At 55.2% G+C, this 215,172-nt stretch overlaps 7 protein-coding genes across 25 annotated transcripts; 5 read left to right on the forward strand and 2 right to left on the reverse strand.

Moving 5' to 3' along the window:
• Positions 1-1,643: 1,643 nt before the first annotated feature.
• CUNH21orf58 (chromosome unknown C21orf58 homolog) lies at positions 1,644-16,770 on the forward strand. Of its 5 annotated transcripts, XM_013049859.2 has the most exons (10): positions 1,644-1,974; positions 2,058-2,146; positions 2,938-2,998; positions 4,021-4,094; positions 4,807-4,962; positions 9,687-9,798; positions 14,745-14,881; positions 15,283-15,479; positions 15,847-15,921; positions 16,708-16,770. In XM_013049859.2, the coding sequence occupies exons 1-9, from the start codon at positions 1,653-1,655 to the stop codon at positions 15,899-15,901; spliced, it is 1,203 nt and encodes a 400-aa protein (XP_012905313.2). In that variant the 5' UTR covers positions 1,644-1,652; the 3' UTR covers positions 15,902-15,921; positions 16,708-16,770. The 5 variants fall into 5 exon arrangements, with proteins under 5 accessions (XP_012905313.2, XP_012905314.2, XP_044940223.1 ...); XM_013049860.2 differs by lacking the exons at positions 4,807-4,962; positions 16,708-16,770 and having other exon boundaries at positions 15,847-15,987; XM_045084288.1 differs by lacking the exons at positions 15,283-15,479; positions 16,708-16,770 and having other exon boundaries at positions 15,847-15,909.
• Positions 16,771-17,150: 380 nt separating this feature from the next.
• On the reverse strand, positions 17,151-23,334 carry YBEY (ybeY metalloendoribonuclease). The gene is made up of 5 exons (XM_045084289.1): positions 23,137-23,334; positions 22,846-23,068; positions 21,765-21,893; positions 21,048-21,116; positions 17,151-19,940 (listed from the first exon to the last, which is right to left on the reverse strand). Exons 2-5 carry the CDS (start codon positions 23,053-23,055, stop codon positions 19,854-19,856), a joined length of 495 nt encoding a protein of 164 aa, XP_044940224.1. The 5' UTR covers positions 23,056-23,068; positions 23,137-23,334; the 3' UTR covers positions 17,151-19,853.
• Positions 23,335-23,405: 71 nt separating this feature from the next.
• Positions 23,406-73,618, forward strand: LOC101689042 (minichromosome maintenance complex component 3 associated protein). 3 transcript variants are annotated; one of them, XM_045084285.1, is made up of 29 exons: positions 23,406-23,513; positions 24,244-25,555; positions 26,123-26,346; positions 28,385-28,463; positions 28,699-28,843; positions 30,142-30,332; positions 33,393-33,532; positions 34,987-35,184; positions 35,498-35,766; positions 36,769-36,931; positions 38,985-39,145; positions 39,998-40,239; positions 40,541-40,770; positions 41,905-42,005; positions 45,422-45,550; positions 45,930-46,043; positions 52,984-53,136; positions 54,428-54,625; positions 55,226-55,294; positions 55,375-55,509; positions 57,345-57,498; positions 63,097-63,355; positions 63,573-63,670; positions 65,864-66,254; positions 66,786-67,043; positions 67,414-67,543; positions 69,348-69,551; positions 72,074-72,224; positions 73,307-73,618. In XM_045084285.1, the coding sequence occupies exons 2-29, from the start codon at positions 24,337-24,339 to the stop codon at positions 73,379-73,381; spliced, it is 5,880 nt and encodes a 1,959-aa protein (XP_044940220.1). In that variant the 5' UTR covers positions 23,406-23,513; positions 24,244-24,336; the 3' UTR covers positions 73,382-73,618. The 3 variants fall into 3 exon arrangements, with proteins under 3 accessions (XP_044940220.1, XP_044940219.1, XP_044940221.1); XM_045084284.1 differs by having other exon boundaries at positions 73,327-73,618; XM_045084286.1 differs by lacking the exon at positions 73,307-73,618 and adding an exon at positions 72,970-73,300.
• A 6,129-nt stretch (positions 73,619-79,747) lies between these two features.
• On the forward strand, positions 79,748-106,803 carry LSS (lanosterol synthase). Of its 4 annotated transcripts, none has more exons than XR_006607908.1 (22): positions 79,748-79,849; positions 79,992-80,160; positions 80,382-80,520; positions 82,966-83,074; positions 83,975-84,096; positions 84,366-84,462; positions 86,268-86,403; positions 86,678-86,786; positions 87,335-87,453; positions 88,280-88,377; positions 88,899-88,926; positions 90,701-90,757; positions 91,412-91,483; positions 91,802-91,852; positions 92,373-92,522; positions 93,131-93,227; positions 94,238-94,343; positions 101,169-101,234; positions 101,648-101,804; positions 102,352-102,522; positions 103,473-103,551; positions 104,102-104,164. XR_006607908.1 is itself a non-coding variant. In XM_045084290.1 (22 exons), exons 1-22 carry the CDS (start codon positions 79,836-79,838, stop codon positions 104,231-104,233), a joined length of 2,202 nt encoding a protein of 733 aa, XP_044940225.1. In that variant the 5' UTR covers positions 79,748-79,835; the 3' UTR covers positions 104,234-106,803. The 4 variants fall into 4 exon arrangements, 3 of the variants coding, with proteins under 3 accessions (XP_044940225.1, XP_044940226.1, XP_044940227.1); XM_045084290.1 differs by having other exon boundaries at positions 101,724-101,804; positions 104,102-106,803; XM_045084291.1 differs by having other exon boundaries at positions 80,397-80,520; positions 101,724-101,804; positions 104,102-106,803.
• A 151-nt stretch (positions 106,804-106,954) lies between these two features.
• On the forward strand, positions 106,955-124,066 carry SPATC1L (spermatogenesis and centriole associated 1 like). Of its 5 annotated transcripts, none has more exons than XM_004780271.3 (5): positions 106,955-111,099; positions 111,230-111,277; positions 115,551-115,901; positions 122,887-123,056; positions 123,471-124,066. In XM_004780271.3, the coding sequence occupies exons 1-5, from the start codon at positions 110,901-110,903 to the stop codon at positions 123,819-123,821; spliced, it is 1,119 nt and encodes a 372-aa protein (XP_004780328.1). In that variant the 5' UTR covers positions 106,955-110,900; the 3' UTR covers positions 123,822-124,066. The 5 variants fall into 5 exon arrangements, with proteins under 5 accessions (XP_004780328.1, XP_004780330.1, XP_044940230.1 ...); XM_004780273.3 differs by having other exon boundaries at positions 123,495-124,066; XM_045084295.1 differs by having other exon boundaries at positions 122,890-123,056.
• Positions 124,067-126,259: 2,193 nt separating this feature from the next.
• FTCD (formimidoyltransferase cyclodeaminase) lies at positions 126,260-143,482 on the forward strand. Of its 2 annotated transcripts, none has more exons than XM_045084294.1 (14): positions 126,260-126,484; positions 127,265-127,415; positions 128,128-128,256; positions 128,988-129,076; positions 129,210-129,389; positions 130,341-130,478; positions 130,656-130,787; positions 136,641-136,702; positions 137,177-137,306; positions 137,394-137,555; positions 140,779-140,822; positions 141,042-141,180; positions 142,049-142,144; positions 143,221-143,482. In XM_045084294.1, the coding sequence occupies exons 1-14, from the start codon at positions 126,431-126,433 to the stop codon at positions 143,305-143,307; spliced, it is 1,593 nt and encodes a 530-aa protein (XP_044940229.1). In that variant the 5' UTR covers positions 126,260-126,430; the 3' UTR covers positions 143,308-143,482. The 2 variants fall into 2 exon arrangements, with proteins under 2 accessions (XP_044940229.1, XP_044940228.1); XM_045084293.1 differs by having other exon boundaries at positions 126,345-126,484; positions 127,232-127,415.
• A 3,799-nt stretch (positions 143,483-147,281) lies between these two features.
• On the reverse strand, positions 147,282-180,317 carry COL6A2 (collagen type VI alpha 2 chain). 5 transcript variants are annotated; one of them, XM_045084297.1, is made up of 29 exons: positions 180,186-180,291; positions 166,639-166,720; positions 163,553-163,688; positions 162,800-163,437; positions 162,584-162,604; positions 162,171-162,236; positions 161,406-161,459; positions 161,241-161,285; positions 160,900-160,926; positions 160,671-160,697; positions 160,543-160,587; positions 160,017-160,070; positions 159,582-159,644; positions 158,988-159,050; positions 158,626-158,715; positions 157,939-158,001; positions 157,148-157,210; positions 156,931-156,993; positions 156,489-156,551; positions 156,174-156,224; positions 155,808-155,843; positions 155,469-155,531; positions 155,313-155,375; positions 155,118-155,153; positions 154,896-154,941; positions 154,548-154,700; positions 153,898-154,350; positions 153,711-153,749; positions 147,282-148,446 (listed from the first exon to the last, which is right to left on the reverse strand). In XM_045084297.1, the coding sequence occupies exons 3-29, from the start codon at positions 163,677-163,679 to the stop codon at positions 147,848-147,850; spliced, it is 3,111 nt and encodes a 1,036-aa protein (XP_044940232.1). In that variant the 5' UTR covers positions 163,680-163,688; positions 166,639-166,720; positions 180,186-180,291; the 3' UTR covers positions 147,282-147,847. The 5 variants fall into 5 exon arrangements, with proteins under 5 accessions (XP_044940232.1, XP_044940233.1, XP_044940231.1 ...); XM_045084298.1 differs by lacking the exon at positions 166,639-166,720 and having other exon boundaries at positions 162,800-163,395; positions 180,186-180,317; XM_045084296.1 differs by lacking the exon at positions 166,639-166,720 and having other exon boundaries at positions 180,186-180,317.
• Positions 180,318-215,172: the final 34,855 nt, after the last annotated feature.

Raw genomic sequence — 215,172 nt, forward strand, 5'->3', positions numbered from 1 at the left:
GGGCAGTGCTGCCGCGGACGCGCCCTGGGCTCTGGGGCTCCTGCTCGCCTGTCCCCGCGCCTCGGCTCCGGCGTGTGCGGGTCGTGCGCGCCCCGCGGGCTCCCCGGTGAGACCCACGGACGGTCACGGCGGGAGCGCCCGGGGCGCCTGCGGGGCTCCGCGGGTTGAGCCTGTGCCTTCGGCTCAGGTCGGGGTCCCGGGATCGAGCCCCGCGTCGGGCTGTCTGCTCGGCGGGGAGCCTGCTGCCCCCGCCCCGCGCCGGCTCGGGGTCTCATTCTGTCAAATAAATAGATAAAATCGTCCTCGTCTTCGTGACCTCGCGCCGGCCGCGTGCGGAGCCACCGCCTTGCGGACCCGGCGCATCGCTCGCGCGGCGAGTCGGCGGTCCACGCAGCCACGACCCCCGCGGGCCCCTCGGCGGAGGCTGGAAACCGCCCCGGAGAGCGCTCCTGGGTCACAGCACAGCCCTGCGGCAGCTCCGGGTCTCCGCCCGCATCGCTGGTTTTAATGAGATGTTGAGATGCTCAACCCAAGGAGGAGACCGAACCCCCACTCCGTGAGCTGCACAGGGACCTCCGCGCACCGGGACTCCGGAAACGGATAAAAATAGCAGCTGTGGCTGAAGAAGCACCCGGGCCGGGCCATGGGGGCTGAGGTCAGCAGGGGCGGGGCGGGGCGGGGGTCGGGGGGCGCCCGCAGGTGACAGCTCTGTTGCACCGTCTTCCTGAGTTTTCTGTAAATACCAACTTTTTAAATAAAAAAACCGCCTAACAAACTCACGCCAGGGTGTGTGACGTCAGCCACGGGGTCTCCTGTGGCGCAGTGCACTCCCGTCCGTGCACACTCAGACCTGCGGTTTGAACGCTGGGGCTGTGATGCGCAGGAAACCCTGAACGCTGAAGTGTACGGGCAATTTAAGGGACTTCTAGCCAAATTCTGGCCTCTGATACAAGTGCCTTGGCTGGGCCTCATGGAGGAGGGGCCGTATGGGAGCGGATTACTCCCCGCCCCCCCCCCCCAGCCCAGGGCTCCAGGAGCCAGTCTGCGCCACCCCGTTGTTGTTCGCTGGGCTGATTGATTTTAGAGCCACTACAACAGACTGATGCGTTTTGTGCCCCGTGCTCTGTGTGAAGGGTCATTTATAACAGGCTTCTCTTGCTGGGGGCCCCTCCCCGCCCCACCCGTGCTGCTGTGTCTCCAGCCACCAACTCCTGACCTGACTAGGGGTCCTGTCCCGAGGTCGCCTGCCCTCTCTGGGCCGGGATCCCCACAGGGCAGCCCCAATCCTGCAATCACAATCCCTCCTGGAGGAGTGTAGCCCCATGTGGCCCTGTGTCCTGTGGGGTAGTGCCACCAAAGCCCCACGGGAAGCGCCAGAGCAAGTCACTGGTCCGCTCCCTGTGCTGCCCCCTCTGCCGCCCAGAATTTCCTGCAATCACAGGGATGTGGTGCCCCCACCGTCCTCTGGGTGTCCAGGCTTCACTCCCGTCTAGCTCTGAGGGTCCCTAGACGGGGCAGGGGGCCTGCCGGCCCCTTGGAGGTAACAAGGCTGAGGGGAGAGGAGCCCCGGCCGTCCGTGGGGGTGCACGCAGCTGCCCCCCCCCCCCCGCTCCTACCCCGACTCTTCGGGGCCCAGTCCTGAAGGTGGGGCAATGCGTGGGAGAGTCAGGACTGTCTCCCCACACCCCTGCCCCAGGGCCTCACGCTGTCCCCTCTGGCCCCAGCTGCTGCTCATTGCCTGCCCAATAAGCCCCGCCCAGCTGCACCTGGAGATGAGCAGTGTTTATAGGCAACTCCTGTGCGGACCAGGCGGACCAGGCGGGGCCTGGGAAGGAGTCTCCGCAGAAACCTGGCCCCCCGGGGCCTTCCTGTGTCTGCAGCACCTAGCAACCACCGAGGCCACATGGTCCTCTAGGGGGTCGTGGCCACGCTCCCACACGCTCTCCTCTGGCAGCAGCGGCCAGTCTCCTGGAGGTAAACTCAGCCCGGCTCAGGAATCCTTCAAAGATACCAGGGTTGGGACGGCTTCTCTCCAGCCGAGCACTCCTTGCTTGCAGATAACCTGAGACCAGGGAGGAGTCCTAGGATGCTGGACTCCTCAGTGGCCGAGGCAATGACCCGACTCACCCTGAAACTCTTGGAGAAGGTAAGGCCGGGGGCAATCATGTTTCCAACAACTTGTCGAAGAAGCACAGATTTAGAAGGTACGTCAGGAGCCCTGTCGGTGTCCTCCTGCTGCCAAGGCAAAACACCGTCTCCTGCTTTTCAGCCTTAGGATGAAGGACTGTCGTTTCTCATTTTTTTGTTTTTCTCTGCATATGCAGAACCAACTAGGTTCCTCTGGCAGCTTCTCAGCCAGGAGACTGGATGCACCCATGACCCAGAGCATTTCCAGGGCCCACAGAACTCCCCCACAGAGCCTTCCAGCTTCAGTGCTTGGAGGAGAGAGGCCCTGGCTGGTGCGGGATCTACAGCCGCACACGCCGGCCTGGGACCCGTCCCGACAGCCCTCTTCCTGTCCTCCACGCACCAGCCCAGTGCTTCCTTCTGGGTGGCCCAAGGCCAATGTGGACGGACCGGCAGGGGTCCTCCCAGGAGAGGTTCAGGCTGTGCTGCTCAGCCCAGGGCTCAAGAAGACGGGGGGGGGGGGGCGGTCAGGGACATGGGGCTGGCCTGGGTCAGACTCTGCAGAAAGTTGCTTGAAAGGGGCCGTTCATATTAGCGCATCTGCCCTAAGATTTCAAGGTTGAACTCGTGTGCCCCGAATGGAAAGTGTGAGGCCCGCCGTCCCTAAGAGTATGGACGACCCTTGCCACCTCCCTGCTCCCCAACTCTATCCCGGTTCCCTCCTCTGGGCCACCCTTCAGGCCCCCTGGGGCAGGTGCTCCTTCTCGACCCAGACCCACCCACTCACTCTCTCTGTCCTTCTCGACACAGAAGCTGGAGCAAGAGCGTGAGGCTGTGGAAGGGGATTCTGAGGACCCCCTGTTCCTAGCTGGTAAGAGCCCAGGTTGTTGAAAGCCGCCCGGGCACGAGACTTTCTCCTGGCTCCTTCCCTCCTCCTGATCCCTACAAGACTGTCCTGCTTCTCCTCCCTTGTGTGCAGGGTTGAAAGGGCATCTTCACACACTCACACTCACACATGCACGCACACACGCACACATTGTGCTCTGTCAGTCACACCTTCACAAAAACCCGAGAGCGGATACATTCATCGTTCCCGGCCTGCAGGTAAGAGAAGGGACTCCAGAGAGGTCTGATCGTCTGCCCTTAGTTGTCCAGCTCAGAAGTGGCCACTGGATTCGAATCCTGCTCTAGGGTGGCGGGTTCGCGGGGTTCAACCTGTCATGTGGGCACACACGAACTAGAAGAGAGGACTGCTCTCCAGGTAGCAGTGTCCAGCTTCAGGGACGTCCTGATAAGGTGCAAGGCAGGCGTAGGAGGACACTCCCTGTTCCTTGTTACGGGGAAGAGCGCCTTTAGCCGTGGGAGCTCCAGGAGACGTGTGAGGGCAGCAGGCAGAGCCCAGGGCTCAAACCCAGACAGGGAACTCCAAACCAGGCCACCGGGCCACCAGGCAAGAGCAGAACCACTAAGTGTGGGCCAGGGCAGTGGGGACCACCCCCCTCCCAGAGGACAGGCTGCTCTGGGCACCCTCAGGTCTGGGGTTGGGGAATGGGTGTGCTGTGCCAGAGGAAGGAAGGCCAGACCCTGTCTGGAGTCTCCTCTCGAGATGGGACCCCTCACTTGGAAAGCCGCAGAGGGCATACCTGAGGCTCAGGGGACCGGACCAGCCCCCAGGCTGCCTGGGGCCCCAATGGCTGCCGGTGGCAAGAGGCCAGGCTCACAGTCCAGTCATACTCAGGACCAAGCCCCGTCAGGACCTTGTCCCTCTCTCCAGCATCCAGCAGAGTCCGAGGAAAGGCTCCCTGCTGCAGGGCAGTGCGGTGCTTGGCCCTGCGTGGGGACCCGCCTGGTGTGACTGCAGCCCCTCAGAAATAAGATGATCCTTCCACGCAGGAAATGAGAACAGGCCGGACGCGGCCCTGCTGGACGCTCTGAGGAGGAGGCGAGCGCTTCTGCGGAGACTCTGGGTAGGCCACCTGTCCCCTGCTGCGTGGATAGGATCACGACCAGGCCAGAGGCACGCGGGAGGGCTTTCTGGACCCGGCGCGGGTCCCCTGCCGGCCTTGACTGGAGGGACGCTGGGGATGGACAGGACCAGCTGGGACACCACGCCCCGGGAGAGGTCAAGGCCTGCGTGCAGGTTTTCTGTTGTCAGGTTCTAGCAGGGGGCTGAGCTGAAAATCCCCGCTTTGGTCGCACGGTGGTTTCTAAGGGCGAAATGCTGGGCAAAGGGCCCCATTCCTACACAAAGTGGGATTTCAAGGTGGCCAAAGGCTTCGTCCAAACTAAACCAGGGAATGACCGCGTGAAGTGGTGAATCAGGTCCAAATGTGTAGTTACGATCGAATGCCAGAAAGAGAACGTACTCTGTGGGCTGGACAAAAAGACCAACCGGAAACCAGTCAGTTATTCGGTAAACTTAAGAAGTTCTAAGCTCCCTCCCCTCCCCGCCACGTAAGACGGAGGGCTGTTCCTATGTGTGGCCCCCATGAGGAGCCTGGGGCCCGAGTGGGCCAGGAGGACGCCAAGCCTGCAGCCCTGATGCCCCTCCCGCCTGAGGACCACAGTCCAGGGATTGGGGCCACGGTGCAGTGCGGGCCTGCCCTGGGTGGCTGTGCCCACCCCTCCTGGCTGTGGCCGTCCCTCCCTGGGCGCAGCAGTTCTGCCTTGTGGTTGCAGGAACAGCGTCTCCTAGAGGCCTCCCAGGCCCAAGGCCGGAGCGGGATGACCAGAGGAGGAGCCGGTGGGTCCGCACTGCCCCCAGAGGTGCCCCCTGTGGGCATCTACTCCCTGCCCCCACCAGCCCTGGAGCCGCCACAGATTATCCAATGCTCAGTAAGTGTTCAAGAGCCGATGGCAGAAGCGATGAGGGAGGGTGTGGTGCCCAAAGAGACTGTCATCTAAGCAGAGAGTGGGGGTCCTCGTGGTCTCAAGGCTCACCTCCGTGGCAGTGTGTGAAGGCTCCCCAAGAGGGTCAGTCCCCTTGGAACCAACAGGGGCTGCATTTCCCACGTCCAGGACACTGGACAGGGAGCTAGGTGGTTCCTCTCTGTGGTCCTCACAGGTGCCCTGGAAACCGGCTTCAGGGGGCATGGGGGTCTTATCCCTCATTACAGAGGAGAGCCTGGGGCCCCCATCTGGGCTCCTGACTCTCGGGTCCTAGCCTTTACACGAGAGACAGAAGAATTCAGCATCAGGTGGGCCCTGCATTGGGGGAGGAAGTATGTCAACTCTTTCTCAAAATTTCTTAATAACCAGGGGAACCCTAAGACCCTACTCCCAAGGGCAGACTTTGAAAAGGTGAAAGAGCTCCTGGTTTGAGAGCCCCACACCTCGAGTCAGCACTCTGGTGGCAAGCCGTGGAACGCAACCCAGACTTTCTTAAGCAGAAGAGAGTATATCTGAGGGCAGGCGAGTGCAGGCAGGGACAGAAGCCCGGGTCGGGGCCATCCAGGCCCTGGGGAGAAAGAAGGCCGAGGAGGTGGGCAGGACCGCGTTGCAAAGGTTCTGGACCAGCTGGCTGGGGAGACGGTCAGCTCCGACAGAGGTGGGCAGGACCGCGTTGCAAAGGTTCTGGACCAGCTGGCTGGGGAGACGGTCAGCTCCGACAGAGGTGGGCAGGACCGCGTTGCAAAGGTTCTGGACCAGCTGGCTGGGGAGACGGTCAGCTCCGACAGAGGTGGGCAGGACCGCGTTGCAAAGGTTCTGGACCAGCTGGCTGGGGAGACGGTCAGCTCCGACAGAGGTGGGCAGGACCGCGTTGCAAAGGTTCTGGACCAGCTGGCTGGGGAGACGGTCAGCTCCGACAGAGGTGGGCAGGACCGCGTTGCAAAGGTTCTGGACCAGCTGGCTGGGGAGACGGTCAGCTCCGACAGAGGTGGGCAGGACCGCGTTGCAAAGGTTCTGGACCAGCTGGCTGGGGAGACGGTCAGCTCCGACAGAGGTGGGCAGGACCGCGTTGCAAAGGTTCTGGACCAGCTGGCTGGGGAGACGGTCAGCTCCGACAGAGGTGGGCAGGACCGCGCGTTGCAAAGGTTCTGGACCAGCTGGCTGGGGGAGACGGTCAGCTCCGACAGAGGTGGGCAGGACCGCGTTGCAAAGGTTCTGGACCAGCTGGCTGGGGAGACGGTCAGCTCCGACAGAGGTGGGCAGGACCGCGTTGCAAAGGTTCTGGACCAGCTGGCTGGGGAGACGGTCAGCTCCGACAGAGGTGGGCAGGACCGCGTTGCAAAGGTTCTGGACCAGCTGGCTGGGGAGACGGTCAGCTCCGACAGAGGTGGGCAGGACCGCGTTGCAAAGGTTCTGGACCAGCTGGCTGGGGAGACGGTCAGCTCCGACAGAGGTGGGCAGGACCGCGTTGCAAAGGTTCTGGACCAGCTGGCTGGGGAGACGGTCAGCTCCGACAGAGGTGGGCAGGACCGCGTTGCAAAGGTTCTGGACCAGCTGGCTGGGGAGACGGTCAGCTCCGACAGAGGTGGGCAGGACCGCGTTGCAAAGGTTCTGGACCAGCTGGCTGGGGAGACGGTCAGCTCCGACAGAGGTGGGCAGGACCGCGTTGCAAAGGTTCTGGACCAGCTGGCTGGGGAGACGGTCAGCTCCGACAGAGGTGGGCAGGACCGCGTTGCAAAGGTTCTGGACCAGCTGGCTGGGGAGACGGTCAGCTCCGACAGAGGTGGGCAGGACCGCGTTGCAAAGGTTCTGGACCAGCTGGCTGGGGAGACGGTCAGCTCCGACAGAGGTGGGCAGGACCGCGTTGCAAAGGTTCTGGACCAGCTGGCTGGGGAGACGGTCAGCTCCGACAGAGGTGGGCAGGACCGCGTTGCAAAGGTTCTGGACCAGCTGGCTGGGGAGACGGTCAGCTCCGACAGAGGTGGGCAGGACCGCGTTGCAAAGGTTCTGGACCAGCTGGCTGGGGAGACGGTCAGCTCCGACAGAGGTGGGCAGGACCGCGTTGCAAAGGTTCTGGACCAGCTGGCTGGGGAGACGGTCAGCTCCGACAGAGGTGGGCAGGACCGCGTTGCAAAGGTTCTGGACCAGCTGGCTGGGGAGACGGTCAGCTCCGACAGAGGTGGGCAGGACCGCGTTGCAAAGGTTCTGGACCAGCTGGCTGGGGAGACGGTCAGCTCCGACAGAGGTGGGCAGGACCACGTTGCAAAGGTTCTGGACCAGCTGGCTGGGGAGACGGTCAGCTCCGACAGAGGTGGGCAGGACCGCGTTGCAAAGGTTCTGGACCAGCTGGCTGGGGAGACGGTCAGCTCCGACAGAGGTGGGCAGGACCGCGTTGCAAAGGTTCTGGACCAGCTGGCTGGGGAGACGGTCAGCTCCGACAGAGGTGGGCAGGACCGCGTTGCAAAGGTTCTGGACCAGCTGGCTGGGGAGACGGTCAGCTCCGACAGAGGTGGGCAGGACCGCGTTGCAAAGGTTCTGGACCAGCTGGCTGGGGAGACGGTCAGCTCCGACAGAGGTGGGCAGGACCGCGTTGCAAAGGTTCTGGACCAGCTGGCTGGGGAGACGGTCAGCTCCGACAGAGGTGGGCAGGACCGCGTTGCAAAGGTTCTGGACCAGCTGGCTGGGGAGACGGTCAGCTCCGACAGAGGTGGGCAGGACCGCGTTGCAAAGGTTCTGGACCAGCTGGCTGGGGAGACGGTCAGCTCCGACAGAGGTGGGCAGGACCGCGTTGCAAAGGTTCTGGACCAGCTGGCTGGGGAGACGGTCAGCTCCGACAGAGGTGGGCAGGACCGCGTTGCAAAGGTTCTGGACCAGCTGGCTGGGGAGACGGTCAGCTCCGACAGACCAGGCCTGTGACCTGGAGGGTGTTTGTTCTTTGGAAGAAGACTTGGCGGCACACGGCACAGAGTGGGAAGGGGCAACACCAGATCGGGGACGGATCTGGGCTAACCGAGCTCCCAGAGCCCCCGTTGCCCCTGGGCTGTGTCCAGGCTCCAGATATCCTGTTCCCAGCATGTGCCTTTGGATCTTCCAACACTGGAACCTCTTTCTAGGAAGGGTGGGAACGGTGGGGGTTGGGGCATGAGGTCCCCCTCATTCCCAAACACATTCACTGAATTCCCAGCAAGCCACGGGGGCGCAGTTCTGCGTGCGTCTTTCCTTCCACCCCGGGGACAGCAAAAGAGCAAGTAGGGCCTTGGTTGGTGCTGTGAATTTCCTTGATACTGGACTTGGAGACCCTGAGGCAGGGTGTCCCCTAATCCAGGGCAGCTGTAGCTTCAGCCGTCTACGCAGCAGATAGCAACGTGTGGCTATGGGCCAAAGCTCCCCTGCCCTCTGACTTTGTGCAACCTGTACGCTGAGGATGGTCTTACACTTTTAAATGTGTGGGGGAGGGGCGCCCTCGCTTTGTGGATCTCCCTCTGCTCGTGCTCTCTCTCTCTCTCAAGTAAGTGAAATTTTCTGAAAAATTGGGGAAAATCGAAGAAGAATGGCTTGTAAAGTATAAAAATGATGTGAAACGTGCATCTCAGTGCCCACAGTGACGTGTCACCAGCCCCGGCCCGCCTGTGGTGGCCGCTCTGGAGCCCCACCGGCGGAGAGAAGCCGTTGCTGCCCAGGCCAGAGGGCCCACAAAGCCACAGCCAATCCCTGCCGGCCCTCTGCAGAGGCTTATGCCATCGCTTCTGGGAGCTGGGAAAGAGGACAAGGTCCGGGCCCTGTTCACCCAGAAGGGGAGTGAGATGGACGGTGTCTGACCGACACCTGCCGTGTGTGCTTCTCCCTGGAGGGAAGCTGGAGGTTCTCTTCACGACCTGCTCCTGGGAACAGAACCAGTGAAACCAGACATCAGCTTCCTCTCCTGAAGTCAGGGCATGTGGGAAGCATGACACATACTGTGTGTTGGGGCACCTGGGGGCTCAGTCGGTTCAGCGTCTGACGCGTGATTTTCGGCTCAGGTCATGATCTTGGGGTGGTGGGATCGAGCCCCACATTAGGCGTTGGGTTCCGCACTGGGCGTGGAGCCTGCTTATGACTCCCCCACCCACCGCCACCCACGCGCACGCACGGGCTCTCTCTCTCTCAAGAAACACACTATGTGGTAGTGTACTGGGGCTCCCATAAAAAACCACCACAGACCGGGCAGCTTAAGCAACAAATTTATTTTCTCATATTTCTGGAGGTGGAAGCCCAAGATCGGGGTGCCAGCCAGTCAGCGTCCGGGCGCGAGTACTGCTCCCAGCCTGCACACAGATGGCCTTCCCTGTGCTCACGTGGCAGACAGAGGAAGCTCTCTGGCATCTCCCTTTTTATGGGGCCACCAGCCCTGTGGGATCAGGATGTCACCCTAATGACCTCACTAAACCTTTATAAGCCTCTTCACAGGCCTGATCTCCAAATACAGTCCCACTGGAGGTTAGAGCTTCAACATACGAATTCTGGGGGTGGACACAGACCTTCATAACAGATCATGTCCTGTTCGATGCGTAGGGTTAACCGTTTCAAGTTCCTCTTGGGTGGATGGAAAGATGGCGGAGTGGGTGGGCGCACACGGTAGGTCACAGTCTCCCGGGGCGCGTTCAGGGAGCTAATCATCCGGCTCTTTGTAGGGCCCCCAGCCTCCTGCCACCGTCATTCAACAGCTGCCCCAGCAGCCCCTCATCGCACAGACCCCCCCTCTCCAGGCCTTCCCCACTCAAAGATCAGGAAGTATTAAGGAAGGTAAGTCTTCCGTATTAATACTGCGATGGGTTTATAAAATTCTCTAAAGAAACAAAAAATATTTTGTAGACAGGATAGTCTTGAGGGTCAGCATTTGGCTACTCAGTCAAAGCTACATAGTAGCAACATGAAATGATTTTAACTTTAAGAAACCCTTAGAGGTATCTCGGAGGGAAGAGAACTGGGCCCAGCCCAACCAGCTGTAAAAACCTGGGCTAAACTGCTTCTCCTTTTCAATGAGTTTTGTTTTGTTTTGCTTTGTTGGGGGGCAGAGGGAGAGAGGGAATCTGAAGCGGGCTCTCCGGGAGCGCAGAGCCCAATGCCCGACACCCGTGCTGCCCTGCGGGCCCGATCACATGACCCTGAGGTCATGACCGGAGCCACGGAGCCGCCCACGTGCTCCTTCAATGAGTTCTAGAAACTTGAGATCTAAAACCGCGGCCCGGAGAGAAGTGTGCAGTTGGGTGTGAGCTGACGCGTGTGCACGTCCGTGGCCCCAACTCGGCAGGCAGTGAGCGCAAGTCCCTCCAAGCCCTGCTCCCCAGGACTAATGGCGCTGGGCGTGGGAGCTGGGGCGGGGCTTGGGTCGTGTTCTCAGTCCTGTGCTTGCGACAGCCACCAGCTTCCATCGGCCCCGTGGGCCCCCCGTGGCTCAGCCGGGGCCCCAGCCTCCTGCCTCCCCTGATACACTTCAGCACACGCCAGTGGTTCCAGATGCCAGTGCGCCTGGACCCGCGCTCTCAGTGGCTGGAGACGGACGCCCGCGCGCCTTCATGGGGCTCGAGGGGAAGGAGACAGTATCAGGGTGAAAAGTGACATCTTCAGTATGTGTCCGTATGTGCCCGTCTGTGTCCGTCTGTGTCCATGTGTCCTTATGTATCTGTCCGTATGTGTCCGTCCGTGTCCGTCCGCATCCTTCCGTGTCCGTCTGTGACCGTCTGTGTCCATATGTGTCTGTATGTATCTGTCCGTATGTGTCCGTCTGTGTCCGTCCACATCCTTCCGTGTCTGTCTGTGTCCGTATGTGTCCGTACATGTCCTTCCGTGTCCGTCTGTGTCCGTACGTACGTGTCTTGCTGTTCCACATAGCATCAAGTCCTCACTCCACGCCTTACCCCGACGAGCTCCAAAGGTGAGCAGGAGATCTGAAGCAGCGGACCCACCATGGAGCTTGTGTGCACACCCGGCATTGTCGGAGGCCACATCCCTCCGCCACGCCTGCTGCCCCATGACTCTGTCCGGACCCGGCCGACCCGCCGCTCTCTCCCCAGACCCCACACGCCTCCAACCACCAGCGACCATTAGGCTGTTGTTCTCTGTACTTATAGGTCTGACTCTGCTTATCGTTCATTTATTCATTTTCCCGGGAAGATGAATGCGTGGGGTCCGGAGCCCCCTCTCTGCAGTGGTGGGAGGAGCTTGCCACACGCTCGCCCCCCACCTCCCACCCAGCCACTGCTGCTCTTCACTTTCATTTCTATTTTTTTTTAAGATTTTATTTATTTAACAGAGATCACAGGTAGGCAGGGGGGCAGGCAGAGAGAGAGGAGGAAGCAAGCTCCCCGCTGAGCAGAGAGCCTGATGCGGGGCTTGATCCCAGGACCCTGAGATCATGACCTGAGCCGAAGGCAGAGGCTCAACCCACTGAGCCACCCAGGCGCCCCTCATTTCTATTTTTTAAAAAGAGTTTATTTATTTATTTGACACAGAGAGAGACACAGTGTGAGAGGGAACACAGCAGGGGAGTGGGAGAGGGAGAAGCAGACCCCCGCTGAGCAGGGAGCCCCATGAGGGGCTCGATCCCAGGACCCTGGGATCGTGACCCGAGCTGAAAGCAGAGGCTTAATGACCCCACAGGTGCCCCACTTTTCCTCATTCAGAACAACTTCCCAAACTAGACACCAGAAATCACCCCTGACAACCTACTCACCCTTTTGTATATTCAGACCACCCTCTGGAATCATCTTCTGTCATCTTGAAATAAATCCTTCCCACGTTCCTTGACAACAGACTCTTGAAGCTCCTCAGTGTTTGTTTTCTGGCGAATGTTTTTATTTCCCCTTTTAAAAAAAATACCAGTTTTGCTGGACATTCAGATCTAAACTGATAGTTATTTTCTCTCACCACTTCCTGAGGGCCCTTGTGATTATGTTGGGTCTACCCAGATAATCCAGGATAATCTCCCCACCTCAGGATTCTTTTTTCAAAAATTAATTAATTTTAAAAACTGTCGTAGGGGCACCTGGGTGACGCAGTCAGTTAAGCGTCCGACTCCTGGCTTCAGCTCAGGTTGCGACTTCAGGGTCATGAGATCGAGCCCCACGCTGGGTTCTTTGCTCAGTGGGGAGTCTTCTTGGGATATTCCTTCCCTCTGCCCTTCCCCCACCCCCGTGCATGTGTGCTCTCTCCAACCCCCTCAAGTGAATACATAAATCTTAAAAAAATTGTGGTAAAAACACATAAAATTTCCCACCTTAAACTCGTTTAAGTAGTGTTAACCGGGCCCGCACGGTTGAGCGACGGATCTTCAGAACTTTCCATCTTGCATCCAGGCCCCTCCTGCCAGCCCCAGCACACACGCCTACTCTGTCTTGGAATTGGATGACTCCAAGCACCTCCGAGGAGAGGAATCCTAGAGTATTTGTCCCTCTGTCGCTGGCTTATTTCGTGTGGAATAACGAACGTCTTCAAGTGTCATTGTGTGGTGGCAGGTGGCCGACTTTCCTGCCTTTTTAAGGCTGAACAGTTCTCCGTGGTATGCATAGACCATGGTCTTTTATCCCTTCATTTGTTGATGGACATTGGGTTGTTTGCATCCAAAGTTCTTTTTTTTTTTTAAGATCCTATCTATTTATTCGAGAGAGAGTATGAGTATGAGTGGGGGGCAGAGGAAGAGGGACAAGCAGGAGCCCGATGCGGGGCTCATTCCCAGGACCCCAGATCATGACCTGAGCTGAAGACAGATGCTTCACTGACTGAGCCCCCAGGCGCCCCAATCCAAGATTCCTAATCACATCAGCAACATCACTGTCACCACGTAAAGAAACTCAGGTCACAGGTTCCAGGTATGAGGGTATGTACATGCCAGGGGCCATTGTTCAGCTGACCATGCTCTCCAGTCATAGTGGTTTTTTAAAAAGATTTTATTTATTTATTTGACACAGAGAGAGAGAGACCACAAGCATGCAGAGAGAGAGAGAGGGAAGCAGGCTTCCCACTGAGCAGAGAGCCCGATGTTGGGCTCGATCCCAGGATGATGGATGGGTCCTTTTTGATACACGGACTGCCAATCGCTTTCTTTGTGGTGTCTCTGGATGAACACAAGTTCTTAATTTTTAATAAGGTTCAGTTCTTCAGGCTTTTTTTCTTTGTGGGGTTGGGGTCTTTGCTGTACTGTGTAAGAAGCCATTACCTGCTCAAGGTCATGAAGACATTCTACAGTTGGTTTACTTTTCCCATTGAGGTTTATGAACCACCTGGAATAGATTTTATGAGCTCTGAGTTAGGGACTGGTGTTATCTTTGCCACAGATATCAGAGTGGCTGGGTACCATGTCCTGAAGACTGTGTTTCCCCATAACACCAACGTGTGCCCCTTATCCTGAGGCAGTTACACTGTGTTTGTCCCTGTCTGGATCTTCCTCTCATCCAGTCTTCACAGGCTGGTTCTGCTCAGTGGGAAGCTTTCCGGGGACACGTGAGCTGGCCAGGCCCGGCCCCACGTGGTTCTCCTCAAGGGTCTTCACCCAGAACGGGGCTGCCAGACTCAGCCCCTGCACATTCTCTTCCTGCAGGGAACCTGAGCTCCCGCCGCTGTCTCGCTGTGGGAACCTGGCTCCGTGCCCCCGTCCCCCACCCCACTGCTCTCAGGCCTGCGACACAATCTATTAATCAAGGGTCTCTGGAGAAACAGAACCAACAGGGCGCGTCGAGAGAGAGAGAGAGAGAGAGAGAGAGAGAGAGAGACGTATTTTAAGGACTTGGCTGGTGTGATTATGGAGGCTTGGCTAGCAGCCCCAGGGAGGGCAGGCTAGAGACAGGGGCCCACTCCAGTGGGAAGGCTGCTGTGTACCCCGCTCCTGGACAGCCCTGAAGGAGTCCCGTCCACACCACCAGCCTCCCCTTTTTTGACTGGGGATGTGAGTGGTTTAGGGACCTGCCTGCCTCTGGTCTTGGGGGCTGCCTGATTTCCAGGGGCCTCAGTGTTGTGGAAAGAACCCATGTTTACCTCCCACACAGACGAAAACGTGTTTGCTTCATAGTACCGGGGACTGGTGAAGAGATTTGTTTCCTGGGGCCTCAGGCCTGGGAGCTGAAAACAATAGGGATGTGCTCTCTGTCTGGAGGCCGGAATTCTGAAATCCGGGTGTCACATGGCCAGGTTCCCTCCAGAGGCTCTTGGGTGGGGGTGGAGGGGTCCCTTCCTGCCTCATCCAGCAGCGGCTCCGGGTGGTCCTGGCTTGTGGCCGTGTGGTCCCATTCCCGCCCCGTCTCCATGCGGCCTCCCCTCTGCTGTGTCGAGCCTCCCTCTGCCTCTGTTATGAAGACGCTCGTCTTGGATGTATGGCCTGGATAATGCCGGATGATCTCATTTCAAGATTCTTGTTATGTCTGCAAAGATTTTCTAAATGAGGTCACATTCGGAGGTCAGGGGGGTTAGGACGTGGACACAGCTTTCGGGGGCTGTCATGTAGCAGAAGCGGAGCAGCCTCTCGGAGCCCAGCCGGACACCCTCAACAGCCCGCCAGGCACACACACCCTCCAGCCCAGAAGCTGCAGAACCTCAGAACCATCCCCGGACGCCTGTGCCTGGAGCGCCTCTCGCTGGTGGAGCGCTGAGTGCGTCTCGGCCTCTGCGAAGCCCTAAAGCCTTGTGCGGGGCCAGGCCTGGTGGTGCGCGTGGAGTGTGTGAGTCATGGGGCCCCTCTCGCCTGCCTCTCCTTTCAGACATGGTGGAGATGATGCTGATGCAGAACGCCCAGATGCACCAGATCCTCATGCAGAACCTGATGCTCCAAGCCCTGCCCGCAGCGTTTCCGCCGTCCCGGGGACCACCGGCAGCGCCCCCGCATCCTATCCCCCAGGTAGGCTCAGCTGGGGCAGGTCTGGAGGTAAAGAGGCCGCCCGGATCAAAACCAGAGGGCCTGGGTGGCTCTTCTTCTGCAAGTCCATGCATCGGTGTGACTCTGAAAAGCACAGGTCCGACTCCTGAGTCTGTGACCTGCTTGTGAAACGCTCTGGCGCTCGCTAGTCCCACCTAGAAGCGGACGGAGTTCCGCGGTTTGGGGCCCAGAAGCTGCCTCCAGAGCCGATGAGCTCGGCTGGCACCTCCCTGCCCCTTCCCTTCCTTGCTCCCCTCCCTGCCTCTCCCTTCCTCTCTTCCTCCCCACCCTCCGCTCCTCGACACCCCTTCCCCTACAACGGGCTGGTGTGTGGGCTGTGCTGAGGACCTACAGTGGGTCCCCTTGTCCTCCCGCGAGCCTAGAGGCAGAAGCCGCCCTCCGTGCACCACCACCACCACTACGCGCCCCCAGCCCCCCTGCAGGCCATCCCGGCACCTGGCTCCCTGGCCGGGTACTCCACGTGGCCCGCGGTGGTCTCGGCCACGGCCCTCCCACCTGCCTCCAGCGTCCTGCCGGCCCTCCACCACTTGGCCGGGCCCGCCCCAGCGGCCCTTAGCCCGTAAGTCAAGGCCAGCTTCCCAGTCCGTAGGGTGGGAGTAACCTTAGAGCCTGGGTCGCACCTCCTCACCCCTGCTGACAAGCCAGCGGGCCTGTCTTTATCTGGGCCCAGGCCGAAGCAGGGAATTTGGAAAGGCCCTCCTGTCGTCTTGCAGGTGGGTCCTTGCAGCACTGGGCCCTGGAGGTCCCAGTCTGAGAACGGACCCCATGCCACCCTCCAGGGGAGGCTGCTTGTGGCTTGGGGCGTCCATCCAGCCCAGTATGAGCAGGGCTGTGGGGACCCTCCCCTGAGCCCCGGCCGCATGGCTCACCTGTAGTGTGGGGTCTGCGGGCCGGGTCCAGGCAGTGACCGCACCCACGTGTCCCAGCTTCCCCAGGGTGGCATCTGACGGCGTCCAGCCCGCACCAGCTCCGGGTGTGTGAGCCTCCGCACGTGCACTCTGGTGAGCCTCGGGACCTGGTTCCCCACTGGGTGCGGTCGGGGAGGCCCCACGAAAGGTTGCAGCCTGGTCCCTGGGGGCAGGGCTGAGAGTCCGGGGGGAGTGCAGTGTTCTGTCAGGAGAGACGGCCCGGGAGCTGCGGAGAAAAGGCGGATGGGGTTAGCTGCTTACATGTTGAAGCCTTCCCGTGGGAGAAACCCCATACACAGGGTCAAATATGACACTAAGTAGGCCCTGGTCTGCCCCCCGGGCGGGGGCGGTGGGGAGGGCTCCTGTTGGGGGGACGGCACAGGCCACCGGCCGGGGTCTCCCCAGAGGAGACGCGCCTTCACTGTTCTCCTTGCCGACCGGCACCGCCCGGTCTTCTGGAGACGCTGGGGTTGAACGTGGTTCCTTCAGTGGGGCCGGAGTCTCCTCCCTTTCGGGGGCTTTCTCTGCCTGTTTGCTCCCCTGGTTGTCGGGGCTTCTGAATGTCACCGTTACTCTCTTCACTTTTCCTGACCTTTGTTTTCTGGGTGGAATCGTGTTCCCTTGTTGTTTTAGTTATTTACTTTTAAAGATGTATTCATTGATTTACTTATTTGAGAGCGTGTGCGCATGCGTGAGGGGCAGAGGGAGCTGGAGAAGCAGGCTCCCCGCTCAGTGGACCCGGGACCCTGAGGTCATGACCTGAGCCAAAGGCAGGCGCCCCATCGCTTGCTGTTGTGACATTTTCATTTAAATGTCATTTTTAAGTGCTACACATGTTCTCATCGGTCCCCTTTGGGGTCAACTCTCTTGTGCCCTAAGTTGCAAGGCCGCAAGCGCCCACCGTGCTACCTCCTCGGATGCTGCAGGCTCGCCAGAACGGGAAGTGCTGGGTGGCTGGGTGGCTCGCCGGCCTGGGAAGCGGATGGAAGCAGGTGGCTGAGGACCTGGCCTGCCGCTCAGCTCCGTCAGGGGGGCCGCCTCGGGGAGCCTCACAGGCCGGACAGCGGCAGGCACCCCCGGGGTGTGCCTGGCATGAATGTGCTTTGTGAAACGCGATTAAAGGTCTAAGTCAAGGGGTGCCTGGGGGCTCGGTCCCTTAAGTGTCTGCCTTTGGCTCAGGTCACGATCCCAGGGTCCTAGGATCGAGCCCTACATCGGGCTCCCCACTCAGCGGGAGGCCTGCTTATCCTCCTGCTCCCCCTGCTTGTGTTCCCTCTCTCGCTGTGTCTCTGTCAAATAAATAAAATCTGTTTTAAAAAAAAAAAAGGTCTAACTCAATTTTTTATTTTCACATTGACATTTTATAACATGGTTTTCCTATTCAGTTTTATTTCTCAACATAACTATTAATTCAATATAGGGAAGAAGTTTGGCAGAAGCTGGCTTTCTTGGCCTAATAAATTCGAAGAATGGTTTTGTCTGCGTCCAACGGAAAACCCAGCACTTCCCTGTGAACCTCCGTTACTTGCACACAGAACAGATGCTTGTAGTCACGGATTCTGTGGCAGCTGGGGGTTCTGCGGTCCCTCTCGGTTCTGACACCATCTGCCTGCGGAGGACTCAGTCCCATGAGACTGCCCTGTGCCAGTTGCAAACTCAGGTTGTCCCCTGTGCTTCCGACCTGCTGCGTCAGGGAGCAGAGGTTCCCATAAACCCCTTTCCGGGTTTGATTAGAGCCGCTCACAGAACTCGGGCAATGCTTACCGACATCGACTGGTCTACTTAAGGGGGTGATAAGGGGTGGGGCGGGTCTGGGTGGGTTCTGAGCACCGGAGCTTCCGCCCTGTGGAGTTGGGGTGCGTCACCCGCTCCGTGTGGACATGTGCCCCCAGTGGGAAGCTCTGAGCCCCATCCTGTTGGGACTCACGGGGCTTCCTCATGTACGCCTGAGGGAGACAACTGCATCTCTGAACACACAGAGGAGAGCAGAGGCCAGGGAACCCAGTGGATGCCTGGAGCAGGAGGGACCCAACCTGGCAGAGGCTGGGTTTGCGGAAGCTCTGGAACCAGGCCACTGTGGCCAGGTCGGGGTGGACAGAAGTGCCACGTGGAATCAAATAGCCAAGGTAGAGCCCCAAGGCTGGGTGGGGCGGCCTTTCCTCAGATTTAGGTCAGATGGACACTGGGTGACATGCTCTGTTGTGTTCAGTGACATATAAAAACCCCTCTGAATCTATAAAAAAGAAAAATCAATAGAAAAATAAGCATTAGGGACAGCTGGGTGGCTCAGTCAGTTAAATGGCCAGCTTTTGACTTTGGTTCAGGTCATGATCTTGGGGTGGTGAGCTGGAGCCCTGCATCGTCCATCAGGCTCAGTGGGGAGTCGGCTCAAGATTCTCTTTCTGTTCCCCCAAAATAAATCTTTAAAAAAAAGAAAAATGAGCACAAGACAAGCAGTTAGTGAAGAGCTCTGGTCACTGGTGACGAGAAATGCAGGACAGGCTCGGTGTATGCACGACCAAGGGAGGGGTTGGGGTTTGTGGAGGCTGAGGTCTGGACCCCAGGGTCACTGCTATGGCTGCAGGGGGGAAGTGACCAGGTCCTTTGGAAGTACTGGGCATTGCCTGATAAAGCTGACTACGCTGCCCATACCGCCCCCAGCTGCTCTGCTCTGAGGCCCATACCCAGGGGAAATGCGCTCCCTACGGCCTGTGCCCCCGACGTGACCACAGAGGCACGGGGGATGTACGAAATTCCTGCTGACAGGAGTAGCTGGTCTCGGGATCCCTTCTTAAAAAGAACCGCAGAGCCTAGAGCTTGTGGGGTCATCTTTGGTCTTTGCTGAGACATTCTACCGAGAACAAGCTTCACTACAAGCAGGCACGCATACCCCACAAGGCTTCAGGGGTGCCACAAGCCCAATTCTGGGTCCTTGAGGGGCTGGGGAAAATTCAGGCTGACAAGATATCCAGTGGGAAATGCATTTTCATGTTTTTCAATTGGATTCACGGGAGAAACCAGATTCTTAGAATTGTAGTAACCCTGGATTAGAGGCTGCGTTTCGTTGCCGTGACCTCTTCAGAGCTCCTTGGCAGAATTCGTGGTGCTGTTGCCAATACTGGTCCCGGGAGGCCCAGGCAGTGCAGGCCCAAGGTTGGCTCAGCGCACCTCTGCAGCCTGCTCCCCCGATGCTCTGGGCCCAGAACAGCTTAGATAAGGCTCTGTGGTGCCTCCCAGGTTTGCTGTTGTACCAGAAGAGAAGGCGGGAAACAGTTACAGGGAAGAGGACGGGAAGCAGCAGCCGAGCTCAGGGAGCCTCGCGGAGCTGGGAGACACTGAGCTCCGTGTGGACACGGGCATCTGGGGCTCAGCAGCTCTGGCCACAGCAGTGCCACGGGAAAGAGGACGTAGGTAGGGTCCACAAGAAAAGCTCTGACCAGGGGCTGCGCCCACCTCAGGAGCCAGGATGGGCAGATGTCGGCTGTGGGTCGCCTGGCTGAGGTTTTCGGGGGGCTTGCAGCCCCGCTAAGGGTCAGCTTGTGCCTCCCCTCATAAAGGCACCCAGCGAAGGCTCTAAGTCACAGTGCTCTTAACGGGGTAAGTGGAGACTAGAGCCAGTGGGTGTCTTGCAGGAAGGAGAGCGAGGGGCACATCCTCCCTGGGCTGGAGAGGCAGGAGAGGGAAATGCCTCTGGCCACAGGCAGAACCTCAGGGGATAAGGGCCCTGTGCTCCAGCTCTGCAGCCTAAGGGCTTAGAACTACTTCATCTGCAACAGCGAAAGGTGCTGAACGAAGTCATGAATGGACACATCTTTTACACTTTCACAAAACGGTCAGGCCCCACTCATGCCGTTTTGCCCCATTTTGCCTGAGCCCCACAGGGGACCAGGGACCAGCAGGGCCCTCTGTTTAGTAGAGTCCCTGGTCCTGGGGGGCCTGAGAGGGGAGGGTCCATCTGCCATCCACCATCTCTGGACTCTAAAGAATCCACCGGGTGCCCCCTGGGTGCCGGGCCTCCAGCACCCTCAGAAGAGGCCCCTGGTCAGGGGCTGGAGCCTGGTCCCGGTGAGCCGGCTCAGCTCTTCGAGAACCTGCTTCTCCTTCTGGAACATCTGAAACAAAGGAGTGCAAACCAACTTGGAGACCCCCGCCCAGCCTGGCCCAGGGGTGTCCACGGCTGTGGCGTGAGGCTCCTCAGCTGTGTGGTCCCCCAGAGCCAAAGCGCAGGACCTGTTCACCCTCACCCAGCACGTGCACACGAAACGTGGACGTGCTGCCTGCAGGGTGAGGGGTGGGGCCGGCAGCAGGACTGGGGGCCAGGGGCCCAAGTAGTGGTCTGGGGCAAAGAAGAGGAGCCCCTGTCTGGGGCTGCAGGAGAACAGGCCAGATGGGTCAGCCGGGCCCAGAGTCCACTGGAGAGGGATGTGTGAGGACTGACCCTCCGGGGGGAAAGAGTGCTCAGTGCCCCGGGAAGCCCTAGGAGGGCTGGGGTCCCTGCTGGAGGTGACATCACGGGCCCTCTCTGAGATGCTGCCAGAGGGGGGCGAGGGGGCCACAGCAGGGCCAGCCTGTCACCTGGAAGGGAAGCAGAGCCACAGTGTCCCTGGTGGGGACCCAGCTTGAGATGGCTGCATGTGCGGACAACTGCATCAGACTTGCTTGTTCATTGAAAAACAATTTTTGTGCCTTCCAGAGAGCCTGATTATTTGATTACAAATATAATTTGAGTTTATTAAATCCAATATGGTGCATATACCAACATACACTCTTAAAATGGGGCAAGTATTGTCACTTCTCAGGGAAACAAACAGCTAAATAACTTTACCCTGTAGGTCTCTCTCAGATGCCTGCATCTTCTGAATCCTGTTCCCACCTAATATCATCACAATTTCTCTTGTAAAGAATTTTTGATTTTTAGCCATTAGAATTTTATAGAATTTATAAAATTCAGTCTCCCTGGCTCAGATCTTCCTTTCAACAGCAAATAAGTAATACAGTTAGTAGCATTTGGGGAGCCCCATATTTTAAACAAACAATGTTAGTCTTTTGTTTTGTTTTGATAAAGCAGGCATTTGTAAAATCCTCAATTTACTGCGTTCCCCCCAGTTTTGGTTTTTGTACTTGACTGCAGGGGCAGCCCAGGCCGCTCTGGTTCCTGGGCACCTGGCACGCAGGGCACTGCACCCTCTGTATCCTGAGGGACCGGGGACAGCTCCTACCTTCTGCCACTCAGCCTCTGTGCTGTGTGTGAAGCCCAGCAGATGACAGAGCCCATGGGTGGCAGTCACCTGTCAGAGCAATTAAAAAGCTGCTTCAGGAACTGATCATGACCAATCCTTGAGCCAAGGGTGGGGGCGATGGATGGGACGGACGGGCGGGCGGACGGACGGACGGGATGAGGAGGACGGAAGGGAGGGCGAAGTCAGCCCATGCATGGTGGGCGCTTAGGAACCTAGGGGCAGGTGGAGGGTGCCTGGGGCCGAGAAGGTGCCTATGTGCAGCTAGGGGCTAGGAGGAGAGGGTCCCAGGCCTGGTGGGCTGGCCCTCCACTGAAGGGCATGGGATCTCCGGGAGGTGGGGGTCACAACAGCCCTGCAGGGGTGTGCCGCTGGCATGGCGGTCGCAGAGCACAGGCCCGTGCTGAGCAGCTCTGTCCGTGCTAGAGCTCCTGCCACGCCCCTGGCCAGAAAGTCCCTTCGCCCAGGGAAGCAGAATTCTGACCTGTTTCCTGCCCTCTCCTCAGCCGACACTGCTAGGGAGGCTAGCAGGCCCAAGGCCTAGGCTTGCTCTCTGTGGGATGATGAGAGGGTCCTTGCTGCCCCCGCTTGTAGGTGTCCCTCCCGCAATAACCCCGTCCTTCCCGTGAGACGGTGTGGAGACGGGCGTCCCGTCCATGGCCCTCTTCCCAGGCCTGTTTACTTCAGCTTCCCACTCACAGTGAGGACATCAAAGTAGTCCTCCTCTCCTCCGCACTGCTGGAAGATATACTCCACTCCCAAGAAAATGTCTCCCAAATTGTAGTCGTCTGGAGTTTCAGGCTGGGGAAGTTCCCCTGCTTTCACATTCTGCAAATGAGGAAATACAGAGCTGAAGAACAGGAGGTCAGGAACTAAGTGATGACAGGCCTACAGATTACATTCTGGAAGACCCCTACTCCGTAGTCCCAGGGCAGGTGAGGGTGGGGGGACTACAGCAGAGTCCCTCTTGGCAGGTGACCTGGGACAAAGGAGCGGCTTCCCTCTCTTTCATCTTCCCAGGGCACAGTCGCACAGGCTCGCGCGGGTACAACTGTGTGTTTCCGTCCTTGGTTACTTGTCCCAGACGGTTTTCCACGTTCCCACAAAAGAAACCAGCAGTCCCTGCGTCGGAGGGCTGTTCACACTAAGCTAGTCCTGCAGGTGGATGTGAAGGGTATCAATATGTTCCCTCCCTGTTAGGAAGAAACACCACGGGACTATTCATCTTCCTTCCTTAGCGGAGACCCTAGCGGAGCACACGGTGCACGCGTGTTCCAGCAAAGTGCTCTCCAAGGGTCTGTTGATGCGCTAACGGTGTGGGCAGCCTTGGACCAACCACGTGCAGCGGGGAGGGAGCAGCCCAATCGCTACCTTCTCTTTGCTCAAAAGACCTTCTCAGTGTTGTTTTTCGTTTTCAGTGAAAAGATTCAGTGTTATCCACTTGTTTCAGCCCTACGTGTTTGTTACTGTATCCCGCTTAAAATCCCCGAAGCAGGGGTGCCCGCCGGCGCAGTGGGTGGAGCACAGGCCTCCTGACCTCGGGGGTGTGAGTCTGACCTTGGCTGGGGGTGCAGAGGACTTAGAATCAACAACTACAACAGCAAGTCTTTAAAAACACCGCAGAGGCTCTCGAGTCCTCTCCTGACCCCCGGCAGCGTCAGGGCGCGGTTCGCCCCGGGCCAGCGGGGTCGCCGACGGGGCCGCTCACGGGTGTTGGGGGTTTTCGGAAACTCAGGCCCAGAGCGCCCGCCGCGGAAGCCGCACCCGGGAACCGCCTCACCTCGTGGAACGGGAAGGACAGCACGTCGGTCGGGGCGTCCCGGGCCCTGTAGACGCCGTTGAGGCGCCGAATGGTCCTGTTGTCCACGCAGACGACCGCCAGGTCGAAGCGCTGCACCCCGAGGGCCGCCCGCAGCAGCTGCAGCCGGCGGCGGAGCGGCGCCCTCCGCACGGGGACCGCGCGCTGCAGGTTGCGGAGCAGCAGAGCCATGTCGGGGCCGCGGCCGCGCGCGCCTGCGGGACGCCCCGAGGTCGCGGCCCCGAGCGGACGCCGGCCGGGGAAGCGCCGCGGGTCCTGCCGACGCTCACGCCGGCGCGTCCCGGCCGGGAAATTCGCCGAGAATCGGTGTCTCCCCCCGAGACGACGCGGGGGCGCGGGGGCGGGGACGGGGACGGGGACGGGCGGCCCAAAGCCAGCGGCGCCCGCCGGGACCGCGCGCGCCGGAAGCCCCGCGGCGGTAGACGAGCGGAACCCGAGCGCGGCGGGGCCGGGGGGGGGAGCCGAGCCCTGCGGACGGACCGGAAGTCGGTCCGCGGCGTTTTCTGCCCCCGGCGCGCCGCGGAGGGTCGGCTCCGGCGGCCGCGATCCGGGCCTGCGCCTCCAGCCGGGCGCCGAGGGGGCCCCGGGGCGGCGGCGGGCGGCGGGCCTGCGAGTCGCGGAGCCGGACGGTGAGCGCGGCGCAGGGTCCGGCCTGGGCGAGGGCCGCCCCCTCCTCCCGCGGCCGCCCCGGCCCCGCCGCCCCGAGTCGTCCGCGGAGCGGGCCTGCGGCGCGGGCGATTGTCGGGGAGCGCGGTCTCCGCTGGCCCGCCCTGGCCCGGTGCGGGGGCGGCCGCTCCGCAGGGGCGCTCGGTCCTCTGAGCCGGGTCGGGGGTCCCCGCGGCGCGTCCGGCTTCTGGTTCGGGGCGACCGTCGGGGGGAGACCTGCGGGGCGCCCGGCGGGCTCGGCCGGCCGAGCGGGACTCGCGACCCGGGGCCGAGGGCGAGTCGCGGCGGGCGCAGCCATTCCTGGACGCGGCGAACTCGGCGAGCAGGGAGCGGGGAAACTGCAACAGTGACGCGCCCGCGGCGCTACATTGTAGCTCTCGGGCCGCGGGGGCGGGGCCGCGCCGCTTCCTCCCGCGGCTCGGGGTTCCCGCGCCTCGAGTCACGGCTCCTCCTCTCGGGCCGAGGGCGGACGCGTCCAGCTCCGGTACCGGAGTCGTCGGTTCCCGCCGCCGCGCCCGGCGCGCCCCGCCCCCAGGCCCCCAGGCCCCCAGGCCCCCGCCGGCTCGCCCGGAGCCGGAATCCTTCCCGCGCGGTTGCGGATTCTGCGCGGCCTCCCAGCGGGACGCGGCCTCCCAGCGGGACGCGGCCTCCCAGCGGGACGCGGCCGTGACGGTGTGAACTTCTGTCTTGCAGCGCGTGAGGAGGCGGCAGGGCCGCGGCCCCGCAGCGGGCTGTGTGCGGAGGGAGCTGCCGTGTGCGCGCCGTGTCCACCGCCTCGCCGGGAGGATGAACCCAGCCGCTCCGTTCAGCGGGCCGCAGCCTGGGGTTTTCCCAGCAGCTACCAGTAGTTCCGTGGGCACATTTCAGGCTAAGCCTCCCTTCCGATTCGGTCAGCCTTCTTCTTTTGGACAGAATAATACGCTATCTGGGAAAACCTCGGGATTTTCACAGGTATCCAGCTTTCCGACGTCTTCTGGACTAAGTCATTCTTCTCCAGCACAAACATTAGGATTCTCCCAAACCTCAAACGTTGGACTCTTTTCTGGACTTGAACAAACTCCAGCTTTTGTAGCTGCCTCTGGGTCTTCAAGTTCATGTGTGTCTGCACACCCAGGTTTTAGTTTTAAGTCACCCAATTTTGGGGCTTTCCCGGGTACGTCTTCGTTTGGACAAGAAAGTGGGGAAATAGCAAGCTCTGCTTTTGGGAAAACAGAGTTTAGCTTTAAACCTCTGGAAAATTCTGTGTTTAGACCAATATTTGGGGCTGAATCTGAGCCAGAGAAAACTCAGAGCTCAGTTACTTCTGGATTTTTTACATTTTCTCACCCAATTAGTAGCGGTCCTGGGGGGCTTGCTCCATTTTCTTTTCCTCAGGTGACAAGCAGCTCAGCTGCCACTTCAAACTTTACCTTTTCAAAACCAGTCAATAGTAATAATTCATCATCTGCCTTTACCTCTGCTTTATCAAACCAAAATGTAGAGGAAGAGAAGAGGGCCTCTAAGTCACTATTTGGAAGTTCTAATAGTAGCTTCACTAACTTCCCCGTATCGTCAGGACCTCTGGGTGAACCGTTCCCAGGTAGCAAAACAGGTGTAAGACAAGGATGTGAAGAGCGTGTTTCCCAGATGGAGCCACTTCCCAGCCTCACGAAAGGACTGAAAAGGAAGGAGGACCAGGACCGGTCCCCAAGGAGGCCTGGGCATGATGCGGCAGAAGACGTGGACGCTTTGTCCAGGGGAGATCACCCTCCAGATAAGCGACCTGTCCGCCTGAATCGGCCCCGGGGAGGCACCTTGTTTGGTCGAACGATACAAGATGTCTTCAAAAGCAATAAAGAAGTAAGTCGTCTGGGCAACAAAGAATCTAAAAAGGATATTGGCTGTGCCGAATCTGGGGAGAACGACCACGTGGCCATCCCAGGAGGAAGTCCGTCTGTCTTGGCACCTTCCCGGCTCCCAGGTGTGAATAAAGAGGAAGAAACTGAAAGTAGAGAGAAAAAAGAAGGTGAGATCTAAATACGGGTGCCGCCCGGTTAATGTTGCCGGCAGGTTTTTGGTATATTTCCCTGGGTCTTAGTTTGATGGGTCTACTGAATTTTCTGTAAACCCCAGGAATTCTAACATACCAAGAGCATGTCTTACGTGAACATTTCCTTTGCTCTTACATAGGTGCTGCCTCTCGTGTGAAGTGTTACATCTCAGGGGCACCTGGCTGGCTCAGTCAGAAGAACATGTGGCTCTTGGTCTCGGGGTCATGAGTGGGAGCCCCACACTGGATGTGGAGATTACTTAACAATACATAAATCAATAGGTAGACATTGAAATGTTATGTCTGATACATTTTTTTAAAAAGATTTATTTATTTTCCGGAGCACACAAGTAGACGGAGGGGCAGAAGGAAAAGAATCTCAAGCAGGCTGTGACTCCCCACTGAGCTCCATGCCTGTACGGGGCTCCGTCTCGCCACCCTGAGATCATGACCGGACCTGAAATCGAGAGTCAGCTGCTTAACTGACTGAACCATCTAGGTGCCCTGTCTGATCCGTCTTGGTGCCTGTTCTCTGATTCCTAGATTCTCTAAGAGGAACGCCCGGACGTCAAAGTAAAAGAAGCGAGAGCACAGACAGTCTTGGGGGCTTGTCTGCCACTGAAATCACAGCAATCCAGTGTAAGAACATCCCCGACTCTCTCAATAACAGGACAATTCTGGAGAACCACTTTGGTAAAATTGCTAAAGTGCAGCGTATCTATACCAGGCGCAGCAAAAAGCTTGCAGTGGTGTATTTTTTTGATCATGTGAGTATTTCCAAGAAATTTAATGTGAGTGGAAAAAATTTTGAACTTTGTCACTTTAAAACCTATTTTTTAATATACCAGTTGTTTGCTAGAATTTGGGCAAGTACTCGAATATCTTATTTTTAACCTGGAGAGGCTGGTGTAGCACTGTGTATTTCATAACTTGGAGTTACTCATGGAAAGCTTGCAGTCCCTACTGAATGAGTGTTCTAGAAATACTGGAGAGTGATTCCATGAGTCCAGTTCCTCTGCAATGAGTGGGAGTGGCTCTGTGATCACACAGCACTTTTTTCGAAATCGAGTTTTCTTGTTTATTTGGTCACAGTACATGATCACTAAACATTCCAACAGTCCAGAAACAGTGGACTCCCCTTGTCGTCCCAGTCTCCAGAGGTAACTGCCGTTGCTTGTTTGGGTTATACCTTGACTATAAATCTGTGTATAAGCACAAGTGCGTAATGTGTTGGTGTGGGTGTGTACATACAAGAGTGTTCACATTATGTGGCTTTATATCTTTATTGTTTTTTCTGAATTTTCTTGGGAGAGATAAATTTGTATAGAATTTATAAAGTAGAAAGCATGTCTTTATACTTTTTAAAAATGATAATGTAGGAAGAAAAAAACTGAATCTATGGGAAGGGGCACAAAATCACCCATAACTGTTTTCTAAGATACTAATTAAGAATATTTTGGTTAATATCTTGGCAAGTCTGTAGTCATGTTGGTTTTGCAGGAATGGGATCACACTGCATATGCTGTCTGGTAACCTTTCCAGGCTTGAAATCAGTAAATAGCCTGCATTAGAATAGGATTGTTAAGTGCTACGTGGCATTCTGTTGTGGTTACCTACTTGGTCAGTTTTCTATTTGTGGACATCTTATGTATGTGTTTCTGATTGGCTTATATCCTTTGTTTAAATTCCTGGGAGTAGAAGTTTGGTGCCAAAATACATACACAGCTTTGGGGCTTTTGATGTTTATTCTTTTCTGTTGATTTTTTTTTCAATGGTGGCATTAATTATCTTCACAGTGTTGCACAGCCATCACCACTTCCCTTTCCAGAACTTTTTCATCATCCCAAACAGAAACTGTAACCACGAAGCAATAACTCCCCATTTTCTCCTTCCCTCAGCCCTTGGTGACCTCTGATCTGCTTTCTGTCTCTATCAGTTTGCCTGTTCTAGAAATTACTTTTAAGTGGGATCGTATAATATTTTCCTGCTTGTTTTGGTTAGCGTCATGTTTTCAAAGTTTGTTCATGAGTTTGTATTTCATTCCTTTCATGGTTGAATAATAGTATATTGTATAGAATAACATTCCAGTATATATTACATTTTGTTTATTATCTGTCAACGGACAGAGGTTGTTTCTACTTTTTGGCTATTTTGAATAATGCTGCCATGAAGATAGTGTGCAAATATCTCAAGACCCTTCTTTTAATTCTACTGGGTATGTACTTAGGAGTGGAATTGCTGGGTCATATGTGTTGTTTTTTGTTTTTTAAGTTATTTGAGTATTGAGATGTACTTGTGCTTCTAGCTGAACCCTAAAAAATATGAATGTAATAAATATGTCAATTGTCATTGTAAGCAGTTCACTGATACGCATAATACCGAGGTCCCCTGATTACCCTCATCTCTCCTGTTACTCAGGAGCAGACACCGTTACCTAGTATGATGTATTTTTCTAGACGTTTTTGTTGGTATGTCTGTAGGTGCACTAATAAGTAGTTGCTTTTGTGATAAATTGTATCCCATGTGCCTCCTTCTCTCTCTTTTTTTTTTTTAATATTTATTTATTTGACAAAGAGAGATCACAAGTAGGCAGAGAGGCAGGCAGAGAGATAGAGGGAAGCAGGCTCCCCGCTGAGCAGAGAGCCCGATGCGGGGCTCGATCCTGGGACCCTGAGATCATGACCTGAGCCAAAGGCAGAGGCTTAACCCACTGAGCCCCCCAGGCGCCCCTGCCTTTGTGGTTTTAATCTCATTTCCTTTGTTGGCCTGATGTCCTCATACATTGTGTTGTGGACTGTTTTCTAGGTATCTGCAGCCCTGGCTAGGAAGAAGGGGAAAGGCTTGCATAAAGACATGTCTATCTTTTGGCACAAGAAGAAAATAAGTGAGTTTGCAGTCCTTCTTGGTATAGTCTCCGGCTCGCTGTGTACCACACCCTCCGAGCTTCGGCTGGTGCCAGGGTGGGCCGGCAGGCGGTACCTCCAGGGTCTCTGAGTGTTTCTGTGGCTCCCCTGGAACCCCTTGTGACGATGAAGAGAGAATTACTTTTTCAAACTGAGTAAAGAAGTCCAGTGTCAGGCGGTCTGTGGTTCATGCAGTCTGTGCTCTTGTGTCCTCAGGTCCCAACAAGAAGCCCTTTTCCATAAAGGAGAAGAAGCCAGGCGACGGCGAAGCCGGCCAGGGCCCCGAGGACACGGCCTTTCAGCACTCTTCTCTCGGCAAGCCCGGGGCAAGGGCCGCAGCTGGCTCCCTCCTGAACAAAAGGTGCGTCTGGTCCTTCCTGTGGGTTCTTCGGCTTCTGTGCGCTTGGCGGCAGTCACGCCAGAGCATGGCAGGGAAGCGGGCGCCACGCTGACACTTGAGCAGGGGGAATGGGGCCCCGGGAAGGGAGAGGAGGGCATGGTGGGAGGGCGGGGGGCGACGGCTGGGCAGAGCCCCTGGGCTCCTCCTTTGTCTTGCTCAGTCCCGTGCCCCACGCGCTTCTCCTGGCACCTGGTGTGTGTCGTGTAGAGGGAGCAGCTTTGCCTTGAGGAGGCTGTAATCAGGGATTCCCAGGAGCTCCTTGGAGCAGTTTCCAGTGTGACTTTCTGTAGATTCTGGGTATTACGGTGAGGCGGTCTCCCTGAGCTGTGTGATGGCTGGGGAGCTGGGGGTCCGGCTCGCAGGTGGGAGTGGGCACGTGCTGTGTGCTGCACGGGGCCTCCCCGTCCGAGTGGAACTCTGTTCCCAAAGGCCCCCCCTTCCCGCGTGACCCCACCTCCTTCTCACCCCGTGCTTCTGTTTGACCCTTCATGCATTTTGGTTAGTGTACTGTTTCCTCACTGTTCGTCTCGCAGCTCGCAGTGTAGCTGCTGATTTGTTTGTGCTTTTTCCTTTCCCGCCGGCCAGTCCTATCTTCTTCAACATCAGAGTTCCCCGAATGTTGAAAGCCAGCCAGAAAGTGGGGAAGCTCAGAGACATTGCCCATTTCTGTTTAGTGTATTCCTCTACCAGAGTGAAGTGACGTGTGAAAACATGTAGGCATGTGACTTCCTCCGGGTCATAAAGTATTTCTTTTTTTTAATCCCAAGCAGAATTTCATTTTTTGGAGATAGAAATCTACAGATACTCATTTCAACTGTTTAAGTGGTTGCATCTCATTTTTAAAAAGTATGAAGTATTTTTTCTTTAAGATTTTATTTATTTTTGCACATGCATGAGAGTGTGTGGGCGAGTGTGCGTGAGCAGGGGGAAGGGGCAGAAGGAGAAGCAGGCTCTTCACTGAGCAGGGAGCCTCATGTAGGGCTTGATCCCAGGACCCTGGGATTGTGACCTGAGCCAAAGGCAGATGCCTAACCAGCTGAGCCATCCAGGCACCCAAAGAGTATGGAATATTTTAAAATCCATACATGACAAAGAGTAACAGCTCATTACAAGCCTGGTCGAGACATGTCTCATGTCCATGCCTGCAGCTTGTCAGTTTTGGAGGAGCAGAAAGTCTTGAATGATGGAAGTATTCCGAAGTAGAAGTGGTAGAAGTGCCTGATGACTACAAGGCCCTTGATATGTTACTTTCTTTGTAGTTCTCCAGTGAAGAAGCCAAGTCTTCTGAAGACCCATCAGTTTGAGGGGGACCCTTTTGATTCGGGCTCCGAGGGCTCTGAGGGTCTCGGGCCGTGTGTGTCATCGCTTAGCACCCTGATAGGCACCGTGGCTGAGACTTCTGAGGAGAAGTACCGCCTGCTTGACCAGAGGGACAGAATCATGCGGCAAGGTATGGTATGTGCATCTCAGCAGCAGTCCAGAGACCTGGCCACGGTCATGATAAGGTCATTGTAGGACCTGGGAGGAGGGAGCACCCCATGCCCATGGAGCCCCACTGTCATTGAGACCCTAGGTCCTCCAGCACAACGCATGGAGTCTTTGCTGTGCACTGGTTTCCCAAGGGAGTGGCGGGCATGGACTAGAAGGCAGGTGTGTCTTTCATTTTATTTTTGGAAGAAAATCCATAAACTGTTGATCTCATGCTAAAGTAAACATTTTAAAGGGCAATTTTTAGACATTCAGAAAGCACATATTAAACAAAAATCCAAATGTTTGGTTTGACAGAAGTCCACACAAATGAAACTTAAGAAATGTCAACCAAGGGGAAAAATCTGTAACTCCTATCACTAAGGCCTGATTTCCCTGATACAGAAAGGACCGTGGAAGTCATTGTGAAAAAGACCAGCCCAATAGAGAAACAAGTAGGCGGTCAGAAGAGTTACAGAAAAGGAAGTACACCTGACCTTGACCAGCACAAGGCTTGGGGCGTCAGCGCCCTTGCAGTCGAAAAGCCACGAAGTAACTGTTGACTCTCCAAAAACTTAACTGCTGATAGCCTACTGGTGACTTACTCGTAACAGTCAGTCGACACATATTTTGTGTGTTGATGTTTCATATCCTACAATAAATTAAGGTAGAGAAAAGAAAGTGTTGTTAAAATGATAAGGAAGAGCAAATATACTGATGGTACCATGAAAAATCTGTGTGTGTGTGGACCTGTGTAGTTCTGACCTGGGTTGTTCCAGGGTCAACTGTGTCATGTATTGGTTTTTAAGTTTTTATTTATTTATTTTTTAAAGATTTTTATTTATTTATTTGAGAGAGAGACAGTGAGAGAGAGCACGAGAGGTGAGACGGTCAGAGGGAGAAGCAGACTCCCCGTGGAGCTGGGAGCCTGATGTGGGACTCGATCCCGGGACTCCGGGACCGTGACCCTCGCTGAAGGCAGTTGCTTAACCAACTGAGCCACCCAGGCGCCCCCATGAATTGTTTTTTTTTTTTTTTTTTAAAGATTTATTTATTTACTTATTTGACAAACAGAAATCACAAGTAAGCAGGCAGAGAGGCAGAGAGAGGAGGAAGCAGGCTCCCTGCTGAGCAGAGAGCCCGATGTGGGGCTCGATCCCAGGACCCTGAGATCATGACCTGAGCCGAAGGCAGTGGTTTAACCCACTGAGCCACCCAGGCGCCCCATCATGAATTGGTTTTTAAACATACGGAAAGGTGCTCCCCCCACCACAGAGAGTAATGCCAGTTACACCCACAGAGGGGGCCTCCCCTGTCGCACCATGCTGATGCGTCCTTGAGCTGGCGGCGGACGGCTGCGCCCCACGGAAGAGGGCAGGTCGGCAGTACCTTTCAGCCTTAGGAAAGCCTGTGCCTTTGACTCAGCGCCGTCCCATGTGCAGACTCTGTCCTGCAGGCAGTCCCACACTGTGTGTGTGTGTGTGTGTGTGGTGTGGGCACACGTGTTTCACACACAAGTTGTTTGGATGACAAAGATTGGGTATTGACTATCCACATAGCGAGATTGTAAACAGCCTGAGAGAAGACGGGTTTCTTTATGGACAAAGATGTAGATATATTATGAAGTAGGAAATCACAGTGTGGAAGTATGTAGGGTGCTACGTTTGTGTATACATGGGGGGTGGGCGCGTGTTCATGTCCATGCACACATGAGTGTCCCTGCCTGTGGGGACACGAAGTAGTCTTGGAGGATGAAAGGGTCTGTTCACCTTGATCAGAGAGGGAACAAGGTGCAGGGTGGGGGGGATTTTAACATTTTTATACCTTTGGAATATAACTCATGTGCATATGTGACCTACTCAAAAAAGAAGTATTTGGTTGATTTTTAAAAGATAGGTGCAATGATCACACATGAAAGGAGAAAGTATTTGTACTTTTCTTTGCAAAGTTTTTTTACTTTGTTACATTTTTTTTTTTTTAAAGATTTTATTTATTTATTTGACAGAGAGAGATCACAAGCAGGCAGAGAGGCAGGCAGAGAGAGACGGGGAAACAGGCTTCCCGCTGAGCAGAGAGCCCGATGCGGGGCTCGATCCCAGGACCCTGAGATCATGACCTGAGCCGAAGACAGCAGCTTAATCCACTGAGCCACCCAGGCGCCCCGCTTTTTTACATATTTAAAAAAAAGATTTTATTTATTTATTTAATTGAGAGAGCGCGCGATCGCGGGAGAGAAATGGAGAAGGGGGAGCAGCAGAGGGAGAGGGAGAAGCAGACTCCCCACTCAGCAGGGAGCCGGACATGGGGCTTCATCCTGGGATCATGACCTGACCTGAAGGCAGACGTTTCAGTGACGAAGGCATCCAGGAACCCCTGCAAAGTTTTTCTTAAATTTTAGCTGTAGAATTTTACTCTTTCTGGAAGCTGTGAGTAAGTGGACTCGTCACAGTGCTTCCTTAACTTGGGAGTGAAAGCTGTTCATCGTGTCACTGACCTGGTGATTTTTATATTCCAGATAAAATTAGTACATACTGAAATTTTTCAAGATTAAAATGTGTGTATTTTAAGCTTGAGGTTGTAGTTCATCTCACTTAAAAGATACTTTTGGAACTGTTTAACCCTGTAGGCGGTAAGACTCATTTACCCAGGACCCAGGCTCTCGTAGGTGTTCTTGTAGGTGCTTCCCTCCACAGCACCAGCGGGCTGGAGTGGACGCCACAAGGTACCGAGTGAGAGAGCCAGTGTGTTTGGGGTTTACAGTCGGCAAACTGGTCTTTTTAACAAACATACGCAGCATGACTGCTGATTGTTCAGGCCGTCTGCTGCCCCCCGGCCCCGCCGTGTCATGGAGTGCAGGCCTATGGCCGTGCGAGGCGACGAGGCCTCCGGGTGCCCTGGTGCCGACGTGATGGGCCGTGCCTCCCTCTCTCTAGGCCTAGTGCTGTTCCTTGTCATTGTGTGTGGCGTTGGCCTTTCATTCTGGTCTTCCTTTTATCGTCACAGTGACTGTGTGGTTCGTTCTTCCTTTTTACTTGTCCTTTAGCGCGGGTGAAAAGAACCGACCTGGACAAAGCGAGGACTTTCGTTGGGACGTGCCCAGACATGTGTCCTGAGAAGGAGCGGTACATGCGGGAGACCCGGAGTCAGCTGAGCGTGTTTGAAGTGGTCCCAGGGACTGACCAGGTGCGGCCCTGTGTCCCTCTGGGGTCCTCTCTAGGCCCCTGTCCGTATTTAATCTTCAGGGTGGAGGTGGGATATATACGAGGGGCTTGTTCTTCTGTAAGTCTGGTACACAGTGGTACGTGATTTGGGCATTTACCTTTTTAGAGGGTGGCAAGGATTTAGAGGGTCGCTGCTACGGACTTCCACATTAAGGGGCTGGTACCGTGAGGCGTGCGTGGAGCACTTGGAGAGGCTGACTGGACCCCAGGGTACTCGAGGCTTACCTCTACATACAGATTTGTGTCACAGATTAAAAATTTCTTTTCATTTCTTTTTCCTTTTCACAGTTTTCTTCCTGTTTGTGTTTTGCGTAGTTGAGATTATGGTCTAGATGCAATTCTGTATGAATCCTTTCTACATAAGTTTTGTTACCTTTTCTTTTCTGAAAAACTCTATCAGCATTTTAAAAATGACAGCGTATTATTGATTATGTAGCTCTGTCAAAACTTCCCATTTTGTAATCACTAGATATTTAAATTTTATTAATAATTCTGTTGGGCATATTGTATGTAGTGAGTCTAAGGTATGTAGATTTTTTTCTTCTGATAGGTCCTAAGAATTAAGTTACTACGTTAGAGGGTGTGACCTTTCTTCAGGTTCCTGAACATGTGTGTGCCAATGCATGTTCCCAAATTGTTCCCCAGGAAATCTACATCATTTTAGATCCTTTTTCCTCTTCGTTAACTTTGCTTGCAGCCTTCTCTCTTGGTTGGTGGTTTTTTTGTTTGTTTGTTTGTTTGTTTTTAATTAAGATCTTATTTTTAACTAATGTCTACATATACCCAGCATGTGGCTTGAACTTAGAACCCTGACATCGAGAGTCACATGCTCCATGGACTGAGCCAGCTGGGTGCCCCATGGCTGGTGGTTTTAAGTTGCCCAGTGTGGGGACCCCAGCTGGGCAGGATATCACAGCAGAGGCTCCTGCCCCAGGAGACGGTGCTCCTGGCTTGCAGTGGATGCCCAGGGCTCAGTCCTGTAGATGTCTGGACATCTGGTGACGGCTGGAGTCTGTTACAGTGCTTCAGGGTTCTTTTCCTGTCACACCTCTGCCCTTGGAACTACGCAGGTGTGTCTCTACTTACATTCCTTCTTTCTTTTTAAAATGGTTAAGTCATCTCTGCATCCAGTGTGGGGCCTGAACTCACAGTCCCGAGATCAAGAGTTCCCGCTCCACTGACGGAGCCCGCCAGGCCCCCCACTGACATTGCTTCTGCTTCTGCACTCCGTGTTGTATTCACCAGAAACAAGTCTCTCGTTTGTTTTTGAATTTTGATCATTAGTTTCAAACAGAAACTTTACATTTTAAAATTGTATTCTGTGTTATTGATGTTGTATGAGTATGTGGGGGATTTTCCTCATTTTAAGGCCCAGCACCTGACACCCTGCTGTTCGCCCCAACTGTGTGTCCCCAGGTGGACCACGCGGCCGCGGTAAAGGAGTACAGCCGCTCCTCCGCCGATCAGGAAGAACCGCTTCCGCACGAGCTGCGGCCCTCAGCGGTGCTCAGCAGGACCATGGACTACTTGGTGACTCAGATCATGGACCAGAAGGAGGGCAGCCTGCGGGACTGGTATGACTTCGTGTGGAACCGCACCCGGGGCATACGGAAGGTATCCGCCGCTTCTGACCAGAGAATTAGAAAATGCATGTGGATTCCAAAGTTGAAGCAAGATATCTTTTCATTTTGCTCACTTACTCAGTTACATTTCGTCTGTGTAAAAGATGCTGTTATTTAAAATCCTTACAAAGTCCTGTTAAAATGTGCCTCATGGGCTTCGTTTGAAATTGACATGTGAGAAATTCAGGTAATCGTGATTCTTCTAATCGTTAGTGCACGGAAATAACATGCGTGAAATCCGTGTGTACAAGACGCGCGTATGTAAGGGGCGTGTGTGTGTGATACTCCCTCTTGCTTGTGGCCAGGACATCACGCAGCAGCACTTGTGTGACCCTGTGACGGTGTCTCTGATTGAGAAGTGCACCCGGTTCCACATCCACTGTGCTCACTTCCTGTGTGAGGAGCCCATGTCCTCCTTTGATGCCAAGATCAACAATGAGAACATGACCAAGTGCCTTCAGAGCCTGAAGGAGATGTACCAGGACCTGAGGAACAAGGGTGTGTGCTGTGCCAGTGAAGCGGAGTTCCAGGGGTACAACGTCCTGCTCAGTCTCAACAAGGGGGACATCCTAAGGTAGATTTTCAAACTTAGAAGCTCGTCTAAGCTGTGTGAAAAGGCAGGGTTGTTTTTTTTTTTTTTTTTTTAAAGACTTTACTTATTTATTTAAGACTTGATTCATTTATATGAGAGAGAGTGTGTACATGAGCCGGGGGGAGGGCAGGGGAGACGGAGAAGCAGACTCCTCGCTGAGCAGGGGGCCCGGTGCGGGGCTCTCGCCCAGGACCCTGAGATCACGGCCTGAGCCAAAGGCAATTGCTTAACATACTGAGCCACTCAGGTGCCCCTCCAGTTTTTAAAAAGATTTTTTCTTGAGAGAAAGCATGCAGGCAGGGGGAGGGGCAGAGGGGAGAAAGAATCTCCAGCAGACTCGCCACTGAGCGGGGAGCCCACGCGTGGCTCAGTCTCGTGGCCCTGCGATCACGACCGGAGCTGAAACCAAGTCAGGGGCTGAGTCGACGGAGCCACCCAGGCGCCCCAACAGGCATCTCTCTCGGTGATTCAGTCAGCCCTGTTCATTTACAAAGCAAAACAAAGTTAGATTTTGTTTTTTAGATGTCATCCCCATCAAAACCAGCTGGCAGTCATTTGGCATTAAAGTAATTCTTCGATAATCAATTCTTAAATTGATCATCGCTTGCATTTGTTTATTTACCGTCTTTTTAGAGAGCACTGCTGTTCCCAGTCCGGCTCAAGTGTGGCAGCCTCGGAGTCCGCGGGCTGAGTCGAATGGCCTACGTTAGCCTGAGTCTCTCTTTCTCAGTGCGGTTCAACTTCAGGGTTTTTTTAATCACATCCATTTTCATGGACATTTTGTCTAATTAAAAATAAAATTGAGGGTGCCTGGCTGGCTCAGTCAGTTAAACATCCAACTCCTGATCTCAGCTGAGCTCTTGATCTCAGGGTCATGAGTTCAAGGCCCCTTTTGGGCTCCATGCTGGGCCTGGAGCCTACTTAAAAAAGTTGGAAAAGGAAAAAAAATAGAATTCTAATCCCCTTGTCTCCTTTAATTAACAGAGAAGTACAGCAGTTCCATCCTACCGTGAGAAATTCCTCCGAAGTGAAATTTGCTGTTCAGGCCTTTGCTGCATTGAACAGTAATAATTTTGTGAGATTTTTCAAACTGGTCCGGTCGGCTTCTTACCTGAATGCTTGTCTTTTACACTGTTATTTTAATCAGGTGAGTAATGCAGCTATACTTGAAGAATTGGAAGAAATCAGATCGTTACTTTTGGTATTTGCTGTTTTCGCAGTTCCAAGTTCGCTCTCGTGTAAACCCTGCAGCACGTCCCCGAGGGGGCTGCCTGCATTACCTTGTGTCACAGGGTCTGGCATCATGGACCACTGATGGAAGAGGCCATGTGACGGAAAATGCTGTTGCTAGGTTCAGATCAGAGACATATCTTTAGAATGATAGGACTTTAGTTTCAGCACTATCATTTTCTTGGAAACAAACCAAAAATAAAATTTTGCACATAAAGGTCCCTGATTTAAAAATTCGTAAGTGTTATTAATCTAAATTTTGGGAGTGAGCCTGATGATGCTGAATCCATTTCAATAAATACCTGAAGGGCCTGCTTCTTGTTGAGTACTGTGCTGTGCCCTGGGTTGCAAACCTCAGGGAAGTGCAGACCAGGTCTAACCTGGTGCTTTGCAAGAGTCTGAATGCCTGGTCCCAGAATTCCCACAGTCTGGTCTTCAGCCCCAGCCCCCGACAGCGCATGCCCTGTGCTGCTCCCAGCTGCAAGGGGTCCGCTGGGTGGGGAGGCGGCGGCTGGGGTGGAGGGGGAGGTGAGTCTTAGGACCTGGCCAGCTGGTTCAGAGACTTCAGGTTGTTTTTCTTCTTTGGTCACCCATCAGGTCCTTTGGTAAACAGTGACTGAGCCCATGGTCATAGCCGAGGCAGAGGGTCTTCAAGTTTGTTCATTGTCCTGTCTGAGAATTGCCAACAGCAGTGTCATTGTGGAACAAATGAAAAGATTTTTTAACAGTGTGCCATTTGGAGAACTCTGTGCATTCAGTAAATAAAACTGATAGTTATTATTTTCAAAATGATTATGTAATATTCTTAGAATGTTAGCCGTTTGTGCCCGTTTTAATAATTTGAAACAAAAAGGACATCTAAATGCTTTAGAGAAACGAAGTGTTTGACATGGGCCCAAGGGCTCCCTTTCTCAGCTCCACCTGCTGTGATGCGTCCTATCCCTCCAACCCCGGCACAGTCCTGCCTCAGGGCCTTTGCATGTGCTATTGTCGCTGCTGTGCTCTATCCTCACAGAGCCATATGGTGCTCACCTTCTTCAGGCCTTGGCTTGCCTGCCACCGCGGCAGAGAACCCCCCCCCCCCCGCTTGCCTGCCTCCTCTGCCTTCCTCTGTCGCGCCGTCGCCACGAAATGTGTATTTCACAGGTTCATTTTGTTCGTTGTTGGTCCCTCCCTAACACATCAGGTCTGGGGCAAAGGTTTTGCTTTGTTCATTGTTGTGTGCTCCACGTTAGCAATGCCAGGTGAGAAGTAAATTCTCGATAAACCCTGTTAGAATTAACACTGCAGGAGGATGCAAGGGGTCGCCCAGGGTCCTGGCACCCACATGCACGTTTTGTTAACATTTTCCTGTCTTCTTTTTTTAAAGCACTTGTTAGGAATCTCATGCCATTTCTGCACTTTTCTGTGGCGCTCTTTCATCTCTGATGATTTTTAATATCCTAGAGCTTTGTGTTGAACGGATGGTATGCAGTAGACCTTCCACATGTCCTGCTGATGCATGATTTGTCTTCTAGGGTTTCTTTCTTTGTTTTGTTTGTTTTTGAAGATTTGCTTACTTGTCAGAGAGAGAGCATGCATGTGCCGCACAAGTAGGGGAGGGGCAGGCAGAGGGAGAAGCAGACGTCCCACTGAGCAGGGAGCCTGATGCAGGCCTCAGTCCCAGGACCCTGGGGTCGTGTCCTGAGCTGAAGGCAGACACTTAATCGACTGAGCCCCCCCCCAGCATCCAGGGTTTCCTTCATGGCCTAACCGGTCCTGTGTGTGAGACCGACTGTTCCACTGTGTCACTGGCATTTTGGAGCATCTTCTGCTGAGCAAATGCCCTGGCGATTGCTGAGCCTGGGCCTCTTAGTACTGGATTGCTTTCCAGCGGGACTGAGCTACAGCAGGACCCTGTCCCCCATGGTGGCATTTCGTGGTCATGGAGACTGGCTCCTTAACGCTGCAGTGACGGCTTCTCTCTTCAGATCCGAAAAGATGCTCTCCGAGCGCTCAACATCGCGTACACTGTGAGCACGCAGCGCTCCACGGTCTTTCCCCTGGACAGTGTGGTGCGCATGCTGCTGTTCCAAGACGGGGAAGAGGCCACAGACTTCCTGAACTTCTATGGTCTCACAGTCTCTGATGGGTAAGAGCAGAGGGTGGCTGCGGGGCCTCTCTCTGTCTCTGTGTTTTCTCTTTGAATTCTGTTAAGGGCTGGGAAGTGCCACCTACGTGCCAGGCCCCAGAGAGGGCCTACTCCGCAGGCCGTCTCCCCGGTGCAGGTGAACACGGCGAGGTTCCGAGTGTGGGAGTGGGGGGCAGGCCCTGATCAGACACTGCTAGCAGATTGCTTTCAGACCCGTTTCTTTGCAATTCCAAAATCAGTGCTTTTCACAAGTTACTGAAGAAACTAAAGGTAAAGGTTAGGGTCTGCCTTATTCTTTCTTTCGAACATGGCTTCTGCAGGCCAGGGACTACCACTGCCCACCTGTGGTGGCCCCGACAGGCACTGGTGGTCAGGCCAGGAGCTTCTCTGCTGCTTGGAGTCAGTGTTTTGAGAACCTGATGAAACTCCTGGACCCTCTCCCAGTAAATGGCACCGTAAAGTGCACCATGTCCTGTTCCAGATTGCTGTTTCTCTGACTCTTCCCTCCTCTTCGCTCCTTGCCAGCCCCTTCCTGTCTGCTTCCTGCAGGCCAGGCCTCCCAGACACATGTGGCTTTGGTATAAGACAGGAGCATGCAGGTGTGTGTTGTTGGCTGTGTGCTAGTAGGCCAGGAGGCTCCCATGTCACAAGGGAATGTCCAGGCTGGCAGCTTGGGTACTGTGGGCTGGGGCACCAGATCGGCCTTTACTGTCTCCCTCTTCATTGACACACGGTAGTGGGGTGACCCAGTGATGTGGACGGGGCTCCCAGCATTGCTGCTGGGAGATGAGAAGGTGAAAGTAGGCTTCTCGCCTGTGTAATGCTTCTCTGGGTTCTCTGTGGTCTGGGTAGCTGTGTCGAGCTGAACCGGTCCTCGTTCCTGGAGCCAGAGGGGTTGTCCAAGGCCAGGAAGTCGGTGTTTATTACCAGGAAGCTGACTGTGTCGGTCGGGGAGATCGTGAATGGAGGGCCGCTGCCCCCCGTCCCTCGTCATACCCCCGTGTGCAGCTTCAACTCCCAGAACAAGTACATCGGGGAGAGCCTGGCTGCAGAGCTGCCTGTGGGCACCCAGAGACCCAGCTTGGACACAGTAGGTAAGAAGCTGCTGTTGCGTGCAGGAACCAGCCTCGCCTCTCCAGGAAGCCTCTCTGGGGGTAGGAGTGTCTGGCTCATGTTGTGGGTTGGGGTGGGCTTGCTGGGTATTTGCTCTGGGCTCCGATATTCCTCCCCCTCAAGAGGGGCCCGAATGGCTCCCTGATGACGCGGTGCTTGCCTCCCACAGGTGAAGCACGCTTTGTCCCCTCTGACGTGGCTCGGGAGGGTGGCTAGCCCTGAGGGTCACTGTGGGTGCCTGGGGGTTGTCTTAAGTGTTCTCACTTGCCTGTTCCCTTCCAGGTGGGGCGAAAGGAGAGGCATGTGGGGCGGAGGCAGAGGTACCGCCAACCACTCTCCTCCAGCAGCCCCTTCCCAGTGCTGCACCCACACCAGCTTCTCTGCCTCACGTCCCAGCACCGACCCCGAGCATAGTGCCTGGCCTCTTCCAGCCCCCTGGGCAGCCCCCCATACAGCCCCCTGCGCAGCCCGAATTGCTTCCTCCGAGGCCTGCACCTTCGTACTCTGATGCGGTAAGGAATCTTCCAGATTAGGGCTCCAAGGGTTGTGCAGGTGTCCCCAGAAGTGTCTGATGTCTAGTCTGACCCGTTGTCTGTAGATCGAACCCACAGAGGTGCTTGCGCTGTGGCTCTCAAGCGTTCTGAGTGCCAGCCGGGGTGGCTTGAGCCTTCGTCCTTCTGACGGGGTGCCTGGGACCCTGAGCTTTGGGAGGCCCCGCACCAGGCCCCCTAGCTTGTTGCCCGTGTCTGCTTGAAAGGGCTGGAGCTCAGACTCTGGAGGAGGTGGAAGGGTTCTTGTGGACATAACGTGAGGGTCGCAGGAAGTCCTGCCCTGCACTGATGGCTCTGCAGACACGTGGGTCTCTGTGGGCCACCCTCAGCCCTGCGGAGTGGGCTGTGTTGCGTAGTCTCCCACGAGGGGTCTAGGGAGAGGCCCTGGCTGCAGTCCCTTAGCTGCAGGTGGCAGGGCTGGGGCCGAGCCCCAAGGCCGGTCCAGAGCCTCCGTCTGCGTTGCTGTCCTCAGAGCAGCACTCTGTCGCTTCCTGTCCCAGTGCCATCTGGCACCGCCGACGTGTCTGCTCTGGGTGATGTTCTGCACTGCTCAGTGGGAGAGCCAGCGGACCTGTGACCGGGGTACATGTGAGGCCCCAGGCGGCACTGTGTGCCCTCTGATGGGGTTGAACGGGGCCCGTCTACCACACGGGTTGTGGGATCGGGCTCGCCACCCTGCTGCTGGGGCAGGGGCGTGGAGGAAGCCCGAGACGATTGTGAAGGCCGGCTAGAGAAGCCGACCGTGTCTGATGTGGTGTGGGGGGCAGCGTGGGGCGGTGTCGAGCAGGCAGCAGGCTTGCGCTGTCCTCTTCCAGAAGGTTTCTCTCTGTTCAGTAGCGGGAAACCTTTCCGGACGCAGCGTGGCCGATTCCCACATGAGGACTGTCCGATGCCCTCAGACAGCGTCCACTGATGCGGTTGTGAAGGGATGTTTTCGTCTTGGGGCCGGGGGATGCTCCCTGAGACCGTCTTGGGTTCTGCAAAGGTTTCCAGTACCGTTAGGCTGTAGGGCTAGATTGTTCGGTTTTAAGCTCAGTCCGGATCGAGGCAGTGTTTCTCGCTGGCGGCGCGCTGACCCGTCTGCCCTCTCCTTAGGACCTGGCTCAAGTGGTGGATGAGCTCATCCAGGAGGTTCTTCAGAGGGACTGTGAGGAGGTTGGTGCCGCTGGGGCGGCCTTCGCGACCACAGCTCTGGGGTGAGTGCGGGGCCCCACCTGCTCTGAAGCTGTCGGCCTGCTGGGGGCTTTCCCTGTCCCCTGTGTTTCTCCTTAGAGAGCTGCTGTCAGCCTTGGACAGGAGGTCGCAGCTGCTCATTTGTACAGGCTTAACTCTTGGTCCCATCCTCTAGGCAGGTACAACTGTGTGTGTGTGCTTTTTGAGCAATGTTAGGGTTATTAAAGTTGTAAGTTAAGCATTTTATAGTATAATGAAATTTCTTTGGAGATTTCAAACTACAGTTATAAATTTCATATATCTGATTCTATCTACTATTGTAAAGATGTAATCTTAATAAATTTAATAATCAGAATTTTTCTAAGACTTAAACAACTTACTAATTGATTTAGTAAATCAGAGTGTTCTAAGGATTTCAAACACGTTTTAAAAACCCTATACACACGAAATCACACAGTGATTAAGAATATAATTGCATTTATATAAATGTAGGTGACTCAAAAGGGCTACTGTTATTGATAGGTCTGATGGATTTTCTTATACTGGAGTCAGCAGGGAGCCCGATATGAGGCTTGATCCTAGGACCCTGGATCATGACCTGAGCCTAAGGCAGACGCTTAACCGACTCAGCCACCAGGCGCCCTTAAGTTTTTTATAGTAGTCGTCAGAGCGAGTGCCGAGTGGTATCTTGTAGTTTGGGTTGCATCTCCCTAATGACTAATGATGTCGAGCCCGTTCTCTTGTGCTCGTTTGCTGTTCACGCATCTGCTTTGGAGAGATCTACGCTCCAACTCCTTGTTCCTCCTTGAATCGGTTTTTGTTGTTGTGTTTGTAGGACTTTGTCTGTTTCTGGGTATTAATCCTGTTCTGTTTGGGAATGTCTTTTCTGTTTGATTTGTCTTTTCACTCTCTTGATAGTGTCCTTAGATACACAGAAGTCTTAAGTCTTTTGTAGTCCATTTTCTCTAACTGTTCTTTTGTTGCCTGTACTTCGGGCTTTATATTTAAGAAACTGCCAAGTCCAAAGTTATGAATATTTTCCTGTGTTTTCTTCTAAGAAAATGATAGTTTTAACTCTTAAGTTTAGGTCTTTGATCTGTGTTTGTTTTGTTTTCATGTATACGATAAAGATCTAACACCATGCTTTTTGTATATTTTTTGAGCTATGGAATTACCTTCTTTTCCTCTTTGAATGGTCTTGGCAGCCTTGTTGGCAATCAGCTGGTCATATACATGAGGGTTTCCTTCTGGATTCTCTCCATTCTGCTCTGTTGGTCCATATGCCTTTTTTAATGCCAGTACCACATCGTTTTGATTGCCCTAGTTTTGTAGTAAGTTGTAGTAAGTGTTGATGTCACAAGGCATGAGTCCTTCAACTTTGTTTCTCCTTTTCCAGATCGTTCTACTATTTGATGTCCCTTAAAATTCCATATGAATTTTATGATGAGTTTTTCTTTTTTTTTCCCTGAGAGTGAGTGAGCTGGGGTGGGGTTTGTAGAGGGAGGGAGGGAGAGAATCTTAAGCAGGCTTCATGTCCAGCGCAGAGACTGACCTGGAGCTGGATCTCATGACTGTGAGATCATGATGTTATCTGCGCTGGAATCAAGAGTTGGACGCTTAACTGACTGAGCCAGCCAGATGCCTCTGGGATGAGTTTTTCTGTTTCTGCAAAATGCTTCTAGGATTTTGATAGTGATTGCATTGAATCTGTAGATTGCTTTGGATAGTACTGATATCTTAACATTACGTCTTCCAGACTAGGGGTGCCTGGCTGGCTCAGTTGGTAGATCATGTGACTCTTGATCTTGGGGTTGTGAATTTGAGCCCCATGTTACTTAAAATAAAAAGTTTTCTAGTCTAGCCACATGGGTTGTTGTCTTTCTATGTGTTTAGGTCATCCTTAACTTCTCTCAGCAATGTTTTCTGCTTTTCACTGTGTAGGTCTTTCATCTCCTTGGTTAAGTTTATTACTAATTGCTTTATTCTTTTTTTTAAAGATTTTATTTATTTACTTGAGAGAGAATGAGTGAGAGAGAGCATGAGCGAGGAGAAGGTCAGAGGGAGAAGCAGACTCCCCAAGGAGCTGGGAGCCCAATGCGGGACTCGATCCCGGAATTCCGGGATTATGACCTGAGCCACCCAGGCGCCCCTAATTGCTTTATTCTTTTCAGTGCTATTTTAAATCCAGTTGTTTGCTTAATTTCACTTTTAGAATGTTCATTGCTAGCATATAGAAATATTAATTTTTTTCAAATATTTTTATTTATTGATTCGAGAGAGAGAGACAGTGGTGGGGAGGGGCAGAGGGAGAAACAGATTCCCCACTGAGCTGGTAGCCTGAAATGGGGCTCCATCCCAGGACCCCGAGATGATGATCTGAGCCAAAGGCCGGTGTCCACAACCAACTGAGCTACCTAGGAACCCCTGATTTTTTTTGATCCTTATATTTCAATCTTGTTAAACTTGTTAGTTCCAATAGGTTTTGAGCAGAATTCTTAGGATTTTCTATATACCAGATCATGTTCTCAGTGAATAGATAATAATTTTTTTCTTCCCTTATAGTTTGGATGTTTCTTATTTTTCTAACTTCCAAAGTAGTATTGAATAGAAGCAGCAAATAGGTCATCCATGTCTTTTTGCTGGCTTTAGAGAATAAGCTCTCAGTCTCTCACATGTGAATATGATGTTAGCTGTGGTTTTTTCATATATAGGCTATATCATGTTTAGAGAATTCTTTCTGTTTCTAGTTTTTTTTAGTGCTTTTATCATGAAATAGGGCTGGATTTTGTCAGATGCTCTTTCTGCATCAATTGGGATGATCATACGAGCTTTTCCCTTCATTTTATTTGTATGTTTGTCTTACATTGTTTTTCATTTGTTGAACTATCCTTGCATTCCAGCAGTAAATCTCACTTGGTAATTTTCTGTAACCCTTTAAATATATTGTTGAATTTTTGTTTATTGGTGTTTTGTTGAGGATTTCCACATTAGTATCCTTCAGGGATTTTGGTCTGTGGTTTTCTTACAGTGTCTTTGTCTAGTTTTGGTATCAGTGTATCATTCAGGGCAATGCTGGCTTCACAGAAAGTGTTTGTAAATGTTTCTTCCTCTTTTCCTCTTCAGATTTTTAGAACCATTTGACAAAGGTTAGGTCTTCCTTAAGTGTTTGATACAATTTGTCAGTGAAGCCATCTGGTTTTTGACTTTTCTTTGTTGGGAGGGGTTTCTGAATACTGAGTCAATCTTTTAAGTTATAGGTCTATTCAGATTTTCTGTTTCTACATGAGTCAGTTTTGATAGCTTGTGTGTTTTAGACATAAGCTTAAGTTTAATGTTCAAGCCAAATGTGATTTTTTCTCGCCAATGTTAACGTTTAGTCATGTGGCTTGTTTGCCTATTATTTATTTATTTGGAATGATACCCCCTTTTCTCTGCCTAGCGTTTCCAATGCTGCTATGGAGGAGCTATTAACAGCGGCAACCGCAGGCATTTTGAGGCGCGTAGCAGTGGAAGAAGTGGCTAAGGAAAGGGAGCGCAGGGAGGAGGAGAGGCGGCAGGCAGAGGAGAGGTGAGTGTGCGCAGGAGGTCAGAGTGTGTGGGCACAGGACAGAACCCGCCCCGGCCTGGGATGCTCTTACCGGTGTCCACTGCACGGGCGTCCGGCCCCCCGGTTCACCCCGCACCCTCCTACACTGCCGCCCAGGTCATGGGTGGAGGGTCTGGGGCCACACCCGCCTTGGGAGCAGCAGCTGGAGCTGGGGGCAAGGGTGGCAGTCGGGGGAGCTGGCGTGTGCGTGGCCGTGCGGCTTGTCTGTTGGGACCAGAGGAGTGGGCTTGCTGGCTGAGGCCGCACAACTCCGATCCCAACTTTTGAGGTCAGAGCGAGTGTTGACACTTTTTTTGGTCTTAAACTTTACCCTTGTGCCCTTTTATCCTTTTACCCTCAGGTTGAAACAAGAGAGAGAACTGGTGTTAACTCAGCTGAGCCAGGGCCTGGCAACAGAGCTGACAGAACTTGTCGTGACAGAATGCGTGAGGGAAACCTGCTCCCAGGAGCTGAAGTAAATGGAGGGCTGGTATCTTGCAGTTCAAGGGTGTGGGGTGGGAGAGAAGCGGGCTACTGAGGCCCTGCGGCCAGCCTGGTGCAGTTCAGGCTAGCTGGGTTTCACTTTGACAAGGAGCTTAGCTTTCGAATGGCCACACAGTAAGACGCAGTAAGACACAGTGATCCCTGTTCTTGGGTGTGTGCCGCCTCCGGAGAGGGCTCCCTTCCACTCCGGACCTCGTGTGGTTCCTGCCCTAGTTGCGGGCATGTGTCCGTCAGCAAAATAATCCACTGGTATCTTCTACGCTCCGAGGTATTTACTGCTAGTTTTTTTCAAGTAGAAGATTCTTCTGTTGCTTCATATGTTAAAAGATTTCTTTGAGGTATCTCATTTAAGAATTTTAGTAACTTCTTTTTTTTAAATTGAAGTGTAATTAACATGCAGTATTGTACTAGTTTCCGGTATACAGCATATTTATTCGAAAGTTCTATCAATTATTCAGTGCTCACCATGGTAAGTGTAGTCACCACCTGTCACCGTATGATGTTGTTACAGTATTTATTAGTCACTCTGCCCTGTGCTATACTTTTCATCTCTGGGACTTACCTGGTGTTTGACTGGAAGTTTGAGTGTCTTAATCCTCTTCATCTATTTCACTCATTACCCCCTACCTACCTCCGCTCTGGCAGCCACCAACTCTCTAGATTTAAAATCTGTTCTTCTTTATTCTTTTGTTCTGTTTTTTAGATTCCATGTGTAAGTGGACTCATGGTATTTGTCTTTTTCTGTCTTAGTTCCCTTAGCACATTATTCTGTGTCCGTCCATGTTGTTGCAAATAGCAAGATCTCATTCTTGTTTGATGGCTGAGTAGTAGTCTGTTACACACACGCACGCACACACCATATTTTTATTTACTTATTTACTTTCAAAGATTATTTATTTATTTGACAGAGATCACGAGCAGGCAGAGAGGCAGACAGAGAGAGAGGAGGAAGCAGGCTCCCCGCTGAGCAGAGAGCCCGATGCGGGACTCGATCCCAGGACCCTGAGATCATGACCTGAGCCGAAGGCAGAGGCTTAACCCACTGAGCCACCCAGGCACCCCACATATTTTTATTTATTTATGTATCTGTGGACACATAAGTTTCTTCTGTATCTTGGCTATTGTACATAATGCTGTTATAAACCTAGGGTGCATATAACTTTTCAAATTGGTTTTTAGTTTCTTTAGGCAAATACCCAGTAAGTAGAATTACTGGATCATATGCCGTTTTAAGTTTTAATTTTTTAAGGAGACTTCATACTGTTTTCCACAACGGTTGTACTAATTCACATTCCCACCAGTAGTAGACGAGGGTTCCCTTTTCTCCACGTCCTGGACAACATCATTATCTCTTGCCTATTTGATCCCAGCCATTCTGACTGAGGTTGGATCTCTTTATGGTTTTCATTCACATCTCCTTGATGATTAGTGATGTTGAGCATCTTTTCATATGTTTTTTGGAAAAATGTCTGTATATGTCTTTGGAAAAATGTCTGTTCAGGTCCTCTGTCTGTTTTTAATCAGTTTTTTTTTGTGGGTTTTTTTGTTTGTTTGTTTTGTTTTTTGGTGTTGAGTTCTGCAAGTTCTTAATAATATTTTGGATATTAACCCCATATTGGATATATCATTTACAGGTACCTTATCCTGTTCACGGGGTTGCCTTATTGTTTTGCTGATAGTTTCCTTCACTGTGCGTAAGCTTTTTATTTTGGTGTAATCTTAGTAGTTTATTTTTTTTTATTTTTTTAAAGATTTTATTTATTTATTTGACAGACAGAGATCACAAGTAGGCAGAGAGGCAGGCAGAGAGAGAGAGAGAGAGAGGGAAGCAGGCTTCCTGTGGAGCAGAGAGCCCGATGCGGGGCTCGATCCCAGGATCCTGAGATCATGACCTGAGCCGAAGGCAGCAGCCCAAACCACTGAGCCACCCAGGCGCCCCTTAGTAGTTTATTTTTGCTTTTGTTTCCTTTGTCTAAGGAGACACATCCATTAATATGTTGCTAAGGCTGATGAAGGAGAGTTACTGCCTATGTTTTCTTTTAGGAGTGTTAAGGTTTCAGCTGTTACACTGAGAACTTTATTTTGAGTCTCTCTCTTTTTTTTAAAGATTTTATTTATTTGTCAGAAAGAGAGAGAGCGCGCACAAGCAGGCAGAGTGGCAGCAGAGGCAGAGAGAGAAGCAGGCTCCCCACTGAGCAAGGAGTCCGATGTGGGACTCGATCCCAGGACTCTGGGATCCTGACCCAAGCGGAAGGTAGTGGCTTAACCAACTGAGCCACCCAGGTGTCCCGAGTCTCTTTTTTAAAAAAAAATTTTATTTATTTGAGAGAGAGAGTGAGTGAGAGAGAACATGAGCGAGGAGAAGGCCAAAGGGAGAAGCCGACTCCCCACGGAGCTGGGAGCCCGATGCGGGACTCCGTCCGGGGACTCCAGGATCATGACGAGCCGAAAGCAGTGGCTTAAGCAACTGAGCCAGCCAGGCGCCCCTATTTCGAGTTTCTTTTTGTTTTTTTTTTTTGTTTTTTTTTTTTTTAAAGATTTTATTTATTTATTTGACAGAGAGAAATCACAAGTAGTGAGAGGCCAGCCAGGCGCCCCTATTTCGAGTTTCTGAGATTTTGACCTGAGCCGTGCGGACTGAGGAACCCGGCGTACAGTTTCAGTATAGTTTCCTTCCTGTACAGGCAGCTATCCAGTTTGCTCTACTCCCTTTGTTGAAAATCATCTTTTCTCCGTTGTATATTCCTTCCTCCTTTGTTTGCAGACGATTGACCATGAAGTATGACCCGCTATCCCATTCCGTTAGTCTCTGGATCTGTTTTTCTGCCAGTACCATACTATTTTGAATACTGGAGTTCTGTAGCATATGATGAAATTTGGGATTATGATGCTTAAAACTTTGTTATTCTTTCTCAAGATTGCTTTGTCTATTCAGGGTCTTTGTGGTTCCCCACAAATTTCAGTGTTACTTGTTTTTGATCTGTGAAAAATGCTGTTGGTATTTTGATAGGGATTATATTTTCTATTTCTTTGAGTGGCGTGAACATTCTAACAGTATTAATTCTTCTGACGCATGAACATGAAATACCTTTTCGTTTGTGTCATCTTCAGTTTCTTTAATCAGTGTTTTCTAGTTTTCAGAGTATAGGTCTTTTACTTCCTTGGTTAAATTTATTCCTAGGCATTTTATTCTTTTTGGTACGACTGTAAATGGGATTGTTTACTGAATTTCTCCTTTGGCTACTTTGTTATTAGTGTATAGAAATGTAGCAGATTTCTGTGTATTAATTTTGTATCCTGAAACTATTGAATTCATTTATTAGTTCTCAGTTCTGATGGTTTTTTGGTGGAGTCTTTAGGGTGTTCTATATGTAGTATCACTCATCTGCAAATACTGACGGTTTTACTTCTTTTTTACCAATTTGGGTGTCTATTTCTTTTTCTTGTCTTATTGCTGTAGCTGGGACTTCCAGTACAGTATCGGGAAAAACATGGTGAGAGTGGCATTCTTGACCTGTTACTCATCTTAGAGGAAAAACTCTCAGTTTTTCACCACTGAGTACGATGTTTGCTCTGGGTTTTTCATATGTGGCCTTTCTTATGTTGGAATGTGGTCCCTCTAAACATACTTTGTTGAGGGTTTTTATCATGAGTGGCTGTTGTATTTTGTCAAATGCTTTTTCTGCATTTGTTGAGATAATCATGTTAATGTGTGTCATATTGATTTGCACATATTGAACCAGCTTTTGTATCCCTGTAATAAATCCCACTTGATTGTGGTGAATTATTTTTTTAATGTATTGTTGAATTCAGTTTGCTAATATTTTGTTGAGGATTTTTGCATGTGTTCATCAGGGAGATTGGCCTGTAGTTTTCTTTTTCTGTAGTGTCTTTTTTTTTTTTAAATCAGGATAATGCTGGCTTTGTAGAATGAGTGTTTGTATATTTGTAGACTGTTTTCCTTTCTCTTCTTTTTTTGAAATAGTTTGAGGAAAAAATAGGTAGTAATTTTTATTTACATATTTGATAGAAGTTACCTGTGAAGCTGTCTAGTCTTGGACTTTTGTTTGTTGGGAGTTTTTTGATTACTGATTATACTTCATTTTTCTATTTCTTCCTGATGCAGTTTTAGAGGATTATATGTTTCTGGGAATTTATCTATTTTTTCTAGGTTGTCCAGTTTGTTGACATATAATTTTTCTTAATATTTTCTTATAACCTTTGTATTTCTGTGGTGTGAATTGTTATGTCTCCTCCTCCGTTTCTGATTTTATTTATGTGAGTTCTCTCTTTTTCTTGATGAGTCTGACCAAAGGTTTATCAATTTTGTTTACCTTTTTAAAGAACCAGATCTTGGTTTTATTGATTTTTTTCTATTTGGGGTTTAACTCTCTGTTTCATTTATTTCTGCTCTAATCTGTATTGCTTCTTTCCTTCTACAAGCTTTGGGTTTTCTTTGTTCTTTTTTTAGGTGTAAAGTTAGGTGGTACATTTGAGATTTTTCTTATTTCCTGAGGTAGGCTTGTGTCATTATAAAGTTCTCTCTTGGAACAGCTGCATCCCGAAGATTTTGACTATTGTCTTTTCATTTTCATTTGTTTCCATGTACTTTTTTTTTTTTTAAAGATTTAATTATTTATTTGACAGAGAGCGAGATCACAAGTAGGCAGAGAGGCAGGCAGAGAGAGGGGGAAGCAGGCTCCCCACTGAGCAGAGAGCCCCACATGGAGCTCAATCCCAGGACCCTGAGACCATGACCTGAGCCGAAGGCAGAGGCTTCCATGTACTTTTTAAACATTTTTTGATTTCTTGGTTGACCCATTTATTGTTTAGTAGCTTGATGGGGGAAGGAGCCCTCATGTGTTTGTGTTCTTTCTAAATTTTTTCTTGTTATTGACTTTTAGTTTCATACTGTTGTGTTTGGAAGAGATGCTTGATATGATTTAGGTCTTCTGAAATTTATTGAGACTTGTTCTGTGGCCTAACAAGTGATCTGTCCTGGAGAATGTTCAGTGTGCACTTAAAGAATATGTATTCTCCTGTTTTTGGATGAAATGTTCCATGTGTATTTGTTAGTTCTAACTGGTCTCATGTGTTGTTAACTGATTCCTTCTTGATTTTCTGTCTGATCTGTCCATTGATGTAAATGTGATTTTAAAGTCCTCTATCATTACTGTATTACTGTGAGTTTCTCCTTTTATGTCTGTTAATATTTGCTTTTTGTGTTTAGGTGCTCCCATGTTGGGTGTATGGATATTCACAATTGTTACGTCTTCTTTTTGGATTGTTCCCTTTATCGTTATGTAATACACTTTTTTGTCTTTTGCTGTGGCCTTTGTTTTAAAGTCTACTTTGTCTGATATAAGTATTGCTTATACGGCTTTTTTTTTCACTTGCATTTGTATGGTGTATGTTTCGCACCCCTTCACTTTTCAATCTATATGTTTTTAGGTCTGAAGTGAGTCTCTTATAGGCAGCATGTAGATGGATCTTGTTTCTTTAATCCATTCATTCATCTGTGTCTTCTGATTAGAGTACTTATATTTAAAGTAATTATTGATAGGAGGTAGTTATGTGCTTATTGCCATTCTGTTAATTGCTTGCTTTCTGGGTTTTTTTGTTTGTTTTGTTTTTGAAATAGTTCTCTGTTCCTTCACTTCTCTGTTGTGGTTTGGTGACTTTCATTAATAATATACTTGGATTCCTTTATTTTTTGTGTATCTATTATAGGTTTTTTTGTTAAGGATTTTATCATTAGAGAGAGAGAGCGCCTGCGTAAGCGTGAGCGCACACGTGCACAAGCAGGAGGATTGGCGGTGGCGGGGGAGGAGAGGCAGGCTCCCCGCTGAGCAAGGAGCCTGATGTGGGGCTCGATCCCAGGACCCTGTATAACATAACATCTCACGTGTATAGTAGTCTGTGTTAAGTTGATGGTCACTTGAGAACTTTATTGTTTTTACCTGCATGGTTCAGGGTAGAAAGAAGCTCAGTGTGCAGGGAAGTCTGTGTTTGTGCTTTATGCTCCCCGAGGTAGCCTTGAAAGTTGAGAGCACAGATTCCAGGGCAGATGGAGGGCATAGCTGGCAGGCTGAAGCGTTTTGTTTAAATAATGTTTCTTTCCATTTTGAATAAATGGGAGTCTATTTCCCTGTTTTCTATAAGCATGCGACCTCGTAAGCGGTGGATCGGTATCTGTTCTTAGTTCCAGGTAGGAGCGGTACGAAATACGTAAGAGCTAGGCCTTGCCGAATGTATTTTCCCACAGTCCTAGGAGACCTGGGCTTCCACTCAGCACCAGGACTGTCTCTACCTGCCATGGAGGATGGCCCCTGGAAACACATCTTGCTTGATTAAGCTGCTTTGATTTTATGACTAAATGCATTTGATAATATTTTCTGTGCTCCCTTCATTGACAGAATTTTGTCATAAAAATCTTCTTTTAGATAATTGGTTTATTGGAGGGCCATTGCCATGTGAAACACAGGCTGCCAGTCTATCATGTACTTGAGACACTTCTTATTGCAAACATCAGATACTGCTGATGAGAAGGTGTTGTAGTTTTCTTACTGGTCCTTTAAAAATTAAAAATTGAAACTATTTTATTAAGATAAAGGTTTATTTATTGACTATTTGCAACAGTTCTGTTGGACTCACGATGTAGTACCCCATACCGCTTTCATTCTTCTTTTCTCTAACTTTTCAGGTGTCTGTACGTTAAGTAAAATGAAAATCTTAAAGCTTCTTCTCTCTTTTCTAAAAAATATTGTATTTATTTGACAGAGAGCTTCTCTTGTGGCAGAGACATAATGACATTTCGATAGCAAGGATGTGGCTCTTGCCATTTTTTAGGGCAAGCCCTCAGTGTGTGAGCCTGGGTGCTGTGTCCCCATCCTGATCGCCCTCTTCTGTAGGAGCGCAGTGGAGACAGACCAGCAGGTCCGTATGGCCCGTTGCTGTGAGGATGTCTGTGCCCACCTGGTGGACTGGTTTCTTGGGGAAGAGATTTTCCAGACTGCGAAGGAGACCCTCCAGGAACTTCAGTGCTTCTGCAAGTATCTCCAGCGGTGAGTCCTCTGTCCTTACAGATGACACGGGTGCACGTGGAGAGAGCCTTTGACAAGATTATGCTTTCGGAGGTAGTCGGTTACATACACACGTGAAACATGCTCCTTCCTGATGGAGGGGTGCCAAGGGGATAAGTAGGGAATGAGATTGGGAGCTGTTCTGTATTTCGTATTTATAGGTGCTTCCTCTCACTTACCTCTGCTCTCGACACGGGGAGATGGCCACGAATAAGCCAAACAGATTCCAGCTGTATGCACCCACATGGAGGAATTTCTAAAACACAGTTTATTGTGAAAAAAGCTATTCTTCGGGAAGTGTGTACAACATACGGTGTATACTCAAAGTATTGATTGTTTCGGATTTATATGTAGTGGTATAACCGTGAGGAAAAGGAAAATGATGAAACTTGGCACAGTGCTCTGCTCACGTTTGGGAGCAAGAGGGCGTGTGATTGAGTAGGGCCCAGGGCTGGTCATGGCCACTGCTGTTCGACTGGATGAAAGAAAGTATGTGGCTGTTTTATTTATCTTTAATCTTTAAACTGGGTATGTACTCTGTTTGTGGGATGGTGATTCATTTCCTAATTTCATTTAAAATAAGTAACAGCGTACCTTGAAGTTTCAACCATGTACAAGGGTGTAGAGGGAGAAGTGAGTCTCTGTTCCACAAGAGACCTCCGTGTTCCTCCTCAGCAGCAGCTGCCGAGGACCCCTCCAGAAGCCTTCCGCCCTTTCTTGTGGGGGAGGACAGACGACGGCGCGTTCTCTCCTCCATGCCAGCCCTTTACCCCATTTGGGGTCGGGTGAGGCCTGGAACCACCGCTGCATATTGAACTCTTCCAGGTGTCAGTGGCCCCACGAATGACCTACCGGGTTCTCAGTTGATGGACTTCCATGTGGCTTTTCTTTGTAGCTGTGACGGAGAGTGCTGCGGAGACTGTCCTTGTGCAGACACTCCACACGGGTACACGGACACCTGGAGAGAAGTTCCCAGAGTGGTGTTTGCTGGGTCCGAGCATGGGTGTGTCTCGAATTCGTACCCGTACTTGCCGGACATGGTTTGGCTTCAGTGCTTAATTGAAGCTTGTTTTGTTGTTCACCACCGCTCCCTGTGCCCGAGTATTAATTTTAATTCTGGTTCATTTCTCAGTTTGAGGATTCTTGCTGAAAAAGACCTAAACATGGCCAGAGAATGTGCTTCCGTATGTTACAGCGCCGGACCGTGCTTTTGCGTTTGTCCCTGTAGTCAGCTTGAAAGGACACAGTGATGATACGGTGCTGTATCTTCCAGGTGGAGGGAAGCTGTCGCGGCCCGGAAGAAACTGAGGCGCCAGATGCGAGCCTTCCCTGCAGCACCCTGCTGTGTGGACATGAACGACCGGCTCAGGGCATTGGTGCCCAGTGCAGAGTGTCCCATTGCTCGGGAGAACTTGGCCAAGGGCCTTCTGGACCTGGGCCATGCAGGGAAAGTGGGCATCTCCTGTACCAGGTTAGCGCTCAGCCTGCCATGGCTGCCTAATGCTCCCCTCCGCTCCTGGCTTTGTAGGGGATAGGGAGCAGTGTGTGCATTTGGCGGGAAGACGGGCAGAATCAGAGAAGGTGGACATAGATGCGGGCTTGTGTTCCTGAAAGCTGTTTTCCTCCCCAGCCCTGGACATGTGACACGGCCTACATGCTTTGATTTCACGTGCCTTTTCCCCTTCAGACACTCAGGGCCTGGAGATTGAATCTTCCTGAGAATCACCTGTTTCTCTTCTGCTCTTTGTGGATATACCGTGTCCATTCTTGTTGGTGGGAGTTCTTCTGTCCTCCAGAGCGTGTTCTAGAGGGCAGGACTTTTGTCTGTGCTGCTCCTCTCTCGTGGCGCTAGACGGTAGATGACTGCTTGATATTTGTGGAATGAACAAGTCTTTTAACTAATTGGTTTCTTCATCAGCAAAAGTTTTCTTGGTCTCCTAAGCATTCCCCCTCAGGAGACTCTACTAAGCTCTTACTGTCCACTGCGAACATCAGTAAGTAATTTGTCAAGCTCCTTGCACGGGCACCGAGCTGGCCTCGTGCAGACAGTGTTCTTCTCCTTTCTCTGTAGGTTAAGGTGGCTCCGAAATAAGACGGCACACCAGATGAAGGTTCAGCACTTCTACAAGCAGCTGCTGAGGTCTGTCACGCCCCCGGTGTACACACTCCTTGTGCTGGGGCTCGTGCACTGGCTTACCTGCTCTGCTTTTCCCCTTCCAGTGATGCGGCATGGGTGCCCCTGGACCTGCCGTCCCTCGTGGCTGAGCACCTCCCTGGGAGGCGGGAGCGTGTGTTTTGGAAGCTCGTGCTGGTGTTGCCTGATGGAGAAGAGCAGTCCCCAGGGAATCCTGGCAGGTCAGGAAGGGTTTCCCTCTCTGGGCTTTGAGGTCGAGAAGGTGACTGCAGGAGGTGGAATGACTTCTCTGAGGGCATCAGGCATGAGGGACCTGTAGTCTGTTTTGTTTGTGATTTGAAGTTGACAATTAAGATTAAATTTTTATGCTGTAAACTGGGCCCCAGAACATTTAAGAGTTGATCCTCGTTTAAAGCTGTGCTGAGCGGATTGATTAGGGCTCGCTTCACTGTCAATTCTGGGGGAAGACAGTTCAAAGGGTGTTGGCTATAGTTCCTTTTTTTTTTTTAAGGAAAAAAACTGGTATTTTAAGAAAGAAATCCAGAAATTGAGATGGCATTATTTCCTGTAATCAAACTGCCTTCAGAAGTCACTTCGAAGCAGGACATGTTACTTTTCTTTTTTAGCAACTTTATGGACATAAAATTCACATGTTATAGATTTTACCCGTTTAAAGTTTCTGTTTCACTGGTTTTTAATATTCACAGAGTGGTACAACCATTACCACGAATTCCAGAACAAAGAAATCCCATGTCCATTAGCAGTTACTCATCATGCCTCCTTGTTGTCAGCTCCCGGAAGCCACTAATGAGTTTCCTGTCTTCTGTGTGTTTTCCTCTTCTCGACATCCTATACGAATGGAGTCCTCCTGTCTGTAGGTTTATGACTGGCACCTCTCACTCAGCCATCATGTTTTCTGGATTTTATCTTGTTAGCAGATACCAGTCCTTCGTTCTTTTTTCGTGGCTGAGTAATAGACCATTGTATGGGCCTTTGGGTTGTTGCTGCTCTTTGGTTATTATGAATAATTCTCGTATGTGTTTGTGCGGACACATGTTTGCAGTTTTGTTTGTTAAACACCTAGGAGTAGAACTACAAGGTTTTCAGGTAACTTTATGTTTAAAAAAGTCTTTGAAGAATTTCCAGACTGTTCCACAGTGGCTGCACCATTTTCCATTCCTGTTAGTGGTGGGTTAGGGTACTAAGTTCCCTGAATACATTCGTTTTTTAGCAGTTACTGTTGAAACACATACGAGCTAAGGAGAAAGTCATAAAGATTGTAAGATAGCTGAGCAAAGAAGAGAGTTTTGTGGTTTAAAAGTATTTAAATGATGATTCATTTCTTAGAACAAAAACGCCTGTCTTCTGATTGACTAATAAGTTTATTCACTAAGAAATATACATTTCAATAATTCTTAAGAGCTCAGGCATCACATTTGATTCTGTCAAACGTGTATATAGTCGATCCTGAATGACATGGGGGTTAGGGATGTCAGCCCCCCCACAGATAAAAGTCTGAGTATAACTTGACTCCTCCAACTACTAATAGCCTACTGTTGACCAGAAGCCTAACATAAACAGTCAACATGCATTTTGTATATCTGTTACGTCCTGTATTCTTAAAATAGAGCTAGAAAATAATAAAGCTAGAAAAAATGTTACTAAGAAAATCATAAGGAAAATACATTTTTAGTACTGTACTGTCATTATTAAAAAAAATCTGCATAGAACTGGACCCACACAGTTCAGACCTGTGTTGTTCAAGGGTCAGCTGTATTTCAGACTCTGAAGGACCTTTTCTGTCACTCAGTCTTAGTGCTTCAGAACTGTAAATCACGCGGCAGTGGAGCTCACGAGTGCCCTTTCCTGCTGCCCCTGGAGAGTTCTAGCTGCAGTTTGCAGTCACAGCTGTTTTGTCGAGCTCAGCGGCACAGCAAGAGTTGGTGTCTGTGAACCTGCATGTCTAGTGTTTCTCTTTGTTACTTTTCCTAAAAATCTTTATAGTTTGCATTTAGGATAGAATCTTTTTGAAGGTGTTATTTTCTTTTACTCACAGAATTTTAGCAAACTGGTTACAAGTCAAGTTCATGGGACGTGATGGCTCAGTGGGCGACACAAACAGTGAGGCTGGGGGCATCCAGACGCTCGCTCTGTTTCACGCGCTCAGCAGCAAAGGGGACCGGACTGTTGCTGTCAATGTGTGTATAAAGGTGGGTGAGAATCCCGAGTATTTACTTCTGTGGTTTTTTTATTTCACTCATTCCCAGACATTATTGAAGTGGTTTTGAAGGAGTGGAGGGGGCTCAGAAGCCCATGTCATGTTCCCCCTCGTGTCCTGATGACATCCCATGAACACCCTCTTGGTGTGACGTACCGACCTAGATTCTCAGGAGTGCAGTCAGCCTTAACCATTGCAGGCGCAGACCTCCTGGAGAACTTGGCGAAAACTCACAAACCATCCTGAACAAATGCATGGATTCACATGATCACGAGCCCTGAACTCCACAGGCCTCTGGTAATTAACCCAAGAAGGGTAAGAGAACATTTCACAAAAACGCAGTGCCTGTTGTGTCATGTGGTTTGCAAGTAGCTGACATTTTGTTGTAATGGCTTCCTGAAACGTCCTGATACGTCAGTTTTCACAGAAGACGAATGGTTTTTAACTCTGTGTGGTTTTCACTGAACTGGGTCCCAGCTATTGTAGAAGTTCAGTGTTGGGCATTTCAGGTCAGTTGGTTTTGTTTTATATTCAAGTTGTCCCCAGTTTTTGACGGTAAGTTCTAATTTTTGTTCTTTGTAGGTGTTCGTATAGTACAGATGGTAACTGGTTCCCTGAGAGATTCCTTTGTTTTTTTTTAAGATTTTATTTATTTATTTGACAGCGATCACAAGCAGGCAGAGAGGCAGCTGGGGGGTGGGGGGAAGCAGGCTCCCCACGGAGCAGAGCAGAGAGCCTGATGCGGGGCTCGATCCCAGGACCCTGAGACCATGACCCGAGCCAAAGGCAGAGGCTTAACCCACTGAGCCACCCAGGCACCCCAAGAGATTCCTTTTTGTTTTTTTTTAATTGAAGTGTAGTTGATGTGCAGTGTTCACAGACATCTCAGGTGTTCTGCATGGTGGTGTGTAAATCTGTCCATGACGGTGTGCTCGGCTCGGTGTACTCACGGTCCCCACACAGCACTGTCACAGCAGTGTTGACTGTATTCCCTGTCCTGGGCCTTCTGTGCCCGATTACTCATGCCTGGAAACTCGTGACCCCCACTCCTCCATTCTGCCCCCACACCCTCCCCTCCACAGCTGTCACCTGGTTCTCGTTTAATGAGAACCTGTTTCCTCATTAGCTGGAAGCCTACATAAATCCATTGTAGGTACTCGTGGTCTTAGTGCATGTGTTCAGCTAAACCCAGATGGCATTTTATTTACTTGGAGTGTAGCGGTGCACGGTGGAAAGTGTAGGCTTCTGACTGGAGCAGATCCGGGATTACAGAGGCTGCGCTGGCCGCTCCTCGTGGTGCCGTCTCTCCCGCGGTCGTGATTCACTGCGCCAGGGTCTCACGAGGGCCGGGGGGCTGCGTGCTCAGATGAAGGCTCAGCGAGAATCTGCTCGCCCCCGTGTGACCTGACGTGGCCTGCTGTGCCCAGACCTCTCCTTTGCCTAAGGAAAGTCACGTTCGTGTCACTCTGCTCACCTGCAAGTGATACTGTATTCCATGTTCCCTCTTCCAACTGGAACTACTTTAAGTTGTAGTTTGGTTATAGGGTTTTTATTTTGTGTTTCCACTTTATTTTATTTATTCATTTACTTAAGTAAATGCCACACCCAAAGTGAGGCTTGAACTCATGACCCTGAGATCAAGAGTCACATGTTCTTCTGACTGAGCCGGCCAGGTGCCCATGGTTTTCCATTTTAATACTACTTATTTTAATCTCGAAATGTAAAAGTAATACATGTGTGAAACTTCAGAAATACAAGGAAATACGGAGGAAGCTAAAGATGGTAAGAGCCACCTCGGCTCTCGCTGTTTCGGCTCCTGGTCCTGTCTTGGTTCATGTCCTTCCCTTTTCTCCTGTGACCGTAAAGTCACCTTTTACCAGCTGGACAATCCGTTTGCTGTTCCTCTTACCTTTATTCTTAAGTCTTTTAATCGCAGCAATACCTGCAGGTATTGAAACAGTCAGATAACCTCCCGTGGTTTATCATGAGGTCTCGCAGCCCCTGCCCCTCTCCCAGCCCCCGTCCCCAGGTGTGACTTCTCTTGTGTTTCCAGGTCACACACTTCTGTCTGTCGCTCTTTCTTGGCTAACCGACTTCAGGTGTCCTTCACGGACTTCCCATTAAAATAGATCTTCTGCGATACAACAGATCACTCCCAAACTTAGCAGCTTAAAATAGCAAAACATTTATTATCTCATAGTTTCTGTGGGTCAGAAGTGCAGGGGTGGTTTCTCTGGGGCCTCGAGCTCAAGGTTCCTCTGAAGGTAGAAATCAAGGTGTGAGCCAGAGCTCTGGACTCCTCTGAAAGCGTGACTGAGGGAAGATCGCTTCGAAGCTCCCTCTCGCGGTTGCCGGCGCGGTTCGCTCGCTCGCAGGCTGTGGTCGGGGCCTTTCCACGAGGCAGCTCGCAACACGGCGGCTGGCGGCCCTCCGCTGGGCCAGATGGCAGAGTCTCTCTGGAACCTAACTGTGGAAGTGACATCCAGTCACTTTAGTCTGATTCTGTCTATTAACAGTGAGGCAGGGCAGGGGATCGTGCAAGGGCATGGCCACTGGAAGGTGGGGGTGGGGGTGTCCTCATGGCTGCACCCGTGCCGGGTGAGGAGTGAACTCTTGTATCATGGTCCTGCCCAGCCTTCCCCAGTTTCCAGGGTGGCTACATCATCACCTTATCTTATCTCAGTGAGCGGGGTCACATTTTGAGGGCCATGTGACTGCTGTTTGCCCCAGGACCAGCAAGTGTTCTGTGACTACAGTCCTTACTTTCGGGGCAAGTAACAGTTGCCGTATTTTCTCACTTAATGTGGTTTTCTCTGTGTCAAATAGGCCAGCATGTGGGCTGTGTACGTCTCAGTAGAGGCTTCCAGGTGCTCTGTCACTGCACCTCACCCTTCCTTTGAGAAAGTGCCGTCCTCTTGCTACCCCCGGGCTGACCTTGTATCCCGGGGGGGGGCTGCCACTCCGGTCTCCATACCAGTAGCGCGGTCCTGCTCCTTCCCATGCTGACTCTCACCTTCGGCAAGTTCTTCGTGTACGAGTACTCTTAGGAGCCCCCTATTTTTTTTTTTTTTAATATTTTATATTATTGTTTGTTTATAGAACACCAACAGGGTCTCTGCTCTCTGAGCATTCCTGATTCTCATTTCGTTCATTTCCTCCCATTAGGTAGTGTTTGCTTTGTTTCTTCGTTTTGGTTTTTAATCAGTCTCGGACTGGCTTACGCCTCTCGGAGAGAACGCCTCTCTCCTTCAGAAGTCACACCGCAGTCCTCATCCATTCATTCGGGTCTGCGTTTCACAGGTATTTACTGAGTGACTTCTCTGTCTGGAAGCATTATCCCGAGTGCTGGGGATGTAGCAGAAAGCAACACCAGTCCCCGTTTTTAGGAGCTGATGTCCCCGTGGGAGAGGGAAGCTGTTGGAGCAGAAGCGTCAAGCCTGCCTCCTCTGTGGCTGATGATCCGAATCATGACGGTCATCTCCCCTCTCCCACTCCTGCTTGCTTACGTGTTTTATTTTATTTTGTGTTATGACCCATTATTTTAAGGGATGTATTTATTTCATGATGACAGGTGCACCCTTTAAGCCCCATCGCCGGTTTCACCCACCTCCCCTCTGGCGACCATCGGTTTGTTCTCTGTGGTTAGACAGACCATCAGTCTGTCTCTTGGTTTGTCTGTCTTCCTCTCTTTCTTCCCCCTTTGCTCATTGGTTTTGTTTTGTAAATTCCACAGGTGAGTGAGATCCTATGATGCCTCTTTTACCTAAGAACAAACGGAGGCTCTGAGAAGTTAGAATAAATTGCCCCGGCCACAGAGCTGCCGCGTGGTGGCACCGCACACAGGCGCCCTTGGGTGCAGTGGGTTGGAGCTGCCGAGTCCTTAGGACCACAGCAGACTCCTACCAAGTGCTTATTTGGTCCTGCCGTCGGCAGCAGCAGCTGTTTTTTCTTGGTTTCGTTTCCTGTTTGGTGGGGCTCATCTTCTAGTTTCTTCCAAAGAAAGGATCTGTGGGAATGGGATTTTCTTATTCCTTGACTCTCTGGACATGTGTTTATCCCCATTTGTGATACGGGTTAGTGAGGTTTGTAGAAGTGTGGGTTGAAAGGTTTTCCTTCCAGTTTTGCTTTGTGGTCACCCGGTATCTGGGGCTGTTGAGACGTCTCCGGCGACTCCTGTTCTTTTCTCTCTGGCCTGCTTGTTTTTCTCCCGGAGCCTGTGCTTTGTCCCTGGGGTTCTGAAGGTCCACTTGGGTATGCCTGGTGCTGACTTCCTGCGCTCACGCTGCTGGGCTGGGCAGTCCTTGTGGGCTGGAGACGACTGTCCGCTTGTGGGACGTTCGTGCGTCTCAGTGCCACCGGTTTGCCTTCTGGTTTTTTCTGTTCTCTCCTGAAGTCCTATGAGACAGGTGTTGGATTTCATCAGTTAACCCTCTGAGCATCTTATCCTTCCTACCCTATTTTCTGTCTTGTTTATCTATACTGTGCTCTGGGAGACTCATTGCCTTTGTAATCCAGATGTCTTGTTGAGATTTTTGTTCCATATCTGTCAGTTCATTTCCTCATTCTTATCCTCATTTGACTTTTATCATGTCATCTTGTGACGATGTTTTGGATGCACCATCAGAGGAAGTTAGGATTTTCGCGCTCTGAGTTTTCTTATGTCCCATGCATTACCTGTTTCCTTTGGATCCCTTTATCATTCTAGTCTCGCTTGTACGTTGGAGGCTCTCCTCAGGCACCTTACCTGAGACTGCCGTACCTGAATGAAGCCCTAAAAGGCTGGTCATAAGATCTGTGTTTGGGGGGGAGGGTAACTGAATAGCAAGGCCATCTTTGTGGGGGGATGTCCCCAAATGTCAGGAGATGCACGGCTCTTTGTTGCATTGTTTGGTTTCTTTGGAAAGGATTCCAGAGAACCTTTGGATTGTCCCTAAGAGGGACAAGTGGGAGTGGCCAGTGCTAAGTCCCCCCACTCTGCCTGTGTCCTCTCAGGGCAGGACGCCTGTGCAGGGGGCAGGAGGCACTTAGAGGCTGCCTGCAGGTGGCTGCGCGACCTGTAGGACCACGGCTCTGTGTGTGACTTGTCCTTTCTGTCCTGAACCTCACCTCTGGCTCTTGGTGCCACTGGGTCTGAGTGCTTAGGGCTTTTGCAGGCGCAGCTGGTCTGGTTCCTTCCATACCTACATCTCTAGCCCTTCAGGTCTAGCTTCCTCTGCTTCCTTAATCCAGTGGTTGTTTCCATCTGCACGACGCTTTCTAGAAACTGGTCAGAATCCCTTGTCTGCTGCTTGTTTGCCTGTACCCCAGTCTGTTGTCATGGGAATACCTGGTTTGTGTTTTGGGCTTACCTGGTTTTATGCCTGTTTAAGGGATATTGTTCGGATTAAAGTAACGTCTTCCAACAGTTACGGCTAGAGGCTGAATCATCTGTTGACCTGGCTGTTTCTTGCACTGATTTACAGTCTCGGGGAGGGAGGACAGCCCGGCGAGCAGTGAGCATTTGGCTGCATTGCTCAGGCCCCCCCCTGCCCCCGTCTCTGCTGGTTTGTCCCCCGGCGTGTCCCTCCTGATGGTCTCGATGTTGTTCCAGGTGGTCCACGGGGCTCTCAGCGACTACGCCCTCGACGCCGTGGAGACGCAGAAGGAGCTCCTGGGAGCCAGCGGGCTCATGCTGCTGCTTCCGCCCAAAGTGGAGAGCGAGGACGTGGCGGAGGAGGACGTGTACTGGCTGTCCGCACTGCTGCAGCTCAAGCAGCTTCTCCAGGCCAAGCCCTTCCAGCCTGCGCTTCCACTCGTGGTCCTCGTACCTAGCCCGGCGGGGCACGCCATGGAGAAGGAAGTGGAAGACGGTTTGTGAAGGCGATTTTGTTGGTGGACCAGCGCGGATGATAAATGGGTCGAGCCCCTGGTCTGAGGAAGCACCTGCGGTGTGGCGCGGTGTGGCGCAGGGGGTCACGGGGCAGCGGTGCCTGGGAGCAGGGCGGGCTGGGTCCGTGCAGGGAGACGTGTTAGTTTGTCGGCACACTGAGAACAGAGCACAGTGACCTCCACTTGTTTCTGTCAAAGGTCTGATGCTGCGGGATTTGGTTTCAGCTAAGCTGATTTCAGATTATACTGTCATTGCGATTCCCGATTCCATTAATGATTTACAAGGCACAACTAAGGTAAGTCTTCATCATTATTTTTTAAAATTTTTATTAACGTATAAGGTATTATGCGCCCCAGGGGTACAGGTCTGTGAATCGCCAGGTTTATACACCTCACAGCACTCGCCACAGCACACACCTTCCCCAGTGTAGTCTTCGTCACTTCTAAAGGCCCTGTAAGACATTTCAGTTGTCCCCTTTTGTTCTGTCTTAAATGTAGTGTATGTTATTTCTTGGATTTTTTAGAAAATTATTTTTCCTGGGGGGAGGGGGGTTGGGAGAAGCGGGGTGGGGTTATGGACATTGGGGAGGGTATGTGCTAAAAACATATGTTTATTTAAAAAAATTATTTTTTATGTAAATTCAGTATCATACAGTGTATTACGGTGCTGGTTTCTGAGTAAGTTGTCCATGGGTCATCAGTCTTACGTAATACCTGCTGCTTATTCCATCGCGCACCTCCTCAAGGTCCATCGCTCAACTACCCCCTGCTCCCACCCCGGACCCCCTCCAGCAGCCCTCGGATTGTTTCCTGTGCCTAAGAGTGTCTCAGTTTGCCACCCTCACTGATTGCCTCTTGTTTGTTTTTTCCTCTCTTCTTCTTTGATCCCGTTTCGTTTCTCAAATGCACATATCACCGCTTGGATTCTTTTACTTTATTGTTTTGACAGGCCTGTTTCAAAAAATATAAGCAGAAATCAAAATAAAAGATAAAATATGCCCCACAGTCTTGCTCTCTGCAGCCAATTAAGTTGTTCATGGACCCTTTCTCAGAGGCTCTGTGGCAACAGTTTCAGTTAGGGACGAAGTGCTGGGCGTCACAGTGAGAGTCAGTTAGGGACGAAGTGCTGGGCGTCACAGTGAGAGTCAGTTAGGGACCAAGTGCTGGGCGTCACAGTGAGAGTCAGTTAGGGACGAAGTGCTGGGCGTCACAGTGAGAGTCAGTTAGGGACGAAGTGCTGGGCGTCACAGTGAGAGTCAGTTAGGGACCAAGTGCTGGGCGTCAGTGAGACAGTAGGGAGTGCTGGGCGTCACAGTGAGAGTCAGTTAGGGACCAAGTGCTGGGCGTCACAGTGAGAGTCAGTTAGGGACCAAGTGCTGGGCGTCACAGTGAGAGTCAGTTAGGGACCAAAGTGGGCGTGGGCGTCACAGTGAGAGTCAGTTAGGGACCAAGTGCTGGGCGTCACAGTGAGAGTCAGTTAGGGACCAAGTGCTGGGCGTCACAGTGAGAGTCAGTTAGGGACCAAGTGCTGGGCGTCACAGTGAGAGTCAGTTCAGTGCTGGGCGTCACAGTGAGAGTCAGTTAGGGACGAAGTGCTGGGCGTCACAGTGAGAGTCAGTTAGGGACGAAGTGCTGGGCGTCACAGTGAGAGTCAGTTAGGGACCAAGTGCTGGGCGTCACAGTGAGAGTCAGTTCAAGTGCTGGGCGTCACAGTGAGAGTCAGTTAGGGACCAAGTGCTGGGCGTCACAGTGAGAGTCAGTTAGGGACCAAGTGCTGGGCGTCACAGTGAGAGTCACAGTGCTGGGCGTCACAGTGAGAGTCAGTTAGGGACCAAGTGCTGGGCGTCACAGTGAGAGTCAGTTAGGGACAAGTGCTGGGCGTCACAGTGAGAGTCAGTTAGGGACCAAGTGCTGGGCGTCACAGTGAGAGTCAGTTAGGGACCAAGTGCTGGGCGTCACAGTGAGAGTCAGTTAGGGACCAAGTGCTGGGCGTCACAGTGAGAGTCAGTTGACCAAGTGCTGGGCGTCAGAGGGACCAAGTGCTGGGCGTCACAGTGAGAGTCAGGTGGGGTGCTGGCTGGGCGCGGGGTGTTAGGGCAGTGCTGGGAGACGCTCGTCCTGCCGAAGTGGGGAGGGACAACTGGGCGTCACCCCTTCCTGCGTCAGTTAGGGACCAACTGGGCGTCACAACACAAGTGCTGGGCGTCACAGTGAGAGTGGTTTCCCTGGGGCCCGCGCGCCTCCCCGGGGTGATCCTGCAGACTGTACTCCTGGGGATAGGGTGGGACCTGGAGCCCCTCTCTGGGAGGCTCAGGAGGCCGAACTCATCTGCAGTGGAGTCTCTGCCTGCTTCCTAGTGTGGTTGCCGGGCTGGTGCCTGCTGGGGCGCCCGCTGTGGCCGCCGAGGGCGGGGCACCTTCCAGAAGCTCTTTCCGAGAAACAGGCGGAGTTGCTGAAGCGAGCCTCCTCTGACTGTCTGTGTGTCTCAGGTGTCGCGGGCCGTGCAGTGGCTGGTCTCCCACTGCCCCTGTTCCCTGGACCTTTGCTGCCAGACCCTCATTCAGTACGTGGAAGACGGCGTTGGGCGCGAGTTTAGTGGCCGGTTTTTCCGTGACAGAAGAGAGAGGCGGCAGGGCGGCCTGGCCTCACAGGAGCCCGGAGCCATCATCGAGCTGTTCAACAGTGTGCTGCACTTCCTGGCCTCCCTGGTGTCTTCTGAACAGCTCTGCGACCTGTCCTGGCCTGTCACTGAGTTCGCCGAGGCGGGGGGCAGCCAGCTGCTCCCACACCTTCACTGGAACGCCCCGGAGCACCTGGCCTGGCTAAGGCAGGCTGTGCTCAGCTTCCAGCTGCCCCAGATGGACCTTCCGCCCCCGGGGGGTGCGTGCTCACGAGGAGGGGTCCTGGCTGGGGGGGAATGTGGACAGCCGAGCCTCCTGTTTCCTTTCTTACTGTACTGAGTCTGGCAGGTACTGGGCACTGGCGTGAGCTTCGTGTGTCCTCCTCCCCCGTCCCCACGCTGTGCCTGCTCGCACCTGCCCTTCGCTTCAGGAGTCAGGGTTGAGGCTCTCTGTATGGGGGGGGCGCTTGGCTCTTTCCCACCAGTAGAGCAGTCTGTGGGTGTCCGCACAGCCCAGGGAAGAAGGTGGTGAGTGGTGTCGGGAGGGATCCTTAACCCAAGGCCTGTGGTTTTGGAATTGACAGCAGGTCCTGTTCTGCCTCTGGCACAGGGTGTGGGGGCAGATGCTCTGCCCTCCCTCAGCCGCTGTGGTTCTCTTGTTTTTAGATTCGAAGGCAAACTTGTCAAATACACAGTTGTCTTTCTCTAAGAAACTAGAGGGAGCACCTTTCGTGTAGTGGCTTTCTGTACTTTGGCCAAACCCTGTAACTGAGGAGGTGCTTTCTCTGCAGCGCCCTGGCTCCCCATGTGCTCCATGGTCGTCCAGTATGCCTCCCAGATCCCCAGCTCTCGCCAGACGCAGCCCGTCCTCCAGTCCCAGGTGGAAAACCTGCTCTGCAGAACCTACCGCAGGTGGAAGAGCAAAAGCCATTCCCTGGACCCGGGGACGGGGCCCTCGGTGGCTGACCTCCCATGGGACGATGTCATTGCTTTGTGCATCAACCACAAGCTGAGGGACTGGACGCCCCCCAGGCTTCCTGTCACAGCAGGTAGTTAGCACTCGGTGCTGTGGGGTCACATCAGTGACTTCCAGGTGACTGGAAACACTGGGAGGAGCTAGGAATGTTCCAGGAGAACCTGGACCTACCTCCCTGAAGTGGGCCCCTAGGCTGGCTCGAAGTTTGATTTTGGTGACTGAGTACTTAGACTGGCCATGCCATAGTCTGGACGTGAATCTGTCTGAGCCTTAAATGACCCACAGATGTTGGGGCGTATTTGGTTAAGCTTGGGAGTCACATAATTTTGTGACTTTAATTAATCAGTAGGGCTTGTCCTTAAATCGGTGTATTTAAACAAATTTCAAGCAATCACTTGTTGCTCTTTTGATATTTTCTCATTTGCTTCGTGCTGTTTTTTCAGAGGCTCTGAGTGAAGATGGTCAGATATGTGTATATTTTTTTAAAAACCACTTGAAAAAATATGATGTTCCTCTGTCATGGGAACAAGCCAGAATGCAGACCCAGAAGGAGCTACATCTGAGCCAGGAGCGGTAAGATCTGTGCCCATTATGTATCTGTCCTGACAGGCAGCAGAACAAACTGCATTATTCTCCTCCAGAGTGCATAGAACGTGAATGTTCTAGCCCACTGTGTGTATATTCTGACAAGTACTCGAGGAACAGGTAATCACTCTTCAAACACGTCATTTATCAGACAGACCTGACTCTGAAGGCGTAACACAGCCAGGAGAGTGTAGACAAAAGAAAGCTGACATCTCATCTGACTTAATAAACCTGGTTCAAAAGTACTGACTAAAACGTGTTAGCACATATAATCTTGTACCTAAAAAAATTCACGAAGAGGCTTTATCCCAGGATAAACCACATCAATAGAAATCAACTCATTTTATTTGCTGTCAGAGCAGAAAAACAGTGATCATTTCAGTGTTTAAATGCTTTTCTTTTCTTTCTCTTTCTTTCTTTCTTTCTTTCTTTTTTTTAAGATTTTATTTATTTATTTGACAGAGAGAGATCACAAGTAGGCAGCGAGGCAGGCAGGTGTGGGGGGAGGAAGCAGGCTCCCCGCTGAGCAGAGAGCCCGATGTGGGGCTCGATCCCAGGACCCTGAGATCATGACCTGAGCCGAAGGCAGAGGCTTTAACCCACTGAGCCACCCAGGTGCCCCTAAATGCTTTTCTTAAAATTTATACCCTCCTACCTCAATTTATACTCATTCCTAAAAAAATTTCTTATCAAACTCGGGTAAAATAATTCCTTAGCTTGATAAGGCTTTCTACCATAAACCTACTAAGAGAAGAAAATGCTTCTTGCTTAGCCATTAGAAGCACTGATGTCAGAACCAGCCTGAGCCGCCCCTGATGTCACTTTTCACTGTTGTCCTGGAAATGTCCAGTTCAGGGACACAGATAAGATGACATAAATATGGAAAGGTAGGAGGAACTGTCATTTCCACACAGTAGAACTGTCAGTTCAGGAAAATCAGTAGTTACACCCTTGAAGGTTCCATCCTTCAGAGCTCAGCAAGGTGATCAGACAGACAGGCCTCCAGCAGATGAAGATTGCCGTTCACCGCAGCGACAAACCCCTAACACAGGGACATAAACTGGCCCAGGAAAGGCACTAAACCCCTGTGAAAGGAGCTCTCAGGGCCCTGAAGGTGCAGAGAAAACCTGAATAAATGAGGGACCGGCTAGCTTTGATGGACACTGCAGTGCTGTAAAGACGTCCGTTCTTAAACTGTAACGTCAGGGCATTTCTAATCAAAAACCCGAAAGGATTTATACCCCTGGTCTTGACAAGTTAATTCTGAAATTCAGAATGTGTAGCAGTTGTTGAGAAAATTTTGAGTTAGAATAACAAGGAGGGTCTGCCGTGCCTGCTACCAGAACACGCGGTAGAGTTCCAGCAGACAGAGATCGGGGAGTCCGGAAACCACCACGCGTGACGAAGCACCGTGCCGTACCAGTGAGAAGAGGACAGACACTGACATCTGTTCAGGAAAAACAGTAGATCCCCTTTCTCCCACTGTTTGTGAGATGACTTACACGCATTTAGGAGCTCAATGTAAAATAAGGACTTCGCCAATATTAGGGAAATAGAGACCTTGTTGCTAACCCTGGGAGGGGAAGCCAAACCTCCGAGCGTGTAGTTGCTCAGCAGAGAAGGGAAGCCTCGTCGTAAGGCAGAGGCTGCCCTCCCACTGTGCCCAAGCCTGACCCCCCCAGGGAAGCCAGAAATAGGCAAGGTCTGGGACTCTGTCTACACCCGCACTCCTGATGCTGGAGGAACCCTGTCTCTTTCTTGACCATAACCATTTCACAACATGTACTTACAGTTTGGGGATAAAGTCTTTTCATCCTGCGAACAAGTTTCCGGCTCCGTTACTGCACATGCACCGCAAAGGGAAGAGGAATGTGGAACGTAGCCCAGAGCGGGTGGTTCCCAGTACCCAAGGTCTGGTGTGCGGAGCCTCTGCCCAGGAGCTCCTGGCGCAGTGTCTGTCCCGGAGTCTGCTGCTGGAGAAGGAGGAGAGCAAGAGGTAAAGTCTGGTCGCTTCTGTTTACTGGATCCTTCAGGCTGCTTCCTGCGGGGTTAGTGAGGACCCCAGCGACGGGGCTTGGCTTGAAAAAGGCCAGGCGGACATGTGAAGTACCGGCTCCTTGAAGGCAGAGGCAGGGCCTCAGTATGTCTTACGCTGTTTCTTACTGGAAATCGTTTCATTTACTGTTCATTATTGAGTCAGTCCCAAGTTTTCTGGTGGGAAGAAGGTGCGGCTGGCTTCTGGAGTGTCTTCCATGGCTAGTGAGTGCCGAGTGTGTGGCCGGCACCAGCTCTCTGCGTTTGGCAAGCCGGAGGCTGCTGGGGCGTTGTGGCACGCGGCAGACCCTCCCCTGTGTCTCCCGCCCCTGTGGTTATGGTCTCCGAGGGAGCCAGGAAGAAGGCAGTTTACAAGGCGGCCCCTACTCCACCCCCCACCCCCAGCAGCCTCCCTGGGTCTGCCTTATCACCAAGGGTAGCCTCGCCCCTTGCCTGGGATTCCGTCTCCCACCCACGCGGACACTCTGGTGAGCGTCCCTCTCTGTTGTGTCCCTTCGCCCGCTAGCACCGAGACCGGGAACCATGCCTGAGTTTCTGCTCCCTTGACTGTAAACTCAGAACAGTGTGGTCCTCACTTCTTTTCTCAGTCTCTCCTGACCAGCCCCCCCACCTGCACGTCTGCTCTGGTCAGGGTCACTGCAGCCTGCACGCGGCTGAGCTGAGCATGAACCTGTCCCCAGCAGTGGTCTCTCCCTCCTTGCTCCCGGGAGGCCCCGCGTCCCTTTCCTGCCCAGCTGGCAACTCCCCCAGGACTCTCCCGGTTCTTCCTGGCCCCCCACACTCCCGCCTGACTCCCCAGTGAAAGCATCCAGTTTCATGGATTTTTAAATAACATCAGTATTCTGACAACTCCAAATTCATATCTCAACCCCTGAGTTCTCGGAAATCCAGAGACGAATATCCAGCTGGTTTCTTGAAATCTTCCTTAGTGACTTTAGGATGCCTGATAGGCATCTCAGTGCTAACATCCCAAATCTAATTCCCAGATTTCTCCCAAGCAGCTCCTCCTTCGATGGTTGTCTGCGCTGGAGGGGCTTCGTCCTGCCGCTGCCCCGCCGGATGTCTTGGAATTAACCCTCCACCGTCAGTTCATCCATAAATCCTAGTTTCTCTATGAAAAATAGATTCAAAATCGGACCATTTTTTGTAGTGGGCTGTGGTCTAGTCTTGGCAGACCCAGTGTGAGCCTTTCAGGTGTGACCCCTTGGATCATAACCTTCCAGTGGCTTCCTCTCCAACCAAAGGCAGAATCCTCATGAGCCGGGCAGGCCCCGCATGAGCTGCATCCCGTTTCCCTTCTGATCTCGCTGCTCCGTCAGCTTTCCAGGCAGGGCACAGCCAGGCTGGCGTGTTTGCTGCTCCTTTTGCCTGGACTTGGCCACCTTCCTGATATCCCCATGGCTCACCTGTACTCCCGTCCAGTCTGTGCGCAGATGTCTGCTGCTTAGGGAGGCCCTCCTTGGCCGTCCCCCCGAACCTTCTGGTCATATCCCTGCTTTGTCTTTCTCACCTTCAACCACATTTCCCTCACCTTGTATTCCTCTCTCTCCTCACTGAAGTATAAGCTGCTTACAGCCAGGCCTTGCGTGTACCAGGTCCCTAGAATGCGGTCTGGTGTTTGGTGGGGGCATGAGAAAAACATGGTTGGAAGAGTGAATGCATGTGCTGTGATTTCCAAAGTAGATTTTCCTAGGTCAGTATCATTTCAGCAGTTGGTTCAGATTGTTTTTCTTAAAAAGACAAGTGTGTGGAGTGAAAAACTCTGAAATGTGTTAGGTGGCCGTGGGATATTATTTTGAGTTAATTTTAACTGTAAGCATCAGTCCATACGTTTGGATAATCTACCAAGAGATAAGCATCACTGGGGCGCCTGGCCGGTGCAGTTTGCTAGGCATCGGATTCTTGATTTGGGCTTGGGTTATGGTCTCAGGATTATGGGTCCGAGCCCCATGTTGGGCTCTGCACTCATTGCAGGCTTGGTTTGGGATTCTCTCTCCCTCTGCCTCTTCTGCTGGTGTGCTGTCTCGCTAAGATAAATAACTCTTCAAAAAAGGAAAGAGAGAGAAGAGTTACTTATAAACCAAAATAAGCCAGAGAAAATGAACCAAATGAGAGAATTATGAGTAATGTTGAGTAACAGCCAAAAGCGTTTTTTTACATAAATGCCACCTTTTCCATTAGATCTAATTTGGGCTTATAAATTAAAGAGAAGATTAAAAATGTTAAGAATATGGTTCTGCTTCTCAGTTGATGTCATAACTTTGTTCTGTCCTTAATAAGTGAAGCTTTAAAAAATTAGGAGTAGGGGCACTTGGCTGGCTCAGGTGGTGAAATTGATTTTAGGATTGTAAATTAGAGTCCCGTGTTAGTTGTAGAGATTACTTAAAATCTTAAAAAAAAAAGTTTATAAGAGAAAAGTGAATGGTAGTTAAATGTTTTCTCCCTCATTCTCAAATGCTTTAGGTTTGAAGATCAGCTTCAGCAGTGGTTGTCTGCAGACTCCGGAGTGTTTACGGGTTCGAGGTCCCTTCCGCTCTACCTTCCTCAGACTCTGGTGTCTCTGCCTCACACTATTGAACCTGTGATGAAGACAGTGACCACGGCCAGCCCTCAGGTGGGAGGAGAGTACATTTGGCATTTGAATTAGAATTCAAGACTGAGGGAATGGCTGGGAAAAGTAACGTCTCCATTCGTCGTACGGCATTGTGATGACCAATAAATGATCAGGTTGAATAAGATATTTTCTTAAACTTATCTGTCAGTGTTCTAGAGGCCCAACTAATTCTGTGTTCCTACTTGTGAAATGAAGGGAGAGCGGCATTAAAACTGAACAAACCCGTAACTGTTGGCTGGCAAGCGGTGAGGGCATTGAGAATAACCGAGGTGATGATGGTGGCTTCTGTTTGTGCACATCATGTCCAAGCCTTGGCCTCACCCCAAACTTCCTTTCTGGGATTCACTTTCCCTGAGGAAAATTAATGAATGAGGAAGGTAAAAATCACAGATGTCAGGGCTCACCCAGAGGTGTCCAGCTGCTCTTCAAAGCCAGACTTGACTGGCTCCAGAGCTCGGCGTCCTTCCGCCTCACCATCCTCTGCCAGTGGTAAAAGAAGCAAAATAGCGTTTTCATCATAGATACGTAATGCTGGACAGGTAGAAAGTATGCTCCTGGACTGGCTTTTGGAAGCCCTTTAATAGGGGAGAAAAGCAAATTCAGATGACGTGCTGTTTACATTGATCATTTGGCAGATTCCTTAAAAATATCTGTACACGTTCACTTAACAGTTTTGCCCTAAAGAAACTATGATACATAACAAAAATTAACAGGTTTTTTTTGTTTTGTGTTTTGTTCACTGTAGTGTTGATCATAAAAGTGGAAACTAGATGTCCAAAGATGAGAGTCTGGCTAAGCTATTACAGGTCATGTGATGGAGTAGCTCATAGGCCTCCATAGTGATATTTTGTAGAAATGACTGACACTGAAAGTCGTTGAAGATACAATCTGAAGGTAACACTCCATGTGCAGGTGACAGCAGCTGTAGACGTGTGTGCTGGAAGAGGCTGGAAGGATGCAGAGGCTAAGAGGCGTGTTTGTTGAGCCCAGTAGATACCAGATGAAGTTTCTAACATGAGCCAGATCTGCTGCCCTTAAAGAGAATATATTTGGGTTTATGGATATCCCCAAACTATTTTTAGGTTCTTTTTTATTTAAATAGAACGAAAGGACAGGGGAGCAGCTGCAGTTGTCAGAGGCAACGGGCACATCTGTGAGCGAAAGGCTGAAGCACCTGGAAAGGCTGATGCAGAGTTCAAGGGAAGAAGAAGTTGCCTCTGAGCTCCATCTCTCTGCACTGCTGGACATGGTGGACATTTGAGCTCCTGGACCTGAGAGAGGGAACGTCTCCAGAAGATTTTTGCTTTTACTCAAAATAATGTTATTCTCAGATGCTTGATGCACTGTTGGAAATGTGATTATTAATCATGCGAATAAAGCATTTGAATGTCTAATGAGGCCTTTCCTAGTTTTCAGAAGGAAAGGCTCTTTTCTCTAGGGTAGTGTCTTTGATATTGTTATGTTTCATCTCCTCAGACTGTCACCCACCAACATATGGCCTGAGGGAGTTTGCAGCTTGCATTTCTGTGTGTCTCATTCCTTGTCACAGCAAAGCTGCAGTCACTGATAGGCCAGACATCAGTAATACAGGGGAGAATAAAGCACAGGAGCTGGGCTCGCCAGGCCCACTTTGCTTACATGAGAGAGCCAACTGTCCACGTACCTAGGGATCAGAGGAGGTGCAGGGGGCATGTCCCTGCCCTGGAAGCAGTGGGAGACAAGAGGACTGGGCGGAGGAGAGAGCAGAGTTCCTGGAGAGGAGCGCGGGGCGGGGCTGGGGACGGTGGCATGTGGCTGAGAAGATGCCATGGAAGCCCAGAGGTGCCGGCTTCGTCCTGCTGCCCACTGACGGCAGAGGCCGGACCACGGAGACCCTTGCTGCGTGACCCTGCGTGCTGTGGGAATCTGTCAGAGGAAAGTGATCAGGTCACAGCGTTTTTAAAATTGATTATTTAAAAGTTTTATTTATTTGAAATAGCAATCGAGAGAGCAGGGAAGGGGCGGAGAGGGAGAAGCAGGTCCCCGCTGAGCAGGAAGCCTGATGCAGGGCTCGATCCCAGGACCCTGGGGTCATGACCTGAGCTTAGCTGACCGAGCCACCCAGGTGCCCCCACATATTCGGTTACAAATGGCCTATGGGGATGGTCAGCAAGACCAGCCAGGAATCTTGGAAGGGGTGCTGCAGCCGTGTAGGTGAAGAAGGAAGGGCACGATCATGAGTTTGCTGGCAGCCGGTGTGAAGGAATAAATCCGAGCCATCCGCAGGAGGCCTTGTTTTTACATTGACTTGTTTTCCGTGTTCTTATTACGGTTTACCCGGAACTTTCTGCCCTAAGTGTAAAGCTCCTTCTGACACTTAGAACGTACACCGCCTAACGGCTAGTTCGCTTTCTCATGGAGATGACCCGCCGGGAAACACCCCTCCTTCCGCCACCACGTAGGTACTCCCTGTACTCTCAGTCCTGTGTCTCCCTCTTCCCTTCCTCGCTCTCGTTCCGATGGAGCCCGTTCTCCAGCAGCCCCGTGAACTCGAGGATCTTGTCTTTCTTTCTGCCCTTACATTCGACTCATCATTTGAAGGGAAATAGAACTTCCGGTTGGTGATCATTTCCCTGTGGTTTGGTTTTTTGTTGCTGGAAGTTTTACAGATCATCTCTGTCCCTGGTGTTGTTTCTCAACAACATGCTTGATGCTTGCTCTCCCCTCCCTGTTACCCACGCATATTGTCGCCCTGAGCACCCAGTAGGCTTCCTTCCCCAGTGGTTACGGCTATGTGACACACTACCCCACACATACAGAGTAGCTTAAATTTGGGAAGGATTAGCCGGGGCAGCGTTCTTTTGGGATTTTTCATAGAGTTGTAGTCAGGCATCAGCAGGGGCTGCAGGCACCCGAGGGCTTGACTAGTTTGGATGTCCAGGACAAGTTCCCTCACATGCTTGGCAGGTGACGTTGCTCTGTTGGCTGGGGGTGGGGGTCAGCTGGGCTTTCAACCTGAGTAGCCAATATGTGACCTCACTATGTGGCTTGACTTACTCACAGCCAGGTGGCATCAGGGTAGTGAAACTTCTTACACGGAATCTCCGTGAACAAAGGGCAAGCCCAGCTTTGGAACTCCTGCGGGGTAACTTTCACAGCACTGTATTACAAGCGTCTGATTGCACATGCAAGGGACGGGACAAGATACCCTTTCTCGATGGGGACGAGTGTTAAGATCACACTGTACAACAGCCTGTGAGATGGGAGGTGTTGGAGGATCTTCTGTTTTGTTTGAGAGAGAGAGAGAGAGAGTCCCAAGCAGGCTCCACTCCCAGTGCAGAGCCTATTGCAGCGCTCGATCTCACAACCCTGAGATCAGGAGCAAGAACTGGACGCTCAACTGACTGAGCCACCCGGGCACCCAGCAGGAATCTTTAAAAAACAACCTGCCATGCTTTTTCGGTCTGGAAAATTATCCACCGATGCTGGAGTTTTGAGATTATTTGATATATTCCTCCCCTCCACTATTTCCCTTTGAAACTCCTCTAATGTTCGGACGTTTGGCCACCTGGACCGATCCTTGAATGTCCTCTCCCTCCTTTCCGTCCTCCGTCTCTCCCTGTCCTCCGCTCCGATCTTCCTCGTCTGAGAGAGACCAAAGCTGGGGCAGCGGGTGAGGCAGACTCCCGCTGAGTGGGACGCCCGGTGGCGCGGCTCCGTCTCAGAACCTCGTATCATGACCTGAACCAAAGGCAGAGGCTTAACTGACAGGCACCCAGGTGCTCTGATCCTCTATTTTTTTTTTTTCTTTTTTAGAGATGCAAAATATTTATTTTTAAAAAAGATTTATGTATTTTAGAGAGGGAAAGAGCATGAGCAGAAGGGGGAGGGAGAGGGAGAGAGAATCTGAAGCAGATTCTACACCCCATGTGGAGCGATGCAGGGCTCAGTCTCACAACCCTGAGATCATTACCTGAGCTGACTGCAGGAGTCAGACACTTGATCAACCATACCACCGAGGTGCCCCAAGATGTAGAATATTTCTATCACCCAATAAATATTTCCTCTGGGTTTTTTTGCAGTCCCTTCCCAGCCAGTCCTCTGGTTTTCTTTGCTCCTTTATTTTTTATCCTATCCTAAAATTTCCCTTTTATATTCCTGTTGAGTGACTTTTACAATCTGTTGCTATATATTTTATTCCTGAGAGTCTTTTATCTTAATGTTTCTTATTTACTGAACCCTAGTCATTCGTTTATTCAATATATACTTCTAGAACGTTTACTGTGTGTAGGCATTATTCCAGGTGCTGGGGAAATGGCGACAGATTTCAAGCCCCACGGAGACGGGCAACAAACAAGATAAATAGGCAAATTGTTTGATGTGTGATTGGTGGTAAGTCATGAGGAAAATGAGGGAAAGTGTGTCAGATGGTTCTTGTTTCAGGGGCGTGACATCCTACCCCGGAGGGCATGTTTTTGTCAAAGTCCTTTTACACATCTTGCACCATCTCCATGTCTCAAAATTTCCTTTTTTGATGTGTTTTGTTGTCTTTCGTCATAGAGGCTTTCCTCAAATGTCTGGCTCACATGGAGGATGGGGGCTCTGAGGAGCTTGTTGGAAGCTCTGTTCAAGCCTGTCAGCTGACAGGCTTCTTCACTTACCCACTGGGTCTCAGATGCCAATGTTGGCAGGACTTCTGGGGGGCCCTTTGCTCCAGCAAAATCCTCTTCTTATTGCCTGAGGCTGTATGGCTGAATGGAAGAAGCAAGACTGGGCTCCTCCAAGAGTGTAAGACGTTCACTCGTCCCCCTTTTTCAGTGGCCCTCTGTGTCTGGTCCCTGAGTTCACGCCTGCTCCGACTCCGTTGTTAGATGTGATCAGACAACTTGTGACTGCTAAGAGCAATCTTAGGAAATGTGAAGAGAAGAGTCCAGTGGCAGAGTTTTCTTTTCTTTTTTTTGAGAGTAAGGGATCTATCACCCTAACGTTTATTCAAAGGTCTTGCAATTTCTGCACCTTCCTTGGGTTTTTTTTTTTTAGCAAGAATGGTCTTTTCCTGATGGCTTCATGCCCATATACAGGTTTCTGCTTTTCTCCGGCTTGCTAGGTCAGTTATTCCTCCTTACATCACAGCCTCTAGAATTTTATTGATCTTTTAGTCTCCTGGTATCTCCTCTCCCATTACTTTACGTGAGTTTTTATCTTCTATTACTTAACGGAAGTAGAGTTTAGATGGGAAATGGAAGTCAGTGCTTGTGCTCAGTCTGACATATTTAACTGGAAATTTCCTCCTAAAAAAACTCAGCATTCTGCCGCCAGGCTTTTGTCTTCCCATTTTCTAAGAGTGCTCCCATCAGTCAGCAACCAGTTGTCCAACCACATCTAATCATCACTTCCAAGTGCTCATTTTACAATTCCTCCAGAACCTCTACAAAGACTATGGTGTCTTCACGTGGCTTCCCTGACTCCACGTTCCTCTGGTTTTTCTCCTGGTTCTCTGGCCAATCCTGAACTGGAAACTATTGGTGCCCCAGGGCTCATCCTGAAAATCTTTTCTTTGCAATACTCTCTGGTTGATCTTGTCCAATCTTATGTTTTCAGACATCACCTAAAACTAGGGATCTCCTAAATCCCTCTCGCTGTTCTTGTCCTCTCGAGCACCAGCCCACTCCAGTGTACCTACTTGCATGTTTCCCATCCAAGTACTAACCAGGCCCAACCCTGCTTAGCTTCCGAGATCAGACGAGATCGGGCGCGTTCAGGGTGGTATGGCCGTAGACCCTACTTGCATGTTTAATAGCATGTTTTAATGTCTCCCCAATCTAAGCTGAAATTTCCCCAACACCTTTTCTACTTTTTACATGACACCATCTTATGCCCAGTCGTTCATGCCAAAAACTTTGGAGTCTTTTGTACGCAGTTCATTGAACAAGCTGGAATCGGGAGGGGGCAAGTAGAGAGAAGCATTATTTTCTCCCATGACCGTCCGTAGACACTCTGATCTGTGAATTCTCAGATGGATTTTTACATTTTTCCTTTCCACAATGCAAAAAAAAAGTTATTGGGGCGCCTGGGTGGCTCAGTGGGTTAAAGCCTCTCCTTCGGCTCAGGTCATGATCCCAGGGTCCCGGGATTGAGCCCCGCATCGGGCTCTCTGGTCAGCAGGGAACCTGCTTCCCCTTCTCTCCGCCTGCCTCTCTGCCTGCTTGTGTTCTCTGTCGAATTAATAAATAAAATCTTTTTAAAAAAGTTACTTTGCTCATAGAAAATCCAGTCCAGTAAAATATCAAAACTCAAACTGTGCTCCAGTTGAAACCTCCTTCTCCCCTGGCTTTGCCAGACTCAGGGTTTGAGATGTCCATGTTGGCTGGAGCCCGAATTCCCACCGAATTCTCTGCGTTTGGAGACAAACGTCCGTGTGTTTTCTGCTCCCAGGAGGTCCGGGTTGGTGAGCGCGGAGGACGGCCGGGTCAAGTGCGCCGGGGCAGGCCTGGTCTCACGGCCCGGGCTGTGCGGCGCTCGGCTGCGGCAGGCCCAGCGGCAGGGGTCTGGTGCGGGTGGGTCAGCGCCGCGCTCTGGAGGGCGGGTCCAGGCGTGTCCTCCAGACTAGCCCTTCGCCCCGGAAGGCTGGTGCGTGTGTCCTCTGAGCGCCGTGTGTTCGTCACCGGCTCCTGAACCGGGACACGAGGCGGCCAGCGTCTCGACCGTCGCGAACCCGGCATCCGTTCAAGGTCCGGCCGCAGGGGCCGCGGCCCGAAGAGCGCGCCCGCAGCCTGTGTCAGGGCTCGTGCGGCGCGCCGCGGGCGTCGGTGCGGGGTCGGTGCGGATTCAGTGCGGGGTCGGTGCTGACGGTGGTATGGGGTCGGTGCGGGCGTCGGTGCGGGGTCGGTGCGGATTCAGTGCGGGGTCGGTGCGGGCGTCGGTGCGGGGTCGGTGCGGATTCAGTGCGGGGTCGGTGCGGGCGTCGGTCGGTGCGGGTGTCGGTGTGGACGGAGGTGTGGGGTCGGTGTGGGCGTCGGTGCGGACGGTCGTGCGGGGTCGGTGCGGGGGTCGGTGAGGACGGAGGTGTGGGGTCGGTGCGGGGGTCGGTGAGGACGGAGGTGTGGGGTCGGTGCGGGGTCGGTGCGGGGTCGGTGCGGGGTCGGTGCGGGGTCGGTGCGGGGGAGGCCTCCCGCCCCAGGCCAGCCGCGACCCCCCCCGCGGCCCCTCCCGGCCCCGCCGCTCTCAGTCTCCGCCTTCCCGACCTCCCTTCGGGGTCCAGACCGTCCACCCTGGACTCATCCCGGGGCCGCACCGCCCCGGCACCCCTGCGAGGGGCCGCGACTGTCCCCGGGCGGCCCCGACGCCCCCTGCCTGCCCTCACCCGCCGGGTCGCGACCGCAGGCCCCGCCCAGGCCCCGCCTCCGCCCCGCCCCGGCCCGCTCAGACCCCGCCCGGGCCACGCCCCCGTCGCGCTGGGGCGTCCGGCCGTCGACCAGTGAGGCGGCCGGGCGCGCCCTGGGCCCACCTTCGCGGCGCTCTCATTGGCTGCGGGGCATCGGCCCACCGCGCCCGCGACGTCTGCCGAGACGCCCGAGCCGCGGCCGCCGGCTGGGACCCGGGGCGCGAGCGGCGGCGGCGAGCAGCGCGGTCATGACGGAGGGCACGTGAGTCCCGCGTCCCGGGACCCCCGAGAAGGGCGGCGGCGGGGGGCGGCGGGGGGCGGCGGGAAGGCCCCGGGGAGGGCGGCGGGGGCGGCGGGGGCGGCGGGGCGGGAGGCGGCGGCTGACCCGAGCGCCCGGCCCGCAGGTGCCTGCGTCGCCGCGGCGGCCCCCACAGGACGGAGCCGGCGACCGACCTCCGCCGCTGGCGCCTGTGCAGCGCGCGCGGCCGGCAGACCTGGACGTACCTGGCGCGGGACGAGGAGCCGGGCCGCGGGCCCACCGCGCTGGAGGCGCACGCGCTGGGGCTGGACCCCGTGAGTGCGGCGCGGGGCGCGGGGCCGGGGCGCGGGCGCGGGGCGCGGCCTGGAAACGGCGGCGGCTCCCGGGAGCGCGCGGCCGCCTTTGCCTTGGTGCGGCGGAGCCTGCGGGTCGGGTCCGGCCGGGAGCGGGTGGGCGTCCCCGCTCGGGCCCCGGGGTCCCCGCTCGGGCCCGCGCCGGCCGCCGCGCGCTCAGCCCCGTCCGGCCCCCGCGGCAGGGGGGTCCCTTCCAGGCCTGGCCCCAGGCGGACAGCGCCCGCGCGGCGGCTCTGAACGGGATCGCGTTCTACGTGCGGCTGCAGGCCGAGGACGGGCACTGGGCCGGGGACTACGGCGGCCCGCTCTTCCTCCTGCCGGGTAGGTGGTGCGGGCGTGCGCGGGCGCCGGCCTGCGGGGCCGGGGTCGGGGTCGGGGCCGGGGTCGGGGCCGGGCCGGGCTCCGCGCGGGGAACGCCGCGCAGGACGGGCGGGTGGGAACCCTGCAGCTTTGGGGAAGGGGTCTGCGGGGTGGCCTGTGCCCGCGCTGGCCCGCGTGGGGCGGCGGGGCGCCGAGTTCTCAGAAGGAAGCGAGGGCTGCGCTGCTGGGGGCAAGGGCGGAGGGGCCCCCGGTCCCAGGGCGCGTGACAGGCGCTGCACACGGAGGACCTGGCCTCTGTGAAGGTGTCAGAGGTGCGCAGGTGATGCGTGGGATCTTTTTTTTTCTTAAGATTTTATTGTATTTTTTAAAGATTTTATTTATGTATTGGACAGACGGAGATCTCAAGGCAGGCAGAGAGGCAGGCAGAGAGAGGAGGAAGCCGGCTCCCCGCCGAGCAGAGAGCCCGATGTGGGGCTCGATCCTGGGACCCTGAGATCATGACCCGAGCGGAAGGCAGAGGCTATAACCCACTGAGCCCCCCAGGCGCCCCTTAAGATTCTGTTTTTAAGGAATCTGTGCAACCCAGTGTGAGGCTCAAACCCGCTCGCCCACGATCTAGAGCTGCTGGCTCTACCCACTGACCGGGCCATCCAGGCAGGTTAGGGGAGGCCAGGTAGCTGGTGTGGGCGAACTTACCCTGGGGGCGGGGGAGCTCAGGCAGGGAACCTGCCGGTTCAGTTGGTGAGTCCTAGGCGGACTGCGTTTGGGCCTCCTGGGTCCTCATCTGGTCCGGCTAGCTCAAACCGCCGTGTTCTGAGGATTTTCACTCAGTAGGTACTCAGCTGCGTCAGGTCAGAAATTCCCTCCCGTAAAGGTATGTGGAAGGACTCCTTTCTCCGTCTGCTCTTGTCCGTACTGGGCTGTGCAGCGTTGTAGCTTCTTGTCCAGGGACCCAAGGGCCTGTCCTTAGGGGTCAGCCAAAGCGGTTCTTTCTTCCCTTTGGCCCCGGCTGCAGCCTGCTGAGATGGTTGCCCGAGGTCTTCATACGGAGGCAGGGACACCACATTTGCCTGCTCTCGGGAAGGTGACCGGACTTCACTGTGTCTCGGCCACCTCATCAGTGACATGGGGCTGATGAGAATCAGGCTAGGTCATACATTCGAGGCACCAGGGACAGCTGCACTGGTTCGTGCTCCTGCTGCAGCTCTGGGCTCCGCCTGCTGGGGCTCCTCCCCCGTGCAGGCTGTAGGCTGCGCCTTGGCCTTCCCTCTTCTGAACTCTGGACAGACCCTCTTTCTCGGGTTGGTCTGTGCAGAGGTACTATACGGGGTTTTTCCATGGCTGGCTGAGCTTTCACCGCTCCTTCCTTTTCCTGCTTTAATTTGGGAAGATGCTCCTGGGGGCCATGGTTCTGTATAGACAACTCCCCATTGAGTGTAGTTCATGTGGCATTGACTATTCCCATGGGTCTTTATGGGAAGGTGCTGACATGGCATTGGTCTGCTCTGACCCCAGGCAAGGTGGTAGGACTTCACTGTGCCTTGGCTGCCTCCTATGTGATGTGGGGAATCAGATTTGGTCATACGTGCACATATGTGTATCACTGTGGTGAGCCCTGATGCTGGGGTCCAACCCCGGGCTCCAGCCCCTGCCCTACTACTTGGGGCCCGTGCCTCAGTTTCCTTGCCTGTAGAGTGGGGAAGATGCTGGTTCTGTTTCTTGGCCATGTATGTTTCTTTGTCCTGGCAGCGTCATACCTGTAATGAAAAGAGACGGGCTTGGTTTGGGGTGATTTTTTTTTTTCTGAACCTCTGCAGCATCTCCAAACGTAGCTGCCATTCTTCTGAGTCTGTCTTCCAGGCTTTCTGATGCCTCGGAGCCAGAGTCAGGCATGTGTTTCGTGGTCCATTTTGACTAGGGCCTACCCCAAGACACCCAGCCCCCTCACCTCCCTGGCAGGGCACCACAGCCTGTGGCTGGGGAGGTGGAGGCTAGGGATGGGGATGGCCAGTGAGGACCATATTCGGGAGGGCTAGGCTGAAAAGGTTTTTTGTGGATAAAATTTATTGGCCATTGGCTATCTCTCCAGTTTGCAAAGTGACATATCCTAGAAGAAAACCTATAAAAAAAAACATAAGCAATAAAGCTTGTGCTATCCAGGGGTGAACCATTTGGTGTTTCTTTTCCAGCAGGTGTAGACAGTCTTGTGGGAACTTCGAGTGGCTGGGAGGGCTTTGTACACCCCATGTAGGGGTATCATGTGTTGCTGCCGCTCCTGGGGCCTCACTCCCGACGTCCCGGACGATGTGGGGAGGAGTAGCCGTCTCAGGCTCGTTTCCACGGAAAGGAAGGGGCCAGAGCAGCTCCCTGTAGGGTGGGAAGAAAGGGGCCTGGGCTTAGCAGTGCTGAGCGTCTGCGCCCGGTGACATCTTTTCTGCCACATAGGCCTCCTGATCACCTGCTACGTGGCCCAGATCCCTTTGCCCGCGGGTTGCAGAGAAGAGATGGTGCGGTACCTGCGGTCAGTGCAGCTCCCCGACGGCGGCTGGGGCCTGTGAGTCGCTTTGTTACTGCCACGTGTGCGTGCGTGTGCACGCGTGTTCTTATGCAGGAGCTACGCCTGTCAAAAGTGGGGGGGGCTGTAGCCACTCTGGGCCTGGGGTGGGTGGGAGGTGGACATGGCCTGGGTGCTGTGGTCAGCTGGACCCTGGTGTCCCGGGGGTCTCAGGACAGGTGGCGGCACACTCTGGCCATGGGTCCTCTAGCTTGTGTTGCAACTCGGCTTTCTGACTGCTCGAGAGACTCGTGAGACTCACCCCACAGAAAACCCTCCGGCTGTTACCACTAAGGCAGAAGGAAGTTCTTGACTCTGGAGTGGCAGCAGGTGGCGCGAAGGCGGCCAGGTGCCCCCCAGTTCTCAGTGTGCCTTTCGGACACATAGCTCAGCTGGGGGCAGGGCCTTCCCCCAGGGGGCTCAGCTGCCTGCCTGCCCTGGTCGTGGGCTTTGGTACCTCTTTTTCCACACCCAGGGCTGGCGTTCCTCCCGGTGAGCTAAATCCACACCACAGGGGTCCCCCATTCAAATTCTTGGGGGACATCCCAGCCTCTGTTTGCCCCTTGATGGGGCTCTGGGCCTCTGCTTGTTCCCTCCGGAGCTGGGTCTGTGTGCTGTGGTGATGAGGGAGCCGGAGCTGGGCCTCTGCCCTGGGACTGGCCCCGTGGACTTGGGCATGGGACGTAAGTAGAGGAGGTGGCAGGGCGCGCCCAGGCAGCTGGGGACGGTCCAGGTGTGGGAGCTGTGTGGCAGTTCGGGGTGTTGGTTACGTTTTCCCGTTACGTCAGCGAAAGGTGTTAGAGTGTTTTTGACTTTTCTCCGGAGACTTCGCTGAAAGCCTTGCTCAGTTTCTTAGAAGTAACGAAGTGTGGCATTCTCTTGTTCTGTCTCCTCCCCAAGGCACGTGGAGGGTGAGTCCACGGTGTTCGGGACTGCACTCAACTATGTGTCTCTGAGAATCCTGGGTGTCGGGCCTGATGATCCCGACTTGGTACGCGCCCGGAACCTTCTTCACAAGAAAGGTACTCCTGGCACAGCCCCTGCTGGCTGCTCCTTCCTGCAGGCAGAGGCCGCGAAAGTCTGTCTTGGGGCTGGACTCATATTCTGGGGAAGCCGCTGGTGCCCCAGCTCCTGTGCCGCTGGGCGGTCCTGAGCAGCTCGGGAGCCCGCTTCTCTCCTGGGCTCGAGGAGCCTCAGCACTGTGTTCGGGTCATGCGAGGGGGCACATGCGGTTCCTGAGGAGCTAATCTTCACAGTCGGGCAGATGTTTGGGGACTTTGCTTTTCCGTAGGTGGTGCTCTGCTCATCCCTTCCTGGGGGAAGTTCTGGTTGGCTGTCCTGAACGTTTACAGCTGGGAAGGCCTCAATACTCTGTTCCCGGAGATGTGGTATGCTTGTCCTTCTGCGGCTGATTTGGGGCTGGGTGACCAGTGCTTTCCTGAGTCGGGTGACCGGCCCTGGGTCACTCGTTGCCTGTTCCACAGACGAGGGGGTGGCCCATTCTGTGGAGGGAGGCTGCATCAGGCTCCCGGTGGAGGCCCTTCTTGGCTGAGTCCTGCAGCCGGATGGAAGGGGTTCCCGGTTGGGCAGCAGTGGGGCACCGTGGGCTTGGGCCTCGGGCAGGTGAGCAGGTTGCTCCAGCCTGGGAGAACGGCTGGTGTGGCGAGCGTGAAGCTCTGGCGTTGTTGCAGAAGGCTGTGCTGTGTCCTGTCGTCATGGGCGCTCGGAGCCTCCGTGGGAGCAGAGACAAGAAGGCAGCGGGCGTGCAGCTCAGCGCTGGGCTGGGCTGGGCTTTTTTTCTGTTCTCTTATCTCTGCCGGTGACTGGGAAGGTCGATCCCAGGCATCGTATTGTCACCTGTGGCCACCTCAGTTTAAAAGAGAAGGTTTTCCTTGTGCACAGAACCACGGTGCCGTTTGTACACTCCGCGGAGTCAGCACTGAGTCCTTCCGCTGCAACACTCTCGCCAGCATCTTCACATTTTGGGCATCTCCCCAGAAAACATTCATGGGCATGTCAGTCCGCCAGTGTCACCTTCAGGGGCTGAGAGCCCTGGTGGAGCTTGGGTTGAGCCCTTGTGGCTCCCTGGAGCCCTGTCAGCAGTGTCGTGGCCCCCGGGGAGCTGTCAGGGAGGTTGGGGGCTGTTGTGTTAGCGACCTCGGCGGCGGGGGTCCTCCAGGTGAAGGGTTCTGACGCCAGGGTTGAGGGCCCAACCTCCGCAGCCTTGCCGGGGGGTGACGGGCAGAGGGTGGTGAGGTGAGGTGCTGGGAGGGGTGCTTGGGAGGAGTCAGGAGGTGTCCTGGGGCCACCCTTGCTGTCCTCACTGGCGGCTCGCTAGTGTCCCGTGGACCTGTGCGGGGCGTGAGGCGTGGGCAGGGAAGGGCACCGAGCCAGCGCTGGGAGGCCAGTGTCAGGGCACTGGTGGTCTCTGCTGGGCCGTGAGGGCACTGCTGGTCTTGCTTGGGGTGGCATTGGAGGGGTGAGTTTGAGGGGGGAAGGTGTGCAGGGTGGAGGACCGGAGATCCTGAACCTCTCCAGCGGCAGAGAAGCTGTAACATACGCCCCTGTAAGGTCCGCCACTCCCTGAAGCGAGTGGTGGCGCCCTGGAGGGAGGGAAGGGGCCCAAAGCTAGAGCTGGCCCAGGGCTGGGTCCCTGCCCAGCTGGTGATTGGCCTGCCCCTGCCCCTCACATGTTCCGACAGGAGGCTGGGAGGGAAAGTGAGGACAGTGCCCCGGGTACCCACCCCCCCGGGCGGCTGTGCTACGGCCAGGCTAAATGTCTGGCCTAAAACATGTTGGTGGAGATGACAATAACCCTCGAAGCCTCAATCTTGGGAAGGGGAGTCCATTCTGAAGGGTTTTAGATAAACTTTATTTTGGGATGGTTTTCAATTTCCAGAAAAGTCGCAGAGAGAGCCCAGAATGTTCCGTAGACCCTTCACCCTGTTTGTCCGTTATTAACGTTCTGCATCGCCGTGGCATCTTTGTACGGCAGTCGGCCCTCGAGGTGTCGACGTCGACTTTCCTGGCTTCAGGCTGAAGTGGGAGGAGTGGCTGTCACTCCTGCAGACTGTGCCTGTCGGCACCGTGGGAGTGTGGCTGTGACGTGCGGGTGGCCGTGCCCACGTGGGCCGGGGCTGCGTGGCTGGTGCCGGAGGGGGCCGGGACCTTCTGCCGACGTGCTCTTCCGCAGGCTGTTTCCTGACTGGGTCCCCGCGCACCCCTCCACGCTCTGGTGCCATTGCCGACAGGTCTACCTGCCCATGAGCTACTGCTACGCCATCCGGCTGAGCGCAAAGGAGGACCCGCTGATCGAGAGCCTCCGCCAGGTCAGAACTCCTGGGCAGGGACCCCCAGGCCTGGGGGCCCCCTCGAGTCCGATTGCGCATCCTGCTTGCAGAGCTGAGTTCCAAGTTGGGAGAACAGAACCTCCGCCTTCCCGGATCCTCCGTGACGGCCCGCGGGGGCGAGGGGACGGCTCGGGGCACCTGGGAGCAGAGTCCGCCTGGGGGAGCAGCTTCTGAGAGCCGGCTTGGGGCTCACTGGGGTGCACCCCTGGGAGGGCAGTGGGCGAGGAGGGTGCTGAGGCGCTGGTGCCCCCAGGAGCTCTACGTGGAGGACTACGCGGGCATCGACTGGCCGGCGCACAGGAGCAGCGTGGCCCCTGAGGATCTGTACACGCCGCACAGCTGGCTGCTCCGCGTGGTGTACGGTGGGTGCTCCCCGAAGGCCTGGTGGGCACCTCAGCTGGCGCCGAGTCTCCTCCCTCTCTCGTACCCCTCTGTCGTGCGGGCCGCGTGGTGATGAGGAGGACAGCCGTGTGTGCCTCGTGTCCAGTCGGTCTGCCCTGTGTTCGCCCTTGGAGCAGGCCCAGGGCTGGGGCTCCCAGACAGGAGAAGCGGGCCTGGAGGGCACACTCATTCCTTCCAGTCGGGGGAGGGACTCGGGGGCCCAGTGGAGGCCCATCTCCCTGCAGGAAGCCCCGTGGCTTGGGGGCCAGCACGGGGGCCGCGTGTGGAAGCGTCCTGTTCCACGGCTCGTGCTCCCCTTGCTCCTGTCTTGTGCGCTGCGCCCCGGGGTGGCAGCTGGCTCCCTGTCTCCGTCAGTGCTGAGATGCACCCTGGCTGGGTTTCCATTCAGGAAACACGGTCCTAGGGGCAGGGCCGGGGCAGCACATCCGGATGTCGGGGAGGGTCGGGGGGTGGACAGGGTAGGGAAGGGCCCAGGGGCCATCCTGTGCTGATGACCTCACCCCTGCAGCATTACTCAACCTGTACGAGCGCCACCACAGCACCAGCCTGCGGCAGCGGGCTGTCCAGAAGCTGTACGAGCACATCGTGGCAGACGACCGCTTCTCCAAGTGCCTCAGCATTGGCCCGGTCAGTGCTCCCGCTGCCCCGTGTCAGTACCTCCCCGCCGTGTAGGGGGAGGAGCTGGGGTGGGAGGCCCTCTTGAGGCCGGTCTCTGGAGCTGGGAGTGTGACCTTCCTGGAGGTGAGGTCTCCCACTGGAGCCCGGCAGACAGCACCCTCCCCACCACCCAGTGTGTTTGGCATGCTGCTCCTTGGGCCACCTCTCAAGATCTTTCTGGCCAGTTGGGAGGGATGCCTTTTCTCCCTTGACCATCTCCCCACAGAACTCGCTACTGCCCTTGCCTTGTGGGGTTCGGAGCTCCAGCCCGGCTCCTGCTGAGCCTGTGACCCAGGGCTCTCACTCTGAGGCTCTGGGCTCCTGAGCCGGCTTTGCATCATGAGGCCGTGGGGCCCGGCAGAAGCCCAGCGTGGACACGCTTGTAGAGGCAGGGGTGTCCCAGGCAGTGCGGGGTCGAGGGGCTGCCTTGTGGCTGCTGTTTTGGTGCCCTGGCGGGCCATGATGGCAGCCTTTCGGGTCAGTCCAGTGGAGCTGTGTCACTTGGGCCCCCAGGCCTTGCCGTGGCTGTGCTCGCTCGCCAGCTGGCTCGGCTCACATCCTCCCCCCCCACCCCGTGCACATGCCTCAGGCCTCTCCTGCCTCCCTTTGTGGGGTGCAGCTCTGGTTCGGTCTCTGGCAGGGCCTGGTGAGGCGTGAGCGCTCCGCTGAGAGTGGAAGGCCTGGTCTGGCTCAGAGGGAGGTGGTGCTGGGGGCCCAGGGTTGGCGCTGTCATCCTCATGTGTGGGAGCTGCCACGTGTCTGGAGCAGGGTCCTGACGAGGTCGTGTCTCCCACAGATCTCGAAAACCATCAACATGCTTGTGCGCTGGCATGTGGATGGGCCGGCCTCTTCCGTCTTCCGGGAGCACATCTCCAGGATTCCTGATTACCTCTGGTGAGTAGCGGGAAGGGCCTGGCCGGTCTGTCACCAGGTTCCTGCTGCTGACCAAGAGCCAAGGGCAGACGTGCAGGGGCCCTCCCTGGGCACAGCGGCAGGCGGCAGGGTCCCATATCTCCACGTCCTCTCGAGGGTGCTGGGGAGTCTGGAGTCACGCCTGGACCAGGAATTTCAGGGTTTGGGGAAGGTGGTGAGGGTTGGCGTGGAGTTGAACTGCCATGAAGCACTCGCTCCTGGGGCTTCTGGAAGCTTGCAGCAGATTGGGTGGGTGCAGGGCAACGTCGGGAAGGCCTCACTGACAAGGAGAACGGGTCAGTCCCTGGTCGCGGTGGGGCCGTCGTGGGTGAGCGTGTCCCACGGTGTCCCACGACAGGGAGTCGTGCATTCGAGGGGCCCTCTTCCGTCCGGCGGCCACGTGGGCCTGCTGCTGTAAGCGGGGTGAGCCAGGCTCCGCGTGGTCGCCGGACTTCAGCTGTTAGCCCTCTACTCCCTGACCTGGGCTTTTCTCGTCCTCACAGGCTGGGTCTCGATGGCATGAAAATGCAGGTAAAGGCTACAAGGCTATGGCCACTTGCTTCCTTTCTAACCATTCCTGATCTTGGGGTTTGGTAGGGTAACCGCTCCTCGCGGGGAGTTCTGGCAGTGTGTGCTGAGTGGCTGTGAGCATCCCCTGCATCTGAGGGGACAGCCAGTGGCAGGGACATCGGCAGGCGCAGGGCTTGTGGGAGGGCTGAGGGTCTGTGGCGACCCCCCGCCCTCTGACCCCGGCCCATGGGAACAGTTCAGAGCTGTAGGTCAGGAGCAGATGAGCGTTTCCGGGGGTTCTTGACGGGCCCGCCTCGTCCCGCTGTGACACTGGCCTCCGTGCCCACACGCCGGGCCGGACGGGGCGGGGGCGTGCAGGCGTCCGGGGGCAGGACCTGTGCTGTGCGCCCCAGCGGAGCGCCTGCAGAGCCGCCCTCGCCTCGGAGGGCGTCCGTCCCACGTGTGCTCCCACCTGGCCCTTCCCGTTCTGTGCCGTCCGTCAAGCTGGCGTTCTGCTGCTGCCTCTCCCCTGGCTTGTTTCCTGTGCCCGACCCGGGGGTGGAGGTACCTGACCACAGTGCGGCTGGGGCGGGCTGCTCCTGACCAGGCTTGGAAGCAGTGAGCCCAGGAGCCGTCAGGTCCCCCTGTGGGGGTTCTCGTCTGCTGTGACCGGCTGGCGCAATGTGGAGACCTGGAGCCTCCAGCAGTGTGCTTGGATCGCGTGGGCCGCTGGCCCTGTAGGACGGGCGCACACAGATGTAGCACCGTCTCGTGCGGAGTTCACCTCAGTGCGGCTTACCCGCGGCTCCCCGACTCCTACAGGCCAAGAGCCCCTGTGTGGGCTGTTTGTGTCCTCTGAACCCTTCCCTGCCCGGCTGATGCGTTCTTAGGAAACGGCTCTGCTGGTGTTGACGCCTCGCAGGGTTGGTGATGGTCCCCACTTTGGTTTTGTGGCACATTGGTGACGTCAGGGTTTGAGCCATGTGGCTGGTCCTCGAAGCCACTTTTGTGCAGTGGTCTGGGTGCCCTTCCTTCCTGGGCGATTGGTTCCTAGAGCTACCTTCTGGGTCTGCCTGGTGGTTTCCTCCATGTCCTCCGTTTCCGACAGCGGGGGGGTTAGGCCCTGAGGCTGGATCCTGAACAGTTTCTTTTAGGCAGGAGGGTTTCCTGGTGGCAGGTGTCCTTGCTCCGTGTCCTTCAGGGCCAGGGCTTCTGTTGCCCTCTCGGGGCTGTCGGTTGATCTGGGCCCTGGTGTTGCCAGCCCTGTCCCTGTTACCTGAGTATCTGTCCCCGTCTAGCTCTGTTTCAGTGGGATTTGGCCACTGGCATTCTTGTGGGACCAGAGCGTTGATTGGTGAACGCGGCTCCTAGGATGGCATTTGCGGGGGGTCCTGTTCACCTCTGTCGAGGCCTCTGCCAGGCCCCAGCACCTCCAGGTGTGCTCAGATGTGAAGGGGTCCCTGGCTGAGGATGAGAGCGTCCCGGCAGTGGTCATCCAGATCCTCGAAATGCCCCGAGAGGGTTCTGTCCTGGCCGGTAGCCTGGTGGAGGCAGGTGGGGCTCCCTAACCGTCCCCTGCCTGCAGGACCAGCCCTTCTCTGGCCCTCATGGGTGTTGAGGAGTGCACAGAGCATGGAGCCTGGGGTCAGGAGTTGGCTGGGCTCCCCGCATCTTTGCAGGAGCTGTTGGGAGCCCCTGATTCCTCCTCGGCCCTGCAGGTGCCTCTCAGATCCCGGGCGATGGTGGGTGGGTCGGGGGAGCCGCTGTTGCTCTAACGGCCCGTCCTTGCCTGCAGGGCACCAACGGCTCGCAGGTGTGGGACACCTCATTCGCCATCCAGGCTCTGCTGGAGGTACGTGCTCTGCCTCCTTGATCTTCAGCCTCTAGTTGACCTTTCTGGGTGTCCGCTGCTGCTTCCAGTGTGACATGGCCGCTGCTGACCCTGACTCTTGGCCCCCCTGAGCTCCGAGGCCTCTGGTGATGGTCCCAGCAAGACAGTGGTCTTGCCCGGCAGCTTCGGGTGGTGGGTGGGCTGGGAGGCTTCAGGAGGCTTCAGGAGCCTTGTAAGGTCTGTTCCTGGGGAGACAGGGCAGGAAGCTTCTAGCGGGGGAGTGGGCTCTAGGCTTTTCACAACACTCAGACTGCTCGTTGTGGATACTTCTCAGCACAGGCTGGAGGGAAACCGGAATGTGTTTTTGTGCCGGTGGGACTGAGGGTGGTGACATTCTGGAAGGCCTTGGGAGGGGGTCTGGGCCACATGGGGGTCTGCCTTAGATGGGGCAGGGTCTTACGGACGCAGGACGGGCTGGGCTGGGTTTGGTGTCGACTGTTTCATCTCCTTTGTTTCTCCATCACATCTTCCTGACTTGTCAGCAGAAGTGGAAGGGCCTGAGGCTCGGGTGGGTTTGCTCCTGTTTCCCAGTGGCGGCAAGACGTCCCCGGATCGCCTGGGAAACAGTTCAGCCGTGCAGGCTTGTAGCGGCCGCGCCTCCGTTGTCTCTTCCAGGCGGGCGCACAGCACAGGCCCGAGTTTTCGTCTGCCCTGCAGCAGGCGCACGCGTTTCTCCGACTCTCACAGGTGAGGCCAAGTCTGGCCTGTGGCTGGGGCTGCTGGGGCTCCCACAGGCAGGGGTGCCACCTCCTTACCCTGCCTGCCCTCTCCAGCTCAGGGTAGTGCCCAGTTGGGTTTCCCCAGCAGCGGATGGGGGCTGTGGGCCACGGGCCACGGGGGTGAGGCCTCGGAGGGTGCCTCTGGCTCCAGTGTTCGAGAGCGCCGTAGGGCAGCGGCTGTGGGTCCTGATGTGTTCCGTGCCAGGCCCGCCGGCCCCAGTTCTGGGTCTGCTGGTGACGTGGGGCCTCCTCTGCTTCCCACATGTGCGTCCTGGATGCTGTCCAGGTCCCAGACAACCCTCCTGACTACCAGAAGTACTACCGCCAGATGAGCAAGGTACCGTGGCCACCCCGCTTTGCCTGGAGTCCTGTGGTCTGGTTGGTCCTGCTTTGCCCTTGAATGGGGCTCTTCCCACAGCTTCCTGGGGCTTCCCACTCGGATAGACACACGGCGCGGGCTTCCGTCAGCGCATCCGAGGTTCCCCTGGCTGGGGAGGTGCAGGCTCGAGGTGGCTGAGCCACGCAGGCGTCCACGCACCGCACACTGGGGGCTATGCGCACATGCCCGTGCCTCAGAGGCGCTTCCAGATGGCAGCGCGTGCAGGGAGTGGGACCGCGTTCGTAGGAACCTGGGTCAGGGTGACGGGGCTGCCGCGGAGGGTGGAGGGCAGCCCCGCTGGGGGTGTGGGAGCGTGGACGCGGCGTGTGCGCCTCCCGCAGCAGGTCGGGGGGTCCTCCTGCAGGGGTGCGGCATGGAGCTGCACAGGTGAGGGAGGTGCTCTGACCTGGGGAGGTCCTGACAACCAGGACACGGGCTCAGCCCTCCGCCCTGCCCGTGACCGCCGCACGCCCTGCAGGGGGGCTTCCCTTTCAGCACGCTGGATTGTGGCTGGATTGTTGCCGACTGCACCGCGGAGGCCTTGAAGTCCATCCTTCTTCTGCAGGAAAAGTGTCCCTTTGTCACCAAACACGTCACGCGTGAGCGGCTCTGTGACGCCGTTGCTGTGGTGAGGCTCTGGGCATCGGACGGGGGCACGATGGCGCCCAGGCTGCCCTGCCGCCCACCCCCGGGTCCTCTTAGCAGCACGTGTGAACTGCTGGCTGGCTTTCGTCCCCCCAACCCCTGGGGTCAGACTGCAAGCCCGGGTGGCGCACCCTCTGATGCATCTGTGTTTGGGGAAACCACGAGCCCTGTGCGGGAGGCTCGCGGGTCTGGCTGCTCCAGGGCAGACTGGCGTTTTCCACGGGCTGTGTGGAGAGAAAATGGGAACTTCTGTGCATTTGTGCGAAACCCTCAGCGTACCCGGTGTTGGTGCGTGTCTCTCCGTGGGGACCACATAGCTCGGCAGTACACGTGTGCTCTGTAAATGGGGGAGCAGGTGCGTGCCAGGGCCCCAGGTGGCCACTCACAGAGCACCTGCTTGAGAAAGCTGTAGCCCGCTGCTCTGGGCACTGAGGGTCTCGGTTTAAGGTGACAGCTGGCTCCCCGCTCCCCAACCCTGCCCCATTGCTCTTAGCTTTGGGTGTTTCTAGAAAGGTCCACGAGAGCTTGTGGGCTCCTCCTTATGCTCAGGTACACGGGTAAACTCTCAGGTTGTTTTCTCTCTGGTTTTAGTTGCTGAACATGAGGAATTCTGATGGAGGGTTTGCCACCTATGAAACTAAGCGTGGGGGGCACTTGCTGGAGCTGCTGAACCCCTCGGAGGTCTTTGGTGAGTGGTTGGTGACACAGACCCAGGGACCCGACATGCCAACCAGAGCCGGAGTTCTTCCTCCAGGCCGGGAGCGGCGCCGGCCAAGCTGCAGGCAGATGGTGGTGGATCCTTTATTTTTTATTTATTTGGAAAGATTTTATTTATTTGACAGAGATCACACATAGGCGGAGAGGCAAGCAGAGAGAGAGGAGGAAGCAGGCTCCCCGCTGAGCAGAGAGCCCGATGCGGGACTCGATCCCAGGACCCTGAGATCATGACCTGAGCCAAAGGCAGAGGCTTAACCCACTGAGCCACCCAGGCGCCCCAGTGGTGGATTCTTTAAGGAGCACCCTCTAAGCCCTGGCGTGTCTGTGCTTCTTGGCCTCTGAGGGTGGCCATCATGCCAGTGGTTGTGGATGGAAAATTGTGGTTTTATTTCTCAGAGGTGGTGGAGGAGTCTGTGGCAGTCACAGCTGGCTCTCTGGCTTGAGCCTGGGCTGGCTCTTGCTGTGTGCTCTGTCCTCCTTGGGGACTGTCCTGTGTCCTGGGTGCTCCTCCCAGAGCCCAGGCACATTGCAAGGAGGTGTCAGGGGGGACCCACTGGCCTGTATTGTCCCTGCTGTTCGCTGCGGCAGGGACAATACACCCAGGCAGCTCCTGTCCCCGAGTGTGTGCCCTTGCGTGCCCCCATGTCCTTGCTTCGGGGTCTCTGTCCCGCTTCTGTTCGATGTGCTCTGGTTGGGGTGGGGCGCAATTCTGCCTGTACTGCTCCTTCACTCTCCCACCGGACCAAACGTCCTCCAGCCGGATACGGGTCTCCAGGCCACCGTGGAGACACGGGCCACCCTCCTACCTGGTGGCCGTGTCTCCTGGGCCCCTCCGCGGGGACTCTTTCCTTGTTTTCTTGGAGGGTGACCCGGCGCTTGCTGTCCCGCATGGCTCTGCTCTCACTCTTCACGGCGGGGCACGAGCTGCCGGGTTGGGTGACGCGACGACACTCACGCGCGCTGACCCTCCCTCCCTCTCAGGGGACATCATGATCGACTACACGTACGTGGAGTGCACCTCGGCCGTGATGCAGGCACTGAAGCTTTTCCACGAGCGCTTCCCAGACCACAGGGCCGAGGAGGTCAGGTAAGGGTGGCCTGGACACAGGGATCTTTGGTTACTGAGCCACGCGTGCTGCCCGTTGAGGAGCCGAGAGCTGAGACGCGGGCTCACCGGACACTGAGAGCGTGTGTTGCTGGGGTGGGTGCCTCGCCGCAGAGAGGGACTGTGGACGGAAACTCCTGTAGCAGTGGAGGGGCCTCGAGCTGCAGGCCTCCGCCCCGCGGAGGGTCAGGGAGGCCAGGCCGCGCAGTGACTGCACGGAGCTCCCGACGCCCTGAAACCCTGACTGCTGGGAGCCTGCTGCTGAGTGCCGGCCCTCCCGGGACCTACGCGGTCGGTGAGCACGCGTTTGCGCATTGCGGTTTTCGTGGTCGCGCTCGCACAATAAAGTAAGCTGGAGGAAGCGAAATGTTAGCACGATAAGGAGAAAGTTCGGTGTTTGTCAAGAAAGATCCGCTTACCCGTAGACCCACGAAGTTCAAGTCCGTGTTGTTCCCAGGCCGGCTCTTCATCAAGCGTGTACTGGGGCTCAGAGCAGCACAGCTGTAACACAGAAATCGGAGCTTTTCCACATCCTAATATTGGTAAAAAAGGCCTGTATCCCCAGCTGCACCCGTGTCCTCAGAAACGGTGGCTTTTAAACAAGCTCGTCCTGTTGACGTCTGGTACGCGTGGAGAGACGTGCGCACGTGGAACTGCCATGAGGTGGCACACCCGTGGGACGCAGCGGGCACAGCGGGCGCCGGAAGCTCCCCTTCTGGTTCTCTGCGGGCGGCTCTGACCTGCACCTGGGGCATCACCTGGCGCGTGGGGCCCTGCCAGCTGGTCACAGAGCGGCCCGCCGTCCCCCATGCCGTCCCCTGTGCCGCGGCCTGTCCGGGTAGCGCGGGGGCACCGTTTACCGTTGGTTCGTCTTGGCTCCTCAGGAACCTTCCGGTGGGTTCCTGTGGCTCACCTGCTTGAACCCTCGGCTCGTCTGCCAGGGCCAGGGCACCCACTTCTCGTGGGGAGCCGACTCGCCGTGTCACGGGCGCCTCTGAGGACTCCCCTCCGCCCGGTGCAAGCTTGTGTTTTCACACCTCCCGGCAGGGCCAGCGCACACCCAGCCTGGTCACGCTGTCCCTTCGGGGTCACGCTGTGCCTTCACGGTGTTGCTGGTTTCTGCTCGGAAAGCATTTTCGGAGGCTTTTCACGACCGTGCTCACAGAGAAAACAGTCTGCTGTCCCCTGCCAGTGTCCGCTGCAGGCTCTGGCTCTCCCGGGAAAGGAGTGCAGGCTCGTGGGAGGAGCAGGAGGCTTCTCTTCTTCCCCGGCTCTCTGGAAGAGTGCGCGGGCGTCTGCTGCTTCCGCCCCAACTGTTCGGGCTCCGTTTGGGCTGGGAGTTTCCTCGGAGGGAAGGTTTTACGTTCTTACTTACGGGGTCAGTTTTACTTGTTCTAGGACTGTGCAGATTTCCTTTTCTTCATGTTTGTTTCAGTTTTGGGGACTGTCCCATATCCGCTCCATTTTCTGTGGATCTGCACGGAGCTGCCTGCAGTGTCCCCGGCAGCAGCTCCGACCCCGCTGCGTCCCCGGTTCCTTGCTGACGTGGGCGACCTGGGCCTCTCCTCCACCAGCAGCTTGTCAGTCTTGTCTTTCCTCTTCTTCCTTAAGATTACTTATTCGTGATGCGTTTGACAGAGAGCAAGAGAGCGCGTGTGCGTGCGCGTGTGAGCTGGGGGAGGGGCAGAGGGAGAAGCAGGGTCCCCGCTGAGCAGGAAGCCCGCCGCCAGCCTGGATCCCAGAACCCCGGGATCGCGACCCGAACTGAAGGCAGGTGCTTCCCTGACTGAGCCACCCAGGTGCCCTTGTTTTTTCTTTCAAGATTCACGTATTTCTTTCAGAGAGGGAGGGGCTGAGAGAGAGTCCCAAGCGGACTCCCACTGAGCACGGGGCCTGATGTGGGGCTCAGTCTCCCAACTCTGAGATCGTGACCTGAGCCGAAACCAAGAGTCAGACACTCGGACTGCGCCACGGGGCGCCCCTGAATCTTTAGTTGACAGACAACGTTAACATGCATTTCAGGCGTACACACAGTGGGCCCGCAGACGTGCACGTGTTCACCACAGCGTGGCTACCGTAGTCCTCATGCAACACTTTTTTTTCCCCCAAGATTTTATTTGACAGAGGTCACAAGTAGGCAGAGAGTCAGGCAGAGAGAGGGGGAAGCAGGCTCCCCAATGAGCAGAGAGCCCGATGCAGGGCTCGATCCCAGGACCCTGAGATCATGACCTGAGTGGAAGGCAGAGGCTTAACCCACTGAGCCACCCAGGCGCCCATTAAGACTCTAATTTTAAGGAATCTGTGCAACCCAGTGTGAGGCTCAAACCCGCACGCCCACGATCTAGAGCTGCTGGCTCTACCGACGTGCAACTCTCCTGCGCGCTGTACCTACACCCCCCGCTTATTTGTTCCGTAACCGGAAGCTTGTGCCTCCCATTCATCCCTCACCCATTTTGCCCGTCCCCTGACGCCCTGCCCCCTGGCACCCACCAGTTTTCTGTATTTATGTGTCTGTTTCAGCTTTTATTGTTTCATTTTATTATTTTTCTTTTATTAATTGGGTTCCACACTGGGCTTCGACGCAGGTCTTGAACTCACAACTCTGAGATCAAGACCTGAGCTGAGACCAAGGCTCAGTTGCTTAACCAGCTGAGCCACCCAGAAGCCCCTGTTTCTGGGGCCATCTGTGCCGTAGTTGAGCATTTACCTACTGAACGACATCTTCCACGTTTTAGCAGTTACGAATCACCCTGCCGTAGTTACTCCATGCAGGCTTTTGTGTGGACGTGTCTTCAGCCCATCTGGGTAAATACCGGAGAGCACGGGGTTGGGTCACGCGGTGGGAGTATTTATGATTTTGTAAGGGACCGCCAAACTGCTTCCGGAGCGCCCGTGTAAGTTTGCAGTGGCTGGGAGCTCCTGGTGTTCTGTAGCCTTGAGTTCCTGGTGCTCCCGGATTTTAGCCGTTCTAATAGGTGTGTAGCGGTTTATTGTGTTAATTGGCCGTTCTCTAGGGACAGAACGTTGAACGTTTTGTCATGTATCTGTCCACTGTCTGTATGTTTTTTGGTCAGATCTGAGTTTAGATCTTCTGTTGTCTCATGGTCACATTCTAGGGTATTTGGAAAGCATTTTGACTAGCAGTCCTGGTCAGCTAGGTGTTCGGCGAAGAGTTTCTCCCAGTCTGTGGCTCGTCTCTTCCTTCTGTTAGCAGGGCCTTGGGCGAGCCGCAGTTGTTTGTTTTAATGCGGTCCCGCTTACTGGTGTCTCCTCTCGGGGACTGGGTCTAAAAAGTCGTCACCAAACCTAAGGTTGCCTAGATTTTCTCCCGTGGTATGTTTCAGGAGTTTTATAGTTTTGTGTTTTGCACACAGGTCTGTGATTCCCTTGAGCTACTGTTTGTGAAGGATGTGAGGTCTGTGTCTGGACTGTGTTTTGCATGTAATCGCAGTCGCCCCGCTTGGTGAGGTTTCCTTTCTCCGTTGAACTGCTCTCCCTTGTCCACGATGATCGCGTTAAATTTATGTGGGACTGTTTCTGGGAGATGGGTTTCATTCTGATGTTTATTCTTCTAACCATGCCACGTTGTCTCGATTACTGTAGATTTTATAGCAAGTCCTTTTCTTTCTTTTTTAAAGATTTTATTTATTTTGGAGCAAGTGAGCAGCGGAAGGGGCAGAGGGAGAGGGAGAGAGCACCTTAAGCAGGCTTGATGCCCAGTGTAGAACCCAGCTTGGAGCTCAGTCTCACAACGCTGAGATCGTGACCGGAGTCACAATCAGAAGTCGGACGGTTAACTGACCGCACCGCCCAAGCATCCCTTATAGCAAGTCTTGAAGTCGGGTAGGGTCACTCAGACTTTCATCTTTGTTTCTTTCAATGATGTGTTGGCGATCCTGGGTTGTTTTTGTTTTTTTTTTTGCCTTTCTGTATAAACTTTGGGATCTTTCCTACAAAGTAACTTGCTGTTTGATTGGGCCTGCACTGAATCTGTAGATCAAGTCGCAAATATTGTTGACTTCTTTCATGATAATTTTTTAGCTTTCATCTTATAGATCTTGTATGTATTTTGTTAGGTTTATACCTAAGTTTTTTTTTTTTTTTTTTTTTTTTTGGTGCTAACATAATTGATATTGTGATTTTAATTTCAGAATTTGATTGTTCATTGCTGGTAAGAAGAGAATTATTACAATTGCCTTATACCCGGCAACCTTGCCATGATTGTTTAGTGGTTCCAGGAGTGCTTTGCTCGAGTCTTTGGGGTTCTCTCCATAGCTAATGTCATCTGTGAGCAGATGGTTTTATTTCTTCTTCCCCAATCTACATACCGTTTATTTTCTTTTTCTGTCCTGTTGCACTGGTTAGAACTTCCAGTGCAGTGTTGAATAGGAATACTGAGAGGACACCCTTGTTCAAGGTGAAGAGCTTCCCTCTCTTCCTAGTTGGCTGCAATTTTTTGATCGTAAATGGGGTTCGATTTTGTCCAGTACTTTGGTAGCTATTGGTGTGGTCACGTGACTTTCCCTGTTTAGCCTGTTGATTCGATAGGTTACGTTACTTGGTCTTCGAATGCAGAGTCAGTTTCCGTGCCTGGGATGATGATGCTCGCTGGTCTGTAGTCCGGACTTCACTCTGCGCTGTTGTGATTTGCCAGTGCCCTCTTGAGGACTTCCGCGTCTGTGCTGCTGAGACATATGGTCTGTAGTTTCCTTTCTCGTGAGGTCTTTGCTTTTGGTATCTAGGAGATCCTCTTCCCACGGGGTGAATCGGGCGGCGTGCCCTCTGTTTCTAGTCTCTGGGAGAGGTTGTAGAGACTTGGCATTATTCCCTCCTTGGATGTTAGAAACCACCAGAGGGTGCCTGGGTGGCTCAGTGGATTAAGCAGCTGCCTTCGGCTCAGGTCATGATCCCGGCGTCCTGGGATCGAGTCCCACATCGGGCTTCTTGCTTGGCAGGAAGCCTGCTTCTCCCTCTGCCTCTGCCTGCCACTCTGTCTGCCTGTGCTCGCTCTCGCTTCTCTATGACAAATAAATAAAATCTTTAAAAAAAAAAAAAATCCCCAGAGAATCCCTCCGGGCAGCTCTGTATGTTGTCGTTCATTGTGGGTTCTTGTGGGTTTTCTGCTTGTACAGGCCCGTCGTGTGCAGAAGTGGAGGTGGCAGCTTGTATTTCTTGATGATAAAGGGGAATGATTCTAATTTTTCCTCATTTGGAGTGATTTTTGCTGTAGGGTTTTTTTGGTAGTTACCCCTTTTCAGGTTAACAAAGTTCTTTTTTCTTCCTGATGTGCTGAGTTGCTTTTCCCCTCTGTTGTGGGTGTTGTATTTTAAGATGACTTTTCTGTCTCTGTAGAGATGATAAACGTGATATCCCGTGTCTGTTAATGTTATAGATGATTATTGTAGATCCTTGTAGGTTGAAACACTGTTGTTTCTGGGACAACCTAACTTGGAATCATCATATCTCTACTGTATTCAGTTCCCCCAAATTTAGGTTTGAATTTTGCATGTGTGTTCATTCATGGATAGCCTGACAATTGTGCTTTCCCGCATCCCTCTTGTAGGGTCTTTTGTGATTCTAGAATAAATGAGGGCGTGTTTCTTCCTGTGTTCCCTGGAAGAGTCCGTGTCATGTTAGAATGATCGTTCTTGGTTACTTAGTAGAATTTACCATTTAAAACTTCTAGTGCTGGACTTGTTTTTCTGGGAAGGTGGGATCTGTTCCTCCTGGAACCAACCAGGCTCCCATTCTGCTTGAGGTGGTTTTGAGAAGCTCCTTTCCCAGCAGTTTGTGTGTTCCAAGTTTTCACCTATGTTGCATAAAGCTTTCTTGTTTTCTCTTAACCGTTCCGTTTCTGCTGCACCTGTGGTCACGGCGCTCTTTCCTTGCTGGTGTTATGTGCTTGGCCCTTTACTGTTCGTGCTGGTTGTCTCTTGTTGAGTGACAGCATGCCTCAAATTCCCAACAACAGTGTCTCTTACCTCACAGTTTCTGTGGATCGGGAACCCAGGCGTGGCCCAGCTGGGTCCTCTGCCACCCAGGACACCGGCGGGGACTGGGGTCTCCTCTGAGCATTGGCTAAGGAAGGGTCTGCCCCAGGTTCATATGGCTGTTGGCAGATTTCCATTCCTTGCAGAAGGTCAGCCCGAGGGTCCCATTCCCTCACTGAGCATTGGCTAGAGGCCACCCTCAGTTTCTGGCCATGTGGGTCTCGGTGCCATCTCATGGTGCCCGCAGGGGACAGAGAGTCTGCTAGCAAGACGGAAGCTGGACGTCCCCGTGCCGAGTGTCCGAAATGATGTCCCGTCAACCTGGCTTCAGTCTGTTGTGTGGAAGCAAGTCCCAAGGCGCGGGGGCTGCCGTGGGGGTGGGACCTGCCAGCGAGGTTCGTGGGGGTCACCGTGGAGCTTGTGCCTTCAGCCCAGCCTTCCAGAGAGCCGCTTGGGCTTAGGCTGGATCCCTAAATCTAACATTTCCTAATTTTTAACTTCTTTTGAAAATTTCACTTTGCCTGTTTACTCAAGCCTGTGTCACTGATGTGACGGCTGCGGAACCGGTTCTGTCCGCCGCCGCTTCGGGAGTGGGGCCGCCGCTCACCCCTCCTGCCCTGCTTTCTTCTCGCCGCGACTTGGCTGCTCCGTCCTGTGTCCTCCTGCCCTGTTTCTTCTCTTGACCACCGGTTCTGACCGGTCTGTGAAGGGAGACCTTGCCGATTCGACGGAGGCCTTAGGATGGGTGGACCGGGGCAGGTGGGTTGTTTCCCCGCAGCCTCTGTGAGCACCGTCCTGTGTTCGTCCTGTGTTCCAGGGAGACGCTCGAGCAGGGCCTGGAGTTCTGTCGGCAGAAGCAGCGGGCCGATGGCTCCTGGGAAGGGTGAGTGAGCTCCGGGGCGCGGGTGTGCCTGGGCGTGGGAGGGCTCTGCCCTCAGTGTGCTCGCCGGGTGCCCGCGTGGGGCCTCGCGCCGCACTGGAAGGCTGTGGGGGTGCGGCTGGCGGCAGGTGGGCCTTGTTTGGGTCTGAGCGCCCGGCCTCGTCCCGGTGGGGCTTTGCTCAGTTGCTGCTGAAGGAGTTTGGCCGCCTGTGTGGGTGGGGAGGGCTCTGTGGCCTGGGACGGGGTCGCGTCTGTGATTCCTCCTTCCCCTGGGTGTGGGTCCGTCTTATGTCCTGTGAGGGCCAGGCTGGGCAGGTCTCTTGCTCAGCCCTAAGCCTGAGGCACAAGTTGATGGCTTGCTAGAGGCCATGTGGATGGTTTTCTTGAAAATAACCCCAGCTTCCCCGACCCCTAAGTCCGGCAGAGCTCCTGTTGCTTTCACGCCCTTCCGAAGAGGCTGAAAGGCTGAGACCCTCCTTTGTCTTCCTCCAGCTCCTGGGGGGTTTGCTTCACCTACGGCACCTGGTTTGGGCTGGAAGCTTTCGCCTGCATGGGGCAGACTTACCGCAGCGGGTGAGTGTGGGCTCCTGGCCCTGCTCGGTGGGGCTCCTCCCGGCAGGCTGCTCTGCTGGGGGCATCTTTTCCTTTGGTGTTGGATTTGGGGCATCTTTGGTATTTTTCGAAGGAGTGAGATTCCTGGCTCTGGAGCTGACAGTGGCCCAGGAAAGACACCGGGCTGAGGCCTTGGCTCCCTGTTCTGGAGGCTTCCAGCTTGTAGCTTGTGCATGGAGGGGCCCTCTGGGCTCCCCTGGCCCCCAGCCCCAGTGGGACTGCCCCGGGCTGGGTTGAGGGAACGGAGGCGGCCTCAGGTTTGAGCCGTCCCAGCTTTGTGGCAGGTGTTTTGGGTGGGGGGCGGTCGTGCCAGAGCTGCTCACTGCATCTGGGAGGGGGGGTCTCTGTGCCATCCCCGTCCCATGGTGGGTGGGACGGAGTGCAGGCTGCCCCCTGCCACCCACTGTGCTCTGTCCCACACCCCCTCCGTACCCTGGGGAGGCCCGGTCAGTGGGTGATTCGGCCTGGGGCCTTCCATCTTGGTCGCCTGTCTTGCCGGTCTCTGTAGGGCTGTGTGTGCGGCGGTCTCCCAGGCCTGCGACTTCCTGCTCTCCAGGCAGATGGCGGATGGCGGCTGGGGGGAGGACTTCGAGTCCTGCGAGCAGCGGCGCTACGTGCAGAGCGCCACGTCTCAGATCCATAACACGTGCTGGGCCCTGATGGGGCTGATGGCCGTCAGGTGGGGGCTGTGGGACCCGTGCCCGAGTAATGGGGTCGCGAGGAGGAGGGGCGCTGAGCCTGGAGCAGGCAGTTTGGGTGGGTGCGGGAGCCGAGCTCTGAGCCGGGCGGGGGGCGTGCAGGACAAGGGCACAGGTCTTTCCACACGTGGGCTTCCCGCAGAGAGGCTCGCCGCTGCAAAGACCACCACCCAAAGTGACAGCCAGGGGGAGGGCCCGGGCCCACAGGGTGGGGTGAGGCAGGTCCCTGCAGCACTCTCTGTGGCCTCCTGGCTCCACACACGTGTACGGGCACACACACGTGCACGGTATCCTGATCCGGGCTGCCCTGGTGGCTCTGGGGCTGTTTGGGGAATCTTCCTAAAACCCCCTCAGTTAGGCTAGGTCAGTGTGAGCCGGAGCAGCCGAGTCTGGGGGTGCCCCGCAGGGCAGTCTGCCTCCCACCACTCCTGACCCCACACGCAGTCCTTCTGCTGTTTCGTCATCCCTCGTGCCACGACTAGTGAGGATTAGCACGTCTGACTTCTGGGGCCCTTACAGAATCCGGAAGGCCGGTGGGCCCCGGTGGGCACGAGAGTTCTCCTCCTGTCCTGGGGTGAGCACAGAGCCGTGCCTGGTGGCCGGGGCCCCCAGGACAGGTCTGGAGCAGCCCAGGCCCTTACCCAGCCCCATGTGCGGGGCTGCCCACCCGGCCTGCTCACCCCTGCACACGCTGCGTTCTGCATTTTTCAGGGATTGGGAGTCTGGGATTTGGGCAGGAAACAGGCAGTCATGGTCCACGGTGCCAGCTGTCCTAGCGGCCGTGGCCGGCAGGGCAGGTCAGTCGTCACACAGGGTTTCATGTCTGCCCTGCCTGGCTGTGTGAGGGCGAGGATGCTGCTTGGGCCGCAGCCAGAGGCGCTGTCCTCTGGAGGCTGGTGGCAGATGTGTTCAGTGCCTCCCGTTTCCCCAGGCACCCCTGCGTGGAGGCCCTGGAGAGAGGAGTCAGCTGTCTGCTTCGGAAGCAGCTTCCCAGTGGCGACTGGCCCCAGGTAGGCCAAGGAGGCCCGAGGAGCCCATGGCCCAACACTGGCCTCGGTTGGCATGGTCGTTCTCACACACCTGTGCCCCCCAGACCCCTGGCGGCATGCCGGTGGGCGGGGTCTTGGGCGTTTGCGATCCATCACGGCCTCCAGTGAGGAAGGAAGTGTGTGGAAGCAGGTCTCTATTTGCAGAGGAAGCCCTCGCTCAGAGGCTGGGCCGGGGTTGGGGCGGGGGCCGGTTCTGGGCACCCTCAGCCTCTGCCTGACGGCTCTGACTCAGCAACAAGTGCAGGGCAGCCTCCCCGGTCCTGCAGACCTGGGCTCACAAGGTCATGTAAGGCTGAGCCCCTCCCTTGGATGAGTGTGGGGTCGGCACAGCTGTGAGGAGCTGGTGACTCAGGCTGGGGGCTGTGCCACAGGGCAGGGCTCCAGAACTGGGGTGGCCGCAGGGGGTGGCCCGCCGAGGCTCCCGTGCAGACTCCCCGGGAGCCGTCCAGCGGGCCAGCCGGGGTTTCCATTCAGGGAGCCCCTTGGTGTGTATTTCCCTGTACTCTTTCAGGAGAACATCGCTGGTGTCTTCAACAAGTCCTGTGCCATCAACTACACGAGCTACAGGAACGTCTTCCCCATCTGGGCCCTTGGCCGCTTCTCCCGCCTCTACCCTGAGAGTGCCCTCGCCGGCCAGCCTTGAGGGCCCCCGGCGCATGGGCGGGTGGGGGTGGCGGATGGGTGGGGCTTCCAAGCGGCCGCCGGCACGCGCGTTCCCGTTGGGGCAGCTCGGGCTGCAGGAGCCCCGCCTGGGTGCCCAGTGCCCGTCACCACCCACCTCTGCAGGGCGGGATGGGGCTGGGGCTGGTGCCTTTAGACACCTGATCCTCAGGACAGGTTTAGTTAGAGAAGCTTGTGGAGCTCGGGTGAGAATGGGGACAAGCTGTGCTGTGGCCCTGGAGAGGCCTGGCACATTCTCTGGTGCCCGGGCACGGTGCATGTCCTCTCTGTGGGGCTGGGGCGCTTTCTTGACCGATATCTGAGTTCTTGGGAGAGGGGAATGGTGCCTTGACTGCCTTCTGCCGGGTGCTGCCCAGGAGCCAGCTTGGCTGGGTCTGTCCCTGTGTCTTCTGTCTGTGGGGCTGAGGGATACGGCAGCTTTTCTGGACAGTCCAGCGGAGGCTGGTTCTCCCCGTTCACCTGGACGCCCGGGCTCAGGAAGGAACGGAGACTAGACTTGCCACGTGTCTGCCTGCTCACAGGGGAGCCAGACGTGCCGCCAGTCGTGGGGCCTCGCCGTGCTGCTGGTTGTGGGCGCCAGTATCCTTCTCCGTAGCGTCCGGGGCTGACAGAGGCACAGGCAGGAGGCCCAGCGTGATGGGCGACGAGTGTCCGCGCGCTTGGGAGGCTACCACTGTGGGCCACTGCCGCGTGCCGGGGACAGCGGAGCAGTCTGCGTAGCCGGCTGGACAGGCTTGACGCCGTAGGGCACCCTAATGCCTGCTGCCGACCCTCATGTCCTGGTCTGCTCTCAGCAGAAGTGAGGGCCGCGTTTCTAAGGCAATGCCTTTTCGGTGCTAAACTTCTGAATTCCCTCTGGCTCTAAATCTGTTTGGTGGGATGTGCGTGGATGTGGGGCTCAGGGTGAGAAACCCAGGTTCTGGCTTTGCCTTTGACCTTAAGAACAAGTGGCTCATGTGCTCAGGGCCTCCCCAGGACTGTGGCCACATGGAGTCACCAGGAGCTTTGATGACAGTAAAAGCCAGGCCTGGTGTTGCTACTGGGCTCAGCCTGCTCGCCCACGCCCAGGCCCCCTCGCCCGCTGCTCCTCTGTTCCGCCTCCCTGACTGGCAGCGACCCCTGGCCTGCTCCCTCGGGTGGCCGTCCTGCATCAGACAGCCGGGTGTCTGCGTGCACCCCCGCTCCTGCCGTTCCCGGCTCAAGTCCCTGGAGGACCCTCACGGAGACTTTGCTCCGTGTGGCCTTAGCGCCGCGGCTTTCGTGGCCTTGTGTGCTGGCCATGGCTCTGCCTGGGGCTCATCTGTTCTGGGCCTCGGTCTAAATTGTTCCTCCGCAGACCTTCTCTGGCCCCAAGGTGGTGGTTCTGCTCGGAGCCCTCTGGGGCTGGGCTGGATGTCCACGTAGAAGGCTCCGCTGGCTGCCACGCCGCGTGGCATGTAGCTGGTGTTCCGTGGATGCCCGCCGAGCATCACCCCTTCTCCGTGGCGGTTTACACGAGCGCTGCTTTTGGCTGAAGGAACTGTTGGGGTCGCTCTGAAATCTGTTGGGTTTGCTCCCGCGCGTCTTTGCTTGGCCCACGTTCCCCCCGCGCTGGGGCAGCCGGAGCCCGGGTGGTGATTGGTCCGTCTGCTCCTCGAAGTGGCCACTGCCCTCGGGAGGCTCCCGGCCACGTCCAGAGCAGAGCGCCAGACAACATAGGGAGTGAAAAATCGGCTCTTTCGCTAAAAATGGTGTCGCTTCTGTGGCCACCTGCCTTAATAAACAGACACGTCATTCCCTTGTGTTGTGTCTCCTGCTGGGAACAGTCACAGATCCGGGGTTTTCTGAGACTCACTTGGGCACCATGTTGGACGCTGGGCCGCCACCTCCTCAGTTTCAGGGGTAAGAGTAGCTGCTTCAGGGTGAGTGGGCGCATCTCCATTACCTGAGGGGAAATTGTGTGCCTCAGCCTCATTAAAAATCAAGTTCTCGACAAAACAGACGCATAAACACAGACTGAACCAGTGGGTCCCAGAGGGAAAGGGTGGAGGACGAGGGACGTAGGTGAAGGGTTTAAGAGGACGGACTTCCGGCTGTGAACTGTGTAGCTCAGCGGTGGAAAGTGGCGCGTGGCCAGTACAGCCGGTGACCCCGCAGCCCCGGCGTGTGGGGACAGGCGGTGACAGCGCTTCGCGTGGGGGACACTGGGCAACGCAGCCAGCTGCGAGTCCCTGCTGTAGGCCCGGTGTCGGCTGTCCTTCAGATCAAACAGAATCAAGTTCTTTTCGGGGCAAATCATTGAAGATGTCTGAACTCAAATTATTTTGGTTCTGGGACACATACTTGGAGTATCGTGCTGGGAGGGTTTTGCTGGACCCATGTCAGGATTTCTGTGTTCGTGCTGGGACTTCAGACCTTCCCTTTGTGGGATTCTCTAACTGGAAACCCTTGATTCACAGTGCAGATTGAGAAAGTGTTTTCCTTACTAGACAGAATCAACATTGCTGCATATACCTGTTTCCTAATTGGGCAATAAAATGTGTCAGAGATTAATGCTGTCTCCTGTTGCCTCCCATTCCTCTCTCATCTCTGCCGACAGGGTGATTGTAGGTTAATTGCTCAGCTTGGTTTATTTTCATTTGATCTGCAGCATAAATTTTCATTCATGATTCACTTTGTTTGAAAAAGGAATTAGGGTAGAAACAGAAGGCAAAGGGGAGTCGGTGGGACGTGAGGCGCGTGCCAGGGTTGGATCGGCTCCAGTGCTCGGCTCGCCAGGAGGCGGCCGGGGCTTGCCCACAGTAGCCCTCTGGTCCCACTGGCTGTGGGTGGGTCTCAGCGCCTCCCTGTAGGGCGTCTGCTCGCGGCGGGATCTGCTGAGAGCCGCCCACACAGGTGGCAGTGGAAGGAGGCTGAGGAGGCCCCTGGAGGGCACCAGGGCCAAGGGCCCCTCTGCCATGTGTGACTTTCATGCCTGGGCATTTTCACCTGGGATTGTGGGTGCTGTCTCAGAGCACCCCCCCCACCTTTCCTCACTCAGGAGCATGAGGATGAGGGTGATCAAGGGTGATCAAGACAACTTCAGGTTTTCTTCAGTGAAAAGAATCGAACCGTTAGTTTCTACATGCTGAGAGGTGGTGTCCAGCCTTCCTCCAGGGACAGGGGTGGCCCCAGGGGCATCGAAGCCCTTACTTGAGACAAGTGGAACACACAGCTGGTTTGCATGGCGTCAGGCCGCCTCAGACACCTGCCGCACAGCCAGGCCTTTCGTGGGTGTGAGGTGCAGTGGGCTTGACACCCTGTGTCTTTGATGCTGGCTCTTGGGAGGGCAGAGGAGTGGGGGCTGCTCTTGGGCCATCCAGGAATAGCTGAGTTGAAACAGCCTGTGGTGGCCAGGATTCTTTAAAGACAAACGCCAGTGACCTATTGGGTGATCTTGAGTGGTCTGACACGTGTAGAATTGGAGTCCCACAAAATGGGGATGGCGGGAGGCGGACAAACAGCTGGATAACGGCGGCGGTTTTTCCTGAGGTGAGGTACATAAGCACAAGATCTGTGAAGCTCAGCAGAGACCGGTGGATGAGCCTTCGGAGCCGTAGGAGGGGCGGCCGCTGCTGGTGAGCCCCCGTGCGCGCTGCCTTGTCGTGGCCCTAGAAGGACGCGCCAACCACGGGAGTAGCTTCACTCACTGTAAAGGGCTACGCACTCCAGCTAAAGGCACAGACTGTCACACTGCATGAAAAATCACGACCCAGCTATGTTGTCCTTGAGAAATTTTAGTTGAAAAAACACAAGATAAAAGTACAAGTTTAGAAAAATATGTAACAAAAGCCATCATGACAAATATCATATTAGTACCAAAGTAGGTTTCAGGAGAAGGAACGGAACTAGACATGGAGAGGTATTTAATAACAATAATGTATATGTACCTTTCAGAATTTGAAAAACAAAAACGTGCAGCCGGAGAGGGAATTCAGTAAAACACAGAGTGGGAGATTTCAACATTGTCTCAGCAACGCGGCCGGAGGGTTGAACCAACCTGAAGTAATGGGCATTTATGGGACACTCCGTGTCATTCTTGTCAAGAGCTTACGGACCATTCACGAAGACCACACAGTGGTTAGGAAATGAGTCAGGAAATGGTCAGGAATTCGAGAAATACGAAAGGATTGAAGTGAGCAGTGCATTCTCTAACCACAATGGAATTAAATTAGAAATCGGTAACTAGGATAAAAATCCCAAATATTTGGAAATTAAATAATATACTTCTAAATAACCAATGGTCAAAAATGAAAGTATGAGGGAAACAAAGTATTTCACGCTAAAGAAAAAATGAGTTAGGAGTTTGTGGGATATGGTCAAGCCGTGCTTACAGAAATGGTCGCAGGCTTACGTGTTCGTGCTGTGAAGGCTTCAAATCAGCGATGTAAGCGTCCAGCTTAGGAGGGAGGAAATGCAGGTAAGAGGACGAGTCAAATGCTGTATGAAGCGCAACGGAGGTCAGTGAAACCACGAGTTGATGCTTGGAGAACGCTAACAAGCCTCTGCTCTGATCCAGAAAGGAAGGAAAGCTGCTGTGGGTGCCCACGGGGCGCATGGCCGTGGGTCCCACAGATGCGAGCCGACCGTCCGACCCGCCGACCCGTTGTGGTCAGCCCGAGTGCGCCATCCTGCCCCTCTCTGCGTCCGCACTCCCACCGCCCCGCTCGCGGAGTCTCACGTCCTGCTCGCACACCTGCCGACGCCGCTGCTCTGTGTTCACACACACACACACACACACACAGTGTGCGTCCTCAGAGGCGTGAGACCACAGAGTGAGTGCGAGGGGCTGCCATGGGCGGCTCGCCGGTGCGCCCCGGCACAGACACGGACCGGCTCCCCGAAGGACGAGTCATCATCTAGGTGGTTGGGAAAAGAAAGGGGATATTTAAGTAGCCCTATCTCTATTTTAAAGAAATTGAATTTGAAATTTACAACTTTTCCAGAAGAAAGCTCTAGGCTGAGATGGCTTCCTGGTGAATTTTCTCAAAATAGGAGAGAGAAAAAACCCAACACAAGTACCCAGACCTTAGAGGACGAAGGAGCACTTTGCAACTCCTTTCATAAGGTCAGCATGGCCTTGGGAGCAAAAGCAGACCAGGACCCTCCGGGAAAATGGTGAACAGATCAGTGTCCCTCACAGACTGGCAGTAAGTTGAACCTAGCGATGAGAGCATGGCGCATCCTGATTGCAGAGGGTGCTGGGCCTGTGACTGGAGGGCGTAGGATGTCCTGAGGGTTTTCTAGGGTCATGGGAAGGGGCCAGTGGAGGGGTGGCCTTCTCTCGGCTGGGGGCAGAGGCCTCCACCCGGGGAGTCCTGGCATCTCCCGTGCACCCGTGCGCCGTGGGCCCTGTCTGCGCCTCCGTGGTCCTTGTCTAACGTGAGGCTGTGAGTCCAGACCCTGGGTTTTTCTTAGGTTGTGTAAGGTACAGTCCTGTCTTCCACAAACCCGACTCCAGGATTCTCTGCTTGCTTCCTCCTGCTAACTTGGCAGTCTGGGGAGACGATGCTTTGTTCAGCCTGGAGGCCCGGCACCCGCACCCCAGGGCCCTTGATGCTGCGTGCTGTCAGGGCCGGAGGGCTGTCGCGGCTGTGGGGGCTGTCGGGGCTGTGGGGGCTGTCGGGGCTGGGGGGCTGTCGGGGCTGGAGGGCTGTCGGGGCTGGAGGGCGTGCTGCCTCCTTGGTCAGACTGTGTCCAGTCCGGAGGAGCAGGAGACAACGTGTCTGCGGCCTCACAGCTGCCGAGAAGCACGAGCGGGAGCTCTAGAGCTGGGAGCAGAGCTCACGTACCCTCCTGGGCACTTCCCGGGCGGACCAGGCATTGGGGTGGGCTCAGCCGTGCTCCCACCAGCCGGGGTCTGAAATCTGCCCCCCGGCGGGGCTCTGGGAGCTCGGGTCTGCGTGGGGTCTGCTTGGCGCTTGTGCCTGGTCCGGGGAGCCTTCCGTTAGGTCCAGTAACGGCCTGTGTTCCACTCGGCCCCAGTCCGGAGCCTTCCTCACAAGTGGGCAGTGTGGGTGGCGGGCGGCCTCCAACTGGTAGCTCTGCAGAGCCGGCCTGGAGTCCCGGGGCTGGGGCCTGTTGGGGGCCCCGAGCTTGTCTCCCGCTGCCCCTCCTTCCTTAAGTGTGCGTCCCGGGGTGCACCCCAATACGCGTGCCCGTGCACCAGGCACCGGCCCAGGTTCTGGGGCACAGAGCAGGGAGCCGCCCGAGAACCGTGTTGGGGGCTGAGGGCTCATGGGGAGGGACGCCACCAGTCACGCAGGGTGAAGGCAGAGGCCCCCCGAGGCCCGTGCCCCGTGGTGTGGATGGCCCGACAAGCCCCTCTGCCCGGGCCTCTGGCTGCTCCTAGGAGGTGCCAGCACAGTCCTGTAGCGAGCTGAGCATCCTGGTGTGTCCGCGCTGGCCCCAGGGGCAGGGTCTGCGGAGAAGTGGGTGGCCTGGCGGGGGCGGGGGACCGGCTCTTTAAGAGCGGGCGACATCACAAGGCTGCGGAAGGCCGGGCCGCCCTGGAGCTCCGAGGCCCGGGCCGCATCTGGAGCGCCTGCGGGCTCTGGCTTTCCACCTCCATGGGGCCGCAGGCCCACACGTGAGCACGCGAGGACGTGGCCATGGCCGAGGGCAGCGAGCTGATGCACAGGCTCCTGAGCGAGAACGCGGATCTGAAGAAGCAGGTGCGCCTCCTGAAGGAGAACCAGATGCTCAAGCGCCTGCTCAGCGAGAGCTGCCCCGACCGCTGCGGCCTCGGGGGCCGCGACCTCTTCACCAAAGGGCCCGCCTACCCCGAGGATGGCTCCCCCGGGAGCGCAGGTGAGGCCGCGGGCCGGGGTGGCGGGGGTCGGCCGGCTGCTGGGCTCCGGGAGCCGAGGGGAGGCCGCAGCTCAGGGCCAGGGCCTGGCTGGCTGACGCCCGGGGTCTCGGGCCCACTTCCTTCCCTCAGGTCTGAGCAAGCCGAGACCCAGTTCCCCATTCTGCTGCACGTCCTCAGGTAAGGCCCTTCTGGCCATGAAGTCCGCATCCAGGAAACGGGGTGGGGGGTTAGCCCTCATATCAGGCTGCCACGCACCGGCCCCATGCACGGAGCACGTGGGTGCGAAGCCCCATGAGCCAGCGCGTCCCCGGGGTCCTTCATGGCACCCCGGACTCCTTCGGCCTCGAGGGGGACCTGGGGATGGAGCTCGGGGCAAGCAGAGGGTGGCGGTGGGGGACGGAGGTGGTGGGGGTGGCGGGAAGGGGACAGTGACGCCCCGAGGGGCAGCTGGAGAAACCCCTGGTCCCCACCAGTCCTGGCTCCCACCAGCAGCCCAGGCGCACGCTTGTCACCAGAAGCTGAAGCCGACTGGCCTCCCAGGGCCTTGACATCCCCCCACGGAGGTCCGTGCTGCCTTCTGGGGCCACCAGAGATGCCCTTGGGTGGCGTTGTCCTGAGAATGAGGTCAGGCTGTGGCCTCCTCTGACGACTCAGACCCTGCGTCCGCAGCCCCAGGAGCCCCAGGGCGCTTGGTCGGCAGAGGTGTGGACTCTGACTCTGGCCGGGTCCCTTGGGGGGACCCTGGTCGGGGCCTTACCGGGGCGGACTCTCTGGGGTGGCAGCCGGCACCCCTGCCCATGGGTCACCCCGAACAAGCCCAGACCTTGCAGGACACCAGTCTTAGCAGGAGCTTCTCAGGCCATTAGGCCTTCCCAGGTTGGGAGGCCCTGACCGGCCTCAGGGAGGGGTCACCCCAAGCCCTGGGCTCTGGGACGAGGCCTCCAGGCCTGGCCCTGGCTCTCAGCCTGCTGGAGGACTGGAGTTTGGAGGTACGCGTGCACGACAGGGTGTTCAAGGCCCCAGCAACAGCTGTCATCTCTCACAGTCCCTTAGCGTCTGCCTTCAAAGCAGGGCACGTTCTGAAAGCCTGTTCTCTGTGCTCAGCCACATGTACCGGTGGCAAAGGTACCAACGTCCCGGGAGGCTGTAGCATCCAGGCCGGCCCGGGTCCTGCCCCATTCCCACCGGCAGCCACGGCCGGCCTTTTCCTGGGTTTCTCTCTGAGACGTATGGTGGGTACATGCGCGTGCCTGTCGGGCATTGTTGGGGTTTCCCTGAGCCCGGTGGAGCTGTGCGCACGTCGATGCCCCCACGGTCCCCAACAGGACAGCCAGGGCACGGCAGACCTGCCGCTGGGGTCACGGCGGGAAACCCTGGAGTCAGGGGCCGGGGACTACTGAACTGTTGAAGTGGCCGCTGCTGGACACGCTCCGCCAGCCTGCAGCCCCGCACCTTGGACACCGCCGGGCCCCTCGCGACCCCCAGCCACACACCCCGTGCTCCCGGGAAGGTGCCCGGCTCCCGCACCAGCTGCTGCCTGTGTGCCGCTCGGTTTTTCGGTCTCTTCTGCTCTGAGTCTACACCCACACCGGGGGCCCAGGACCATGGTAGAAGAGGAGGTTATGGTGTGTGCTGGTTAATTAGGCCTTTGTCTTTGCTCCTGGGACTCAGAACCCTGGCATCGGCGGCCGGCGGGGGAGCCTGGGGGTGGGGGGCTCCCAGGCTGGGCACTGGGAGGATGCTTCTAGACCCTTCTGAAGAGCAAGAAAAATTGAGACCGACCCTAGTGTGGCCGTGGTGGGGTGCCCTCGGCTGTGGCCCTCGGCCTGCTCTAGCCCGAAGCCTGGAGTCCGCCGGGATGGGGTTTCACTCAGGATCTCATGTACTCTACTCCTACGGGAGTCTGCGCTTTGGTTTTCCGTCTGTGGTTTTCTGTGTGGGAATTCGGCACCCGAGCTGCGACCCGTTTATACCCTCCATCAGGCACGCTCTCATGTTCCAGTGTTCCGACCTTGCTCCTGCGGCGTGGGGAGTAGGAGTCACTTGGAACCCGAAAGATCTTATTGTCAGGCCCGTGCCCTTGGAGCACAATGGTTTTGTAACTTCTAGATTTTTCTTCTTCGCCTATTGGTCCATTGAGATTTTCTGCTTCTTACTGAGTCGTTGAGAAGCACCGTCCCACCGGAGCTCTCCTGTTCCTGGGGTCCCAGGGGTGGTGGGGCGACTCTCGCCCTCCTGAAGCCGATTTCTCCTCCCCAGTTTCACCGCCGTGTGTTCCGTTTCCGCAGTCACTGTCCGCAGCTGTGCGGCCTTGTGGACACTCCGTGGAGCTCCCTCCGGGGTATTCTGCTTCTAGATTTTCTGTTTTAGGAGCTCCTCTTCATGTCTTGGTCTGAATGTTAAATTTTTTGATGATTTTTAAAAGTAATTAAAGCATTTACATTCCTAATTTCAATGCAAACACAGTTTTAAGTGCACTGACGCCGTCATCACGGTGTTCTATTTCCCTCGTTACTCAGCGGCGTCTCTTTGTTTCTTCCTCGATGTGATCATTACGGGGGGAGCGCTTTCGCTGCTGAGGAAACGGAATTTTGTGCCGACGCTTCTTAGTCATTTATAGCTTCATTAAAACGTAGCCTGCAAATGTGCCTGCTTTTTGGACTTGACTGAAGTTTAAAAACTGTTTTTTTAATATTAACCCAACTTTACTGGAGGCTTGTGACAGAGAGAATGGCCGCTCACTAAACAGGAGCGAAACGAAGCCCAGACCCGGCCGAGCACAGCAGAAGTCCCTTTAGAACAGGCCCTTTGGAAGGTCGGGCAGCCCCTTCCCCTGTGTGGGGAGGCCGCCTGCCCTCAGGGCTCTGAGTCCCGGGCTCTGGGGCCGCCCGGGGTGCTCTCCTGTCTCACGCTTGGGGAGCTCTTGAAGGCTGCTCGGTGGGCACTTCTGCGCTGGCCAGGACACCCTGAGGCCCTTCAGCGGCCTGCAGGAATGAACACTTTGGCCAGGCGGGCAGACGGAAGGCAAGACATCCTGACGGCGGTTCTTTTTCTCAAAGGTTTGTTTCTGGGAGGACATTGCCGGAGGTGGGTTAGTTGTTCCAAGGAGGTAGCTTTTAAGATACAATTTTTTTTTTGAAGTTCAGTTCATGTAAGTAACCTCCGTCCCAACAACCCCGAGACCAAGGGCTGCGCGCTCCTCCATGAGCCAGCCGGCGCCTTGATAACTTTTCATCACAGCTCCTAAAACGCTGTTTTTCAAGTAAATATTCGCTTTGTTGCTAGGAGAGCACGTTTGTCATATGGGAATAGAGAAGGATTTTATAATCACAAAAAGAATCAATAAGTTAAAGTTGATTACATCGTAATTTAAAAAAAATTCTGCACGACGGGTCCGTATAAAACATGAAAACACAAGCAGGCGCTGACAGCACTTCCGTCGACTAGGAGCCACAAGAGCTGCTACAAATAAGTAGAGTACTCCGGGCCCTACGTGCCCCCCCAAAGCTAAGAGGAGCAGAGAAAAGGCAGAGAGGATTCCCCTCAAGAAAACGCGAGGGGGGCGCTGGGGGGCTCCGTGGGTGAAGCCGCTGCCTCCGGCTCAGGTCATGGTCTCAGGGTCCTGGGATCGAGTCCCGCATCGGGCTCTGTGCTCAGCGGGGAGCCTGCTTCCTCCTCTCTCTCTGCCTGCCTCTCTGCCTACTTGTGATCTCTCTCTGTCAAATAAATAAATAAAATCTTCAAAAAAAAAAAAAAAAAGAAAGAAAGCAAACGCAAGGAGCTAATAAGCATTCGACAAGGTGCTCAGTCCCCTGGGGATTAGGGAAAGGCCATGTGATGCCGTCAGCCTGGTCTTTGCTAACCTAGGACCCGTGAAGCTGCGGGAGTGTTCTACTTTCCACTCATGCGGAACACAGAGAAAGTGTTGGGCACGCCTGAGCCAAGTGTAGGCCACGCAGGGTGCTCTCGAGCAGAGAGGCCATCAGGGGATGCTGATCACAGCTTTGCTTTTTGAGAAAACCAGGAACTGTTCTCATGTCTATCCCCAGAGCAACAGGTGTGAGAATGGCTGTGTGTGTGTGTGTGTGTGTGTGTGTGAGACACATTGGCAGGAACCGGTTACCCGTATCAGGTAAGCTGCCTGGCGACTCAACATGGATACACTCCCACAAAGCTGGGGCAGAACAAACCACGCGTAGGACGGCACCACTTACATGAGCTTCTGAGAGCAGATCCGAGTCCCTCGGGGCTGTGTGTGGATGGACGGGTGGGCAGGAAGCGCACACGGGTCCGCGCACACGGGCCGTCTTCTCCAGGGGAAAGAGGAGGGCCTTGAGGCACGGGGTGGCTGTTGTGGCCGGAGGCTGGGCGTGCGGGAGTTCTTCCGTATTCTCGCCCTCCTCAGGGTGCTTCAGGACCACAGCCTGACCGCCCCTCCCCCCCACCCCAGTTGCAGACTTTGGAAGGTTCGCCAGTGCCCCCGACGCACGCTCCCAGCTGCAGACGTCCTCCCTGGAGGACCTGCTGTGCTCGCACGCCCCCATCTCCAGTGAGGACGACGCTTCCCCCGGCTGTGCGACCTCCGGCCAGGTGCCCTTCAAGGCGTTCCTCAGTTCCCCCGAGCTGCGTGCGCCCCGAGGCGCTGACAGGAAGCTGTCCCCACTCCTGAGCCCCTTGCAGGACCCGCTGGTGGACAAGACCCTGCTGGAGCCCAGGGAGATGGTCCGGCCCAAGAAAGTGTGCTTCTCGGAGAGCAGCCTGCCCTCTGGGGACAGGACCAGGAGGAGCTACTACCTTAACGGTACGGCCCCGCGAGGGGTGGGCACCGGGGCGGGCACCGGGGCGGGCACCGGGGTGTGGTGGCAGGCAGCTGGCAGGGCTTGGGGAGGGGGCTGGTGGCCCGCTGGCCGGAGCGTCTCCATTTTCCAGCAGAGGGAGAAGAGTGTGGCTGGGAGGTCAGGGTCTGGCGCTGCTTCCGTTAGAATGTTTTGTCTCTAAAAAAAATGGAGTTGCTGTCTTCGCGCTCTTGATAGAGTCTGCACACTGGTCCTTTTCCGGGCACATGCGCTGCAACCGCGGCCCCCTCGTCCGTGGCTTTTCCGTTTGCACACGTGTTCTTGGAAGAGCAAAACTGTTTAATTTGATGAAGTCTGGTTTATTGATTTTTTTCTTTTATAGAGTTCATGCTTTTTCTGTCCTATTTAAGAAATCTTTGTCACGCTGAAGGTCACAAAGGTTCTCTCCTGTGTGTTCTTCTAGAAGTTTTATGGGTTCAGGTTTGACATTTAGGTTTCTGATCAATTTCAAGTCCGTTTGGTACGTGGCACGGGATTCACCTTAGACGGCTGCTGCTTCCGGCACCGGGGTTCAGAAGGATTATTTTTTTCTCCACTGAATTACCTCCCGTTTCTGTCCATGTCTGTGTATGTGTATCTCTGGATCCTCCATGCCGTCCTGTTTGTCTGTCCGTGTTGATTCCAGCGCGCGGTCTCGGTTACTGTAGCTGGAGCACGAGATAGTTCACCAGGTAGTCCACGTCCCGCAACTTTGCTTTCCATTTTCGAAGTTGTTCTGGCTATTTTAGGTCCTTTGCACTTCCACGTGAATTTTAGAATCAACTCTTTTTCTTTAAGATTTCTTTCCTTCTTTTAGAAGTGGGGAGGGGCAGAGTGAGAGGGAGAGTGAAACTCATTGCCACTGCACGCAGAAGCCAATGTGGGACACGGTCCACCACCCTGAGGTCAGACCCGTGCCGAAACCAAGAGTCAGATGCCCAACTGACTGAGCCACCCTCAAGCTGTGCCCCTCAGCTTGTCCGTTTTTACAAAAAATTTGCTGAGAGTTTGGGGTTGCCTTGCATCTACAGATTGATTAGGTCAGTTTTCAGGGAAATGACACCTTTACAATATTGAACTTTTGGAGCCATGAATACTGTATATCTCTCTGTTTCTTTTGTCTAAAAATTTCAACAATGTTTATAGTTTTCTAAGTTTAGTCCTGCACGTTTTTGTTAAATTGGCCCCTTAGTATTTTCCCATTTTTGATGCTATAGGAAATAGTATTGCCCTTATCATTATCAATTTCTGATTGTTCATTTCTAGTATATAATAGCACAATTGATTTTTTTATATCTGTTCCTGTGGTGGTTAGTTTTATTTGTCAACTTGACTGGGCCATGAAGTACCCAGATATTTAGTCAGACATTCTGGGTGTTTCTGTGACAGCATTTTCGGTGAGTTTAACACTTATTTGAATAGGCTGAATGAGCACATTGTCCTCCCAGTGTGGGTGGGCCTCATCTAATCAGTTGAAGGTCGACTAGGACAAAAAGGCTGATTCTGCCCCGGGGAAGAGAGAATCCCTCCTGTCTGACTAACTTTGGACTTGAACTATAACATCACTTTTTCTTGATGTTGTAAACCTGCAATACTCTGGACTGAAATCACACCTCTGGTTCTCTTGGTTCTCAGACCTACAAAGTTAGCCTAAAGCAGCATTTTCAGTCCCCCCACATCTCTACTTGCAGACTCCTCTTGCAGACCTTGAGACTTGTTAGTCTCCATAATCATGTGAGCTGATTCCTTACACACATGCACACCCTGTTGGTTCTGTTTCTATTTCTCTGGAGAACCCTGACAAAATATGACCTTGTATCTTGCAGCCTTACTGAAGTCATTTATATATTCTAGATTTATTGTTCTAGATTTTCGTGGATTCCTTAGGATATATGACTGTGTCATTTGGGAATAAAGACAAGTTTCTATTTTCATTTCTAGTTTGTATTCCTTTCATTTTTTCTTGTCTTATTGCTTTGACTAGAACCTCTAGCACATGTTGAATAGAAATGGTGACAGTGGACATTTTGTGTTTTCCTCATTTAGGCGGAAAGCATTCAGTCTGTCACTGCTAAGTGTGACGTTAGCTCAGGTCTCTGTAGACGTCCTTTATCAGGTTGAGTAAGTGCCCTTTAATTCCTAGTTTCCTAAGAGTTATAATGAATGGATATTGGATTTTGTCAAGTGCTTTTTCTGGATCTAATAAGATGAGCATTTGTTTTTATTTATAGTCTATTTCTGTAATATTGTTAATTAAATTGATTTTTTTAAAAAAAAGATTTTTATTTTTACGTAATCTCTACACCCAATGTGGGACTTGAACTCACAATCTCAAGATCTAGAGTCACATACTCTACTGACCGAGCCAACCAGGCTACCCATATTGATTGATTTTTGTGTTTTTTTTTAAAGATTTTATTTATTTATTTGACAGGCAGAGATCACAAGCGGGCAGAGAGGCAGGCAGAGAGAGAGAGAGGATAAAGCAGGCTCCCCGCTGAGCAGAGAGCCCGATGCAGGGCTCGATCCCAGGACCCTGGGATCATGACCTGAGCTGAAGGCAGAGGCTTTAACCCACTGAGCCACCCAGGTGCCCCAATTGATTGATTTTTGAATCATAAACCAAACTTGCATTCCTGAGATAAACCCCACTTGGTCATCCTGTATTATACTTTTTTGTATTGTTGGATTTAATTTTCCTAAACTTTTTTTGAGAATTTTTGCTATCTATGGGGGATACTGGCCTACAGTTTTCTTTTAATGTCATTTTTTGGTTTTGGTACCGGGTTAATGTTGGCTTCAGTGGATAGGGTGGGAAGGACTCCAACCTCGTCAGTCGTCTGGAGAGTTTATATAGACTTGGTATTATTTACTCTTTAGAAGATTTTATTTATTTATTTGACAGACAGAGATCACAAGCAGGCAGAGAGGCAGGCAGAGAGAGAGGAGGAAGCAGGGTCCCCGCTGAGCAGAGAGCCCGATGCGGGGCTCGATCCCAGGACCCTGAGATCCTGACCCGAGCTGAAGGCAGCGGCCCAACCCACGGAGCCACCCAGGCGCCCATATTATTTACTCTTTAGACATTCGGTGAAACTCACCACAGAAACCACCTGAGCCTTTAATTTTCTCTGTAGGAATGTTTCCTGCTGCAAATTCAGTTTCTTTAGTTGATACACAGCTGTTCAAATGATCGATTTCTTCTCGAGGGAGCTTTGGCAGTTTACTCACAATAGTGAACTTTTATTTTTATGTCTTTTAAGGGATTGGTCCATTTCATCCATCTTGTCAAATTTTTTTAGCACAGAATTGTTCCTAATGTTCCATTATTATCCTTTTAGCATCTGTAGGATCGGCGGTGAAGCCATCTCCAGTTTGTGACAGCACCGGTCTTCGTCTTCTTTCTCTTTCCCCTCATGTGCTTGGCTAGAGGTTTGTTAATGTTGCTGACTTTTTCTTTGAAGAATAGATTTTTGGGTGGATATTGGAAGACCCAGGTTGGACTAGAAATGATTTCTAGAACATCTCAGGTGTAGAGTACTTCTTCCGTCTAATTTATGCTTTCAAGACAGGGCTGGGAAGAGAGACTGGCTCCTGGTGGGCGACACGTATTAACATGGAAGGGAATTTGCAGCCCGCACCGCCGTGCTCCTCCTGTGCCCTGATGTGCTGCTGTGCCATCAGCCTGTTCTCAGCTCTAACTCCCGGGAAGATTCTGCAGCCTTGCAAAGTGACTACGGAGGGAGCACACCACAGCTGCAACGTGCCTGCTGAAAGACAGCGAAGAGGACTTGTAGGTGCAGACGCGCGTCGCGTTCACGGACCAGAAGTCTTCTTGTTGTTAAGACGGCAGCACTCTCCGAACTGATACGCAAACTCAGCAGAAATCCCTGTGAAAATCCCGGCCGGCTTCTTTGCAGAAACAGACAAACATCTTGAAATCAGTTGGAGAGGTAAGAGGTAAGGGACCCAGAAGAGGCTAATGAGTCTTGAGAAAGGAGAACACACTGGAGGAGCCACACTTTCCAGTTCCCGAACTTGCTGCAGAGCTTCGGGAATGCCGGCAGCGGGCGTCCGAAGGCCCGGCGTGGAGTAGTGGAGTAGAACCGAGTCCAGAAACCAGCCCAAGCACCCGCTGGCTTCCTGTGCAGGAAGGACAGTGCCACGGGGAGAGGACGGTCTTTGCAACAAACGGTGCTGGGACGAGTGAGCAAACACGCACGAGAGCGCCGCCGGCCCTCGCTCCACAAACGAAAAGTAACTCAAAATGTGTCAAAGACTTGAAAGATCTGGAAGAGCCAAAGCCATAAAACACTTAGAGGAAAACACAGAGATAAAACCTACGACCTTGGATCTGGCGAGAGACTTTCAGATGTGACACCAAAAGCATGAGCCACAAAAGGAAAAGTATATACTCTGGGCTTTACCAGAAGCAAACACGTACAAATTTCGAAGGAACACATTTCGTGAAAGCGAATTCAACCCGCAGAGCGGGAGAAGATACTTGCCAGTCGGAGGTGGAGGCGCTGGTATCCCAGACACGTGAGAATTCTCCGCAGTCCGGCGGTAGGAAGACAATGCAGTTAAAGATGGGCCAAGACTGCGACGGAACATGTCCCCAAAGAGGACACACGAGCGGAGGACAAGCGCATGAAGAGACGCCCGGTATCGCGGGACCGCAGCACTGTGAGAGGCCGCCGCACGCCCCGAGGGGGCTGCCACAAAAACGAGGGACAGACGCAGGCGTTGGTGACAAGGTGGCGACGTTGGAACGCACCTATGTTGTTGCTGTAGATGCGGTTTGCCGTTTCACCAAAAGTTAAACGTAGAATCCCCACGTGTCCCAGAATCCCAGTCCCGGGGGTGTATGCAGAGGGCCTGAGAACGTCTGACCACGCAGAGGTTTTCACATGAAGGTCTAGCGGCCTTGTCATCGTCCCCCTGAGCCTGTCGGTGACAGATGCATAACTGGAATGGGGTCCGGCCACACGACGCGACATTCCTCAGTGTAGACGGGAACGCAGTGCTGTCCTGGCTGTTGTGTGGACGGACTCGGGGACAGTCGTATGGACGGAGCTCGGGGACAGTCGTGTGGCTGGAGCTCGGGGACAGCTGCATGGGCGTCAGACTCGGGGCCACACGCTGTGTGACAACACGGGTGGGGTGTCCGGCACAGACGCATCCCCAGGGACCGGAAGCGCACCAGTGTTCTCAGGGGCTGGGGGTGTCGTGTGACGGCGGCAGGTGCCGGTTTTGTTTCGGCTCTGGGTCGGGGCGGCCACTGTGTGACTCGGTGGGTGCAGAAGGGCGTCTGAACCGCACACTTGAAGAGGGAGTTTTGTACTGTGTGAACTGTCGCTCAGAAACGATATTCGGGGAGGTGTCAGGCTGCGTCGGGAGCCGCGTCCCGTCCTGCGGCTGCAGTCTGTGGCCCTGTCCCCAGCACGTCACACCAGCCTTTTTCCTTGGCCCTCAGGAGCCTCAGCTCCTCGCCGGCTTCCCCCACCCGGGGACCCTTCATCCTCAGCACCCCCCCACCCCTGCCACCGCGCGTGGCTGTGGGCCCTTCGGCTCCGGTGGGTCCCTCGCCCACGGCACCCACACCGTTGGGGCCCCTCCCACTCCTCTGCCTGCTCCTCTCTCTCCCTCATCCTCCCTGGCCGTCCAGCGGCCCTGGGTCAGCCGCCTCCCCTGGGTGAGAAGCTGGGGCTGCGGGCTGGTAGCTGCTGGGAGGGGCCCCCTTGCTCCCGGGGTGCGACTGGCCGGGCAGCCTGCTGGCGCCGGTGCTTACGCGGCCCCCGGCCCTGGATGAGGCCAAGGAGGGCAGCCGCTGCCGTGGCCGCAGGCACAGCCGGTCGGCCCCGCAGCATTCACGGCACAGACGGCTGTGCGGGCGCCTCTCCGGGGCTGCGTGGGGCGTCCTAAGTGTTGGGCTGTAGCCTTTTGGGTCACCCGGTCTGTGCATGCACGGTCTGCCCGCTGGCTGGACCCCGCTGGCGGCTCCCGGTCTGCGCCCTGGAGGGTGGGCCCCGTGCTCGGGTTTGGAAAGGCTCTGCAAGCGGGTGTGTTGCTGTCCCTCGTGGGGTGAGAGAGGACGGTGGAGGCTGCGGGAGGCCGGCGCGGTCGATGGAGGGGCTCCGGCGTGCAGGCTGGGCTCACCCGGTGTCTCGCTGTCACACCCCCCGACCAGGTGTTTGCGGGAGCTCACGCTCCGAAGGGTGCTGGCGCGGCCCCTCCCGCTCGGGGCGCAGAGGCCGCTGGGCGGGGCCAGGCTGGGAAGCAGGTGCGGGTGGGAGGCTGGTGATGGGGAGACGGGTTGAAAACGGGCCCCGCCGGCCCGGCACCCTCTCCTCACAGGCGGGGAGGACCCGTGTTACTGAGCACACCCGAAGCCCGCGTCGGGTGCCAGGCTCCTTAACCTGCCTGGGCCCGAGAGCTGGGCTCTGCGCGTTCCCAAGCTAACGGGAACCTGTCCTCAGGAAGAGAGGGGGCCCGTCTGGGCCACTGAGTGCATCTGGGCGTGGGGGTGGGACCTCTGTGATAAGCAGGGGTCCCCTTTGACCCAGTGCCTGGGCAGCCTCCGCTGGTGCAGGGGTGGGGGTGGGGGCACAAGACAATCGTGGGCTGTGGGAACAAGCTTTTAAGGACACGTCCGTCCATCAGAGGGGCAGAGAGAGAGGACGTAGGATCACAGGTCACTCAGGTTGCTCTAAGAGAAGAGGACAGGTCCCTCTCCCTTCTGGCAACAGGGGAGTCAAAGTTTTCTTCTCCATTTGTAATAGTCCTCGCCGTTGGGGGAGGCTAGGGGCAGAGGAGGGGCACAGTGTTTTCACCCCAAACCTGCGCGGGCTGCGCTTAGGTTGGTCCTTTTGCTAAAATGGACGCCCAGGTGCCAGCGGGAGGAAGAGGGTGGCCCCTGATGGTCCGTGTCTTGGCACCCTCGGCCTGTCTCAGCAGCTCCACTCCTCACAGAGATCCCGAGCTTCTCCAGCACTGAGAAGGACGGGCGCATAGTCGGGGAGATCGCCTTCCAGCTGGACCGGCGCATCTTGGCCTACGTCTTCCCAGGGGTGACCCGTCTGTACGGTTTCACCGTGTCCAACATCCCTGAGAAGATCAAGCAGGTGGGCCTCAATGCCCTGGGGTTCCTCCCGCCCAGATCCCCTGGCCTGCCGTGGGGAGCCCCTCACTCCCCCAGGGTCCCTCCCTGCTCTTGTCCCCTCGCTGCCCTCGGTCCTCCACTGCCAGGTCCCCCTCCTTGCGGCCCTGGGGGAAGGGTCCCCTGGATGCCTCATCACCGTGGTGCCCGCGCAGCTGAGGGCCTGAGGGCGGCTGCGGGCTGTGGAGGTCCCCATGGGACAGGGCGTAAGGAGCCTGCAGCTGCTGGGTGGCCTGGGACAGCCCCAGCAGAGGCCCCTAGGCGCTAGGGGCGAAGCTCCGCGCTCCTCCCAACTCCGACCCCGTCTGTCCCGGGGGTGCTCCACGGGGCTGGGGGCTGGGCTCTGGGTGTGCATCCCAGTGCCCGCAGTCCCCCCCAGGAAGCCCGGTCGCTGCACCCGCAGACGTCCATCAAGTCCCTGGACGGGTCGGTGGACGAGAAGAAGCTGCGCGAGCTGACGCACCGCTACCTGACGCTCACGGCGCGCCTGGAGAGGCTCGGCTACAACCGCGACGTGCACCCGGTGTTCAGTGAGTTCCTCATCAACACCTACGGCATCCTCAAGCAGCGGCCTGACCTGCGCGCCAACCCGCTGCACAGCAGCCCAGCTGCGCTGCGCAAGCTGGTCATCGACGTGGTGCCCCCCAAGTTCCTGGGCGACTCGCTGCTGCTGCTGACCTGCCTGTGCGAGCTCTCCAAGGAGGACCACAAGCCGCTCTTCGCCTGGTGAGCCCGCCCGGCGCCTGCCACGCCTTTCCTGCAATAAACGTGTTTGTTCCAAACCCCGGGGGCCTTGTGCCTCCTGAGTGTCCCCTCCGGCCGGGGGAAGGGCCACGTCCACCGACAGAGCGCCCAGGGCCGCAGGCGCCATGACAGGCGCCTCTCTCGGCCCGGGGCCGTGCACCCCAGGCGCCCAGCCCGCCCGCCGCCCACACCCGCGCGGCACTGTCGCACTTTATTAAAATAATCTGTTTACCTGTGTACCTTTCCCTTTGGCTCTTTGAGGGCAGGGAGAGCACCATGGGAGGTGACGGTGGGTGTTGGTGGAAGGAAGCCTAGCCAGAGCCTCGAGGGGAGGGGTTGTGGCTCAAGCCCTCGGACCTCCTAGGGGAGGTGTCTATCTCCTCCTGCCCGAAGGGGCCATCAGCTGGTTTCCCCAAACGCAGAGCCTGAGGCAAGGATCCTGCAGGCAGGACAGCTATAGAAACTGCAGAGCCCGGTGTGCAATGAAGACCCAAGTCCCTTGTTCAAAAGTAGGAATTTCAAGATGGCGAGGGCAGCACCAGGGCATAGAGAGGAGGGCCCGTGCTGCTGTGGATTCCTGGGGAGTCTGTTGATTTGGGAGATGGTCTGATGTCCCCCCACCACCACTGGAGTCATAAGTGGTGACCTCAAGACCTTTCCTGAGGTCTTGAGAACGACTAGTGACCTCCTGGACCCACAGTGAGGCCGAGGGCCTGGCATTGGCACCCTCCTGGGCCTTGGCTGTGATTGCAGGGTCTCTGGTCGCTTCTCTGCTGTGTGTGAGGATGAAAGTATTGGGGTGTCTGGACCGGCTCCAGCTGGGGCAACCTGTCCCTCAGTCCTCACCGCCTCGTGTGTCCCAGAGGTCCCAGCACCTTAGGATATGCTCTCGTCAGCTTGGGCAGCCAGAGCAGCGTGGCTCAGGTGACATGGCGGAGACTGGATGTCCCAGGTCGAGGCGTTCCCATGGCCGGGTCCTCCTGAGACCGTCTCCTGGGCGTGTGGATGCCGTCTTCTCCCTTGTCCTCACATGCTTGTCCCTGAGCCCGTGTCCTGATTTCCTTTCATTATGAGGACACCAGTCGGAGGAGATTAAGGTCACCCTATGACAGACATAATTTTAGCTTTATTACCTTTTTAAAGACCCTGTCTCCAAATATAGCTGCATTCTGAGGTGCTGGGGGTCGGGCCTTCAACCCCACGATTGTGGGGTTGGGCACCACGCAATCCATAACCGACACCATTCTCCCTGTCCAGCCACCGATGCCAACCCCCAGCTGGGGGACTCTGCCAGGCTGGCGGCCTGCGGGGAGCGCACAACTTTGGCACCAGGGCTGTCTGTCGGAGACAGGCCAGTGGGCGCTTCTGGACGCCGCTGGGAGGCAGGCTCTCTGTGGTGAGCCTCGGTGTTGCAACCCGGGTTTGGAAGAATACTTTTATGGGGCCTTTGCTGTCTGCCAGGTCCTGCCGAGGCTCCCCACCCCTTTGTGGGACCTAGAAGTGGAAGAGCTGTCCTGTGTTCTCCCAGGGGAGCCGGCGAGAGAGGACCTGGCTGCCCCTAGCCTTCGAGGGTCTCTGGGCTTATCTGGCTGCTGCAGTGGCGGCTGCCGGGGGGTGGGGTCCCAAGGCCCACACGGCTGGGGGGTCCCCTGCGGCCATGGCTGTTTGGGTGCCTGTACGGGGAGGACGACCGACGGGGAAAGGGTCTGCCTCCCGGCGGGTCCTGCAGGGTACTAAGAGCGCCCGAGAGGCGGGACGGAGCTGAACTTGGGTCTGAGGCGTCCATACCCTGCTGGGGCGGCCATGGGTTAGGAAGCTTTGAGACCGGAAACGCCCACCCCATTCAAGACAGTGTTGACCCAGCTGGGCTCTCTGGGCGCAGGGCCCTGGGCTGCTGGCTTGGGCACATCAGCCCTTTGGGAGGACCTGTGTCCTCGGGGAAGGGTGGCCAGCGGCTGGGAGACCACTCACCCTGCAGGGCCAGCCACGCGAGGCACAGATTCGACCCTCCCCCACTCTCCTGCCTGACTGAGGTGAGCTGACCTCTGCCCAGAGCCGCGTCCCCTGCGGGCCTCACACCTGACTGCGTTCATCTTCCTGCCACTTCTAGCTCACAAGCTGACATGGAGAGATGCAGCGGGTCACTTAGGAGGTCCCTGGAGGGGCACATGGAGGGTTCCTGGAGGGAGAGTCACTTCAGGGTCACTTGGAGGGTCATAGGAAGAACCACCAGCAGGCCCCGAGTCGCCTGGGATTGGAGCCTGGGCTGACCTGAGTCTTCCACCCCGGAGGACGTCCCCCGACCCCCTCCCACCGAGGGTCCTGATCTCCTGTGCTGCTTTCAAGGGAGCCGGCCCCAGCCAGGTGGGAGGGTCCCTCCGCCTCCATGGTCTGGCTCACAGGGGCCCGGCGCGCTCCCTATTCTGCTCGTGTTTGCACGGGGACAGGGGCCGGTCCCTCCTTGCCGTGACCGGTGGTTAATCAGCAGCCCAGCCGGTGGGAGGGCCCGGAGGGCGGATAAAGGCGCCGGTGGGCAGTGCCCCTCCTCCCCTGTGTCCGCCCTGGGAGAGGAGCTCCAGGATCCAGGCCCAGACCATGTCGCAGCTGGTGGAATGTGTCCCCAACTTCTCAGAGGGGAACAACCAGGAGGTGAGTGCAGGGGCAGCTGGGCACAGGGCTTGGGGCGAGGAGGAAGGGGTGTGCTTGGCCTGGGGTTGGGGGGGTCTCTTCTCTGGAATGAACTGCCTCCTGTGGTCGGCCCACAGGGAGGAGCCCCAAGAGCGCAGGGGCTCAGAGCGGCTGAGCAGGGGTGAGGAAGAGACTGTGGGGTGCACATTTGGGCAGGGGTCCTGGCCATGGGGCTGGGTCACAGGGCTGTTGAACCCCAAACTTATCGGGTGGGCTCTGCTATTCTCTCCATTATCTCGGAGGATGCTGAGGCCTATGGAGCTGGTGCAGGCCACCGAGGGCCACGGAGCCCCTGCTCCCAACCACGGGGCTGTCCGGCCACCTCAGAAGGTTCTGGGCCTTTTGTGCCCCTCCCCTAGTGCAGCTGCTACCACTGGGGCCCACTTGGGGGGCCAGGGCGCTGACCCTCTGTGACTGTGGCCTACGGGTTGCCTTCGTGGAGCACCAGCAGCCCCTCCACCCAGCTTCCGATCCCTGCCTCAGTTTCTCCCGGACGGTGCCGCCTGCTTCCCTTTTCTTGAGCACAGCTCAGTGCAGGGCCTCCCTGGGCTTGTGCTCTTGGAGGGTTTCCCAGATGCTCAGCACCAGCTCCTGAGGCCCACGTCTGGGCGGAGGTTGGGGGCGGCAGGAGAGGCACGGCCACGCCTGAAGCTCCTGCTCCTCCTTCCGTGGGGAAACTGAGGCACTGGGTCGGGCGTTCGTCCGCAGGTGATTGATGCCATCTCCCGCGCCGTGGCGCAGACCCCGGGCTGCGTGCTGCTGGACGTGGACGCCGGCCCCTCCACCAATCGCACTGTCTACACGTTCGTGGGGTCGCCCGAGGACGTGGTGGAGGGCGCCCTCAATGCTGCCCGGGCGGCCTTCCGGCTCATTGACATGAGCGAGCACAGAGGTGAGGTTCCTCCGCATGGGGTGTGGGGCCCGGCCGTGAGCCTGCCCTGGAGGACCCTGGAGACCCTGCCGGTCAGGCGCACCCACAGGGTCACGGGGCCAGGCTAAGGTCCGTGGAGCCCCGCTCCGTGTTTCGGGGTGCCCAGGAGCGACTGGCAGTGAGGCTCAGCCATCCCGCACGGGCCTGGGGGGCCGGGGGGTCAGGGAGCAAGACTCCGAGTCCGGCCTGTCCGCAGCTGCAGAACCAAACACTTCTGCTGCGGCAGGTGGGTCAAAGGTCGGTGGACAGGCCAAAGGGCAGGGGCTCTGGCCGCTGGGGGCGGGGGAGGTCAGGCCCCTGTGGGGCTCAGAAAGCCCGAGTCCGAGCCAGAGCTCCCGGGGCGGGGGAGGGTCAGCGCGTGAGGAGGACGCTCCGGAGGCTGTGGGGGCGGGAGGGGGCGGGAGGCGGTCACCGGAGGCGGTCACCGGCCTCTCAGCTCGGCCGCGCGGACCAGGGCTGCATGGCTCTGAGGGGAGACGGGGCTTTCCACTGAGGCCGAAGTGCTTGGCGGCTGCTCCCCGCCCCCGCCCCGGGCCCTGGGGTCAGCGGGACCAGCCGGCTGTGGGCATGGATGGCAGGTTGGGGGCAGGGAGCCAGGGTCCACGAGCCCCCCGATCCCATGCCCGGGGCCCCCCGCTCCCGGCCAGCCTTCCTCAGCCCCCATTCCGTGCAGGGGAGCACCCTCGGATGGGCGCCCTGGACGTATGCCCCTTTGTCCCTGTGAGGGGCGTCAGCATGGACGACTGTGTGCTCTGTGCCCAGGCCTTCGGCCGGCGGCTGGCGGAGGAGCTGGCTGTGCCAGGTGAGAGCCTGAAAGGGAACCCCGCCGTGGCAGGGGCTCCCCCTCACCGCCCGGCGGCGCCCGCGGGTTTTCTGCAAAGGGCGGGCCCGGTGTGCGGTGTTCCCGGCCGCGGGGGAGGCCCAGGTGCCGCGCGAAGCCGAGTCCCTGCTTCCTAGTGGACTGAGCTCCCTTCGGGGAATTAACCGAATCGGGAAATTATTAACCTGACACAAACGGAGACAAGCGGGGGACAAGGTGTGTGCGCAGCGCAGGGTCTACACTCGCGGGGCCCGGGCTCGGGCAGACCGGCCCAAACCCCACCCCTGCGGTTACAGGCCAGTGTCCCCTACGCTGTCACCGTTGTTGGGGGGACACTGGGAGCTGGTGGTGAGTTTTGTTTTCTTCTCTCTGTGCTTCTTAATTTGGGGTCCTATTTATCGAACAATGAAAATACTCTTTAGAAAGAGAGTGACATGCCTCCGTCGCAAACATCTACTTCTAACTCTTAAAATCTCAGTGATCTCTTTTTGGGGGACATCTGGGCAGGGGAGCGGTGGGGGGCCCTGCCCTGCCCCTGGGTGGGCAGAGGAGTGTCCAGCCGTGACCACCCGCCCCCATCCCATGGACCTGATGGGGGGGAGGGTGGCCGCCCAGGCTGGGGCTGGCAGGAGCAGCTGCCTCGTCTTTCCGCCGGGAGTGGGGGTTCTGGGCAGCCCGCCGGCGGGGACCCTGACTGGCCAGACCCCTTGCAGTGTACCTGTACGGGGAGGCGGCGCGGACAGCCAGTCGCCGGACCCTGCCGGCCATCCGGGCTGGGGAGTATGAGGCCCTCCCTGAGAAGGTGCGCGTCTCCTCACCAAGGTGGGCGGGGGCAGGGCTAGACCCGGGAAGGGGGGGCGCCCCCTCCTCTCCTGACCTGGGCGGGGCGTCCCTCCTGCGGGGGACACCGCAGCCTAGGCCGAGTCTCCCCACAGCTCAAGCAGGCCGAATGGGCACCCGACTTCGGCCCCAGCTCTTTCGTCCCCAGCTGGGGGGCCACTGTCACGGGGGCGCGGAAGTTCCTCATTGCGTTCAACATCAACCTGCTCAGCACCAAGGAGCAGGCCCACCGCATCGCCCTCAACCTTCGGGAGCAGGGCCGTGGGAACGACAAGGTGAGCAGCCTGCGTCCCGAGGAAGCTGAGGGGCTCCCGGGACAGAGCCCTGGTGTGGACCTGCTGGCCAGCCCAGCCTGAGGCCCGTGACGAGTGGGTGAGGAGGGGGGGCTCCGGCGTTCGAGGGGGCATGTCCACGGCAGGAGGCGTGGCTGGAACTACGGGTGGAATACTGTGGCATTCCCATTCTAATAGGAAAACGGCTGCTGAGCCCCAGGTGCCCCCAGGAACTCCAGGGTCCCCCAACCGCCGGGGGCCCGGGGCCCTGACCCACCACGGGCTGTCCCCTACTTTGAGCACTGGTCTTGCAGAAAGTGTGATTTGGACACACAGACCCAGGGACACCTGGTGGAGGGTGACGTCTTGCCTGTCAGCGGCCCCTGCACTCCCCTGCTCACCCCAGGGACCTGGGTCCTGCCAGACAGCTGAGGCCCCAGGAGCCTGGCTTCCTGGCAGCACGGGCAGTGGTGTGTAAGCGCGACCTACAAGGAGGGAGAACCCAGAGGCTTCTTGTTGTTCCTGCGGAGTTTAAGGGCGGGAGGTCCCTGCTCAGGTGGGCTGCGCCAGCCCCAGGAGTGAGGAGCAGAAAGCCAGCCCCTGGGTTGAGGGAGGAAAGGCAGGGACCGAGCCCAGGAGTTTATGGGGGGGGGGTGGCCCAGGCAGGCTCCCAGGGCATGGTGGGGGTGAGATGCTGGCCTGTGCCTGTGCGGGGGCCTCAGTTTCCCTGTGGTGGGCGGGTCTCCCCCCAGCTGGCACGGAAGACAACTCTGGAGCGTGAGGAGGGCCCCCAGTCGGCCGGCTGGGCAGCACTGCAGGACCCGCGGGCCATGGCGTCTGTGCGGGGAGGGACCCGTGCAGCCAGCTTTGGGGGGCAGGGTGCACGTGGGTTTCCATGCAGGCGGCAGGAGGGCCTGGGCAGGGCCCGAGCTGAGGAAGACTTTTCCTTTGTAGCCAGGACGCCTGAAAAAGGTTCAGGGCATTGGCTGGTACCTGGATGAGAAGAACGTGGCCCAAGTGTCCACAAATCTCTTGGACTTTGAGGTCACAGCACTGCATACCGTCTATGAGGAGACCTGCAGAGAAGCCCAGGTGAGCAGGACATGCATCCCCTGCTGGCTGCGGGGGTCCCTCTGCAGGGGAGCAGAGTGGGTGTCCCTGCCAGCTGGGGTGAAGTCCCTCCAGGTGAGCAGGGCGGGTCCCCAGGACACCCTTCAGGGCATCTGAAGTCCAGCTCCCGCAGACACGGATGTCACTGGACCCCTGCAGGAGCTGAGCCTTCCGGTGGTGGGCTCCCAGCTGGTGGGCTTGGTGCCTTTGAAGGCCCTCCTGGATGCTGCTGCCTTCTACTGCGAGAAGGAGAGCCTCTTCCTCCTGGAGGAGGAGCACCGCATCAGGCTGGTGAGCGGGGCTCCCGGTGGGGGCCAGTGGGGAGACGGAAGCAAGCCTGAGGCTCTGGGGGCAGGCCTGGAGCACCCAGTCTGCCGGCCGGGCCACTCCTCCTCCTCTTAGTGTCGGTGCTTAGATGACATCGCGCTCTTACCGTAAGGGGAACGGTGGCAGCTTTCTCCATCCTCTAGAAGATGTTCGGTCTTGCCAAAGCTCCTTGGAGGGGACGCATGCCACCTGCCCCCGGACCTTCTGGTGTCTGTGCTGGAGGCGGGGGGTGTGCCTGACTCCCGCGGCCGCCCCGTGCCCACTCTGGGATGCTGCTGTGTGGGTCCGTCCGCGGACAGTGACGGGTTATTTAGAAGCTGGTGCCATTGTCCCAACTTTAGCTGGCATTCCTCCCCAACGCGCTCGGGATGGATTTCTCTGAAAGTGTTTGGTGCTTGGGTTTGTGTCTCCTGATTCAGCAAACACACCTGTGCTTCTCGGCCTCCACGCTGTCGCGCGTGGTTAGTCTCCAGCTTAAGAACGTAATATACTTACTCCTGTTTTTGATTTATTGGTTTTAAATTTTTTAAAAAAATTCACCCGAATTTTCAAATATATAATTTAATCTATCAGTTTTTGTCAGTGCACTGACAGCCTGCTACGGAAATGAGAAAATAACCCTACTTAGCATCGACTTACATATTTTCTTTCTTTTCTATTTCCTGATTTTTCTTTTCTTTTCTTTCTTCTTCTTTTTTTTTTTTTTTTTTTTTTGTGGGGATGGGCAGCTCTTTTGGTGGTTAAATTTTTTTTTCAATTTTTTTCTTTTGTAGTAAAATACACAATTGGCATCTTAACCATCTTTTAGGCATGCAGTTGTTGATATTAAGTATGTCATAATGTTATGTAGCCGTCATAGCCCAGGATGGGTTTTTCTGTGCCTGCCAAGAACTCCATTAGGGCTCTGAGAAGGACTGCACTGATTCTGTGCATCGCTTTGGGGAGCCATCTTAACAGAGGAAGTGTTTCAATCCATGAGCATGGGTTTTCTGTTTATTTACATTTTCTTTAATTTATTTGAGCAATGTTTTGTAGATTTTATTGTACAAGTCTTTTACCTCCTTGGTTAAGTTAATGAAGGCCCAACTATTTCACTCTTCCCGACGCTACTGTAAATGCAGTGCTTTCTGCAATTCCTTTTCAGAGAACTGTCCTTAGCGCATGGAAACGCGCGGACTTCTGTGTGCTGACTTCGTGTGCTGCGTCCTTGCCGAATTCATTTATTAGTTCTAGGAGGTTAAATTATGAAGTTTAAATGGCATACTTCAATCCTTTTGCTCCTTATGAACGTCGACAGTGTCTGTTGTCTCCTGGGGAAGACAGACGGGGTTATCAGTGCAGTCCTGTGAGAGGTCATCGTCTCTGCTCTAGACTTACGTTGTTGTGTCACTATTTTCACGAGGTCAGTTGTACGACATTTACCTTCTGTGAATGTCCCACATGTCTTAAATACCCACAGACATGGAGCCTTAGCTCTGTACACAGTCGAGGTCATCTCTGTTCCTACCTGTATGTTGCCTGAACCTCACCGTCAAGCAGATTAAAAGAAAAAATTTATTTATTTATTTGGCAGAGAGAGAGATCACAAGAAGGCAGAGAGGCTAGAAGAGAGAGAGAGGGAGAAGCAGGCTTCCCGCCTAGCAGAGAGCCCGATGCGGGGCTCGATCCCAGGACTCCGGGATCATGACCTGAGCCGAAGGTAGAGGCTTAACTGACTGAGCCACCCAGGCACTCCTGCAAACACATCTTTACCATCTTCTGGAATCAAATGACCTGTAAGAGGTCTAAGTCTGCCTGGTTATCTCCCCAATCTCCAGGGACTTGTTTTACTCCCTGATTCCTGAAGGACTCCTTCTGTGTCCTCCGAGTCCAGTAACTTCTTCCCCGACACTCACTGTGGTTTTCTCCAGCCTCACTTCTAAGCTGCTGATACGGTTCACGGCCAGGTCTGTTCTCCTTCTAGCTGTTACAAAATTTTGTGTGAATTTTGTATGTTGCTGTAATTCTCTGCTTGCGGCAAAGGTGTAGGAGCAGTACCGGGGTCTGGAACGGTGCCGGGAGCCCCCTCACGAGCTCCCCACTGTCCACTGGTTTGCATCCCCCCATTCACTGTCTCATTCTCTCTGTAACCACACATTGTCATGTATTTTTTTGGACCACTTCAGAGTGGTTAAAGGCATTGTACCATTTTACCTCCAATTGTTCAGGTTTTATTTCTTAAGAACAAGGACATTCCTCTTGCACAACCCCAGTACGATAATCAAGATCAGGAAATTCAGCATCAGTACAGTTCTGCCGTCTAATCTGCAGACCAGAGCCAAACCTCGCCCGTGTCTCCCTCACCCCCACGGAGCTACTTATCCTCTCGCCCGGGGCCCGGCCCCACGGCAATCTTTCGTTGCCTTGACTTCTGCTGCCTTTAGCTGCGAGCAGCTCCCTCTGCCCTTGCCCTTCAATGACCTTGAAGTAGTTTAAAAGGAAAGGAAGTGGCTTTGCGCAGGTCGGACGACTCCTGGGCTTGTGGGCTCCTGGCGGGGGCGGGAGGAGGTGGGATGTGCCGTCCTCAGAGCCCAGGTCAGGCCGGTCCTCTCCCTGCTGCCAGGTCCTTGGTTCAAGATGCTGTTACTCCTGCAGCTTTTCCTTTTGTAGCGAGTGCTCGGGGGACCGTCCTGGAAGATATGCAGACGCCCTGTTTCTCTGGACATTCCAGCCATATGTTTTAGCAGCCAGTAACGGTTTTCTAACTTGACCCTTTTTTTAAAAGAAAATGCTTTCATTTTCCCCCTCAGGAAACACAATTTATTCACAAAGTTTAACAAGTAACATGTACAAGTATTAAGCAATGCATGTTTTTATTTATGTTACGAATTTTAAAAAATGCCTTGACTAGTTTCAATGCATTGCCTTTACAGATATGTATTTTTAAATAATTCTTTATTTAAATTCAGTTTAGTTAACATATATGTATTAATAGTTGCTGGGGTAGAATTCAGTGATTCGTCAGTGCTCTTTCCATCACGTGCCCTCCTGAATGCCCCCCCCCCCTGTTTCCCCATCTCCCACCCCCCCCCAACAACCCTCAGTTTGTTTCCTGGAGTTAAGTGTCTCTCACGGTTTGTCTCTCTCTCTAACCAGAGAGGTTCCCTTCCCTGTGTCCATCTGCTTTGTTTCTTAAATCGCACATACGAGTGAGATCGTAGAATTGTCTTTCTCTGACGGACCGACTTCGCTTAGCACAGTCCCCTCCAGTTTCATCCATGCCGATGCCAAGGGCAGGACGTCTCCCTTTCTGATGGCCGAGTCACATTCTGTTGTGTAGACGAACCCTGTCTTCTCTGTCCGTGTATCTGCCGACGGACGTCCGGGCTCTTCCCACAGTCCGGCTGTCGTGGGTGTCGCTGCTATGAACACTGGGGGGCAGATGTCCCTTTGGGTCACTCCATCTGTATCTTTGGGGTAAATACCCAGTAGTGCGATTGCTGGGTCGTAGGGCAGCTCTATTCTCAACTTTCCGAGGACCCTCCATGCTGTTTTCCAGAGCGGCGGCACCAGCTTGTGTTCCCACCAACCGTGCAGGAAGTTCCCCTTTCTCCGCATCCTCGCCAGCATCTGTCATTTCCTGACTTGTTAATTTTAGCCATTCTGACTGGTGTGAGGTGGGATCTCATTGTGGTTCTGATGTGTATCTCCCTGATGCCAAGTGATGTGGAGCACTTTCTCATGTGTCTGTTGGCCATCTGGATGTCTTGTTTGCAGAAATGCCTGTTCATGTCTTCTGCCCATTTCTTGATTGGATTATTTGTTCTTTGAGTGTTGAGTTTGATAAGATCTTTATAGATGTTGGACACTAGCCCCTTATCTGTTATGTCGTTTGCAAATATCTTCTCTCATTCTGTCACTTGTCTTTTGGTTTTATTGACTGTTTCCTTTGCTTTGTGCCAAAGCTCTTGATCTTGAGGAAGTCCCAATAACTCATTTCTGCCCTTGCTTTCCTTGCCTTTGGAGACGTGTCTAGAGAGAAGTTGCTGTGGCTGAGGTCACAGAGGTCGCTGCCTGTGTCCCCTTCTCCAATTTGGATGGATTCCTGTCTCACATTTAGGTCTTTCATCCATTTTGGATCTATTTTTGTGTGTGGTGTAAGAAAGTGGTCCAAAGCCATTCTTCTGCATGTGGCTGTCCAATTTTCCCAACATCATTTGTTGAAGAGACTCTTTTCCATTGGACATTCTTTCCTGCTTTGTCAAAGATGAGTTGACCATAGAGTTGAGGGTCCGTTTCCGGGCTCTCTTCTGTTGCATTGATCTATGCGTCTGTTTTTGTGCCAGTACCATACTGAAAAAAAAAGCCTTTATCTCTCCCACATTTATTTATTATTTTTTAATGTGTTTGATGCTCTCCTGTATTTCTTAACCTGTCATTTTATATTCTTTCCCTGATAGTTCTGATATGTGCAGTTTTTGAAGGTCTGATTTTGCCAATTGCTACATCTGTTGACTTTCTCACAGTGACTTGCTTCTTTGTGATTTTGTGATTTTTGATTGTGGGTGCATGTTCTTTGCAACTTTATCTGTGGTAATTTTGGACACTTGGATTTTAAGTTTGGATTTGCCTCTGTTAGGTCTCGGGCACCTGATCACACAGGGGCCCCCAGACTCAGCTTGGAGCTTTGGAACTACACAGGTAGAGAGTTCTGTGTGGACCTCTCAGCGTGGCTTGTGGTTAGAATTCCCAGGAAGTGTTTTTCCTATTTCGCCAAAGGGAAGGCAGAAACTGAGAAGTATCCTTCAGTAGTTTTTGTTTTTTTAAATCCTAGTTCATCCTTGGGGTCACCTTTTAGGAGCCTCCAATCTGGCCTCATCCTTCAGGACTCGAGACCTCCCTGCTCATGAGGGGCTGGCAGAGGCTCTCAGATGTCCCAGGGTGGGCCCAGCGTAGTGTGAGCAGGCCTGTCTGGTTCCATTTTGGGTCATTTCTGGCCTTAAACAAGCGCTTTTACTTTCTGCCAACTTAGCGAGGCATTTAAATTCATGTTTCAATGTCTGTCTTTTTGAGGTCGTCTGGGCCAGGACGGCTTTGCTTTATTGCTTGTTGAAGACCTCTGGTAGGCTCTGGGGAGGTGCTCTTACCCACCTCTGTGTCCTCGGGGAGACCTGCGGGCCACCCCCGCCCCTGGGGACTCTGCTGGCTTGTTTCTGTCAAAGAGCACCTGCCACTTGCCAGTTTTGTGAACAGCCTGCTTGGCGCAGGATGTGCTGGACCAGGCCGCTGGCCCACAGCTCCGTAAAGTGTTTTGAGCACGTTTTGGTGGAAAAAACTCTAATCTCAAATGGAGATTGTTCCAATGTTAGTTTGAATTTAGGTAAAATCCATTTTGCCTCATAGAACAAATCTTATGTTTAGGTCAGTCAGGCAGCTCCAGGGCTTTAAGAGTTGTGAGAACTGACCCCCAAAGCATAAGGAATCTTGTCCAAGGAGCTAGTTTTGTAGGTCCCTTTCAGAGATGGGCTCAGTGTGCGGTGCTGTTTGTTGGACGCCTGTGGCAAGGAATGAGGGCACCTCCTCTCCCTGGGTCGGTTTCCCTGTGGGGAAGATGTGGGGGCAGTCTGAGGGGCGGCCTGCCCTGGGCTGGGGGCTTTCCCAGAAGCGGGCGCTCACAAGCTCCTGGTGGGTGGGCGTGCGGCCTGCTGGGCTTGGCTCCCCACACACGGGGGACCAGAGCAGGGACGCCACCGTGACTCAGGTGGGACCCCATGGTGCAGTGGCCTGCCTCGGGGCTGGGGGGCTACATGGCTCTTCATCACCAGCCTCTCCTTCCAGGTGGTGAGCCGGCTGGGCCTGGACTCTCTGTCCCCCTTCAACCCTAAGGAGCGGATCATCGAGTGAGCATCTGCCCCCCTCCCCAGAGACCTGCTGCCGCCCTCCCAGAGCCTTCTGTGTGGTCACTTCTTCATCAGCAAACACCAGGGTGTCTGTGCCAGCCACGAGGCTGGGGGCCAGTTGGGGGGACACAGTGAGACACGTATCATCATGGGGCTTCTGCGTGGTCGTGGCCACTCTGCACCCTGGGACCGTGTCCCCTCCACCATGTTGGAGAGGGCATGTGTGGGAAGAGGCGTGGGGTCGGGGGCCAGGGTCTGGGCCAGCCCTGCCCTCACTGCCTGGCGGTAGTGACCCTGCCCTCACTGCCTGGCGGTAGTGACCCTGCCCTCACTGCCTGGCGGTAGTGACCCTGCCCTCACTGCCTGGCGGTAGTGACCCTGGGCCCCGCCCTCTACTCCCTGCCCCCGAAGCCCCATCCCCTGGCCCTGCCGCCCACGCACCCTGAGCCTCGCTGGGCCGGCCCCTCCCCACAGGTACCTGGTCCCCGAGGGCGGGCCTGGGCAGAGCCTGGCGGACAAGCCCCTGCGTGCCTTTGTGCGTGAGGTGGGCGCCCGCTCCGCGGCCCCAGGGGGCGGCTCCGTGGCAGCAGCCTGCGCAGCCATGGTGAGTGCGAGGGCGGCTCGGCCGAGGACGGCCCGAGGGCGCCTGGCCTGGGGTCCCGAGTCCCACGCACGGCTCCTCTCTGCCCAGGGCGCCGCGCTGGCCTCCATGGCCGGCCTCATGACCTACGGGCGCCGCCAGTTCGAGCACCTGGACGCGACCATGCGGCGTCTGATCCCGCCCTTGCACGCGGCCGCGGCCGAGCTGACCGCGCTGGTGGACGTCGACGCCCGGGCCTTCCAGGCCTACCTGGTGGGTGCTCAGAGGGACCCCGCCAGCCCGCGGGGGTCCGGGGGAGACGGGGTCAGCGGACGGCGGGGGCGTCCCCCGGGGTCATGGAGCGCGGGCGGGAGGGCGGGCGCCGGGGCAGGCACAGGGCGTGGGGAGCAGGGGAGGCTGCACGGAGTGGGGCGCGGGCGGCTGCTCTCGCCCCTCCCGCCCCTCCACGCCCCGGCGTGGGCCCGCGCGGTCCTCCAGGGCAGCGGCCGGTGGGGTGGGGGGGAGCGACGGCGCCCCGTCCTCAGCTGCCTCTGAGTCCCGCACTGGGTCGGCGGCCGGACCTCACGACCCCGGCTGGACCGGCCGTGGAGACCCTCAGGGGAGCGCCCGTGACTGACAGTCTCAGAGGCTGGAGAAGACTTTCCAGCTACCAGACAAAGAGAGGACACGGGGAGAACTGGGAACTCTCCACGCGACAGGCCGGTCAGGTCGGAACTGCTCTCCCACCCGAGAGGGAGGCTGCGTGTCCGGCCGTGGGCGACAGGGAGGGCGTAGCTCAGGAGGAGCCGAGACGCGAGTCCAGGACTGAGCCCCGGCGTGCGTCTGTGTCCCAGAGCCGTTCTGGTGGGAGGCTCCGGGAGACACGTGAGCTCAGGGCCACCAGCTGCACCCCAGGCCACAGGCAGAGCTGCCTCGTGGGCTGGACTTCACTAAAGGGAAGTCAGGGCTCTGACGACCACCGGTGATCTCCAGGGCATGCCGTGCACCCCCAAGGGAAGGCTGTATCCAGACAGGAACCATCATCGTCTTGCCTGGAACTAAATTAAAACCCATGGCCTCTGGCTAGGAGGTAGAGAGACTGGTCACCTTTTGTGTTTTTAGACTTAAATTTCATTTATTTGCTATTTAAAGTAGGCAAAACCTTCAGGTGGTTCCAAATTCACAAGGACAGGAGGATAGCGGATGAGGGGTCCTGGGTCCTGCCTCCTGCCGCACCCCTGCATGCCCCAAACAGGCACAGAGGGCGTGCGCCCGGAGATGTTTATTGTATTGACATAGATCCAATTTGCCTTCTTCTCCTCACTTCTTGCACAAATGGCATCACGTGCATCCTTAGGTTGCCTCTTGGGCTTGTCACTTGACGTTCTGTTAGAGATCTCTCTATATGGGCGCTGGACACAACACACACAGATCTACCCTGACTTACAGTGGAGTAGCGGCAGATACACCCTCCATAAGCTGAAAATACTGAAAGGCAGATATGCATTTACGACACCCAGTACGCAGCACATCACAGTTTGTCCGCCTTCAGCTGCTGAGAACACTTCCGTTTGCGACAGCTGGGCACAGCCACCTTGCACTCGGCCTATCTTATGAGGAAGTGTTGAAAAGCTTCTGTACTGACCAAACACCACATCCAGAGTGACCCACAGAACAGCAGTGTGACCGTGCAGCTGCCTAGTCTTGGGATAGGACTGCCCATCGCTAGTCTGGGCGAAGACTCACATCCCAAGTTCCAAGCACCGGTTCTCCTGAACACATGTCACTTTCACGCCACCATGAAGTCAAAAACCCTCCGTCGAACTTGTGTAAGTCCCGGACCATGTGTGATGTATGGACGTCTGGGTCGCAGCACCTGGCCAGCCCTACCGGGACACATGGGCCCCTTCGTCAGCACCGGGGACGCTGCTCTGTGCACGCCTCTGACGTCTGTCACCGGGCATGCACGGGGCAGCCTGTGGGGGTGATTCGTAGAAGGATTCCTTCCCGGAACCCCAGGCCATGCACGTGGCAGTCGCGCCGCGGTCTGTGTCTTGGTGGCCCCGGTGGCACTGCTCCCTGACCATGGCAGGAGCCTCTCTTGCACTTTGCCCAGTGGTGTTGGGTGCCTTCCGGGAGAGCAAGGCTCCCTTCCCTCTCAGACCTCCCTTACTGCCGGCGCCACCTGGGGCTTGGGCTGCACCGGGACCAGACTCCACTCGGGACTCGGGCTGGCTGCCCCCTACGCGGGTCGTGCCGGTTCCCGACGGAGCAGCCTTGAGTTTTCTGTCCTTGAACCTGGAGTCTCCCTGCTCCTCCCGGGGCATGTGTCGTGGTTTATGGGGCCTCCCCGGCCTGAGCTTACTGAGTGTCTCCTGCAGCGCTTCCCAGACTCCTGTGCTCTGGTGACTGGCGGGCGTGGAGGGCATCCAGGGGACATGGAAGGCTGGCCGCCCCAGATTAGAAATGGGGGGATAAGTAGGAAACCCCCGGAGGGAAGTAGAAAAACAGAAATCTAATCAGAAGGGAAGGCTGGCCAGCGAAGGTCTTGTTCAGAACGACGTGGAGAGGTGCACCGTGGACAGTGACACGCGTGAGGGGACACAGTGCTTTGCCCTTCCCGGGCCAACAGGAAGGTACAGATCTGGAAAACAACACAGAAGCGTCCTCGTCTTGTGCCAAAGGCAGAAGCGGTTTCCAGATGGGGGAAAGCAAAGCTTGGGGTAACCTAAGAGCGGCTGGACGGCCGTCGTCCGAGGGATGCCGCCGCGACTGTGGAAGGACGGCCGGCGGAAACCAGACCGGCTCCACGCATTGGAGACCCGGCTGAGGCGGCCTCACGGGGACAGGACTAACACCCCGCGTGGGTGAGGACGGCCTGGAGGGAGGTGGGCGCCGCCGCAGAGGCCCGGGCAGCCCCTGGGAGGCTCGGATGGTTTTGTCCACCAGCAGGAGTGGTTACGGTGCTGATCAGGGAAGTTCCAGGTGGGGCCGGGGCTCCCTTGCTCTCAGGCATGTTGACATTTAACCAAATCCAGAAAGGACACATCCCCCCCCCCCCCCCCCCCGCCAGGCCCTGGGCCCCTGCAGACGGGCAGGATGGGGCTTCAGAGTGTCAGGGAGAGGCCTGGACAGATGCAGGCGCGTGGCCGGGGGGCCGTCCCGTGTAGGGGCCCGCGTGACCACTCGCGGGAGGAGGCCTGAGCTGGTTCTGGTGAGAGGGGACAGGGGACACGCAGCTAACCCTGAGACCCCGTGAGGGTGGTGTCGTCTGACACAAGCAGTGACGGGAGCCCGGCCCCTGAGGGCGTCCCCCTGCAGTTCCTGGAGCCTGCTGGAAACTGTGGCCCCTGCAAAGGGCTGCTCGGAGGTGCACCCCTTGCCCTGCAGAAGTGCTGACCCCGGGGGTGGGGGTGTGGATGCTGCCCGGACTCTCCGTGTGGCTCCGGGCCATGGCCACTGCTCACCCCACAGGTTCTATGATCTCTCCTGGCAGGAAGCAACAAAGCTGCCCAAGAGCACACCTGAGGAAAGGGACAGGTGAGTGTCGCGGTGGCTGGGGGGGAGGCGCCTCGCCGGATGGTGGACGCCCAGGGCCTTGACCTTGGAGCCACCTAACCCCCCTGTGGCGGTGTGTTTGTGATGGAAGAATGATGGCCCTGTTGTCCACCCCGGTTCTGTCTGTCTGGGTGGAGCTGGGGGGCAGTCCACGTGGCCCCTGGGTGTCCTGCACCCTGACCACCAACCCCTTGGATTCAGGCGTGCGGCTGCCCTGCAGGAGGGGCTGAGGCGGGCGGTCGCCGTGCCCCTGGCGCTGGCAGAGACGGTGGCCTCGCTGTGGCCGGCGCTGCAGGAGCTGGCCCTGTGTGGGAACCTGGCCTGCCGGTCGGACCTGCAGGTACGGGGCGGAGGGGGTCGGGCTCCTGCTGCGGGGGAGCAGCGTGGAGGGTCGTGGGACTGGAGCGCTTCCCAGGGGGTCTTGGCCAGGCTCAGCCAGCAGAGCCCGTTTGTTGATCCCGTTTGAGGAGTTTCAAGAGTGGGAAGCAAGGGCTTCCGCTGAGCCTGCGGCGTGGCAGAGGCAGAACTCAGAAACCAGGCACCGCCCTCAGGCCCTCCTGGCCACCCCTCCTCCCGCTCCCTTGTTCTCTCGCATTCCCTCCTCATGGCCCCTTGCCCTTCGGAAAACCCCGAAGCCGGCCCCCAGATGTGCACACGGCACCCGGGGCACAGCCCGTGCGTCGGGGACATGGAGTGGGCGGGGGACCTCTCAGCCCGTGCGGAACACCGCAGCTGTGGGGCGTCCCCAGAAGGACGGCTGTGCGCCGGGTCTGGTCCCGCGGCTCCAGACAAGGGTCCCCTCCTTCCCTGAGCACAAGTGGCTCCTGCCGTTCGGGGTTTGTCCCTGGCCCCGTGTTCCCACCAGCTCTCCCCACCCGTGGCCCGCACGTGGGAAGCCGGGAGGAGACCCCAGGAACGTGGGCTGTAGCCCAGGCCTGAAGCCGGGAGGCCTCACCTCCCTCAGGACCCCGTTTTCTGCGCTCAGAGGCGGACGTCAGGCTGGGGTTGTCGTCTGTGTCTGGAGGGCTGGGCTGGAACCCGCCGTTCTGCACGTCCCTGCCGGGGCCTCTGCTGGCCTTGTGCCTCCTGGGGACCCCTGGGGCACTACTGATGAGGCGTGAGGGCACCAGCCCTGGCCCTGGGGGACGGAGGGGGTGCGGTGAGTTCGGGGTGCGGCCGGCCAGCTCCGTTCCTGGCGCCTGTTGCAGGTGGCGGCCAAGGCCCTGGAGACGGGCATGTTTGGGGCTTATTTCAACGTGCTCATCAACCTGAAGGACGTCACCGACGACGCGTTCAAGGACCAGGTAAGCGGGTGAGGCATGGGGGCCGGGCCGTGGTGGGACCCGGGCGTTCCTCAGGGCTGCGGCTCTGCAGTACGGCTCTGGGGAGCGTGTCCATCTGATGAGACATTCCTCTGGCCTCTGCGGGGGCTGCTGTCCTCCTGGGGCTGCTGGAGGCGGGGGGGGGGCAGCCGTCATCTGTACCTCCACCTCCCCTCCTGGGGGGCTCTGGCTGGGGACTGGGGAGCCCCCATGCCCTCACCGGAGCCGCACCCTGGCCAGCTCAAGCCTGTCCACCATGCTCAACTGCCCAGCAGGGCCCCCCAGGGCTGGGTCCCCCAGCATAGGCCCTGAGTGCTGGCAGCAGGGGCCAACCCACGAAATGGCCTTAGCTCCAGCAGCTGTTAGGGTTTTGCCATGAATGGCTGTGGAGGTGACTGTGAGGGTAGGCGAGTCTCCATTTTAAAGTGTACAGCTGGGCATCTTGCACACTCACGACGTGGGACCACCACCTTTGTCATGTTCCAGAATATTCTCTTTGCTCCGAAGGAAGCCTCCCCCCATTAGAGGACCCTCGCTCCCTCCCCAGCCTCAGACACCACTCACCTGTCTCTGGTTTTGTGACAGTCTTGAAAAACTCACGGCTCAGAGTGAAGGCCTTTTTGGGACTGAGCTTGGGTCTTAAGGGAAGTCACTGAACACCAGGAGACCACGTGGGGACTGATTTAACAGACGGGCTGCGAGAATCCACTCTGGGCTTGAGGCCACAGCCCAGCCCTCTGCAGTAGTGGCTAATGTGGGACAACTAGGAGGGTGGGGCCTGGGCCTGGTGGTCCTCCCGCGTCAGGACAGAGAGAGGGACCCTCCCGTCCTTGCTGAAAGGCCTGTGAGGAGTTGGGGAGTCCCCAGGTCGGGGGCTTGGGGTCATCCCAGAGAGGATAGGCCAGGGAGCACGGCCAGAGGGCACAGGGAGCTGGCGGGGGGCCTGGGCTGGCAGGTAGGTGGTGGGCTGCAGGGGCAGACTGACTGAGGCCTGGGTCTGGGCCTGGGGGTGGGACATGGGCGGGGGGCACACTGACACCTGGGCCTGTGTCTGTCAGACCCGCCGGCGCATCTCCAGCCTCCTGCAGGAAGCCAAGACCCAGGCAGCGCTGGTGCTGGAGAGCCTGGAGGCCCGGCAGGAGTGACGGCAGGCGGGGAGACTGCGTGGACTCTGCCGCCCTCGGTGTTCCCCCCTTTCTGGAAGCCCCCACACATGGTCCCTCTGGGGCCCAGAGTGGGCGGAGGCAGGGGTTGGGGTCCCCTTGGGGTGGCAGGTTCACCCCTTGTCACTTGTTGCTTTTAGTAAAGTCATGACCCACCGGTGCCTGTGTGGTGTGTTTGGGCTGGAGGAAGGGAAGGGCTGAGCTCATGGGCAGGAGCTCGGGGACCCCGAGGTGAGTGAGCATGGGGAGAGGTGGTCAGGCACATGGGGGCGTGGCACGAGGTGACACACCAGCTTCAGGGTCCCACAGACGCGTTGACATGCTGCTGGAGCCTGAGCCGGGCCCCGCGTCACTGGGAGCACCCAGGGCTCAGGGCAGGCGCCTGCGGCTCGGTAGCCCTGGGGTCATGCAGGGGACAGAAGCCCCCTGCCTGATGGCAGCGCTTCCCCATCCAGTTGCAGGCAGGAGGTGAGGCCAGTACTGCCTGAATCGTGGGGGGCTGTGGCCAACGTCTGCTGCTCTGGGGGCGCTGGGGATTCCTGCGGAGGGGACGCGCTCCCCTGACTGGCTGGGAGGTGACAAAGCATCAGACCTGGGGCTCACAGGATGAATGGACCCCGGCCACAGGCTTCTCTCTCAGCAGAAGTCCGGGAGCCAAGACCCAGCAATGTGGGTCCCAGTAGGACAGCTCCCCTGTCTCCCAGCCCACAGCCCCTCTGCCTTCTCCTGCACTCCCCACAGGGCCTGGTGGCCAGGACGGGAGGGGGTGTGCTGGGGGAGCCCCCCGCTCCAGATTCAGATGCTGCTGCGAAGCTGACCATGTGGCTGAGAGAGGCCCGGGAGGTCCGGGGTAGGAGCTCCAGGAGGCAGAGGGCAGCAGGGGGTGGGGCATGAGGTCGCTGGGTCTGGCCCCATCGGGGGCACCCAGGAGGCTGTGTGCAGGTGCTGTGTTCCCCAGGCAATGCCACCCCGAGTGTGGGTAGGCTCTGCCCCATGAGGGCCTTGCCACCGCCAGCCGCAGGCTGAGGTTTTCCCGCTTTAGTCTTCCAAAACAGACAACGTGTCAGGTGCTCCCAGACAGGACTGACCGGGCTCCATGGGGACACCTCGCCACCCCGTCCCCCCCGGGCTTTTCACCCCTCCTCCGGCGGTCGCTGTGTTCTTTCGTGCGACTCCACGTTTTTGCAAGCAAACACAAGCGCATGCGAACGCACATCCCTAATTCCTCCCTCACGCGTAACGAGAGCAGGCTCCGGGCTGGGTTTCGATTCTACTTCTCAGGGGCACCTCTCTTAACGGCATTTAGACAGATTCCTGCTCAAAATGGGTTTTATTCACTCATCCTTTCCCATATTTTCTTAACCATTTCACTGTGAAATGTAAGAAACATTCAGAAACCATGACCAACAGCTCAATGATTTATGACCACGTCCTGGGTGACCGTCCTCCGTCACATAGTCCCCCCAAGTCCCACACCTGCTCTGTGGTGACCAGACCCTGTTTTCCTGTTGGCCCATTTGGGAGAAGCAAGCATGGCGGTTTGCTGACCTCGGAGTCCTTCTGGTCCAGCGTGACATTCAAAGTCCTCGTCTCCTTGCTGGTCTGCTTAGATGACCTGTCTGTTTCGGTGAGGGCGGGCATTAAAGTCGCCTACAGTTAAAAGATTATCGTCGATGTGTTTCTTTGATTTGGTTATTAATTGGTTGATATAGTTGGCTGCTCCCATGTTAGGGGCAGAGATATTTACAACTGTTAGATCTTATAGACCCTTGAATTACGATATAGCATTCTTCCTCATCTCTTATGACAGTTTTGGTTTAAAATCTAATTTATCTGATATAAGGATCGCCGCCCCAGCTTTCTTTTGAGGTCCATTAGCATGAAAAATGGTGTTCCCCTCCCTCACCTTAAATCTGGAGGTGTCTTTGGGTCCACAATGAATCTCTTTGGGTCTTGCTTTTTTATTTACTGTTACTCTATGACTTTTGATTGGGGCATTAGCCCATTTACATTGTGGGTAACTATCGAAAGATATGAGTTTAATGCCATTGTGTTGCCTGTAAGGTGACTGTTACTCATCTCTGTTCCTTTCTGGTCTATGTTACTTTTAGGCTCTCTCTTTGCTTACAGGACCCCTTTTGATATTTCTTGTAGGGCTGCTTTGGTGATTGAAAATTCTTTTAGTTTCTGTTTGTCCCAGAAGCTCTTTATCTCTCCTTCTATGTTCAATGACAGCCTAGCTGGATAAAGTATTCTTGGATGCATATTTTTCTCATTTAGTGCTCTGAGTGTATCATGCCAGTCCTTTCCGTCCCAACTGGTCTCTGTGGAAAGGTCTGCTGCCAAAGTTATGTTTCTAGCCATGTAGGTTAAGGACCTCTTGTCCTAAGCTGTTTCCAAGATTTTCTATTTGTCTTTGAGATTTGCAAGTTTCACTATTATATGTTGGGGTGTTGACCTATTTTTATTGATTTTGAGGAGGTTCTCTGTGCCTCCTCGATTCGAATGCCTGTCCAGATTAGGGAAGTTCTCCACTATGATTTGTTCAAATAAGCCTTCTGCCCGCCCCCCTCCTCCTCTTCTGTGACCCCTATTATTCGAATACTATTTCACTTTGGGTATCACTGATCTCTCGAACTCTCCCCTTGTGATCCTGTCGTTGTTTATCTCTGTTTCTCAGCTTCCTTCTCTTCCATCATGTGGTCTCCGGGGTCACTGACCCTCTCTTACCCCAGCAGTAAGAGCCTCCATTTTGACTGTACCTTAGTAACAGCGTTTTAATTTCAGCCTCATTAGATGTTAGTTCTTTTACTTCTCCAGCAATCTCTCTTCTGTGCCTTTCTCAAGCACAGCTAGTATCTTTGTGATCACCGTTGTGAATTCTGACGTCTTACTCGTCTCCATGTTGGCCACATCCCTGCCTGTGAGAACTGCCTCCTGCTCCTTCTTTTGGAGTGAGAGTCTCCATCTCATCATTATGTCCAGAAAAGAAAAGATGAAGGAGAGAGAAATGACAAAAATCGCAACAACAGAAAAATACAAACAAAACAAACCAGAAGAAAACAGAAACAAAAGAACAAATCAAACAAGAAATAAAAAAGAACAAAACAGTAAGCTAGATCCTGGGTGTATTTTGGTCTGTTTGTTAAAAGAAACTGGACTCAAAAATAGGAAAGAAAAATGTATGTATATACAAAAACAAAATACAATGAAAGGAAACAAAAAATTAAAAACAGTATAAAAATTAAAAAAGAACTGATAAAATAATAACTGAAATAAAGCTGGAAGACTCGAGAACAATAAAACCACAAATGCTGTATTCGGTTTCCCCAAGAACCCAACTCGCGGTCTGCGTGATGGTGACCTTGTCCGCGGTTCCTGCTGGTCGTCTGCGGGAGGGGCCTGCTGCGCTGGTTCTCAGGTGTCCTCCCGGCGGCGGACTCTGGGGGCTCGGGCTTGTGGAGCGGCTTGCGCTTGCACTAGGTGGTTTGCTCCCGGGGAGCTTCCCGCCGGCTCTGGAAAGGCTCCTTTCCTGGTTGTAGGGTGGCAGCAGGTCCTTCTCTGACCTCCACTGGTCGTGCAGGTGCTCAGAACCATGTGAAAACTGTCTAGCTGGACTCGGGGCACCAGAGGAAATCAGGGTCCCCTACTCCTCCACCGTAACTCCTCCCCCCACAAACATTTTGAAAGTACGTTGGCTTACTCTGGGGCTAGAGGGACCGTCACTGACCCAACAGCGTTCTAAGCGCAAGGCCAGCCAGACAGCCGTGGGTCCCACAGTTGATGCCGTCCGGCCTTGACACTTGGGGTGGTGTGGGGGCCAGCGCCTGTCCCCGGGACAGCGGGTCAGGTGGGGCACTGTGAGCAGTCCCGGGGGCACATGAGTGGTCTGAATGGCTCCTTGGCGCCTGTGGGGTTCCCTGGTGAGCACAGACACGAGGAGGCTGAGAGCAGGCGGCAGTTGAAAGCCTTTATTGTACTGGGGCGTGCGCAGACAGGAACATGCAGGGCCTGCTGTCACAGCTCAGTCTGGGCAGGGGACCTCCAAAGGCCAGGCAGGGACCTGGGAGCAAGCCCAGCAGAGCCGGCGGGGCCCACAGAGAGCCTCTGGAGGGCACCAGAGGGGCTGCGGAGTCCGGGGACGAGGCTGGACTGAGGAAGGCCTCAGGAGGCTGTCCGTGAGGGTCTGGAGCACTGGCCACCACAAGGCCCCTGCAAAGCCTCTGGGGTCCAGGGAGGGCGTGGACAGACAGACCGGAGCGCGGGAGGCGGGGCTCTCTGGAGAAGCTGGGGACGCGTGGGGCGGGTCCTCTTTTCCCCACTTGACACCCGCGCCTGGAGATGGAGCCTGCAGCCCGCGGGACCTCTGGGTGAGTCTGAGTAGCACCATGGGTAGGAGGCGGTGCCCGCGGGCCTGGGGAGCCCGGGGTGCAGGCAGGGCCGGGGGCTGGGAGTGCGGGATGGGGGCCGGAAGCCGGGTCGCCTGGCAGGAGGGAGGGGCGGGGGCAGGAGGCAGGAGGCGCTAACAGATCCAGCGGATGAACCGGTCGAAGAAGCCGGGCTGAGCCAGGCTGTCGTAGTCCTTCTCGCGGAAGACGGCGGTCGCGTCGCCCAGGCTGATCTTGGACAGCACGTCCGCGTCCACGTCGCCGCCCACGGCCACCACGGTGGGCACGACGTTCTGCTTGCGCATGGAGTGCACGGCCTCCTCCAGGCTGTCGTTGCCCGTGACGCCGTCGGTGAGGAACACGAAGGCCAGCTCGGCGTGGCGGCGAGCCCCTGCCCGCGCGCCGCGCACCACGTGGTTGATGGCGTGCACGATGCCCGCGCCCACGTGCGAGAAGGAGTTGAGGTAGCGCGCGCCTTCCAGCGCCTGGTGGATGGCCGTCAGGTTGGAGGTGAGCGGGAACTCCACCTGCTGCTCGCCCGGGCCCCCGAACTGCAGCAGGGCCACGCGCGCGTTGAGTGGGTCGTCGTCTCTGCGCGCCAGCGTCAGCCGCCGGGACACCTCCTCCACGAAGCGCCGCGCCTTGTGGAAGTTCTGCTCGCCCAGCCGCTCCGAGCCGTCCAGCAGGAAGACGATGTCCACCGGCCGCTGCGTGCACTGGGCCACGTACAGCTCTGGGGGCAAAACGGGGTGGTGGGCGGGCGACCCGGGTGAGGCCCCACGCCCGGGTCCTGCCCCTGCTGCCCCTTCCTGGCCACTCCAGGCCCTGGCACCGTCTGGTACCCCGCCCTGGCCGTGCCCTGCGCCCATCTCTGTGCACACCTCTCCCACTGGAGCCGTTAGAACCCCCCGGGGTTGTGGGGTTGCATCCAAAGGCTCCCACCATCGGGAGCCCCCACCACAGTGGGCCAGGGGTGGGCCCCAGTTCTGGGGAACCTGTCACTGTCTCTGCTGGTTTTGCTCTCTTCAGGGTTTGCCCCAAACCTGAAGGCTGAGAGGCTTATTTCCACCCTCCAAGCACCTTCTCTGCCCAGTCACCTCCTCCAGGCCCTTCTGGGCAGGAAAGAGACCCCAAAAGGGCCACAGTCCACAGAAGGGGTGGGACGGAGGATCGGGGAAGCTGTCTTTGCATTTGTAATCCACTAAAAAGATCTCATAAGACCTCCAGTCCTGAAACCCCCAGGATGTGAGGACCCACATTTGGCCATGACCCCCTTCCTCCGTGTGGTCCCAGAGCTGCCCGACACTAGCTGGACCGTGTCTGTCCCAGCTTTGGAAGCAGTGGGGAGTGGAGCCTGTATTCTCCGTGACTGGACATCTCTCCGGTGGGCGGTGAGCACAGGCGTGGCCCGACCCCGGCAGCAGCTCCCGTGACTCCCTGTTAGCTGAGGAGAGCCCTGCTCCCACTGGGAGGTCACCTGCCCTGGACTGCCAGGCAGTGCTGGGGGCAAGGCTGCAGCCAAGGCTGGGGCCAAGCATCTGGGGGACTTGGGTGCTCCAGCACAGCCTGGAAACCCACTCCTCACATATGTGGGCTGTGGTCCACCCTCTGCAAAATGCAGCCCGGCCCCTCCGCCGTGGCCTTGCTGGAGACCACACCTCCAACCACGGCTTGGGCTAGGGGAGGACGGAACTGGCCGTCCTGCTGGCGTCCAGCTTCTCAGCCCGGCGGGCCCCAATCTGGGGTATGGGGCCCAGTTGGCTGACCCCTGGGGCCAGGAGGGTGTGGACCCCATCAAGGAGGAAGTCCTGACTCCCCGCACTGGCCAGCAGGGCCTCAGCCCAGGCCCCAGCCACAGCATGTCACCCTAGCACGCCACGGGACCACAGCAATGCTTTCACACTTTTCCAGCTTTTATAGCATGTTTAGGATGTCACAGCGTCTGAGGGTGGCCAGGCCACTGGCGGGCAGAGCCACACTTCTGGCAGGCAGGATTTTTTTTTTTTAAAGAAGCTTATATTAATGACATAGCTTATCTTGTCAGCCGTGCAGATGAAAAGCAGCTTCTGCTTTAAATCCACGTCTAGCAAGCCAGCTGGGTGCCCCCGCGCTCAGTCACCACCAGCAGAGATACGCGTTGGGGGCTCTGGCCTCGGGGCAGATTTCCTCAATGCAAAAACCAGGGAGGCCGAGAAAAAATGCATGAGGGGTGGCGGCAGGCACAGGAGCTGCAGGGAGTTCGGGGATTGTGAGGCTCTGCTCGTCTCTCTTATGTTTTGGCTGAACAATGGCCTCCCCAAAGATGCCGTGTCCTAAACTTCAAGACTGAATATGACCTTACAGGGCAAAGACAGACGCGGGGAGAATTAATTACGAGCCTGAGACTACTCTGGATTCTCCAGTGGGCCCCAAGCGCTACCAGAAGGTCCTTATAAGGGGGTGGAGGGTCAGGTTTCCAAGGAGGGACCACGTGACACCAGCGGCAGAGACAGGAGCTGGAGGAGGCAGGAAGGTCCTCCCCAGAGTCCCCGGAGAGAGTGTGACTCCACCACCCCCGGACCTTGGACTCTTGGCCCCAGACTGAGAGACGATAGACTTCTGTTGTTTCAAGCCCCTTCGTGTGCGGTCGGCTGCCCCAGGTCGCTAAGAGGCTGGGTGGGGTAGCTCGGGCCAGTCCTGCCCGCGGGTAGCCTCCACGGCTTCAGCAGAGCGCCAGTGCCGTCTCGGGGTCCCCCACGATGTCCCTGTGCACCAGCTTGAATGTGTCAATGAACAGTTCCATCCAGTCCTGCCGCTCGCTTCCTGTGGCGAACTTGGCTCGTTCGGCGGTGTAGACCATCACGGCCACCAGCCTGGAGTAGGCGGCCGGGTCCTGCGTGAACTCCGTGGCGTTTAGCAACTGTTGGATCAGGGGGATGGTCTTGGGGAAGGAGGCATCGGGGCCCTCTTCCGTGCGGAGGAAGGTGACCGGGGGCTCGCCGCCAGGCCGCGGTCCATCTGCGGGGGCATCCAGAGAAGGCTTTAAGGGACTAAGCTGGCATGAGTGGGCCTCCCGCCGCCCTCCTGGGCTGAGCGTACTGAGAGCCGAGGCGCCTCTCTCTTCCAGGATGACTTAGGACCACAGCGAGGACGGCTGTGAGGCTCAGCAAGGGTGTGGGGGCGGGGAGCTTCGGCGCCCCGTCAGCGTGCGGGGCCAGAGCTCGCAGAGGGGGTGGGGGCCAGCAGCACCTTCGGCGTCCCCACAAGACTCTTGGCACACATGGTGGCACTGAGACTTGACCGGTCTCGGGGTCGGCTTCTAGCAGCTCAAGGCTCTGCCCCCGGGGGACCCCAGCCCCCTCACTACACCTGACCAGGAAAACTGCTTGCGCCGGGACAACCTGGCTTGTTCCAGCCCCAACCTCGAGACGGGCAGGTAGGTCCCTGGGCCCCCCTCAGAACAGTTTCCAGAAAGCTTACAATGATGAGTCCTTCTCTGCTCTTCGAGACGCCCTCCGTCCACCGCCCGGAACTGGCCCCTCGAGGACCCAGGAGCGGCTGTGCCTCCCACCCTTGGGGCTCCTGCTCTCTCTTCCGGTCCCCCTGGGAGCGCAGGCCGGACCCCGCGGGCGCCTTGCTCCCAGTGCACCACGGCCTCTGCCCTAGGGGCCCAGAGCTTGCTTTTCCTCTGGGGGGTGGCAGGTAGCCAAGCCAGGTAGCCTGGTGGCATGGACCCCTCACCCTGGCCCACATGCTGCCGTCTGTGCCTCTCCTCTGCACGCCCGCCCCGGAGAGTCTCTGCCTCTGTTCCAGGGAGGCGGGGCTCGGGTCACCCGGGGGCTCCCCACTCCCATGGCAGCGCTCCAGGACCAGCCTTCACGGCCTCAGCTGCCGGCCAGCTCTGCGGCTCCCCGAAACTATCATGGCTCTGACTCAATCAAGCAAGCTGCCCAGTGGCCGGATCCAAGCCTGGGGTCGGCTGGGCCTCCGAGTGGATGGGGCCGAGTGGCCAGAAGGTCAGGGTCGTGCCCAGCCAGCAGAGGGCACTGTCTGTGGTCTCGAAATGGGGAGCCGCACACCAAGCCGCCGAGGGGCAGGTTTGCGGCATCTCGTTCCCCAGCGACCTCTGCTTTTTTCCTCCCTGGTCACAACGTCTAAGAAACCTGGAAATTCTTGTCACTTTAAAGGGTAAACTTGTGAGTGTGGGCCAGGGTCTCCTGGGAGGCCACTCCCTTTCACTGTCGGGTCTTGGAGGCTCGGGGGAAGCGAGGTCGCTCGCCAGCGCCCAGCGTCAGACTCACAGCCAGACCCCACGGAGACGTCACAGGAAAGGGAGCTGCGGCCAGACCCCTCTCAGGAACACAGACACCGAAGTCCTCAGCAGGATACGAGCAAATCAAGCCTCACCACACACAGAACGACTTACATGCCGCGAGCAAGTAGGATTTATCCCGGTCGGCAAGGTCGGCTCAGCCTCCGGAAACCAATGTCCTCCATCGCATCAACACGGCAAAGTGGAAAACCAGTGTCCTAACCCTAACCGCGGAGGCAGCCTGTGGCCGAGCCCACACTCACTCAGGACGCGTCCTCCGTAACTAGAAGAGGGGGACCAGCAACTTGACAAGGCTCGTCGGTGGAAAACCTTGGCTGACGTCGAGCTCAGGGGTCAGAAACTGGAAGCTTCCCCACTGAGATTGGGCCGAGGAACTGGGCCCCTGCTGGGCCCTGGACGCCAGGGGTCAGGGTCTGGTCTGTCCACGGGGACCAGCCTGACTGTGGGACCCACTGTGGGTGACCGGGGTGTCCTGCGGGCCGGTGTATGGCTGCTCAGTGTGGCCTCCAGCAGAGACCTCCCAGCCCAGATCTCAGGCCGGCACCTGGGGTTTGGGCAGCTCTGGGCACTGCAGACAGCCATCCTCGGAGGACTCGAGGGGCCCGAGGCCCAGGCAGTGCGCAGACTGAAGCAGAGCTCACAGCAGCCATGGTGTGGGACCACCGCGATGACCATTTCCTGGGAAACTCTCTGTCAGGACAAGTGTGGGGACCCCTGCCCCCAACTCAACACAGTTCTTCCCTTAAGCCACCTCTGCTCCTTTGTACCTGCCCAGGGGGGCCACCAGGTGCTCCGTGAGGAGCCAGCATGCAGGCCCCGGAAATGTCAGCTGCGCCTGGCAGGCGATGGTGTGGGCATGGGCCTCGCGGTTCTTGTCTGTGTCCCCCCTGGGTCGGCCAGCACAGCCTGGCCTGCCTGCTACGGTGGCCGACGCCACACCAGCTCCTGGGAGGACCCAGGCCTGGTGCTCATGTTCCCAGCCGGAGGGCCCAGTGCTGGTCCCGGGACCCCGGCAGGCGGGGCGGGGTCGCTGAGGGGAGACCTCAGCTCCCGGTTCACACCGGCAGCTCCACGGGCCCCGTGGCCCCAGCCCCTGTGCCACAAAGCCTTGGGGGCGGCGGCTCGGGGCCCGCGGAGCCTCCCGCCCCCTTCCCTGACCCACAGTACCAAGGGACAGCTTCCGCGTGTCCCCAGCAGCCTTAAGCCCAGAAGTAGCCGTGTCGAGCAAGGGGCCCAGGCCCCCGACACACCAGGCTCTGCTTCAGAGACCGCAGATCTGGGCCGCGGAGGCTGGGAGCGAGCGTCTGCCGGTGGCTGCGGAGGCCACGCTCCCTCCCTCCACGGCGTTCACCAGCCACCTGGTGCGCCACGTCCCGGGCTCCCACCGGGGGTGGTTGAGATGGTTCTAGGATGTCTGTCCCTCCCGGGCCGTGGTCAGGGACACCACAAGGCTTCGAGGTGCGGACAGGAGCGCACCTGCCCAGAGTGCGCTGGGCTCGGAGGGGCTGGGGGGCTCAGGACGGCCAACCTCGCTCCCGGCCCCTCCGCAGACGTGCCAGGGTCCTGGGGCTGAGTCGCCCATCTAAAGTTTTCTCACTGGGAGGGGGGGGGTCCCGCAGCAGCCCCTCCTCTCCAGCCCCGGCTGGTTGAGTCTGGGGTGGGGGGCTTGGCACCGTCCGAGTTACCTGTTTGGCAGGGAAGGTCTGGGCACACGATCTGAGGGTCTAGGAGCAAGGAGAGAGGCCGGGGGGTACCGGTCAGTGTCCGCTGGCCAGAACAGGGGCTGAACGCCCTCAGCGACCCCCTGCCCCTTCTGCCCTCCTCAGGTCCTCCTTCCCCAGCGCGGACCGGGCTGCACAGGCCGCCGCTCACCTGGGCACAAGACGTCCTCCATGTCGTCGATGAACTTCTCGGCCACCAGGTCAGAGAAGAGGGTCATGTTCCGCACCTGCTGGGGCTTGTCACAGGCGATGGAGTACAGGTTCTCGCTCTCGTGCTTCTCGTGGAACATGTCGCCGATGCCGATGGCCGTCACCGTGACGTCGTGGTTGCACAGGGCCCGCAGGTTGAGGTCATCGTCCCGGGGGTCATGGCGGCCATCCGTGATGACCACTGCAAACACCCGGGTCTTCTGGCGCCGGCTCTCTTTGATGAGCTGGTTGTAGGCGAACTTGAGGGCTGAGGGCGTCCAGGTGCCGCCGGCGATCCACTCCAGGTTCTTGACGGCCTCCTTGAAGCTGGACAGCGAGTTGATGCGCTCGTCGTCCAGCTGGATGGCCTCAAAGGTGCCCTCGTGGCTGTACTGCACCACGCCTACGCGGGTTCCTGCGGCCCAGGGCGGGCATGAGGGTGCGGCTGCGGCCCCCGCGGCCCCAACCCCCAGCACGCCGGCCCCCACCCCTGCACCCCTAACCCCCACCCCCCGTGGCTCTGAGCAAAGCTGACACCTGTCCGCCCGCCGGCCCCCCTCCCATGCGTGGACCTCCCGCCCCCCCGCCCCGCCCACCACAGGCACAGCTGACCCGTCTCTGACTTGGGGTCCTTGGCAATGGCCCCCAGCCTGTTGACCACGTTGATGACGAAGTTCTTCTCCAGAGTGAAGTTGGTGTAGCCGATGCTCTCAGAGCTGTCGATGACGAACACCACGTCCAGGGCCCCACACCGCTTCTCGCAGTCTGCGGGCCGGGTGCAGGGTCAGGGCGAGGAGGCGGCTGTGTGCGCGGACCCCCGGCCTGGGGACACACGCCCGGGGCCCACAGTCGGGTGCAGGAGCGGGAGGGCGTGACGCAGAGGGACGACCTGACCCCCGGACGAGAGCCCCCCAAGGACACGAGGCTCCAGCTCCGCCGCCATGTGGGGCCGAGACTCACCGCAGCAGCCGCACGTCTCCCGCACGTAGGTCATGACGTCGCACTCCTGCAACACGGGGGCGTCAGGCCCGGGCCAGGAAAGCGAGCCCCGGACCGGCCGAGAGGGGCTTGGGGAAGTCTGTGCGCTCCTGCTGGCCTCGGCCGCCGAGCTCCCAGGGCTGCCCTTGCTTCCCTACTTTGGGAGGGACGGGGACGCGGGTTCCATCCCTGCCCGATACTCACCGTGAGGCCGGGGTCTCCAGGGGGGCCAGGCTCTCCCTGGAGGAGGAAGGGTGGCGCTGAGAAGCGGCCCGTGTCTGGGCTGGGCAGCCCCGCCCCCGCCCCGCACTGACCCCGCCTCCCTCCGCAGCATGACCCTGGGGTTCAGCGTGGCCCAGGGCTAGACCGGAAGGCTGGAGGCACCAGCAGCGGACCTACCTCGGGTCCTGGGGATCCTCTCGGCCCCCGAGGGCCAGGCTCGCCAGGGGGACCAGGATCTGCCTGAGGAGCGAGAAGAGCAGGTGGGCGGCGGCCTCAACCCCTCGCCCTCCCGCACACCCCGCGGCCCCCACGCCCTCCGCCCCGGGTACTCACAGGCTCGCCCTTCTCGCCTTTCTTCCCGGGCTCTCCCTTGGCACCAAAGTCACCTCTGCCCCCCTGGGACACAGGACACGGGTCAGCCTGGGGCAGGGTGCTTGGCAAGGCCCCCCCTGCCCCACTCAAGACCTCTAGGGAGTCAGTCCGGGGCGGGCGTGCTTCGGTCAGAAGAGCCCGCGCCGGGCAGCTGGATGGGGTACGTGGCGGGGTTTGGGGGGACTCGGCAGGAGAGCGGCCAGCAGGCTCAGGGCTTGGCTCAGGAAGCTCTCTGGGGCCAAGGGTGGGTGAGGGGCGCGCAGGCCGCCCCCGTGGGTGCGGAGGCCTCTACAGACGTACCTCAGGACCGGGTGGGCCGGGCTCCCCCTTCTCTCCCTGGGAAGCAAGCACAGGTCACTGTAACTCAGCGCGGGGCCGGAAGGGCTGCCCTGGGGCGGGAGCCGGCTCTCTGGGGACCCGAGATTTTTGGAAGACCCTCCTGCCCCCTGGGTGGTCTCAGTTTTCACAATCCGTATGAAGCCGTGAGTGCTGTGGGTGAACGCCACACCACTGGCCCGTGTCTGGGACAATTTCTGGGGCTCTGCATCCGATGAGTGACCCCAGGCCCACGCGCCCTCGTCCCGTGCCCCAGGAGCGAGGCCCTCACAGGAACTAGTGGGAACCGTCAGGGCCTCCCAGGGTCCCCCAACTCCTGCCAAGACTTACGGGCGTTCCTCGGGGTCCCGGGTAGCTGAATCCAGGCCTGCCGGGGTCCCCCTGCAGGGTGGGGAAACTGGTCAGGGAGGGTCCAGTGGGAAAGGAAGGGGCCAGGCTGGCCTGCGCCGAGGACGAGGACCAGGACAGACGGGGCTGGGCTGCTGGTTGGCGGCTCCGTGTGCAGAGAATAGAGGGGCTGCCCGGCCCCCGCGGATTCCCGGTGCCAAGGGAGCTGGGCCTGCCGTGCTCCTGGCAGCCTTACCCGAGAACCGAGCAGGGCTCAGTCCCCGAGGCCGGTCTTGCCCAGAGCGGGAGGGAACGTACCTTGGGACCAGGCTGTCCTGACTCTCCACGGGGACCAGCATCGCCGGGGTCTCCCCGAGATCCCTGAGGGCCGAGGACGCAGAGTCAGCACAGACGAGCGCGGACCACTCCAGGCAATGCTACCACTGTCCCTGCTGTCCTCTGGGGAGTGGGCTACCGGGGTTCGCCTCCTCTAGGTGCCCCGCCCTGGCTCCCCGGCCCCGCGCCTCGCCTCCCCCTTGCGGCCCCTCCTGATGCGGCTGGACCCCTCAGGGCAGGATGACCGTGTGAGGTACACAGGGTGCCCCCCCACCTCCAGCACTAATGCCCAAGTGTGTCATGGGAACCGTGTCCTGGGGACGGAGACCCATGCAGCACTATGGGGGGGGGGCGTGAGACTGAAGGGCAGGAAGGGGCCCGGGCCCCGGAGCCACAGGGCCCTCCCGGGTGTCCTGCTACCGACCTTCTTCCCGGGCTCTCCGAGAGCCCCCTGAGGGCCTCTGGGTCCAGGCAAGCCTCGGTCTCCCTGGAAAGAAGGAGAGCCCGCTGTCAATCACTGGAAACTAGGCGGGAATAGGGGGTGTCCCTGCTGGGCAGGGAGGGGCCAGGGGTCCTCGGTAGCCCCCTCTAGCCGGGAAGCTGCGTGGCTCCCCGCCCCGAGGACACGTGGCCTCACTTACCTTGGCTCCTTTGTTGCCAACCTCTCCGGCCAGACCCCGGGGACCCTCAGGGCCAGGGTCTCCCTAGAACGAAGGGGCAGAGTCAGTCTTGGGCATGTGGAGGGGCAGGGGAGGGGAGGGGCTCATTTAACTCCCTGGAAAGGGTGACACCTACGTAGTCTCCTGCACCAGGGAAGGGACTGCCATGCATTTCCCGGAGGGGCAGCCCCTCCTTCAAGCCCTCGACCCACATCCGGTGGGGGACTGTTGGCCCTCAGATTTACCACAGACAAAGACATCCTGAGCCAGCTACTGTGAGGAACTGCTGGGTGGAGCAGTGCGCAGCCTGCCCAGCAGTGCACGGCCCTCATGTAGGGAGCCATGCACAACCCTCACGGCCTTACCCTGCCCATGCCCCTCAGCAGGGAGTATGGTCGGGGGTCACTGTCTGAGAACCTGCGGGGGGTGCCTCCGCCCCCAGCAGAGGCCAGGTACCAGGGGTCCTTTTTTTAAAAAAGATTTTTATTTGTTTGAGGGAGAGCAAGAGCGAGAGAGCACAAGCGGAGGAAGGGCAGACGGAGAAGCAGGCTCCCCACTGAGCAGCGGCTCCGTCCCAGGACCCTGGGATCAAGACCCGAGTGGAAGGTAGACACTTCACCGACAGAGCCACCCAGGCACCCCTGGGGGTCTCTTTTGTTTTCCGGGTGGACCACAGTGGGGACATTGTTGGTGGCCCCTCGTCCCAGGACCCTGTTGACCCCACGGGGAGACCCCGGTGCAGAAACAGCCGACGGCACCCCCCAGACACTCACCTTCTCCCCCTTGGGGCCGTTGCTGCCTGGGCTGCCCTTGGCTCCTGGGTCCCCTCTGCGCCCCTGCGGAGAACAGGTATGTGGGGGGGGCCCTGATGGTGGGGCCACGTGGGGACCCCGTGCTCGGCTCTCCTCTCTTGGACACGGGCTTTGGGGGAGGGGCCTGCTCCTCTGTTGGGTAAGTTAAGTTGCCACCAAGGATTTAGGACGTGAGGGGCTCCTAGTCAGCGTGTGAGACCAGGTCAATTAGGGGTTTTAGTTGATGTGACCGGGGCCCTGCCTGGACTAGCAATCAGCATGGTCACTCCGTCCACTTCCGGGCCCCAGGGCTCAGGGTGTTTCCCCCTCGAGGGTCCCTCGAGGGACCCCCTGCCTTGAGACAAGGGACAGGCTGCCGTGGGGGACCCACAGAGTGTGCGCCCGAGTCTGTGCTCAGCCCTCGGAGCATCCTGCTGGGAGGGCGACATGGGGGCACGAGGCCGGTCGCCAGGCAGGGGAGCAGCTGAGCCCGGGCCCGGCCAGCAGGGGTTCTGCCCTACCCGGAATGCTTCACTGGTGATGCCCAGAGCAGGGTGTGTGCAGGAGGGGTGAGGCAGGTGGGCCAGGCCCACAAGGGACAGCCCGCCCTGGCCAGCCCGCCCGGAGCCCTGGGCCCCAGGCACTGGTGGGGGCAGAGTGTGAACTCACAGGCTCGCCTTTGGGTCCTCGGGGCCCTGGTCCACCCTTGGCTCCTTTCACGCCAGGACTTCCCGGGGCTCCGTTGTTGCCTTGGTAACCCTGGGGGGAGGAGCCATGTCAGCCCCACAAGGAAGTGCCCTGCGGAGTGTCCTCACCCCCAGCCCCGCTGCCGCCGCGTGGGACCGAGTCCGCCTCAGGGACTGGGGTTGCCGGGGTCCCCCAGTAGCGGAGGGCCTGGCCGCGTGCTCAGAGCCCAGGGCTGGCCAAGGTGCCGTTGTATTACTGTTCCTCCCCCATCTGTGCTGGTGCACGCGGTTGGCATGTGGCTTGGGGTGGGGGAGGGGGAGCAGCGACCAGCCGGGGGCACTTGCCTTGCTCCCTTTGGCCCCGTTGTCTCCTGGGGGTCCTCGGCGTCCCGGACGGCCAGCATCTCCCTGGGAAAGTTTGGAGAGATCAGCCTCCCATCCCTGAGACGCTGGCAACAGGCAGGAGCCAGCTGCAAGGGGCTGGGCCCGCGTGGCTGCATGGGGAGCTCATCAGACCCGGGCCCGTCCACGGGGCTGCCTTCTTGGGAGGGGCTGTCGTCCTGCTCCTCCAGAGGCCTGGGCAGCCAGCAGGGTGGGCGCGGAACAGCCGCGGCGCCCGAGAGCTTGGCAGAGGGACCCCGCGAGGCCTTGGAGGACGGTGGTTTCATGGCTGGGGCCCCGTGGGCGCCGCAGAGCTGCCTGACCGGACACACGGTCCTCAGCTGGCCACACACTGGCATTTTTGGGCAAGGCACCCGCAGCCCTTGGGAGGGAGCGCCCCAGCACCCCTGAGGCAGGGCGTCCCCAGGCCTCTTACTCCCGAGGGCCACTCTGCAGGGACAGGCCCTCTCTGAGTGGCTTCTTGGCCGGGCTGGCCCCTGCACTCCCCCAGAGCCTGGCGCTGCCCTCAAAGGGCCATCACCCTGGCCCTCAGCCTACCTTGATGCCCTGGTCCCCTTGCTCCCCAGGGCTGCCGGCTTCCCCTGCGTATCCGTCGGGGCCCTGCAAGACAGAGTGACAGGGCTGTCCCAGACTGCTGCCCAGAGCTGTGCGGGGCTTTCCTGGGGCCCGATGAGCAGAAGCCCGGTGGACCGAGTGCTCCGCTGGGTCTGGGCTTCCAGAAGCCACCGTCAGGACGCCCAGGAGCCCCGCCCCAGCCTGCCCCAGAAGCCCCGAGAGTATTTCCTCATCATGAGGCCGCAGCTCTGGCTGAACCCTGGGTGGGGACAAGGGACGGGCAGGAGAGAGGCTGCAGAGAGGGGCCACGCCAAGTGGCTCCCTGCTTCCTCACTGCAGCTCGAGGGGCTGGCCACCACCCTGCCCTGCCACGCCCTGCCAAGACCCTGCGTCTCCTGGAGCCCGAGCTGGCCTTACCCGACTCCCGGGGTCTCCCTTGCAGCCAGGAGGCCCGATGCGCCCCAGCTTGCCCTGGAGGAGAAGAGGGGAGCAGAAGGTGGGTCAGGGTCGTGCACCAACGGGCGAATGTGCGGGGGCGGTCCCCTCTGTGTCATTCCCAGCGGGCACCCAGCTGTGTGTTCAGGGGCTGGACGGTACGGCAGCCTCTCTGCGGGTGGCAGACCAGGTCCCTGGGATGTGGCTGCAGCATGAGCTCCCCCCGCCCTACCCCCCAGGCCGGATCTGGGCTTCCAGAGCCCAGGCTGGAGACCCCCGAGAGCCCGTCCTCAGAAGTGAATGTCCACGCTGGCTCGAGCCATGCTCTTATCTGTCCTGTGTCCCTGGCTAGGTGACAGTGGGGGCCGTCCAGCCACAGGCTGTGGGCAGTGGCCAGGGGCCCCAAAGGCCCCAGGTAAGGGCCCAAGGGTCTCGGGGAGGCTCTGCTCACTCCTATGCCAGAAACGCGGTGCCCCTGGCCTGGGGAGGGGCCCGAGATGCACTCTACCTTCTGTCCATCAGTCCCGTTCTTGCCGGCCAGGCCGGGAGCCCCCTGGAGGGAGAGGTGTGATGGTCAAGCCTTGGGGCGGCGGGAAGGTGGGGTGCCCCGCCCGCCGGCCCAGACGATCTGCTCACCTTCCGCCCGTCGGCTCCAAATTCACCCTGTGCAGGAGGAAAGGGAGGCCGGTTAGCTTGGAGTCCCACAGTCGCCACTGCCTCCGGGGGCCAGGTCTGCCTCAGACCAAGCAAGAGGCCAGAGGACCCCAGAGAGGGCGCCCCTCCGTGACGCCAGATACGGCGCCCCATCGGGGCCACGATGCGCTGACGGACGCTGCTGGGCTCTGGGACCACGTCACAGTCTCACCTTCTCTCCTTTGAAACCAGGAACACCCTGAGGTCGGAAGAAAGGAAGAGCGGCGTTACTGGGGGTGTGTGCACCCCAGATCGGGGGCGAGCAGGGGCAGCCAGCGGCATCACCGGGGCTGCGCGTGCCCCAGATCGGGGGCGAGCAGGGGCAGCCAGTCCCAGCTGAGTTCAGGGACAACATTCAAGATCCCGAGGCTCTTGGCTTCTTGCCCTGGGAATGAAGGCGGTGGGTGGCCTGGAGACAACCTGACCCTGTGGGCCAGTCCCCACCCGGCCCAGACAGCCCTTGGCCTGTTCCCCTGACCCCTAGTCACGGGCGCAGGGCTGGCAGCGACTTGCCTTGGGTCCCGGGAATCCAATGGGGCCTTCAATGCCTGGGTCTCCCTACGGAGAAAGAACAAAGAGCCGCAGCTGAGCCCCAGTCCTGGGAACCTGGCGCCTACGGGCAGGGCGTGGAGGACACTCACCTGTCGCGCCTACGGGCAGGGCGTGGAGGACACTCACCTGTCGCCCCTTCTGTCCAGGCTCTCCTGGCTCGCCCATGTTGCCCTTGGCACCCTAAACGCAGATCACGGAGAAAGGAGTAAACTGGAGCAGGAAGCAGGTAGGCGGGCAGAGGCTTCGGAGCTGGTGTGTCCTGTTTTGTTTTGGGGGCTCCTTTGTGTCCCTTCAGATATCATCGTGGGCGCCCCTCCCCTCATGGCAGGGCCACGTCTGTGAAGCTGCCTCCTCGGGGACCTCCATGCCTAGGCTGTGGCAGGTGGCAGTGTCACGGGGGGGGGGGGGCATCTAGCTGGGGACCTGGGGATGGGCATCTACACTCCTACTGGTCTAGACGGCTCCCTTCAGATCTAGAAGAGGGAAATGGAGCTGCGTAGGGATGGGCTCATCTTCCCAGAGGTTCTCCCCTCCTCTGCCATCACGTCCGACCTTTGACCGAACTTGCGGGGTGTCTGACGCCCCGGCAGTGGGCCCCGTAAGGAGTGTGGGAGTGGGAGCTCCGGGTGCTTTGGCAGGACCCTGTTCCAGGTCTCCTGCCCCGGCGAGTCTCCCTACACCAGAGCTGCCACGGCAAAGCTAAGAATGAAAACGCATTCCTGCTTTTCTCAAAATGCCATTAAAGAGGACCGAGACAAAAACTGGTTTTAGTTCTCCCAGGGTCAGAGGGTTGAGACTGTCCTGGGCGCATGTGGCCCCATGTTTGGAGCTGAAGAGATGCCGGGGGGCCTCCTGGCAGCTGGGACCCCGAGGTTGGGCCGGGCATCTTACCTTCTGTCCGCGGTAGCCCTTGGGGCCGAGCGGCCCGGGGATCTCCAGACAGCTCACCTTGTAGCACTGAAACAAGAAGCAAGGGGTGTTGGGGAAGGCTGGCAGGGAGAGTCCCAGGTGGGGGCCAGGGAGGGAGCTGGTGCGGGCCGAGGACCCCTGGGCCGTGGGCCATTAGGAGCACGGGGCCCGATGGAGGAGCAGACTTGGGAGGCGCCCAGGAAGCCCCGAACCCAAAGGCCCTCATCCGATTCTGGGAGGACCAAGGGGTCTTGCTCCCTGGCCTCCTCCCGTTTGTCCCAGACCCCCGGGAGCAGCAGGGGGCTGGGGCGGTCATCATCTCTGCCAGGTCAGCGCCTCAGACTCCCAGCGGGCAGCACCCGGCCGGGGCGGCAGGACCGGAAAACGCCTCTCACCTCTCCATAGGCTTCATGTTTCTGTGGAAAAGACAGAAAAAAATGCTACTTAGCCAGAGCCAGAGATTTGGGTGGGAATGGGGAGCTCACCCTCCCACAGGGGTAAACTGAGCCCCAGAGCAGGGCACTGCCCAGTGAGGGAGCAGGTCTCAGGGCTCCGGCCTCCACCCCTGCTCCTGGTGCCCAGTGGGTGGGCGTGGCCAGGCAGCGCCTCACCATGACCTTGATGATGCGATTGATGGTGTCCTGGTTGATCTCCAGGTCGGGACGCACGGTGGCGTAGTTGTTGCGGTAGAGCTCGAACGGCATGCTGGCCATGTCCCGCAGACCCTGCTCGTTCGGGATCTGGTCGGGGGCCACGGTGAAGATCCGGATGCCCTCCTCGCGAGCCCGCTCCGCCTGCAGCTTGATGCCCCCGCACGGGCTGCCGGTGACGTAGCCGTCGGTGATGACGACCGCGAAGTGGACCCCGCCCTTGGCCTTGAGCTGCCGGATCTCCTGGGTCATGTTGGCCAGCGCGCAGTCGGTGAAGGTGCCCTTCCGGATGGAGATGATGCTCTCCAGGCTCTTGGTGAAGGAGGCTCGGTCGCTGTCGGGCGGGCTGAACACCCTCACCACGTCGGAGAAGTGCAGCCCCCCATAGCGCCAGCTCAGGGCCACCTGGTCCAGGTAGGTCTCGTCCTGCAGCTGGCTGATGAACTGCCGCACGAACTGCCTCATGTGGTACAGCAGGCTGTCGATGGGCGACTGCATGGTGACGCTCTCCGAGGTGTCCAGCACGAAGTACACGTTGATGGGGCAGTCGGCCTTCTCTGGGGGCGCGGGGGCGTCACTGGCCTGCCCAGGGCGGGGGCCTGCGGCACGAGCCCGTTGCCAGGCGTCGTGCACGTGGGGGAATCCCAGGCTCCACCCTCACGGTGGCCCCCCGCCTTTCCTACCCACATGGGGTCGCAGGCCCCTGGCCAATACCTGGGCAGCTGCTTCTCTCAGAGAGGCCGGGGGCGGTGACCTCCTGCTGCTGGGCGTGGACGGCCCCCAGGAGCCCCCAGAGCAGGAGGGCAGAGCAGGGGCCTCGGAGCATCCCCGCAGCACCCATGCTGACGTCCTGCAACGGGAGAAGTAGCCACTGTCGCCGGTGCCCAGCGCCATGCGGGATCCCGGACAGCAGGGGCAGCACACCGTGGGGCAGAGGGCACATGGGCTCGGGGAGACGCCCTTCTCCCTCGCCCTAGGCAGCCCGCGCACACACACACACTCAGGGGATGCAGAGCCTTGATTCTGGACGAGTCTCGGTCGGCACAGCCCATCTCTGCCCTGGGGGGTGGCGGCTGGGGAAAAGCAGAGGCATTGGCGCACTTTGGTGCTATTTCCCTGCGATGCCCCTGAATGCATTTTTGAGAGGAGGTGGATGGGTTTTGGCAGGCAGATTCAAGGTTCAATATCACTTGCGTTTCAGATTAGAGGAGCAAGTCCTGGCATGGTTAGAGGTGAACAGGACTTGGCCCTGCCTCCCCAGGATAGGACATGGTCAGGTTAAGAGGCCATGACCCTGCAGGTAGGGGTTGTGACCCAGCAAGGCGGTGACGGTTGCCCAGACGAATGCAAGCCCAGTGGGTGTGCCAGGGAATCCGGGCAGGCTTCCTGCATGAGGTGATGGAGGCCCAGACTGAGGGGACTGTCCAGAGGAAGGGGAGCGCCTGGCTCAGGGAAGGTTCATTCAGGGAGGGCTGGGGATGGGGACTGAGGAGATGGCAGGGGAGCAAGTCGGGGACTCCAAAGAACCTGGGAGCCAAGAGGAAGTCAGGAGGCAACAGTCAGAGCAAAGGTTCAGAGCCATCAACCACATGTGACAGCCAACGTGGGGACCGCAGGAGCTTGGCGGGGCAGGGTGGGGGCCGGTCAGGACTGAGCACTGGGATGTGGGTGCAGCTTTGTCCTCCACTGCCGATCACCTTGCTGCCCCCAGTGGGGGAGCCGTGAGCCCCATCCTGTCCCGTCTGCTGTGGGAGGGAGGGGGGTGCCGAAGGCCAGGGAACCCCCACCCCCCCGGCACCACTCCCTGCACGTGTGCACACACCACACCAGTCACACGTTTCACACCCACCCTCACACACACTACCACACACACCGTCAGTTCAAGGAGGCCCCCGTAATGCAGTGTATTGTTGAAAGATGCCACTCTCAAGTGAAATGAAGAATTCTAAAACAATCTACATGGGAGGAAACACAATAGCAGCAACAAAGTCAAACAAAACACAGAAAACACCTAAAGCGAAGAATCTTTTTGGTGTTGTCACGGGCAGTCTCTGAGGTGGGCCCACTTCTTCCTGCTTCCTGGTGTCACCCTCTCACGAAATCCTCACACACTCAACTGTCACCAGCCTGTATGACCAAAAGATCAGGTGATGACGTGGCTTCCGAGACAAGCCCACAGAAGACATCATGGGCGCTGTCTGGCCCTGTCTTGGGTCCTCAGAGAGGAAGCTGACTGCTGTCGTGTGAAGGCCCTCAGGCAGCCTTTCAGAAGCCTAGGAGAGAGGGACCGAGGCCTCCAGCCACCAGCCACCAGCCAGGTGAGGAAGCCATCGCAGAAGCCCATCCTCAGCCCAGGCCAGACATCAGGTGAGCGGAGCCCTGGCCAATCCCCCCGACTGGGATGGCACCGCATCAGGGACCCTGAGCCAGAGCCACCAAGTCAAGCCATTCCTGACACGAATCAATTATGACATTGTAAACGCTTATTGTTTTAAGTTACTAAGTTCTGAAATAACTTACACATAGCAGTAGATAACCAGTTCAGGCCTCAGACTTTTCCTCCATAATATTGTACACAGAAAAACAAGGAGAAAGTAACTGGAGAAATTTGAGGGAGAATAAAATAACCCAACGATGTCTGCCTTGTCAACTTCGCTTTCATGTAAAGGGTAAAAGTCTCAGATGTAAAAGGGCTCACCTACATACCATTCCAAAAAAATTCTGCAGCAAACAGAGAAATGAATAAAAGTAAGTAAGAAAGCAAAGAAACTTGAGGAATACAGTAAAATATAAAAAATGAAGAAAAAAGGAGTCAGAAAGCACAATTAATATCACATGGATGAGTTGTGACAATATATGTGAACGCTGTAGATTCTTCTGTTGAAGACAAATGTTCCCATGCGCCCTGATGTTCGGAGCAGCATTCGCTACAGTGGCCGAACAGGGAAGCAGCCCGTGTGTCCATGGACGGATGAACGGATACGGAAGATGTGGGGTGTTTACAGTGGAATATTGCTCACTCATATGAAGAATGACGTCTTGCTCTTTGCAATGACGTGGATGGAGCTAGAGAGTGTTATGCTGGGTGAAATCAGTCAGTCAGACACAAATACCCTATGACCTCACTCAAATGTGCAATGTAAGAAATAAAGGGAAAAAAAAAAAAAGAAAAACCCAAACCCAGGCTCTTACTATAGAGAAGACACTGATTGTTACCAGAGGGAAGGTGTGTGGGGAAGAGGGCGCAGTAAGTCACGGGGCGTCAGGAGGGCCCTTGTGATGAGCACCGGGTGATGCAGGGGGTGTTGAGGCACTATACTGCACACCTGAAACTAATAAAGCACCGTACGTAACCCCACAGGAGTCAATGTTAAAAAATGGATAAAGAAGATATGGTGTATATATGTCTGTGTGTCTACACACAACACACACACACACAGTGGTCTATTACTCAGTCATAAAAAGGAACGGGATCTTGCCATTTGCAACAACACGGACCTAGAGAATATTATGCTGAAGACACGAGTCAGAGACATAGACCATGTGATTTCACTTGTACATAGAATCTAAAAAACAAAACAAATGAACAAATAAACAAAAACAGATTCATCCACACAGAGAACAAACCGGTGGCTGCCAGTGGGAAGGTGGGAGTAGTCGAAGATGGTGACAGCAGACAAAGGGGATGAAGAGGCACAGGTTCCATCGAGAAATGAGTCACGGGGGTGAAGAGTACAGCAGGGGGCGCAGTCAGTCGTGTTGCACTAGCATTGTGTGGGGCACACGGTGACGACACTTACGGTGCCGAGCACAGCTGAAGGTACAGAACGGTTGGGTCACGATGCTGCATGCCTAAAATCAGTATGTTATATGCCAACTATACTGCAATAAAAAAAGAAAGAAAAAACCATAAATATTCCTAAATGAGATAAAAAAGTGAAAGCCGTCTGGATGGGGTCCATGCGAGTCACACTGGAGGGTGTCACAGACAGTGCAGAGAGAAGGAAGACGGGCTGAGACAGAGAGGCCAGTGGGACGGTGGAGGCCGTCCAAGGGGAGATGCGAGGGCGAGAGACGGGGCCAAGGACAAGGGAAAGGCCGCTCAGGGTCTGGTCATGAGCCCGTGTGTGCTGGGTGCCACAGTAAGGGTTTGAAGCAAAAGTGGTGAAAAATTGAAGAAAAAGCTGACAAAGCATCAGAAGACTTTAACTCACCTTTGAAAGTTCCTGAGAGATCACATAAACAACAACAAAGAGGAAATGAATGTCCTGTTTTAGAAAACTTTGATAGTAAGGACTAGGGAATATGCATTTTCTGAACATTTGGATTTGGATAATGTGCATGCAACACATGCACACACTGCCTAGCTATCAGCTGTATCTACCTTTGAAACCTGCAAGTAGGGAATGCATGAAAATTTTACAAAATTCAGTTCCAGGTGACCACAAAAGCAGGTTTAATTAATTTTTTTTAAAAATCAGAAATTTTAGGGACGCCTGGGTGGCTCAGTGGGTTAAGCCGCTGCCTTCGGCTCAGGTCATGATTCCAGGGTCCTGGGATCGAGTCCCACATCGGGCTCTCTGCTCAGCACGGGGCCTGCTTCCCTTCCTCTCTCTCTGCCTGCCTCTCTGCCTACTTGTGATTTCCCTCTGTCAAATTTTTTTAAAAATCAGAAATTTTACATGAAATTTTCCGAACTACAATACAAAAGCAGTCACTGGTAAGACAGAAAAAAAAAATAAAACACCTGGAAATTTAAAAACTCTCTTGTTAGAACTACATAGGAATTAGTGACAACAAAATTATACGTAAAAACAAATATGAGAAGGCCAAAGCTGTAACTAGAGGACAATATATATATATAGTATAAGGCCATATATATATATAGTATAAGGCTATATATATATATATATATATAGCCTTAGATGCTCTATGTCATAGGATAGGAAATAAGTGTAACAAATTAGGCATATCGTTGAAGAAGCTCGGGACAAAAATAAATTAACAACAATGAAACCTAGGAAAACAAGAGAAAGAAAATAAGAAATAAACCAGCTGATTAAAAAAAAAACAACGGTAGAATTATATAAATAAATAAATAAATAAAAAACAAACAAACAAACAAACAAACCCAAGAGCTGGTTCTTTGAAAGAGCCAGTAAAGTAAAAAAACTTATCAGAAAGGAAAATGATGAAGCCCAAATATAGTAGCACAAGTCTAGGAATGAGTACGATAATATGACACCATGTGTAGAAGGTCTTCAAAAGCACACCGAGTGCAGCGCTCGGCTAACGACCAGGAAAGATGGGGAGCCTTGAGCAGAGGGGAGGACTGGCCGGGCTCTGCCGGGAAGGACGGGCCACGCAGGCCGGGAACGCCCCAGAGCCCCGCCCACATGGGTGTGGGAGTTCTTCTGCACCTTCAAGGACAAACACTTCTCTACTTTTTAGCCTGTTGCAAAACATAAAAAGAAACTTTCAATTCATTAAACGTGGAAAAACCTGAGACCAAAACTTGATAAAAGGGATCCGTAAAAGAAACTCTGCGGGCAATTCCCACTTCGGAATACAGTTGCCAACATCCCAAAAGATGCTAGAAAATACGATCCAATAGCATATCCAGGACAACTGCCCCAGAACTGGATGAAGTCAGCTGGGAAATACAATGATGATACAATCCTACACAGTACATTAATGTCGGGCACATGAACATGAAAAGAAAATCATGTCACTATTTTAATGGCACCTGAAACAACCATTGCTGATGGAGAAAAAAGAAAATAAGAAATTGAGGAGTTGAATTAGTGTTATCAAGCATGTATGTTTCAATCTACAACCAAGATCATATTTTATACAAAAACTAAAGTAGGGGTACTTCCTTCAAGAATCTGGACTGTTCCACTTGACACCAACGCACACATACCCATATACTGAAATCCCAGCTTCCTGAACTCAGGGAGTCTACTGTGGGCCTGACGCCCACATCAAGCCCCCATCGGGCTCAAAGAATGTCCACGAGAGCACAAGAAAGAGACACATGAACGAGACGGAGTGCGGCTCTCACTCTGTGCTTCCGAGTTGTGCAGGAAGCCAAAGCAGTAAGACTGCACAGAGAAACAGAGCATAAGTCTTGGAACGGGAAGAGATGGAAACCGTCCTCCCTAACGACGAGAATTCGAAAACCCAACAAACTCGACCACACAACGTTTACAGGAAGGGGGGGTTCAGTGGGACAATTATAAGAAAAATACATACAAAAAGCTACAGGTTTTCTTCTATTAGCAACAACCAATTAGGAAGTTTAATGGGAAAATACTGTTTACACTACCGCAAAAATGACATAAAGTTAGGGAGTAAAGTTAAGAATCTAAGAAAGTGCAGGACTTATTAAAAAATCTCAAAATTTTTCTAAGGAACACTTCGGAGAGACGAAACTTGTTCCTGGATGAGAAACCCAATACTTAAGAATATCATTTATCTCTAAGGGAATCTGTAATTGAATGTAATTTAATCAGAACCTTCAAGAAATATTTTTGTGTGTTTCTTGTACACGTGGACGGAATGAGTCTAAAGAGGCGTAAGTAAGAGCAGCCGAGAAAAACCGGAGTCTGCGGTGCTGAGGGCGCCGGTGCTCTCAGGGGCAATAGGCGTCTGTGGTTTTGTGGTGAACAGCAAACACCCGCCGGGTGACCCGGGACGGAGGGGGGAGGATGGTGGCCCCTCAGGACAGTGACGGGGGGGCGGGGGTCGCCACAGGGCTAGAGACAGGAGTTGCCTCACCCGCACCCGCGTGAATTCCAGAAGGGAGTGCAAATCACGACCAGGTGGCTGAGGCGACAGGGAGACGTCTGCCGTGGCTGCCCTGCCCCAGACGCCCACCAGCCTCCTCCCGTGAGCCACACCACCTCGGGCTTTGGTACCGTTGCGGGTCCCACCTCACACAGGGGCACACTGACCCTGTGCGTGCAGCTTGCCCTGGGGCTCAGCCAGCAGCCAGGCTGCACGGCTGCTTTTTTTTTTTTTTTAAAGATTTTATGTATTTGAGAGAGAGTGCTCAGGAGCACAAGTGGGGGGCGGAGGGGCAGAGGGAGGAGCAGACTCCCTACTAGCAGGGAGCCCGATGCGGGGCTCGATGCCAGGACCCCAAGATCATGACCTGAGCCGAAGGCAGACGCTCCACTGACTGAGCCACCCGGGCAGCCTGGGGCCCTCAGTCTTGACACCTGAGCCCCCACGGATAACAGTTCCTTACAGTAAAGGCAGCAGGAGCAGCCTGGAAGCAGACCAAGAGCCAGATAATAGTCTTTCCAGTATATGATCAAGATTTGATATTTTTAAGGTTTAACATTTTTGACGGCCTGCTATTAGGTGTGCAATGTTTATAACTGGTATAGCTTCCTGCGGTATCACAAATTTTATTAACATACAATGTCTTTTGTCTCTTGTAACAGTTTTTGATTTAAAGTTCATTTTATTTGCTCTCTTTTGCTTCTATTTGTACAGATAAAGTCTCTGGAAGTACTGTGAGTCTCTTGTAGACAGCTGACCTGGCACAGCGCGAGGGTCGGGGTGCCGACCCCCTCCCCACACAGCCGATAATCTGCATATAACTTTCGACTCCCCCACAATGTAACTGCTAAGAGGCGACTGTTGAGCGGAAGCCTGACTGACGACAGTGGAGTTGATGGGCACGTACCGTGTGCACACGTCACGGATTCTTACAGTCGAGTAAGCTAGAGGGCAATCACGCCGAGGACAAACACGTTTACAGCGCTGTGATGTAAAAACTCCGCACAGACGTAGGTCTGTACGCTGAGACTCGTGCCGTTTGAGGCTCAGCCGCCGTTGGATGGGGTTTTCTCCTAAGCTGTTCTGCCAGTCTCCGTCTGGGTTGGACAGTGTGATTTGTTTACAATTAAAAAAACTCTGATAAGGAGAGACTTCTGTCGTTTTGCTGTTCGTTTTCCATATGCCTTACAGCTTTTTGTTTCTCATTTTCTGCATTACTGTCTTCTTTCGTGTTTTGTTGATTTTTGTGGTGAAACATTTCTGTCCCTTCCACATTTATTTTTGTGTATAATCTCTAGGTATTTCTTTGTGGTTACCGTGGGGGTAATAGTGAACATCCTAAAGTCCTAGCACTCTAGTCTGAATTTACATGTAAAGCTGGTATAAATTCAGAATGCGTGTATATATACATGTTTTATACGTTGTATGTTCAAAGCATAACCAAATATTATTTGTAATGCATTAGTTTCTTCAATTATGTAGAAAACAAAAGTGGAGTCACATAACATTATCATGATAAATTAGCTTTTATAACTGCTCGTATGTTGATCTTTCCTGAGACCTTTATTCCTCCGTGTGACCTTGAGCCACCATCTAGTGTCCTCCTACTTCACCACACAGGACCCCCTTCAACACTTCTTGTAGGTCAGGTCTTGTATTAACAAACTCCCTCAGCTTCTGTTTAACTGGCAATTTTTAATTTCACCCTCACTTTTGGAGGATAGTTTTGCTAGATATGGAATTTTTGGGTGACAGGTCTTTTTTCTTTTAGCATTTTGAATATGATCAGCCCACTGTCTCTGGTCTCCCCAATTTCTGAAGAGAACTCTGCTGATAATCTTAGTTATGATTCCTTGAATATCGTGAGTCCCATCTCATTCGCTGATTTCAGTTTCCTCTTTGTCTTGGTTTTTGATGGTTGGATGACGATGTGTCTCAGTGTGAGTGCCTTTGAATTTATCCTACTTGGAGTTCACTGAGCTTCTTGGATTTGATGTTCATGTCTCCGTCAAACTGGGAGGTTTGAGCCAATATTTCCTCAAATACTTTCCCTGTCATTGTCTCTCCCTCTTCTCCTTCTGGGACTCCTACACCACGCCTGCAAGTTCTGTAGGCTCTGTTCACTTTTCTTTAATCTTTTTTCTTTCTGTTCCTTAGACTCAATAATCTGCATTGTCTTATCTCCAACTTCACAGGTTATTTCTTCTGTCTGCTCAAATCTTCTTCTGAATTCCTCTAGTGATGTTTCCATTTTAGTTATTTTATTTTTCAGCTCCACTATTTCTTTTTGAATTCTACCGTGAGTTTCTCTTTATCGATACTTTCATTTTATTCAGACATTGTTTTCTTGACTTCTTTAATGCTTTCCTTTAGTTTTTTGAGCATCTTTAAGATGGTTGTGTTCAGGTCTGTGGCCACTAGGTCCACCATCAGGTCTTTTTCCAGGATAGTTTTGTTGATATATATATCGATACACACACACACACACACACACATAGCTTTGAATGGATCACACAGGACACACATTTCCTGTTTCTTTGTGCTTTGTAATTCTTTTGTTGAAAACTGGAAATCTGAATCCAGTAGTAGTATGGAATCTAATAGTGGCATGTCTGAAATCAGATTCTTCTTCTCTAGGGCTTGCTGTTTGTTTATTTACTTATCTTATTGTTGTAGGGTTTCTCTGTGACAAGGATAAGCCTGAAGTCTAAGTCTAAGGTGTTCTCAGGTGTTTCCTGAGCACATATCTTCCCTGAACATGTGCAGTGCACATCTGATTTCCCCCGTACATGCAGTTGCATTAGAATGTTCTAGTCTTCAATGTCTAGCTCCCCCCCAAAAAGATAAAAATGAATAGGGAAAAAGGCTGCCAATACTTTAGTATATGAGCTGCCGAAGCGAGCACGAGGCTGCCAATACTTTAAATCTCCTGGATTAAATTCAGCCAGAGAAGAAAGGGAGAGGCTTGCAATAATGGGAGAAGGTAAAACAAAAATGGCAACCTCCATGGATTTAAGAAGAAAATATTATAGAAAGCATCTTCTCTCATCACAGTGGGATGATGTTAGAAGTCCAAAACAGAAGGAAAACTGGAACATTCACAAAATTGCAGAAGTTAAAGACTCACTTTTAAAGAACCACTAGATCAAAGAATAAATCACAAGGGAAATTATAAAATACTCAGAGACCAATAAAAATGAAATAATACAAACATGCCAGAATGTATGGAACACAGTCAAAGTCATGTTTAGGAGGAAATTTACAACTATACATGTTTTCATACAAAAATAAGAGTGAGCTCAGGGGTATCTGGGTGGTTCAGTCAGTTAGGAGTCCAACTCTTGATTTCAACTCAGGTCATGATCTCAAGGTTGTGAAATTTACCCCTGAGTTGGGCTCTGCACTCAGCAGGATGCCTGCTTGAAATTCTCTCCCTTGCCCCCCTCCCTGCTCCTACACAGGTGCAGTGTGCACATTTTCTCTCTCTAAACTAATTTTAAAATCTCTTTAAAAATTTTTTTTAAAAAGCAAGAAAGAGCTCAAATCAACAACCTAATTGTACAGCTTAAGGAACTGGAAAAAGAAGAACAAATGAAACCCAAAGCTAGCAGAATGGAGGGAATAATAAAGATTAGAGCAGAGTTACATGAAATATATGACAAAAACAACAGAGTATCAAAGAAACCAAAAGTTGGTTTTTCAAAAAATCAACAACATTGACAAACTTTAAGTGAGATGAACTAGGAAAAAAAGAGGGAAGACTCAAATGACCAAAATCAGAAATTAATGTGGGAACATTACTACCAATTCCACAGAAATAGAAAGGATTATAAGTGAGAACTCTGAGCAAGTAACTTAGGTGAAACAGACAAATTCCTAGAAATGCAAAACCTCCCAACCATGAAAAAAGAGAAATTCTGGACAGATCTCTACCGAGTAAGGAGACTGAATCAGTAATGGAAAATCTCCTGACAAAACAAAAACAAACCCTAAATCTGATGGCTTCACTGGTGAATTCTACCGAACATTTAAAGAACTAACATCAATACTTCTCAAACTTTTCAAAACAAGGTGCAGAGGAGGGCATATTCCCTCACTCACTCTATGATGTCAGCATTACCCTAATGCCAAAGTGAGACAGACACTATAAGGAAAGAAACTACAGACCAATATCCCTATTGAACACCGACACAAACATCTTTAACAAAATATTAGCAAACAGAATTCAACAGGATGATAAAAAGATTAAACACCGGGGCGCCTGGGTGGCTCCGTGGGTTAAAAGCCTCTGCCTTCGGCTCAGGTCGTGATCCCAGAGTCCTGGGATCGAGCCCCGCATCGGGCTCTCTGCTCAGCGGGGAGCCTGCTTCCCCCTCTCTCTGTCTCTGCCTCTCTGCCTGCTTGTGATCTCTGTCTGTGAAATAAATAAATAAAATCTTAAAAAAAAAGAATATTAAACACCACAAGCAAGTGGCATTTATTCCTGGAATGCAAGGATGATTCGATTTATGAAAATCGGTCGATGTAAAATAATCGACATGAGCTCAAAAAACTCTTCTGATAAAATTTAACATCCTTTCATAATAAAAACACCCCAAAAGTAGTAATAGAAAGCACCCACCTCAATATAATAAAAGTCATATGTGAAAATTCCACAGCAAACATCATACTCAATGGTGAGACACTGGAATCCTTTCCTCTAAGGTCAGGAACAAAGCCCAGATGCCTACTTTCATCCTTTCTGTTCAACACAATACTGGGAGTCCTACCCAGAACAATTAGGCAAGAAAAAGACATAAAATGCACTCAAAAGTGGAAAGGAAGAAGTAAATTATCCCTGTTCACAGATGATATGATTTTATATGTAGAAAACCCCAAAGATTCCATAAAAGGAACTGTTGGAATTCACAAACAGAGCAGTTTGTAGTAGAATACAAACTCAAAACACAAAAATCTGTTGCATTTCTATATACTAACAGTGAACATCACAAAACAATTACACTTACATTAGCATCCAAAGAATAAAACATTTAGGAATTAACTTTACCAAGGAGGCAAAAGACTTATTCACTGAAAACTAGAAAATCTTTCTGAGAGGAATTAAAGAGGATACAAACAAATGGAAAGATAGTCCACATCCATGAACGCGACAGGATCAGGCTGTCAGTACCGCCCGATGTGATTTACAGGTGTGATTCAATGTCTATGAAAATCCCAATGATGATTTCTACAGAAATAGAAAAGGCCACTCTAAAATTCATAAGAAATCTCAAGAGACCCTGAATAGCATAAATAATCCTAAAAGAGAAGACCAAAGCTGGAGGATTCACACTTCCTGATTTCAAAACTTGATACAAAGCAATAGTAATGAAAAAAGGTGGTACTAGCGTAAAAACAGATATATATATATATATATATACCAGGGGAGTTGAATAGAGTCCGGTAATAAACTCTTGCATATACATTCAAGCACTTTTTAACAAATGTGTCGTGATCATTCAGTGGGGGAAAAGACGTTCTTTAGAACAAATGGTGTGGTGAAAACTGTGTATCCACAAGCAAAAGAATGAAGTTGGACCCCTTCCTCATACCATACCCCAAAATTAATTCAAAAGGTCTGATATCCAAGATGTATAAAGAACTCCTCAAACTCAACACACACAAAACAGATAATCATGTCCAAAAATGGGCAGAAGACATGAACAGACACTTCTCCAATGAAGACATACAAGTGACTATCAGACACACGAAAAAATGTGCATCATCACTAGCCATCAGGAGAGTCGAATCAAAACCACATTGAGATACCACCTTACACCAGTTAGAATGGCAAAAATTAACAAGACCATGAACGATGTGCATTGGAGAGGATGTGGAGAAAGGGGAACCCTCTTACACTGTTGGTGGGAATGCAAGTTGGTGCAGCCACTTTGGAAAACAGTTTGGAGATTCCTTAAGAAATTAAAAATAGAGCTACCCTATGGTCCTGCAATTGCACTACTGGGTATTTACCCCAAAGATACAGATGTCGTGAACAGAAGGGCCCAATGTTCATAGCAGCAATGGCCACAGTCACCAAACTGGAAAGAACCAAGATGCCCTTCAACGGACGAATGGATAAGGAAGATGTGGTCCACATACACTATGGAGTATGATGCCTCCATCAGAAAGGACGAATACCCAACTTTTGTAGCAACACGGACGGGACTGGAAGAGATGATGCTGAGTGAAATAAGTCAAGTAGAGAGAGTCAACTATCATATGGTTTCACTTACTTGTGGAGCATAAGGAATAACATGGAGGACATTAGGAGATGAAGAGGAGAAGGCAGTTGGGGGGAAATCGGAGGGGGAGACAGAGCATGAGAGATTGTGGACTCTGAGAAACAAACAGAGTTTTGGAGGAGAAGGGGGTGGGGGGGTTGGGTGAGCCTGGTGGTGGGTATTGTGGAGGGCACGGATTGCATGCAGCACTGGGTGTGGTGCATACACAATGAACTCTGGAACACTGAAAAGAAATTTTAAAAATAAATTAAAATTAAAAAAATAAAGTCAAACAAAACAAAACAAACAAAAAACCAAAGTAGATCCATGATCTAAATGGAAGACCTAAATCTATAAAACTTTCAGAAGAAGTGTAGGGCAAAACCTCACAACACTGCAGTTAGCAATGATTTCTTGGCTATGACACCAAGAGCACAAGGAACTAGAGAAAAATTAGGCAAACTGAACTTTATGAAAAATAAAACATTCTGTGTATGAAAAGACACTATCCAGAGTCAAAAGACAACCCTATATAATGGGAGAAAGTCTTTGCAAATCACAGATGTGATCAGTGATTAGTGTCCGGAATTTTTGAGAACTCCTAAAACTCAACAACAAAAACTTGATTCAAAAATGGACAAAGGACTTGAGTAGACCTTCCTCTACAGAAGACACACCAATGGTCAAGAAACGCATGAAAAGATGCTCAACATGACTAATTATTAGAGAAAAACACATCAAAACTGTAAGGATATCACCTAACACTCATTAGGATGGTTAATACAACTCTCTCTCTCTCTCTCTCTCACACACACACACACACACACACACACCCGAAGTAACAAGTTGGAGGATGTGGAGAAATTGGGAGTGTTGGTGGGCATGTACCAAGGTAGGGGCTCTGTGGACAACAGTACAGTGGTTCCTCAAAAAAAAAAAAAAACCAAAAATAAAATTACAATATGATCTAGCAACTCCACCTCTAGCTATTTACCCCCCAATTAAAAGCAAGACCTCGAAGAGATATCTATACACCCATCTTCGTTGTTCCCAGTAGTGATTATTCGCAACAAGTAAAACATGGAAGGGTCCCAGTGTCCACTGACGGACGACTGGGCTGTCGGTGTATGGTTCACCTCGAAGGGGACGCACGTTCAGACACGTGCCCCGGTGTGGCTGAGCCTTGGGGATGGGAGGCTCAGTGACATTAGCCGTGACAAAAAGACCACATGACATTTAAACCATATGAGATGCTGAGACTCTCTAAAAGATCAGAAAGCGAGAAAGTAGGATGGAAGCTGCCGGGGGCTGGGGGAGGAGGGAACAGGGAGTCAGCGCTTCATGGGTACAGAGTTTCCGTTTTTTAAGATGAAAAGAATTTCAGAGGTGGATGGACAAAATAGCAGCACAACAACATGAACACCACTGAGGTCTACACTTAAAAATGCTTAAGATAATAAATTTTATGTTGCCTGGGGGCACCTGGGTGGCTCAGTGGGTTAAGCCTCTGCCTTCGGCTCAGGTCATGATCCCAGGGTCCTGGGATCGAGCCCCACATCGGGCTCTCTGCGCTGCAGGGAGCCTGCTTCCTCCTCTCTCTCTGCCTGCCTCTCTGCCTGCTCGTGATCTCTGTCAGATAAATAAAGAAAAAATCTTAAAAAAAAAATTATGTTGCCTGTATTTTACCACCACTTTTAAGAACTGGGGGGTAAAGTTCTTACAGATTACTGCAACTGAGCACTCATTAGGAACACAGCGGAGATCAGAAGCAGGCAAATGGTCAGTGAGCAAAAAACGCTGAATGCACAAAAATCAAGGACGTGTGGACAGACCAACAGACCAACCATTCCTCTTCCAGGACACTGGCACACGAGAAAGAGGAAACGACCCGCAGACTGCGGCAGGGCCCGTGTGGAGAGTGCCAGCGCCCGCCTTCACTCTTCGGGGGACTGTCTGCCCAGGCATGAACGCGTGACACTTCCTGGAGCTCTAGACCCAGACTCTGCTCTTCTAGCGGTAGGGGTCCCCCGCGGCTGGATGTCTGTCCCCCATGCTTATTCCAGCCACTGCAATGGGCCACCACGAGGCTGACCCCCTGTGTGGCGGGGAGTGCTGACCTGTTTCAGGTCCGCGGGGAGGGCGTGCTGAGAGTCCGCGGAGACTGTCGCTGTATGACATGGCCCAACGCCACACCAATGCCAGCCCTGGGGCGGACCCGGCGTCCCGGGACCCTGGCTTCTTTGTAGGTGTGCCCCACCCCAGGCCTCCCCCCCACCCCCCATCGGCTTTGCACAAATGTGTGAAAGAAGCCAGAGAAAGGGCTGATCCACTGAAATGCGGAAAAAATCAAGCTATTTGTGGTTTTCTTAAAATAATCACAAGAAGGGTGCCCGGGTGGCTCGTAGGTTAAGCATCTGCCTTGGGCTCAGGTCACGATCCCAGAGTCCTGGAATCGAGTCCCGCATCGGGCTCCTTGTTCAGTGAGGAGCCTGCCTCTCCCTCTGCCTGCTGCTCCCTCTGCTTGTGCTCTCTCTCTGTCAAATAAATAAAAAAATCCTAAAAAAAATAATTATAAAAAAAAAAATTACAAGAACTCGGGTTTTTCCTGAGTCATGAAGCTTTTTGTGGGTGCAAACACGGCCTTCCCACACCCTGTGCCTTTTGGGATCCTTAGCGGGACTGGCAGGTAGAAAGGGCCGGTGGGGTAACCTGGCCCGGCTCCAGAGATGAGGAGGTGCCGGCTGGGCCACACCCTTTGCCAGGACCCAGCTCTGCCCCTTCTCTGACCTGCCCCCCACCCCAGGGAGCTCGTCTGGAGGCCACCCCGCCGCCCACAGCTCCGCAGGAAACAGAGCTGACCCGCCGGCCAGCGACGCAGTCACTCCTGGGTGTGACAGGCCCTGCCCACGGCAGGGGCCCGAGCTCTGTCCAGCTGGGGGGCCCTGCGGTCGGGTCCCGACTCTGCACGCTGCCCTCCCTGTGGCTTCCCAGCAGACACCCCTGCAGCAGCCCCCCCCCCCCATGGGCTTCTCTGGCGTCCCAGGGAGCTTTCCTCCGCGGAGGGCGGCAGCCTCACGGTGGCCAGAAGGGCTCAGTGGCCCATCAAGTCCTGAGTCCTGCCGCAGGGACCCTCTGGGCCCCTTGTGCCCACCCGCTCCAGTCTGGTCCGTCTGCGGTCACCTAGGCTAGGGGCTCAGGCCCTCCCGTCTCTGGATGGGGCCAGGACGGAGGACAGCAAGACGGGCAGACAGCGTCTCTCCTCAGAGTCCCCAACGCCATCCTGCCTCCTGACCGTGGTGAGATGAGCCTGGGATAGCCCCCAAAGGCCTTTCTCGTCCGTTATTAGGATCAGCAGGGACCTCTCGTGGGCGATCCAGCCGCTCCCACCCCAAAGCCATGCTCTGAGGTTGCTGGGCCCCCAGGTTTCTGCTAGACTGAGTGGGGAGCCTGGAGGGTGTGGGGTCTGGCCTAGCTGGGGAACCCCCACACGCCCCATCAGCCTGGCCCCTGCTTCACCGGGATGCTCACCAGACCGCCCCCTGCTTCACCCCCCTCCCCAGACTTTGGGGGGTGATGCCCGGTGGGCCACTGTCAGCCTCAGAGGAATGGGGGACAGTGGGGTGCCTGCTGATTCCCGGGTGGGGGTAAGGTGGGGGGTGAGCTATCCTCTCCCTACGGTGTCAGGGACCCTCTGTCACCCCAAGAGTGCCTGGGCGGCCCTGGTGACCTCACTCCAGCGGGGGCTTCTGCCCGGGAGGAGGGGGCACCACCTCCCCTCCAGAGCCCAGGGCCAGCACCGCTGGAGACCCTGTGCCCAGTTCCACGTGAAAAGGGCTGGTCGTCCCGTGCGGTGACCGCCCAGGCCCGCGAGGCCACTTGGTGACCCGCGGTGGCGGTGGCGGTGACCGCGAGGGCTCCCCAGCGGTCCCGTAAGACAGCCAGAGCGGCAGAGCCTTCGCACCGAGCCCAGGAACAGGGAGGACCCCCCTCCCCCTCCCCCGCCCCGCCCCGCCCCAGCCCTGCCCGAGAAGGGGGCCAAGGAGGGGCGGCCGGACCGTTAACTCCGCGGCCCCCGTCCCTACGCGGCCCCTCGGGAGCGGACTCGGGCGCTCTGAGAGGGGGCCAGGGGCTGACACGGGGCCCCCAGGCCGGCGTGCCCCCCCCCACCCCGCGCCCGCCCCCCGCGGGGAGCTCGCGGCCGCAGGGGAGACCACCGGCCCGGCCGAGGGAGACCCCCGCGCGGTCACACGTCGGCAGCGCGGGCCGCGGCTCCGGGCGCCTCCGGCGGCGCTTACCTGACCCCGGAGCGCGCGGGGCGCCCTCGCCGGACACGTCTCGGGGAGCGCAGGGTCCGGGCGGCCGCGACGCGGGCTCCGAGCGGGCAGGAGGGCGGGGGCCGCCGCGGGGGCCGCCCACTTTATACCGCGCCCGCCTCCCGCCCCGGCCGCGCCCCGACAGCCGGGACCAGCGGGAGGCGCTGCGGCCCCGCGGATGGCGCGTCGGGGGCGGGAGGGGGCGAGGGGCCGGGGCGGAAAGTGAGGCGCCGGGGCGGGGCGGAGGGGCGGGGTGCGGGGGTGGGGCGGGGTGCGGGGGTGGGCGACCGGGCGGCGGGTCGGACGCGCTGTGCGGGGGACGGAGGGAGGCCGCCAGGACGAGCGCGACCTCGGGGGGCGGGGGGAGGAGGGTGAGGCCGGAGGGGGACGCGGCCGGGGACTGGACCGGGCGGGACCAGGAGGCTCGGCAAGCGGGGCGCTGCCACTTCTCCGGCCGCAGTGGGTCCTGCGTCCCGCCGCGGGTCCCCGCAGCCCTTGGCGCGCCCTGCCTCTCGGGTCTCCCTGCACGGCGTTCCGGCCGCTGCTCCTGCCCCGCTTCCAGGGAGACCTGACCTGGGATGTTGGGCATCGCACCCTGCGCCTGGACTGGCGAGCTCGTGCCCCTGGGACTCGACCCCGGGCGGAGCCGCGGGCCCTCCTGCCCCTTGCCCAGGCCAACCCTGCGACCCTGCACGTCAGAATGTACTTTGGGCCCTGGGCTCCCTGCTCCCCTGGGCCTGAGAGGGTCAAGGTCAGTTGGGGACAGGCTGTGAAAGGGCAGGAGGACCAGGACAGTGGGGGCCCCAGGTACCATGGGCAGGACTGAGGGTCAGGAGGTGCAGCCGAGGTGCCTGCTCCTCGCAAGAACTGCACAGATGGGCCTGGTGCTGGGCCCCGAGGCCACTGTGATGTCCTTATCTGAGCAGAGCCTTGGAGAGGGTGAGAGGGGTGAGGGGGGCAGAGCTGTGGTGGGGACCCCTGCCCCCCCCCAACTGAAGCGGCAGACCCCCAGGACCAGGTTCTTCATGCAGGTGGAGTGCCGGCAGGGCTGGGCAGAGGTCCCTGGGCTCTGGGACAGTGGGGAGGGGTGGCCCCAGCTTAAAAGGAGCAGTTTTGCAAATCTCTGGTTTAGCCCCCGCCCCCTGCAAGGGGAGAGACATCGCAGAGCTCCTCGGTCTCCTGTGTGTGCCCCAGGGGCTGCCCCTTGGCACGCACGCCTTCCCATCTTCCCGACCACTTCCCTCTGCACTCTGAGTCTGACGCGCGCAGCTCCCGTGGTCTGCCCAGGCTATAGGGAGGCCGAGGGCAGGGTTCTAAGGAGGCATCTTTGTGTTTTCAGGGAGCCCAGCCCGAGACCCACAATGTTCAAGCAGAAGGGAGCAATGTCTCCTATGAGGAGGGAGAGGCCACCCCAGGCTGCACAACAGGACACCCCTGCTCTCATGTCCAGGGGCCCTGCAAGTCGTGCCCTGTCCCCCAGCAAATGACCCGCCACCTGCTCCTGGCTCCGAGAGCCCCCTTGGTCTGGCCACTGCCCTCGCCCACTCTGCCTCCCACGCATTCCCCAGGTGGCACCAGTCTCTCTGCTCGTCCAACACAGTGTTTCTCCTCTGTGCAGCGGGTGCCCTGAGGCAGGGCCATCGGGAGGGTGTGCGAGCGTGTGTGTCTGTGTGCACTTGTCAGCACCACTCCTGGGGGCGGTCTTCCCCCAAGGAGACCTACAGCACTTCCTTGTGTGAAGGGAGTCACACCCCGACTGCCATCATGGCCTCCGTGTTGGAGGGAGGTTCGTGCGGCCAGGTCCTAAACGAGGTCTTAGCTAAAGTGTTGGTCACAGTGGGTCCCCAGTGGGTTATCGTAATACCCAGCACTGGCCATTGGAGTGACTGGGATCCGGCCTGTGTGGTGGTCAAGGACATGGCAGTGGGGAAATCCAGGGGGAACTTGGATGCTGCTCCTGCTCCGCCCAGAGAGCAAACCACAGACTGTCTCAGGTCCCTGGAGGTCGAGACCTGGAGGACGTGGGGGTGGTGGGCCTCGTGAGGCCAGAGGCTGACAGGTCCTGATGAGAGTCTGTAGACCACTGAGGCTTAAGCAAGCCCCACCTCCCCGGCTGGGCTGGGCTTGGGATTCAGTGATAGCAGATTAGTAAGGCCAATGATTGACGACTGCACTATTCTCCACCCCGATTAGGAGGGACAGGCAGGAGCAGTTTGCGTCCAAGTGCAAGGGGCGATGACACACACCTGTGGTTTGGGCTCAGCCACGTTACCCCACCCTCTGTCCTCATGTGTCTGGAAGGCTGAGCCTGGACAGCCCCAGGACAGGACACCGTGCTGACGGGGCTGGTCTGGGAAGTGGAGGCTGGTGTGCGGGAGGCCTCGAGACACGCGTGCTCTGGAGGCAGCTCGTGAGCCCTGGGAAAACCCAGAGGTCTGGACTTCGGGAGGTTTTTAGGGGTCCAGTGGTCAAGGGCATGCCGGGACAGCCCCCTGAAATGAAGAGACAGGGTGCCTCGTGTTGTCTCTCCTGCCCCAAAGAAGAAAACGGGCCTGGCAGGACTTCTGGGTTCTGAAGGCCGTACGTCCCCGTCGCAGGAGTACCCCTCTGACCCCCCGCTCAGGTGACACAACACACATCTCAGCCTGCTTTGGCACCGGGGGCGGGGTGGGGGGCTTAGGAGCAGGAAATGTCTATGCAGCAGGCCCAGGCTGGGTGCAGGCAGCCCTACTGGCACCATGTGGTACTGGAAATGCCTGTGAGGGAAAAGACGCCCTGCGGAGGCCCTCTGGGGCCTTGCTGGGACACGGCCTGCCCTCTGTGCTGGGTCCTTCCGCAGCGGCCGTCAGCGGGGGCGCCCGCCATATTGAGTTCCTGGTTGCCCCCTAGGTGGTAATGACAATAGCGTCGCGCCTCCCGACCAGCGTGTCACAGGCCAGACATTGCCTCTGTGGCTCAGGAACCCCCCATTGCCCTCAACCGTAGAGGAAACGGTCCGAGAGCGGCGGCTCCCTTTCCAGGACCGCGTGGCCCACTGGCAGAGGGGCGGGCGCCGGGGGGAGGACTCGCCCTCTGTCTTTGAGTCTGCGAGTGGGTCCCGGCAGGGCCTCTGAAGTGCAGCCTCCACAGGGCCCTGTGGTTCTGTCGAGCATCACGAGGGGACTGAGATGCTGGGAGGTGCCGCCTGGGCTCAAGCCATGGTCCATTCCCCCATGAAAACCAGTAGGGTCTCCCGGCTGTGGCCTTACTGAGACGGCTCCGCAGGGTGGGAACGCTGGTCTTGAGGCCTCTTGGGCCTGAGGAGCCCTCCCCGTGTCCGCCACAGATTAGCTTCCCTTGATCTGCTGACTCTGGAGCTGCAGGTGGGCTCGGGCAGCTCCCCCTCCCAGGCCCCTCAGGCCGTCCTTCCCTGGGGAGGGCTCTGCCCACCGCCACACCAGTGCCCACGCTGTCCCCTCGGTCCAGCCCTGGTGTTCCTGCGGGCCGAGGTGGGGTGGCTCCGAGGAGCAGGGGGTACGGGCCCTTGGCTCACCCTACCCCTGCCGGGCGTCCCGACTCGAGGGCAGCCGCTTTCCCGGTGAAGCATGTGAAGCTTCCCGCCCACACCTGACCTGACCGACCCCTGTGGGTGAGTCTCCCACGGGACACGGGGGCCTCACAGGGGAGACGGGGAAGAGCTGCTGGCCCAGGAAGTGGCTTGTTGCCTCAGCCACCTCCAGCTGTAAACAAGTTTCATGTAAACTCCATGAACCTTGTTTACCAAACGTCTCAAAATATTTATGCCTCCCCGAAAGCTCTCGTCCCCAGCTGTCCGTCGCTGAATGGAAAGGGTCCCCAGAGCGTCACGCACCTCCGTCCCAGCTGGCACAGGAGGGCCACCCCGACACACCTCAGGGGCTGGCCCTCCTCGGAGTGAGAGCACGGGGCAGCCCTACCCCGGGAGGCAGGGTCCCCACCCCGCAGGTCGCAGTGAAACCGTGCCTGTGGGCACTTTCCTGGGAGGAGACTGGGCGGGGCGGGGGGGGTCTCTGGATTCTCCAAGGTACGCGGGGTTCCAGACGTGTCACACATTTCCAGTGACCTGGGACACAACATGCACACAGATCACACTGTTGGATGTTCCTGTGGTGGCTTCAGAGGTTGGGGCTGTCCGCCTTGTGACCCCCGCCCCCACTCTGTTATGGGTTTCTCTTAAAGAACCCTCCCTACATTCAGTGGGGCAGACAACGACCGTCTCGTTGGCTCGTTTTTGGCACTTGGGGCTGAGCTTCTCTGAGTGGGTGCCCTGAGCTCACTCAGGGGGCACAGGTCCGCAGAAGGGTCGCGGAAGGGGCCATCTGGGACGGCATTCTTGCCTACAGACCTCCCGGGGCCGGCTCCGGGTCGGGCGGTGCTGTGGCGTCTGGAAGCTCAGCCCCGCTGGTGCGCAGGCAACATCCCGCAGACTGAGAACCGAAGCTCGCGCTCTTGAGGTCTGGGCTCAGGAGGGACGCCATGGCTTGGCCACAGTCTGAGGGTCGAAGCCAGACTCGGGGAACGTTGACCTAGACTCTGCCTCTGGATGGAGCGAGCTGCGGGGTCATGGGACCACCGCCCATCTACCCCGCTGCCTCCACAGCCCCTGCCCTCTCCCTGTGCCCCGCCACCAGCTTCCCCTCCCCTCCTCTCCCCTTCCTCTCCCAGGCAGGCAGTGGCCGTTGCGGGGCTCGGATCTTAGGAAGATCTGGTCTCTGTGCTCAGAGGTCTTGTCTGCAGACGAAGGTAAAAGGCGTATTCGTGACGGCAAGTAGTGGAATGGGAAAGGCGGTAAGGCCGTCCTTGGGCTCACACTCGCCAACCCTTGCGGGAGACCTGTGGGCAGAGGTCCCGGCGTCTGGGACTGTCCCGTCGTGAGGCAGGCAGTGGGGCTCTGACGCTGCACAGGATGGTGCCACCTGCAAGAGTGCCGTTTGTCAGTTCCGATTACTTTTCTTTGCCTTTTAAGTTTTTGCTAATTTTAAAATGTTACTAATGGTTGGCATTAAGCTTCTGTAATACTTATTTTTTGGGGAGCAGATAATGCGTGTTCATTGTTCAAAATTCATAAGGTCCCACGGTGCACAGGGTGAAAAGCAGACTTCTCTCTCAGCCTGCCGGCAAGGTCTGACTAGGAAGAATCATGTCCACGTTCATTCACGTGGCCGTGGCGGGTCTCAGCTCCTGTGGCCGCAGACATTAGCCCCTCCCCGGGGAGAGCCACCCCCCCCCCCCAGCATGGCAGCTCAATTCCCTTGGAGTGGGAGGTGAGAGAGACAGAGGAAGAGGCCTTGAGAGACGGCAAGAGAGGAGACAGAGTTCCATCAAGAGAGAAGCCAACCCCTTTTTGTAAGCTAACCTCAGGACTGACCTATCACTTTTGCCATGATCTGCTTGTTGGAAGGGAGTCTGGGGGTCCAGCTGGCACTCCAGGGGAGGGGGTCACACCACGTCATGTCATGAAGGCCATGTTCGAGACTGCTGACCATCATTCCCTTGATTATTTCGTCAGTGTGGGTCTGTGGCCGTACAGATTTCAGGATTCCCGTCTCGACTTTTCATGTAGACTTCAGGTTTGCAGGGTACTTCCTGAGGGGAGAATTCTGTCTTAGTCGTTACTTTCTGTTGAGTCTCTAAAGGTGACGTTTCATTGTCTTCTGGCGTCCAGAGTCGTGGAAATCTGTCTTTCCTTCATTCCACTGAAGATGATGCGCCTTCCTTCTCTGGTTGCTGCCAAGATTTCCCGTTCTCTCTGGCGCGAGAGAGTTTACTGTGCTGTAGCTACCCGCGGTGCTCTCTGCATGTGTCCTGCTCGGCATGGGTACATTTCTCTTTCAAGCCTGTGGAAAGATGTCTTTTATCAGTCTTCGAAATCCTTTAGAAAGTCTCTTCAGGTACGGCCTCTACTCCATTCTCGGTATTCTCCATTTGGGCCTCAAAGTTCACATATGTCAGACATTGTCGAAGACCCCCATATATATCTTAAGCTCTTTTCTGTATTAAATATCTGTTTTTAGGGGCACCTGGGTGGCTCAGTGGGTTAAGCCTCTGCCTTCAGCTCAGGTCACGATCTCAGGGTTCTGGGATCGAGTCCCGCATCGGGCTCTCTGCTCAGCGGGGAGCCTGCTGCTCCTCTCTCTCTGCCTGCCTCTCTGCCTGCTTGTGATCTCTGCCTGTCAAATACATAAATAAGATCTTTAAAAAAATATGTTTTTAATTTGACCTTCAATCTTGCCCATTTCTGCTGACCTATTTTCCAATCAACGTATTCTCTCTTCTGGTTTGTTTAATCTGCTAGTAACCCAAATCCTTTGAATTTTAACGATCAATTATTACATTTTTTTTATTTTTAGCATTTCCATTTCCCCTTTAGCTTACAGACTGCAGTTCTCTTACTCAGCTGTCGGCCTCATTTCCACTCTCCCGAGAGAGTAATCACATTTACTTTAAACACTGTGTATGCTAACTCCAAACTCAGGGCCACCTGTGGGTCTGTTTCTGTTGCTTGTTTTTTCCCCATAGAGCTCTGTGGTTCCATTTCTTGATCAGCCTGGCAGTCATTCAGGGGTTGATATGATTCGGATCGAGGTTTGTCTCTGTGAAGACTGGGCTGTTTCCAGTCCTTCCTTCTCCGGGAACATGACCTTCGAAGGAACCCAGTTGAGAGCCAGAGATGCTTATGTTTAACCAAGGCTCTCGTTCCTTTGACAGTCTTGAATTCTAGGTGTTACTCTCCCTACCATGGAGAGATGGTGAAAGCTAAGCTATGCTTTTTTTTTTTTTTTTTAGATTTTATTTCTTTATTAGAGAGAGCGAGCGAGCATACACATGCATAAACAGAGAAGGAGGGATGGGGGAAGAAGCAGACTCCCCACTGAGTGCAGAGCCCAACAGGGGGCTCGACCTCACAACCTTGAGATCATGACCTGAGCCAAAAGTCAAGTCAGACACTTACCTGACTGAGCCACACAGGTGCCCCATGGTATGCTTTTTTTAAAAAAGACTTAGTTATAGTTTGATTAACAAAATTCAGCCTATTCAGGTGTGTAATTGAATGATTTTTGGTAAATTTACTGAATTTTTAAAATCATAATCAGTTGTAGAACTTTTTCTTTACCTTATAAGACACCTCGTGGCCCTCACAGTTCACCCCCTTTCCTATCCTCCATCCCAGGAAATCGCTAGTCTACTTTCTGTCTTTATACGTTTGCCTTTTTTGGATGTTTCATATAGAATTGTTCAAGAATCAGGAATAAAACAAACATCAGGTCTCCTTGTGTGGATGGTCTGCTGGATTTGCTGATGGTTCCTTGTGCTCTCGTCAATTAAGTAAGAATATGATGATCAACTTTATGCCAATATTTAGACAACTTATATGAAATAAACAAATGCCCTGAAATACACAAATTATCTAACTAATCTGAGAAGAAATAGTCCTATGTTTATTAAAGGGGTTGAATTGATTATCTGGGAAGGCCTTCACTGGAGAACTCCAGCAGACATTTAGGAAAGAAGTTAACACCCATCCTGTATAAACTTTTTCACAAGACAGAGGAGAAGGGAACATTTCCCAGCACATTTTATGAGGCCAGTACTACTCCAGTACCCAAACCAGATGAAGTTATCTCTGCCTGACTTCTCTGGGTGGCAGGGCCTGTCTCCATCTGGGATGATGACCAGGCACCAACCAGTCCTGGCCAGTCTGTCTGGGAAGAGCCGTGCCCCTGGCTGCTCTGTGATGACAGTGGTTGGGATGGTGCTCTCAAGGTACCGAGTGACCCCTTGCAAAGGGTGCGGCACAGAGCTCACACTGGGGCTCTGGGATGCTGGCTTCGTAGCATATTGCCAAGTGAGCTCTCCCACGTAAGAACTTTGCAGGGTTCCAGGGTGGGGACGATATGCTCTGTGTCTTGTGCTTTCAGGCATCACACAGGTGCACTGGCACGATCACGTGCACACTTTGCACACTTTGTCCAGCAGGATCCGGGGCAGTGTCCAAGTGTCTTATATGGCCAGAAGAGAAAACCTGGCAGCGGCTGAAGAGGGGCCCAGACTGCATGAACAACACCTAATGTCCATTTCTGGCGGACTTATTCTCACATTATTAGAAGTGTCCACTCACGCTTGGTGGCAAAATCTGGGGTGCTTTCCTATATGTTCCTCATTTTCCCACCTGGCATGGGACTTGTCCCCACTGGGGCTTATCTCCGCTCTTCTTCCTGAGTCCGTGACCCCCTCCAGCTCTGCTATGTTAGCCTCAGGGTCAGAGGCTCATCTGGGTGGTAGCCACATGCCCCCCACTCCTCCCACGTGGCTTTGACCTGGCCCCCCAGAACAGCAAAGGGCTGCAGATGCAGAGAACCGGGAACACAGAAGTGGATGGCGCCCCCACCTCCCACGAGAAGCCCCAGAAGTGCTGGCGGCCACAGGGAGGGCCGTGCAGCAGAGTGGTGACACGTCGCTTGTGGGTGGTGGGAGCCTAGGCAGTCCGAGCTTCGTTCCAGTTTCAGTCGGGAGGGGATGTCACAAGGCTCAGGATAGGATACTGGGTCCTCTGCCAGAGCTGGAGTTTGAGGCCTGAGGCCAAAGGAGACCTGGCATGTGTCCAGACCCAGAGAAGAGATGGCGAGTCCGGTTGCTGCTGCTAAGGTGCCCACAGCGGGGAGGGGTTGGGAAGCAGAGGCCCCTGGGCGCCCGGAGCAGGTGCACGCAGCTGGCCATAAATGGAATGCTCCCTGGGGATTAGGATCACCCTCCTGGTAAGGGGCTTTGGAATCACCTAGGGAGGGATGCCCATCGCACAACCCCTCACCCTGGCCAGGACACCAGGACTGGGGCAAGGCTCCCTGTGGTCAGGAAGGGGGGCTGTAGCAGGGGTCTGTGTCCTGCTGTGCTTCTGAAGGAGGCTGACTCCCCTGTGGGAGCCACGGACCCCTCCCTGGTTTGCACTCACACAACCTGTGGTCGCCCCCCTGCTCTGCGGGCGGCTGCTAGGAGGGAGGCTCTCAACACCAGCCACAGGAGGGTCACTGCCCTTTGACGGACCTCCTCTGGCCAGCAGAACACTTTGAACTGTCTCACAAATCAAGCCCGAAGCGGAACCCACTTACCTGAAGACTAAGGGTCCCGAGACCCAGAAGGAGCAGTGCGGGTGGATTCCGCCCGATCCACACGCGGGGCTGGCGCTGTGGTCTGCGAGCTGGAGGGGGCTTCCGGGGAGCCCTGACTCCGGGGCTCCGGGTAACCCCGGCGTGGGATCTTCTGGAAGGCTGCAGAGCCCTATCAGTTTCTCCTCGGGGTTGGGGACTCCCAGGCCAGGAGGGGCTCGCAGTCGTGGCCGTTCCCCGCCCTTGCACACCCTGCATGGCCTCCAGCCGCGGCTGAGTGCGCCCTGCCTGGTCACAAGCAAGGGTCGCGTGGACATGGCTGAGGTGAGGCCAGTAACGTGTCGCTTGCCTCCCCCGCCCCCCCAACTATGCCACACACTTAACCCCCCGCGAGCATCTACACGGCGGCCCGTGCGGGAGGGACAGTCTGCAGGCGAGGCAGGGTCTCCCGAGGGAGCAGCCTCAGCTGGGGAGACACTCTCCCGCCCGGGGGGCCGACCGGTGAAGAAGCCCAGCGGCCCTCAGGTCACTTTTTCCAAGCTCCGGTCCTGTTGGTGAGCATCTGAGGGTCCCTGCCTGTGTGTCCCCCGGGGAGTTGGGCCGTGGGCCTGGCGGCCCCGCCCCCCTTGGAGCAGCACCCTGGCCTGTGCCCATCACTAAGTCTGAGCCTGGACCACGGCAAAATCCCCGCTCTGGCCCGCTCTTCCTGGAGCACACCTGCCGCCGGCTCTGAGATCCCACCCCCTTATCACACCCTTGTCGGTGGGCACCCTGGTCCCCGGCCCTCTCTCTCAGCCTGTGTCTGCTGACGGCCTCCCCTTCTGAGTGGGCGCAGAGGTCTGCCTGTGGAGGCCCTGGCCGTGGAGTCCTCCTGGATCTTGGGTCCTCCTGAGCCTTCTCTCCCTGCCCGTCCCCACATGCCCCTTCAGCAGCAGTCCCGGGGTCAGCACCAGGGACCCAAGGTGAGAGGACCCACTGGTTTGCCCGGCTTTGCCGTTGGGGCCTGGCCTACGAGTGGGGTGGGCGCAGAGTGTCTCTGGGGAGCTGGGTGGCCTGGACTGGAGGTCAGACAAGGGTGAGAGGGGCAGGCGGCTGCTGGTGGGCATGGAGGACATGGTGGTCCTGTCCATGGTGGACATGGAAGTGGAGGTGGTGGGTCTGGAGCAAGTGGGTGAAGGTCAGTCCCTACGGGAGAAGCGGTCGGCGCCCCGTCCAGCCTGTCGCTCCGGGACTGAGTGCAGCCTCCCAGGGTTCCCCACAGCCCAGTCTAAGTACCTGCACCCTCTGCTCTCCACGCACGCGTGGTGCCGCCTGGGAAGCCAGGTGCTTGGGCCCCGTCCAACTGCTGCACTACCTGAGGCTGGCCGCTTGCTTCCTGGTTGTCTCAGTTTCCCCACTTGTACAGTAGGCGAGCATGTCCTATGAGACTGAGAGACGGAGCGGGTGGTCCTGGCTGTGCGCAGCCGTCCTCCCGTCCCCGCGAAGAGCAGGAGAGACGGCTCCCCAGTCAGCGTGTGGCCAGCGGGAGGCCTTATCGTTTAGTGCTCTAATTCTGGTCAGGGTGCACAGCCTCCCCACCCTCCCCGGACACACTGGATCCTGCAGAAATGTCCTTGGGGAGGCTCTTCCTTCCTGTTCCCGAGGTGGCGCCGACAGTGACCTCTGATGGCCCCCCCGGATGTCAGGTAGCATGTGTGTCACTCGCGAGCACAGGTGTCCCCACCATCTGGGGCTGGAAGGCGCTGGGGCTCTGAACCGGCCGCTGGTGGCCCCTGAAGTGCGGGGAGCCTGGGCGCCAGAAAGGGGATGACCGGCCGGCCCGCCGGCCCCGCGCACAGCGGAGACCCCAAGGCGGGCTCCTCTCCCCCCTGCTCTGGGCCTGCCCCTCCGTTCCCTGTGCTGGGGCCTGGGGGTCCTGTGCGGCCTGGAGGAAGCCTCCCATCTGTCCCCAGCCCACTGCTCGGGGAAACGTGGCCACAGTCCCGTCCCCCCCGCCCCCCGCCGCCGAGCGGTGAAGTTGGCCACGGCGATTCCTGGAATGACACACTTTCCAGAGTCAGGCGTTGAGCTGCATTAGTCACTCAGAGAAAATGTTCCGAAGGTGGTCGGTCCAGGTGAATGTGTCACAGCCAATTTATCAGAAAGAAATGTGGCTGTTGGTGAGTAACTGTGGGAACAAGGCCCAGGCTTGCAGCTTAACGGACCCTCCGAGTCTGGTGCCTGGGAGTCCCCTCCCCCACGCCTGTGTCCCGCAGAAGCCACTGCATGCCCGGAGGTCCCTGGGGGCCTGGGGGTGTGCACCACTCCCACCCCCGGCCCTGGCGTGCAGCTGGGTCTCGCCCCTCCCTCGGCTGCCCTGGGCTGCCACGTGGCGCCTGCAGGTGTGATGAAGCCGACCTGCCGACCTCAGGGGGACCTGCCGACCTCAGGGGGACGTGCCCGGGGTGGGCGCGACCGGGTGGCCCAGCCCTCACAGAGCGGAAGCAGGAAAGGAAGCCTGAGGGGCGCGGAGCCCCAGGAATTCACTCCGGGGTGCCCCCGGCCCGCGGTGCCCTCCACGGTACCTGCCCCACGGCACGCGCCTCACAGCACATCAAGCCTTGCACACGCGTGAAGCAGGGGCTGATCTGCTGCGAGCACGGGGCTGCTTCTCGATGGGGGAGAGCGGTGTGGCTTGTCGGAGGGACGCAGTGGCCCTCACGGCCCCTCACCTCCCCCGTGAAGGCTGCTGCTGGGCTGCGTTTTCCAGAGGGAGCATCTCGGAGCGGGCGGGGCCGGGCCGGGGTCCCTGCGGCTGGGCCCGATCCCTCGTCCTGGAGGAGCGGATGGCACGAGCTGTGTGCTTGTGGGCACGCGTGTGCGCGATGAGCGTGCCCACGCCTGTGCGTATGTGCTCTCACGCACATGCATGTGGGCACGTGTGCGTGCGTGGACCTGCGTTTTTCTGTATATGTATGTGGGGAGTCAGGGGAGACATGCTTGGGAGCAGAACCTTCTAGAACACGCCCGCTGGCTAGGATTAGCTGTGTGGCCCACACATGTTAGCCAGATGGAGCCGGGAGCTCACAGGAAGGAAAGCCGCTGTCAGAGAGCCTGTGTGCCCCGGAGGGGGAGGGGGCGCCGGCTTCCTCTGACTCACTCGCGGGGTCTGTTTCCAATTACGCGTCCCTGGCGCAGAGACCGCCGTGTGTGGAAGCTGGAGTCGGAGAGCAGCGGCGCAAAGCCCCATGCGCTCCTCCGGCCCTGTGGGGGCCCGAGTCCTCTCCCCGCGGCCGGCAGCATCCCCTGCCTCAGCCCCCAGGCCCCAGCCGTCAGCATGTTTGCTCAGGGTCTGTAGACGCCCTTTCTCCGTGGGCCTGGGGCGGGCTGTGGGAATCCCAGGAGGGGGTGGGCCTGGAGACCCCGTCCTGCCCCGGAGACCCCACCTACTCAGGAGACCCTGCCCCATCCTGGAGACCCTGTCCCACCCTGGAACACCTGTCCACCTGGGAGACCGTGCACCCACCCCGAGACCGCGCTCTTTCCCGGAGACCCTGTCCCACCCTGGAGACCCTTCCCCACCCTGGAGACCCTTCCCCACCCCGGAGACCCTGTCCCACCCCGGAGACCCTGTCCCACCCCGGAGACCCTTCCCCACCCCGGAGACCCTTCCCCACCCCTGGAGACCCCTTGCCTTTTTGCCATTCACACTTCTCACACTCAGGTTGCCTTCCAGGGTCAGCCTCTGATGCAGGATCTTCTGGAACTTTCCACTCCCTGAGGTCCTTCTAGTCCCTCAGGGACTAAGATTTTGAAACTTAAAAGTAAAAATAAGCCCATTTTCTCTGTTTTCTGTGTTAATTGGAGGCAGGAGGGCCAGGAGGTGCATCTAATAGGAGTTTGGGGGAGCGAGGAGCCAGCAACACACAGGAACCATCGGTGACTCTTTGGACAATGGTAGGACACCCCCGCCCCGCCCTCTGCCTGCCAATGGGGCCATCAGGGCAGTGTGGTGGCTGTCAGGGAGGAGGGAGGCTGAGGGCCTTGACCTGTTACTGGCTCTGCCTGTCTGTCTGTCTGTCCACCATCTTCTATGGATCCATGTGAGGAGATGGGTTACAGGGATGGGCTCCGTGGGCTGTGCAGGCCCGAGGCCCCAGGATCTCTGTCGGCAAGCGGGGGGCCCAGGGAGGCGGGTGGTGTTGGTCAGTCCAAGTCCAAAGGCCCGAGAACCGGGGGCTTCATTGTCTGAGCACAGGATGAGACGGGTGTCCCAGCTCAAGAAGGGGGAGAGAATTCACCCTTTCTTCCTCCTTTTGGTTCTACCCGGGCCCTCAGAGGGTTGGGTGAAGTCCACCCATCGGGTGAAGTCCACCCATCGGGGGAAGGGGATCTTTGGTTCCCCCCTAGCGCCAATTCAAACGCTAACGTCTTCTGCAGACACCCCACAGACACACCCAGAAATCATGTCTTACCAGCTATCAGGGCGCACTGACCCCTGGCAAGCTGACACAGAAGGTTAACCTCCACAAGTCTATCCCTTGTCTACTTGGTACCCATGTGTATCTCCTTAAACCATACTCAGTCTCCAATAAAGATAATAAAAAGTCATATATAAGTTTGCCCGGCATGATACAACCACCTGCATACAACTGAAAACACATGAACCCTTCTCCAGAAGAGGAGGGGAAGTCGTCGGTGATGCCTGCGGCCCTCTCCTTGACACCCAGTGGCTTAAAGCCTCCGGTGGACACTTGACGCACTGAATACTGAAGCGAAGCCGAAACCTTCCGTATGATATGATAAGGGAGTAGAGGGGAAAGAAAACAAACACATCTGCTTAACATATGTGTTTACACGCCCGCGCGCGCACACGTACGCATTACCGGATACGGAGGAAACACTTGTGGGGACTGCAGCCACGGGGCAGGTCACGCGGCAGCTGGCGTCTATAACTACGTTCTACTCCTCCTGCCTTCCGTTGTCTTCAGCAAGCACCTCAGCTCGTCGTGGTTCTTTACCTGGTCGGGTGGCCCAAACCTCACTCCTCAGGGTCCATAGGTCGTTCTGGGTCCTGCCTGGATTGGGCTCTTGTGGTTAGCCCACCAACCTGAATCCCAGGGCACAGAGATACCAAGACAGGCCCTAAAGGATCTCCTGTGTCCGGACACACTCTTCCGCACCCCCACTGTGGATGAGCAGTCTGGTCCCCTCTTGGTGGCTGGGAGCAGTCACCCAGCCAGCACCAGAACCCCCTTCCTTGCCTTTGATACACAGGCGTGAGGACTGCAGAGTGGCCGGACACGGTCCTAACTTCCACTTGATGGAGTCGTGCTCCTGGGAAGCACTCTTCCCTCTGGCACTAAGGGTGCTCGGCCAGCAGGACACAGTCACAGGAATAGGAAGCAAAGCTTCTGTTGCTGGGTCACTGTGGGTGCCAGTGGGTGGCACTGCCCCCTTTTCCACCCCGCAGTTCCTGGACGCCTGAGTCCTGACTGCGGGAGAGACGGCGCGACAGCCGGATGCTGGTCCAGAACGCACGCAACCTTCGGAACAGCCGAGCCCTGGCCCTGGAAGGTGCTGCTGCCTGGCTGGCACCATGACAGACTTCACAAGGCCATGTCACCATTCTAGCAAAATAGCTGCTTTGGGATGGGGTGTGGGGGGGGGCATGGGGAGGCCAATGAGTCTCATGTGCGGGGACCATGGGCACACTCGGACACACTCTTTTCACTGGGAAATGAGTTCCCGGATTGGAAACTGTGCTGTGCAGAATGCTGTGATGCCTGGAAAGGCCTTCCGTATGTCCGGGGACGGCGGTTTTGTTAAATCGGTGTGTGCAGGAAAAGCAAACCCATACCCAGAGTAAGTGTCTACTCCGGGGAGGGCAAAAGGCTGACCCTTCCTTGACCAAGTTGTCAATGTAATCGCCTGGCCTGGGGGGCTGGCTGACTCCCCAAGGGAGAGTGCCTCATCCGTCTTCGCGGTGGTCTCTACCGCTGGCAGACCAGGCATGCGGTGGGGGCCCACAGCCGGGTCAGCCTCGGTGAGTGGGAGTCCCTGTCACTGAGCCCATGCATGGCCTCCGTCCCGGCCACCACGGCCGTGTTGTTCGTGAGCCCATTGGATGATGACAGGGGTGGCTGGGGAAAGAGGCTGACTAGAAGCCACAGAACAGTGTGTCCCACCTGCTTGATTATTAAAATCTTCTTCTCAGGTCACTCCCTGGTGGACCTTCATATGGGACACAGATATCCTCACTTTTGTAGAGAGAAGGCTGTCCCCAAATCTCCTTCTCCAAATTTCTTTGTCCCCAATTTTGTAATCATGTCCTAATCTAATCAAAGTCCTTATGACCCAGCCAAGCCACTGGCCAGAGCCCATTCATTGAATAATTGCACATTAGGCCACTTCTACTTCCAAGTAAGGTGGACAGCCAGGTGCATTGCCTCAAGTTCTGCCCTCTGGGAGGATTTCCCATCACCGCTGTCCTTGAGGGATGTCCCAGAGCGGGGCCACCATGTGGCAGCTGCTGCTCTGAGTGGAGCCTGTACTTTGGGCAGAGCCACCTGTAAACCAGGATGAATCTTCTCTCCGTCCATCAGCTGGTCTCAGGGCGCCCCCTGAGCAGAGCAGCAGCCTGGGAGACAGAGGGCCATGTAGCAGGAGTGGGGGCCATGGGCATTTGGGCCACTGGTTCACTTAGTGTGCTTGTGCCGTGGGGCCTGCGTGGGTCACGTGCACACTGCGTCCGTGTGATGGTGGCGTGCTCCCGTGCAGGGCCAATGTCATGGCGTTATGAGTCGGTTCACACCCAGCCACTGATGGGCAGCTCAGGCCACAGCGTAGCTTGGTGGCCCACGGTCAGTGTGGATTGTCTTGGGAGAGTTTTATTTTCACATTATTGTGTTTTTTGGTTCATAAACATGGTGAACCTCTCCACATAGGTAGGTCTTAATTTCTCTCAGCAGTGTTTCGTAGTTTTAGGAGCACGGGTCTCAAACAGATTTTCTTAAATTTATCACTAAGCTTTTCTTCTTCTTTTTATGTTGTTGTAAATTACATTTAAAAATTGTAGTGTTCAGTTACTTGTTGCCAGAATCTAGAAATACAATTAATTTGGGGGGGGTGTATTGATCTTGCATTCTGTGACTATTAAATTCACACGTTAACTCTAGTAGCTTTTTAGTAAATTCCTTAAGATTTCTTATGTATGCAATCACATTGTCTGTACACTGAGACAATTTTACGTTTCCTTTCCGATCTGCACGCCTTCCGCATCTAGGCTTATGGTAGCGCCACGTCGTAGGCGAGCACATTGAGTGCCATGTTGGGTGGACGCTGTGGGTCTCCTCCGTCTCAGACTAGCCCAGCCGTCTCATTCTTGCCTCGCTCCTTTGCTTACGAAGATTGCATTTAGCCTTTCACATTAAACTGACATCAGCTATAACATTTTCTGTCAACGTCCCTCACCAGGTCTCAGAAAATCCCACCATTCCTGATTTCTAAGAGTTTCAATTTACATATAGCAGTTGAATTTTGACAAATGCTTTTTCTACATCTATAAAGACAATAATATTTTAAAGTTCATTAATTTTTAAATTTCTTTAAATTCAATTAATTACCGTATAGTGTATTATCAGTTTCAGAGATAGGCTTCAGTGAGTTATCAGGCTTATCCAGCGCCCAGCGCTCGTCCCATCACGTGCCCTACTTCGTGCCCGGCACCCAGTTACCCCGTCCCCCACCCGCCTCCCCTCCAGCCGCCCCCAGTTTGTTTCCCATGATTAAGAATCTCTTGCTGTTTGTTGCCTTCTCTGATTTTGTCTTGTTGTATTTATCCCTCCCTTCCTCTATGTTCATCTGCTTTGTTTCTTAAATTTCAAATATCAGAGAGATCATGTAATTGTCTTTCTCTGATTGGCTTGTTTCACTTAGCATGATACCCTCTAGATCCACCACATCATTGTAAATGGCAAGATTTCATTTTCTGATGGCTGAATAATACTTCATTGTACATATGAACCACGTCTTCTCTACCCATTCATCAGCCAGTGGACATCCGGGCTCTTCCCGCAGTCTGTGGATGCCAGTTGTGGATGTTGCTGCTGTGAATACTGGGGGGCAGGGGCCCCTCTGGGTCACTCCATCTGCATCTTTGGGGCTAAATACCCGTCAGTATGATTGCTGAGTCATAGGGCAGCTCTATTTTCAACTTCCCGAGGACCCTCCGTGCTGTTTTCCAGAACGGCGGCACCAGCTTGCGTTCCCACCAGCCGTGCAGGAGGCTCCCCTCTCTCCGCATCCTCGCCAGCACCTGTCGTTTCCTGACGTGTTGATTTTAGCCGTTCTGACCCGTGTGAGGTGGGATCTCATTGTGGTTCTGATGTGTATCTCCCTGATGCCGAGGGATGTGGAGCCCTTTCTCATGTGTCTGTTGGCCATCTGGATGTCTTGTTTGGAGAAATGTCTGCTCATGTCCTCTGCACATTTCTTAATTAGATTATTTGTTTTTGGGTGTTGAGTTTGGTAAGTTCTTTATAGATTTTGGATACTAGCCCTCTATCTGATAAGTCATTTGTAATATCTTCTCACATTCTATTGGTTAAGACAATCAAATTTCTTTAAAACATTAATATGGTGACTTGAATTGTTTGATTTGTGGATGTTAAATGAATCTAACTTTTCTGGGATATAGCCTGTTTGATAACTTGCATTTGAAAAAACATTGAAGGAGTTGATTTTGGTTAAGGATGTTTTCATCTGTGCTCATGAGGGATAGTGGCCTATAGATTTCAGTCCTCATAATTTATTTATCTGTTGTGGATGCAAAGGTAATCCTAGCATCAAAACACAAGTTGGTAATGTTTACCTTTTCTATTTTTTAAAAGTCTGTGAAGATTGGTGTTACTACTTCCTTAAATGTGTGGCATAATTCACCAGAGCAGCCATCTGGGCCTGAAGTTTCCATTTTGGAAGGTTCTAGATAATGATTTTAATTTCTCTAATCTATACATATAATCTGATTTTCTTTTTTTCCTCTTGATTTACTTTGGTTATCCATGTCTTTTGGTGAGTTTTTCCATTTCTTCTATGTTGTCAACTTAGGGGAGATAAAGGTCTTTATACTAGTCCCTGTCCTTTTAATGTCTGTAAGATCTCTAGTTTTGCACTCCTGTTTTACTCCTGATGTTGATAATTTGAGGTTTTTCTTCTTTAACTTAATCGGTTTATCTGGATATTTTCAGATAAATTCTGGAAATTTTATTGATATTTTCAGTAAACCAGTTTTGGTTTCATTGATATCTACTTTTTTCTTTTTATTTTTCTTCAATCAACTTACTTTTTAATTTTTCTAGCTTCTGAATGTAAAAATCTACATCTTTCATTTTAGGTCTGTTTTCTTTTCTTTCTTTTTTTTTTTTTTAAAGATTTTATTATTTATTTGAGAGAGAGAACATGAGTTTGTTAGGGGAGGAACAGAAGGAGAAGCAGGCTTCCCGCTGAGTAGGGAGCCCCACATGGGGCTTGATCCCAGGACCTTAAGATCATGACCTGAGCCAAAGGCAGACACCTAACGACTGAGCCACCCTGGCACCCCTGATTTTTTTTGTAATATAAGGACATTATGTATACATCTCCCTCTACACACTGCTTTAGCCGCACCACTGCATATACTGGGTTTTCATTTTCACTCAGTAAAAAATATCTTCTTACTTTCTTTTGATCTTTTCTTTGACTGAAGTATTACATATAAGAATTTTGTTTAATTTCAGAGTATTTGGGGATTGTCCACATAGCTTCTGTTATTGACTTCTAGATTCATTCCATGTGTTCCATACATGTTCTGTATGATTTTGTCCCTTTTAAATTTATTGAGACTCATTTTATGGCCCAGTAAATGGTCTATTTTACAGAATATTTCATATGCACTTGAAAAGTGTGTTCGTTCTACTGTGGTTAAATGCAGATTTCTATAAACGTTAATTAGGAAATTGGTTGAGTCTTTTACATCTTTACTGATTTTTTTTTTTTTTTGGGCCTATATTCTATTGGTTACTTAGAGTAGTATTGAAGTCTCCATTGTAATTGTGTATTTGTCATTTCTGTCTTCGGTTCCATCTGTTTTTAATTCATGTATTTTGAAGATTCTTTTATTAGGTGAATACCCATTTAAATTGTCTCCTTGATGAGTTGACAACCTTAGCATTAAGTAATGCTCCTCTTTATTTTTCATAATACTGCTTGTCCGGAGTCTACTCTGTCTGATTTAATATAGCCACTCCAGCTTTCTTATGATTAGCATTTAAATGGCTTATTTTTTTTATCATTCTGATTTTACCTGTGCGTCTTCGTATTTAAAGTCTGGTTTTTTAATTTATTTTTTAAAATTTATTTATTTTCAGAAAAACAGTATTCATTACTTTTGCACCACACCCAGTGCTCCATGCAATCCGTGCCCTCTCTAATACCCACCACCTGTTACCCCGACCTCCCACCCCCCCGCCACTTCAAACCCCTCAGATTGTTTTTCAGAGTCCATAGTCTCTCATGGTTCACCTCCCCTTCCAATTTCCCCCAATTCCCTTCTCCTCTCTAACACCCCTTGTCCTCCATGTTTATTTTTAAGTAATCTCTATACTCAAAGTGGGGCTTGAACTCAAGACTCTGAGATCAAAAGTCATGTGCTCTACAGGCTGAGCCAGCCAGGTGGCCCTAAACTATGTTTCTTTAAATATTTTGGATCTTTCATTTTTATACGTCCTGACATCTCTGCCTTTCACTAAGGGTGTTTTGACCATTCCTATTTAATGTAATTATTGATATATTTGGGATTCAATATACCGATTTGCTCATTGCTTTCATTTGCCCCTTCTATTTTTTGCTCCGTTTCCACTTTGTTCTGCCATTTTGGATCAAGTATTTTTAGTGTTCTATTTTACCTCCTTTACTTGTTTATTAGCCCTACCTCTTTGTTTTGATTTTCCAATGGTTGCTCTAGGGTAAAAAAGATACATCCTTCACTTTCTTCTAATATTCTACTTCTCCTGTATTTTAATAAATTTTTAAATTTCAAGGGAGTTGAGGGAAATTGGAAGGGGAGGTGAACCATGAGAGACTACGGACTCTGACAAACAATCTGAGGGTTTTTAAGGGGCGGGGGTGGAAGGTTGGGGGAACCAGGTGGTGGGTGTTAGAGAGGACACAGATTGCATGGAGCCCTGGATGTGGTGTAAAAACAATGAATACTGTTACGCTGAAAATAAATTTTAAAAAAATAAAAAGTAAAATAAAATAAAATTTAATAAACTTATGATATTGCACTTCCATGGCTCTCTCCCATCCTTTGTGCTATTGCTATTACGTGTTTTATTTATACATATGTCATAAGTACACTGGTATTATTTTCATTTTAAACCATTATCTTATAAAGTTATTTTAAAATGAGACAAACTCTTACATAGCTGTCTGTAATACGCCTTATTATTCTATGTAGCTTTGCGTTTCCATCTGGTACAATTTCCCTTCTTTCCAAAGAACTTCCTTTATCATTTCTTGTAGGTACAATTCTGCTAGACAAGGATTCTCTTAGCTTTTGTTTGCTTGAAAATGTTGGTATTCTGCTTTCATTTTTTAAGCTGATTTTGCTGATTACGGACCTCTAGGTTAATGATTTTCCCTTCAGTAATGCTAGTATCTTGTCCCATGGTCAGCGGCTTGCATGGCTCCTGTCGAGAAGTCTGCTTCCCTGGATGTAAGACATCTCCCCCAGCCCTTAATGTTACTGTCTTTTTCTTTACTACTGCTTTAAGGAATTTCTCTTTACCGCTGTTTTTAAGCAATTTGATTATGATGTTCCTAGCATTGATTTCCTTTGTTTATACTGTTTGGTGCTTGTTGAGTTTCTTGTATCTGTAACTTCATAGTTTTTATCAAATAAAAAAAAAATCAACTGCTTTGTCAAATATTTTTCGGATTTCCTTCATCCCAGGATTCCAGTGACAACGATGCCTGGTCATTTGACAACATCCCTTAGGTCTCTGACACTCTGCTCTTTGTCTTATGCGTTTGCCTCTGTGTATTTCAGTCTGTGGTTTCCATTCCTGTTTCTTCTGTTTCACTGATCTTTTCATCTCTAATGCCCAATCTATTTAAAAACCAACCAATGATTTTTTATGTCAGGTATTTTATTTTTGGCTCTAGCAATTCCCTTTGTTTCTTTTTCCTTTTTTTTTAAATTTAAAAAAATTTTAAATAAACATATAATGTATTATTAGCCCCAGGGGTACAGGTCTGTGAATCGCCAGGTTTACACACTTCATAGCACTCACCATAGCACATACCCTCCCCAATGTCCATAACCCCACCCCCCTCTCCCTACCCTGCCCCCTCCTGGCCCCCCTCAGTTTGTTTTGTGACATTAAGAGTCCCTTATGGTTTGTCTCCCTCCTGATCCCATCTTGTTTCCTTTATTCTTTTCCTACCCCTCAAACCCCCACGTTGCATCTCCACTTCCTCATATCAGGGAGATCGTATGATAGTTGTCTTTCTCCGATTGGCTTATTTTGCTAAGCATTATACCCTCTAGTTTCATCCACGTCATTGCAGATGGCAAGATTTCATTTCACTTCTTTTCTTTTCTTTTTAAAAGCTTTTATTTATTCATTTGACAGAGAGAGATCACAAGTAGGCAGAGCAGCAGGCAGAGACAGAGAGGAAAGCAGGCTCCCTTCTGAGCAGAGAGCCCGATGCGGGGCTCGATTCCAGGACCCTGAGATCATGACCTGAGCTGAAGGCAGAGGCTTAACTCACTGAGCCAGCCAGGCACCCCTGGATTTCATTTCTTTTGATGGCTGCATAGTATTCCATTGTGTATATACACCACATCTTCTTTATCCATTCATCTGTTGATGGACATCTAGGTTCTTTCCATAGTTTGGCTATTGTGGACATTGCTGCTATAAACATTCAGGTGCACATGCCCCTTTGGATCACTATGTTTGTATCTTTAGGGTAAATACCCAGTAGTGCAATTGCTGGGTCATAAGGTAGCTCTATTTTCAACTTTTTGAGGAGCCCCCATGCTGTTTTCCAGAGTGATTGCACCAGCTTGCATTCCCACCAACAGTGTAGGAGGTTTCCTCTTTCTCCGCATCCTGGCCAGCATCTGTCCTTTCTTGACTGGTTAATTTTAGCCATTCTGACTGGTGTGAGGTGGTATCTCTTTGTGGTTTTGATTCCTATTTCCCTGGTGCTGAGTGACGTGGAGCACTTTTTCATGTGTCTGTTGGCCATCTGGATGTCTTCTTTGCAGAAATGCCTGTCCATGTCTTCTGCCCATTTCTTGATTGGATTATTTGTTCTGTGGGTGTTGAGTTTGTAAGTTCTTTATAGATTTTGGACACTAGCCCTTTATCTGATATGTCATTTGCAAATATCTTCTCCCATTCTGTCAGTTGTCTTGGTTTTGTTAACTGTTTCCTTTGCTGTGCAAAAGCTATTGATCTTGATGAAATCCCAATAGTTCATTTTTGCCTTTGCTGCCCTTGCCTTTAGCGATGTTCCTAGGAGGAGCTGCTGCGGCTGAGGCCTTTGTTTCTTTTTAAATGTAACTTCCATTCCTCTCCCTTTTTTCCATAAATGGCGGACCTGTGGCCACAGCTCAGTACATCTCACTCTGATTTTAGGACTCTCTTAACTTTGTTTGTATTCCTTTGAGTAGCTGGAGCAGCTGTGATACCAGATGCTTAGGTTTCCAGGGCCTCATGCAGAGCCCCACAGTCGGACTCTTACTCCACCGCACTCACCTCTGTCTTTCAGGGGCCTATCTCCAAGCACTTGACTTCCTGCTTTCTGGACTCCTTGGGGCTTTACTACCACACTCAGCTTGGACCCCACGGCCTGCAACCCTAGGCCTGCTATCCTAGGTATTAGGCCCCCAGGGTCTCTTGCTGACGTGAGACAATGGAGAAGTGTGTCACTGCACCCAGAAAATAGATGCACATGTTATCAGTGCCTTAGTCCCCAGGGGGACTAAGGGGGATTCCCAGGGAGGATGATGGGTCTCAGGCATGTGTCAGGTAAGGCAGTTGACTTTTAGTTGGGTGACAGAGCACACTCTGAGGCCTCATCAGTCTGTGTAGCCCTGGCACCGTCTTACACCCCACACTACAGTTTTATTTAAGTGCAAACTCATCTAGTCCTAAAACTATTAATTTCCCACCACCACCAACAAGTATCTTAAATAGGAGGGACAAAGCCAACCTAAGGAGACACGACCATAAATGACCCCTTTGAAAGATGGTTGGAGACTCTGTTTTCAAAGAGGTTGGCAATTAACAAGCAAGCCTTCTGTTGCAGATGCAAAACTGTCAGGGACTTCTAGAGGTACTGAGATCTCATGTGAGTGGCCAAGAGAAAGTCAGAGCTCTGAAGGAACCCTTACTAACACTTTTCGGCATCATTCAGTAAAGTCACTGAATCAATCTTTGGCACATTCATGCAATTAATCCAGTATTTTTGATGTCTGAAACTATATCCCAAACCATCACCCATCTCCCAACACACAGAGAGCCAACAAGCCTATGAATTTTACAGTCACTTGATTTTTTAAATTTATGAATAAACATTTATTGATGCCTGTGTTATATTTATTTATCGTACAATCAAAAGTCAATAGCTGAGTACCTGCTCCGGGCTGGGCCCGTCTCGGACCCTGAGACACATCAACGAGCAACATGGACGAGATTCCTCTTCCTCTGAGCTCACCTGCAACTTCCTTGACCGTGCCGTCTGCGGTGCCTCTCCGAGGGACACTGTGTGCTACTGGCCACCTCCCTAGTTCCCTGTGACTCGAGCACTTTGACTGCAATGACAGCCTTTCTAGTCATTCAAATAGTTGCAGCCTGACCCTTGGCCTCTATTATTTTGGACTTCACCATTCCCTGGGGATGAACGAGTCCAGCTCTGTGATCATGTTCTCTGCTCTGGCCCACAGAAGGGAGCCACCGCTGAACTCGGGTGGCACAGGTTCCCTTTATTCGTTCCTTTAGGATGGCCTTGGTGGATGCGGTGTCCTCTGGGTCATCCCATGGAATATAGTCCAGGTCCATTTCCTGGGTGAATTTGTCCCTCGTAGGATACAGGTGAGCAATTCTGAAACTGCTTTAGGTGGATATTAGGATTGAACAAACAAGTAAATGATGATGGGTGGTGGGAGCAAGATTTCTTCTCACTTTGGGGGTGGAAGTTCTAGATAAATTAGAAAGAGAGACTAGAATGAACTCTGGAGTATGGGGTTGGAGTCAGAGGCATTGGTATGAAGTCAAGTTTAGCTTCACACACACACACACGCGTGCACGTGTGCGTGCAGTCAGATGAGTGGGAAGAAAGTTCATTCACAGCCATTTCCTTGGGACACTGGGAAATAGAAAAGGCTCAGATATTTTGAGGACAATTGGGCACAGAGTCTGAGCTTACATTATTACTCAAAGACCTAAACTGTGACTGTGGAGGGTTTTCAGATAATAGAGTTGTGACTGACCTCCAGCTCACCATGGGTCCCTGGGACCACCAACCACCTCGTGGTCATGTCCTTGCTCCCGGAGGAGGGAGCTGGAAGGAAAAACTACAAGCTCAGGGAGAGGAATTCTGGGGGAGAGGCGTGCGCGTGTGCATTTGCGAGTGGACACAAAGATGCTTTTCACCACTCGTTAACGCGAGAACCATTCACCACCCCTAAACCACCAAGCTGACAAAATGTCTCGGCCAGGGACATCCGCCAGGCTGCACGACCAGGTGCCCAGGACCGGCGTGACGGACATCTAAACGGAGGGGCCGTGGCGGCAGCGAGGGGTCCAAGCGTACGGACTGCCACCGAAGAAAGATCTGGCTTGGAGTGTCCGGACGCTTAGCCGCGGAGACCAGCCCTGAGCCCGTCGCTCCTCAAGGACACCAGCTGGGTCACTGGTGGCAAGTCAGCTACCCTGGAAGAGCTGGGTGGACAGATGTTCCAGAAGAGGGGGACCCTGTCCGTGGAGCCTCAGCCTGCGGGGCTGCGGAACACCTGACCCACAGGCACGCAGCCACGGCCTCTCACAAACTCGGCGTCCCAAGGGTCTGTGTCACAGCGCAGGAGCGTGGCAGCGGGTTCGTGACCACTGCGGGGCCTGTGAGTCATACCTGGAGCACCAGAGCTGCCCGGCCTCACCGAAGGCTGGAACCTCTTTTTTTTTTTTTTTTTTAAAGATTTTATTTATTTATTTGACAGAGAGAGATCACAAGTGGGCAGAGAGGCAGGCAGAGAGAGAGGAGGAAGCAGGCTCCCCGCTGAGCAGAGAGCCCGATGTGGGGCTCGATCCCAGGACCCTGAGATATGACCGGAGCCGAAGGCAGCGGTTTAACCCACTGAGCCACCCAGGCGCCCTGGAACCTCTTTTAAAGGCAGATCTGAGCACCAGTGAGGAGGCAAAGCCGCGAGGCAGGTGCCCCCTGCAGAATGCTGTGCTGCCGTAGGTGGAGCCACCGATATGCTGCTCTGTCCCCAGCAGAAAGCCACATGGGTCCAGGACTCGAAGAGTCCCACCTTCTATCACTCCCGGTGGCCCATGGGGAGTTCTGGGCTTCCTGTTTCTGCAACTCTGGGCTCTATGGGGTTGAAGGTCTGGTCCCTGAAGGGTCCCATTGGACCATAAGTCACCGCTGACAACATAGGACTGTAGACTCCCATGTCCAGGGGCTGACAGAGGAGAAGGGGAGTTGCTGATTACTGGGGCAAGTGCTCTGATCGTCAGGAGGTAGGATGGCCTTCAAGGTTTGGGGGGCTGGGAAGGACACCCGTGAAGCCCAGGAGGTTCCCAGGGTGCCCAAGGCCTCCCCTTCCCCCACCCCCACTGTGGGAGAACACCTGCAGAATGTGGTCTCAGGTTCGACGTCAGCCACTCCTCCAGGATGAAGGTTCGAGTCACGCTCTGGGAAGCCATGGAGACCTGCCTAGGTGGTCCCACCGCTGACCCTGGAGGAGACCGACGCTGACGCAGCGCCGGCCGGGTGCTGCCTGGGAAGCAGAATTGATCGACACCTCCCTCCCCGGGCCCCCCGGAGCACTGATGGGGGGCCTGTACCGGGGGTGCTCCTCCCATGACCCAGCTAAGGGTGTGAATGCCCGGGGGTGCGTGAGGGGCGCACCGCCTGTCTGAGCCAGTCCTGCGTCCTGCCCGGTCAGCCTCTCCGCCCTGCGCCCGCCCTGGCTCCCCCGAGCCTTCACAGGTGTTTCCCCAGGGCGTCCCTCAACTGTCAGGGCATCTGCCTCTTGAAGGACATTCTTATAATGGTAACATTTTTTATTGAGCCCATGATTTTCTTATTCGGTGTTTATAAAGGAAGTTTTTAAGTGGCTCATTGCTTAGGGTCACACAGGACCAGGACGGAGCCTGTGGAGACTGATGTAGGCCCTGCTGGAGTCTCTTCGCAGCCGGATGAAGGAGGAGGAATCACTTCGGATCCGTGAGGAGGCCCAGAGCAGGGAAAGCGGCGGAGGGTTCTGGAAGGGGGCAGGAACTGCGTGCAGCCAGGCGGCTAGTCCAAGAGCAGTCCCGGGCCACCCTCGCAGCTGATAGGACAGATAGGAGAGCCTGGGTGGCATTGCGGTCCCCTAGCTCCTCCAGGCCTGCCCTCCTTGGCCCTGGGTCCTGGGCCTGGGCCCGTCTCGGGAGGAGAGCCTCAGCTGGTCCTGACGGGCTTGCCGTCCATACAACAGGCTCCCGGCAGCAGCCCAGCCCCTCCCTTGGCTTCCAGCCTGAACACATTTTTGAGGGGGGTGGGGAATTTCGAGCCCAGATATTTTATAGGGTTCCTGACTGGGAGCCTCAGACGGTGCTTTTCAAATTACTCTTTTGCTTGAAATTCTTTCCCCAAACTTCGCTGTCAGCTGTACAGTAGAGTTACACGGGCCTTGTCTCTGTCTACACTGCCACTGAATGTATGGTAGGTGCCGGTCGGGGGTCCTTTAGCAAACCTTTAGTCAGATACCTTGACAGCCTGTTGTTCTTGTCCGACTGGACGGGCCTCGCGAGGGGCGTGGAACAGGGATTGCACCAGGGATTTTAAAACATGGAGTTTTTAGAATTGGTTTACTGTTTTGTTTCCTCCGGGTAGGACTAAAATAATGTAAGCGTTTTAAAAAAAGATTTTATTTATTTATTTGACGGAGAGAGTGAGCACAAGCAGGGGAAGCGGTGGGCAGAGGGAGAGGGAGAAGCAGGCTCTCCGATGAGCAGGGCGCCCTGGGATCACGACCCGAGCCGAAGGGGCAGATACCCAACTGACTGAGCCACCCAGGTGCCCCAGGCAATGTAAGAAATAAATTGTTTTGCCAAGAAGCCAAAGCTCAGATTCTCTTTCCCTGTGAAATCTTGCAGAAGGCGTGCAAATTTCCACGTGAACCTGTTGTTGGCACTCACGGCCCGCACGGCTCAGGCCGCCTGTCCACGGCCGTGTCTGCAGCCTTGGGAGGCCAGGACCTGCTCCAGCCCTTGAGGGCGGAGACCTGGTCTTTTACACGCTCCGTTGCCACCGCACGGTGCTCTGCTCATAGTAGGTGTTGAATAAACCCTTGGCGAATCAATGAGTAAAAGGGGGAATTTCACTAAGAGGCTCATATGTGTTAGCAAAGTTTCTGTGTTGTCAAGACTACATATTTGAGTTTCAAAACTGGGCAGAGATTTGGAATTCCTTATTTTGAACAAAAATAGAACAAGTCAGCAAAAACCAGCCTTGGTAAGGCAGCTAATTCTCGGAAGCCGGGGGGGCTTCCACACCCTCCGCACAGCAGCTCGCGGCCAGTGGGGACCAGCCAAGTGGTGCGAAGGGTGGCCTGTGGCAGAGGAGTGAGGGTTCCTCCTTCTGCCTTTGCCACTAATTTTTGTGCGGCTTTCCATTAGCTCCTTGGTTTCTTCATTTTACAATGAAACACTGGGAATAAAGGAACAATATTTTTCTAGCAACCAAATTCTGTGATTTCTCGAGACAAGGAATCCCAGGCTTCAAGGCACAGAGAGCCTGTTCGGCCATCAGAAGCTCTGGTTGAGAGATGAGGAAGAAGGCAGTGTTGTTGTTGTTCTTATGTTTAAATCGTGAGCAGAGTTGGGACGCCAGAGCAGAGATGTTCCCCACCACGCAGGTCTGAGAAGAAGCTTGTCCTACGGCGGGCAAGGAAGCCGCGGCCCTTTCTCCTTGGTGCCCTGCAGACGGGCGTTAGCAGCGGGCTCTGCGGCGGGGTGAGAACAGAGCGAGGTGGGCAGCAGGGGGTTAAGCGAGAGTCGGCTGGAGGATCTGGAGGCCAAGTCTTGCTGACGTTCCCGCCGTAGGTGTCTGCTGGAAAGATGGAGCTGGGAGCCAGCTTGACGCAGCTGTGTGTGTTTGTTTTTGATGTTGCCAGAGAAACAAGAGGGAAAAATTAAAAAATGAACTTTCCACAAAAATTCAAACTGTCTTCAGGAACGTCTGTGTGCAGGGAGCGGGGAGGGGGTCCCAATAATGGTGTGCTCTGTGCCGGCCGGCGGCCCGCACCCACCCACGCCCGGGCGCACACACACTTACTCACGGGAAGTGGAAGAGAAAATTGGTTTTTCCAGGCGGGGAGCGGCTGCCCCTCGGTCTCTGTGCCAGCCACAGGAGGCCCGCCTCAGCCAGGCCCAGGAGAAACACTGCCCTGACTGTCAGCGGTCGGGTTAGTGGGCGGGTTAGTGGGCCACAGAGAGACGCCGGGCATTATTAGGTGGTTATAAATAGGAAGGGAGGGATTGCTATTAGCTATTGAACACTGAGGATCAGGAGACGGAAAGGAGGCGGCTGTGAACTTAAAGAAAAGGCAGCAAGCCAAACGCAACTGGCTGGGGGGGGGGGGGTCTCGATCCCTCCCACAGGCCCTGACAGCCCTGTTGCAGCTTTGGGTCTTTGCAGAGTAGTGGAGAGGCCAGGCTTGGCCAACGCTGTCTCCGAGGCCCAGGACAGGGTGGGAACCGCGTCCTCATTAGGACCCGGAGTAAAGGGCACCACAAAAGCAGAGTGCCAGGCAAGCGTGCCCGCGAGCAGGTCTCAGCCTGGCTGCTAGCTGGTCACCCTGGGCAGCCCCTGGGCTCCTGACTGGCTGTCAAGCGGCTAGTGGCCCCTGTGGGCCTCAGCACTTTGCACACTTCTGCACCAACACTGTCCCTGACGCCCTGCAGGGGAGTGCTCCTCAGAAAGACTCAGATGCCCCCGGGCTTCACCCCAGGACTGTGGAGACAGACTGCTGAGGCCCGCCTCCCTCTCTCCCTCCCTGTGGCCCACTTCATACTTGCGGATAAAATTTGTAATTTTAACGATTTTAAAGTACACCGTGCATTGCGTCGAGTACCTTCACAATGTCGCCTAACCACCCCCTGTGTGGTTCCGGAGCACTTTCATCACCCCCAAAAGAAACCTGGTACCCATTAGGCAGTAGCTCCCTTCCCCACAGCACCCCACCCCAGTCCGGTCTCCATCGCTGTGGATTTGTGGATTCTGGGAAATCCATATACAGGGGATCATACAACATGTGCCTTTTCTATCCAGGTTTTCTTAGTGTGGCGCTTCGGAGTTTACTCATGTTGTAGTGTGTATCAGTGTGTATCAGTATGTCACCCTTTAACAACTGCTAATATTCCGCTGCATGGATATACCACATTTTCTTTACCCACTTGACCTCCGCTGAGCTCTTGGGCTGTTCCCCCTCTCTGACTGACGTGAAGGATGCTGCCAGGGCACCGCTTTCTTCGAGAATCCTGAGAAAGGAGTGTCTCTACCCCATTCCATGTGGGAGGAAAGCAGAGATGGGGAGTGGGGCTCTTGTTCCCACTAAGGATCCTGGATAAGCTCTCTGGCAGGACTCTCGGCACCCACGGCAGGGGCCACGACCAGCAACGAGGAAATCGCAGTCCCAGACCCGTGACTTCCAGGACGGGGCTTTCTCCTCCAAATCTGCAGTCCCTGTGTGGGCCAATGAACCTCACCTGCTCAGCACCCACGCGCCTTCTGGGGAGGAGTGGGACTGCCGCCGCCACTGGGCACAGTTGGGCACACACACTGGGCCTCCCCGTGAGAGCTGCAGGGGTGAGGCTCCCACCATCCCGGTGGGAGGTCTTGTTTTCTTGGCCTCATATGGAGCATATTTAGGATGGAAGGTCCTGGGGCATGGTGAGGACACGTGGGTCCCAAGCTGGGTGACAGGCGTGGAGCAGGTGCCTCTGTCCCAGAGTCTCAGGCCAGACGCCGGCCCACTTCCTGCTCTGGAGCCCGCGGTAGAGGTGGGTTGCCCATGTGGGGCTCATTATGACTCATAATTGAAAAAAATAAAGGGCATTAAAGCTATAAGAAATGAGGAAAGGAAAAGGCAGAGTCTACTGGGGCCAGGAGGAGGACCCGTGTCCAACCAGTGCTGTGCAGGCCAGCCGGAAAACAGGAGCCGTGGGTGTTGCTGGTGGCTTCTAAGGGGTCTGAGGGTTTATCCTTGAAGACTTAGACCCCCTAAACCAGGGATTCGGCATGATTCCGAGTGCCTGGTCGTTCCTCTGTGCTCTTCTTGCAGCTGGATTAGTGACGCTTTCATCAACCAATGAGTGGTTCTTACTCCTGAACTGTTGGCTCCACTTGGTTCTTTTTCCTCCAAATTTTCATTTTCCTTTGTTGTAGATGCTGCTTGAAGGTGGCGGGGAAAGAGGGGACTGAGGGAAGGCACAAGACGGAATGTCACTCTAGCTTTCATCATTAGAACTTGCCACACTCTGACTACTTAAAGGGGGAGGACATCTTGTCTACAGGACCACGTCTGTTCACCAAACAGGCGACACTTGGGTTTCCCTGGTGCCCAGGAGCTGAGTTGTCACAGTTCACCCCCACTGCCCCGAACTTCAAACCCAGTTCTCAGACAGTGTGCCTTTCTGGAAAGCCAGAGCCAGAGTCTTTGGTAGTGATCACGACAGCTGGGCGTTAGAGCACTTCCTGCCCGAGTTGGGAAAAAAATGTGAGGATGTCTTGCAACAGCCAACATGAGGGTCATGCCGAGAGCCTACCGTGGCATGGGAAGGGAGAAGCGGTGGGGATGAGCGGCCCCACGGAGGCAGGGTCTTTGTTGACAGCTGGGTGATGGTTTGAGCTCCGATGGATGGCTCAGAGGCTGAGACTAGGATTATGGTAGAATCAGGGCAGAACCAGGAGGGTCAGGAAGGAGGGAGAGCATTGACACAAAGAGCAGACTGTGGGGTGATGGCCCCCTCCCAAGAGCAGCCCGAATCTGAGAGCTGGTGACATCCAGGGCTGGACTTTTCCCATCAGCACATGTTCTCCACTCCCCAGGGATGGTACTCGAGTTCCGCTCCCTGGGTTCCCTTAGGTTCTTCCCGATGTCTGAAATGCCTCTCCTACAGTCTCTGTCTATCCAAATTCAACCAACTTTCAAGACCTAAAATGATTTCTCAGCCTTTTCCTGATCCCACCCAGATTTATGTGGCTCCCCTTTTGAGATAAAGCATAGTGTTTGGCAAAGGTGGATTCATAAAGCTCAATAAATGTTTATTTTAAATTGAATTGAGTAACATTGACTTCCTGAAGTGTTCCCACTGGGACAGGCTGTCCCATCTGTCTTGGTCAGAAGCAGAGACTTCCCACTGGAAATTCCCAAGGACCCAGGCAGTGTGGGGTGGTTGTGTGTGTGCTGTACCCCATCCAGAATGACTCACTGTGGTCACCCTGTGACCCATTTTCCACTGTGAGCTTTGCTGAGTGGTTTCTCATGATGCTTCTTTTTTTCCACGGTCACCTCATCCCTGAAAGAGCGGCTCAAAGAAGGGTGAGCTGGAAACAGGGAGCTTCGCCAAGTCGCTTCTGAGGGTGGAAAAAGGAATCGGAAGGGGAAAGGCAGGTGTCTCAGTGCTGTGGCTCTCCCGGCCTGGCTCCCCCCAATAAAACAGCTTCCTCTGTCTTCTCTCATAGAACAGCAGGTCCCGTGACGAATGGGAATAGGAGTCTGGGTGGGTAACTTGCCCCAGGCTACGAGACAGTGGGCAGTGAGTCTGGGATTGGAACCGGGTTCTCTTCCTTCTCAGCCATGCGCCGGCACATCAGGGACAGGGAGCTGCTCCTTCTCCCACAGCGTCATGTCACAATGAGTTCTTGAGTGTGACCAAGTTTTTGACAAATGCTTTTATTTTTTTAAAAATTTTAAAAAGATTTTATTTATTTATTTACAGGCAGAGATCACAAGTAGGCAGAGAGGCAGGCAGAGAGAGAGGGGGAAGCAGGCTTCCTGCCGAGCAGAGAGCCCAATATGGGGCTCCATCCCAGGACCCTGGGATCATGACCGGAGCCGAAGGTAGAGGCTTTAATCCACTGAGCTACCCAGGCGCCCCTTGACAAATGCTTTTAGCCGTGTGACCCCTCCTACCTTCAGAGAGTTCGGGACGCGGCACTTCTGCTCTCTCTGGGCCCTGCTGTGTCCTTGATGGGCTTGGGGGTTGGGGAAACCTGATTTTCAACGGAACACCATCAGACACTCCCTTTAATTAGAAACACAAGACATTCTGTTAGTTTTTCAAATTTCAGAGAACGCGACCTCCAGCTGCGCCAGGCAAACATTGTGAATGACCACAATGTCGGTGTGTCTGAGACGGCCGCCGGGGAGAGGACGGAGGGAGACAGGAGCCAAGGCACAAGCCCCCACAGACGCACGTCAGGCAGACCTGGATGGTCCAACAGCCTCGCCTGTAGCCTTTGGTCATTTTAGTCTTGGCACTAAGACCAAAAGGTGACCGACATGCTGTTTCTGCGTCATCCTGGGGCACGGTTGGGCCAGCCCACCCAGGGATTACGGGGACTGTGCTCGACATCACCCTGGCCTAAGGGCTCAGCTCCACGCTGGCTGGTCGGCGGTTTCTGGGAGATTCGGGAGTAATCCGCCCGGCAGAAAGGACAACTGGACAGGTCATGACCGGGCTCCTCTGTGGGACAGGACACCTTGTCTCTGACTCAGCACCCTGCCTCAGAAAGTCCTTCCTGATGGGTGGACTGTCCCCGCTCCTCTGAGGCCCATCGGAGCTGGTCCTACCATCTCCCTGGCTACTCGTGAATGGGTTGGAGAGAATTTCTGCCTCGTCTTCACCCCATACTTGTGTGAGAAGCACGTTTTTAACTTTCTGAAAGCCATATTTCGACAGGGAGAATGTGGAAGTCCGTGTGGGACCTTGGCAGCGATCAATGCAAGCGGCCGGCCCACGTGGCTGGGTGCCACAGGAGCTCCCGAAGCAGCCTGCAGTGGAGAGGGCCCTGCCAGCTGCCATCTGGATGTCTCCGAGGTACACGGACTTACCAGGTGGTGACGGCAGGTCAGACTTCCATGAGGAAAGCCCCAAAAAGGAACGCTTTGCTCTTTCCAGGAAGGAGTGTTGGTTCTAGGTACAAAAGTAAGCGCATCAATCAAAAGCGCATCAATCTGTGAGGCTGTCCCCGTCCTTCCCCTGCCTGCCCCGCCCCCGCCACTGAGCATCTGACTTAGGGAGAAGACCCAGCTCTCGTGCGGCGGGCCGTCTAGGAGCTAGATGGAGAGACCAGGAAAGAATGCCTTCCTTTAACATAAAGGGAGAAAATTGGCTGCATTTTAGCTGACAGCTTGGAGAAGGACAGAAGACTCCTTGGGCCCGAGTCCCCTTCCTAGGTGTTCAGGCTGTGGAGGACGGTTCCTGCCCTATCTACGCCTTCTGCTGCCCTGGACAAGCGCTGGGCAGGGAGGAGAGGGCCACATGGAGGGTCAAGTCACAGAGCACGAAGCAGTCCCTGAGGGCTGAGGTCCCTGGGGAGAAGAGACAGGAGCAAGGTTTCAGGGCACGAAGAAGGTGCAGGGGTTTGGGGGCTGGTTTCCAGAGTGTGCTCTGCTTCTCCCGGCCTCCGGATGTCCAGGACCACCCTGGTCACCCAGCGCCCCGTCAAGGGTATGCTCCCGGCTGGGTTCCCTTGGCCCAGGCAGTACCAGTCTGGGGGGCTCCCCACCCTTCCCTGTCTGTCCCTCCCCAGACTGGACAGACTCACAGTCTCGTGGGGGCGTGAGACATCGAATAAACAGGGCAAACCAGGCCGCACGGCTAACGGCACCAAGGGAGCCCTGTGGGGGCACCGACTCCCGCCACGCGTGCGCTCCGTAGGTGACCGGAGTCCGCGATGCGCGCCGGGCGGGGCCGGTCCAGTGGCAGCGGCCCCGAGCCCTGCCTGCCCAGCCCCCCGGCCCCGGCTCCGGAGAGTGGCTCTGCGAGGCTCTCTGTTCCCTCAAGCCCTCCCGCCTGTGACCAAACAGGGAAGACCGAATTCTAGCCATAAATGGAAACATTCCGAAGAGGTCCGGTCACGCGCCAGATGAGCGGGGAGGCGACTGAGCGGCCGCCGGGGAGTTTCCGGCCAGCGGGGCTCTCTTCCAGGGTCCGCGGGACGCCCCCAGTGGTTCTCCGCGTCCTCCTGTGCAAGGCAAACTTGGACGAATCTCAGCTGGTAAAAGGGAGCCTCAAGTGTGGCCACAGTGTTAGCTGAGAGTTGGAGAAAAAGGACTTTCTGTTTCAGGGCTGGGTCCCAGCGATCGGGCAGACTTCGGAGGGGCTGTTTCTGCACAGATGCACGCGTGCCCTGCGTGCACACATCGCAAAACCGTTCAACAGCGCCAGAGCGGGTCAGTTTAATGAAAACCAGGCCAGAGAGATAATTAGCGCTTTTACAAACGCTAACGAAATCTCTCGCTGTGCTGACTCAGTTTTTTTGTTTCAATGGCCTTTTCTGTCCTCACTTCCCATTTCTCTGGGTTTTCTGCTGTG

This window comes from Mustela putorius, unplaced genomic scaffold, assembly GCF_011764305.1.
Source record: "Mustela putorius furo isolate JIRA1106 unplaced genomic scaffold, ASM1176430v1.1 tig00000765_pilon_pilon_pilon, whole genome shotgun sequence".
NCBI lineage: Eukaryota > Metazoa > Chordata > Mammalia > Carnivora > Mustelidae > Mustela > Mustela putorius.

Bases quoted from the DNA above. Each gene is read 5' to 3' on its own strand.
- CUNH21orf58 (XM_013049859.2), top strand. From the start codon at position 1,653: ATGCGTGGGAGAGTCAGGACTGTCTCCCCACACCCCTGCCCCAGGGCC. The intron at 1,975-2,057 runs GTAAACTCAGCC...CCTTGCTTGCAG, and splicing joins CAGCGGCCAGTCTCCTGGAG to ATAACCTGAGACCAGGGAGG. The intron at 14,882-15,282 runs GTAGGCTCAGCT...CCGCGAGCCTAG, and splicing joins CCCCGCATCCTATCCCCCAG to AGGCAGAAGCCGCCCTCCGT.
- YBEY (XM_045084289.1), bottom strand. From the start codon at position 23,055: ATGGCTCTGCTGCTCCGCAACCTGCAGCGCGCGGTCCCCGTGCGGAGG. The intron at 21,117-21,764 runs GTGAGTGGGAAG...TTGCTCTGACAG, and splicing joins ACTACTTTGATGTCCTCACT to GTGACTGCCACCCATGGGCT. The intron at 19,941-21,047 runs GTAGGAGCTGTC...CCTTTGTTTCAG, and splicing joins CAGAGGCTGAGTGGCAGAAG to ATGTTCCAGAAGGAGAAGCA.
- LOC101689042 (XM_045084284.1), top strand. From the start codon at position 24,337: ATGAACCCAGCCGCTCCGTTCAGCGGGCCGCAGCCTGGGGTTTTCCCA. The intron at 55,510-57,344 runs GTCAGGAAGGGT...TTTTACTCACAG, and splicing joins TCCCCAGGGAATCCTGGCAG to AATTTTAGCAAACTGGTTAC. The intron at 63,356-63,572 runs GTTTGTGAAGGC...TTTCTGTCAAAG, and splicing joins GGAGAAGGAAGTGGAAGACG to GTCTGATGCTGCGGGATTTG.
- LSS (XM_045084290.1), top strand. The intron at 80,521-82,965 runs GTAGGTGGTGCG...TCTGCCACATAG, and splicing joins CCCGCTCTTCCTCCTGCCGG to GCCTCCTGATCACCTGCTAC. The intron at 102,523-103,472 runs GTGGGGGCTGTG...CCGTTTCCCCAG, and splicing joins ATGGGGCTGATGGCCGTCAG to GCACCCCTGCGTGGAGGCCC.
- SPATC1L (XM_004780271.3), top strand. From the start codon at position 110,901: ATGGCCGAGGGCAGCGAGCTGATGCACAGGCTCCTGAGCGAGAACGCG. The intron at 111,278-115,550 runs GTAAGGCCCTTC...CCCCCACCCCAG, and splicing joins ATTCTGCTGCACGTCCTCAG to TTGCAGACTTTGGAAGGTTC. The intron at 123,057-123,470 runs GTGGGCCTCAAT...AGTCCCCCCCAG, and splicing joins TCCCTGAGAAGATCAAGCAG to GAAGCCCGGTCGCTGCACCC.
- FTCD (XM_045084293.1), top strand. From the start codon at position 126,431: ATGTCGCAGCTGGTGGAATGTGTCCCCAACTTCTCAGAGGGGAACAAC. The intron at 127,416-128,127 runs GTGAGGTTCCTC...CATTCCGTGCAG, and splicing joins TGACATGAGCGAGCACAGAG to GGGAGCACCCTCGGATGGGC. The intron at 141,181-142,048 runs GTACGGGGCGGA...CGCCTGTTGCAG, and splicing joins CCTGCCGGTCGGACCTGCAG to GTGGCGGCCAAGGCCCTGGA.
- COL6A2 (XM_045084296.1), bottom strand. From the start codon at position 163,679: ATGGGTGCTGCGGGGATGCTCCGAGGCCCCTGCTCTGCCCTCCTGCTC. The intron at 163,438-163,552 runs GTATTGGCCAGG...CTCGTGCCGCAG, and splicing joins TGAGAGAAGCAGCTGCCCAG to GCCCCCGCCCTGGGCAGGCC. The intron at 158,716-158,987 runs GCAAGTGCCCCC...TCCTCCCCCCAG, and splicing joins ACGGGGCCAAAGGGAGCAAG to GGTTACCAAGGCAACAACGG.